The sequence below is a fragment of the Dipteris shenzhenensis genome, chromosome 33 (genome assembly GCF_047967505.1).
Source record: "Dipteris shenzhenensis isolate YYH24624 ecotype China chromosome 33, Dip_SZ_1.0, whole genome shotgun sequence".
Taxonomy (NCBI): Eukaryota; Viridiplantae; Streptophyta; class Polypodiopsida; order Gleicheniales; family Dipteridaceae; genus Dipteris; species Dipteris shenzhenensis.
In genome coordinates, this window is record NC_141628.1 from 3809051 (window position 1) to 4097408 (window position 288358).

Below are 288358 nucleotides of genomic sequence, written 5' to 3' on the forward strand. Positions count from 1 at the left end.
ATCTCTGACTTAGAGTCTCCTTCAAAAGCTTGGCAGAAGCTTGACATTATTTTTGGTGCTAGCTCCCACATCTCAAAATTATCACTTAAGATTGCTTTCTTTGAATTGAAGATGGTTAGTGGCACTCCTTTGGCTGCCCATGTCAATTACATGCGGACTCTCATGACTCAACTTGCTTCTATCAACTCTCCTATCACTACAGATGATGCTATGGGAGTGTTGCTCAAGAGTATGCCTGAAGATTATGATCATGTTGTTACCACTTTGAAAAATCTTCCTAATCCTAATCTTGAAGGTCTTATCTCTGCTCTTCAAGAAGAAGAAAGGCACATGGAACTCCGGAAAGGCAATGACACAGCCTATGCCATAAAAATCCAAAAGGGCAAGTTTTCACCTTGCAATCATTGTGGGAAGACTAATCACCTCTCAAAAGACTACTTCAAGATCAATCCATGCAAACACTCTGGCAAAAACAATCATTATGAAAAGTTTTGTAGAGCCAAAAAGGAAGCAACTTCAAAGTCAGAAAATGCCAATCTACTTTCAGTTGATGAGCCTCCACAAGATGAGGCATCCTATGAAGATTATGCTTTTTGAATCATCTCCATGTATGCTCCAGATCTCTCTTTTTGTTGAGTCAAGGTACTCAGCCTGGATAGTCCTCCAAAATGAATGAAATAAACTATTGTGTGTTTTGTAAACACCTCTGATCACCATATGATATAGGCCATGTGTATGTGTTTTTTCTCCATGGTACCTCCTGCAGACATTGTGTGCATGTACATGCCGGGGAGATAACCATTGGAAGGTCTTTTGTATCCCTTTTGTTTACCTTACACCCATGGGAACCCTTGCTAGCTTGAGATCCTAGCCATTGATAGATCCATGACCACCATGAGATGGCATGTGACACCTTGTGCTAGCTGTATCCTTGACATAGCCTAAGGCATTCCCTTGAGGGGGGTATGTTGGGATATCTCAAGGTGTATGCCCCAGGCACACCTTGGTTTCTATGTGTGTGTGCTAGAGGCACAGTTAGGTGCCCATGAGCACTGTGAGGTAGTGGTAGAAGCCACATAGGATGATTGAGAGAATCTAGGAGCAGATTGAGGAGATGATTGTGGAGCTCAGAGGTCATCAGTGATGTGAGTGATCACGTAAGAGGTGCCTACTTAAGGACCTCACCTTTCTTCATTCCAAAAGCAAGAAATCTGAGTTTGTGTTCACTCCATGCTTTCCTTTCAGTTTACCAACAGCACTTCCCTATTCCCGTGCACCCTGTGCCCTCAACATTTATGCTTGCTCATGCCTAGGGTGTTGCATCCCATACACCTACCGCATGGTATCTCCTCCCAAATCCCCTTTCCCATAATGTTTGCTTCTTGGTGCTGCCAACCAACATGGAGCACCTCGACACACAACCCCCAAATGCCATGTAGTCCATGCCTCCCTACCACCTTGGGCATTAGGCTTTGTGCCCATGTTTTTGTACCCCATCTCCCAGAGTGTCCTCTACCATCAATATCCCTCCAACATGCATCACCTCGACCCACCCCTCCATATTAGGGATGCACACCTCACTACAACTACCATGTGTGCACCCCTCCATAGGGATGTTCACTACAACTATATGCATCCCTGAGCATTGGCACACCACCTCTACACACAACACGGAAGGTGGGGCATTGAGCATATCTAACACCCCCCCTCAATATCCACCCGTAGGTGAATGACCTTCTTGGCCCAATGCCGAGTCTCTGAAAATGACCCTGAAGCTGATCCTTCCCAAGTGCCTTGGTGAAGATATCTGCTCCATTTTGCTCTGTTGGACAGTAGACCAATTCCACTATCCCATCCTTGATCAAATCATGCACATAGTGATACTGAATCTCTATATGTTTTGTGCGTGCATAAAACACTGGATTTTTAGTAATGGCCATGCAACTTTGATTCTTGTACTCAGCCTTGGTAGAAACAATATCCAGAAACTGATTTCACATAATCAAGAGTGCCCTTCACATACCTAAGCACCCACATCCCTGCATTCCAATGATTCTCCCACGGCTTATTGGAGAACCTACTCAAAACGCCAACAGCAAAACTGATGTCTAGTCTGGTGTTGCACAGATAGATGAGACAGCCGACCAACTTTCTGTACCTCCCAATGTTTGCTGGTGGTGAGACATCCTCCATAGATAGCCTCACATTTACCTCCATAGGCGTAGCTATCTCCTTGCACTCGGACATACCAAATGCCTTCAAGATCTCCCTTGCATATTTCTGCTTAGAGATGAAGATCTTGCCTGGCTCTTGCCAGACTTCAATCCCTAAATAGTAGTGCATCAAGCCTAAGTCTGTCATCTCAAACTTCATGCTCAATGCCTTTCTAGTCTGTTGGATCATGTCTTCATAGTCACTTGTAATAAGGAGATCATCCACATATAGAACAATAATAGCAGATTTTCCACCTTTCCTGTACACATACAAGTTAGCATTTGAGGCACATCTTTGATTTTAATTTATGAAATAATTTGTCTATCCATTGGTACCATGCTCTTGGGGCCTGTTTCAGCCCATACAGAGCCTTCTTTAGCTTACATACCTTGCTCTCAGAATGGGGGACCTCAAACCCTAGTGGCTGAGCCATGTACACCTCCTCCTTGAGGTCATCATTCAAGAATGCTGATTTAACATCCATTTGATAAAGTGGCCACTTTTTATGAGCAACCACCGATAGTAGTGTGCGAATAGTGGTCATTCTAGCAGTCGAAAAAATCAAACCCTTCAACCAAAGAAAATCCTTGTGCAACCAATCTGGCTTTGTACTTTTCCAAAGTCCCATTGGCCTTGTACTTTACCTTCCAAACCCACTTGGTGCCAATAACCTTTTTGTTAGGTGGTCGATCTACGAGCTCCCAAGTTTCATTCTTCATGATGCTGTCATATTCTACTTGCATAGCATTTTTCCAATCTCGGTTTGCAAGTGCTTCCTCCAAACTCGCAGGCTCCTTTACTTCTGCAATGATCCCAACCATCAAGGCCATATTGACTATGTGAGCAGAAGCCCTCCTTTGCTCCTCGATTCTCTGAGACTACCTTGGTCCATCTGCATGCTACTCAACAGACATAGGCATCTAGTTATCATGGTCATAGAGCTACCTTACCCATCGCAGCAATGGCTTTTCCGGTGGTGTAACAATAGGTTAGTGACTTATACCTTCATCACCTGATATTTCCTCCTCCTTTGTAGCTCCTAGGACAGGTCCATAGTGAATTTTGATGATAAAGTGGAAGAGCTCTTCTCTACCTCCACTGCATGTGGCTGCTCCCTGAACACCAGATTGTGGCTCGCTATGATCTTCTTTTCCTCTCGGTCATACAACTTATAGGCTTTCTTCTCATCACAATAGCCTAAGAAGATACATTTGGTGCTTTTTGGTTGTAGCTTGTTTCTCTCTTTGTCTGGTACATGTGCATAGCATTCACACCCAAACGTTCTGAAATGGGAGACAGATGGCTTCTTACGGCCGTTGTAAGCCTCATGGGGTGTTTTACCTTTGAGTGCCTTTGTATAGCTGCGATTAAGGATGTAAACCATAATATTGATAGCCTCAGCACAAAAGTGGTTTGATAGTCCAGCACCTTTCAACATACACCTCCCCATCTCCACAGTGGTCTGCATTCGGCATTCAACAATCGAATTTTGCTGAGGCGTATGTGGTGTCATCATTTGTTGCTTGATCCCTTTGCTCTTGCAAAAATCTCCAAACTCTGTAGAAACAAACACACCACCACCATCCGATCTGATTTTCTTCACTTTTCTCCCTGTTTCATTTTCAACAAGCTATAGCCATTCTTTCAATTTACCAAAAGCTTGAGCCTTTTCATCGCGAAGAAAGTACACTCACATCTTCCTACTATAATCGTCGACAATCAATAAAAAATAGGAAGATCCCCCCAAGGCCTGTGTAGGCATCTTACCGCACAAGTCAACATGCACCAACTCTAGAGGAGCGTTTGCTCTATTCTTGCTTTCTTGTGGGAATCTCTTTCTCTGTTGCTTGCCCATCATGCAAGCTTCACACGGTTCTTTGATTTCTACTACTGCAGGTAAGTGACCAACCATACCTTACTTCTGCATCTCCTTTAACATTGCAAATTCGATGTGGCCGAATCTTTCATGCCAAAGTCTACTTGTGCCCACTCCAGTGGTGGCTGTAAGAGCACTTAGGTCATACAAGTTGTTCCTCACTCCTGTGCCAACAAGATTGCCAGCACTATCCAGAATTTTTGATCCTGTCTTGTCAAGAACCTCACCTCATGGTCAAGGTCAGTTATGGAAGCGACTGATAGCAAATTTCTCTTGATTTGTGGAACATATAGCACATTAGATAATTTCTTAACATCTTTATTTACAGAAACAAATGAAACCGTACTTGTACCCTCAACAGGGCATTTTGCATTATTTCCAACCGTCATGGTGATGAGTTCCTGTAGAGGCTACATGGAACAATATAGACCCTTCTTGCAGGTCATGTGACGGGAGGCACCACTGTCCAACACCCATGAATCAGTGGTTGATGCTTCTTGAACTGAGGAACACTCTTCCTCAATGGCCAGAAATAGATCCAACTCTTCTTCCATTATGTTAGCTATCTCTTTCCCCTTATCTGTCTTCTTCAGTGTACCATTCTTTTCATCTGCTTTCTTGACCTGGCAATCTACAATCACATGGCCCTTCTTCTTTCAGTAGAAGCATTCTCCCTGAAACTTCTTCTTGCCACCCTTCTTCTTTTTGACACCACTAGTAGAGGACTCACCTTTGGTGGAGGAACTACCTTTGCCTTTCACAGTGGTAGAGAACGCAGCATCCCCATTGGTGCCTCCATCTCGAGCTTTAAGCCTCAATTCCTCCTCCATAAGTAAAGCACAAAACTCCTCAAATGACAATGGTTGGGGTCTCACCTGAGTGTTAAGCGCTGTTACCAGTCCATCAAACCTTGGTGGACATATTTCGAGACACCGCCAAGCTAGCTCTTCGCTAGTCTTTTGTATCCCAGCACCAGCCATCTAGTCACGCAGATTTTTGATTCGGGTTATGAACGCCTCCGTTGTCTCTCCTTCATTAAACTTCTCAGCTGCAAGCTGATTCTCCAAGTTTTGGATCCTTGTCTGATTCCGCGTCTCATACTGACTCTTCAATATGTTCCAAGCCACAGTTGCCTTAGATGTATGCTGAATCAAGGTCCAAAACACTATTAGTAGTACTTGTAACCAGGGCACACGCATCTGCATTCCTGCGTTTCCAAGCTCGTAGAAGGTCGGCATTAGGAGGCATCGTACTCCCCAAATTTGCTGGGTCGTGGGTTCCTTGTGGTTCTGGGTGTCCCCAGTATTGTCTCCAGAAGCACATATGAATCCAAAATAGCAGTAATTTTAAACTTCCATAGAGTGTAGTTCGTACCATCTAGCTTGCCTTTAGTGAAGGCTGGTGGGCGAATCCTCAACGCCTGGATTGTTAGTGTAGTCAGTGCAACTGTAGTTGCTGAACTCGAGCCGCTTCATGTTGCCATCACTCCGTATGCTGTTGAAGACCTCACCTCTCTTCTACTCTTTGATCCTTAGAGCTGCCTGGGCTTTGATACCATGATAAATTACATGGTGCAGCAAAACAGAAACTAGGTAAGAGGAGGGAGAGAGATAAAGGGAGAGAGAGAGAGAGAGAGGGGGGGGGGGGGGAGAGGAAGGGGGAAGGGGAGGGAAGGTGAAGGGGAGGGGAAGGGAAGGGTAGGGTAAGGGGAGGGGAGGTGAAGGGGAGGGGAAGGAAAGGGTAGGTGTTGAAGACTCTGTCTCCACCTACGTGGCCAATAACCTAGGGTCAGCATAGGTGAGGATGAGTCAGGCCCATGGCACAAGGCAGTTACTAAGTATGTAGTGGATACCACTTTATGTAACTGATAAGTAGTGGGCTAATGCAATAGGGTAGTGCCATCTTTTGGTTTTGGAGGGATATTTTCATAAAGCAGAATTTTTCAATAGAAATTTAGGTACAAAAATAAATCGGGACCATGCACCAGTCTATGTAAGATGTTACGTTTATTTTCATCATTTTAGTTTTATTTGCTATTGTTTCTTATCTTTTGGTTCATATGTGTCACGGTTTTCATAATTTTGATTTTGTTTCCTTCAAAACACTCTAAAAATGTGCTTGTTTATATGTTTTTATCCATGTTTTGAAGAGTGATTTTTTCCTTAAATTTTATCCAAAAACTAGTCCAAAATTATATATTAAAATGAATTTGTACATTAACAAGTCCAGAATTAATGAAATAAGTGTTCAGAGAGGGTTGCTCTGCCCCCGATCCCCTTGTGTTAATTGCTCCCAATGCTCAGTATCCGCCAAATTACATCCCACACCCAAGAGATGCATGAAACATTCTTCTCAAGTGGGTACTTGATGGGTTTGGGTGTCTTCATTGTGTCCTATAGTTTAGGGGTTGAGCATGCCAACAAGACTTGTGATGGGATACATGAGGACAAGAAGAGTGTTCTCCTTCTTAAATTGAACAATGATGTGTACTTTTGACAATCTTTTGATGGTTCTATTTATCCGAACCATGTTATGATGTTATGATACATAGCAAAGATGCAAAAGAGAGACGTGGACGAGGATATGAAAAGGGAGTGGAATGCACAGTGGCTCCTAAAGCACGAAGAATTTAAGGAAGAAATTAGGAACACATAGTGGGCGTTCTTGTCCAATTCCTTGTTTTACATTTGAGATGGGAACCATCGCCACACAGGGTGGATGATCGAGATAAGGACATATAAGTATTGTAGTCCATTGATTTGGGTGATTCAATATTAGTAGCCACATTTCATTTGTTTTCAACTCATGAATTCTTTTTTTTCTTTTGAGTGACAATCTTTCCTAATGGCAAGTGCTGGCATATACGCATCCAATGCCATTTAGTGGAGGCGTCCTCCTCGGAAGATAAAGGAGAGGAGTTGTTATGTGTGTTATCAAGGATAAACAAGTGAGTTCAACGATTCCTGATATCCAAGCCAGTGATAAACACATGGTTTGCAAGCCAATATATTTCATCAAGAAGAGTTTTGTTTTCTAGAATGGATTGTTGGTTTTTAAGGTTAGAAAAATGAAAGAAAATTCTTTTCCAAAAAAGGTGGGAGAGATTTGACTGGTAAGTGTTGTGATCCAAGTTGAGAGTAAGACAAACATCTTGGAAGGTGAGAGTAAGTGCTTGAAGTCCAACATGAGGATGTATGGGGGTAATGTGAATGTGACCGAGGCCGAAAGGGATGTGAGAAAGGAGAAAGGGGTGACAAAAGAAGATTGGGTTAGAGGTGCAAACGTGTAACTGATCATCAAAAAGTTTGAGAAAAAATGTAAATCTCTTAAGTGAGTCATAGTGACAAGTGGAGTTAAATGATTTAGCTAAGAATGTGAGTTTGGGTTTGTAGAGTAAGGATCTAAAGGTTGGAGTGTACTTCTAATTAAAGGCAAAAGAGTAGGACAAGTTCCCCCCCAAAATACACCCCTAAATTCTAGAAAGGTATCCCTTCTTCCCTGCTTACTAATCCCTCTCTCACTTCCCATGTTAAAGATTCCCAACCAGACTCCGCCACCTCAGCTCCCAAAAGAAAAACACCAAAAAATGATGATACCTCTCACTACTCCATTAATTGGGATAAACAAAGATCGTCTCCTGGCCTTCTTGGTTTTTGCATTACACTCCGTCCGATGCTCGCAAGGTACGAACCACCAAATTACTCAATAACGGGTTATTTCTTTTTCAGTCAATTCAAAAGGAGAAAATTTTAAAGTACTTTCATGTTCTTCATTGTAACACAATCTCTACTATTAATAGGCTTAGGTGGTTGTGAGAGAGACCGGGAGAGGGTTTTGAAGGAAGCGCAGAAGTGCATTGTGTCGTGGCCCCAAAATGGCCCTGAAAATAGTTCCGCGATTGGCTACACCTAAGCAAACGCTAACCCACGATGAAAGTGAAAATCAAATTATGCGTACAAACACATGAAACACGTGCAACACTATTTATTTAGAAACAAAATTGAAATCTATAGACACATGCTAACATGAATTCCTAATAGATAATTAATTATTTATTTATTTATTTATTTATATTTATATATGTATGTACGTATGTACATACATACATACATACATACATATATATATATATATATATATAATATATATATATATAGTTTGTCCATGGATTTAAATGATTTTTGTTATTTAAGTTATTAACAAGTTAAGGAAAAGTTAAACTTTTGAATGAGGATTCTTAAAAATAATAATTTAAGCTAGGATTTTTGCAATATAGAGTAATGTAAGAATTATATTTCTTAGTTTTTGCATTATTAGTACAAACTGATAGTGTTAGTAATAAACTCTTTATTTCAAAGGGTAGTGCCATCTTTTGGTTTTGGAGGGATATTTTCATAAAGCAGATTTTTTCAATAGAAATTTAAGTACAAAAATGAATCGGGACCATGCACTAGTCTATGTAAGATGTTACGTTAATTTTCATCATTTTAGTTTTATTTGCTATTGTTTCTTATCTTTTGGTTCATATGTGTCACGTTTTTCATAATTTTGATTTCGTTTCCTTCAAAATACTCTAAAAAATTGCTTGTTTATATGTTTTTATCCGTGTTTTGAAGAGTGAGTTTTTCCTTAAATTTTATCCAAAAACTAGTCCAAAAGTATATATTAAAATAAATTTGTACATTGACAAGTCCAGGATTAATGAAATAAGTGTTCAGAGAGGATTTCGAGTATGATGACGAGGAGGATGTGCTTGGAGAGATGGCATTGAGTGCCTCCTGCCACAAGAAAATTGTGTGGGAGTGCATCTAGGACCAGGTACAATCATTCACTATGAGTAGTTCGATCTTTTGAAGGTCTATAATCTCAAGGCATGGAGTGAGAACGAATGTTTCGGCTAACTAAAAAATTTGCCTTTGTAGGTGGAAAAAATATCACTCTGCCCCCGATCCCCTTGTGTTAATTGCTCCCAATGCTCAGTATCCGCCAGATTACATCCTGCATCCAAGACATGCATGAAACATTCTTCTCAAGTGGGTACTTGATGGGTTTGGGTGTCTTCATTGTGTCCTATAGTTTAGGGGTTGAGCGTGCCAACAAGACTTGTGATGGGATACATGAGGACAAGAAGAGTGTTCTCCTTCTTAAATTGAACAATGATATGTACTTTTGACAATCTTTTGATGGTTCCATTTATCCGAACCATGTTATGATGTTATGATACACAGCAAAGATGCAAAAGAGAGACGTGGACGAGGATATGAAAAGGGAGTGGAATGCACACTGGCTCCTAAAGCACGAAGAATTCAAGGAAGAAATTAGGAACACATAGTGGGCGTTCTTGTCCAATTCCTTGTTTTACATTTGGGATGGGAACCATCGCCACACAGGGTGGATGATCGAGATAAGGACATATAAGTATTGTAGTCCATTGATTTGGGTGATTCAGTATTAGTAGCCACATTTCATTTGTTTTCGACTCATGAATTCTTTTTTTTCTTTTGAGTGACAGCCTTTCCTAATGACGAGTGCTGGCATATACGCATCCAATGCCATTTAGTGGAGGCGTCCTCCTTGGAAGATAAAGGAGAGGAGTTGTTAGGTGCATTATCAAGGATAAACAGGTGAGTTCAACGATTCCTGATATCCAAGCCAGTGATAAACACATGGTTTGCAAGCCAATATATTTCATCAAGAAGAGTTTTGTTTTCTAGAATGGATTGTTGGTTTTTAAGGTTAGAAAAAGGAAAGAAAGTTCTTTTCCAAAAAAGGTGGGAGAGACTTGACTGGTAAGTGTTGTGATCCAAGTTGAGAGTAAGACAAACATCTTGGAAGGTGAGAGTAAGTGCTTGAAGTGCAACATGAGGATGTAAGGGGGTAATGTGAATGTGACCGAGGCCGAAAAGGATGTGAGAATGGAGAAAGGGGTGACAAAAGAAGATTGGGTTAGAGGTGCAAACGTGTAACTGATCATCAAAAAGTTTGAGAAAAAATGTAAATCTCTTAAGTGAGTCATAGTGACAAGTGGAGTTAAATGATTTAGCTAAGAAGGTGAGTTTGGGTTTGTAGAGTAAGGATCTAAGGGGTGGAGTGTACTTCTAATTAAAGGCAAAAGAGTAGGACAAGTTCCCCCCCAAAATACACCCCTAAATTCTAAAAAAGTATCCCTTCTTCCTCGCTTAGTAATCCCTCTCTCACTTCCCATGTTAAAGATTCCCAACCAGACTCCGCCACCTCGGCTCCCAAAAGAAAAACACCAGAAAATGATGATACCTCTCACTACTCCATTAATTGGGATAAACAGAGATCGTCTCCTCGCCTTCTTAGTTTTTGCATTACACTCCGTCCAATGCTCCCAAGGTATGAACCACCAAATTACTCAATAACGGGTTATTTCTTTTTCAGTCAATTCCAAAGGAGAAAATTTTAAAGTACTTTCATTTTCTTTATTGTAACAAAATCTCTACTATTAATAGGCTTAGGTCATTGTGAGAGAGACTGGGAGAGGGTTTTGAAGGAAGCCTTAACTTCAAGGGATACGAGATTAAGGTTAATAAAGTGAAAACTAGTATTGGAAGGGGCTAAACCAGTAGGGATGGAGAGGGGAAAGGCACTATTGAGAACAAGGATGTCATTGGCGAGGCCAGGGATGATAGTATGACATTCATTCAAGGTCCTAGTATCATTGATATTAATAGCAGCAAGGTTTGAGGAAACTATTTCAAGTCTAGCGAGGGCACGATCACTTTTGCTATGCGAGAATTTAAGAACTTTGATCTAGTAATTAAGGGAGAGAGTTTTAATGAGTAACGGTGTGTTTTTTGAAAGGGGTTCGAGATCTTGAGTTCTAATGAATGAAAAGAACTCAGGTTGCTGGAAACATGAGAGTACCACTTGGGAGGTAGGAGAAGGAGGTGGGAGTGGACTATTCATAGACTTGGACTGGAGTGTAGCATCCTAGGGATACTTATGCAAAGACAAGAAGAGGATTAGTAACAAAATTGATGTAACATTGTTGAGAGTTACCTCTCCACCCACGTAGGCTTTACCCCAGGGGGGTTAGTACACCCCTAGTAGAGGGAAGTTACATTAGGAGTAGTGGGATAATTTGTAACTATAGGGACAGTTATAATTGTCCCTAACAACTAGTAGGAGTGGCCTTATCCCCCACATTATGTTTTGGATTGTTTACTATTTCTTACTGTTGCCCGATTGTAGTCGGATGATGTTATAAGCTCATCTTCACCTCTGGAATGAGGGTTGTTGTAGTCTGTTAGAATACAAAATACTAAGCAATCACGCATGTCCACACCTAGAAATAGCAGTTTTAAGTTGTCTTTGCATCTTTCCAACATTAGTCCTCGACCCTGGCACTGCTATTGCTAGGTGTGGACATGTGTGGTTGTTTTCCTACATATAGGAGACACCAGTAACACTTGGCGATCCTCTATTGTGTTCGAACTCTGACTGCCAGTTGCTGCTACATAGCAATTCTGAAAAAAGAGAACCAACAGTAAGATCAACAACGCCACATAAAAAATAGACTAGTAGATGCAACAACCTCCACGAAAATCTAGCTTACAATGAAGCATTGTCGGAATTACAACTTCGCGCCAAGTAGAAATTCGTTCAACGACGTTCAACAAAAGAAAACTATCGGAAGTCAATTGAAGGCAGACTATGGTCGGAATCCCTTCAAGCTTTTGTTGTCAACTTCATTCAAAGACAATCAACTGGAGCATGCCACACACTCTGGACAAGTGCACACACTGTGTGATGAGAAGGGTGCCTATACAACTATAGCTCGAATTATGCAATCAGCGCCCAGGAGAGCATAGTCTGACTCCTGTCCAACAATACAAGGGAGGAACGAGCAGACCGACATCCTACTGTGCCTAAAGCACAATCAACTATTAAACATTGCAAGATCGAAAAAGTGCAAGCAAACCACACATGACAGAGCGCTAGACGCAACTCTATAGAAGCCAGTGATTAAGGTGCTAAATTTTTTCCTTACATGGCAAACAATTTGGTCCATGTCGGATAACTCTTAATAGCAAACATCACCCCGACAAATTGGATATGCCTACTTCACCAAAAATTGTGCTAGATTAGAAGCAAGCACACAGACGGACGATCAGGATGACATCTTCCACGATCCCGACTATACACCAAGTGGAACCAGTTCTTCTGACAATTTTGTGCATGGCACAGAACTTAGTGAAGTACAGCTCGAACTTACCCAATCGATGTTGCAATCACCTACAGAAGAATTAATCAATCGGTGTGACAAATTTTGCAGCACGCTTATTTGTACAAGCTCAAAGGAAACTCGACTTCAATCCACTTCCAAAAAGGAGACAAAAAGTTCCACCTCAAATACAACAACAACATCCAAGGATGTAGAATCCCTTGGTAAAATCAACTAAATTCACAGGCAAGAAAGGACAAGATCCCGACAGTCATGTCGAACAGTTTGAGACAAGATGGGCTGCAAGTGGATTCGGACAACTACCGGACCTCACAAAAAAGGAGCAGTTTGCAGCAACATTTAATGGTAAGGCAATGAATTGGCTTATGCAATATGGTGTAGCTCATTTTTAAACTTATGATGAACTGAAAACTGCCTTTTTAAGTCATTTTCGTAATGAAAAAACTCCAGAAGACATACTCAAGAAGCTTCAAAATATGAAGCAAAAACATTTGTTAGTTGAGGACTATGCACAGATGTTCAAAAATCTAAACAGGAGGTTGACAAAGAATCAATAACCCACTGATGAGCAGCTGGGAGATTATTTTTGTAAAGGACTCAACAAAGAATTGAGGACAGCAGTAGCTAGCAAAGACGGCTGGGAGGAGTAAATGATTTCAACAACATGGTTGATGCTGCACAAAGAGCAAAAAGAAGACTTGGCACTAAGTCAAGGTCCAAAAAACAAAAGAAGAAAAGACATTCTGACTCTGACACTGATTCTGAAACAAAAATAGATACTGATGCAGAGGAAGAGGAAAGTGATGCAACACCAGATAACATCAGATGAAGAAAGTGATGAGGAAGAGACCTCCAAAAAGAAAAAAAGATAGAGCAAGGAGAAAGACAAATCAAAAGGCAAGAAGAAAATCGACAGACTCTCCAAGCTAGAGCAAATGATCAAGGAGCAACTGGAAACTCTGAAAACACCCTCTCCTCCACCTAAAATTTCTTGTGCATTCTGTGGGAAGGACAATCATGAGAACGAAAGATGTTGGTATAATCCAAACTATAGGGGAAGAGTTTCTCCTCATGTACAAAACTCAACCATTCAAGGCCCACCTGGTGGCAGTCAGATTGCTGTAGGCAACCAAGGACAACAAGGATTCAACAACCCACAACAAAGAAGACCCAATCAGCAGAATTGGGGGAATCAACAAAACTAGAATCAATCATGCACCTAATGTGGCATGGAAGGACACAGACAGGGTCCTTAGTGTAAACTTTGGTGCAAACATCGAGGAGAAAGAGGAATCCCCATCATCAACTTTAATGCACCTGGTAATCAAAATCAGCAACAGTAGCCACCACCAGGTGTGCATATGGTATATTTAGATCCTATCATTGAGGATTACAAGCAACAAACTCAAAGAAGTCAGAGCTATATACATGCACTGGCAGTGACTAGGTCTAAAGGGATAAGGCCCATGCCTCAACTTGGAGATGCGCCAAGAACAACAACTAAGCCAATGAATTGGCAGAATCAAGCACAGGTTAGAAATCAGACTCTACAGCAAATTCTAGAGACTAATGCAGCATCAGAAGCATGAAGCTGGCATCTACAAAACAAAGGTAAGGCTAAGCTCAACCTCGAAAAAATCAAAACACAGTCCAACATCATTTCGACAGAAGACGTCCAACAGCAAGCTACAGCTAGTCCAATTCAACATGGTAACATACAGCAAGTTTACACAACCCCAGACATAGAAAGAAGAAAACAAGCCTCTAACAACCAAAAGTATATTCCAAAAGAAAAATAGGATATAGTGGTCGGCGACTCAACACAGCAGCAAAACATTGGAGGCAAAAACAAGAAAAAAGAAATCAAAGAGGAGTAGACTGTTCCAATTCCAAATACCACACTCAAAAACAAAAGTCAGATACAGCAAAAGAACAAGTAGGAACAAGACGCGATCCCACACTCTTCTTTCAAGAGCTTCTAGAGTCCAAAGTGCAAATAACATTGGACGAACTTCTCAATCTTGTCCCAGCCTTTAAGCATCCATTATGTAAGACTATGCATTTTACAGACCATCCTTTTCCCACAAATCAGCCACAAAGTGATGATGAAGAGGAAACCCCTGACATCTACACATCCACTGTTGAGGATGTGGACCATCAAGTCCCACTCATAGATGTGGATTATAAAAGGCAAAGGATCCCTGAAGTACTTGTTGATGGAGGGTCAGGAGTGAACATTCTCTCTAAGGATCTCTTTAAAAAAATTTGTTGCAACAATGAACTTGCACTAGCACCATTTTAGGTCAGAATGCTTGACCAAAGGAGGATACAACCTCTATGAATACTAAGAGAGGAAAGAGATTGTGCATATTCCATGTTATTGGGCAGGCCATGGTTAAGAGCTGCAAAAGTGAAACAAGACTGGGGTTCAGAAAGAACCACTCTCAGAAAAGGTAAAAAGAAGTTCAAAATCAATCTCTCTTCAAAGAGAAGCTTCAGAAGGCAAGCTCAGCCACTATAAGCAAAAGGCATTAATATGATAGCAGAATTTGAGGATGAGGAAGAAATTTTCCTGAGGAGAAATCCTACGGTTTTCCCCATCTTTGAAATTGATGTAATCAAGATTCTAGATTAGTACACATGCTCAATTCAACAAACAGAGCCATCCGACCTACATCCAACCATGGTGGACCAAAACACAGTCAGACAACAATCGAAAATAGATCCTATCAGCATCAGCATCCAAAGTAATAAGCAGGCCCAGCCAACAGATGACACACTACATGAGGATACTCAAAAATCAGTTGCACAAGCCATCCTAGAAGCTGAAGCTCACTTTGAAGAACATATGCAAAAGAGTGCAAGAGTCTGACAAGATGACTTGGAGAAAATGAACCTTGGAGACCCCCACGACCCCAAGACAGTTTTGGTAAGTACAGGCCCTCCTCCATCTTTCAAAATGGCTTTAAAAGACTTATTGATAGTATATAAGGATGTCTTTGCTTGGCATTACACTGATATGAAGGGAGTAGACCAAAATTCTATCAGCACAGAATCAACTTGAAGCAAGATGCTGTACCAGTGATACAGGGTAGGTACAGAATGAATCCCAACTATGCCAAACAACTTGAAGCAAGATGTTGTACCAGTGATACAGGGTAGGTACAGAATGAATCCCAACTATGCCAAACAAGTTAAAGAGGAAATTGATAAGTTATTGAGAGTAGGTTTTATTTACCCTCTCACACATGTTGCATGGCTCTCACCTATTGTGATTGTGTCCAAAAAGAATGGAAAACTCAGAATATGTGTGGACTATAGAAAGCTCAATGCTGCCACCATTAGTCATCCTTTCCCTCTAACATTTTGTGATTCTTTACTAGATGTTGTGGCAAGACATGAAATCTATAGTTTTCTTGATGGTTTCAGTGGATACAACCAGACAGATTAGAATGGCTCCTGAAGATAAAGACAAGACATCATTTGTCACTAAATGGGGAGTGTTTGCTTCCAATGTGGTGACATTTGGTCTTAAGAACAGTTCTCCGACATTTCAAAAATACATTCAAGAGGTATTTGCTAAATATCTTACCTCTTTCATGAAAGTTTTCCTTGATGATTTCTCAATATTTGGCAAAAAAGAGGAGCATCTACACCACTTGAGCTTATGCTTTGCCAAATGTAGAATGGCTAGTCTAAGCTTAAACCTAGCCAAATGTGCATTTGTTGTCAGTAGAGGAATTCTACTAGGACATATAATCTCCCAAGATGTAATGGAAATTGATCCAAACAAAGTTTCAACCATTCAGCATGCTAAACCACCCAAAAACATCAAGCAGCTTCAACGATTCATAGGGCAAATTAAATGGCACTGTAGATTTCTCAGATATCTTGCTGACATATGCTATCTTCTCACCAAACTAACACGGGAAACAGAGCCATACATTTGGGGTGATGCACAGCAATATGCTGAAAAAAATGTTGATGATAGCTCCTATTCTACAACCACTTGACTGGACTCTTCCTTTTGAGGTTTTTGTTCATGCTTCTAATTCAGCAGTTGGTGCAGTACTTATGCAACAAAGAAATGGTTTAGACCAGTTTATTATGCCAGTAGAATTTTAACCAAGCATGAGAGAAACTATGCAGTGACTAAAAGAGAAGCACTTGGAATGATCTATGCATTGCACAAATTCAGACATTATTTATTGGGCAACAAAGTACATTTTCATGTGGATCATGAAGCTCTTATTTATTTAGTGAACAAACTACAATTAATAGGCAAATTGGCCAGATGGATGCTTTTGTTGTAGGAATTTGACTATAGCATTGTACATAGACCTGGAAAACAATATGCCATTGCTGATTACTTGAGTAGACTATTGTCAGATGAAGCTCCAACTGGCATCCCAGATGAACTTCCTAATGTAGGTATTTTTATGATAAGGATTGAAGAACCACCCAATTGGTATGATAAAATGCTATTCTTTCTCACTGATGGTTTAATCCCAGAAATATTATCTAGGGATCAGAGAAAGAAACTTGTTTTACAAAGCTGACCTTTTCTAGTCATTGTTTGCTAGTGTTTTGTATAGAAGAGGAATTGAGTAAGTGATCAGAAGGTGTGTCCAAGATCATGAACAGAAAGCTGTCCTAGGTAGTTGAAGCCCACGGAAGACTAGCAGGAGAACACTTTTCTAGAGACATTACAGGTAAGAAGATTTTGCAAGCTGGTTTAGGGTGGCCTACAGTTCTTAAAGATGCTCATAATTGGGCTAAAGCATGTTTGCCATGCCAGAGAGACGATAGACCACTTGACAGTGATAGAATGCCCCATCAGCCAATCCTCCCATTGGGACCTTTTCAAAAATGGGGACTAGACTTCATTGGACCCATTAAGCCTCCAGCAAAATTTTCAGGTAATCAATATATTTTGGGTGCCACTGACTATTGTACAAAATGGGTTGAAGCTGTAGCACTGAAAACATGCAAAGCTAGAACTATAGCACATTTTCTTTACGACAATATTGTCACCAGATTTGGGGTCCCTATTGAAATATTGTCGAACAGAGGAACAAATTTCCTCAATAATACTATCAGAAAGATGACTCAGATGCACATGATGTTACACAAAAAGTCTACATCCTATTATCCACAAGCCAATGGGCAAGCTGAAAGTTCCAATAAACCGATGAAAAAAGTATGCAGAAGAACAGTTGCTGATACCCTGAGAATTGGGATCAACAATTGGATTCAATGCAATGGGCACTCGAAACAACACACAAGGTTGCAACAGGGTTAACACTTTCAGATTGGTATATGGTTGTGAAGCAGTAGTACCAATGGAATTCTGGCAGGTAGCCTTAGAGTGGCAATAGATAATAAATTATCTCCAGAAGATTCAATCAATGCAAGATTAGAGCAACTCCTGCAATTGGATGAGGATAGGCTCACAAGTTCCCATACTGCTGATATCATTCAGAAAAGGAGGCCAGCAAAGATCAACAGAAACATCAAGTTCAAATTGTTCAAAAAAGGTGATTTCGTGTTAATGTTTGACACAAAATTGGGCAAAATGCCAGGTAAATTCAAGCTCAGATATGATGGTCCATTTAAGGTGCTTGAAGTTTTAGAGCAAGGTACATTCAAATTGGCTGACCTACATGGAAACATATTTGACAAACCAGTCAATGGTTTAGGCTCAAACCTTATGTTGGACCAAAACCCACTCAAGCAAAAATCAACACAATCTCTCTCCAACTATGCCAAAACCGTAATCATGATCCTATATTGATTTCAGTGGTTCAGACTGACATATCTATCTATAACATGCTCCGACTGTAGTCCCGACACAAGTCCACCAGGCTCACATGAAACGTGTGGTATCACATACAATAACATTCAGGTAAGCTCTAACCCCAACCAGCACAAGTCCATATGTGATGCAGGTAAAGAAAACATCAAAAAGGCAAGTCCAGTGCTGAGCCTGACCCAGAGAATAATTCGACCTCGATCCGACTCCGACTCCAACATCCCTTCTCCCATCTGACCTCACTCCGACTCTGACACCCCTTCTCCCTTCCGACCTCACTCCGACTCCAACGACCCTTCTCATATCCAACCCCACTTTGAATCCAAGATCTCAACTATCACTCCACTCCACGCCAAAGGGTACACTCATGCTACGACCCAACAGTTTCTCCACCATCCGGGTCCGCTCCGACATATTGCAGACCTTCTGCCCAGCCTCCAACCCTACTCTGCCAACAAGGGGATATGTTTCCAGCAAACACCATTCTCCGTATAGACGAGACAGCCAACAAATGTACATGGGATCATTGGCAACAGGATCGACAAGGCTCTTCACTCGGGTGAGGCTCACACCTCCATATTAGCTGCTCCAACCGACCTCTCCCTGACGAACTCCATCATCACAAAGACATACCGTGGTGCTAAATGTAAGTTGATCAGTAGAGCCGCACAAATGTTGCAATTCACTGGCAGTTTGTTTCATGCCCCACTGACACTCCGTCCCTTGAAACACAAGATAGATAGGAGCTTTTCACACGAGTCCTCTCTACATATGGCACCAAAACGCGGCCATCGCCTCACATTCGTTAATACATCGAAAGAGCCCGAGCCCAACCTTCACCTCTTGAGCACAACAGCACTCTTGGATGCAAGCATGGCCCCTAAGTGATCCGTAACGCCCGCTCGAAAGAGTCCAAGACAACTCCCAACCCCGGAGAAGGTCGTCGATATCCCTGATCTGGAGGAAATTGAGTCCGATGATGAGCCTCCTCTCCCACCGCAGAAAAAAACCAATGCTTACGGCAAGCTTTGCCAACTTTAAGGTGTCCTTGGACTTGACAAAGGATCAGAAGTGGCTGAAACGGATTGGCCTATTGCAGTATGCAAGTCTCCCCTAGGCATCCTGGAAAGCTTCTCCACAGTCTCTCGCACAGTACGAAAACTTCCAGAGGAGTGGAGGTATGCTAGCGGGCAATGTTATGATTTCTCCAAAAATTATTACACAGGTCTTTCAGCTCCCAATTATCAATGAGGAAGTAATCTACAAAAAAGCCATGGACTCTGACATGCAAACGGAGTTCGGCCCCCCGGAAACGCAAAAAAACTACTTCTTCATCAACATCCAAGACTTGAGGAGACGCCAAGAATTCGTATGGTAACTTGAGCGGATGTAGCTGCTTGTCAAGACCAACACGATGAGCCGGGACTCCTATGCAACCCTCAGCGCAGTTGAAAAGGATACCAAAATTTCATGGCCACATCTCTTGCACTCTCGACCAATGAGTGAAATCACCAAGAAGGACTTAAGCGCTTCCAACGTGCATTTGAAGATTGGGCCTTTCATTAGCAGCCCTGTTCGAATTTGCAGGTCAATTGGATGCAAGGGCTCGGGCACAATTCAACATTTCAGTCTAGAGCGCATGAAAGGAAAACAGGCACAAACAGCCCAGGAGGATAAGGCAGGGAAAGACATGATGAAAGACTTAACAGATGCCCAATACTCTCATCACAAGAAGCATCTATGGCGGTCCCTGGCAGATCGACTCTGAGATACACCCCTGGCAGGGGAGGAGTTATTGGAGGACAGCCTTGCTAGCATTTTATTGACAACACCTCCCAGGAGCGGCGGTTTCGAGCAATTCTCCCCTGTTCACAGCATGGCCAACCTACCGACATCACCACCATAGAAGACGAGGGTTCCGACAACAGAATGAGTCCAGGACAGCAGTGACCCTGATCATCCGCACTAAAAGTTTTACAACACTATGCTGAGGAACAGAGGACCATTCAGCAGCAGCTGCAACAGCAGGTCCAAGAATTAACAGAAGATAAGCGAGCCGGTCATCAATACATGCTAAAGCAGGCCGACCTGCAAAAGCAACTACATGCTACAAGGTTAGAGAGTCGAGGAGGTCCAAAGAGAGTATGCATAATACAAAACCATGCAAGAGAAGACTGTCTCAAAGCTCATTGCACAGGTAAGAGTTCAGAAAGAATGCTTGCCCACTGTCATAAATTGGCTAGAGGAGATGAAGATAGAATTTTTCTTACAACTGGACCAGATGGGTGCTGCCCATTCGGATTTAAACATTGAAAATTTGCTACTCAAAGAAAGGATCAATGCTTTAGAGGGAGTTGACCAGAAACTAAGGGAGATGGCAGAGGAGATTGATGGCATTTTCTTAAGTTCCTCGGATCTAACAGAAATGAAGACAGGTCCAAGCATCTTAAGGACTGTGGACAAATCTCAAGAACCGCATGTTTGTCATTGCACAATGCCCATACGAGGCATTTGCCTCTACTGCCTATGCCTATGACATTCTGGCCCAAGAATTGGAAGCCCTTAGAGCTACAGAACAGAATACCAAATAGAATCCAATACAAGTGGATGCTAACACAGAGATTTTAGAAATGCCGACAGAGCCTGGGAAAATGGATGCAACAGAGCAAGGGCAGTCTACACAGTTGTCTACTGAACATGCTTCTTTGAAAGATGACAAATATCACAATATTGAGTTCAGTGTTGTCCCCAACCAGCCCTTAGCCCCTCCTGTAGAGTTTAAAAGAGACAGAGACCAAGATGAACAAGGAACCAGAGCTACATGACAGCTACAAGGAAGATACAGAGGAAGAAGATCCCATTGCTGCCAAGGAAGCAATCATTGATCTCAACTCCACACATACTATTAAAGTCCACCTCATGGACTATTTTCCATAAGGGTTCATGTCTCCCACTTTTTGGGAAAAGTTTTTCCACTGGGAGTGCTAGGTGTTGAGAGTTACCTCTCCACCCACGTAGGCTTTATCCCAAGAGGGTTAGTACACCCCTAGTAGAGGGAAATTACATTAGGATTAGTGGGATAATTTTGCAACCGTAGGGACAGTTATAACTGTCCCTAACAGCTGGTAGCAGTGGCCTTATCCCCTACATTATGTTTTGAACTGTTTACTGTTTCTGATTGTTGCCCGACTGTAGTTGGATGATGTTATAAGCTCATCTGTACCTCTGGAATGAGGGTGGTTGTTGTAGTCTGTTAGAATACAAAATACTAAGAATATTTCTATTGTACGAGCAGAGATCTCAGTTCTTTTGATGTTTTAAGTTGTCTTTGCATCTTTCCGACATTAGTCTGACCTGAGTCTCTGCCGACCCTGGCACTGCTATTGCTAGGTGTGGACATGTGTGGTTGTTTTCCTGCATATAGGAGACACCAACAACAAACATATAGGTGAAATAAGTTTAATGAAAGGAGTCAAGAAGCCAAAAAAAGACCTTAATGACTTAAGTATACTATGTGCAACCACCAAGACAAAAACCCCTTTTGCATAGGGAAATGACAAAAGATAGAGGACAAAAGAAAAGTGAGAGCACTTTATAGAGTTAAGGAAATTTTTGAGTAAGTAGGTAAAACACCTGATAAATTATGTAAAAATAATACGTAAGAGTTTTGGTAAGAAGGGACAAAATGTTTTTGCAAAAACAATTGCAATTTTTTTTTTGAGCTTGCAGAAGTCCTAGCAAGCGTCACTTTATTGATACACAAGTCTGAAGCCATCGCAAATTCCTCAAAAATCAAAAGAAAGTTCTTTATATCATCATCCTTGCCAACTAACTAACTTGTGTTCTTGTTTTCCAAAAAATGAAGCACACAAAAGGAAGACCCATCCGGCATAGACCTCTGATGTATCCCAGACTTTGAAAATAATCCACTAACATAGTATAGGTTCTATGACTATAGCAAACATCAAAGGAGCCAATGGGCATCCCTACCTAATGGACCTCTTCAATGCAATGACTGCCTCAGGTATTTATTCAAAGACAAGCAAAAGCATTAGAGAAAAGAACATTTGTCATAGTGCAGAACCCATATCTAAAACCCAATCTCTCCATTGCATCTAAATGAAACCCCAGCTTATTCTATCATAAGCCTTCTCTAGATCTAAGTTCAACACAACAAACTTCTCATTTTAAACTATGGCATGATCCATAGCTAGTAGAACGACATTAAGCACTGCATCCTGAATATTCTGTTTGTAAACAAAACCATATTGCATGGCATGAATAATTCTGCTTAAAATGAATTTAATTCTATTTGCCATAGTTTTATCCATTACATTGTAGATGCAAATAAGCATCATAAGAGGCCTCCAGTGTCTAGGCAAGGATCTATTTTGGTTCTAAGGGATCGATTTCACTACTCTCATATTAAGGCATCGAGGCATAAATCCTTTAGCAAAGCACCAGTTGATCAATATGATCATGTCAGAACCACAACACTCTTAAAAGTGTTGGTAGAACTCTATAGGAATCCCATCAAGTCCTGGCAAGTTACGCTTTGCCATTGAAAATATTGTGTACTTAACTTCTCCACAAGAGAATGGTCTCTGCAAGTGAACAGCCTCAAAGGGCAACACACATCTTTGCACTTTGCATAAAAAGGCATCCAATCTCATCCTATAGTTTCGTACTACTACCAACAATGCTAGAAAAATGTTTCGAGAACACCTCTACAATCTTAGCTTCCTTAAAAACTCTCTGACTTTCATCATTAATGACTAAGGAGATATTTTTCATTAAGCTTTTTTCACTTACAACTTTAAAGAAAAATGTGGTTGGTCGATCCCCATGAGCCTTTAACCACTCTAGGCTAGATTGGATCCTAGATGCAGCATACCTATTGTGCTCGATTGACCTTCTAAATATCTCTACAAAGATAAGCAAAGGAGGCAAAGTAGAATCCATAAGCATCTCCGCAATAGCAACAAGCAAACATGCTCTTATCCAAGTAGCTTCCTTTTCCGATCTTCTCAAACAACTTGCCCTCTTTCAACCAAAATCTTTAGCTATTTGCATAATAGCCCTTACACATGAATCCCACTGAGTTACAAGGTTAGAGTGCTGGGTGGCTTCCTGGCCTCCATCTACTCAGAACAGCGAAATCCAAACCTAACAAGGTTGTGTTTAACTTTAAAAGGAACTGGATCCCTATTAGTTAGCCCAACAGAAGCTAAATCAAAGATTACTATCAGAGGAAAATGATTGGAAGATACAACTTTTGTCAAGACCTCACTAGCCAGTTCCAGTTTCAGCCACTAGCCTCCTTCGATGAAATAGATTCTCTCCAAATGTGCTACTCTCCAACTTCGATCCACATGCCTATCATGCCAAATAAACATCCTGCAGCCGCTAATCATCTAAAAATCAACCAAATCTACGAATTTGCAAGCACTTCTCAAATTGTTCCAATCAGTATGTTCTAGGCCCAGCATAGAGATTCCTTCATGCGACCGATGTGACACCATCCCACATATTATTCCAATCTCCTAAGAAAAATGCTTGTTTACCCATCAATGATTTTCTAAACCTCTGCCACAACAATGCGCTCTGCATAGACTTGTTCAGAGCATAAACCGAAACAACAAGCATGCTATTTCCCTGTACAGCGGTCTCGATCACTCAGTTGTCGCCTTCCTCACCTTTATAGAGATAGAGAGAACCGTGTAATGAGAACTTAACAAAATTGATGTACCACCTTTTTCAACAAATAGACAATCACAAATCGCTTGATATCCCATAAATTTCAAGTCTTCAATTATATTACTACCTATTTTGAGTTCTTGCAAGGCTAAGAATGCAGGCTTCTTCCTTGTCGATAATCTCTTCACTGAAGCTTTCTTCCACGTCGAGCAAACACCACTGACATTTCTACGTCATCGTGACAATAGAGAATCTCCTACTCGTCACTGAGTTCATGTTATGCGTCAAAATCTTGGCCCATCTCTTCCGCCAATGGAGCAAAGAGATTGACAAAGCTTGCTCTCCTTGCTTTTCCCTTAGCCACATGTGACGATTCACATTTTTTTAACATTTCATTCGATGGAACCTCCAAGCCCTTATCCAACTTCCTTGTCTGCATTTCTTTCTTGGCACTCTCCTTCAAGGAAAACAATGCATCCTTCCCTTTTTTCCTACAAGTCTTATCACTCTTTGGACTTTGCTTAGCATCCTTTTGATCATGCATATTTTTCTGCATTCTAGTACTCTACAGCTCTTGCTCAATAGACTTTAATACATTATCTTTATCCTTGCCAGCAGTGTAACTCTTCGTTTCATCAAGTTTTTCTAGCTACATGTCACCAGCCTTTTGCCTTCCCTACATGCAAACATCTTCTCAGCCAGGCATATATTCAAAGACCTCTGCATGTTGAGTTGGGCATTCTCTAGCAAAGCGACCAGACAATCTACATAGATAGCATGCATCAGGAAATTTTTTAGACTTAATTTCAACAATCGCATTCCACCCATTAGAAAGCTTGAGTTCCAGACCTTCCAAGGAGAGAAGAAATTTTTCGCAGTTCAATCAAGAGCAATTCACTAATATTCGAAAATTGCACCCACTCTGGGCACTCATACTGTAAGACCACCTAGGCAGCACTTCAAGGGATAGCATAAACCAAATTCTCACGATACCCAACCAATTCAACACCAGCGAAGCTCATTCACCTGCATTTCGAACCATAGCTTGAGAAAATCCCTTCCCAAATGAACCGATAGTCGACCAAACTGCATTTATTTTGATAAGCATAGTTGAACCATCGTTCAAACTCATCCTCTTGAGACACTCTCCCTTTAAAAAACCTTAAAAAGCCACTAGCTTGAATCCATTTATATTCTTTACACAAATACTGAGGAATAATACCAACAGGCAACCGTAAAATCCTCTTGGAGATAGCATCACTCCCCTGCATTGACCGTCTCTTCCTAATGTTAATCTTCTAAAGGTCATTCTCGAGGCATATCAAATCGATTGGATCAATACTTAGACACGATGTTTTGGCCACCTCCGCAAACGAATTGGGGTTGCATGTCATCTCCATGTCTGAAATTCCTTCCGTGCATGTCCTCAGGACCTTTCGAGCCTCCTCAGTCTAAAATCGACTAAACTCTCCCTTCGACTGTGTGACGCTTGTTTGCTCTATAACATCAACTCACAATTCGAGGAGCTCCCATCAAGCTCACCCAAACTTGAGCTTCAAGTTTCCATCTTTTGAAGTCTTGGAACACTTCTTTTAAGTCCTTAAAGGGGATGGATGCAATCTTCACAAAGGAAAAAGAATCCTCAAAACCACATAGCTCTCCTATGTGAGCACTTTCATTGACAAATAGCCCTACTAAATAAGAAAGCATAAATGCTCGTGGCCCCATAGTTTCAAATTACCTTTTAATAGCCCAAAGTCCTTTTTGCTTTCTCTTTTACATCCAAAAGTGCTTGTTTTACGACTATATTAGGAGCATGCACTTGTGCACTCTTGTTAGAGATTGATGCTCAATCTTAGAAGAAAGCATGTGACTAGAGATTAGCAAGCTACCTTATTAGCACTGGCTCTCCTAGAGACACTATTTTAGGATTGAGTTGAGTGGGAGTTTTGTGATTATTCTTAGTTTTTAAGGAATTTTTATTAGGAATTTTTAAAATTCTTAACCTCTGCTTTTAGATGGTTGTTGGCTTTTCAACTTTTAGCTTGTGTGTGGCTGTTGGCTTTTCATTAGCTTGTGTGTGCTTTTTACCCCCCTCCAACATGGCTATAAATCAATTCAGGGGCTCCACTCTCCCTCCATGCTTGAGCTCTCCCTAAAACGATTGCCTTGCCTTCTTCCAGCTACAAGTCTTCAAGTCACTTCAAGCTTTCCGATCGTTCATCCAGGTCTCGCATGTTTGTTTGTGAGCAAGGTGCTAAAGGCGATTCGCCTGTTGGCTGCTGAAGCCATTGCCTGAAAAAAATATTTGCTATCCAAAAAGCCGTTTGCCAAAAAAACAGGTTCGCCTATTTTTTTGAAATCCATTTTGCTTTATAAAGGGCTTTATGCTAGCCAAGCGGGCTTTATGCCTATCTAACGGGCTTTATGCTTGCCGGTGAAGAGATTGTCGTCTACTGGATCTATTTATAAAAATAAAGCCAAAAAAAAACCCCAGAAAGTTGACATCAAAACTTTGCAGGTATCATTCGTAAAACCTTCAACCTTCCAGCTTTAATTTATAGTTTTTTTTTTTAAAGGCAGGGGCTTTGCAGTCAGTGTGAGAGCATGCATATAACTATAGAACTTTGGCTGGAGTTTGTGAGTCCTCAAAGCGTTTCTTTTTTATTATTTCTTACTAAACAATCGACAACCTCACAAGTTGGAGCCAAGTGCTTTCGTGCATACATGCACCCTTTTATATAATGACATAATTGTTGGTTGCTTTTTGCTTACCTCTACAACAAAGCTAGCTTTTGGGCACATGGCCACCATTGCAAAAGTGCCATGCTTTGATGTGCCCCAACAATTTGAAGCCACGTGGCATGTCTCTTACATGTGCAAACCCACAAAGGACGCTATTCGTGTTGTCCGTGGATACCACTCAAAGCTTAAAATAGGAAGAGTATGTAAGAGTGCCACGTGTAAAGATGCCAAGAGGGCAAGGTTGCTTATTGGGATTGCCACCTGCGCTTTTCTCGTCTTCCAATCATCGCCCTTCTTCACCAGCTTCTACAATTTTGCAGGTGAAGCTTTGAACCCGATATCTTATAGCGATTGCTGTAAAAATTGAAGTTTGCCAATCTTGAGCGCTGTAAAAACTGAGAGACAGAGAAGCAGACCGAGCGAGCGAGCGATCGAGCGAGAGAGAGAGAGTGGCTTCTCAATTTTGCAGGTGAATCTTTCAACCCAGATATCTTATTGCAATTGGGTTTTCATCCTCCTCAATCTTGCGCGCTGTAAAAATTGAAAGCCATCCGAGAGACAGAGAGCCAGACAGAAAGAAAGAAAGAGCGAGCGAGCGAGAGAGAGTAGCTTCTCAATTTTGCAGGTGAATCTTTCAACCCAGATATCTTATTGCAATTGGGTTTTCCTCCTCCTCAATCTTGCCTGCTGTAAAAATTGAAAGCCATCCGAGAGACAGAGAGCCAAACAGAAAGAAAGAGCGAGCGAGCGAGCGAGAGTAGCTTCTCAATTTGCAGGTGAAATTTTCAACCCAGATATCTTATTGCAATTGGGTTTTCATCCTCTTCAATCTTGCGCGCTGTAAAATTGAAAGCCATCCGAGAGACAGAGAGCCAGACATAGAGAGAGGAGAGAAGCAGGTGAATCTTTCAACCCAATATCCGATAGCAATTGGACTTTCCTCCTCCTGAAGTTTGCCAATCTTGCGCTTAAAAGCCATCCGAGAGAGAGAGAGAGAGAGAGAGGCAAAGAAGAGATCCTCGCTGTTATGTGAGTCAACTCTTGGTTTGTTTCTCTTTTTCTGGGATTTCCGGGACGCAACTACCTTGGTTGACTTCGCCTCTCGGAATCAAGGCACTAGAGCGAGTCAAGGAAAAGTCTAGCAGATTTATAGCAATAGAATGAGCCAGGAAAATTCTATTAGATTTCGAGCACTAAAAAAATCGCAGAAGCTTGTGCACCCACTATGGAAAACTTTGTCACATCCTGATAAAGCTGTTGTAGCTTTGTGATGTCTCACATTTTATTTCGTGCGCTTGCGCTTAAGCGAACGTGTTTTCCTTTGTGCTGCAGACAGAGCGAATTCTTCAGCGGAGAGTCCATGCGGGGCCTGGCCTTTTGGTGTTCAATTTTCTGCCTCTGCCTTGGATATCTATGTTGTGTACCTCGTAGGCGTCAGCGGAGGCCTGGACCTGGATTATACTGAGATGCAGGTCAATATTCACCTGCAATTATCATTTTCGTTTCGCTTGTGGAAAATTTCGCAGCAGATAATCTCAGGTCAGACGGAAACCCGAGTAACAATACAGCCTACTGAGGAGCCTTCAGAAAAAAAGAGGGATGGAACGTAGAGACGGGAGATTTTCATCACGAGTTTTGGAATCTCGTTGGGAAAAGAGACGGCCCTCCTTGAGCGTTGAAACTGCAACTTTTAATGTGCAGCAACTGGTCGAATCATGTAACCAAAATATTGGTTGAAGGAACTTGGTTTAGTGAATTGCAACTCAAAATTTTTAAATGGACTTTCATGGGAAAGTTACTGCTAATTGAACACATGAGATTCAAACCCAGGTAAGGAATCCTATGTAGAGGCTGAAAGAACCCTACAAGCTAGGGTTCATAACTGACATTAACCATTAGGCTAGATCGTCCTCGGGTAACATACATACATCTTAGGGCTGTGTACCAAACTTAATCAACAACTTATGAATCGTTCTAGATATGTGAATCTTATAGATTCCATTAGGCCTAGGCCTAGATCGTCCTCGGGTAACATACATACATCTTAAAGCGGTGTACTGAACTTAATCAACAACTCATGAATCGTTCTACATATGTGAATCTTATAGATTCTTTTGGTTTCCAGGTGAATGCTTCTCTTGTTTCTGAGCACTCTGCAGCTATCAATCCATTTTAAGCTACCTTTCATCATAATATTCACAAATATTTGTAGTCTAAATAACCACTGGGTGAGAGTGGTTCGTAGGGTGAAGGTACCAGCAAAACGGCATGCTTATGGAAGAGAGGTGTGCACAAACATCCTTATATTGTACGCAGCATTTAAACCCGTTGTATAAGGGCAATGTCTTTGTTGAACTAAGCCTCTGAACACCGCCATAGTAGCTTGAGCTGGTTTTGTAGAAGCCACAGAGCAGTGGCTTCTATATGAACAGGCTTGAGTTGTGAGATAAGTCATTGGCACATTGGCGGACAGGAGCAGATACTGTGGTAGAATATGTTGCAAGGAGGTATCGGTGAAGATCGAGTAACATGCCCTTCTAGTGTGTCCAGCATACTCTGCTTTTTGTCATATTTTAAATGCGATTGACACCATTGTTGTGCAATTTCTTGGTTAGCAAGATTGTACCAATCCTACGAGCGCACACAACTACATGAGATCATTGCTTGGATCGCATCAAGTGTCTCTGTGTCTCTGAAACATGTTTGTTGATCTGCCATTGGTGCATTCTCCTTGGCTCAATCAGCCACACTCGTATGCCAGAAGTTGCTTGGCATCGTGATGCTGCTTGGCGCACCCCAAGTAAACTCCAATAGAGACCAAATACGACCTATGGGACCAAAAGTCGAATTTAAACGGTAGCACCTGTGATAAGCGATGTGAGAAACACCTTAATGGGCAAAGCTCTCTCGCCCTCTATTATACTTGATATCAAACATGTATACTTTTTCAAGATATCGAATCAGGTTATGGACTTTTGTACACTCCTAATCAAAGAAGTCAGAGACACTCAATCTATTTTTTTCAAGGTACAAAATGGAGGGGAAGTGCACCTCATCAGATTTTAGTAAAGGATAGTCACCATGCTTGTACTCACATTGTGTTAGAATTAGACTGGAATTGAAAACTATTATTGTTATGTACAGGTACTTAATGGACGGAAAATCAGGGCAGTATGCAATGACAGAATGAGACGATTACAAGCTGCATGGTGCATGTGGCATGATGGACCTTTTATGGCTGCTTGCAGCGAAACTTCTACTATTGTTTTGTCCCTTGCATGCAGTGGCTTTTGTTGGGGAGGTTTCCGTCAACTTTGTGGCTTATGTGACACAGCCTTGGCGCAAAGTTTTTTGGTTATGCGTTAATTTGTACCTTGCACTATGTGGTGGAATATTTCTGCTTATTATGAAGCTCCTATTCATGCCTGTTTGGATTTTGACTGCAATACAAAGGGAGGAATCGGTATAGTGTCCATAATCCCCTTGATGATTTAAAAATATTTATGTATGGAAATTGCTACCTTCACAGAACTCTTTCTATAGGTTATTTCTGACAACAATAGGGGAACATATACCTCCTCATAAATTACAAATCCATCTTTTGAATTTCTGTCAGCTGGAAGCTCAATTACAGGAATTGAAGATTCATCACAGTGAAGCGGAGCAAAGAAACACAGAGTTGGAACACATATTGGAGCTCACAATTGAAAACCATATGAAAGCAAATGAGTTGCTAAAGGAAGCTGAAATCAAGCAAAAGAGACTAATTGATAAGTTCAAATTGCTGCAACTGCGTGTAAGATAATATATTTATTCAGACCTTCTGGGCTTCTTGTTTTGAAGGATATCAGTGCATAACACAAATCCAAGAACAAAGCTTGTTTACAGTATCTCATCTGTCCTGTCCTTTTTCAGGTACTGCAATTGGAAAATGAAAATGTTGCTCTGAAAATACAGGAAGAAAGAATTCCAAAGGCTTTCCAGGATGGCAAAAGAGATTCTTCACAGCAAAGAAACATATGTCAGGATCTTCCTGGAACATTACATTTTCCAACATTCTCAGTACGTAATATGGAGAGACCATTCCTTGTGAATAAGGAGGCTATGCATCAGGGCAGAGGGATTGCATTATCTTCTAGCATGTTTAGTGGTTTTCTCTCTTTGCTGGTAGGAATAATAACCTGGGAGGCACAAGATTCCTGTATACCGTTGGTATTGGCATTGCTAATGGTAGTCTGTGTGTCCTTGAAAACTGTAGTACAGTTTTTTCTGTCCATTGATGGTAGGCCAGGTTTTGAGGCTGTGGCTCTGCTCAGTTTTAACTGGTTCATATTGGGAACTCTAGTCTATCCAGCATTGTCTAACAGTGCCCAAACTATATCTTCTGCTGTTACAAAATTGGGACACTGGTTTTGGGGATTTCTAGGAATTCATCATATGGCAGAAGGGCTGAAGAGCATTCTCTTGTAAATTCTCTAAGGAGGGATATTCTAGGTCCACACAGCATTTTTTAGTTTCTGAATTATACAGCCAGGACCGTTTAAAGACATTGTATATACAATACATATAAATCGATGGTTTTTGCACTGACAGAAAGCTGATCATCGTATGGTCTGTGTTTACCTATATTGACTTTTTTTGGGGGGCGGTAAAAAAGGTGATTGTATTAACAAAAGAGAAGCGCTCTACAAAGGAAAGAAATAAAAAGTAACGGCCTCCACAGGGGGGTAGGATCTGGAACATAACAGACAGCTTTGGCAAACTGTGTCAAAGCCTGTTTTCCCTTGGCAAAATACTTGAATGTGCTGGCTATTTCTGCAGTTATCCCCTCAGGTCCAGTTTTGTTGAAGACTATTCTGTTCCGGAATTTCCAAATGCTGGAGATAATCAAAGCTCTAACAATCTGCCATGCTGCAAACATAAGTTCATTCATTTTCCCTTTGCCCCCCGGTAAGGCATTTTTCCAGGTTGGTTGAAAGTGTTTCTCAAGCCATTGAAGTCCTCGAGTGGCATAGCAATCCCAGAATAAGTGCATGGGGGAGATTCTCGGATTCCACTTTGCTACTCTATCTCTAATAGGCATCTTACAGACAGCCATTCTCCATAAGAGTAGGTTCAGCTTATGAGAAGGTGTTGATTTCCATGGTCTTGTAACTCTTATCTTCCATATTGAGATATCATCTAGAGGTGCATACGCCTTCCAATGGTTTTGGGTCCCAACAGGCTTGGCCGAGCATTTGTGGAGAGGTTTCCCAGAGCTCTGAGAAAAAAGCCAATCATTTCACCCATTACTACTCTTTCCCTGGCAGATAATGAGTAGAGCACAGTCGCTACATCAATTGGAAGCCATCCGCTAATTGTAGGATCCCATATGTCCTTGTAAGATTGAACACCTTTACGAAACAACTTTTTGGAAATTCATGGGTTACTTTGAAGAAAGGGCGGGCCTCTTTTGACTGCCCAATCTGTTAATAATAAAGATCTGCCCAGTGAGCCATCACCATGAATTGGCCTTTACTATCCAAATGCATCCTCTCATCTTTCTCTTCTAGATATATATTAGTTTCGATAGAATTTCATACTGTTTAACTGTGGTTGGACTATCCAACAAGATTAAGTCTTGCCAAGGTCCCTTTACGCCATGCGGACCGTTTTGGCATAAGGTTGTGAAGTTGCAGGAACCACTTCATGCAGAGATTTTCGAATCCAACATCCACCTGCTATCTTAGGAGTTGTGGCCAAATCCCAGGAGAGGGCATGCCATTGTTTCTTCCACATAAAATCTCTAATTATTTTGTCTATAGGAATGCTGTCATGGCATACACTGCATAAGAGGATAAGATGTGTTTTGCTACTGCCGCAGTTTACCTACCAAGGAGATCTTGTGTCCTTCCATTTTTCAAACTTGCTCTTGAGCCTTTGAAAGAACTACTCAAACCTGTCTCTGAGAGAAATGCCCAAGCCAACTGAGCATCCTAGATATCTTACCAGCTGACCTGGTTTTATCCATTGGAACTGAGAGTTTGGGAGTTGGTCCCACCCAAGCCATAAGGCTGAAGTTTTCAACAGATCATTTTTTGAGTCTGAAACTGCCGTGAACTCCTCGTAGACCTCCAAGAGTCTTTTTATAATTTTCTCAGTACCGACAGCATACTGGGCGAAGAATTGAGAGCAATAAGCCGAGGTATCTGGCCACGGAATGCCCCTAATCAGGCACAGATTCTGAAAGTAATCTATCTGAGAGAGCAAAGGCTCTGTAGCTATTGCAAACAGTAAGGGGGTCCAAAGGACACCCCTTCCGAATTGACCTTTGAACTTCGAACCTCTGATAATGATATCCATTGATAGGAACTCTTGCATGGGAATTTGAGAAAAGCATTCTGGTCAGACTGCAAAAACCCTCACTCAAACCGATCTTTTGCATGGTTTTGAGTATGAAGTCCTAGCTCAGTCTGCCATACCCCTTTCTAGGTCTAGGTTTAGCATCACAAATTTCTCATTTAGAGTAATTTCATCATCTATTGCAAGTAATACATTGAAAAACGGGTCGTGAATGTTTCTTCCATTCAAAAATTTGTATTGTCTAGGGTGTATTATCCTTCTCAATATCTGTTAGCCATTGCCTTGGCTAAGACTTTGTTGTGCAATTAAGCATGCAAAGTGGCCTCCAATTCTTGGGCTGAAGCTTATCTGGAGTTTTCAGAATTCATCTTACAGTGCAGAAGTCCTGAGGTGCAGCAAGCTTTTATCAAAGCGGTCATGTCTGCACCACAAGCCTGCCAGTAGTGTTGGAAAAATTCCACTGGAAAGCCATCAATCCCAGGTGGTTTTTCCTTGAGCATCTTCATCACAGTAAACTTGATCTTGTCTTCTGAAAAAAAGGCGTTGCAACTGGATAGTTTTGTAAGGCATCACTCTTCTTTGGAGATTAGCTAGAAAGGCCTCGATTCAATTGTTGTAGTTGGCAACTCCGTTCAGGATAGATCCCACTATACCGCTTAATGATCTGCAACGACCTTCACAATATTACTACTCCACAAACGTGATTTCCATTAGCATCGCAAATGTCTGGAAGACAGCTTGTCTCCTTCCTGCAACCATCTCAAATCAGAAAGCATATTTGCCATAGCTAGCTTGCCGTGTTTTGCAGATCTGATAAAGGCATCAATTGATTTAACGAGAGCTTCCAGCGTGGCATCAAAGAGGGAATCTTGGATTGCTTGAAGAAGGCATGTTCTTGCCCAGACAACGTTTCCTTCTTCAGTCCTAGCTCTCCCACATAGTTGCAAGAAACACCCGTTTCTTGCCAGGAAACGGAAACGGCGAAACGGAGACGGCGTTTCTTCAAGAAATGCCGTTTTGTATCACTGGGTTTTTTTCTCTTCCTCCTTTTTTTTGGGCGGTTGTTTTGTTGTTGCTGCTGCTGCTGCTGCTGTTGTTGGGGGTGGTTGGCCCTCTTTTGATTAAACCGTTTTTTCCCGATTCGTCACCTCTTGTTGTTGTTTCCGCTGCCTCTTGTGCTGCTACAATACATCCTGCTGCTCTCCAGCCTCCCCATCTTTGATTCCTAGGCCCTGGCACCCGCAGCCTGCTCTCCTCTCCATCCTCTCCATCCTGCAGGCTGGCAGTTGCTCTCCACCCCTCCACTACCTCTCCTCTCTTACCTCTCATCCTTGTCCTCCAACTCCTTCTACCTCTCCATCCTCTTTCACCTCCCCATCCTCCTCCTACCTCTCCATCCTTTCTCACCTCTCCATCCTCCCTGTCACCTCTCCATCCTCCCTCTCAAACTTCGGATTGTTGTAACTTCAAACTTATTAGAAGTTAGAAGTTAGAACTTAGTTCATGACACATGTTGATTGTTGAAGCATCATTCATGGATAATAGATGATACAAGATAGATCAATCATCATAGGAATTTAGAATCATAGAAGCATGCATGATGCTTCAAGTATAGATAAACGTATTATGTATAATTTGCACTCTAGTATTATGTATAAAAAATAATTCTTTATACATAAATTGTACCATATTGCCATTTCTTCCGTTTTCGTTTCGGTGGGGGCTGGAAACTTTGTTTCCCCGGTTTTTCCTGTTTTCGTTTCTTTCGTTTCCATTTCGGCTGGCAACTATGCAAGTCTCCTAGCTCTCTCTCTACCAAAGGCTTTGGCCAATCTGGTCATGGATTCATGTCCACAGAGAGCAAATAGCCCGATCAGAATCTTGAAGACCCAACGTCCAATTATTGAAGGGGATTGGACCTTTGTTTGTACTAATAAGGTCTACAAAATCTAGAAAAAATAGTAAAGGAAGGTGACCTGAAGATACTATATCCAGGAATACATTACCACCACGCATCAGCTGTGAAGTAGATCCTATCGTCTCCATGCCGATTGTTCCATGTGAAGAACTAGAAGTGTGAGAGAGAGGCGAAGGCAGTCCAGTCTACCAGTTTGCAAGAGCTCACAAGATCATCCCAGACTTCCTTTTCCTGCTCAACCATTTCTGATCCCACATGGGAGCAATCAGACTTATCTTCCATCCAAGGCAAACAGCATGCAGCCTTTGGATTTTGGATTTGTGTCTCTGCCAAAGTGCTATTCTTTGCATGGATTGATTAGGGGCATAGATTGAAGTGATAGTGAAGCTGACTGAAAGCTTAGTTCAATAAGGAGAAACTCTCCTAGTTTTTCCGCAAACAAGACACCATGAGAGTGTTGGTTGTAGTCTTGGCTGCTCCTAGATCTCCGCTGCCCCCAGCCGCTATCTGGGTAGGTTTCTGTTGTGTTTCAACCTTGGTCATTGGTATTTCTCTTTTCTCAATCTCTTTGCCATGCATCTGATTTTGTGTGGCATGCTGTTTGTACTTAGATTGCTCAATCTTTTCACCACTACTAGCCAATTTATCCTTTTCCATCTCCACCGACATCACATTAGAAGCATCACGGGCACCCTTCTCACTCACCTTAAGTTCGCCAGGGACCTCTTTTGGTTCTGCATTTTCTTCTAGTTGTCTGGATAGACAGTCCCTGGCAAAATGGCCACTGGTTTTGCATAAGTAACAAGCATCAGGGAAGATGTCAAAATGAACTTCCGTGAATAGGACCCAGTTGTTCAGGAGCACCATCTCCAACCCATCAGGAGTTCCCTCTTTATATCTTTTCTTCTCTCTTTAACTCATCTACCTTTCCCCATATTCATTCACCTTCACTGGCTTTTTGGCCCGCGACGACAGGGAGGCCTAAGTGAAGGTGAGCGCGATTCAGAAGCGAAAATGGCCATCTTTTATTTTTTAGAAATCATGATTTTTTCTTGCTATTTTTCTCCACATTATCAGGGCCTCTGTATGTGTGTGTGTGTGTGTGTGTGTGTGTGTGTGTGTGTGTGTGTCTCCCTCATCCCTTTCAATTCATCATCTCTGCCCTCTTTTGCTATTTGGATCTCTGGCAGGCCTTATGAATGATTTATTATCATTCACATTGTTTCTCTTTCCCTTTCCTTCCAATTTACACCTTTCGTTTCCCTTTTACAAGTCATTGGAAAATCTTATTGTAATATTTTCCAGCAGTTAGCATCACTCTTTATTCCTCGGCCTCATTCCTGGGACTCAGTATTGCGTCACCTTATTGAAAGCAGGGATGTAGTGGTGACTTCAGCATAGATATATCTAAAAGAAGACCACAATCAACAAATCTACAAACCATGATTGACTTCTTTCGCTTCAATGTAGAATTCAAGAACCAACAATAACTTAAGACTCTTATTTAGACCATACATGGAGCAACCTTGACAATCCCACATTCACATACACCTTTTTTGTAAACGTAGGACCATGATGAAATGCTATTAAGTCCTGCATCAATCAGTCGACTGCATTGTCGTCATTAATAATAAACTCATGCACTTTCTGTCCACAATTCTTGGTTGACTTTGACTAATGTGGATTAAGAAAATATATATATCTAGATGAATCTAGGAGCATCGTCCTCTAAAAACACCACACAGTGTGTAGATTTAACCTCATGATAGTCACGTAGTTAAAAAATATAAACTCCATTATGCATAGCAGGGACTGGCTACGAAGACATCCCCCCCCCCCAATGTCATCAGTGGGTGTAGACCACTGTATAAACATATGCTCCCCCACATACAAATCCACACATCGATGACATTGCCACCAATGTCGTCAATGCCCAATAGTGGGTGTAAACCACAATCTAAACATATGCTCCCACACATACACACCCACACATACTTGAGCATCCATTTATACGAAGGTGGAGTTTCTATCAGCACTCTAGAGGTGAAGGTAGACTCGGCCACAAAACGGCTAGCACTAAAGGAGAAGGATAGCACTAAAGGAAAAGGCTAATCAAAAGGCTAGCATTAAAGGAGAAGGCTAATCAAACAACTTGTGGCTCAACAATTTCATTTTAGTCTCTCCCAAAAGAAACAAGGTGGGAATCTCACTAAGGCCCTGCCTTTTGGAATGTTATTGTAGATGTAAGTGTAAGTGTGCATTATGTGTGAATGTATGCAATGGAATGTGTTCCCCTACATACATTGCCACCACCAATGAGTAGAGGAACCACAAATTTTGCCATGTGATGTTTTCAAACCATTACTTGAACACATCAGGCCTTTGACCAGACTCTACATGCTATGGTAGATGCATTGTCGATTTAGAGTGGGAAAATAATAGTGAAAAGGTATTAACATAAATGGAAAGTGGTACACAACATGACACTGCCTCATGTCTTAGAGGATGCCATTCGGAAGGATGAACTCACTAGGCACACACTGGCCCTCCAAACAACCTTGCAACCCTCTCTCTCTCTCTCTCTCTCTCTCTCTCCTTCCCAGATTTTAGGTTATGAATCCAAGGGGATGTCAAGCATAATCTATAAAATAAGAAACAATGCAATCCAAATCGTTAGCTTGTCTAGAAATCCAAAGGCTAGGTCCTACACATAGTTGAACAGAAGACCAAGGTACTCTTCATTATGTAAATGCCACATTAAAAACCTCGTTGTCACAAAGGCTAGATTTCCAAGAGCTCAAAATGGCAAAAGCGGATCTTTTCTTCCTTGTTTATAATCAAAAATCAAAATCCCATTTTTGCATTTTGAAGTTGAGGTTTTCATTGAAACAACAACGTCCTTTATGGTCTCCTTCAAGTCATGAGTTTAAACAATGCTTAACATATTCTTACAATAATATGGGAAACAGATAGGTAGAAGTAAATTTTTCTTTACTCTTATTTGCTGCTTGAGGGTGCCTAAAACAGTAGTATACTCTCTCTCTCTCTCTCTCTCTCTCTCTCTCTCTCTCTCTAACTCCACCACCATGACTTACTTCCCCATTTTATAGTTTAGCAATTGTAAATAAGTACAAAGCATGGGGTGAAGTGCACATTGAGTACATAATTCTGGTTTGATAAAATTATAATATGCAAAGAACCAATAATAGAAACATGCTTTATGGTAATAATCTCACTTTCATTCCATTTAAGTATGCTTCCATTCCTTTGATTTTACGTGGATTTTCCAATGTTGGAAAAATTAGTTTCAAATAACTTCTTTTATGAACATGCATATACCTCAAGCAGTTATGGTAACTACTATCTAATAGGAAGTTAGGCTAAGAGACATGCTCACCATGTAGTAGATCAATTGTCAAATCACATTTGTTCACATCCAAAATACAGAGAAGAATTTAATCTTTGTGACATCAAATCTATGTCAACACCATCATGGATGCCTTTTGATGTGAGCCATGGGATGTGCATTTACTTATGCACTTTTACTTATGTACATGGATGCCTTTTGACATGAGCCATAGGATCCACATTTACTTATGATGGAGTTGCTTGCAAACAAGAAGGGGGATAGAAAAAATGAACATTTCAACTTAATCCACCTTGAGAGTTTATCTAATGATGTAGTAGTGCCATGGATTAAGACTTGGTGTGATACCCTATCTTACCATATCTACCATGTGCCAGATGTTTGGACATGTTGCCATGGTAGGACAATGTTATTCATTTATTCACCACATTTTCGTTGTGATTCTCCTACATAGGAGTTCATCGAGAACATGCAAGGTTTGCTAGGGCATGCAGGACATTGAGGAACCCTTGAAGAAGCAATGATAGGTGACTAAAGGTACATAGGTCTAGAGCTCTAGTGCTTTTATAGTGTTGTTGTGCTTGCATTACAATATCCAAAATGTCCTTTAGCAACTTACCCTTTATGCTAGCCTCTATTCTACACTATTATGCATAGCTAGAGCTAGTGCCCTATATGTAGAGACTACTAGCTGGCTCTTGAATGAGATATAGCTCATGACCTTGGAAATTGGATCCCACAAGCATGTGCATGAAGATCTATAGAAGAACCTCTAGTTTTTAGGTTTCCATTGAGGGAGAAACTCATCATGCTTGTAGTTTTGGAGATATCTTGTGGGTGCATCTAAGTCTTTTGGGAGCTTGGGAAGTCGTGCTCTTACTAGTTTTTGCATGAGCAAGACTAAATGCAGCCTATAAGCTCTTATGATGATGGAAAATACTAAAGGGCTCATGAATTGTGTACCGTGAAGATTCAAGGATGATTGTATGAGGTAATTAAGATAAATGGAGATTGGATTGATGGCAAACCTTGTCTATAATTGGACTAGAGTAGCCTTAGTCTCAACATCAGCGACAACATTTGACATGAAGCGAGAGGCTATGGGAATCAAGAAATATTGGCATTCCATAAGCACTAGGAAATTAGTGAATCTTAAGCAAAGACAGTGAGTTGATAAAGAGACGTGTGTGTGTGTACACAAAGTCAGTTGAGACATTTTCCAGTTCAAAACTCAGAAAGACACATGGGAACTTATGCAATCAAAGACATAATCAAATGGATTTATGTAGAAAAGAAGACATGCAAAGTAAACAAAATGAAATACCCTTCGATTTAGACAATTCATAACACTGTAGGTTTGAGGTTTCAAAAGGTGATTTTGCAAAGTTTTTGTGGATGATGCTCTAGATTACCATGTCTACAATGTGGGTGATACTCCCATATGTGATTAACTAAATATTTGAGATTGTTAACGGGATGATTGCTGCATTAATGGAATGGGTCGAACAACAATGCGAAAGCGCACAGCTCCTGGATTGGAACATGGTAACAAGGTCAAATCACGACGTAACAGTGAGTCAAAAATGGCGAGTCAGAATAGCATAAGCATATGAGTAATCATAGAATGTAGAGTGGAACGACAAAGATTGGAAGAAATCTAAAAGAAATGAATAGAAACGATAGCTGAAACTCAGAAGAATTGCTAGAGTTTGTGGAAGGGATACTACGCCCAATGTCCCCACGGAGTCTACAACTCAATGCCCAGATCAAGTGAGCAAGAACTTCTCGTACAAACTAAATTGGTAACCTTTACAATGAGGCATGAAGGCCTTTAAATAATTTCCTACCAATGGTCATACAGGACATGGGATGCCACTGGACTTTAAAGTGAGAAGGTGTGAGGATGCTCGAAACATCTGACACAGCTGCTTGAGTTGTAACTGTCTATAACTTCCTAGCCAAATTGATGGCGGAGTCATAATGACGAGATAATAACCCTGTCAGAGGAGGATTCTAACTCAAAGCTGGACTATTTTGGCTACTAGTTGGAGATATCGGTGTTACCTGGTCAGGTGACTGGAGCGCGGGGGTCAGATGGGTAACACTTAAGAACACTCAAGGGAATGGATAACCATCCGAGAACCTCATGGGCCTAAGAGAAGCCAAATGAAATGGGAGTGGAAAACTGCTTAGACCAAAATAATATTTACATTTGTTTAGGCAGTAACTAGGCAGAGAACCCTAAAGTACTCAAATGATGTATGAATACTATCATAAATGACTTGAATGATGCTGATGTCCATTGTTTTTGCATAGGACCCAGCATTGGATGCCAAGGGCACCAAGTAGCCTTTGAAGATTATGGAGAATTCATCCTAATAGCTCCTTCTCCTACTTTCCTTTTGCTGAAGGCATTCTCTTGGTGCCCTGCTGTGATAATTCAAACCTTGGAGGGAAGGAGGATCTTAGGCAAGAGAATGAGCGCATTACTCACAAATCAACTTCCTTAAGCCCCCATTTAGCCGTTTGAGGCAGATTACAACACAAGGGAATCTCCTGCTGCTAGAAGCACGGTACATTGGCTATGGTGACACAGACTATCTTCTCAGAAACGATCTTGCTTGGCTCACAAGGATTGGGTTGGACATTGGAGGTCCGCCCTCCAACATCCCCACAAATCTTCATCCATCCATGACTTCTTTCCGATCCTCATTCTGATTTAGCGCGGCAACAACTCGGCCTGCTACTATTGAAGGATTGACGATTACTAGTGGGGGTGGAGGCATAAGCTGAGGTAGGGTAGCCAAGTTGCAAGAGATTGCGGGGACCAACTGAAAAGGTGTGGGTACCAAGGGGGCTGTGGGATGCCTGCTTATGCAACCAATTGTGCCAAATGTTGGATGCTAAGGTAGGCATCATCAAGCAACTGCTGCAGTGACAGATCCCCTCCCACTGGAGGTCCGTGACTCATTGTTGCAAACATCGAAGGCACGTCGTAGCTCGTACCACCCATTTGCAACGGTCCTCCACCTTAGGACGCAACTTACACTTATCCTTAGTGAGATGCATGCACTTCTAAATGGTTGCAATGTTCTTTTCTTTTTTTGGGATTTCGAGGTGGCCACTGGCATAATCAAAGCTACTCCCATCGGGGGTGGGGTGGTCAGAGGCTTCTGTGGGGAAGGAGGGTGCTCCGATTACATAGTCACTACTCCTCCCCGATCCCTGTTCTTGCCCTTTGTTGGGCTTTGCTGCTTTCTGAGAACACCCCACAATTCCTCCTTGACCCATTTCCATCTCTTCCTTGTAGTGGAGGTCAGCCAGCTTTATTTTGTATCGAGCAATGTCATAGTTTGTCTGCAACACAAGAATTTTCTCCTTGTATACCTCGGCATCAAGGCATTGCATTGTGGATCTTTGAGTCAAGTTTTCCACAAAGGCCGAGGCATCCAATTTTGCCTACTATGTAGCAAGCTCTTTGCCAGTTCGGTGAGGCACATCTAGCATTGCTACTAGGGCCTGTGCGGCCTGTGCTGGTGCAATCCCTTTGCTTGGGCCAGGGTGGGTTTTTGTGAATGTTGAGTTGGTGCCTACTGTCAGGATAAGATCCTGGGATGACATGATGGATTGGCTACCTGCATTCCCTTGGTTGTCATCATCATGGGATTGACATTGTCTTATAGCTGCGCACCAAGATGCGAGCGAGCTAGTCAATGTGTCCCTGCCACGATTTTGTTCATTAGCTCCCTATCTATGGCATCGGCGAGAGCACTTTGATGCTGCTGGGGTTCATGGAGATAGCCTCTTCATAGGGTGGTGAGGCTCCAGACTGGTGCTTCCAAGAGTGCCTCTTTGCTGTGGACTGCCACATTCCGCCTTCCTAGGATGTCCAAGCGTTGGATAAATTTTGCACCGACAGTCTGTTGAGTTGCCTAGAGGGTAGCCACTTCCCCGTACAATTGCAATATTTTCTTCTCAATCTTGGCCTGCTTTTCGATGGAGCAATGGGCTGTGTTGTGGACATGGGCAAGGAGGACCTTGTTGTCCTGCCAGAGAACCTTCATTTCAGTGTGTTGGAGGTAGCACGCCAAGTACTGGATGCACTATGTTGCTACCTATAAATTCAGATGTGCTGGTAATTGACTGGGGAGGCTCAGGGTTTGGATCTCAATTGGCTACAGTAATGACCAGCTTCAATTCCACCTCTGACTCTGAATGTGGGCACTTAGAGGCAGTAGACTCTATTGGCATCATCAACCGTTGCCACTTGAACATGTCTGCAAGGGAGGAGTCCAGGGATCCTTCATCGGATGGAGGGAGTAACAGCTGGGGCACGTGGTACTGGCAAAGGTGAGATAGAGAGCGAGGCATGTGGTTGGGGTGCCATTAGGGGAGGGGATATTCCTAGCTCGTGTACTAGTGTGGACCATTGATGAATAGGGCACGGGCAGCAAGGGTGCTGGAGTCGGATGGGAAATTGCATCCAAGAGATTGAGAACATTGACCGGAGCCACTAAAGAGCCTCTCGTGATGGGAGAATTTGAGTCTACCATATAGCGGAGGATACCAAGTGAGTGAGCAAGAAATTGAGCTCTGGTCTGGTGGCGTTGTCTGAAAAATCAAGTGGCCGGACGTGCAGTGATCCAACTCCTCCGATTTGGTATCTTCCAGGAAAGTGGCCTAATGTGTAGTGATTTGACTCCTCCAATTTGGTGTCTTCCAAGCTCTACACCTCCACTATTTGTCATTTTGTCATTGTCTCTTTTGGAGCTTCTTGTTCCGTTGCAAATTTCATCGGCCCATGGGGTTGGAGGCTATCGATGCCCTTCTGATGAGGGTGCACTACCAACCACATGCTCTAGGCCTACTGTTGCACCTTCTACTGATAAGGAAAGAGAAACAAATAGATCTGGCTAAGGAGGGAGTGTACATTAACGTCGTCTGCTTCTTGCAGGTGGTCAACCTCCTTGTGAATCTTGTCAAAGAATAGGTGCGACCATGCCATGGGCTTACCTGCTTTGGCCTACTAGATGTATCCTGTTCTTGCTGAGATATTAATGATTTTATTTTGGATCAAGATTAGATCTAGGAAGAAGCGAAAATAGCGAATGTCCTCGGAGTTTTTGAGCTAACTGAGGAGGTACTCCATATTCTTCTTGGAGCCCTTGGGCTTCTTGGTGGAGCCAAACTTCATCTCCATCTCCGCGAGGAGAGATGGTGGCACCCTCTTATGCCCATCCATAGGCAAATGTAGCTACTGCACCACGGGCTGCTTGGAAAGGCACCTCTCGCCACCCTGACCACATCATTGTGAGCTAACTGTGCGTGAATGTTATGGACCTCAGGGTGAGAGCATAGAGCTCCATGGCAATTGTGTTACTTCTATGAGGCATGCAGATCTCACCTACATGGGTAGGAGTGAGGTTGAAATTAGATAAGAGATTGTACTTCATGGCAAAAAATGTGGGAGAACTGCGGGAAGCTCCATAGGAAGGAGAGAGCTACTATGTGAGAGATCATGAGGACGGCAAAAAGGCAAATGAGTATTGGAGCAAGTGACAAAGTATAGAAAAGTAGTAAGAGGATGAGTATCATCAGCAATTGAGAGGGAAGATACGATTTTGAAATAGGGGTGGGCGGTGCTAAAAGTGGTGGTTGCATGCATGAAGAATCATGATGGCTATTCTTGGAAGCCCACCCCACATGATGTACAATAGAGGTCGCTTGATGACAAGAGTAGGTGTCTGGGTAGGATGACTCAACATCTAGCCAAAGGATGTCCACATGTGCCAAAAGGATGACTCTGCATCTAGCCAAAGGATGTCCACATGTGCCAAAATGACATTCCTCAAGAAATGGGTAAGGAGGCATCTGTCCAAAATAGCATATGAGTCTATAGCCATTAACTGGCTTCTTGAAACGCTCATCCTACAACATGCCTAATGAAAATGTGCCTTCATAATAGCACTTAATGGGCCAATATGGTCCGAACCACTGAAGTCTGAATTCCCCCAGGTGAAGGCCTTGCTTGGACTAAAAGAGGACTACATCTTTTTCCTTAAACACATGGAGCTTCGTGACCCACTTTCCAACAGTGTTGCACAACATTGGAGATGTATGATGCAACGAAGCAATCTTCATGTAGCTAGCTGATCCATCTGATTAGTAAGTGATTCTTTGGGTCTGAATGTCTTTCAGTAGCCATGATACATAGAATGGGCATTCCATGGGAACCATTGCTTTTACCCCATAGACCATTTTGAAAGGTATGAGGCCAATCGTGACCTTTTAGGCCATACGATATGGCCATAATGCTGAATACAACATCTATTCCCAGTGGATGTAATTATCATTAACAATATCTTTCAAGACCATGGTCATATGGCCTTATTGTTGGATTTAGCCTGCCCATTTGCTTGGGCATAGTAGACTGTGGACATTGTGAACAATCATATGTTGCTTAGTCATTTAGGACCGCTTAGTCATTTTGGATGACAACTTGGTCACTAACGATCGCAAGTGTCATAATTTGCTCATAAACAAATTTGGCCATTGAGGTCACTGAATTATCATGCATGGTCCTTGCTTCAACCCACTTTGTACAGTAGTCAGTCTCGGTAGCCAACACCACATGCCTATTATTAGATGGGTGGGTAACTAGTTTGAATGGGCCAATGAAGTCTAGGCCCCACTTCTGGAAGGGTTCAAGGGGTAGTACCAAAGTGTGTTGCTTGATGTTGGGCTGCCACAATCATTAACACATGTCACACTATCGAGCAAATATCATTGCATATTTGAGGACTGTGGGTCACCATAATCCAATCTAAAGGATCTTTTGGTTGATTGTATCACTGATAGTGTCCTTCGACTATTTCTAAAGGGCTTTGTACAAGATTGCGGATTGCTCATGCTGGGCCACACATTGGTAGAGTACTTACACGCTGCCTACAATAATCCAAAAGGAGTGACTCTGATGAGTTCACAGGAGCGGTCTGGAACACGGGAACCTACTGATCCTCTAGGGGCAGGTAGTGGCTCAGGGTGCCACTTCCTTCCTCATAGGGGTAGTAATCGTGAGGTCCATGATCTGGATCCATCTCCTCCCAGTCATTGGGCACTTCCTCTACCAACACTTGATTGACTGGGGTTATATGAGGTAGTGGCGATTGTGGGCCCAATATGGGTGGTGGTAACGGAGCTGCTGTATTGGCTTGAACTAGCCACAGGACCACCCTGTGTGTTCAGGGGTTAGGCAGAGCCGTTAGGGCTAATGGGAGTCTCATTCGATACATGGGTTGGGGAAGGGACCTCGAAAATTGACATTGGGAGGTATCATGGTTTCCCTACCTATGGCAGTGTGCGCAATAGAGTGTCGGCCTTGCCCTTAGGTGCAGACACTCATTGGAGGGGTGGTTGCCATTACATACCCCACACGAGACATTGTCTCTCCGTGGAAACAAGTAGGGGTTGTTAGGCGCCTCCTTGGAGGTTCCTGTCCTCCATTGCTTGCCTAGCTGATCTAGCAGATAGGGTGCCATCTCACTCATATCCAACCCCTTGGGCTCATTGGTCTCCTTCTTGATTGTTTCTACACTTGAAGACCTAACTAATGGAGCTATTTTTGAGGGATTTGGGGTCTTATCCAAATTCGCCTTGTCCATCATGTTGTCACTTATGCAGATGGCCACCTTGCTGCATAGATCAAAGGAAGTAGGGTTCATCACCATTAGGTGGTCATGCAGCTTTGGGTCTGCCAACCCGATGAGGAAGTGGGGCAATAGTTGTTTGTCGCTCATCCGCTCATACAATTCATAGCGAGCATTGAGGTGCTTGATCTTGGCAATGAATCCCTTAGGGATTCCTTGTTGTTTTGCTTTACTTCATACAATTGATCAATTGGGCTCCATTTATGGCCGATGGGGGCGAACCCCACAATGAAGGCCATGTCTCCCAATTGATATTCTCTTCTAGGGTGAGAGCCCTATACCATTGGCCTGCTTTGCCATCCAAGCTGAGACCAAACGCATTGGCCATTTCTAGGTCCCCGGGAGCACCAAAAGCTTTGCAAATTTGCTCAAATCGCTCCACGTGGGAGACAGGGTCTTCTTCTCCAAGGAACTTGGTCATTAACTTGGAGATGGCTATGGGTCGGCTCCTCGAGGGATTCGCAATCCCTACAGGAAACAATGGGGTGGGTGGAGGTGGTGCGGTCCCCCTTCCTAGCGCATTCACCAAGATGCACATTGCCTCATCAGTTAACACTATTTGAACGGCTAGTGGGGGTGGTATTGCTGTGGGCCTGACGGGATGCAAGGCTAGCCTTAAGCCTAGCTCTCTTGGTGGTATCCATGTGGATGCTCATACCGGCATTGGGACAAATGTGCCCAAGCCTGTGTTCATCGATGCAACAGGTATGGATGGGAAGGGACGTACTCCCGGAGGAGGTGGGTCCTGGGGCATGGGAACATTCATTCCATGCAATGGGTGATAAGGTGGGAACTATGGTGCCCCATAGTTGACGAAAGTTGGTGGCACCTGGGCTGTTGGGGGTTCATAAGGTGCCCCTCCTTGGACGTTCCCTACATCCCCTCAGCTAGGATCTTGCCCCCGGAATTCCCTCATCCCATGGATCTTCATCATCCATCTATTCCCATTGGGGAGGTCTTGCATAGCCGAAGGGTCTTGGGTCTACAAAGGTGGTTTCCATCCCGGTCTATGGTTCGAGAGCTAGATGTTGTTGACCTTCCCTTCCTGGAGACATGCTGGAGAAGGGGTTCTCCATGTCTGCGGACTCTATTTGGCCTAAACATCCGAACATGTTGGAGAATGTACCTCTCAACCTGGATGCAATCGAAGGTGTGAAAGAGTTGGGAGAGGCCACACTAGTGAATGGGGCTTCGGAAGCCCTTGGACCTGAGGGGTCTTGCATTACTTCATCCAAGCTCTCCGTCTCATTGGAGCTAGATAGATCTTCCTATCAGAGGCCTATTAATGAGTGGGGGCTATCGAGCTTCCGGATCCCTAGCTAGGGCGAAGGGTGGGCTCTGAGTGTAGCTCGAAGCACTATCTTCTAGCATGGAATCCTTGGACAAAATTCTCCAGGACCTCAAGTGCATGTAGGAGACCTCTAACTAGGCACACTTAGGCTGAACTGAGGTTCTGGAATTTTTTTATTTCCTGGACTACCCCAGAGGTATCCCAACAGTCGTAGGGATATCTCTATGGCAACGGCCGTAGGGATAAGGTATCACAATGGGTGGTGGGATACCGGTACAGCAGCGGTCGATGGAATAATTATAGCGACGGGCGGCGGAGTAGGCGTAACGCACCGATCAGTGGAATAAATCTTGCCACATGTTTGGCGGGATAAGACACAAGAGGTATCCCTACGGGCATAGGGATAAGGTTAAGACAATGGGGAGTGGTCATTTATAATTGTGTGGAATTGGAAACCTATTAGAGTGCTATATAGCTTAGTAGTAGAGCTTAAGTGTGTGGAATTGAAGATTAAGGGTCTTCTCCCTTCCCCTTGTCAATATGTCCCCCCCAGGTAATGTGAATTTCAAAATGAAATATGTCCCCTCCCTATTAGCGAGTATTCTTTCCATTTTCTTAGGATGATGTATTGGTTGGCAGTATATTTATGGTGACGGGCATGGGGATAGAAAATAGTGACGGTCGGCGGGATGACAAGGAGTCTGGGCTGGTGGAATAATTATAGCAATGGCGGCATAATAGGCATAACACAATGGGTAGTGGCATACAAATATGACCATGGACATGGGGGTGGCCTTACCGCACAGGTCGGTGGAATAACAAGATAGCAACGGTCGGTGGGATAGCTCTAAGACCACGAGTCAACAGCTGTCAGGTCGGCGGGATAATTAACTCTGACACCCATTTAATCAAGGCGACGGGCTAGCCCGTGGTTAGAGGTTAGGTTGGTGGGATACGGCTAACACACCGGGTCAACGTGGTTTGATCGGTGGGATACGACTAACGCACTGATCTCAGTGAAAAAGCTCTAATGCGCCGACTCGTGGGATAGTGGAACACTACATCGCCGACTCATTTTGTGGAATTTTGGGGGATTTTGAGTTTCTGTTCTGGTTTTTTAATGCTAAGGGGGGTGCTACACTACCTCGTCTACCTACACAAGGAAAAAAACTTGAAGGAAAAACAATTTGCAAGTCAAAATGCAAGATTTCTTGAGGGAGCGGTTCTAGCACACAAAACAACTTCAAAATTCAGTAAGAATCATCATTTTTCGTTGTTTTTTTGTGTGTTTGGACATCACACACTCCTTAGCAATCTCACAAACTAAGTTTCTATCAACTCAAAACACTAAAAAGCATTAAAAACGAGCTTCAAATGATCCAAAATGACTTTCCAACAGAAAATGACAACTTTCCTAACCTTTCCATCCAAAACTCTCACTTCTTCACTCTTTCCTCCCCTATAACTCCACTAACAAAGCTCCAAGTTAAGCTTGAAGCCTTGTGCAATGGGTAGATAACGAAGGAAGACAAGTGCAATGCAAAAGCATACCTTGATTCCTCGGCAGCGGTGCCAAAAATGTGTAGGTCTCGATGGTGACTTACGTGTCGTGGGGATGTTGAAGAGATGCCGATGGAGCCTCCACACCAAGCTACTCCTTGTGATAGCAATACAAGGCACGAGCCGTCCGCATGTGTCACTCAAGCGGCCTCCGGATTGTTGCAATGTGTTTTCACAATGTGTTTTCACGACAGAAAGAGGGAAGGGGGAGAGGGGAGAAGAGAGGGGAGAAGGGAGGGCAAGAAGGAGAAGGGAAGAGGAGAGTGAAGGGGGGTGGAGTGGCAAACACAAGGGCACTACAATGGAAACAAGATAACACCCAAAACACTTTTGGAAGAGAAGGGGGATCTTGTATTCAAACTTGTACAAACAACAATGAAGACCAAAGTCAACACTTTGGCCTTTTATACATGTCACCTTTTGAAGGGAGGGCCAACCCTTTTCCTTTTAGCACTCTCCTTCTCTTTATAATAAAAGGCTGTTGGGCCCGTAGGGTGCCAAGGCATATTGCTATTCTTTCCATCTCTCCCTACTAGTGGAAATAGCACTTGTGTTAACCATATTAGAGCGCTTGGGACAAACCTCGAATTAGGAGGTGTTCCTAACTGATTCCCAAATAGTGCTTGTGTTAGCCTCATGCCTCCAAGGCTTTGGCTATTTGGGGATCAAACTCCCTGAGCGCCCTCAAGCCTTGGGCCATTTGTGGTTAAAACCCTATGTACGAGGCTCAAAACCTAGAGTGGCGAGGCTTAACTTTCATGAGACAATTAACCGCAGCTTGCAACTGGACCATACAACATGAGTATGTTGCTTGCACTCTTTTTCCTTGGGGTGTTAGCTAGAACCTACAATCTATGCACATTGCCTGGAATCTTTGGCCTTGGGGTATTTGGGGCTCAAACTCCCAGAGCTTGTGTTGTACTCTTTCCATGGCTGTATCTATTGAAGTCAATCATGAATGTGCACGTTGCCTATAAGCTTTGGTCTTGGGGTATTTGGGGGCTCAAACTCCCTGATCTTGTGCTGTACTCCTTCCATGGTTGTTTTTGTTGAAGTAAAACATGAAGCCTAATCACCTCTAATCACTGATTACCCTACATTCGGCGACTGTACTCTGTGGATGTTAACAGAAGTTTTGAAAGTTTAAGCCACATGTGCGGATGAAGCTTGATAATGAGACTTCAGGAAAAGAAAGTCCTCAAGAGCCTCAAAAATTGGACCCAATACCCATACCACATGTCAGGCTAGTTCAACACCATCAGAGGCTAATCTTCGAGAATTGCTAGAGTACTTCAAGAACTATACAAGTGGTAGTGTCCCCATAGCAATGCAAGGCCATTAAGAGAATCTCATGTGCAAGAAGTTGATAACATTGGAGAGACTCCAATCTATAAGGGACCAGCCAAAACTCGCACAATAAACCTCACCCTTGAAGGGGAGGAAGAAAAATTGGTATTCATTGGGAAACAACTTACATGGGAAGATGAAACAAAGCTCAAAGCACTCCTAATGGAATACCAATATTGCCTACCATGGTCATACAAGGAAGTGAAAGGCATTTCACTAGAAGTGGTAGTACACATGATACCTATTAGGGAGGGTGCCCACCCTTAGGTATGTGACAAATAAATCCAAAATATGGTACCATGGTTTATGACGAATTGGAAAAATTCTTAGATGCCAGATTCATCTATGTGATAGAGCACACTGATTGGGTTTCACCCATCATCATTGTGCCTAAATGCAACAAGAAGCTAAGAATATGTGTTAAAGAATGTGAGTGCCACCACAATCAAGGATCACTATCCCTTACAATTAATAGAAATAGTGTTGGAAAAGGTGGTTGGATCGTAGATATACAGCTTCTTGGATGGCTTCAGTGGCTATAACCAAGTGCAAATTCTCTCATTGACCAATCAAAAACATCATTTGCAATAGAATTGGGTATATTTGCCTATAGAGTCATGCCATTTGGCCTTTGTAATGCCTCGGCCATATTCCAGAGAGTCATGTTCACAACTTTCAAGTCATTTTCGAATAAGTTTCTCCAGGTGTTTTTGGATGATTTGTGCAGCCACTCAAACAAAAAAGACCACTTCAAATGTCTTGAAGTAGCTCTAATCAAATGCAAGGAGTATGGCATCTCCCTAAATCCAACAAAATGCCAATTCATGGTCACCCACAGAGCTGTTTTGAGACACATCATTTCTCAACATGAAATTGCAATTCAGACATGGAAAAAATCAAAATCATTATGGAATTGACTGCTCCTAAAAATTCCAAAGGCATACAGGTCTTTATGGGACATGCCGACTATTATAGAAGATTTATCTTGCAGTATGCCATGATAGTGAGACCACTTTACAAATTATTAGTGGAATTCTTATGGACAGAAGAGTGCAACCAAGCCTTTGAGCTTTTAAAGTGGTGCCTAATCACAACACCCATCCTTGTATCTCCCAATTGGGATATTGATTTTCATCTTCATATTGATGGCTCCAAGTATGCAATTGGGAGTGTTCTTTGCCAACCTGGTGAACATAAGAAAGACTACCCATTCTACTTTGCCAATCAATAACTCAATGATGTAGAGATCAACTATACCACCACAGAAAGAGAAGCCCTAGCAATGGTGTATAGTGTTAAGAAATTTCAACACTATTTATTGGCAAATGATTTTGTCTTTTGTACTGACCATCAACCATTGCTTTATGTTGTGAAACGTCCATATACAATAGGAAGAATAACCAAATGGCTCCTCTTGCTTCAAGAATTCAACTTCAAAATAGTGGTCTGCAAAGGTGCCCAACACTATGTTGCCAATCACATGTCTCGCATCAAGTTAGGAGAAAAAGCCAATGAAAACACTTATTTCATTAATTTTGGACTCATATGTCTACATTTGGACTAATGCTTAAAATTCTTCCCAAATGAAAAGTTTACTTTATGAAACTCAAGAATCAAAAGTTTACTTTCTAGCACTATCATTTCCACATAATACATTTCAGAACATCTCTCTACAATGTTGCACTAATAATGCAAAAACTACTATTAAATCCTAATTTTATATATCTTGTTTTAAGAATTGTATTCTTAAATTAAAAAATTCCTTGAGTTATTAGTTTAAATCCATGAAAAACCACGCTCTTGAAGATTCACAAAATTTTAAAAAGGTATACACAATTGACCTGCAAGAATCTTTTTAATTTCGATGTAGGAAACTATAACACTCTTGAATATTCAAGAAATTAAAAGGTTTATATAGACGAGACATGATGGAAGCCTCTTTTGTACTCTAAAAAATAGCAATAGCTATGCTTGCAATTTTACATTATCATAAGTTTACAAGAAATATTGCTTTGGATGAGTCTCTGCACATAGGATTTTCCATGGCCTTTTCAATAATTTAATTCTACCTTTACAGTGAGTTAAGTACAAATGGGTGATCCAAAAACATGAAAGGATCTTCTGTAGCCTTTTCAATAATTTAATTCTACCTTTACAGCAAGTTAAGTAGAAATGGGTGATCCAAATATTTGCTTGTTCGAATGTCCTTTCTATTGTCACATGTCGCTTGGGTTCCATCTTCATTCACTCTCATCTAACCACCATCACGTTTGGTCTTTCTCAATGTTTGAATGGTATTATCATGGGCATTCTTCATTTGCACTATCTCCTTCTACTTCCTCCTTGGCAAGCATCTTTATTAACTCTATAATGTGCGAAATAATTGGTTGTGGTAATTTTATTTTTTCTTCTACATCATACCCCATGTGCTTCTTTGCAAGATAGTATGACTGTCTCTATGGAAAGCTTTGAGATTGCATCATGGTTTGGGACCCATTCCTTTTTCAGACAACTACTATACAATGTATTGTTATCTTGGTTCTCCTTCCTACCCTTTGTCCCTTGGTCCTCCATGTTGGGTTTTTGTTAGTTGGGCACACATGAGGATATCAATCAGGTATTTAGCACAATATCAAGAGAACTAAAACACAAGGACATGGAAACGATGGATGACTTGATAAGAAAATGTGGGAGGCAAGTTGGCTGCTGCAAGGAAGGTACAATCTGCTGAATGGTTGAAAGGATGTATGATTGGAAGAGCTTTATTCTACCTTTCATACATAAAGGTGGCGATGCCTTGATAGGTCATGGCGCTCCACACTATTTTTGCTTTTTATTAAAGGATGAAAAACCAGTGATGCAGTGGCAACACTATTCTCTTGATACAAAATGGGAATGTGAAGAACCTTACTGTCTCTTAACTTCAATTCCGAGCAAAGAAATGCATCCAACATGGGCTCCTATAAAAGAATTCAACGAGAGATCCAAAGGTGAAATAGAAGGCTTAAAAGCTTTCATTACATACAGAGAGGAAATGCTCCGGAGATTGCCCTCTTGGAAAGGAACACACTACTATTGTAATTAGCAAGACCTACCAATTGAATAAGGACCCTACAAAAATGTGAGAAGATGATATTAAGGTAGAATGGCCTTTATTTTAGCCAAAAAATGACTTGCGCCCAGCATGTGGTCTCTTTGAAAATGAGTTTGAATTGCTGCTTCCACATCCATATTGTGGACCCAAGAAGATAGAGTTTATGCCACAAATAGACATAGACATCCATTCTTTTATTGTAGTTCGACCATCGAATGATGAACATGAGAATGTGAAGTTTTGGGTTACAAAAGTAGTGGACGTGGGAAAAAGGTTTCTAGACTCTGTATCTTGAGACCGCATTCTCTCTTGTCCCTTTTTCTTGAGTATATCCCATTGTAAATCTTGAGCTCATTGCCATATTGTAGCAGACATTTGTTCCTTGTCATCTTTATCAGCAAATATGACTATATTACATTGTCCCACTCTACCAATGGTGGTATGTAATATTCTGTCAAGGAGTGGATGGATGTCATCCGGTGATATTTCATAGACAAAGAAAAGTTGAGGTCTCTCCCAAGCAGTGTCGTCGGACAAAAAATCACTCAATGAAACTCCCTTGCACTCAACACTCTTTCCAGACTCTGAAATGATTTCATGTATGAAATAAAAGCCCTTGTTCAAAGTTTTTTCTTTTTTGAGAGTGTGGTTATTGATGACTTTTTGTGCATATGCATACACATTTTCCGGAATGTCACTTCTCATAGAGGGAGTAATTTCAGATCCATCATCTTCTACCTTCACCCATTTATGCGCCCAAGCCTTCTGTTTAGCTGACGGTAAAGCTGATGCCATCTGCCTCACAATGTTATGATCAATTTTACATTGGCTAATTGGAATATTTTTTTCTCCCAATAAATATTCAATTGCACTCTTTACTGCATCACGCTTGACCTGTTGGATGATGCAATCTTCCATGCAATTCTCATTGAAGATTCGATGAGTGGTTAGCATTGAGAAAAATGCAAAGAAGAGTACATTCTTATTCTCTTGTCTACAATTGTCTGTGTGTACTCTCAAAGTTGCTGGTAGGCGACCTTTTTCTACATGTACATTGTGAATTGCCTTCATAACGGATGTTACAACTTTATTGCTATCATGTAGATGCAAGGAATCAATCCATGCAAAAAGTATTTTCTTGTAGCTTAGGTGGAGTGTTAACAAATCGAGGTAATGTTGTTGTATTTTGATCCATACCATCTACAATAATGCACATGTACTCATTTGGATCGAAGCATATAAAAAGCTCGAGCTACAAGATTTTATGGCTAAGATTGCTGTTCACGACCTAGTTGCTACCATTGGGAGACAACATGATGTCACTGAAGAACCCGAGGGAGAGTCCACTCAATCACCCAAAGAAAAACAAGAGACAAATCAGTCTCCTTGTGCATCACAACCTCAAGCAGAGTTGCAACTTACAAAGGAAGAAGAGAATGATTCTATAGCAAAAGCATTACAATCTCCACCTAAATTAGAGACTCAATGCATTCTTCCTACATAAGAAGTAGAGACTCAATGTGCATCTATAGCATCACGTCTATCCCAAAATTTTTAAAGCTTGCACCAGAAGTACAAACTCAGTGTACACAAGAAGAAGAGATTGAGTCTACCTCAAAATTATTACAGGTTGCACCAGAATTAGAAATTCAATGTACACCATCTACATAAGAAGTAGAGACTCAATGTACTCTTCGATCATCACATTGTTTGTGTTGACTAATGACGGTATTCTTATAACTTATGTTAAATGTTACAATACATGAGGATAGTTACTTTTGATATTTATTCCATTTGTATTATTATTTGAGTATATAAATGTCTCATTCTATGGTTTTGTAAATATTAAAAGAGGTATTAAAGTTGGTTTTTTCAAATCTTTAACACACATTATGGTTCTTTATGCAGAATCCTTAGTCTCACAGTATGATTCTTTATCTTTTACTTCACAACACTGTCAAGGAGAGAGTTCTCCCATCCTTGTCATAGTGAAATCACTTCCTTGCTCAAGTTACAGTTCTACACTTGTCACTTCATAGTTTGTAGTAGAGTGCTATCCTGTCGTCATCATAGCAAAATCAAAACCTTTCTCGTATGCATTATCACACATTATGATTCTTCACATGTCACTTCACACTATCTAGTAGAGCATTCTCTAAATCTTTATTTCAAATCTTCAACTCACTTTACTCGTAATCTTTCACCTCGCTCACTCATTATCAAACATTATGATTCTTCACACGTCACTTCACACTATTGAGTAGAGCATTTTATAAATCTTTATTTCAAATCTTCAACTCACTTTATTCGTAATCTTTCACCTCACTCACTCGTTATCAAACATTTTGATTCTTCACATATCAATTCAGAATATCTTTGACTCACTTTATTTGTAATCTTTTACCTCACTCACTTTTTTGATAATCTTTAACTTCAATCACTATATTTGTAATTATCTTTCATCTCACATTATGATGTCCACTCTAGAATCCTTAAATTCCTCTCTCGGACATGCCTTACTCTCACACTCTCAGCTCATCTTTCTTCAATCCTCAACCTTACTCTTGCTCTTTTACTTCCTTTCCCTTACTCTCAAACTCTCAGCTCCTTCTTTCACCTTTCTCCTATCCTCAGCCTTATTCTCGCTCTTTTGCTTCCTTCACCCTCAGACTCTCAGCTCCTTCTTTCGCCTTTCTCCTATCCTCAACCGTACTCTTGCTCTTTTGCTTCCTTCACCTTACTCTCACACTCTCAGTTTGATCTTCCACCATTCTCCTTTGCCTTACTCTCATCTCTCACTTTGATCTTCCACCATTATCCTTCACCTTACTCTCATCTCTCTCTTTTGCTTCCTTCACCTTACTCTCATACTCTCTCTTTCCCCTTTTTCACTGATCTTTTTGAAGTCATCGATTCCGTGGTGGAGGAAGACATCTGCACCAATCATGATTGGATCGTCGAGAACGAGGCAAACCGAGAGAAAAGAAAAAGACAAAGAGCTCCATTAACCTAGGAGGAGGAGTTTGCTCTTCAGAAGCGCTTAGAGAAGGAGGAGAGAGAATAAATAATTAGGTCTAGTAGCAAAATAAATAGATTACTTTCATAAACGAGAGAGCTAATAGACTTTCTAAGTGAGGTTACTTCGTGGAGCACTCATTATGGTAGATTTCCACACAATGAAGCACAAGCCATATGGAATCAAGAAAGTGCTATCCAGGAAAAAATCTATAATTCCTTACTTCTCTTCTGTAGCTTTAACTACATTGATCATGATAAGATGGTCTTAGCATAGGATGGGGTTGAATCTCGGATAGAAATGGCAAATATTAATGCCTTCTAGTGAGAGGCTTTTTACAGTAACTACTTTGAAGGTGTTTGTTAACACCATTGTATATATTATGAGGGTTTGCTTATTGTAACTAATAATTTCCTCCCAGTGAGAGACTTATTGTAACTACTTTGAAGGTGTTTGTTAACACCATTATAGATATTATGAGAGTTCACAACTCCTTATCTTTTGGTGTAGTTTATATGTGTCACGTTAAATTTTATAATTTTGATTTCATTTCCTTCAAAACCCTCTAAAAAATTGCTTGTTTTATGTTTTCATCTGCGCTTTGCAGAGTGGGTTTTTTCTTAAATTTTATCCAAAAACTAGTCCAAAAGTATCTGTAAAAATGAATTTGTACATTGACAAGTCCAAAATTAATGAAATGAGTGTTTGGAGTAGAGGATGACTTGCCACATTCCACACTATTTCAGATAGATGCTGTTCCAGATTGGTATGCAGATATCATTGGGTACTTAATGGCGAAAGACCACCCCTTGAAATGAAAGCAGTGGATGCCATAAAACTAATTTTAAAAGTTGCACCTATCAACTCATTGTAGGACAACTATACAAGATGGGCAAGGACCGGGTTTTAAGAAGATGTGTAATGCCTCATGAGATCATGCCAATCCTTAGTGAAGTCCATGAAGGGATTACAGGAGGACACTTCCAAGGGGAAGCAACAGCAAGAAAAGTCCTCCTTGCAGGCTACTGATGGCCAACACTTTGGGCAATGCCTATGAATATGTTAAAAGCTGTGATGTATGCCGATAGACTACTAAACCACAACATAAGGACTTCAACACCCTAACAAGAGTCATTGCACAAAAACCATTTGAAAAATGGGGGATTGGTTATGTGGGTCCCATCCATCCAATAGTGAAGGGAACACAGGCACACTATGTCATTGTGGCCACTGATTACTTTACCAAATGGGTTGAAGCTAAAGCAGTCATAAAGGTAGATGCCATAAGCACATCAAGATTCTTATACGAGAATGTGATCACTTGATTCGGATGCCCCATTGAAATTGTATCGGATAGAGGCACACATTTTATCAATGAGGTTATCCAAGAACTCTTGTCTGGAATGGACAGGCTGAATCCACCAACAAAATATTATGCATTATCCTCACCAAGGTAGTAGAACCACATCGTTCTGATTGGGCGGAGAAACTAAATGCAGCCTTATGGGCATACCGAACCACACTCAAGGTCAGTATAAGGAAAACACCTTTTCAAATGGTGTACAGCCTTGAAGCTGTGGTCCCACTAGAATTTGTAATACCAAGCCTACGCATAGTAGTACAGGAAGAATGCATGGGAGATCATGCAGCACTAAAACCACGTCGTTCTGATTGGGCGGAGAAACTAAATGCAGCCTTATGGGCATACCGAACCACACTCAAGGTCAGTATAAGGAAAACACCTTTTCAAATGGTGTACAGCCTTGAAGCTGTGGTCCCACTAGAATTTGTAATACCAAGCCTACGCATAGTAGTACAGGAAGAATGCATGGGAGATCATGCATCACTAAAAGAAAGACTCTATCAATTGGAGAAGCATATAGAGACTAGATTAGTCACCTACGATGCCATGACAATAGAAAAATGCAGAAGAAAGACTTGGTTTGACAGAAATCTTAAGCCATCAAGGAAGGTGACTTGGTCTTGCTATACAATGCCAATGTCCACAAGGGAAAACTCAAGTATCTAGGTCAAGGACCCTATACAATGCCAAAGTCCACAAGGAAAAACTCAAGTATCTAGGTCAAGGACCCTATACAATGCCAAAGTCCACAAGGGAAAACTCAAGTATGTAGGTCAAGGACCCTATCGAGTAAGGAAAACGAATCCCATTGAAGCTGTGCTGCTAAAAACATTGGATGGAGTCCAATTCAACACAACCATAACCAGGAGCCAACTGAAGTGCTACTACATCAACATGCAAGCCATCTCGACAAAAATGAAGATTTGGGAACCCCAAGTCTTCCTTAGTTAGTATTAGCTTAGATTGTATCACAAGCACTCACTTGCATATGTATGTGTTTGCATACATAGGTAGCATCAACTGATTTCAACCTACGGCTCAGAACTCTGATGCTTGAATCCTAGCCGCCCTATGAAATCCTAGCAAAAACAAAAAAAAATCATATAGTTAGCCCCTACCTAGTTACTAGGTCACATGCACTCACATGCTTTTGGTTAGACACATAGTCAATTGAATGAATAATTGTGCTACACACTTTCATTCCACACTCTCAAAGCATGTGTAGAAATAAGATCTCTCACAATACACACACGAGTGTCATACCTGTATGCTAACTAATCTAATGATTAATGGTACACCATATGAACATGGATGCAGGTTCAAAAACAATGCCACCACTAAAGAGGATGAGAAGAAAGAGCCCACCATCTTAGCCACATGAGACCCCCTCCAAAGTTTGTAGCCATCTACCTCCTCTCAACTATGGTGAACACATGTATTTGTGTTTGGAGAAATAGCTCTGATGAGGATTCTGTGCATGACATGGAAACACAAGAAGTAAAATGCCACCCCAGTCACCATCGGCTTACACAACCATTAACGAGGCCTAGTCCTTGGAGCTTATGTGGCCACCTACATCCACGTATGATCTTTCCAACGCAACACAAGATTTCTTTGAGAAAAGGGGTCTGGAAGTTTGTATGAGAGCCTAAAATCCTTGGAGGATAGTCCTACAATGACCACGTACATCAAGGACTTTCTCCATTCTTACTACTCTAGTGATGCACAGGTTGGCAAGTACATCAAAGCCAACTCAACATTATCCTTGATAGTATAATAATTCAAAGAGCCTTCTCATTCCCAACTCTAACCCATCCCAAGTTCTATGCAGTTCCACGACGTCATAGATGGGAGGCCAACATTCACACTTTGGGTGGTGAGGCTCATACTAGTAATTGGCCATGATCAAGCCATACTCTGGTGTAGAATGGAACATCCAAGGCACATTGATCCAAGCACTTCAACAACATGAGAAAATAATGTGGGGCAACATTGACCGCATCCATCGCCAAAGTGCTATCTTTTGCAAATCAATGGAATACATTCTGGAGGTCCCCACAACTGCCATTTGCCTCCACTCAATTTTAATCCCAACGAATGGATCGATGCTCAGACTCTATGCCTATGTTTCTATATGCTTCTACATGCTTATGCCTATGTTTATGTTTCTACGCCATTATGCTCTCTCTCTCTATATATATGCTTCTATATTTCTATATGCTTATATAAGTTTATACCTATGTTTATGCTTCTACGCCATTATGTTGCTACATTTCTATATCTCTATGCCTATGTTTCTATATGTTCTTGTATGCTTATGCTTATATATTTCTATATTTCTATATGCTTCTATACATCGATGCCTATGTTTATGCTTTTATGCCATTATGCTCCTACATTTCTACATCTCTATGCCTATGTTTCTATATGCATATGCCTATGTTTATGTTTCTATGCCATTATTCTCTCTCTCTCTCTCTCTCTCTCTCTCTCTCTCTCTATGTTTATGATTCTAGGTATTAAACAATAAGGCACTATGATCCAAAATTGTGATGTGATAGCTTAAGGACTCAGCGTTAATTGTTTATTGAGAGGCTAAGATGCACTTTTTTTCCGAATGTATGTAGCATGAAATTTCAAAGTTGGACCCTTTCTCTCTCTATATTTCTCTCTCTCTCTCTCTCTCTCTCTCTCTCCTTGCCTCCCTCTCTCTCTCTCTCTCTCTCCAAGAAATCTTAACATACATCAAATCCTCTTCAATGGACCAATAATGCATATAATCTAGTCATAAAATGCATAGTCTCCAAGCAGTCTAGCCTTAGGAGCACTCCGGTCTGCAAGTCCCCTAGCATAATGTGTATGGGAGTTAGTCATACAATGCATAGTCTCCAAGTAGTCTAGCCTCAAAGCACTCTAGCATCTTGGCACGGTCTGCAATTCCCTTGGCAGAATGTGTGCGAGAGTTAGTCATATAATGCATAGTCTCCAAGTAGTCTAGCCTTAGGAGCACTCCGGCATCTTGGCATGGTCTACAATTTTGCTAGCAGAATGTGTATGAGAGTTAGACATATAATGCATAGTCTTTGAGCAGTCTAGCCTGAGGAGCACTCCGGCATCTTGGCACAGTTTGCAATTCCCTTGGCAGAATGTTTATGAGAGTTAGTCATATAATGCATAGTATCTAGGAAATCTAGCCTCAGGAGCACTTCGGCATCTTGGCACGGTCTGCAATTCCCTTGGAAGAATGTTTATGAGATTTAGTCAAATAATGCATAGTCTCCAAGCAATATAGGCACAGGAGCACTCCTATGTCTTAGCATGGTCTGCAATTCCCCAAGCAAAATGTGTACAAGAGTTAGTCATACAATGCATAGTATCCAAGCAATCTAGCGTCAAGAACACTATGGCATCTTGGCATGCTCTGCAATTCCCCCAGCAGAATGTTTACGAGAGTTAGTCATATAAGGCAATCTCCAAGCAATGTAGCCTCAGGAGCACTCTAGCATCTTGGCACCAGTCTGCAATTCCCTTGGTAGAATGTTTATGAGAGTTAGTCATACAATGTAAAGTCTCCAATAAATTTGGCATGGTCAGGAGCACTTTGGCATCTTGGCACGGTGTAGAATTCTCTCACTTAAACTTACTCTCATCCTAGCCTCTTCTTGTATTATAGCCAACCCTTGTGATGGTTTGAATAAATATATGTTTTGAGGACTAGGACATTATCTCAGAATATGTTCTAGAGAGGGAGAGGGGGGAAGAGAGAGAGAGAGAGTGAGAGAGAGAGAGAGAGAGAGAGAGAGAGAGAGAGAGAGAGAGAGAGAGAGTGAGAGAGAGAGAGAGATAGGGATAATTTACAAAAAGTAACTAATTTTGTGTCGTGTATAGCAGCTACCATGGATGAGATGAAGAGGTGTAAAAAATGTACAATGTCTGAATACAAATTCAAGGGTGAATTGAGAAAAATATTCTCAAAATGTCTATGTATGAGCCTTCTATCTAAAACTCATGAGGACTTGGATTGGTTTTTATCCAAGTGGAAGACACTTATGTCTTCAAAGAGGAAAGCAACCCATGCTTCTTGTTCAAAAGAATGTGTCAATCCTACATGAACAAAGATGCCATGCTTGTTCCTTCTAGAGAAGGAGAAGATTCATCTGCAAGAGAAAGATTGTGTTAGGTGAAGGGTCGTATGGAAAGGTTGTGAAAGGTAACATCATCGGTCTACAATGTTTTAATCCAAATGAAACCTTTGTTATCAAGCTTCTCAAGGTGTATATAAAGGCAAGTGAAAGAGAAGAGAAAAGGTCCATGAGCAAGTTAATGGCTAGCATTGAATCAATGCAAGCCCAATTACCTCGTAGAGAACTTGTTCACACAATTGCTCATGTGATAAATCCTCCCAGATTGGTATACCAATATTGGAATGGTGAGACATTAGATAAATGGTCAAGGTTGGATGCTATGGACCTAAACTATGTGGGAGAAGAATTAAACCATTTATCTCATGTACGTGCTCAAGCCTTAAATTTAGCTCGTACTTTGATGGGCACCTTGAACTAAATGCATGGACAAGGTCTTTTGCACAATGATTTGCATTCTTCTAACATTATGCTTCACTTTGATAGTGATTTTGACAAGGTTTTCATAGGAATTATTGATTGGGTATTTAGCAAGAGTGATAAATATGTTTATGATGATAATAAGGATAGATGTGACCTTCAACTCATAGAGAGATGCATGAGAAGAAAGTGGTTGGCTCCGAAACTGTACACTTTTCCATTTGCAAATTTCTCAAAGGAAACTGATATTTATGCTTCAACTCTTCAACTGGAGAAGTTGTATCAGATGGCATACAAGTACTTCATTCAAATCAAAGATGCAACTAAGCTATATTACTTAAAGAGGTTGTCAAAAAGAATTGAAGAAATGAGGAATCCTATTCCCAATCTAGACCTACTGCAGCAGATGTTACTCACACATTCCAAGTGATATTCAAGGAGACATGTGAAAGCACATTACGACTTAATGCACTAAAGTCTTTTGTATTAAACGTTGTATCCAACCAAGAGGATCAAGATACAATTTTAATGAAGAGTGTGCTTGATGCTTATACGCTTCTCAAAGCAAACTTTAATACTTTGAGAAGAGATATAGGAAATAATGTTAGGAAAAATATGGAGTATGATTTGAAACTTATGAGAGAAGATCTAGTATATTGGATATTGGAGAAATAGAAAGAAGTTGTGAAGAAGATTGGACAACAAGGATTGTCTCTAAATGACATTCATCAAGGAGTTGATAGCATTACTCATTTTTATTAAGATTCACTTAATTTGGAATGCAATACAAACATTTCTTTTCTTACTCTTGCTTCTAGTTATTGTTAGTATATCGTGAAATTGTATTAATAATTAGAGAAATTATATTAATTATGTGAAATTGCATTTAAAAGCAATGAATGCCTTTTACCACATAGTGAATCTTATTAATATAGTCAAAAAATTTGGCTAAATATCTATATAAAATATTTTCATTATACTATTTCATTATATAGAGAATTTGTTTTCTATATAGTGAATTTCTATGGGGGCCAATTCTCTACATAGAGAAATTTTGACCTTATATAGTGAAATTGTATTTATATAGTAAAATTCCCAAAAGGACTCCCTATATAGTGATTGTTTTTCCCATATAGTGAAATTTTCTCAGAAATTTTGCCTCTATCTAGTGAAACTATATCTATATAGTAAAAATCTCATAAGGACTCTCTATATAGTGATTGTTTTCCCCATATAGTGAAATTTTATTCATATAGCAACATTCTCTTAAGGTAGCCCTATGTAGATAAATTTTTTGCTAGTATAGTGAAATATACTCTAGGTAAAATATATAGAGATCCACTTTCAATTCCTCTAGTCTAGACTTTTATAGAGATTGGTCAAAAGTTCCTTGTTATACATATATATGTCACAAGGAACTTTGAGACTTTCTCTGTATAGAAAAAAATATGATTCTCTATATCATTTACTAGTTTAAAATGAACATAAACAAGAACTGTGCATGCAACACTAGGAAAAATGGAACATAGTGAAATTCATTAGTAATTACCTACATAGTCTAATTAGGAACTGTCCCATTTTGCACAATTCCTAATTACAGACTAGTAAATGATATAGAGAATCATCTTTTTCTTTGTAAGACAAACTAGGAAATGCACAATATTTCCTAGTTTGCAAACTTCCTAATTATGAACTAGTAAATAATATAGAGAGTCCTCTTTTCTTCTATATAGAGAGAAAGCGGAATATGCAATTAAAAAATCAATATGATTTTCTCTAAGTTCTATCATTATAAAAATGAAGCACTCATACTTCACATTTTTATATGTAACAATGTGAACTTTTAAAAAAGTACCTAGAGGCAATAAGTAATTGTTACTATAATTACCTTAACTCACATTATCTACACTAAGATTCAACAAAAGCATTAAAAAGATTATGTATTTCTCTTTAATATTTATACAATTAAGAAGATGTAAAAAAGCCCTTCATTTATTATTACAACTTCAAAAGAAAATGCTAAAAACTTATACTACAAGAAATTAATCACAACTGAAGAGAGCTAAAAAAGCTCTACATAACATCTTTGAAGAGTTATTTGAACTAAGCTAAATGCCATATCAAAATCTCTACATCCTCTAAAGTAAGCACATCAAATTTTGCCATGAATCTGATTTTTTTTCTTTCAATAAGCCAATGCACCATGTCCCTTATCATAATGTTGCTCACTAGTTTCTTGATATCTATAGAGCAGTGTTTGAAGCTACTCTATCTTTTTAAGCTTCACATATGTACTTTTTAGAGAAAAGTACATATCATGAATTGTGTGGACTCCCATATATTTCAAAAGAATCATCTCCATATTTTATTTTGAAACATCATCCACCTAAAGCCATAATAACAAAAGAGTCACAATATATTAAAAAATTCGAAGTAAATGATTTATATCATCAAGCCTAATGAAGCATTGCTTTAGTAAAAGACTGTTACATACTCTTTTACTCTCACTTGAAATCGTAGTCACCTCCATGTTTGTACCTTGAATATCTTTTAAGTCCTAATTGAAATATTGAGATTAAAATCAAGGTATAACCACTTTAAAATTTCTAAATATAAGAATACCTTGCATCTCTTTCATTGGGCTTTCTCACTTCTTTGCACGCTCTTTTGTGCTAAGTGATCTCTCATTTTTCACTCACCTATGAATGATAAAGAACAAGCAATGTTAATGTCATAGGAAAGAATTATGTAAAGAATACAAGCATACAAAGTACTAGATTTACTTTTAAAGGGTATTGCATAAATGGAAACTTTTACCTTTCTCTTTTTTTCACTTTTTCTAGACATTTCATTTGTAGAATCGATCACATTTGATGTTGGATCCTAAATATATAACAAATTAAAATTAAAAATATGTCTAAAAAGAAGATACTAATAGGTTTGACATTAGTTTAAAAACACACAATTGAATCAAATAAAAAATCGTCAATCATAAGCATACCTAAAAGATAAATACAATTCATAACTTATCTTCATTTGTAGTGTTGTCACCATGAAGCATCTCAAAAAATGTCATTTCATTCACATCCATATTCACTTCTCGCCATAAAAATCCTTGATATAAAATGTTCAAGATAGTTGAATGGTGAATAACTAAATGGTTACTAATACTTCTTCAAAATAGAAGACCTAACTCACGATTGAAACTTATATACCTGATCTCCAATAGATTGCCAAAGAAATAAATGATCTAAGTAAAACGTCACACAAATTATGCAAACAAAGACAATTTTTTACTAAAAGGAGAGAACCATTAAAGGTATTAATATAAACATACCTTCACTAAAATTGGATTATGTGGAGACTGGTCAATACAAGGAGTAGTTGCTTGAGGCTCTTAATCTCTCTACAAACTTCCAAATAGACCTAGAAAATTTTATTTAACTCTTTTACATCATTTTGAAATCCCAAGGAATGAGAACTTGGTTCAATTGGTATAAGATTTTATTTTATTTTTTAAAGATATCTTATATTTCAAATGCTTCAACAACCTCAAATGTTGGATATCCTTGTCCATAAAACTCCCCTTTAATAGAAGTTGAAGATTGCCAAAGTGTTAAATAATCTAAGTAATAAGTCACTAAAATTATGCAAATAAATACAATTTTTTTTTCATGATAGAGAATCATTAAAGGTATTGATATAAACATACCTTCTCTGAAATTTGGATTACATGGGACTTGTCTCAAAAAGAGGAGTAGTTACTTGAGGCTCCAAATTTTTTTGATCTTTGCTCATTTGGTCCTTTGAAACACAATAGCATACATTGATTAGCTCATAGTGATATTGTAAATATACAGTTTTATAAAATATTAAATAATTAAAAGGCCAACTCATAATGTTCACAAGGGTCTTCTTCTTCAAGCATTTCCTAGTTTGCAACTATATTCAACTCCACTAAACTTTAAAGGCACTATCTCATGATGACGCTCATGGATGATGTCTTTAATATGTTGTTCTTCTTCCTTTTCATGTTGTAGATCTGTAATAGTCTATACCACCTTTGCACATGATGGTAGTTTTCTAACAATAGAGAATTATGGTCTCTAAAGCACTTTTCTAGGAGCTCTCTCCTATAGAGCTTGTTCTTATCCATACTATTCATTTTGGGTGGTTTAAACACCTCATCATACATTGGTGTAAAATGTTCCCCTGAGATTGGAGCAACATAAACTTGAGATTTATCTTGCAAAGAGAGACGTTGGTTGTTTTCTTTGAAGGACACATCATTTGATGCATCTCCCATATCTGCTTTCCCTATATAAAAAATGTATGTTTCTTTTAATGGGGTAATTTCATATGATAAAGAGGTAAACATAACATTCAAATGCCCCCCTTCATCCACATGCATAACATAAATAGTATAAACAGTCCCTTCTTTCTCCCATGCTCTAAACTCATAAAAAAGTAACCATATAAAGATAACATGCCATAGAAAGATAAAAATATACAAGGTAAACATAGAGAAGTATGAATATACAAGTTAAATTAGCCCCTTCTTTCTCCACATGCATAGCATACATGCCACTAATTCAACCGCCACCTCTCTTCTCCCATAAATCAGCCCCCCCTTTCCTCCCCTCCCCCTCATTCATCCAAAATACATAACATACATGCCATAAATTCAGCCCTTCAACCCTTTAACCCTTTCCCCCATGTGATGTATTTGAGAGCCATTGGTTGTATGTGGTTTGCTCATAGGAAGTCATGGGTTGGACAGCAAGGAAGATAAACATGATAGGGTAGATTTTATTGAGAAATTTGCATGACCATATTACGGAACAATATTTCTGTAATTTGCATGACCATATTTCCATGGGGTAGATTTTATTGAGAAATTTGTATGACCATATTACGGAACAATAATTATGTGTACCATAATCATCTATATACTATTCCACTAAAAGTACTCAGGGCATTGAGCTAAGGTCATTTGTGTACTATTCCGCTAATAATTTGATGGCGACACCTTTTTTTCTTCTAGTATTTCATCTAGAAACTTTGCTTGAACAAATTGGACTTGTAGGAAATACCTTTGGACCTCCCTTTGTTTGATTCATCTTGCTAATTTTTCTTAGATTTTTATGCATGGGATGGTGTCATTGATAGCATAGGTAGTGGCACAAATATGTTTAAATGGACATGGCCCTCTTATTGTAAGGCTCTCTCTCTTCTTGCTTGGAACTAGACTAGACTAATTCATGAAAGTGGATGCCTCAATTTCTCTTTAGTCTCATTTGGTCTTTCTCTTTTCTGTTCTCCCTTCCCATTTTTTCTATCAATGCCTATTCACAACCCACATTTAGCAGCTATTGACCTTTAATATTTGATGATTCTTCATGGATGGTAGGATTATGAGAGAGAGAGAGAGAGAGAGAGAGAGAGAGAGAGAGAGAGAGAGAGAGAGAGAGAGAGAGAGAGAGAGATTTTCGGCTAGAGCTATAAGGTTGGTTGAGCTATGAGTGGTTGCTCATAGGTAGGGCACTTGCTTTGTTTTGGTGCAAATTCTCTCTCCACTTTTCAAAACTTTGAACTCCCCCGTCAAATGCCTCTTTAAGAGTGGCACATAGAAGAATATCATTGTGAGACCCCTAAGCAAGAAGATGAAGTCAACAAACAAACAAACAAAGTAGCAACAACAAAAGGCTACTTATGGTAGAAAAAAGTAGATAGGTGAATAAAATATAGTGCAAATTTGAAGAGCAAAGTAAGACAAAGATAAGTAGCTAAATACAGAAGTACCATCAAACCAAAGGAATGAAAGACAAAGGAAAGGCTACAAAGAAGCAAAAACAAGACCGCAGTACAACATGCCACTATAGCTCCTTTAGGGTTTTGTTTCCATGAAAAGGTTAGGCTTGTGGATTCCTTGTGCCTCCAATCTTGCAATATATCAGTAACTAAAGTTCGTTGGCTAACCTAATCAAATTAAAGCAAGCAAGAGCTCTCCCATTTGATTAGGTTAGCCAACGTCTTGAGGAAGAAGAAGTCTAAGGAACATGTTGTAAAACATGGCATCAAACAAGGACACACACAAAGAATTCACAGCTTTCTTTTTTTTTGCAAAACAGGAAATGGCTTGAGGAAGAAGAAGGCTGATGGATAATCTCCAACGTGATCCAAGGTATCCTCCATTATACGAAAATAGGTCATACACCCTCCCCAATTTCCCTCTCATTCCTCTAAAGTATTTAAAACTGGGTGATCATGGACATATGTCTAAGCCATGATCACCTAAATCAAAAGCACAAATCAAGAGGGGAGAAAAAGGATGTTGATAGGGGCCTTGGTTGATATGGGGACTCGGAAAGGCATTGGCCATGTTAACATGCCTTTCTTAAATATATGGCATGCCTATGTAAAGGTTTCTCAAGTAGAGAGGAGCATAATTCTAGGACAAGATCATTAGCACTCTTTGTGGCTTGAACCTTAGAAGTGCATGTGCTTGGTGAATGAATTGGACTAGGTCCTTAGTTTTAGTCTTAGATTTGCTAGCCATAACTTTGGAACATATAAGCCTTTATACAGGACAATGTGGATCTTGTATTTCCTTATAACGATAGTCAATTCAATGTGGTCATCATAAGGACCTTGTAGATTTTTAAAGAACCATATAGTTCCATGACAAAGTAGGATAGTTTGCCATGTAGGTGTATGCAAGGATCATCCAATTGATTATAGTAGCATTTATCCTGGTAGTGAAGTTTGTAGTTGAAGGATGCAAAAGCCCTAGAGAGATATGTCCTCTCTTTATTTTGTAATAAATAATTAGCCTAAAATTTTTAATGATATGTGCATATAAATGGACCTACATGGTCCATATAAGGAAGTAGATGGTCCTTGCAAGGACCTATATGGATGTATATGACCTTATAAAGGCTTATGTAGCCTATGAACTACCTAGAGCTACATCGTTCTTATAAAGGACTACAAAACTTCTTATAGCCAATGCCATGATGCTGAAGTAATCAAATCTAATTTAACTAATTACCTTCTAATTAACCAAATTGATTTAATAAAGTAAAGCAATCAAATTAATCAATTAATCTAATTAAACTAATAAATCAAGCTAATAAAAAGATATGCTAATCCAATCAATCTAATCAATTACATATATGTTTTCGAACTCAATTAATTAATCTAATCAATCACCCCATTTATTAATATAAATAAGCGAAGGACTTTGATTCTATTCATATCCAAGATGGTGATGGGAGGAGTATGAGAGCTGTGTATACCTTCCTATCCAACGTCTTCTCCTGGGCCCTATCGTGTTGCAAAGAGAGAGCGAGAGTGCTAGAAAAGAATTTGGCCATGTAGCACTACATTGGACATTGCAACACAGAGCATTGGATGAATAACCTCATATCCTTCAATGAGTATTTGTTGGTTTTTCAAGGTTCTTGCCACTATTTCCTAGCTTGTTTGTATCTAGACTGGGGGGGGTGAGAAATCATGTTGCTCCTAGTAAAGGAGCTTGAGAGGTGATTTGTTGCAAAAACTAGTTATGATAATCCTCAAGGCGGGTGCTCGACAATACACTCCTATCAATGTTTGTTTCTGGCTGAGACTCAGAAGATAAACTCTTTTTCTCTCCCTAAGAACAACTATCCCGAGTACTCTTGACTTGTTCGCTCTCATTTTCATTTACTTGTGTGCTAGACATATGCCAATGCCATATGTGAAAGGATAATTCCCATTGTGAAACTTATGAACTGTTTTTTCAAGATGATTCCAAGAAGGACTCATGAGTTCGTAAAATCGTTGCATATACCATGACACCCAAATGCCATCCACGATTGTAAGCCTCTGCATCCATCCCAACAATCTTCCCACAATCTGAGCCTTGCTTCCCGTCACTAGGAGAAAGGAGGTTAGCGAACGTTGGCTGTGGGGTCCATATGTGTCAAGTTAGCATATATCTGGCGTCCATCTATCCTGAGCCCAATGAGGACCTTGCCACAATACTTAAAGAGACACGAAGCAAGCAAAACGATTGTAGACATGCAATTCGGAATGGTGATAGCACACGGTGGCAAACAGACACAAGTTTGCAGGTCCAGCCAGAGATAGCAACCACCTCACCTCAGCAAGTGATGTGGAGATGGCAACAAAAGCGATGGCTAGCAAACCCAAGGCAAGAGACCTTAGGAGCAGAGGAAGGGAATGGCAAACCCGATCAAGCACCTTGTGCCCAAAAGCACGTCAAAGATAACTTCCCATGCAACCTGCCATGCAACCAATCACAAGGCAACAAGCCATCCACTAAAAGCAAAATTGACCAAAAGCCCACACAACTCCAGTGAAGTACCAAAAGAACTCGAGTTTCCAATTTTCAAAAAATCAAACAAATACGTGGCTTTTTACTCAACTTTGCCCCAAAACACCCCCGAACCCATTCCTAAAGCACTTGACTCTAACAAGCCTATGCTAATAAAGTTTTTTTTGTGTGTGTGCGCGTAGAATAATGACCTTTATTACGATAAAAAAGAGGAAAAAAAGATACATAGTGTGTAATACATCATTTTGTTTATGGATAAAATTTCTCTTTCGAGAACACTAGAGTCTAGCTAAGGCTTTACAAGCTTCATTCCTATGACCAAAAGTCACCTTTAATTCTCTGAAATTCTTCCATATGGCTCGAAATCAAGATTCTTCCAAGTGGCAGTTGTTGAAAGACCCTTTCGTTTCTGTACTTCCATATACGTGGCCAAACGACAGCTCTCAGAGGTTGCACCATCTAATAGATGAGATCATTTTGCTTATCTTTATCCACAAGAAGAGCAGTTCTTCACTTAAACTTGACATCTGAATGCAAGCTACTCACTTTTCGCTCCACCGCCTTCCAAAGTTCCTTGGAAATAGGGCACTCCCATAGCAAATGCATATGTATTTCTTTGAAGTTACCACAAAGTAGGCAATCTGGAGGGATGCGTGGGCTCCATTTTGATAGCCGAGATCTTATTGAAAGTTTGCCCATCTCCACCCCCCATAGTAGTAAATTCAACCTGAAAGAAGGTGTAGTTGCCCATACTCTCCTTAGTCTTGCAATCCACATACCGATTCTATCTTGCGGAGTATGGAATTTCCACTTCCTTAGTGCTATTGCTGTACCTATCCCTTCCTTAAGCTCTTTGAAATCATGACTATTCAACCTGTTAAAGGGCTTACCAGCTGGGCTGGTAAAGCCTCTAAAGCCCTGAGCCTCCTTTATAGGTGACTGGTTGGCCATTTACTCTTAATTCTTTGAATTATCTCACTAACTAGTTGCCTTTCTCTGTTATGTCCCCCCATACATTAGTAAATGTGTGTGTGTGTGTGTGTGTGAGTATCAATATATATATATTTATACATTAATAGTAGAAGTGAATAGTAAGAGGAGAGACAAGACCTAGAATAGGTCCCCCTCGGCGTGAAAAAATGGGAAATTCAATTAATTAGTTGCCGTGCATGTTAAACGAAGGTATTAAGGTAAGGCTGGACTCCTGAATTAATGCGTCTAGGGAGAGTATTGTGAACTAGTGCTCTCGCAACTTCTCGATCCTTCTGCTAGCTTTCGCCTTTGGATCGTTCTGTTGCTGACAGCATCCGCCCCCCCAAGAGCAGGAGGGCAAGAGAGGGAGAGGGGAGGAGGAGAGGTGGAGCGAGGAGGAAAAGGGGGAATTGGAGGAGTGAGAGGCAGGGACAAGAGAGGAGCGATGATAAGCATAGGGAGGCAGAGCCAAGAGGTGGCGAGGGGTTGAGAGGTGCAAACCCAGGGAGGAGTGGATTGGAGAGACGCAATGAGGGTCAGAGGAGGCTGGCAAGGGGCTGAGAGGCATAGGGATATAGAGCCAAGAGGTGAGGGATGGCTAGCGAGGGGTGGGGAGGTGCAAATGTAGAGCCGCGAAGGGAAGCTGAGCTCAAGTTTAATTCACTTGATTAAATTAATTAACTTAGCATAGCTTATGTTAATTAAGTTTGGGGAGTAGGTGAGAGACAAATCAATGAATTTATTTAGGGAGAGCGATTAGAGCCACTAGACACCCGAAGGGCATGTTCAAATATGATTACATTGTATTACAATTGAATTTTACAACATTACCTTTCCTTTGTGTTACTGATACAACATTTTGTTCATTCTCTTATTAACTATTTGGAGATGGAGCGAATTTTGTGGAGGGAATAATCATAAGGATTAGGAGGAAATAAAAAGGTGAAAAGTGCAATAAGGTCATAGGAGAGGCAATGTCTAGAATGGGGATTCATGGAGGCCAAGGATATAATATCTAATCTAATCTAGGCAAATTAAAGTAAGACTTTGAATGGGCAACATGGATATTTGTCTGGGGAGAAGATTGCCACGTTATAAGGCCTCATTCATATCATCTCATTCTTTCTTCTTCTGGGCTATGGCGCTTCACTTCCTCCCCCTCCCTTCCCCCATTTTAGCCTCGCAATGCACATTTAGCTTCCTCCCATAGCAATCATCAACGCCTCTCTCGAGAGGGAGAGGAGGAGCAGGAGGAGGACGAGCAGCAGCAGCAGCAGCACGAGGAGACAGAGGGAGAGGAGGAGCAGGAGGAGGACGAGCAGCAGCAGGAGGAATTGCTTGACTCGCTTTCAATCCAAACAGAAAGGAGAGGAGGGGCAGGAGGAGGAAGAGCAGCAGCACGTGGAGGGAGAGGAGGAGGACGAGCAGCAGCACGAGGAGGGAATGCTTGACTCACTTCCAATCCAAACAGACACCCGGAGGTAGAACGGAGGAGGACGACGAGCGAGGAAGCTCTGTTGTTTGAATCATCTGAGCTGCAGGAGGAGGAATTGCTCGACTCACTTCCAATCCAAACAGAAACCTTTCAGGAGAGAGGGCGAAAGGAGGATGACGGCGAGGAAGGTCTGTTGTTTGAATCGTCTGCAATAAACTAGGAACCTTTCACACACAGGAGGAGGAGGAGGAGGAGGCCGAGAAGGAGAAGGGCTCGTGCTCTGAGTCGCTCGCAAACGAGACAGTAATGTTTTACATCACAACATGGAAAGCGCTTGTACTCGTGAATTGCTCAACTCTTTGCCTCCTTCGCGATCATCTGCTTTCCAATCAATTCTAACTCCACCTGGGCAGTGCAGAACTTTCCCATTCGCCATCTTCATTATCGCATTCTCGCAAGAGCTGGAGAACGCAGTTTTGGTGGAAGAATTAGAGGAAGCCTACCTGTCAAGTCGGACAAGTCTATCATGACGCATCAGCATGAGAGAATTGGTTTTACAGTGTGGCCTTTCTTCCCCACTAGCTCAAGCTTGTGCTCTTGAGATAGCGTCTCAGGGCGGTGAAAGAGTTTGTGGGGAGCGTCGCTTATCGTTCCAACTTAGCAAACCCAGCTCCCAGAGGGCAAATCGGGCCAACCAATTGGGGATGCAATACGAAATTAATCGCGTAAATTTGGAAGGTGATCAGGACAAAGTAGCGTTGAGCGTGTCACAAGGAGCAATCGAATCTAATCGACTAGCACTTCTTTCATCGATTGATTACTCCCTTTGTCTTTCTTATGGAAAACGACCATCATCATGGGAGCTAAACCAATTCCTAAGGCATAAGATAGTGGACAGCGGTACATGCAACACCGCTGTCAAAGTATCCAGGATTCGACGGCCCCCAGTTGCAGGTTCCCACGAGGAAAAATTAGTATTTTTGGTAGAACAGGGTGTGACATCGTTATGTAATGGGAAGGCAAATGCAGCTCAGGAAAAGGTGGCTTCTGCGAGGAAGGATACCCTTTCTTCAAGCCAGCAGTTAAGCTACATATCACAAGGCCACACCCATTGCCATCTTCATGTCCGATGCAGGTTTTTGTTCAGTGGAAACCTGAGCTTTAAGTTGCTCCAGAGGGGTTCGTCTCAGAGTAGCTTTCCAAAGGAAGACCATCTAATCACTTTTGTTCTTTCAGAGTTGAGCTCTAATGGAGCTCTCCAAACGAAGGCAACAAGAGGACCTTTGATGTTAAGCAAGTTTAGGGTGAATGCTCAAGGTGGGAATTCAAGGATGAGCTGGTGGAAACGCTTTTTGTTTGATCAAATTGACACTGAATGGGATCCTGCGACAGCGGAGGATGATGAAGGTGGAGATCAAATCGACAACGGCCCTGACAGTGAAGATACGGTTGATGATGCCAGTGAAGATTGGTGCAAAGATGCTATTGACAAAATGCTCAACGATGATGCCAGTTTTGCAGCGTGGAAAAGACGAACTGATGCACGCAGAGAGCTGCGAGAGTATCAGAAGCTTGGTCTTGATCCTGATAACACAGATTGGGAGGATTGGCTTGATGATAGCTGGGGTGATTACAGTAGCTATGTTGGTGGCAAAGACAGTGGGTGGTATTTTTCTGAGTCAGATTGGGAGAAAGGAGGGTTGCCTCGATCTCCCCCAAAAATGCCTGAGCGTGGCATGAATAGAACGATGAAAGAATTTCTTTTCAGAATTTTTGAAAGGGAAGAGGAGGTGCGGGCTGATCTGTCATTTGAGGAGAGGGTCTTCCGTTATACATCTCAGACTACTGTAAGTGTTATCTCTTGGCCTATCACTATTTATTCGACGTAAAGAATGTTTGGATGGCTCAAAAGAGCATCTAAGTGTGGATTTGCATGTGCAGTTTTGAGTTAGTTCGTTTGCTAGTTTTTGTCGACTGTGTATGTCTTTAAATGACCCCTCCTGCTTGCTGCCAGCTCCTGCAGACCTAGCTCACCTGCTGGCTGACCAATGGCAGCCCTCTTGGCCTATATAAGGCCCCTTCATAAGTGTCTTTTTTGGGTCTTCCCTCAGTCTATCTGCTCACAGAATGGGCTCATTGCTGGGCATAAACCCAGCCCTTTGGCCCCTCCAAAGAAGGGCAGCACCATGGCAGTCCCCACGTGGTCTGTTCAGCCTGCAAGATGTTCCTCATATGGGACTTACAAGTGCGGAGTTGATGTAAGATGCAATGGTAATCTGATCGTGTAATCACAGCAAGACCTTCTTGAAACCATTAGCGAGGAACTAGCGTTATGCACCATAGAGAGAGAAAGGAGATGAGGGTAGAGAGAATGGAGTCGACAACCAATTGGATCCCTGTACTCACCACTGAGGCCCCCCCCCCCCCAATCAGGGGAGAATTTGCTTTATACTTCGAGAACTGAGAAAATACAAATAACACTTTTCGGGAGAGCATGGAAACGCGCTTTTGAAGAGTACACTGTGCACACGTATAGCAGACCCAAACACTTGAGAGGCAACGCTGACCAATACCGAGACCTTGATGCTGTTTACACTGATGATGTAGGACACTTATGGCAAGGGAGAGGTTTGTGCTGTCCACTGGAATGCAGGGTTATTGCGTGAGTGAAGAGAGTGAAAGCTAGGAGTGATAGATCCTAAAAGAGCTGAGAGATGACTGAAGTATAGAGCTGAGAGTGAGCTGTGCAAAACTGTAAAGATAACTGAAAAGAGCTGCTGAAACAAACCCCAAACCTTACTCCGTTCGCTGGTCCAGATTCCCAACTGTTGTGCTGCGTAGACCCCTCCTGAAAATGGCTGAACTGATGGCCAAGAGCTGAGGCTAGATCAGGGCCAGATCTTGGAGAGTTCAGGGCTGCACAGGGGCTGGCACTGGCATGTGGGAGCCGCTGAAGGCACTGAGGGCTGTGTGAGGAAAGAGGGCTGGCGAGGGCCCTATTTATAGGGCTCAAACCCCAGCCAATCAGCAGCAAATAGCCGACCCAGCTGGTCAGTTATAGACGACTGGTCTGCTGGATTCGGCCTTGTTTTGGACCCACTCTTTGGGGGCTGCCTGACACAGGTGCCTCCCCTATTCCTCCCCATCCTACATGCTGCCTTTGGGGGCCTCTTTTGGGGCTCCTATCATGGCTAACACTTGCCCTAACTAAACTTGAGATGGACTTACACTAACCTACTGTTCTCCAGTGGGTACCAGTGAACAAGAATGACTTTCTGACTTGACTTAAGGCTTAGACACTGACCTACGTAGCTTGTGCCTGACTGTCCCCCTGGACAAGGGCTCACAAAGGGGTCACAACATACGACAAAATCTCCTATATTGGAACTATTATGCACTTGTCAGTGTGTCACATTGCACCCAAGTGCAGGGGTGCATGTGACAATTGACCTCTACGTTCCAACAAGACATGTGGGATACCTTTTGGCAATGTTGTTGTCCAAGTTATTGAATATTATTCCTCTTTTGCCATACAAGTGCATTTGTTGTTTTGGTGTGTCCCTATTTCCTTTTGTGAATGCTATAAAAAATGAACCAATCATAAGCCATTATGGCTGTAATATCTTGTTTATCAATGAGTGATAATTGCCTGGAACATTGGTCGATTCAAAGGGAACCATCTTGAACAATGTTGAACTGATACTATGGAGTAAAGGCAAAAAATGAGCCAAGTTAATGGGTATTAGGCTGTTTGGGCATGAGAAACGGTGCATTTTGCCCAACAAGCATCCCTCACAAACATGTTTAACTAGTGCATGCATGGGTGGGAGAGCAACCACCATGTTTTGTGAATGCATTTTAACTAAGCTGTTGTAGTTGAGGTGACCCAACCTCGCATGCTATAAGTGGGAATCTGAAATTACAGATTCAGCCACCAAATTTGCCTCTATAGTAGGCTGTTTGTCATAAACATCAAGATGATATAGCCCAAAAGAAAGTGACCCAGTAAGTACTATGATGTCATCATACCGGTTGTCATACACGGCACATCAATAACCATCAAAGAGAACCCGAAAGCCATTCAAGGATATGGCTGCAATGGAGATGAGGTTCTTCTTGATACCTGGGACAAACAAAACGTCCATGAGCGTGATCGTATCACGTGAAACTGAAGTGACCTTGACCTAGCCAATCCCTTTCATGGGATATGATGCATTGTTGGCACATGTCATTGTGCCACCATGTGGAGCAGCCCCCAATGTATGAAAGAGTGATGTGCAAGACGTGATGTGCTTGGAAGCACCACTGTCGAAGCACCAATCTGACTTAGAATCTAAGACAGACAAGGCTGTAGCATGCTTCTTTGGATGGTACTAGCATGTCACCGTGAAAGCCCACTCATGGTGAGCAATGTTTGCTGCCTCATGGCCATGATCTGGGGCAGTAGTAGTAGTAGTGACAGCAAGTCCCTTTTGCTGCTTTTTCTTTTTAGAAGCGATGTGCTTGCGACATTCAGAAATGTCATGTCTTGGCTTCCGGCAATAATTACAACGTTAACTGTTTTTCTTCTTTGCATTAGACGGGACAGAATTAGATGAGTGTCCAGCAGTAGATGAGCCTCCAGAAGGCTTGGGTTTGCTGTAATTTTGCCCGTTCTTTCCCTTATTTTTGTGATTAGCGACAAAAGCCTGATTTGCAATTTGAGAGGCAGCACGATTTGTGCTACTTTGCTCATTCTGCAGGAGAAGGGAAACACGCTGGTCGAAAGTGTAAGTGTTGGGATTGCCCATGGCAACCAACCTCAATGTAGTAGCAAACCCCTGGTAGGACTCAGGAAGGCCATTGAGTGTCGTGGACACTTCCTGAGCATCTGAAATAATTTCATCTGTCATGACAAGAGAAATGATTATTTAGTTAATTAATAGTCATTAGAACCTTATTATTGTTAGGTGCCAATTTGATGGTGCAGTTATATGTTTGTATTTATGATCGATCAAGCGGTGTAAATAGTACTGCCAAAACTATGCAACATTGGTCAATGATTAGTAATAAAGATGTGCACACACGTGTCTAGGTCCTAGGGGCAATAGGAAAGGGAAAGGGTGCATTAGAGTGCATTGAATGGTAGGTGCATGGGTCATAGGATAAGGGTAGGTATAAATGGGAAGATGGAACTTGAGTGATCTCAAGGGACATTAATGAAAGGGGATCACCCTTTCATTGTGAATCTCACGTAGCATTCTCTCTACCACATTGCGTTCATTCGCCATCTCTCTCCCACCTTGCATGTAGGTCGAAATAGAAACAAGTACTCTCACGAGGGCGCTCTTCCCCATTGGAGGGCCAATTGGCATTCAAATTCTGCATGCATTGCACACATTTGCATTCTCGAAAAGCCTGATTTTTCACATTTGGTATCAGAGCGGCAACGGTCCACGAGCGAGACGAGAAGAGGGCGAGAGCAACGCGTAGAATCGTGGCGGAAGCACTAGTGGGAGGAAGGCATGGTCAGTGACAGCCGCGGACGATGAAAGAGAAGGACGACGGGAGTAGGCACGAAAGTTGAGGAAGAAGGTGTGGCCAGGGAACGTGAGACAACGAAATTTAACAATGGAACCTCGACGGCACGAATGTTCTGTGGACAGTGCAGCTAGCACAGTGCAGTGCAGACCACTTTCGGGGGGCGCAAACGTCTCCCTTCCGACCAACCCTGAATTCTTGAGGTTCTGAAACAAGGGATTTTTCTGAAAATTTTTGGTCTTGAACAGTGAACGGGGTGTCCTAATGGGATGACCACACACCCAACCCCCCCTTCCCCCCCCGGTGTGAATGTACCCTTAAAATCCTTAAACCGTGAGGAAAAGGGACTCCCCCCGGCTCCCCAATGGAAAGTCGGATCGGAACAAGATTTTAAGGGGGTGATCCACCCATCAAGTACCCCCTACAACAGTAGCTAGAGCTCCAATCCGCTCAAAACAAGTAGCCCAAATGGAGCCTATCAGTTTACAGCAGAAATACAAGAAGAAAAGCTTAACAGAGAAGGAAGAAGAGCTCATTTTAAGTGTCTTCTCAACACAAATGAAGCGGGAGTCGGATAAGTACCACCAACTCTACAACACTTGACTTTTGCTGTAAAATAAACCCCTTTTTTGAAATTACAGCAAGTCATTTTCTCTCTTGTATTACTAAAAGGAAAGAATGGAAGGGGAAGGGAGATATAACAATGAACTTATTCCTTTTCCTCCATTATCCTAAGGAGAGAGAGAAAGAACACCTTCACCCCCTCTTGAAGAGGATGGATTAGGTGAGAGTTACACACATCTTGAGTATGATAACCCACAAATAGTTTTACAACAGTCTCTCCTTTAAGAACCTCTTGATAAGGAGTTCTCCTTTCGTAATGACAGAAGAAATGAGACCAGCCAAGAACAAGGTGATGAGTTTACACCTACTCAAAACCCAGCACACATGGATCATAATCCAAGTGCAAGAGGAAGAGAGGAGACTCTTGTTGATAAACTGATTTCCCAGCTTAGCAATATGATTGAGCAGTCCATTTTGACAAGATTAGGGACTAAGAGGACTTTAAACTTTGGGGATGAAGAGTTGAGTACCCCTTCTAAGAGGTCCAAATTCCAACTGCGAGAGAGAATTGAGTTCCCCAAATATGATGGGGCAAGGGAGGCCGATAAAATCCTCAATGGATTCGCCATTTTGAGCTATACATTGCCCATCAAGACAAGATCGAGCAAGAGAAGCTTGCTTTTGCCATATTGCATCTGCAGAAGGATGCTCTAATGTGGTGGTCTTTGTCACAAACAGGAAAAGAGCCTATTCATGAATGGGCTAAGTTCGTGGAGCAAGTGAAAGCCACTTTCATGCCCCCGAGGCATGAAGAGAACCTAACCTTTCGTTTGGAGAGGTTTAGGCAGCTCGATAATGAGAGTAATGCAGATTTTACAGCCAGATTTTGGAAACTCTCTCTAGAGTTACTCGAAAAGAGTAAGGAAGATAGGAGAAAGAAGTATTTAGTAGCCTTAAGCCCAAAAGTAAGATACGAGGTTGAAGTGTTTAACCCGACCACGCTTAAGGACCTCACTAAGCTGGCTGAAATAGCCGAGAGGAAATTGAATCCTCGTAAACCCTTCAATAAGAAGGGTGGGTCATCATCTAAGACCAACAATATACCCACTTTTAGAAAACCAAACCGGTTTAAGAATAATAAAGGGAAGGGTAAAGTTCTTGTAAGGAATGCGAACAGCCAATCACGTCGTGGATGGGTGCCATTTCCTACTATGACGGACGAAGAGAAGATAAAGTTGATTAAGGAAGGAAAATGTTTTGGGTGTAAGAAACATAAGCTAGGGCACGTATGGCATAAGTGTCCCGTTCTCTTGGCTAAGATTGCCAAGACGAATTCAGTAAAAGGGAAAGCCAAGGCATCCAAGTAAGAGGATGAGGCTTCTACCTTGTCACCCTCGAAATCTACCGTGACTATTGAGCCAATAGTGAATGCTGTCCATTCAGCCAATACCTCTGGGCCTCATGATCTTTTTAAGGTGTATGGATTCATGAATGGACAGAGTAGTGGTTCTCCTAGACGATGGATGTAATTATGACTTAGTGAGTGATAGATTGGTAAAATTACTCCATCTTAAACCAGAACCTATAAAAAACATGTCGCTCTCAGGAGCTTTTAGGGGACACAATGAAGAAGACACATCCATAGTACGGAATATTCCTTTTCGTATACAAAGATATAGAGATCGAAGGGATTTTCTAGTAGCTCCTTTACAAGACGTTGACATGATTCTAGGTAAACCATGGCGGTATGATTAACCCTGCTATTCATCCTCATACTCAACATTGTTGCTTTGTATATAAGGATGAAAACATAAGGATCGTAGGGGATCGAGACGTGTATACAATTCCATTGATTACTCCTACCCAAGCGATAAGATTGGTAAAAAGAGGGGTAGATTGTAATCTTGTGTATATACGGGATTCACGAGATCTTCATATCTCAAAAGAAGATTGGAAGAGAAATGAGTTCCTTAGAGCTTATGAGGATCGATTTTCAAGAGATGACTCATTCGAATTGCCTATGTAGAGAGAAGATGATCATGCCATAGACTTAGAGCCGGGAGCTTCTCCTCCATGTAGAGTCCCATACAAGATGAACATGATAGAAATGGAGGAGGTAGAAAAACAAATTGAAGATCTATTGCAAAAAGGCTTGATTCGACCAAGTAGTTCTCCATTTGGAGCACTTGTATTATTGGTCAAGAAGAAGGATGGATCATATCGTATGACTGTGCTTTGAATAAACTTACGATTAAGAACCGGTATCCGATTCCAAGAGTGGATGATTTATTGGATATGCTTAAAGGTGCTAAAGTTTTTAGCAAATTGGATTTGAAATTTGGTTATCATCAACTTCGGATGAAAGCCGGGGATGAACATAAGACTGCTTTTTGCACTCTCACTGGACATTATGAGTTTTTGGTCATGCCTTTTGGCCTAACTAATGCTCCAACCACTTTTAGTAGGCTGATGAGAAGGGTTTTGCGACCCTACTTGGGAAAATTTGTCATAGTCTTCTTTGACGACATTTTAGTTTTCAGCCAGAATGAGGAAGAGCGTAAGGATCACCTTGCTAAGGTGATGGAGCTCCTAAGGAAGGATCGATTGTTCCTAAATACCAAGAAGAGTGAGTTCTTCAAGACAGAAATATAGTATTTGGGACACATTGTGTCTGTTGAGGGAATTCGGATTGACCCTAAAAAGGTCAAGGCCATAATTGAATGGCCAATACCCAAAAATATACATGAGCTGAGATCCTTTCTAGGGATGTGTAGTTATTATCGCAGATTCATTAAGAATTTTGCACGTCTTGCTTCTCCACTAATAGATTTGTTGAAGAAGCATTCCTTGTATGAGTGGGGAGAGGTTCACCTAGTAGCTTTTGAGGAGCTTAAGAGAACATTGGTCACTGCACCAGTGTTAACACTTCCGGACATGGACAAAGAGTTCTTTGTTGTATGTACGGATGCGAGTGGTATCTCATTTGGGGTAGTGTTGATGCAAGGAGGGCATCCCATTGCTTATGAGAGTAGAAAACTTCAAGGGGCCGAATCGAAATATATTACGTATGAGAAGGAGTTACTGGCAATCATTCATGCTTTAAAGTTATGGAAGCATTATTTATATTGTTTTGCTTTCCAGATTAAGACTGACCATCAAAGTATCAAGCACTTGTTTTCTCAACCCATTGTTTCTTCAAGGCAAATCAAATGGGCTGAATATATTCAATCCTTTGGGCAACCAAATATTGAATATCAGCCAGAAAGGAGAATTTAGTAGCTGGTGCTTTGAGTAGACGGCCCTAAGTTAATCACATTTCTATGATTAAGGAGAAATCATTAGGAGCAATGGTTGAAGCTTATCCTTTAGATGAGGACTTCGTTGACATTTATGGGAAGATTCAGCGTAATGAGGTCGGGGGTTTAGAGGCTTACTCCATTGTGGATGGATACTTATTTTTGGGACGTGCCATATGTGTACCCAAAACATTTCGGTATCTAGTCATGAGTGAGTTACATGCGAGTCCATATTCTGGACATAGAGGCATTAGAGGGACCATTGACAATATTGAGAGGTACTTCCATTGGCCTAAACTTCGCAAAGAAGTTTCGACCTTTGTTCAACAATGTGACGTATGTCAGTGCATTAAATCTGACACAAGTAAGACTGCTAGTCTTTTGCAGCCTTTGCCTATTCCCTCTGAAAGGTGGGAACACATTACAATGGATTTTGTGTCAGGTTTCCCCAAGGTTGGTTAGTTTGAGCATATTTTCACTGTTATAGATAGGCTGAGTAAACAGGCTTATTTAAAAAGGAGTTGTCTGCTCCTGAAACAGCACTATGTTGTGTTTTTAGAGGATGAGTTTGGGAATGTTCCTGGATTCATCTAGGTATATGCTTCTGCCGTATTAGCGGACATGCAAATTTCACCTTGTGAAGTTTTCGTCCAAGTTGTGGTCTGCTAGTATTGCGATAATTCTTTCTATCTTAAATGGTGCGTTGCCCTATCAGCTAGATTTAGATTTAGCTGCTAGTTTGGGAGAGACTAAAATGAAATCTTTTAGACTTCACAAGCAGCTGTAGCTTGAATGAAAAGATTTTGATTAGCCTTCTCCTTTAGTGCTAGCCTTCGTCATGGTTGAGTTTGCCCTTCACCTCCGGAGTGCCGACAGAAACTTAGTACGAAGACTTTGTATAAATGGATGCTCAAGTATGTGTGGGTGTGTGGATTTGTATGTGTGAGAGCATACTTTTATACTATGGTCTACACCCACTGTTGGGCGCTGATGACGTCAGTGGGGATGTCATAGTAGCTAGTCCCTGCTATGCGTGATGGAGTTTATGGTTTTCAATCTTATGAGTGACTATCGTGAGATTGAAACTGCACTATGTTGTGTTTTTAGAGGATGAGTTTGGGAATGTTCCTGGATTCATCTAGGTATATGCTCTTGAAACAGCAAGGTTATTCATTAGGGAAGTATTTACGTTACATGGGTTACCAAATCCAATAATGATGGCCGTTTCATTAGCAACTTTTGGATAGCCCTATTAGAGAATCTCGGAATCAAACTGAAATTTACTACAGCCTTCCATCCTCAAGGAGATGGACAAAGTGAGAATGCCAATCAAACCATAATTACTTTACTTCGAGCTTATGTCCATGACCAACCTAGAAGGTGGCCAGAGTTCTTACCCATGTTAGAGTTTGCTTATAATAACATTGTACATAGTTCCACCAAGAAAGCCCCATTTGAAATCATCTATGGTCAATGTTTACCCACTCCAATAACACACTTGGGGGAGCGAATTTTTGCTGCTGACCAGTTTGCTGAGGACATGTCACAGGTTATTGACCAGGTAAAAGAACATATTAAGAAGGCCCAGGTTCAACAATCCAAGGCAGCTAATAAAAAAAGAAAAGAAGTTTATTACGAGGATGATTGGGTTTTACGGAAGATTGATAAAAGAAGAATCAAGTCAGTGAGAGGAAGTACAAAACATGTTAAGTTAGCACGGAAGTTTTATGGTCCATTTCAGATTTCAGCAGCTTTATATCCGGAAGAAGGATCGAGAGCGTATGAGCTGAAATTACCAGCTCATTGGCGTATGAAGAATATCTTTCATGTGAGCAATTTGAAGAGATACCATGGTGATACTTCTGCGTTTTTTGATACTCAGCATCAAGAAGAACCTGAACTTGAAGATGGGACTGAAGTTCTTACTCCGGAACAGATTGTGTACTATAAAGAGAAGAGTACTTGTGGAAAAAAGAGATATATGTATTTACTGAAGTTTAAAAACCAGCCAGCTAGTGATGCACAACGGATGGAAGAAGTATTCTTTACAGACTCTCCACAGATACTCCTAGATTATAAAGAGGCGATGCAATTGCAGAAGTAACAAGAGAAAGTGCACGTAAGAGGAAGAGACAAGCAATAATCCAGAAGAGGACTTCTGCTCATTCAAGCAGGAGGGAGTGTCATGACAAGAGAAATGATTATTTAGTTAATTAATAGTCATTAGAACCTTATTATTGTTAGGTGCCAATTTGATGGTGTGGTTATATGTTTGTATTTATGATCGATCAAGCGGTGTAAATAGTACCGTCAAAACTATGTAACATTGGCCAATGATTAGGAATAAAGATGTGCACACACGTGTCTAGGTCCTAGGGGCAATAGGAAAGGGAAAGGGTGCATTAGAGTGCATTGAATGGTAGGTGCATGGGTCATAGGATAAGGGTAGGTGTAAATGGGAAGATGGAACTTGAGTGACCTCAAGGGACATTAATGAAAGGGTATCACCCTTTCATTGTGAATCTCACGTAGCATTCTCTCTACCACATTGCATTCATCCGCCATCTCTCTCCCACCTTGCATGTAGGTTGAAATAGAAACAAGTACTCTCATGAGCCAATTGGCATTCAAATTCTGCATGCATTGCACACATTTGCATTCTCGAAAAGCCTGGTTTTCACATCATCCACATTAACGAGCTGCAAAATGAGCTGGCTGTCCAAAAATGACAGCAAATGTTTGACAGTGACCAACCAAAAATTGATTGCTCAAACAACGAGCTACATGCATGGGCTGTCCCCAAAAAAATGACTTGCAAAACAATATTTGTCCGGTCAAAGGACTTCCTTGTCAAAGATAGCTGTCCTGCAAAAATATCAGCCCAAAAGAAGGGGCAAATGTCTGCAAATGTATCCAATGATCATTTGAGCTGTAAATGTCCTAGATGGAGGCTGCGTGCCTCAAATCTGAGAAGGCAACGAGCCCAAATAACGGGGTAAATTCATAATATACCCAAATTGAGGTGAATAAAGCAAATGTCATTGCAATGGACAGCAAATCTGGCAAAAGTCCCAAAATCTGAGAGGGCAAATACACCAAAAAGAGGGTAAATTGGAAAAGCTCCAAATTGTGCTAACTAAAGAGTAGTCCACAAATGACTAACTGTACACTAGATTTAGTTGAAAGTGTAGAATATATACAAATCCTTTAGGGTTAGGGCATCTAACCCTATCCTTCATAGCACTTTATTGGATTGGTGCTATGCAGATATCTAAACACACGATGTTGAGAGGGTTTCTCAACACCCTTTTAAGATCAACATTATGAAGTAGGCCTTTCCTCAAGATGATGATTTTGGGGAATTAAAGAAGAAGCGAACATTACATTCCATCACACTCCTTTAATGGGAATGTCCTTTGCATCAAACCAAGAGCTTGCCAATGCTTCTTGAAAAGCTCTTTGCCAAGTGGTTTGGTAAATATGTCTACAACATTCTCTTTGCTATCACAATGTTGCAGTGTGATGTCACCAAGTAACACTCTTTCTCTGATGAAGTGCTCTCTGACATCAATGTGCTTTGTCTTAGAGTGATATATTGGATTCTTGGCCAATGCTTGAGCCGATTGATTATCACAATATATTGTTGTTGGCTTTGATTCATCAAAGTAATCTGTTTCTGACAATAGTTTTCTGAGCGATATAGATTCATGCACCTGTTATGAGTGCCCTATATTTTGCTTCACTTGAAGACAAAGAAACAGTTGGTTGTTTATTTGTCAACCATGATATAGCACCTTAACCAAGGAAAAATGCATATCCCTGTGTGGATCTCGTGGTCTCATGATCTTTGGCATAATCATTGTCACTAAAACCATATCCTGCGCAAAAGCATTTTTCTCCTGCACTTTTTCTACCTCTCTCTCTCTCTCTCTCTCTCTCTCTCTCTCTCTACAAGCAACTAGGGCCCAGGAAAACTTGTCCGGCTGGACCCCCCGAAGGTGTTTTATTCATTGAAAAATTCTGAGTATAGAGAGAGTTCAGGGTGAAGCTGCTTCCACAAGTTCCAAAACGTGCATTCTTTTTACAAAGAGCTCATGGCATAATAATTTAGCAACATGCCAAATGTCAAAATATCTAACTAAAATTTAGTACATGTTACAAGAGGGCAATCTCTAGGGTCTTCGATGTTCCTTGGTCACACAAACATCTTCTGGTCGCTTGCTAAGCTCCTTAGCACTTGGGAAATCAACCCTTCTCAATACGTGCAATAATTAATTAAAGCGCACCACCATGGCACCCATTTATTGTTAGCGCTTTGCATGCAAATAATAGACTGTGAACTAATCCTAGTCATAGGTGGGCATCCCCAACACTGAACAAACATATGAACAAAACATAGAACACAATCCTTGGTCGACCGAAGTCAACCCTCTTGGTCGTAATTAAGGGGCTTTGACCATTGGTCGTGGCGCCTTAATTATGGCAAAGTCTCTCCAACCGAAGCTGGCACATCTCTCCAACCGAAGCTGGCACAACTTGGTTAACTGTAGTTAACCCTCTTGGCGTATGCCAAGTCTCGTTGACCGAAGTCAACACTCTTTGACCATAGTCAGCTTTGTGATTCTCCGGTTAACCGCATTTAACCCTCTTGGTAATAAACCAAGTCTTCTCGACCGAAGTCGGGCTTACTTGACTAGAGTTAAGTATCTTTGATTGTAGTCAATTCTTTTACCATTAAAAGAACTCTTTAACAAAATTAACACATACGAAAACTCTTTAATTATGATCAAATAAATGGTCAATTGTACTTTGACTAAGGATATTTACAATGTGGTGATAGTCACAGTACTCATGCAACCTTGGATGACTTCCTCTGAATTCTATTTCAAAACGTCTTATATCTCTGATGTATCTCAAGACTCTTTTGGCTGCACTCCAGTGAGACTGTTTTGGATTTGCTAGTGAAAATAAAGATTGTAAGCTCACCGTGTTGGCACCAAGGGGGGGTGTCGAGAAGTGTTGTCATCCTGCTTCAACAACGTGTATCCACTTGCTTGGTAATATTTCTTTTTGTTTTTCAATGGTATGCTTATTAAGAAATGAAATATTTCCCTACTGTTCAGTTACGGTCAATGGGGACTAGGTCTAGCATTTGAGGGTGGACCCCCTTGCTTGGGGTTATGGGCATTAGTGACCCACAAGAGTGATGGCCTCTCTTTGAGAGGGACATCTGGAAACCACACCCCACCTGAGTACCCAAACATGGGACCAATCAAATGCACAGATTGCATACTGACCTAGGAACCATTCAAGAGAATGTTCCCTGGGCTTTGGGTGTGGGCTTGGCAGCATGCCAAGAATAATGGAGATACAAGATAAGACGACAAACAAATGAGCTTAGTATGGCTCAATTATGACCTTAGAGTACGTCAGTAGATAGCCCAAGCTGTTAGGAACCCGTGGGTGCGATTAGAATTGAATTCTGACAACTTTGAAATTTTAGGTTTTTTGGGAGTGACACGTGGTAGTTGACACGTGGCAGACTGCCACATGGAATTTGAGCTGGTAGGTAAGTCCACCTGTCCCACACATGTGGCAGCATGCATGGCAGGTGGCAGGGCATGCAGGCCAAGTGTCTGGCCCCAAATCTGGTAGAATTTTGGGGCAGGTTGTGGGCTGTCGTCTTTGGGACTGCAGCACACCCAAAAATGTGGGACAAGTGTCCACCTTCCACTCTAGGCCTAGGGGGGGGGTTGAGCCTATAAAAGAAGGCCTCTCCCCTTCATTCCCTACATGAAAATTCATCACTTTTCTTCTCCCTCCTTTTAGTTGATGCAGTAGAACCTCTCTAGCTCCTTGGGTGCAGCGAGCTTCTCCCCAGACCATTCTCTCACCTCAGCAGCACTTTCTCTCTCTACAGCAGCACACTCTCTCTCTACAGTTCCAGCCCCTCCTCTCTAGAAATCTGCCCCCTCTCAGCTCGTTTGCAACAGCAGCAGCATCCTCTCTCCTTCTCCTAGCCTGGAGCAGCCACAGCCCCTTTCTCTCTCCTGCTGCAATCTTTCTCTCTGTATTGCAAAATTTCTCTCTCTACTGTTCCAGCCCCTTCCCCTTGCAGAAATCTGCCTTTCTCTGCACCTCTGGAACAAAAGCAGCTCCTCTCTTACATCCCCTCCCTTGGGTCAGCATTGGCACTCTCTCTCTACAGCTATCACTCCATACAGGCTTTCTCTCTCTAGCCTACAGGCTGTTTTTCTAAGATGTTCTCATTTCAACCCCATTTCTACACTCTCCTCACCCAAGGGAGCTTCAGAGGCATCAAGGACTTCATCTACGAAAGGATCAAGTCACGAAGGGAGTCTGTATTGTCAAGTTTATCTCATTTACAGCACTATTTAATGTTGTTTCTACTATCTTTCTAGAAACTAGTGCTTGCCTCTAATGTTGGATGTAAGTGGTGATTGTTGTAGGCTTCTTCCTTGTGGATTGGGCAAACCAAGAGTTGAAACCTGAGCTTGGAGTCCTCCTTGTTGTCTACCTTGTACATATGCTCTTGAGTCTTGTATCTAGGTCCTAGGCTTTCACTGAGCTCATCAGTTTGGAAGGTGCATTGCACCTTGGTCTTGTATCTCCATTTTCAAGAATAAAGTGAGCCTGGATAAGGGGGGGGGGGGGGGGGCGTCTTGGCCCCTCAATCATATTGCAATTTCCAATGATGTCACTTTGTGTTTAAGCTGTATAAGTCTTAATTCCAGCTTAATTGCAATCTCTTAAGTTCAAGTATATGTGTTTGGCAACTCGCAATCATTTCATTCAAACACCTCTGCAAAATCCGTTGTCTAAATTGATAGAAAGCACTGAGTAGTTTACAAGTGTGGTGCCAAAGTGCACATGGATGCATTCCTAGAGGATAGAAAGAGTGGTATTGAAGAGGAAAATAATAATTGGATGTGGGTGATTGTGACAAGCAATGATTGGTTAGAATCATCTACAAGGATGTGGTGGACAATGGACTTTGCCTATATATTGAGGCACTATGCAATGGAAAACGTTATCACTTACCTTGCTCATTTCTCTCTTATTATGTTGATTGTATTTGATCCTCCTTAGGTTTGTAACACCTATTAGTGGAGGGTTTAGTTGAGAGCCTAGAAAGGGTGCAGCTCTCACTCGAGGTGTCTAGCATCAGGAGCCGAGATCAGCTGAAACAAATCAATGGTTTTCTAGCTAGAACTAAGGAAATCCAGGATTGGGGGAAAACTTAGGTTTCCATTGGATTCCCCAAGGACGGATGACGAGATACTTGAGATGTTACGTGGGTTTAGACATCTCAACACAGCAACAAATTGTGCCATTGCTAGAGAGTTCTTGGCATGCTTCTCTTTACACAACCAGACTTTCCTGGCAGGGAGAGCTCTGCTTGTGAACCAAGTCCTGGTATATAGTCTCTTGCTAGTGCTTTCATCAGGGATGCATGGCATACCTCAGATGCTTGGTGCACAACTTTTGTGGCAGATTCGGATGGCAAGTGCGTCTTTGGCTATATACTGTCCTCCCAAATAAAGAAATTGAAAATCATCTTCATTGCAATAGGTGTATTTCAGACAAACAATTTAAACAAATGTATTTCAGTTTAAACAGTTTGAACTGAAATTGAACATCATCTTCATTGCAGCAGATGTATTTTGCTTTAAACAATTAGCAAGACATCTTTGCTTCCTCAAGCATGTAGGACTGGTGGTTTTATTCAAACAATGACCCTGTTCATGCCGATGTAGACCGTTGTTGTAGGTATAATCCACGATAAGTAGACATGAAAGTGGACACCATGAGATATTTAAAGTCAACGCACAAAAGGTTTGCATGAACACCTCTCCTTCCCCACCAAGTGTGGGCAAAGTCGGCCAAATTCAATGCCAGCATATATGCCCTTATTAGTTGTTGGATAGTATCTGAAATAGCTTGCCAATCTCTTTGAACGTGGGAATTGTCAATTGGTCTTTCAAATGTCTAGCAAATACACGTCCCACCATTACCGAAACTCTGCGCAATTGGCCTATGAATAATTGTTAGCACTTAGCCTTGGTATGAGCCTTGTAGGTAAGATCAACTCTATGAGTTGACTTCTCTGGTCAACCATATGGTTGACTTGGGAGCCATATAGGCCACCCTTTGTATTTTCCTCTTATCCATCTGAGCAGTACTACGTTTTGCTCCAGCTTGTTGTTTGCTTCCCGCACTCCACTCCCATCCCATTGCTTCCTGCACCCAATAGTGACATCAGAGTAGGTTCTCTTGCTCCTACTTGCCTTCCCTCATGCTCTCCCATTGCTCCTACCTGCTATTTTACTCTAGGTCCACTGGTGCCTCATTTCATTGCCAAAAACCTATTTTTTGAGCAGAAAAACAGTCCAATGACTGTTTTTTGGCTTTTTGAGGTTTGATTTCAACGTTTTTTGAAATTTCTGAGTTGCTCGCATACAAACGACCTTGTTCTGCACAATTTTGGCCAAGGAAAATTTTGCCCTTATAGTTGTACGGACGTCCGCACGCACATCCGTACGGACCTGTACGGATAGGTGCGCGATGCTATTGAGAATCCGTATGACTTGTCAGAGTTGATTTCGAGCATGTTTGAACTGTTTTTTAAGGTTTTTTGCTTAGATCTGGACTCTTTTTAGTCATTCGGGTCTTCCTCCATGTGCTCCAACCTGCTTTAGTACCATTTGGCTGGGATTCTCTCCCTCTTGACTCAGATCTGCCTGGTATAGTTGGATTTGAAGCTTTTCACCCTCTTTTATGTCACGTTTGCACACATTGCAGTGACATTGAGGTGATTTTGCTCTAGAGATTGGGACTTTTGTGTCACATTTGCAGATTTTGCAGTGACATTTGCTCCTTTTGGTCACATTTTGGGGCTTTTGTAGTATTTGCCCTATTTTGACTTCATTTCCACTCCGACACTGGGGATTTTGGATCTATTGCTGACAGATTAAGGGATATTTTTAGATTTGCAGGTTATTTTGTCACATTTGCTTTGTTTCGGTAAAATTTGGGGCTTTTGGTCATTTGCCCCAAATTTGATAGTTTTGCCCTTCTAAAAATTGGGGGTTTTGTCAATTTTGTTAAAGTTTGTAGTGACATTGGCTTGGTATAACCAATTTTGGGCATTTGGTAGACATTGACATGCAGGAACATTGACATTGGCTTGGAATTGCAGCACATCGAATCACATTTGCAACTTATAAGTTCAGGCAACTTTGGCCTTGTAGCTACTTTGGCTCTTCACCTTAAGTGCATCATATGGCCTCAGAGGGTGGATTACAACACTCTTTGTAGAGAAAGAGGGGTGAAAACATATCATGGCTCTTATAGAAGTCCTTCTTTATCCTCAACTACTACTTCTTTGGCTTTGGAGTAGTTGGCGTGATTCTTTTTGTGATAGCATTGCTCTTCTACGTGCCCAATCTTTCCACAAAATGTGCATTCCAACTTTGGTTTGTGCTTGTTGCGACATTCATTTTTTGTGTGCCCAAGCTTCCTACAATGGTAACATCTTGGTGGAGTTGAGTTACTTTTTCTCCCTTTGACATAGAGTGCTTGATCACGTGATGGATTAGGGAGTACTTTGTCGTTTACTTTTGCTTCATGCTCAAGCAGTGCTACTTCAATCTCATTGAGACTTTTATCAACATTTTTGAGTGTGGGTACTAGAGTTCCATACGGCTTTTGGTCAACACTATTGAGAAGTACAGCTGAAGCTTCATCTTCTTCAATCTTTTTCTTCATGCCTACCAGTTGTTGCTTTTATGCCTTGAATTTGTTGATATGAACTGTCATTGTGTCTTCTTCCTTTTTATCCAACTGAAAAAAATGCATCAAGAGATTCATCTTTGAGCTTTTAGTCTTACTTCCAAAGTTTTTATTGAGTTCCTTCCATGCTAGTTTTGCATCTTTGATACCGGCAATGTGATGTATAACTTCATGACCTAACCCTTGGGCTATAATGCCAAGTGCCTTGTGATTGTTTGTGGTGCTTGGTGCACTCTCACTTTCTTCACTCGGCTCGATCAACTTCCATAAGCCCTTTCTCATCAATGTGTACATGGTCTTCATTTGCCATGTATAGAATCCATATCCATTGAATTTTGCTACGGTCACCCGTGTGCTCCATGAGGGGTCTTTCCAAGTACTACTTGGTAGTGTCTACCTCATTTACAAATATGAAGAATGGAAACAGCTCAAAAAACGGAAGACTTTTGTTTTTTGAACCGCAATCAAATTCTCCTAGCACATAAGCGTAATTAATCCCTAGGCCCAAAGGCATTCCAAGGAATTAAAAGAGTGGTTGTTGGGAAATGCTGACGTGGCATTTTTAAAAGGACAGCATATGCATGGATGCAGGAGAAGAATTTGGGCTTTATGGACAGCAAGAAAGAAGTCAACAAACGGGCTGCCAAACACTAGGATAAGGACATCAAATCTGAAAATAAAAATTATGGCAAACGACTGTTTCAAAAGGGAGGAAAAGCCCAATTCAAAGCTGGTCAAAGGCGTGGACAGCCTAATAAATAGCCCCGTACCAAGTTATCTGATGAAGAGAAAAAGTCACTCATTGAGCAAAAGAAATGTTTTATATGCAAAGGAGAGGGACACCGCTCTTATGATTGCCCATCCAAGAAAAGAGACAGGTCAGATGATGATAAGAATGGTGATAAACAAGCTGATCGGAAGGGCAAAAGGCCTAAACCTTCCGCAGGACTTCTTTCAGATGTGATTGGGAGTTTGCCACATGCACATGATGAAGAGGAAACGAAAAAGACTGAGATGTGCAGAGCATGGGGAAAAATAAAAAATCAGAATTGTTTGTTTTTCTTTGATTTTGGGGCAAAGGCGAATTTCATAACTCCTGATATGCATCAAGTCTGAGGAAATGGGGCCATCCGGCATGTGTGATATGGCCAATCCTGAACTCAGCACACATGTCACTCCTATCATTGGCAAGTTGAGGATGCATATCTAGGGATATTAGGATGCAGAGGACTTCTACATTATACCTCTGCTAGAGTGTGATGCTTTGCTTGGGATGCCTTGGATGTACAGGGTGGGGGCTGATGTGCAGATGAGAAACAAGAAGATTTCCTTAATCCATAGAGGCAAAAATCATGTACTTGATGTAAAGTTGAAAGGGGAGTCCATCCCTTAGTTTCAGCTTGTATTTCCAATGTAATAAAGCATCATATTTCAGCGTACTTGATTTTTGTCAAAGAGGACAGCCAACCAGTTCAGGAAGGCTCTACTCTTTCTGCTTTAGATAGAGAAAGGGCTGCTTTTATTTCAGATTTTCAGGATTGTTTCTCAGATGCACTTCCTCAAGAATTACCTCCCAAGAGGCCCAAGGATCATCAAATTGATATAATTCCAGGAAGCTCACCGCCTAATATAACTCCCTATCGTGTCAATAAGGCACAACAGGAAGAGATAATGTCACAAGTGAAGGAACTCTTGGAAAAGGAATTAATACAGCCAAGTAATTCTCCTTATTGTTTCCCTGTGTTGCTTGTGCAAAAGAAGGATGGCAGTTGGAGAATGTGTATTGATTATAGGGCTTTGAATAAAGTCACAATTAAGAACTGTTTTCCAATTCCACGCATTGATGATATATTGGATCGGTTAGAAGGTTCCTTAATGTTCAATCGTGTTGACCTTGAAAGTGGATACCATCAGACAAGGATACGGCGTGAAGATGTCTACAAGATTGCCTTCCGCACTTCATTTGGATTATATGAGTTCCTTGTGATGCCTTTTGGTTTGACTAATGCACCTTCCACTTTCAATAGAATGATGGACATAATTTTTAGAGCACACAGAAAGTTTGTGGGCACTTTCTTCGATGACATCATTGTGTTTTCTAAAAATGAGCAGGAGCACAGGAAACACCTCACTATTGTGTTTCAAGAGTTGAAAAGACACAAGCTGTTAATAAATTCTTTATGCATGAGATTCATTTTCTCGGTCATATAGTGTCAAAGGATGGAGTCAAGATGGATCTTGCAAAAGTTGAGGCCATAAGGAGTTGGCCAATTATGAAAAATCTGCATGAAGTAAGAAGCTTCCTTGGGTTGTGTTCATACTATCAGAGATTTTTAAAGTACTTTGCAGAATTTGCTTCTCCCTTGCATGCTTTATAGAAGAAAGCTGTACCGTTTCGGTGGGGACTAAAGGAAAATGCAGCTTTTGAAGAGCTGAAGCAAAAGTTGTGTTCTGAACCCGTTATTATCTTGCAAGATCTTGCAAAATCCTTTGCTGTAACTTGTGATGCATGTGGGAACAGCTAGAAGGCACTTTGGTGCAGGATGGTAGAGTGGTTGCATATGAGAGTAGAGTTCTCAAAGATGCTGAATTGTACTTGCAGACATACGAGAAGGAAATGTTGGCAGTGATACATGCTTTGACCACATGGAAACATTACCTTCTTGGAGCTGATTTTTGTGTATAGACAGATCATCAGTCACTTATATATTTTCTCACGCAAAGAAAATTATCTGAAAAGCACATGAGATGGGCTAACTTCCTCTCAATGTTTCATTTTCAAATTGTACTCGTGCCGTATATTTTCTCACGCAAAGAAAATTATCTGAAAAGCACATGAGATGGGCTAACTTCCTCTCAATGTTTCATTTTCAAATTGTACTCGTGCCGGGTAACAAAAATGTCGTGGCTGATGCACTTTCCAGGAAACCACAGCCTGAAGTAGTCTCCAAGAAACCCAGTGTTTCAGCAGTGAGCATTGCTTACAACAATGTGTTAGATGTGATGAAAGATCAGTATGTTAATGATGCTGATTTTTCAACTATTTATGATCAGCTTTCTGATGGTCAAAGGCATGATCACTATATGTTGAAAGAGGGTTTCATTTTGATGCATGGACGACTCTGTGTCACTGATCAGATGTGACAGAAAGTCATAATGGAAAGTCATGCTCCTCCATATGCAGGGCATAGGGGAATTACAGCAGTGGAGCAATACTTTTATTGGCCATCTTTGAGGAAAGATGTGGAAGAATATGTGAGAACATGCATGGTTTGTCAGAAAGTAAAGTTTGACAGGCAGAAGGCACCTGGGTTGTTACACCCTTTGCCAATTTTGGATAGACCATGGCAAAGCATAGCTATGGACTTTGTGTTTGATCTTCCACGTACTCCTACTGGACATGATGGATTGTGGACAATAATTTGCAGGTTTAGCAAACAAGCCCAATTTGTGCCAGTGAGAGAAAATTACAGCAGATCAAATGGCCAAATTGTTTCTGCAGCATGTAGTATCATGGGATGCCTGAATCCATAATTAGTGATAGAGATCCGAGGATGACCAGCCTCTTTTGGAGAGGGCTGTCTGAAAATATGGGCACTACGCTGAATTTTTCGTCATCTTTTCACCCTCAATCTGATGGACAATCAGAGCTGGAAAACTCTACCATCTTGGATATGTTTAAATGCTATGTCTCAGACCACAAAAGCAAATGGGAGCATTATTTGCCTTTGCGGGAATATGCTTACAATAATACGGTGCACACATCCACAGGTAAAGCACCTTTTGAAATAGTGGAAGGTGCCAGGAAGATACCTCCCATTTTGCATACAAAAGAGAAAATCTCCGAAGCTGATTGTTTTGTGGAAAGCCTTGAAGAGGCTTACAAGAAGATCAAATATGCCTTGCAAAGAAGTCAGTACAAGTAGAAAAGAGTAGCAGATAAGCACCGCAGGGAATTGGTATTCATAGAAGGTGATTGGGTTTTGCTGCGTTTTTAGAAGGCAAGGCTGAAAAATAAGAAAGGCAAGGAAAGGTTGTACACAAAGCTGAACATGCGTTACTATGGTCCTTTCCAGGTTTATGAAAAGATAAACGAGGTAGCTTACGGGCTGAAGTTGCCTCCGCATTGGAAGATACATAATGCCTTTCATGTGAGCTTGTTAAAGCAATATCATGGAGATGTTCCCGAGGATTTACCTGATGAGGTACAGCGTGAAGTGGAAGAACAGGATGAACTTCTGATCCCAGAGCAGATTCTGACACACAGAGATAGAAAGCTCAAGGGTAAAGTTATCTGTCGCTTTAAAATTACCCATCACTTGATGCGAAATGGATGGAGGAAGGTGAACTGGTAGATTCACCTGGGATATTGCAGCTTTACCTTGATGCTTTTCAGTTAGAGCCGATTGCGGTCCGGGCTCCTATGGGTTTTAAAAGTCCAAGCGTGGGCTTAATAATGTGTAATTAAACGCGGCATGGTGCCTAGCACATAAGCGTAATTAATCCCTAGGCCCAAAGGCATTCCAAGGAATTTAAAGAGTGGTTGTTCCAAGGAATTAAAAGAGTGGTTGTTAGGAAATGATGACATGGCATTTTTAATGGGCCCCCTAGAGGGCCATGTACCTTCAGTGGCCCCCCTAGAGTTCCAGGTGGCTCTAGTGCCTTCTACATGCTCCTTTGTCATTCCTAGACCTTCCTGGGCCTTCTAAACTTCACATGTGTGGTTTTCTCTCTCATCTTCTCCCTTTGTTGAGATTTTGGACTGGTTTTTCAGCCTCCTTCAGCTGAATTCCATTTTTCTTCATAACTCCTCACCCATTTGGATTCCTTGACTTCCGTTTGGCCCGATGGCTTCCCCTCTGCCTCCCTTTCGCAGTGATATGCTTTTCCCTCCGTGCGTTTGGTAGAACGGGCAGAGTTGAGCACTTCTTTTGCTGGTAGAATTTGCAAAAGTGGCTTTTTCTGGATCTTTTTGCTTCTACAGCCTCCTGGGCCTCTTCTCTTGCAAAGCTACAGCTTTCTGTTGAATTTTGAGTAGTCCCACGCGTTGGTTGACTGGTTTTTCTTAGTTTTGGAGGACTTTTCGGCGATGAAACTTCTCCAAAACCTTCTCAATGCATTCCTCTCTGAAGCACGCTTCTTTTGAGTCCAAGAACTCCCACTTCTTCGCGACAGAAGTGCTTCTTTTCACATTTTTTAGTGGAATTCTCGCTGGTCAGCTCTTGTAAATGCTCTTTCTTCATGCCTTTGCAGTCCTCTTTGGCTGAGAATGCAATTGGGCATTCGCTACTATGTCCTCTTGGCGATTGAGAACTTGGTTCGAGTTTTCAAGGCTTGGTGAGTTGTGATTTTGCTGCTGCAATTTATTTTTGCCATAAGCTATTGGTTGGCCTCGTGTGCCGCCTCTTTCTTGGTTCACAGGTACCCAGGCAGTGCTACATGAGTCATTCTTTGGTTGGGTACTTTGCTGATTTTATTTTGGAGCTTTGAAAAGCTTTGTGAATGCCATCTAAAAACCACTCAAAGAGAGTGCAGCTGGGGTGCAGTGTGATTGCATCTGGACAGCCAATGGAATTGCAGTCGGAAAAGAGAATGCCTTTGGATTGAGCCTATGGGTTAAGTGCACTTATGTGATGGTGTACTATGCTTGAAAGCCTTGCGAAGGCTCAGTGAATTGGGGCTGCGTGCTTAGTTGCAGGGAAGGTCTCCTTGATGCAATTTGTAATCATTTCACTGTGAAATATAAAGAAATACCGAAAGGGGTGCCACCCACGGTGTTTGGGGCCAATCGGGTGCACTTGTCTATGTTTGTTGAGTAGAGGCATTCTAGCCTCCATCCCTTTTTCAGTGGTTTTGTTTATGAACAAATGGGTAAATGCCAAATGGTGATCATGCAATGGTTAATGGTTGTGATATATGCTTTGTGAGCTGTAAATAAGTGCTGAAGTGATTAAAGGTTTAGTTCCACTGCCCTCTAAGTGATTAGAGGCCGGTTTTCAGCATCTCAAAGTTTTGGTGATTTAACATTGTGTTCATGTGCAGCATGCAAAGTGTGCTTCATAGAAGATTGTAGTGTACCACGTGGCAATTTTTCAGAACCTTAGCAAAACGTTAGAAGCGTGTCAAACATAGAAATCCGTCACGGCAACTGTCGCGAACGGAAGTTTTAATTTCTCAGCGGGTAGAAAAAAGCTTGTTTGTAGCTCACTTCAAGCTATCAAACTTCGATGGTCGGCATTTCAAGGCTCTCCCATCGTCTGGCGCAATCTCTGACGTGTGCTACTTGTGATCGTCCGCCCGGTAGTCGTGGTTGTGTTGCTTTTTTTCTCTTGTTCTTTGCTTCTGCTCCGAGCTCCACCTCAGCAGCTTATGCCTCCTTTAGATGCTTTGTCTCCAAGTTTTGTCATCTCGGCTGCAGCGGCAGCCATGGCTATCGAGCTTGCTCCTTTCTGCAACCGTTGGCTTTTGCTTGACAGTCGTAAGCAGGAGTGATACGATGAAGAGACTATACTTAGTAGCAATCAACCCTTATTGCCGGCTCAGTCTCTCAAACAGCCATTTCATTGAATGAAATCGACGTAGTAAGCATGCACTACTACGGAACTACAGAGATCGTGTTCTCAAGAGCAATGGAGTGACGGCCAAATCCAAGGCATCGGCTATCGGAAAAGCAAGGAAATTGATGCAGGAATACTTGGAAATAGTAGCAGCAAAGAGTCTTTAATTGATGCGAAAGAATTGATCCAGCAAGAAAACACTATTGTGCACTAAAGTATATAATTGGTAGAGAAAAGATGACATGAACTTTAGTAAGAAAAAGAGAGCGACTAACTGAAGCTACAAGAGAACTATGAGAAATCATTAGCTAGAGAGGAGAAAAAACCCAATCTTGGCTCTGATACCATGTTACAAATCTAAGGAGGATCAAATACAATCAACATGATAAGAGAGAAAGTGAGCAAGGTAAGTGATACATTTTCCATTGCATAGTGCCTAAATATATAGGCAAACTACATTGTCCAGCACATGCTTCTAGATGATTCTAACCAATCATTACTTGTCACAATCACACACATTCAATCATTCCTTTCCTACTCAATACCACTCTTTCTATCCTCCAGGAATGCATCCATGTGCACTTTGGCACCACACTTCTTAACAATAGGATCATATCCATTTGCAAACTCTGAATGCAACAACTCCTCTTGCAGGATTGGAAGGCGCATCCCTATGAAACCAGCAGCCTGCAAGTTAAAAAAACACCCCAGTGCCTTTGCCACCATAGACAGGCGAGTGAGCAGCCATGGCGCACTGAGTGGGAGCCTCCCCCATATATCCCCTAACAAGAATCTGGCTGGAATTGCTTGCCTACAACTAATGCACCATGAATCTGCATTATAATGTGTGCATTGCATTATGATTTTGAATAATGTTTATGGATCTGGTTTGTCTTAACAGGCTGGTCGGCCAAAATGATGTTGACTGGTTGGTTTTTTGGAGCAGGCCTTGGTGTGAGTGTTTGGGGAGAGAGAGAGCAAGAGAGAGTGAGCTGAGAGCTGAAAGCTTGAAAGCTTAGTTGCAATAGAAGAGTGTGAGAGTACAACTGAAAGAGTGAGAGATAGGGGACAAAACCTTAGTAGTCACTAACCATAGTTAGTGATCTAACTACGGTTAGGGGGAAAAATCTCTTAAAGAGGGAAAAGTGCCCCTAACTAGCTTATTAAATTACATTGGTCACTGCTGAATTATATCTATAATTCTAACACCCCCCTTGCAGTGCCAATGTCATGTACAAGGCTGATCAATCACCAAACAGATATAAGTTCAGGGCACTGCGAAATGCCTCAAACTTTTCACGTGGTAGTGCTTTGGTGAAAATATCTGCAACGTTGTCATGTGTGGACACAAAGATCATACTGATCTCTCCTGCATGCAACTTCTCTCTGACGTAGTGATAGTGAACCTCAATGTGCTTCGTGCGAGCACGAAACACTGGATTCTTTGCCACTGCAATGGCACTTTGACTATCAGTGAGAATTGGAGAAGGACCCTCCAAAGACAGATGAAGATCAGCAAATAGACGTCGCAGCCAGACACATTCAACTGTTGCTGTGAAAGCTGCCCTGTACTCAGCTTCACATGATGAGGTAGCCACTGTAGATTGTTTCTTGCTCAGCCAGGAAATGCAAGATTTACCCAAAAAGAAACAATTGCCACTAGTGGACTGCCTAGTGTCGTAATCACCAGCCCAATCTGAATCACTGTAGGCATGCATCTGCAAGTCACCCCCCTTGGGAAATAACAAGCCAAAAGACTTCGTGCCCTGCAAATAACGGAAGATGCGCTTAACTGCCTGCCAATGCATAGTTTTTGGGCTGTGCATATACATGCTCACCTGAGATACTGTAAACTGAATATCAGGTCTAGTGTTGCAGAGATATATGAGGCATCCAACAGCCTGACTGTAAGATGTGGCATCAACTGATTCTCCTGCATCATGCATTGTGAGTTTCAGCCTCGGCTCCATGGGAGTGGCTATGGGCTTACAATCATGCATGTTAAATCGGTCCAAGAGTTTCTGCACATACTTGGACTGAGACATAATAGTGCCACGTCTCTCTTGAGAGAACTGGATCCCCAAACATGTATGTCTGCAATTTCTTGCTGAACCACCTGTTCCACTGCCTGTGGAGGTGGCAAGACATCTTGTGGCTGAACTGGAGCATCGGGAGGTGGCTGTAAATTCTAATTTGCATCAGAAATATCAGAAGGGGAACCCAAAGCAATGGGTAGTAACCCCTCAAAAACATCCTCTGAAGAAGAAGGCATATGAAATTCAGCCTGAGTGTGAGCTGAATTTTCTGCAAATATCACATCTCTACTGACAATGATCTTGCGTGTAGTAGGATTGTAGAGACTGTACCCCTTGTTTTCTGCACTGTACCCAACAAATATGCACTTAATTGCCTTATCTGACAACTTGTGCCTAAATTCAGCTGGCATATGAGCATATGCAAGGCATCCAAAGACTCGGAAATGATCCACTGAAGGCTTTCTCCCATTCCAGACCTCATAGGGAGTTTTTGTTTTCAAAGCCTTAGTGGGAGCCCGATTTAAAATGTAGTTGGCACACATCAGACCTTCAAGCCAGAATTTGTGAGGCATGTGTTTGCTTTTCAGCATACATCTGTCCATCTCCATAAGAGTTCTATTTTTCCTCTTAGCTTTGCCATTTTGCTGAGGGGTCAGCCTCACTGTGAGCTGTTGCACAATACCCTTGCCTTTCAGAAAAGCATCAAAATCTGCAGACAAGTATTCCCCACCTCTATCTGTGCGCAATGTCTGTATCTTGAGTCCGGTTTCATTTTCAACCATGGCTGAAAAGTGTTTAAACACCATGAACACTTCTGATTTCCGCTTCAGCCCAAAGACCCAAGTGAAATTGGAGTAATCATCAATAAAAGTAACAAAGTAGAGATGACCACTGAATGATGGAGTCCTCATGGGACCACAGACATCACTGTGTATAAGCTGTAATTTGCGTACATCTTTGACTGAACCATCCTTTTTGAAGGGGAATCTATGCATCTTGCCTAAAATGCACCCTTCACAGACATGTGGATGAGGTATCTCAAGAGGTGGCAATGCATCAACCATAGAGTGCTTCTGAAGTGTCATCAAGCTGTTGTAATGCATGTGGCCATATCGGGCATGCCATAATTCTGCATTCTGCATGGCAGCAGTAGGGGTAGAAACTGCAAGAGCATGGGCTGCTCTTTTCTCAAAAAGATCAAGCTGAAAAAGCCCACGCAGCAGAGGACCAGATAATCTCAAGGCATAAACATTTTCCTTGTCTCGGACAGCACATTTGTCATCCTCAAAGATGACCTGAAATCCAGCCCTGTTAAGAGTGGACACTGAAAGAAGATTCTTGGTGATACCAGGCACATATAAGACATCTGAAAGTTTGAAAATTGAGCCATCAATGGCAGTAAGCTCAACTTCTCCTCTGCCACGTACTGAATATGACGAGTTATTGGCACAAGTGACTTTCTTAACAACAAGAGGTGGATGCAAGGAAGTAAAGAGACACTTCCTAGAAGTGATATGCTTGGATGCACCGCTGTCAAAATACCAAGTATTCAGTGTTTCATTGACACTGAAAGCAGATGCATCCGTAGAAGAGTCATAACTGCAAGTCAAAAAAGCATATGTATCATCATTACAAGTGGCTGTACTATCCCGAGCATATGGAGCAGCCAGCCTAGAATCTGAAATGCAAGATAAAAAGGCATAATCTTGTCCAACAAAGTTAGGTGCAGCATCCCCACTGTCCGATGCATGAGGAGCTGAATCTGAAACAGCCATACCGGAGCTGTTTTTCTTCTCTTTTGCAAGCCTTTTCCTGCATTCTGCAATGTGATGACCTGGCTTTTTGCAGTAATGACAAAAACCCTTCTTCTTGGGCTTACTTGCATCATTTTTAGCCTTTTGTGAAGGCTGTCCTGACCCACTGGAAGGCTGATTTACTGATGTCTTTGCCTGTCCCTTTGTTTTTGACTTGAACTTTGAGAGCATAGCTTGTTCACCTGCACGTGAAGCCAAGTTTTTCCTGGTCTGCTCTTCCTGAAGCAGAAGTCCTATCAACTCATGAGAAGTGAGAGGATTTGCACCCCCCCCTCAATGATAAGTTCAGCGAGGTATGAAAGCTGAGATAAGACTCAGGAAGAGAATTCAGAGTGGTAGTAATCATCTCTGAATCAGGAATAATCTCATCTATGTTCAATAATTGCTCTCTGAGATCCTGTAGCTTTGTGAGGTGGACTGACATGGAGTCAACATGGAGTCACCCTCTTCCATATGTGTATTACTTAACTCTCTTTTCAAGAAAGAGACCCTTGCATCATTCCGGGCTGCATACATGCTTTCTAAGATATCCCACGCTGCCTTCGAGGTCTTACACGACCGAATATGCGGAATGATAAATCTTTTCACTGAAAGAGAGATGCATGACAAAGCTAAGGCATCCTGTGAATCCCATCTCTTCTGCTCTGGAGTAGTGGCTATAGCTGCACCAACAACTTGTTCTGCAGCTGCACCCTGTGCATGACCTCTTCCACCTCCTTGCTGAGGAGGGGTATTAGGTGCCATACCTGCTGGTCGGATCTCACCCCCGTTCACATAATCCCATAAATTGCGAGAAATCAGAATATTGCGTACCATAAAACTCTAGAGGGAGTAGTTGGTACCATCCAACTTGTCTTCTTGTGAAAGACCACCGAACTGGAAATCATTCTGATTTTGCTGGGCCATATGTGAGAAAGAGATTTTAGCAGATACAAGACTGAATTCCCTTACTGGGAATGAAATGCACAACTCCCCAAAAACACAGCCAAGCACTGGCTGTAAATGCAACTCAGATTTCTGCACTTGAACTTTCAGAAATCTGTCCAAGCATCAAAAACTTTCCAGAATCTGCCAAAAGTGCTGCAAAACACTTCAAGAGAGGCAGTATGAACTGAAATCTCCAAAATTGCTCTCCCAATACAAAGGCCCCAAAATAGGCCCGAAATTGCAACCGGAAAGGGGCAAATTGATCAAAAGCCCCAAATGTTGCAAGAATTGCGCTCTGTCTGCAAAAGCCCCAAATTTCACTGGGAAATTGCGGTGTAATTACAAAATCCCCAAATTTCTTCAAGAAATTGTACTGCAGAATTGAAAGCCCCAAATTTCGAGCTTGAAATTGCAACCAGAAAGGGGCAAAAGCACAGAAAGCCCCAAATTTTGCAATTTCGGCAGAAAGCCCCAAATTTCAGACCAACTCTGCAGATCTGTCTGCAATGTTTGCTTCACAAGCAAGTGTGAACCTGAAAATACCCCAATAATTGCAAAGGACTGCAAATGTCTGCTGGTACAATGAATACAGACGACCAAGTAGAGATTGTACGGATAAGCAGGTCGTACGGTTGCAGGTACGGACGGGATTACAAGATGTACGGCGACGGTAGGCTGTACGGAATCAGGACTTGTATGGAAACATGTACATACAATGTACGGAAGCAGGTACGACGATGTACGGAAGCGGGTACGGACAATGTACGGAAGTAGGTACGGTTGCAGCAGGTACAACAGGTACGCATTGGTACGGCGATGATTACCTGCGACGGCGTGATTGCAGGTACGAGCTGTACGGTGCTACAGATCACAGAATGTGCAGGTACTACACGTACGGCAGATACGGAGTGATGCAGGGTACTGCAGGTACGAACATCGATGACGCAATAGGTACGGTACGTGCAGGTACGGCATGGTACGGCAGTTACGGCAAAGTACGGCAGGTACGGCAAAGTACGGGCAGGTACGGCAAAGTACGGGCAGGTACGGACGACGCTTGTACAGATGGCGTGCTCCAACGGGAATGTAGCTATCTGGGCAGGAGGAGTTTGGGTAGGGAGCAGGAGCTCAACGAGGCTCTGATACCAAATGTGAGTGTTTGGGGAGAGAGAGCAAGAGAGAGTGAGCTGAGATCTGAAAGCTTGAAAGCTTAGTTGCAATAGAAGAGTGTGAGAGTACAACTGAAAGAGTGAGAGATAAGGTGACAAAACCTTATTAGTCACTAACCATAGTTAGTGAACTAACTGCGGTTAGGGGAAAAAACCTCTTAAAGAGGGAAAAGTGCCCCTAACTAGCTTATTAAATTACATTGGTCACTGCTGAATTATATCTATAATTCTAACACCTGGGCCCACACTTCTAGGGATTTAGCCCTCCTTTCAAGGCAGGGTCCCAGCCCCCTTGGTCTGCCCTATATAAGGCCTGGTTGGCTGTCAATTTGGGTATTTTGGTAACTAAGACTTTGGATACTTTTCTGAATGAAACTCTGAAATCTTTTGTAACAAATTTTCTTGATACTTTTGCGTGTGAACTTTAGGCTCGTAAAGTAGAGCAAAGTTTTTTATTAAAAAGAATTGCTTCGTAAGACATTAGAGTAGTCCTATTTCATTGCTTCATCAAACTTACTGTCCTTCATACCCATGGCACTTATGTCATACATTTCCAGAGACGTATAAGTTTTAACATGAAGGGAGCAGATTGACACAAAATCAGGTGTTACAAACTGAGTAGAGAAGCATAGATCATGGATGATGGTAGTCTGAGAATTCCACAAGTCATTTAATCTAGGCTCTATTATTATGTGAGAAGATGTCAAGACGATGCACAATGTTATTGTAGTTGGAGCGGTAATGCATCAGAGTGTTTAGATGCACTTCATGGTGTCTCATAAGCTACCATATGTAAACATTTATGGTTTGACAAGCAGCCCAACCAGCCTCTCTCTTGGCCGACTCCCTCTGCCGGTCTGTCCCGCCTCTGCTGCGCCCCTTTCTGGCAACCTGTTCTGCTCACACGTGTGCGCCTTTGCTGTGCCACATGCAGCCTCTGTCCCGCCTCTTGTGCGCCTCTGTTAGGGGCCTATTCTAGCCTGTATACACAAGCCTTGAAGCGCCTTTGCCATGCTGCTGTGCCACCCACATGGCAGCTCATGTGCTGCCCATGTGGCAGCCCCTTTTGGCTGTCCTTTCCCTATGAGGTGCTGCCCATGTGGCAGCCCTCTTCCTCACCTTTTCTTTTGGGCACATACCCTAGGTCTCCCTCCCTCATGCTCTCCTCATATGGGGGTTTACAGATGGGGAGGTGACCTTTCGAACATGTTGATCTATCAGCTAGATTTAGATGCTCGTTTGGGAGAGACTAAAATGAAATCGTTTAGACTTCACAAGAAGTTGTAACTTGAATGAAGAGTTTTTGGACTACTTTTTGATTAGCCTTCTCCTTTAGTGCTAGCCCTCAAGTATGTATGGGTGTGTGGATTTGTATGTGTGAGAGCTTATTTTTATACTATGGTCTACACCCACTATTGGGCGCATTGATGATGTCAGTGGGGATGCCATAGTAGCTAGTCCCTACTATGCATGATGGAGTTTATGGTTTTCAACCTTATGAGTGACTATCATGAGATTGAAACTGCACTATGTTGTGTTTTTAGAGGATGAGTTTGGGAATGTTATTGGATTCATCTAGGTATATGCTTCTGCCGTATTAGCGGACATGCAAATTTCACCTTGTGAAGTTTTCGTCCATGTTGCGGCCTGTTGGTATTGTGATAATTCTTTCTTTCTTAAATTGTGCGTTGCCCTATCAGCTAGATTTAGATGTTCGTTTGGGAGAGACTAAAGTGAAATCGTTTAGACTTCACAAGCAGTTGTAGATTGAATGAAGAGTTTTTGGACTACTTTTTGATTAGCCTTCTCCTTTAGTGCTAGCATTCCTCGTGGCTGAGTTTGCCCTTCACCTCCGGATTGCCGACAGAAACTCCGTACAAAGACTTTGTATAAATGGATGCCCAAGTATGTGTGGGTGTGTGGATTTGTATGTGTGAGAGCATATTTTTATACTATGGTCTACACCCACTGTTGGGCACTGATGACGTCAGTGGGGATGTCATAGTAGCTAGTCCCTGCTATGCACGATGGAGTTTATGGTTTTCAGCCTTATGAGTGACGATCATGAGATTGAAATTGCACTATGTTGTGTTTTTAGAGGATGAGTTTGGGAATGTTCCTAGATTCATCTAGGTATATTTTATAAATCAGGAAAAGATTTGAAGGCGTTTGAAAATGTCAATGCTCTTCCCCATGAATTCCCTATAATCGTTTTAGCTGTTTGCCATAGCAATCTTTATTGGATAAAAGTATAAATTGCTCCATTCATTCTCTGTGAAGAACATAATTTTACGTATGTTTTTGTGTTTTGTTTTGCAGGCCAAATTTATTGCAGTCTTGATTTTTGTACCTTGGTTGGTGGGTTCGCTTTCACATGATTTTGTGATAGTACCATTCCTGAACAGGTGTTAATTGCTTTGTTTTTCTGTGTATTCGTTCAGTATGTTTGTTGAGTCCCCTTCGTTGGTGGGTTTGTTTTTTGTGTATCCCTTTTGTACCTCACATGGTCATGTGATAGTACTTTGTCCTAAACAGGCGTTATGCTTTGTTTTGTGGGTATTCCTTTTGTATGTTTGTCGAGTCCCCTTGCATGCCACTTTGTCATGAGTCACATGTTCCTAAATGCTAAAAAAAAGTGCTCTTTTGTATTGGATTTCTGTATGATATGTAAGCAGGGGTTAGCATGTGTATGTACACGTATGCATGTACATATGTATTTGTACATACACACGTGTTTGAACATGTGCATATGTGTTAACCTAAAATGTATATGTATGCACATATGTTTATGTATGTCTATACACATACATATATTATATTACATTTACATATACGTTATATGTATATACACATAGGTATAACTATATGTATTGATGCAAGCATTTACTTGCATGCACACACATACTCTTGTAGTCTTATATATATACGTATACCTAGACAAACGTATTTACATGTATTTCTTTTTTTGGGGCTGAAAAAGTTATTTATATATATCTCTGCATTAAAGCAGTTGCCATCATCTGTTAAACAACCTATATGCTCTACCTGTCAAAAACGTTCATACAGTATTTATGCTCTATACATTTCTAGCAACTTCATCAAGGAAGTTCAGCTTCATTCTGATCCCGCTCAAGGTCCTGCAATTGGACCTGCTCTTGGTTCTGTATGTTGTTCTGCACAAATTCCTGCTTATGTTCTTGTACCGCTTTCAGACGTTGAGCATGACATTAATGAAACTTAAGTACCGTCTGGTAAGCCTCTGTTTCTCCTGTTGAGCCACATCATGAAGTTTTCTATGTTATTTTCAAGATCCTTCTAGGATGAGGGCAAGAAATAAATGGAACGCCTGAACTCTCTCCTTATCTCAAGCCAAGTTTTCCATCTAAGCCACATTTATATGTATTTTCATTTGTGGATGTGCGCAAATGTGTTATGCTACTAGTTCTATTGTGTTGCCTTGCTACACCAATTTATATTTGTGTTTGTTGAGGTTTTTGGCAGTTGTGGTTCAATTCATGATATAAATATACCTAGACAAACTGTTTCTATTTTGGAGAAAATAATTTGTGTTTTGAATGTCCAATCTGGGCATAACACTTAAAATTCTTAAAGAATTTTGTGTTTGTTATATTTTTTGCAGTCCTAGTTCAATGCATTTTTTTGTTTACGTCATTGACACATTTTTGTTTTCCCTTCCTTGCCCTCAATCCTCCCTTTCATTGCTATTTGTTTTTGGGTATATTTGAAATCAAGGTCTTTTTGATGGGCTTATAAGCAAGAGCTGAGTAGAGGCTCTTAAAAGGATAAGCGGTATTTGATTGTATGCTATGATGACACTTTAAGCTGTGAAAAGCTGCATTTCTAGTCTTGGAGGTTTGGCGACATGTTTTGGCTCATGATTTGGAAACCTGAAGATGATTCAAGGAAACTTTGATTGTACAGTATGAAGTCATGTGGTTGAAACTATATTAATTGGATTTTAACTTCCATTAGTTACAATTATGGGACTAAGTACAATAGCATCAAAAGTAAGGCACTCAACATTTGGTTCCATCAGTTTTGTGTCCTATAGCCATTGCTTATTTTGTTACCTCTTTTGCTAGCTAAGTATGTCTTCCTTTTGTTTTTGAAAAAAATTTGTTGCCTCTTTTTTCTTGTCTTTTGTAGATTTTTGGACTTTAGAACCAAAAAATTCTAACTTTGTACGATTGGATATATTCTAGTCTTACAAAGGTATATATTGCGTATTTTGTTTCTTGAAAAATAATCTTATATTGGATGCCATGGAAAATGATACAAAAATCAGCTATCCATGAGACTGTGACAAGAAATTGAGAAACTAGGTGTCCTACAGTTTTTTTCTTTGGGTTCCTTCTCAATCAATGCCTATGGTAACCTAGGAGTAGGTGGCAGCAACCAATGTGGTAGGCTATACAACCAATGGATTGCTTGATCCGTACAAATGTACAAAATACCCGCAGAAGCATTGCTGACAGTTGGTGATCTTCCTATTAGAACTCTATGTACCTTGCTTCCAAATCGAGTGCAAGGTATACAATGTCAAGCCAAATATTGATGATATTGGCAATAGTTAGATTTGATGTCCCCATCTCTAGGCTAGAGCTTGCTACCCACATATTCGAGCTTGTGATGCTAGCAAGTATCCCCAAGACACTGCCCTCTAGAAAACTCTGGGGTGCCTAGAGAATCACACAATCTCTTGGCCTTCCCTTGTAAAGACAAGCTATCATTCGTATGTAAACACACGCAAGATGTGCCTCAGCTATGAAATGATCTTGAATGAACGTTACCAAATCCATCTCTTGAACTCATGGAGTGCAGCAGTGACAAAGTGCCTTCTCTCCTTATCTACTCCAACTAGGGGGCCATGTAGAGTCTATCTAGCTAGAAGAAGGATGGGATCTACTGTGGCCAGTGATTGTTTCAGAGATGAGACCAAAATTTGCGGAGAACCTTGTACGGTACCTGCTGCTTGAGCCTATGCCTCTTATGTGATAGGGTCTAATGGGAGGCCACCAGTTGGAGTCATTTGCCAATATGCGTGATGTAGAAAAAGAAGCGTACATGCATGGTCCTCGTGGATTGCCTTGTGTGGGTCGGCTAGAACTTCTCCCTTGGGTCACATTGTATTACTTGAGGGTTGACCTTCTCACAACCAAAGCCACCACTATGCATCACCCTAGCCATAGGTCGATGGCCCAGTGCTTTCCTAGCCTCCCTACAACTTTGATCCTCTGCCACTAGTGCAAATAACATGTGTGATCTTTCAATGGGTCCCTCTGAGAGCTAGGAGGCTTCTACTCTCAAGAGAGGCCCCCACTACTTTCACGTGCCATCCTCACAAGATTTTGAGAACACACCAATTAAATGCTCCAATGTGGTGTTAGCTGTGATTAGTGTCTCTCTCTGATGTGCACTCCGACTAAATCACTTAGTAAAAGATGCTCTCAGACCCCGTTTACGTGAGCCATTGGGCACAGAAGCTCCCAGGTTTACTACTTGGGGATGAGGTAGACCTCACCCATGCATTAGACACCCTTGTCACAGTGGTCACGAACGTAGCTATCAGATCTTTCCACAAATGCAGCTATCAGATCTTTCCCTATGACTCGGCCTGGGCGCGTTTGAAAGATGCCTCAGAACCCCTTGTATGATGATGAGTGCAGAGAGATGAGAGCTCACCTCACACGTGAGCAAACCCTTGGCCACTTGACACCACGTGAGGCACAGAGGATCTCACGACGGCTGACATGTTGCAAACGGCGGGCTTTCCTCACCCATAGGATGGAGGAGGTGATTAGTTCATTTAGAGGAGGGGATCCTACTATTGGATGGGGGCTCCTATCGGAGAGGAAGTCGCCTATTCGCATCACAAACCCGGGTGTTTGACACACATACGCATGCTCTCTCTATGATGTTTTGATGCAGGCACCACCTGATATGTCCGCTATGCCTAGACCCGCCACTTGTCACTTGTTCACTGCACATAATGTATGGGCGGCACTCCGTCGGCTACATAACCGGAGAACACAGGATCATGAGGGGCTACGAACGGAGCATTTCGCGCACGTGCACGAGGTTTTGGCCCTGATCCTAGTGCAGATGTTCAACCACGACATAAGCCACGGCTTTCCACCCTCCTGGAGTACTACCACCATCGTTCCAATACACAAGGCAGGTGACCCCATGGACATTGGGAATTACCGTACTCTCATGATTGGCTACACTCTGGCCAAGATCTATGGATCTATATTAGAGAGAGAGCACAGTAGTCACACAGAGGCACGCAGCGTGCCCTAGGACAGGCATGATTTCGGAGACAACATTCCACCCTAGACCACATCTTTACACTGAGGGCTATCATTGAGGAGGCGAGGTCGAGGCGTTAGAAAGTCTATGCCTGCTTCATAGACTTTCGGAAGGCTTTCGATACTGTCCCACGATCCTACATGATCAGGAGACTCCAGGAGATGCAGATCCCAAAGGTTTTGATTTGGGGGGTGACGAGCCTATATGAGTCCATCAGAGGACGAGTTCGCGCCCCAGGAGGCCTACCAGGCTGGGTGGAGAGCACGATTGGGGTGAAACAAGGATGCCCCCTCTCACCGACTCTCTTCGGCCTCTACATTGATGAGATCACATCCTTCATAGACCGCCTAGGAGGCGAGGGGTCACTGCTGGCTGATTTGTTGGTACCGATACTACTATATGTGGATGACATAGTCCTCTTGTCGTCCTCAGCAGAGGGTTTACAGAGACATTTGGAGGCCCTCGAGGAGTTCTGCACAGAGAGAGAGATGACAGTTAACCTTGGAAAGACCAAGGTTATGATCTTCAACACCTCATACCCTGTGCTCCATCGACATAGCTTCACTTACCAAGGTCAGCTAGTAGAGATTGTGCAGTCCTACACATACTTGGGTGCAGTTTTCATTGGGCCAGCTTTCACGATGATCCATGCAGCCCGAGCACGCCTCACACGAGGATATGGTGCTCTGGCCCGGCTAGAGCGACAATGTTTCTAGGCACACTTCAAGGACCCACTGACAAAGGGCTGGCTTTTCGACACCCTAGTGAGACCAACTACCATGTATGCAGCACCTTTCGGGGGGTGTGATATTTCAGCAGCAGAGTGGAAGAGATTTGAGCGGCTACAGATAATCATGGGATCCAAGATGATTCGTAGTAAGCCCTCAGTCCCCCATCAAATAGTATAGGCAGAGTTTGCTATGACCCCTCTTCAGATCGATGCTACCTTTCAGACAGTGACCTTTCTCCATAGAGTCTGGGATCTAGCTCGTGAGAGGCTATTGAGACTGGCATTGAAATCCTCTATCCAATTGGCAGAGAGTGGGTTTGTTATAGCATGGTATGCACACATCTCTGCTTGGTTCGCCAGTCATGGCATTGAGATGGACAGGCTCCCTCCTTTTCAGTATAGCATGGATGCACCCCCCGAGCTGATTCCGCGAGATGAGATTAACCGCATCATACGGTTAGAGCTCCTCCAGCTTCACACACTTCGGACTTGGGGGGGGGGGGCAGGATTTCCCTACCAATAGCTCTACTATGACCATTTCTTGAGAGTATCCGAGGATGGCCTCATCATCAGACCCCAGTATCTTGAGGATAGAGGAGTCTCACATGCATTGAGGATTGCCATTGGACAGATGCGAGTCTTGAGGTGGATCGAGCACAGAGGCAGGTCCCCGACTTCTATGCATTTGAGAGGGCACTCAGGAGTAGAGGAGGAGCTAGCTGACATGAGAGATAGATGGATCAGTAGAGGGAGTCGACACGACACCACTACTGGACGAGGGTCACGGGGGTCTCACATGCGACAGGAGACCAGAGCACACATGATTGAGGTTCGACCTATCTCAGCTCTTCTCAGAGGCGATTGACAGAGACATGGCATTACACTTGACGTAGCCCATTGGATCCAGAGGTCGAGGAGACCACGCCCCCCACCAGAGGGCCAGATAGCTTGACAGATGCAGATACGTGAGCTCTTTGTGTCACACCAGAGAGCTACCACGGAGCTTGGATACATGGAGCGAGATCATGTTCTTGGAGCATTAGCCATGAGCACCTGACATGCCCCACTCATGTTACACACTATTTGGCTTTTCGGGTGTGACTTGATATGATGTACTACATTAGTATTTCAGTTTATGTGCTTTATAGTACTCAGCGAGGGCCTTAGAGAGCCCTTCGCTCCAGCCCACTGTGGCTTGTATGAGTTTACTTTGTTTCTGCACTTTTATCCCATAGGCCCACGAGGCCTCCTGCGGAGGTTAATACATCTTTCTTTCTTTCTTTTCTTTCTCTCTCTCTCTCTCTCACACACACACACACACACACAAATTTGTTCTCTCTCTCTCTGCCCCCCCCGCCCCCCACCCCATCCTTAATCCTTAGCTGCACAGCCCCCAACACACCCCCACCCCTCGGCCCCTTTCTCTTCACTGATAGTGAAAGTAAGATGCAAAAAATGATGGATATCTTCAGCATATTTTGTGCAGAGAGTGGGATGGCTATTAATGTCAACAAAACTAAACTCATGATAGTCAAGACTATACAGCCAAGCAGCCCCCTCCAAATCTTATATAAAGGACAACCCATTGAGACAGTGCACTCATTCAAATACTTGGGTATTGAAATCCCCGCCAATAATAGATGGAACAGCTGTGTGCAACGGAGACTTGATGCAGGATGGGCAAAATACTTCCAATTTGAAAATGAGTGCAACAATAGCAATACGAGAAGGTGGCAAGTACGAAATATGATCTTTGGGGCATATGTGATACAGACAGTACTCTACGGAGTAGAGGTATGGGGTGGGAGTATATCTCCATCAACGTGGAATGAGATAGAGAAAATGCAAAAGTCTTTCATTAGGAGGCACCTGGGCATCAAGGCTACTACACCATACTCTTTGTTACTCCTAGAGACAGGATGTATACCCATAGAGCTACATGCTCTGAAGAGAGTACTCAGATACATCACAAAGGTCAAGTGCATGGATAATGAAAGGCTACCAAAGAGAGCATGGAATGAAAGTCAGAAGCTTCAAAAGACAAACAAGGGCAAGATTTTGACATCCGGATGGGCACAGGACCTAAAAAAATGGTTCAAGAAGTGGGAAGTAGAAGAGTATTTAAACTACTCTTCAGAGGAGATTGATGAAGAGGCTTTTCATTATGACCTGCTGAATGCACTACACAGGAAATGGCAAACAGCAGAAAACAAAGATAAATTTGAGTACTATCGCACATATATCAACCCCGAATATTGGTCAATTTATACAGGAAGGGAGACAACAACGCAGAAGTACATATGTACACCTATAGCAGTGCATAAACGGAGGGCTTTAGCCTCACTTCGCACCCGATCACACCAGCTGCAAATAGAAACAGGGGGATGGAAAAAGATGCCAAGGGAGAGTAGAATATGCCAACTATGTGATCAAGGTATGGTTGAAACAGAAGAACACATGGTAATGATATGCCCTCACTATGCACACATTAGGGAAGAGTTCAATCACCTCCTTGAGGGACATAACAAACTGGCTGATTTGCTGCATAAAGGGTCACCTTCAGCTTTAGGAACATTTGTGTATAAGCTCTTCAAGCATAGGAATCCACCTGAATCCTAGAAGGTGGTTTCTCTTTCCACCCTCCCATCTTCGGGAGGAGCTTTCATGTACTTGTGATATTGTATTGCCCAGGTCCCATAGGCCGGTTTTGGTCTTCAGAGGACGATAATATATTCTTCTTCTTCTTCTTCTTCTTCCCCCCCCCTCTTCTCTCTCTCTCTCTCTCTTTCTCTCTCTCTCTTTCTCTCTTTCTCTCTCTCATTTGGGCTGTCATGGCACTTCACGAGAGAGTTTCAGGCAGAGTTCGGGCAGGATCAGGTTGGATAGACGAGATCATGAGCACCATCGGGGTCAAATAAGGGTGTCCTTTGTCGCCTACCTTGTTTGGCCTCTACATTGACGAGCTTGAGACAGTGATGCAGACACAGGGGGGTGTAGGTTGCTCTCTTGCGGGCACGCTGATCCAAATTTTGCTTGACGAGCTTGAGACAGTGATGCAGACACAGGGGGGTGTAGATTGCTCTCTTGCGGGCACGCTGATCCAAATTTTGCTCTACGCAGATAATGTGGCTCTCTTGTCTTCCTCAACAGAGGGGCTTTAGAGACACCTAGAGGCCCTACAGTCCTTTTGTGAGTCTCATGATTTAAAGGTCAACCTGGGTAAAACCAAGGTCATGATCTTGAATACATCTCGAGCCATCATGCGTCAAGAGAGTGGTAGAGCAAAGTGACTACATGGAGAGCAAAGTGACTACCATCATGGAGAGTGGTAGAGCAAAGTGACTACCTAGGGAGAAGTGCATATGCACACTGTGTGACATGCAGGAGGTTGAGATAGAGGAGCATTTCATCTTCAGGTGTCCTGTGTACTATGAGATCCGAGGGCATTTCCACTGCCTGTTCAGGGATAGTTATGGGATTTTGGCCTGTTTCCTCTCCTACCCAGACCAGCGGTGTTTGGAAGGTTTCATTCATGAGGCACTTAGACACCGTGAGAGGTTACTCCGAGCACGGATACAGGAGCATACTTTATCCTCGACTTATCCCTCTCAGAGTTCTATCACGGACTTCGCATTGAGAGTGGTAGAGCAAAGCGACTACCTAGGGAGAAGTGCATATGCACACTGTGTGACATGCAAGAGGTTGAGACAGAGGAGCATTTCATCTTCAGGTGTCCTGTGTACTATGAGATCCGAGGGCATTTCCACTGCCTGTTCATGGATAGTTATGGGATTTTGGCCTGTTTCCTCTCCTACCCAGACCAGCGGTGTTTGGAAGGTTTCATTCATGAGGCACTTAGACACCGTGAGAGGTTACTCCGAGCACGGATACAGGAGCAAACTTCTTCCTCGGCTAATCCCTCTCAGAGCTCTATCACGGAGTTCTTTCAGCTAGATCACATGGACTCCCACGAGACGAGGCCTTGACATGACCGTGACCCAGAGCCTGTGACCTGACAGCTCAGACAGAGGGTCGACACAGAGATCACACTTGGGGACATCCCCTCCTTGTTTAGAGTCCGAGCCCGACGGACGGGGGTCACAGGAGCCGTGGTTAGATGCAGAGCTACGATCAAGAGACGTGCCAGGATCGCACCTCTGAGTGGCCAACAACACTCTATTGCCGAGTTCATGCCTCCACTGCCTCATCCATCCTGATATCTTGCTCCTGCCGATGATGATGATGATATTGATGACGATGTTGAGATTGATACATAGTCGACCATCGACATGACTATGTTGTACTTAGGACTTAGTACTGCCATTCTGCATTTTTGCATTTTGCATTGGTATGGATGCTCATTTAGTAGCTCGACTACCACAACTTGTTGTATCAGGATTTTCACAGTCTCATAGACCCATCGGTCTTCCGAAAACTTTAATAAACTTTCTTTCTTTCTTTCTTTCTCTCTCTCTCAGACACATCAGAGTCCAGAGCGCCCACTACCAGTAGTCAACGGGTACAGATGGGAGTCTGCCTACAGAGACGAGACGAGGGATACAGGGGGAGTGCGAGGGTGAGGTGGAGTAGCAGTCCTTTACAGATCCACACTATTGGGGACCATTTCAGTAGAGCAGAGTGTTAGGAATTACCCAACAGAGGATACGCACAGCAGAAGACTGATAGAATTGCCCAAGAGCTCACACAGTGTGGTGTGGGGTATGGAATCACAAACTTCTTAAACTTATGTGCATAGATGTGCAATGTCATGACAAGAGAAATCACTAATCTGTGATTTGTAGACATTAAAACATTATTATATATTATATGTCAATGGTGTAACATATATTTGTATCTATGATGGACACCGACCGATTTGTTATGGTGGTGGATCATCTTAGTAGATCGGACTAGTCGAGTTGGAGCCATTGCTTCAGACGGCATCAAATTTGGACATGTGATACTTATTCTATTAATAAAAATGTGCACACACGTGTCTAGGTCCTAGGGGCAATAGGAAGGGAAGGGTGCATTAAGGTGCATTGAATGGTGATGCATGGGTCATAGGCTAAGGGTAGGTGTAAATGGGAAGATGGAACTTGAGTGATCTCAAGGGACATTAATGAAAGGGTATCACCCTTTCATTGTGAATCTCACGTAGCATTCTTCATTCATCTTGAATTCATCCGCCATCTCTCACACCCTTTGCATGTAGGTCGAAAATAGAAACAAGTACTCTCACGAGGGCGCTCTTCCCTGTTGGAGGGCCAATTGGCATTCAAATTCTGCATGCATTGCACACATTTGCGTTCTCGAAAAGTCTGGTTCTTCACATGCAAGCCAGTAAATAGACAATGCTCAGAGACAAATATAGAAGCCACACTTTATATTTCCGTCCCTCCACAAAGTAGGACAGGATACAATACCAAAAGGTTCTCCTACTAGATGTCAAGCAATTCTAGATCTCTGAGCCCGCGTGCTCCACCTCAAGCAAATTTAGACTCTCTGTCCAGAGTGTTTCTCTCTACCTTACTGCCTGTAGATCAGCCTAGGTAGGCAGCACTCACTAGCTCAGTGTGCAGCTCTCTGTAGGTCTCCTTCACCTCCTGGGAGGAGGGCCAAGAAAGCCCTAACTGCTGCTCCTGTCTGCTGTAGGTTTGCTGCCCCAGAGGATGTTTGAATGGGGGCTCAAGTGCCCCCTTTTATAGGCCCAAAGGGCCCTGCAAATCAGCTGACCAAACAGGCCGACTTTCTGGTCTGTAGCAGCTGACCTGGTTGGCTGGCTCCAACCAGCCCAACCAGGCCTTTTAAAAGGGCAAGGGGCCTGCGTCCTTCAGCCTTTTACCTGCCTCTTTAACCTCCCTTGATTCTGCCCTAGGTCTGCTTCCTGCCAGGCCCTATCCAGCCCCGTACAGCCTTGTACCCTGCTCCGTACACTTGCTGATGTGAGCACCACCTGTCCCAGGTCTGCACAGCGTTGTACCCTGCTCCGTACACTTGCTGATGTCAGTGCCACCTGTCCCAGGTCTGCATCTCTATGAAGTTCTTGCTGCAGCCAATCCCTGCTGGCCACATGGCATACCCGCAGTCCTTCTGCCCTCCAGAGGGTGCCTTCTCTGTCAGGTAAGTCCATGAATATGCTGCCCACATGGCAGTTTGTTTGCTGCCCATGTGGCTGCCCCTCTATCTGTCTTTTCCTTTCTGTGTGGTGTTGCCCATGTGGCAATCCCCTCTCCAAGCTTTTCCCTCTAGGCATGTCTTGCCCTAGGTCCCCTCCCCCATGCTCTCCTCATATGGGGGCTTACAGATGGGGAGGTGACCTTTCCAACACAGAGAGATGCACATTCTAGGTTTCTTTGGATCCGGATCCGACACTTGGACAGCCGGGATCTGTTTGTTGCAATATGCTACTTCCCCCTTGAGACCTCCCACTTTGCTAGAGATATTGAGATGAGGATGAGACATCCCCATTTGCAGCTCTTTATCAGTCCATTGTTGACTTTTCTACGCGTGGAGAAGTCCTCCTAGTTGGGGACTTCAACGCGAGGACAGGTGCCCTTCAGGTACCACTTCTCGACTTCAAGGATGATTTCATTCTACTGCCAGACATTGACCTTGAGGATGTAGGTATGCTACGGGTTTTGGCTGACAGACGAGGTCTGGTCACATCTTATGGGCAGGCCCATTTAGACCTTGGCAAGATGCATAATCTCATTAGATAGATGGCCTGCTTCAGGTGGTTTCACTTGTTTTCCACATGGGGGAGATTCTAGCGTTGTTGATTACATCATGGGATCCCCTGCCTTCACATCTCGCATCATTGATTTTACCGTAGCACCTCTCCGTCCTGGGGCTAATCATACCTACCTTTTCTTTAGTATTTCCACTCCTTGTTGCACAGCACCCTCCACCCCACTGAGTTCTTACTCCACCTATCACGATATACGCTTCGACCGCGACCACTCACCTACTTACTCTCGCCGTCTGTACATACTTCTCGCTTATATTGACTTCATATCCCTATTAGAGGACCGTGCTGCCCTGGTCACCCGCTCACTACATGAGGCTGCCCTTCACGCTTTCCCTCACACCACCCGCTTCACCCGCTCACCACCCCCTGGGACCGTACCCTGTAATAGCTGGTACGATGATGAATGTAAGGCTTTACGCCGTCAGCTCAAATTCAAAATAAAAAGCATTCTTCCGAGTGAAACAGAGACGCTACGCAAGTATCATCGACTCGTACGCAGAAAGAAACTAGATTTCGTTCGCCCCAGAACGAGGAGGAACTAATGAACATTTTATTTAGTAACAACTCTAAGGACTTTTGGCGGAGATTTCTAGAGGGACGGTCGCCCTTACCACTTAGTGATACTTAGGTGTGGTTTAATTATGCATGCACACTTTATGACATCCTAAATCAGGCAGTCCCTAACCTCTCACATATGCCACGCCCCACATCCTGCACCCTCTTCACTAGGGGGGGGTAAAGGATGCCACAATGAAACTTCATAATGGCCGAGCGAGGGACTATGCAGTGAGCTCATTGCATATGGGATTAACCTCCTAGCCCTGATCTTAGCAAAGCTCTTTAATGAAGCTGTTTGTTTGGGGTTTCCACGCACCTGGACAATTAACATTATTTCACCCATCCATAAGGCATGGGATCCCATGAGATTGAAGAATTACAAGACCATTATGATTGGACATGTCTTGTCCAAGATTTATGCATCAGTGCTTGATTCCGAGGTCAACAGAGTTGCAGAGTGTCGAGGACTTAGAGCAGCAGGATAGGTTGGATTCCGGTGTGATCATGGAACCATGGATCACATTCTCACGCTCAGGTGTATCATCAAGGAGGCGAGGGCACGGAAGCAGAGGGTTTACTGTTGCTTTGTGAATTTCCGCAAGGCATTTGACATGGTTCTGAGAGCCCGCCTCATACGACGCCTACAGGATTTGGGTTATGATGAGGAGATCATCTGGGTTGTCATGGCACTTTATGAGAGAGTTTCATGCAGAGTCCGGGCAGGATTTGGGTGGACAGATGAGATCATGAGCACTATTGGGGTCAAACAAGACTGTCCATTATCACCTACCTTGTTTGGCATCTACATTGACGAGCTTGAGACAGTGATGTAGACAGAGGGTGATCTCTTGTGGGCATGCTGATCCGGATATTGCTTATGCAAACGACGTTGCTCTTTTGTCTTTCTCAGTAGAGGGGCTCCAGAGACACCTTGACGCACTACAGTCTTTTGTGAGTCTCATGATTTGAAGGTCAACCTGGGTAAAACCAAGGTTATGATCTTCAATACATCTCGAGCCGTCATGTGCCAAGCGCAATTCACATTTGATGAATCACCTGTTGAGATAGTTTCAACATACACGTATCTTGGGGTTGTCTTCTTCAGACCCATCTTCACTATGAGACCTGCGATGCAAGCATGCTTGGGCAGAGGATATGCTTCATTGGCTAGACTAGAGAGGCAGTGCTTCGGCTCGCACTTTCAGGATCCACGGACCAAGGGATTGCTTTTTGACTCCTTGGTCCGCCTAGCGGGGATGTATGGCAGCCCTTGTTGGGAGCCACATTTGTCGAATACAAAGTGGGCTCGTGTGGAGCGGCTATAGCTTCTCATGTTATCAGGGATGATTTGCAGTAAGCCATCCGTTCCTCACCAGATCATTCAGGCTGAGTTTGGGTCAGCCTCATTAGAGCTAGATGCTGCATTTTAGGTCATCACGTATCTGTACCGAGTCAAGGAGTATGGGGATTACACTTCTAGGCGTAGCAGGCTACCATGGCTAGCACTGTCCTCTTCTATGGCACTTTCAGTAGGAGGGGACCAGAGATGCTGGTATGCATGCACAGAGAGATGGCTTGAGCGACTGGGGCTCCACATAGATAGACTCCCTTCCTTCTAGTACAACACGGATACTCTGTTTTCTCCCCTTCTATCACACGAGGTCAACCAGGTTATCCGTGAGGATCTCTTACAGCTACACACATTCCGGACCTGGTTGGGACCGAGTGAAATCCCAGTGAAGCTTAGCTTTTATAGAGATCACTGCTTACATATCACAGAGGAGGGTTTCATTAACCAACCAGGATACGTACATATGTACTTACCCTACTCACTGAGGATCTCTATTGGGCAGTTTCGGGTCTCTTCACATAGACTTTGTATCGAGGGTGGTAGAGCAAAGCGCCTACCCAGGGAGAGGCCCATATGCACATTATGTGACATGCAGGAGGTTGAGACAGAGGTGCACTTCATCTTCAGGTATCCTGTTTGCTATGAAATCCGAAGGTGTTTCTACTGCCTCTTCAGAGATAGCTATGGGGTTTTGGCCCAATTCCTCTCCTAACCAGACTAGAGGTGTTTGGCAGGCTTCATTCATGAGGTACTCAGACACCATGAGAGGATACTCCGAGCACTGAGATAGGAGCAGACTTCTTCCTTGGTTGATCCCTATCAGAGCTCTATCATGGAATTTTTCAGCCAGATCACATGGACCCCCACGAGACGAGGCCTCGTCATGACCGTGACCCAGAACCAGTGACCGGACAACTTAGATAGAAGGTTGACATGCAGATTACACTTGGGGATATTCCCTCCCTATTTAGAGTTGGAGCCTGATCAATAGGGGTTACTGTAGCCCTTGTTAGACGCAGAGCTATGACCAGGAGACGTGCTAGGGTTGCACCCGTGAGTGGCCGACAATACTCTATCGTCGATTTCATGCCTCCATTGCCTCATCCATCCTGATGTACTGATGATATTATGATGATGATGATGATGAGGAGGATGAGGATGATGAGATTGATATATATTCGACCACCGACATGACTATGTTGTACTTGGTACTTGATACTACCATTTTGCATTTTCTTGATTTTGCATTGGTGTGGATGCTTGTTTAGTAGCTTCACCACCACAGCTCGTTTGCACCAGGATTTTCATAGTCTCATAGACCCATCGGTCTTTCGAAAGCTGTGGGTCCATCAATTTGCTGCAACCGACTAAGGGAGGGGTGGGGCTATATATAGGCCTCCTTCTGGGGCCTTCCTTGTAGGAATAAAGTGGAGACAGGTTGTGAACACAAGTGAGCAAGAGTGCACACACAAGAAAGCTCCAATAGAAATGTTCAAATGAAACAATACAAGTACTTGGTATATATAGTACCCAAGTACTACTGGTCAACCATAGGGTTGACTTCATGCCTACGACACCATATCTTTGTAATCTCTTACAAAGCCCCCCTCAAAGATATGGCTGAAAGTACCCTAGAAATGTCTCAAGTGTACTCTGCAGTACCTAAAGTACCATGGTTGCACAAATTCATCTAGATGGATATGCAACCTATGGGAGTACATGAAAACAATGTCATTGTGAATCACTTCACAACCCCCCTTGACATTGTGAGAATGTCTCTGACCCCCAAGCCATGTCGATGTCGTAAGAAAAGATCTGTTGACAGGGCTTTGGTGAAGATATCCGCCACATTTTCCTCAGATGGACAATAGATGAGATCAGTGAAGCCATCAGAAATACAATCCTGTACATAATGATCATGATTTAAGATAGAGTTTGCTTCGCCATCCTGCGCATGATGCAAGTCATGCAAAAGCTTCCTTAACCACATTAACTCCGTAGTGGCTGAATTTGCAGCTTTGTACTCTGCTTCACTGGACGAAAGAGAGACTTGCTCTTGCTTCTTACTGAGCCATGAGATACAGGCTGAACCCATTGAGAAGCAATAGCCAGTAGTGGACTGTCTGTCGTCAATGTCCCTTGACCAATCTGAGTCGGTGAAACCATTCAGCTCTAGATCACAATCTGAAGCTTAATGCAAGCCAAGAGAGGGAGTGCCATGGACATATCTGAGAACCCTCTTTGCTGCATTCCAATGTGTGATCGTGGGACAATGCATGAACTGGCTCAAAAGCCCTATGGCGTAGGCAATATCAGGCCCTGTGGAGCATAGATATATCAAACTGCCAACCAACTGCCTGTACAAAGTGTCATCAAACTTTTCAGCAGCATCATGCTTACTCAGCTTGAGTCCCTTTTCCAATGGAGTAGCCACAGGCTTACAGTTCTGCATCTTAAATTTCTGCAACAACCCCTTCAAATACTTTGTCTGTGACATAGAAATCCCATCATGGGTCTGCCAAAACTCAATGCCAAGACAATAATGCAATAGGCCCAAATCCGTCATGTCAAAGTTCTGGCATAAAGCGGACTGCACTGCTGTAATTTGCTGCAAATCACTGCCAATGAGTATGATGTCATCCACATATAGTACCAACATGACCAATTCTGATTTTGGCTGCAGAACATACAGATTTGGCTCTGTATGAGTGTTTACGAAGCCCTATGACATCAAAAACTGATGTATCTTCTGATACCACGCACGAGGTGCTTGCTTCAGCCCATATAGAGCCTTCCTGAGCTTGCATACCTTGTGCTCTTGTCCCTTCACCTCAAAACCTTCGGGCTGATGTACATAGACCTCCTCTTTAAGATCTCCATTGAGGAAAGCGGTCTTGACATCCACATGGTACAGTGACCAATCATAAAACATAGCAAGAGAGATGACATAACGAATGGTGGTCATCTTGGCCACTGGAGCAAAAGTCTCCTCATAATCTATCCCCTCCTCTTGTGCATACCCCTTGGCAACCAAACGGGCTTTGTATTTCTCAACTGTGCCATCTAAATGGTATTTGACCTTATAAATCCATTTCGTGCCAACCACATTTTTCCCAATGGGCGCATCAACCAAGTCCCATGTGGCATTCTTCTCAATGGATTTAATCTCAGCTTCCATAGCTTTCTGCCATGCCGGATTATGCTGAGCATCCTTGAAGCTCTGAGGCTCATTTTCAGCTTCCATCACTGAGGTCATCAAAGCAAAATTGACATTTTTTTGTTTTTTCTGAGTGTTGGCTCTGGTTTTTCCCAAAGTAGGCTGATCCATAGCATCTTGAATGGTCAACCTTGCCCAACGTGGAATAGATTTCTCTGCTGTACCGCTCGGGGCTGCGTCAACATCTTTAGTGGCCTCACGGGGCTGCGTCAACATGTTTCCAAACATGAGGCTGTCTATTCTCAATAATTGGCTGCAAATCTGAAACATTTGAGGGAGAGCCATCCTCAACATGTGGCAAGCCATTTGAACTATGAGAAGTAGAAGGGGATCCAAAATGGTGTCATCGTATGGTGGCAAGTCTGCACTAGCGGGCTGCATGCACTCATTCTCAGCAAAGAGAACATCTCTGCTGATTATTACCTTCTTGATAGGGGGATTATAAAGCCTAAATTCCTTGCTTTCAGTGCTATACCCCACGAAAATGCATTTGACACTCTTGTCATCAAGCTTTGTCCGATGTGCATCTGGAACCAAAGCATATGCCACTGAGCCAAAAACTCTGAAATGACTAACCTTTGGCTTAAAGCCATACAAAGCCTCAAATGGAGTCACATTAACCAAAGCTTTGGTAGGGCATCTGTTCTGAATGTAAGTGGCTATCACAAGTGCTTCTCCCCAAAAAGCCTTTGAGACTCTCTTGAATTTCAGCATGCATCTCGTCATCTCCATGAGAGTACGATTCTTCCTCTTAGAGAGTGGATTATGTTATGGTGTGTAAGGGCGTGTCAAGTGATGTTTAATCCCATGCTGCGTCAAAAATCCCTGGAATGCATGTGACATGTACTCTCCCCCTCTGTCTGAGTTAAGTGTTCCAATTCTAGAATTGGTTTGGTTCTCAGCCATAGCTTTGAACTCCTGAAACCAATAGAACACCTCAGGTTTTTCCTTCATGAGAAAAAGCCATGTGAACCTGGAGAAGTCAATCTGGAACATACCAAACATCTCGGATTATACTTAACTTTCCCCTTATCAAGCTGAATGGGAATGTGCCCAATTGCGATGATGTCTTGAGAAGCATAATTGGCACATGTAACCTGTCTGCCATGAATAGGTGTGATGCTCTCAAACCACTCCTAGCGAGGAGTCATGTGCTTAGTAGCACCACTGTCGATGTACCATGTATCACTTGCGACAAGGGAAGCATCTCTTGATTGATTTTCAGCATTCAAATCCCCCCTGGCATCCATCTTCTCATTAAATGCAGCAAACACAAAATCCCTATCACCTTGGGCAAGATGAGCTTCACCATGTGCATCTGAAGCACGAGTTTCAGTGGGGGCATCAAAATTACTGCTAGAGCTGTCTCTTTGCCTTTTCTTTTCATTGGCAATCCTTTTCTGACACTGTGCGATGTAATGTTCTGCCTTCAAGCGATGTTTTTGATTACCACAAATGTGAAGAGGCACATTATGACGACTATCAAGTCGTGCAAGGATGCATATGCAGGATGGGGAAGGTTGGCAAACATGTATCATGCTAAGAATGAGGCAAGGGCCATTGCCTTGACAAATCAACTCAAGGATCTCAACATGCAGGAAGGCCAGGCCATCACTGATCATATTGCCAGGATCACTGATCTACGTGATCAGCTCGCAAGTATTGATGAGGAAATAGAAGACAAGAAGCTCGTCTCTATTACTCTCAATAGCTTAGCGCCCTCATATGGCACATTCGTCACTTCATTGACCATTGTTCTTAGGGCAGCCCCACCTTCGTTCGATGAGTTAGTTGGGCTTTTGTTGCAGGAAGAGGAGAGATGCTCAAATTTTGCCCAAGCCTCTCGTCAAGGTGAGCAAGCGCTTGCCATGGGTGGAAAGGGCAAATTTCAGAAAAAGTTTGAGCCAAAACACAGTCATACAACTCAGCCCAAGGAGGGGAATGCAAGTAGTTCAAGCAAAAATTGGCGGTCAAACTTCTTCCGCTCCTCCGTCGATGCTATGGGAATAGCAAGAGGGGCTGTAGTAGATGACTATTTGCTTGTAGTCTGATCCGAAGAAGCTATGTTGGATGTAGATCAGCCTGCTGGCCTCACCTCATCCCCACTAACAATATCCCACAAGCCTTTACCAACCAAGATGTTATTAAGCATGAATGACCACAAGGCATAGTTTGGTCCATCCAGCTTGTCACCCTCGGACAAATTGCCAAAACTGTTCGAAAGAGTCGACATGATGCAAAATGGGATACCCACAAGCTGCAAATGTACATACAAAAAGAACTGCAAGTCTCAAAAGTACAACTGGCTGCAAATGTGCCTGCAAATCCCAAACTAATGCTTGCTGCAAATGCAAAGTACGGCTACCTGCTCTGAAATGCCACTGACTGCACAATGCAATCATTGGAGAAATGGCATAAACCAATCACTGCACTGTGCTGCAATCTGAAGTGCAATCCCAAACGGAAAATGCACAACCCAAATTTAAAATAGCACACCCACGAGTGCTCAAATGCATCCAACGGAGCTCAAAGGCATCCACAACTGTAAAGTAACTGCAAATGCACCCAACAATGCATAGTATCTGCAAATGCACCTGAGAGTACAAGAGTATGGCTGCAAAAACAGTCCCGAAGCGAAATACACAGCTCAAAACACTTACTGAAAGCGCACCTTGGCCGGAACCTTCTGCAAAAGAGTTCCCGGACTGTGTGGGCAAGCTGGAGATGACAAAGGAGCTAAAGTGAGATGCTTGGAGCTGAATGAAGCTGTCGGGAGTACTTCTGAACACATACACGTGTAGGGAAAATGCCTGGAGCTGAAAAGAGTCGCTTGCGGGTGTCTGGAAGTAAGCGCGGCAATGGGCTCTAGAGACAGAAGCGCTCTGATACCAAATGTAGGAATAAAGTGGAGACAGGTTGTGAACACAAGTGAGCTAGAGTGCACACACAAGAAAGTTCCAATAGAAATGTTCAAATGAAACAATAAAAGTACTTGGTATATAGTACCCAAGTACTATTGGTCAACCATAGGGTTGACTTTATGCCTACAATACCATATATTTATAATCTCTTACATTCCTTGCCTTTCATTTCATTTCAGTGTGGAGTTTGTTGAGCATGGTTGAGCAGTCCTTGAGCAGTTCTTTATAGCAGAGGTTTTCCCCACAGCTTGGGGGTTTTTCCTGAGATCAGTTGCAGTTTCTCTCATCTCTCTCTATCCTTTCTGGTTTGGTGTGTGTGAGGTTGGCTCTCTCTCTCTCTCTCTTCCTGTTTATTTTCGTTGCACTTCTCACAATAGCTCCTTCCATCCGTTTGCTGTTCGTTCGTCTATAGGAGCCCTTAGCCTTTGGCCTAGGGCCGCCAACAGCGAGGGTAGCGCCACCAAGGCGACACCTATCTCAACCAGTAGAGCTGCCACCAGCGAGGGTACTTTCACCCTCAGTCAAGGAGCAGCTAGGGCAGTGCCTGTCCTAGCCAGCAGAGCCGCCTCCAACGAGGGTCGTTCCGCTCTTAGCCAAGCAGTGCCGACCAAGTAGCACCGCCACCACAGCGAGGTCAACGGGATTCAAGGGTTGTGAGGTTTGCAAGTATCGCAGGGCTCAACTCGGGGTAGGTCGTATAGTCCAAGTACACCCCAGGCTAGGTTGACCAACCCTGGAGGATTAGATACAAGGGCTATCAGAGTTACGCAAGTCAGTTTCACTATGAAGTTCCGGAAGACTAAGCCGTTCCCCTCGACTCCAGCTAACAAGAAACCATCCTATGTTGCCATGGCTTCAACATCCTCCCCCTATGCCTTGACTTATCTCAAATTTCGAAGCAAGTTTGACCCACATGAGCATATTTATTTCTTACAGCAGTAACTCAAAGATGCAAAGCTCCGCATTGCTTGTTTGGAGAAGGCAATCTCAAAAATGAAGAGCGAAGGCAAACAAGAAGTAATCCAAGAAGTTTTACAGCAATGTAATACACCAGAGCTTGTGACCAAAGTACAAGAAATTGTCACCACTCAGCTCAAATCTATGGGACAGGATATTACAGCAACAATGCATAACAAGATCAACAAATGTGATGTCTATGAAGAGGTAAAAGAGCAGGAAGATATAGCATGTAACAAGAGGATTTAATGTATTGGGGGATTGCAAGACGGTTGTCTTAGTTGCTTTAAAGAGGAAGAGGAATACACTGAAGAAGAGAAGATTATACAACTCAACAGGTCGATACCACGAGTCCAATGGGATGCAAAAGACATAAGCCTTATCACAAGGAAGGGAAACCAAGCTTAGGTTTATTTCAAAGAAAGGAGTTTAAGAGCCAAGATTCTTAGACAAACCAATAAGGTGAAGGATACTATGAGAGGGAAGGAGGAGGGAGAAGCACAAGGGGGAGAGAGTCAGAGAGAGAGTAGACACCAAAGATGCGGGTGTGAAGTGATGAGCCACACCACAAACTCATTAGTTTTATTAGGATTAGGTTTTACCCTATGACTGTCTTAAGACAGTCATAGGTGTCCTATCTTTAATAAAGGGGTGGCAATGTGCCTTTACCCCAACAACCTCCCACCTAAAGGCCAATGTGCCTAAAGGGGAGAAAAGAATAAAAATTACAGCAATATACAGTTACTGTATACAAGACCATAAAATAAGAATGGTCTCATCCTAATCCCATGATGTGGCGACAATGTGCAAACCGCTCTGTAGGCAAGCTCTTAGTGAGCAAATCTGTAGGATTATCATCAGTATGCACCTTCACAAGCTCAAGCCGCTTGTCTTCCAGTACCTCCCTGATGAAATGATATTTCACATCAATGTGCTTGGTCTTTTGATGAAAGACCGGATTCTTTGCCAACATGATAGCACTCTGACTATCACAATGCAAAACTGGCATATCTCCTGTAATGCCCAAATCTCCCACCAGCCGAGTAAGCCATATTGCTTCCTTGCAAGCCTCAGTGGCTGCAACATATTCAGCTTCAGTGGTTGACAGTGCAATGCATTTCCGCAACCGAGACACCCATGATATAGCACCTCCTGCAAATGTGAAAATATAACCGGTAGTAGACTTCGGGTTATCTGCATTCCCTGCATAGTCTGAATCTGTAAAACCATGCACCAATGCATCCTGCCTACCATAGCATATGCACAAGTCTTTGGTACCCTTGAGATACCTCAAGACACCTTTCACTGCTTCCCAGTGCCTCTTGCCTGGATTTGCCATATACCTGCTGATGACTCCCACCGCAAAAGCAATATCCGGACGAGTGGCAACCATGGCATACATCAAAGAACCAACTGCAGGTGCATACGGAACCTTGGCCATTTCAGCCTTATCATCATCTGATCTGGGGCTGTCCTTACTGCTGAGTTTTAAATGTGGAGGCAACGGGGTACTAATAGACTTCCCCCCCTCCATTTTAAACCGCTGCAGTACTTTGTCAATGTACTCCTTCTGTGACAGAAACAAAAGTCCCTTGGACCTATCACGAGTAATCCGCATGCATCACCCAAGTCTTTCATGTCAAAAGACTTATGCAGTTGTTTCTTCAAAGCACTAATCTCATGCTGAGATTTACTGGCAATAAGCATGTCATCCACATATAGAATGAGTAGCATCAAACTGCCATCCTTTGCCCGTTTGGTGTACAAGCAATGATCGGTCTCACACCTATGATACCCTTGGGACTGCATGAAGGCATCAAACTTCTTGTACCATTCTCTTGGCGCCTGTTTGAGTCCATACAAGCTCCTCTTGAGCTTACACACAAGCTGCTCTTTCCCTTTAACAGCATATCCCTCTGGCTGACTCATATAGATCTCATCATGGAGATCTCCGTGAAGAAAAGCTGTCTTCACATCCATCTGACATAAATCCATGTCGTCATGAGCAACAAGAGCTAACACTGCTCTGAAAGTAGTCATCTTGACTACAGGGGAAAAGATCTCATCAAAATCAATGCCCTTCTCCTGCTTAAATCCCTTGGCAACCAATCTGGCCTTATACCTCGGTAAAGCATTTGAATCCACTTTGACTTTGTAAACCCACTTGCATGGCAAAACCTTTCTGCCTGCAGGTAGCTGCACCAAGTCCCATGTATCATTTTGAAGTAGGGAGTCCATTTCTGACTGCATGGCTTTCTCCCACTTCTTATTCTCTGTTCTTCCCATAGCTTCCTTGAAGCTGGAAGGCTCACCACAATCTGTCAGCATGATAAAATCAGCCACATTATTGGCTCCTGGAACAAACCTGGCAGGAGGCCGTTGTACACGGGTGCTCCTCCTAACAAAATGTTCCGGATTAGGCTGCTGTCCAGCCTGTTCGTCATGCATGACGGGTGGCTGTACCACCATATCTGGCTGTTCTACAGCCCCATCTGCTGGCATATCCAGTGGTGCATCATTGGCAAAATTATCTGGCTGATTTTCAGCCTGTATACCCTCTTGAACAGGGTTATCTGCAGCAGCCTGCTGCTGCATATAAATGGGCATTCTTTGCTGTCCAACATCATCATAAATAACCCTCCTGTATTCCACAGGTTGCACGGGTTCCTTGTGTACACTATCCTCTTTAAAGATGACATCATTGCTGCGTATAATCTTCCGTTTAGCGGGATCCCATAACCTATACCCCATTTCACCTTCGTCACCATAACCCATAAAGATGCATCTGATAGACTTTGGATCCAGTTTGGTGCGCAGTTCTTTGCGTACATGAGCAAAGCACTCGCAGCCAAATACACGTAAGTGCTTATATGAAGGTGGCTTGCCAGGCCACACCTCCTCTGGCACTTTCAACTCCAAAGCCTTGTTTGGCGACCTGTTAATAATGTGAACTGCTGTTTGCACGGCTTCTGCCCAAAAGCCATGGGGTAATGCAGCATAAGACAACATACATCGAACCTTCTCCTGAATAGTTCGATTCATCCGCTCACTTGCACCATTTTGAGATGCATTATGAGGGGCTGTGAGTTCCTGTTTGATGCCCTTAGCTTGGCAAAACTGCACAAAAGCATGTGACACATACTCACCCCCATTATCGGATCTGAGGCATTTCAGCCTACGACCTGTCCGATTCTCAACCTGAGCGACAAACTTCTTGAAAGCATCTAAGGCATCGCCCTTATGCTTCAAGAAATAGACCCACACTTTGCGTGTGGCATCATCAATGAAAGTAATAAAATATTTTGCACCCCCTAGTGATAACTGTGGCATCTCACACAAATCAGTGTGCACTAGATCAAGCGGTGCTCTATTCTCCTCTTATGAGGAGTCACAGAATGCTTGCCAAATATGCAATGATCACAAGTAGGCAAATCTGAAAAAGAAAGAGACGGCAGATAACCCAAACGTGACAGTTCTTGCATTCCTTTAACAGACATGTGTCCCAACCGGCTATGCCACAATGAAACCTTTGGCAGCTCGGTTATGGCAACAACATGATTACCCACACTGGAAACATAAAGAGGGTACAAGGTATCACTCTTATAACCCTCAGCCACTACAACCTGGCCATCAGTAATCACCCATTTGGAATCCCCAAATGTGGTGTGGTAACCACTGTCATCCAACAAGCCAGTGCTAATCAGATTTTTCTTGATTTGCGGCACATGGCGGACACCATCAAGCATAAATATGCGTCCATCAGGGAATACTATCTGTATACTGCCAATCCCTGCAATCTGACATGCATAGTTGTTCCCAAGATGAACAACTCCATAAGTACCTGTGTAGGAAGTAAACCACTCCCTATGAGGAGTAACATGAAAAGAAGCACTTGAGTCCAAGAGCCAGGTGTGCATGTCATGGCCATCAATAACCAAAGTATGTGCTATTACAGCAGAAGAGCATAAAACATCATGTATGTCACTGTCACTGTCCTCTGCTGCAACATTCACTGCATCCAAGTCATCTGCCTTGGCCTTGCCTTTGCCTTTGCTTCCATTGCCTGCATCCTTTGTTTCAGCCTTCTTGGCTTTCTGATCCCGTATGAACTTGAAGCACTTAGACTTCACATGTCCCTTCTTGCCACAGTAAAAGCATTCAATATCCTTTTTACCACGGGACTGACTGCGGGATTTGGACTTACCAGCAGATCTGCCCTTCTGCTGAGTCGTGCCTCTATCCTGTACCTGCAAGGCATTTGAAGACTTGCTGCTCGCATTATTCTTCCTGCTCATCTCCTCCATAAGGAGAGAGCTCTCTACATCAGCATACATAAGAGTGACATTCGAATTTGACAGGGTGGTCTTGAAAGTGTCCCAACTCTCAGGGAGGGTACACAACAAGAAAGTAGCCTTGAACTCCTCATCAAGGTTCAATCCCTGTGCAATAAGCTGTGTAAAGATGGCATTGAACTCACTCAAGTGTGAGGTCATAGCTGTACCTTCCTTCATGCGAAGATCAACCAGCTTCTTCAACCAATAAACCTTACTGGCTGAGCTCTTTTGGGCATACAACTCTTCTAGCCTCTGCCATAGGCCATAAGAGGTCTTTTCAGCCTGAACATTGAACACAAGAGTATCAGAAATAGTGAGCATGATAGCTGCCCTTGCGGACAAATCAAGCTCTTCCCAGTCATCATTTGTCATGTCAAATGGCTTGACACCCTTCACCCTTATGGGCTTAGAAATCTTCTTTAACAGAAGTACATTCAAACACTGTTCTGCCCATAATGCATAATTGTGTGCCCCTTCCAATTTCTTTATGTTCAGAATTGATGATTCACTTCCCCCTGATGCCATATCAGATAAGGAAAGTACCTGACTCCCTGTAAGTCAAGAAAGACTGAATAAAATTCTGATTTCTCAGAAAAAACCTGCTCTATCAAGAGCCAGGAGCACTCACAATTCCCTCCAGTTACTGTACCTTCTGACACACTGTACCGTGCTCAAATAGGCATAAAAAGAGTAATTTCAGAATGCTGCAGCTGCTCCACAAGTGCTTTAACAGTGCATCATCAGCTGACAAAGCACAAAACACTGCTGTCCTGATCACTTCTCCCACCTCAGATGAGGTATTGCACTGATTTAATATGCATAAACCACTTGGCATACACTGTTTTGTTCACTGAAAAAGAGGCTCCAGACACTTCAGCCTGTCACAAACCTGCAACAGAAAATGGGATAAATCCCAAGCAATCACCCTTCTGCCAAGGGGATAAAAGGCATCTGAAGATCTCTGACAGTAACCCAAGTGCTCTCAAGCAAAATCTGGGCAAAAGCCCCTTGATTTAACACCTGTACCAAGTGAAAAAACACCTCAACACTGAGGTAGCAAAGAAAATACAGCGCTCTCCTGGCACTTTGACCTGACAATGCAATGCATAAACAGCCCTGTGTATGCAATAACAACACAGATCCCAACGTACAGACACTGAAGAGAAAATCTTTTGAGCACTGTCAACGATGGACAGTTAGGGACCGAGTAAACTCGATGCGCCCTGGCCAAGCGTGGCTCAACTGAGATTTTCCAAGGTGTCGTACACAAAATGTGACCTGCAAGAAATGTCACTAAATACACTGCGGAAACAAGACTAATGTGGGCTCCCTGGCTCCACACTGCCTCAAGGCATACACTGCATAAGCTTCTAGGCAAAAGCCCTTTGATAATGTCACCCAAAAGCTGAGATTTCACTCAGCAAAAGCATAAAAGTCCTCTGCAAAATCAAGGCATTACCTTCCCAAAACAAGATAACTGTGCAATCAACCACACACTGTGGTACTAGTCACCTCAAGCACGAGGGACACGAAGGTACTTGCTGTACTTTCAAAACACAGTTTTGAGAACTGAAAATGATCCTGAATGAAGAGCAGAGTGCTCTCTTTCCTTTCTTTTCACCCCCAAAGAAAAACTGATGTACCTGTTGTACTTTTGTACCTTTGTACCTGTGTAGGGTACAAATGTACCTGCTGTACCTGTGCAGGGTACAGAAAAAAAAAATTTCGAGAAAAAGATTTTCCTTGATGCAGATCCCTGACGTACGTCGGTTTCTGACGCTGCTCCCAATCGAAAAAGGCACCTCCCTGTCGTCGTCTGTACGGCGGTCCGTACGGTACGGTCGACAGTACGGTGTCCGTACGGCCGTACACGCCGCCCTGTACGAAAGCCCGAAGGCTGTAATAGCTAGCAGCAGCTAGCTGCTGCTGTGCAGCTAGTGGCGCTGCTCGGCGCCGCCGCCCTGCTGGCCCGCGCTGCCTTCTGCTGGTGCCCGGCGCTGCCGCCTGCTGGTGCCCTGCACTGCAGCCCTAGCTGCTTGCGCAATGCCAAGGGCACAAGTCCCGAGGGGGGTAGAGGGGATGGTAGGCAGGAGTAGAAGGGAAGAGAGGCTGGGAGGCTGGCTCTGATACCAGTTGAGAGGGAAGGAGGAGGGAGAAGCACAAGGGGGAGAGAGTCAGAGAGAGAGTAGACACCAAAGATGCGGGTGTGAAGTGATGAGCCACACCACAAACTCATTAGTTTTATTAGGATTAGGTTTTACCCTATGACTGTCTTAAGACAGTCATAGGTGTCCTATCTTTAATAAAGGGGTGGCAATGTGCCTTTACCCCAACATACTAGAGTCTAGATATCTGAAGAGCTCACTTCAACCCAACTCAAACAAAGGAGAAATGAACTTACCGAAGTGAAGGAAGCACATAAAGTAAAACCGACTCAATGGTGAAAGACAGCAATTACTCATAAATCAACAGAAATTATGCTTTCATAAGCTCTCCCTCACTCTCTCTCTCTGAAGGTGCACTAGGGCCCAGGACAAATCGTCGGGCTGGACCCCCCCGAAGGTCTTTATTCATCAGAGAAAATCTGTTACAGAAATTCAGCGTAGAGCTATCTGGTAAATCTCCACATTTCTAAACGTGAATAATCCACTTTTTTTACAAGAGCTTCAAGCTCCATTCAAATTGGCAACATGCCACTTGTCTAAAATCTAGACTAAATCCTATTACATGCCACTAAGGGCCATTCTGGAGTCTTCAAAGCTCTCGGTCACACGAACCGCCTCCTAGATGCTTGTCCGGCTCCCATTATGCTTAGGAAAAATAATCCTTCCTAGTACCTGCAGCAATTAATTAAAGCGCACCACCATGGTACCCATTAATTGTTAGCGCTTTGCATGCAAATAACACACTGTGGACTAATCCTAGTCACAGTGGGCGTCCCCACTGAACACATGTGCACATCTAAACAAATATATATACAAATAAATAAATATATATATTCTCTGGTTGACCGGAGTCAACACTCTTGATTATAATTAAAGAGCTTTGACCAAAGGTCAAGGCGCCTTAATTATAGCCAAGTCTCTCCAACCGAAGTTGGCACATCTTGGTTAACCGGGGTTAACCCTCTTGGCGCATGCCAAGTCTTGTTGACCGAAGTCAACACTCTCTGACCGCAGTCAGGTTTACTTGACTAGAGTCAAGTATCTTTGACCGTAGTCAATCCTTTGACCATTAAAATAACTCTTTGACCATAATTAACACATATAAAACTCTTTAATTATGATCAAATTAATGGTCAACTGTACTTTGACTTAGGATATTTACATTGTGGTGACATCCCCTCGGCTTCTATTCAGTTGACCTCAACTGAAAAGCTTCCTTGTAAACATCCAAAAGTTGTGGATGATCGGATAGCATGTCTTCGTCCATCCACTTGGCATCTAATGCTGTATAATTCTTGAATTTTACAAGATACCTGTAAAACTCCTTACCCTGAGGGCCTTTACGTACAATATGGTACACAATTTGCTCTGGCTGAAGGACTTCCTCCAGCTCATCCACTTCTGGTGGATCTTCTGATACTGGTTCTGTAGGCTCTGGTCCCTGAAATTTCTTTAGAAGACTCACATGGAATGCATTGTGAATCCTCCAACGCTCTGGCAATGCTAATCTGTATGCAACCTCATTTATTCTTTCTGTAACCCTGAAAGGGCCATAGTATCTGGGAGATAACTTTGCATACACTTTCTGTTTGCCTTTAAACTTGCGGAGCCTAGCTTTTTCAAACCTCAAAAGTACCCAATCCGCGGAAAGACACTCTGAAAGCCTCCTCCAAAAGGCCGATCAGTGCTGTTTGCACGCTGGGGCATACACATTCAGGATCCCAATCCTGGACCTTGCCATCCTAACTCCCATCCAAAGTGCCCGTCCTGGGATAAGCTCGCCTTGGTCATAGACCTCTGGAGCCACTGTCTGTGAGGCTGAGATGCAGAGTCCTCCGCTCCGTCCTACTGCAGGAGACCACACCTCCGGACCTCTCCCTGGGAGAAGGTGATGTCGCCGTCGAATGTCTGATGCTGAGAACATATGCTCCTAAATCAAAAGGATGTCCACTATCCGCCCTACCACTACCCTTTGCAACTCCTGTCGAAGGATCAGGTACTGCGGTTGACTACGAGCACGGTCGTGGAGCCCGTGCAGGTTCCAACTCACTATGGTCCAACTCATGAGGATGGGGATGCAGAAAACAGCCTTATGTGACTTTGGCGGGGGTTTGGAGGGCGAGTAGTCCGTGTCTGTACATCGACGTACTAGGGTGGACACCAGCTTAATGCCAATCTTCCATGCCCACTTCATCATGAGGGAGACTACCACCCTGGCCAAACCATACATCGGCTTCTCTCGCGTGAAGCCCAACTGAAAGTTCACCTCCGCACCATGGGCGTGCCAAAGGTCTAGTCCCTGTGGCCCCATCCATTCGTCCATCATGCGTGAAATCTGATCTCCCATATTAGCATCAACCACCAATGGATACCACTTCTCCAACCTTGTGGATGCGAACTGGAATCTCCAAACTGGGTGTGTCTGGGAGCCCACGCTGATCGAACCTCCTTTCCGGGGCTACAAGACCAGAAGCGTTACCTCCAGAGGTAGAGGGCAAGACTCCAGAATCTCCAGATAAATCCAGGGTCCCAATCTCCAGAAGTCCCACGGTAAGGGATGCCCAAGCTGGAGATTGGGAACTGTTGATCGGGAGGACGAGCCCGTTCCCTCTGGCTCCCTCCCTAATTGGACCGGATGTTGCAGTGAGGAAGCGGAAGGGAACATCATCTTACCCTTGCCTATTGGCAGGGGTGTCAAGGTAGGGGAGGGGTGGGAGGCCGAAGAACCTGCTACTGAGGAGGTGGAGAGGGGGGATGAGGGAGAGATGGAGGCGGAGGGGGGGGGGGGCAGGTGGTGAGGGTGACCATAGCAGGAGGGGCGAGGGAGCGGAGGAAATCCAAGAGGGAGGGGGGGAGTTGAGAGGGAGCGGGATCTAGAGGGGGAGGGGGGCGGGGGGGGGAGTAGGGGGGACCATAGGCCCCTCTGCCGATCAGGCTCGTCGGGGCTCTGAACTTGCTCCTCCTCAGCTACTGCCAGGCTAACATCCGTAGCTTCTATCATCGCAGTGTTTGGAGCTCTTGGAGATCGTTGCTGATGCAGGGGTGAGTGTGGACGCTGAACCTCCATCACAGGAGGATCCTCTGGCTGGGCAATGGCCCCTTCTGTTGGGGGAGGTGGATCTTCACGTAAGGGCTCCTACTGCTGCTCCTCCTCAGGTGCCTCTCGAGAAGCCGTGTCTCTCTCCACTCGTCCCCCACCACCTGGGACCTACGTTAGTATCGTCGATTGGTACGTAGGAAGAAGCTGGATTTTGTCCGTAGCTGGATTTCGTCTGTTGAAACAAGGAAGAATTACTGAATATTCTGTTTAGTAACAACTTTAAGGACTTTTGGTGGAGATTTCTAGAGGGGCGGTCACCTTCACCACTCACTGACACTCAAGTCTGGGATAATTATGCGTGTACACTCTATGATATCCCAAATCAGCCAGCTCCGGATCTCTCACTCATACCTCGCCCCACATCCTGCACACTTTTCACTAGGGGGGCTGTGAAGGATGCTGTGATAAAACTCTATAATTTCTGAGTGAAAGATCATGAGGGCCTATGCACTGAATTCATTGCATATGGGATTAATCTCCTAGCCCCGATCTTAGCAAAGCTCTTTAATGAAGCGGTTGGTTTGGGGTTTCCACGCACCTGGACTGTCAACACTATCTCACCTATCCACAATGCAGGGGATCCCATGACCTTGGAGAACTATAGGACCATCATGATCGGACATGTCATGTCCAAGATTTATGCATCAGTACTTGATTTGATCCTAAGGTCAGTCGATTCGCAGAGTGCAGGGGACTTAGAGCAGTCGGACAGGCTGCATTCCGACGTGATCATGGGACTATGGATCACATTCTCACAATCAGGTGTATCATCGAGGAGGTGAGGGCACGGAAACAGAGGGTATATTATTGCTTTGTGGATTTTCGCAAAGCCTTTGACACGGTTTCGAGAGCCCGCCTCCTCCGACGCATATAGGATTTGGGTTATGACCAGGAGATCATCTGGGCCGTCATGGCACTTTATGAGAGAGTCTCAGGTAGAGTCCGAGCAGGGTTGGGGTGGACAGAGGAGATCATGAGCACTATTGGGGTCAAACAAGGGTGTCCTTTATCACTCACCTTGTTTGGCCTCTACATTGACGAGCTTGAGATAGTTATGCAGACACTGGGGGGGAATGTATACTCTCTAGTTGGCACGCTAATCCGGATATTGCTATATGCAAATGATGTGGCACTTTTGTCTTCATCAGCAGAGGGCCTCCAGAGACACCTTGATGCACTACAGTCCTTTTGTGAGTCCCATGATTTGAAAGTCAACCTTGGTAAAACCAATGTCACGATCTTCAATACATCTCGAGCCGTTATGTGCCAGGAGCAGTTCACGTTTGATGGGTCACGTGTTGAGATTGTTTCGTCATATACATACCTTGGTGTTATCTTCTCTGGACCTATCTTCACCATGAGACCCGCAATGCAGGACCGCCTAAGTGGGGAATACGCTTCATTGGCTGGATTAGAGAGGCAATGCTTCCGCTCACACTTTCATGATCTGCAGACCAAGGGATTGCTGTTTGAATCCTTGGTCCATTGAGCGGGGATGTACGACAGCCCTTCTTTTGGGTCGGATCTATCAAATATAGAGTGGGCTCGTGTGTAGCAGCTACAGGTTCTCATGCTATTGTGGATAATCCATGGTAAGCCGTCCGTCCCTCACCAGATTATTCAGGTTGAGTTTGGGTCATCCCCACTATTCTTGGATGCAGCATTTCAAATTTTTACCTACCTATACCGGGTCAGGGGATACGGGGATTGCACTTCTGGGCGCAACAGATTACTATGGCTAGCATTGACCTCTTCTATGGCCCTATTAGCAGCATGTGACTAGAGATGCTGGTATGCACGCACAGAGATGGTTTAAGCGATTGGGGCTCCACATGGACAGACTCCCTCCCTTCTAGTACAGCATTGATGCGCCATTCTCTCTTGTCACATGAGGTCAACCAGATCATCCGCAAGGATCTTTTATAGCCTCACACATTCCGGACCTGGTTGGGATTGAGCGAGCTTCCAACGAAGCTCAGCTTCTACAGGGATCATTGATCCACCGGGATATACGCAGATCCACCTATCCCACTCACTGAGGATTTCTATTGCGCAGTTTCGGGCCTCTTCACATAGACTGCGCATTGAGAGTGGCAAGCCAGAGGGTCTACCTCGGGAGAGGTGCACATGCACATTATGTGACACACAGAAGGTCGAGTCGGAGGAGCATTTCATTTTCAGGTGCCCAGTTTACTATGGGATCCAAGGATGCTTCTACTGCCTCCTCAGAGATAGTTCTGGGGTGTTGTCTTGGTTTCTCTCTTATCCAGACCAAAAATGCTTGGTAGCTTTCATCCATGAGGCAGTCAGGCATCGCGAGCGTCTACTTCGATCAGGGAGACAGGAGCAGACCTCCTCCTTGGTAGACCCTTCTCAGAGCTTGATCGTGGAGTTCTTCCAGCCAGAGTAGGTGGACCCCCACTCTATGAGGTCCCGACATGGCTGGGATCCAAAGCCAGTGACACGACATTTCAAAGAGCGGATTGACACACATATTATACTTGGGAATATCTCTTTGTTCAGAGTCTGTGCTTGACCGATAGGGGTCATTGTAGCCCTTGTTAGACGCAGAGCTATGATCAGGAGACGACACATGACCATGCCCTTGAGCAGCCGCCAACACTCTATCGTCGACTTCATGCTCCTGCCGTCTCATCCACCCGGATTAACTGATGATGATGATGATGATACTGATGTGTAGTCGATCACTCTGACATGACTGTAGTACTTAGCACTAGCTTTTTGCATTCTGTATTTGTGGATGCTCGTTTAGTAGCTCCACGCTCATAGTTTGTTTGTATCAGGTTTCTCATAGTCTTATAGATCCATCAGTTTTCCGAAGACTTTAATAAACTCTTTTTCTTTCTTTCTTTCTCTCTGCGTCTAGCCCTCTACCTGTGACGGCTGCGGGCCTGTTTGCTTGGTTTCTTTTTCTTTTTCACCTGGGTCCAGTCTCCTTCTAGGGGGTCACCCAGGCGGTCTGAGACTCCTGCTGCTCCTGTCTAGGGGGGTCGTGGGTTTTGGCCTGCTGACTCTGCCTGCTTTGCGGGGGTGGGGGGCGAGGGGCTCGGCCTTGGCCGTGGGGGCAATCTCTGGCTAGGTGACCCAGACACTGGCCTGGTAACCCAAAAATCTCCTCTCGTTGGCGAAGTGTGCCCAGGAGGATCAACTCTGGAAGGGACTCTAGGCTCTCAACCACCAGTATGATCCTGGGGACACCGTCATATGCTACCACTGAAGTGGCCAAGTTTGGCGGAGACTCGAGCACGGTGCCAAATGCCCAACCAATAGAGGAGAGGATGGCTCTATACTCCTTTGGGACCCCTGGGAAGCGGAGCGTAACCGAAAAACGGGGAACATGGTGTGTCATGTCCATGTCCTCCATTGTAAAGCCATGGTACCAAGGAAAGAGGTACACCAAATGTGGGCCAAGGAGAATGGGGTTCTGCTCCACAAGTGTCAAGGCAGTATCGGAGGAGCTCAGTTGGATAAGGAAGACGCCTCTTTCATAGATAGTGACCTCCTGAATGTGGTCACCCTCTAGTGCCAAGCTCGCCTTGATCCACTCTCGCACCTGTCACCTTGTGGGTGTGAGGTCCACAATTCTGCCTACAATTGCCTTGCCTTGGAGGGACTGAACTGCATGCTGCACTTGTTGCTTATCTGTCGGAGAAAGGATAACCTTGACAGCTTTGGGATTTGAAAGTGCCATCTTAGCCCTTCTGGCCAGACAAGTGTCACCACCAAGCTTACTTTCTCCGAGGCATAGGTCAAGTCAGGACTTTGACATGGTGGAGAAAGGAGACCATGAGCATGATTGGAGTTAACCAAGGTTGTCCATTATCATCGACCTTGTTTGATTTGTACATCGACGAGCTGGAGTCCTTCATCACGACTCTAGGAGGCACATGCTCTTCATTAGCTGGCTCCTTGATTCCAATTCTACTATATGCATATGGCATGGTCCTACTCTTCACCTCAGTTGAGGGTCTCCAACGACTTTTGGATGCGCTCTAGTGTTTTTGTGATACACATGATTTGAAGGTCAACTTGGGAAAAACGAAGGTTATGATCTTCAACATGTCTCAAGCAGCCGCACTCAGAGAGCAGTTCACCTTCGATGGGGCTCCGATAGAGATTGTTGCATCCTACATATACCTAAGTGTCCTCTTTTGGGTCCAATTTTCATGATGAGACCAGCTATGCAAGCCTATTTGAGCAGGGGACGTGCTGCTTAGCCAGACTCGAGCGCGAGTGCTTCCACTCACATTTTTAGGATCTTGGAACCAAGTCTCTTCTTTTTTGACACATTAGTCCGCCCAACAGATATGTATGGTAGTTCCTTTTGGGAGCGGACTTATCTGAGATAGATTGGTCCTAAATAGAGAGATTTCAGGTTCTGCTTCTCGCTTGAATGATCCGTAGTAAGCCATCAGGCCCGCATTAGATCATACTTGTAGAGTTTGGAGCCACCCCTCTACAGCTTGATGCATACTTCTAGGTGGTCACTTACGTCCATAGGGTTAGGGACTTTGATACCATGACAGTTGGATGACGCAGATTGCTATGGCTAGCCCTGACTTCATCTATGGCATTGGGGGCAAGGGGATCAGAGGAGCTGGTAGGCTCGGATACGTAGATGGATCGCAGACCTAGGGCTACAGATGGATAGATTGCCACCGTTTTAGTACAGCCTTGAGGCTCCATCTTCCACTTGCTTGTCAGGAGGTGAACTAGGTCATCAGCTCTACCCATTGAGGACCTAGTTAGCACCTATTGAGCTTTCAGTGAAACTCGGATTCTATAGAGATCATTGCTTACGGACCTTAGAGGAGGGGTTCATCGAACCGACGGGCTACACCCAGATTCATATCCCACATGCATTGAGGATCTTGATGGGTTAGTTTCGAGTATCTTCACACAAGCTATGGGTTGAGATAGGATGAACAGAAGGCATCCCACGCCAGAGACGGATTTGCACTTTATGTGATATGTAGGAGACCGGGATAGAGGATCACTATGCTTTAAGATGCCCTGTATACTATGAGATCCGTGGACGGCACCATTGTCTTTTTAGTACCAATTTTGGCCCACTCAGAGAGTTCTTTGCTCATCCAGATTAGTGGCGAGCGGTTTGAGGAAGATCAACTCCTACAGGCATAGAGGAGACACATGAGGGATTGGCCAAACCCGATCATGGATTTTCTTCTGTGACCTGAGCCAAGGACAAGAGCAGGGGAGCAGACACAGGAGAGACCAGATGACACGAATCGCCAGCTCCAACTCCGAGTGGACGCTCACATGAGGGCTGCAAACATATCCTCTCTCTTCGACGTAGGCACTTGTCAGACAGTGGGCCTCATCATGGATATTATAGGGGAGAGGGGATGGATCCAGACAGGTTGAGCGACAACAGCATTCTATCATTGATTTTCTCTCTTGACACTAGCCCTCGCGAAATCGTGAGCCACAAGTATACGAGCTCCTCTTGTTACTCCTCAGTTGTCCAGTCGTGTTGGTTCCACAGACGACATACATAGGTCCAACCACTCAGGGCCAGCTGGCTGATTGATAGACTACTAGGGGATTCTCCTTGGTGTTTTCTTCCCCCATTGTGGGTTTCTCTCATAGCGATAGCGTGATGTACTACATTTTTTTTATTGTCGCAGGCATTAGCATTGGGTAGGGTTGCCCATTTTAGTGGTCCCCACCCCTTAGGTTTCATTCTATGTAGTTTCTTTTTAGTCTCATAGTCCCTTTGGTCTTTCATAGACGTTAAAAAACCTCTCTTTCTTTCTTCAAGGCAAATGTCTTTTTTTAACCTAATTTCAACTGTAACCATGTATAGTGGGACGTCAGTATTGATTATGAGTTCGCATGTGCACACTCATATAAAGTGAGACCATTTTTTAGAAGGTTAAAAATGCAGCCATTCAAACGCCTTCTGCTTACTTTTTTTAAATTTTTACTTGTTTCCATGGATAAGGGTCCAAATGAGAGGGTCACACAACCTTGGGACTTTCAATTTTCTCCACAAGAAGCGATTTATTCCTTTGGACAAACATTGCCAACAACTTCGTAATATCCTTTTTGGACATTAACATATGATAACATATTTTATGCCCCCCCAAAAAAAACATTGCCAACAACTTCAATGCATTTGGTGCAGACTGCCCGATTGCTCTAGGGTAATAAAGTAAGAATGCTTGACCTAGCAAGTTGTGTGATTATGAAGGTTCACGGCCAGGATAACATCAGAATAGCCTTTGCCTGAATGGTTGTTGAATGAATTGTCTACTAGAAGTAGAGGCAGCTACTTGAATATATGAAGGTGCATGCTTCATGGCCAAGGTGGCATCACAATAATCTCTTCTTGAATGGCCTTGAGCAGTTTATCTATTAGAGGTTTAGGTCAGGGTCTTTCCCAAATGCAAGTGTTTAAAACTTTTGTTGTTCTCTTAGGGAAGGTTTTTTTGTGGTAGTTCTCTTTGTTCATGGTTTGACACTTATTATCGATACTTTACATCATAAAGGATTGCTAAGAAATGAACTATCAAATTTTTTAATTACTAGAAATTATTGATGTTTCTTAGGTATGTGGAGACTGTACCATTGGCAGCAGAGGTATTGGACCTGAGGGAGTCACAAAAGTTACAGATGATAGAGACATTGAAGTTGGAACGGCAACGTGTGCGATTTGAGGCAGCAATTGGAAAAGCTCCTCCTCTTTCACATGATGAGTTTCTTGAGCATATTCGAGATAGAGCGTATGTTCTTTCTTGATTGCCTTGAGTCTCATTTAATGTGTGTAATGGAATGATGTATGGCCTTAGTATAGATGCTCTAAGAGAAGTGCTTTCAGAATAAAACTTTGTGAAGTTTTATGTGGCAGCATATATTGACGTTTTAGCTGTTCTAGTTTCTTATATTCGTTTCTTTCTTGGGTTCCCTCTTGAGTCTATATAATCCTTTCCATTGTGGGAACTTGAAATATGAAGGGGAAGAAGAAATGCAAGCATTGTGTATTTGCAAAAGAGCCGAATGGCTTGTCAGACCAGATTAAGATAGTATGATAAAGGGTATTCCTAGTAAATGTACAATAAGGAGCTGAAAACTTGATTCAATGCAATATGATCATGTTGCCTTATATATATCAAGCAGTTGTAACCGAGCTAGTATGGGTGCAAGGCCTACCTTCAGAAACACTTGAGCATAGTACGAATGCTGGATCCATGGCATGGGTACCAAATTCAGCCAGTTTGATAAAGATACAAGTGAATATCCACTTATTATGTGGATATAGTTCTAGGAAGCAACAAAACAAATCAAAATGTTCATTGACACCTTCCAGCTCCATTGTAAAATGATAAATAAAGTGTTTCCCAAGAAGGTAATAGAAAGAGAAGATGCTTGATTGCTATGGAAATGGAGAACTTATCTTTTGATTTTGTTTGAAGTTCTCTATGCTCAAAATGTCCCTAAGAACTATCAAGGAAATACAAATAAAGTTCTCTAACTCAAAATGTCCCTAAGAACTATTAAGGACATGGAGAACTTACGTTTGGATTTTGTTTGAAGTTCTCTATGCTCAAAATGTCCCTAAAAACTATCAAGAAAAATGATCTATATATGGAAACATAAGATGATTGATTGCTATGGAAATGGAGAACTTATCTTTTGATTTTGTTTGAAGTTCTCTATGTTCAAAATGTCCCTAAGAACTATCAAGGAAAGTTTTAAAACCTTGTAAAGACAATGCCTTTAATTTTGCATTGAGACAAAAGCCAAGAGGAAATAAATGAAGTAATGCTTCTTGCAATTCTAGAGAAATGGAGAACTTATCGTTTGATTTTGTTTGATGTTCTCTATACTCAAAATGTCCGTAAAAAGTAAATAAAAATCAAAGTTTGAAAAACCTTGTAAGGACCATGCCATTGAGGGATATGCCAAAAGGAAGGAGCTGAAGCAATCCTTGTTGTAATCCTACATAATAGTATAATGCACTCTGCCAAGGGTAAGGACAATGTATGAAAGCATACCTAATGGTTCCACTGGGTTGATCGGCCATTCAAACTCAGAATGGATAAAGCTTGAAAATCTTGAGCTTTAGTCATTTGACAATAGTTTTCGAGATTATATTAACTCCAGAACTGCCATCTACGATCACACAAAAAACGTTATGCTTCTTAATTTTCACAGCGATCACCAGGATTTCTTCATCCACCATTGAGGTGTCGATGATTGGGATGGTCATAAGAGAATCCACTTCCTTGACTGGTTTCTCCTTGGCTTGGAGCGGTGTAGGAAGAACTCTCAACAATACGAAGCCATCTTCAGTAATTTAGCCACCATGAGGCTGATCTTCATATTGCGGAATAATTTCCATGCCTTGGCCATCTTTGGGCTTGGATAGTCTACTCATAATCCCAATGGAAGAGAATGCCTATCTGATATTACTGAGTAGGCCTTGGCTAAATAGTGCCAAGGTACCGCATGATTGGGGTTTTGAATATCAAGACCCGAGAAGTAGAAGTCAGATTTAAACTAATCCGAGCAAGGTCCCAAGTAGTTGTGGATCAAAAGACTTGGATGTTCAAGATAAGTTTCCACAAGATGTTGAAACTCGAATGATGGAACTCCAAATACCGCCTGTTGGAGAACTCGACCTGTTTCAAATAGCTTCTGCGCTCAAGCAAAAGCTAAAAGCTGAAAAATTGGGAGAACAACAAAATCTTTATCCTAGTAATCTCATTGCAGATGTGATTGGTGAAAGGTAATTGGCCGAGCCATAGGTAGCAGTTACTTGGTTGGGTTCTGAGCAATTGATGTAGGCCATTCTATGGGCTATCCATAGGTGCCACTTGTTCCTTGGTATGTGCCTTGTAGGACTAGTAACAATCAGTTAGGACTGTTGGTATGGTTAGTTGATGTACCACCTAGTTCAGTTAGGACACTTAGTCGAGTTAGGGAATTTGTCCCTAGGGTTTTGTGATATTGGCTCTCTCTTGAGCCTCCATTCATAGTAGCAGCATTTTCAATACAGCAGCTCATTTTTGGCTTCCTCCCACTCATTTCTGTGCTTCCATTGATTGCCATAGCCAATAGTGGTATCAGAGCAGGTTAGGGTTCCACCCTCTAGCCATTGGCAGCCTCCCCAACCTCTTGTCCTCACCTTTGGAGCTGTTATGGCAGCCTGTTTAGCCTGTACGGAATTGAATGGCCACACGTGTGAGCAGTACGGATCTGTTGTGCTGTACGGACAGTTTCGGTGCATTTATTACAGTTGTACGGTGCTGTACGGATCTGTCTCGGGACTGGTTATTGCATTTTTGAAGCTCTACTTCAAGCACCTTGCTGTTTTGGAGCTTCTCCTTGCATTTTGGACTTCTACCTACACCGACTTGATCTTTGGAGCTTGCTGCTGCCAAACCAGAGACCTTTCTTGCTCTGATTTGCTGTCCTTTCACCTGGGGCTGAGACTTTCTGACCTCTGGGTGCTACTCCTATCTCGTGGAAGACTCCAATTAAGCTCTTGGAATTTGCCCTCTTTTCTTGTGCCATTGTCACTTCATATTGCAGGGGCCTCGAAGGCGGTTCCAGCTATTACAGCCATTTTACAGCCATCTACAATGGATAAAAGTCTGCTGTACATTTGTGGAATGAGGCTAGGGTTGCCTATCTGCGTAAGCAGTTGAAGGACTTAAAGCTTGAAGAGGGTGGTAACATGGATGCCTATCTTACTAATGTGAAGGATTTGAAAGAGCAATTGGCCAATATTGATGAGATTGTACCTGATTCTCGGCTTGTTTCTAATACCCTTGATGGGTTGCCTGATTCTTATCTGGGCTTTGCTACTACATTGAGGTTGGTTGTAGGTGGCAATGCCAACCATTTCTCTTTTGACCACATGGTTGCTCTTCTCCTTCAGGAGGAGCAAAGTCATGCAAATCGCAATGCTTCTATGGCTAGTGATCAAGCCTTTGCTACCTAGCATAAACACAAAGGCAAAGGAAAGGTTTCAGCTGGTAAACCCCTCATTCACATGCTGATCATTCTCATGGTGCCCCTTCTTCAGGGGATAATAAAAAGAAGAGATGTAACTATTGAAGGAAACCTAGGCATGATATCTTCGAATGCAGGAAGAGAATTGCATTTGAAAAGAAGAAAGAATCTGGGCTTGTAGTATCTGGTTCTCCTAGTGCAGAAGATCGACATGAGTCAGCTAATTTTCACACAAGACCAGCATTGGGTTTTCTTGGTTACTGTCAGTATAATCTTGATGTTCATGATGCTTGCATGACAGTTTCTAATGTTCATGATGCCTAGTACTTTGATAGTGGTGCTAGCAAGCACATCACTTCCTGCAAGAAGTTATTCAGCTCACTAGAGCATACATCTAAGGGGGGGAGTGTCACATGTGCCAATAATGCATCATATACCATGAAAGGTATTGGGAAAGTTGCTCTTTCTTATGTTTCTGGTGGTCTTGTCACTCTAGAGAATGTGCTTTATGTTGTAGGCATTCGCAAGAACCTCATTTCTATTTTAGCCATAGCTACATGTGGCTATGAGGTTCTTTTTTATGGTGTTCGGTGTGTAGTGTATGATGCTACACATGCATTTGACTGGCACATTGACTAGAGGTCTTTATAGAGTTGATGCTTATGACAGATGTTTGGATGATGCTGCACTTGAGATGCACATGCCTTTGCTCTTGATTATTCTACCATGGCAGATATCCATTTGTGGCATGAGAGGTTTGGACACCTCAACTTTGGGGCTTTGGTGAAGTTATATAAGGATGGTATGGTTGTTGATCTTTCCAAAATGCATATGCCTTCAAAGCATGTTTGTGAACCTTGCTTGCTTGGTAAGATGCACCGTTCTGCGTTTCCCAAGGATGGGAGAGTTGGTGCCTCATGCAAGCTTTATCTGGTTCATAGTGATGTTTGTGGACCCATGCGGGTTGCAGCTCTTGGGGTTTTCTATTATTTTGTCACATTTATTGATGACTTTACCAAGTACACTTTGATTTTCGCCTTGAAATCCAAATCTGAAGTTTTGTCATGCTTCGAGCATTTTATTGCCTTGGCTGAGAATGAGAGTGGGCTGCACATTGCTCACCTTAATACAGACAGGGGGGGCGAATATATGTCAAAGGAGTTTGCTGTTTTTTTGGTTTCATGTGGCATACATCATCCCTCAACAAAATCCCGTGGCTGAACGAAAGAATAGATCAATGATGGAGATGGCCAGGTGCATGTTGAAGGGCAAACATTTGCCTAACAAGTTGTGGTTGGATGCCGTCATGTGTGCTAATTACATTTTGAACTGATGTCCCATAAAGGCATTGCAGACTATCACACCTTATGAGGCTTGGACAGGTTGTAAGCCCGGCATTTCTCACATGAGGAAATGTGGATGCTTGGCCTATGTCCATGTGCCTTCACAGACATGCACCAAGTTGGATTATAAAGCTGCCAAGTGTATTTTTATTGGGTATAGCCCAGAGAGCAAGGGCTATAAGCTCTACCAGCCCCGCACGGGCAAGTGTTTTGTCAGTGGGGATGTTGTGTTTGATGAATCTTCTACTATGTCTTTGCTGGACTGTCAGAAAACAGCCTGTTGATGCCACAGATGTCTTTGACAACTTGATGCCTTTGTTTCCCTCAGATGCTCATGATGATGTTCCATTTGAGGTTATACCTCCTCCATCTGTTGGTCATTTGCAGCCACATGTGCAGCCAGATATTCAGCCTGATATGCCTCCGATTGATCATGACAATTTGCACAGGGCTCTTGGCCCAGGAGCCCAAAAAGGTCCCCCTTTGGCTCCTTGACACATTAAAAGACAAGAAACAAGATACTCCTTTGCTAGCCCGTACTAGAGCAGCTGTCCGGAAAGACCATGCTAGTTCTGTTGCTTATGCATTGGTTGCTACAGCATGCAATGAATAGCCATTATGCCATAAAGATGCCTTTTAGAATGATTGTTGGTTGTAGGCTATGCAAGCTGAATTGGATTCTATCCATCAGAATGACACTTGGGAGTTGTGTGATTTACCTCCTGGCAAGGATGCCATTGGAGCTAAGTGGGTTTATAAAATTAAATGGAAGTTGATGGCTCAATGGACTGCTACAAATCCTGTCTTGTTGCTAAGGGCTATGCTTAGCAGCAAGGCATTGACTTTGAGGAGACTTTTGTTCCCACTTCCAGGATCACTACTATTCACATTGTTATTGCTTTTGCTGCCCACTTTCATTGGGAGGTACATCAGCTTGATATCAAGACAGCTTTCCTTCATGAGCATTTGCAGGAAAAGGTCTATGTTTCCCAACCTCTTGGCTTCGAGGTTGAAGGTTCTGAAAGCAAAATCTGCAGTTTAAAGAAGGCCCTACATGGATTGAAGCAGGCACCTCGAGCTTGGTATTCTCGGAGACATACTCATTTGCTCACCCTTGGCTTTCAGAACAGCCCCACAGAGGCTACACTTTACATCCACAAGAGTGGGACAGATTTGCTGATTTTAGTCCTCTATGTGGATGACATGCTTGTGACTAGAACACATGCTCAGATTTTAAGCTTGATTTGCAGAAGACATTTCCTATGCCAGATCTTGGTCTTTTGCACTACTATCTGGGCATCCAACTTGCTAGCAGTGAGGGGGGCATTTTGATGTCACAATCCAAGTATAATGAACAGCTTTTGCAGCGTTTTCAGTTTGAGGATTACAAGCGAGTATCCACACCATTAGAACTTGGTTTTCATTTCTCTTCTGAGGATGGCAGCGGTGCATTTGATGTCATGCAAGCCAATTGATGACTCCACCTGAGTGCAATTATGGCACAATCAAGCATGAAACTCTCACTTGGCATGGTTTACAATGTACAAAAGCCACCATTATTTACTTAGAGCCACATGACGGACCGAGGTGCTTCATGAGGCACACAAAGGTCTTGTAGGAGGTGCCCCCAATTGCTTTAATTTCCCTTGGGCCCCCTCTAGTGGGACCTTTTTAAAACCCCCACCAATGACCAACTTGAATTGCTAAGGTTCTTTGGGCCCCTCTTGGCCTTAGACCCCTCAATTACCTAAGGCACAATTCTCTAGGGGAAGAACTTGCACATTCTCACCCTCACTTTGGTGGCGAGCTTACTGCTCGAAAAGTTTTACAAGCCGAATTATGGTGGAGTACTCTCATTAAGGATACACAAGCTCGAAGTGTTGAGTTTAAATACTTCGTCCAGAGCCCATGTCAATGAATACTTCCTCCAGAGCCCATGTTGTTAGAACCATTTCAACCATGGGAAGCATTCCAACGTTGGGATCTGGATTACATGGTTCCATGCAAGAATATAGCTCAACATATGCATAATAACTGTATCTTAGTAGCTACAAATTATGCTATAAAGTGGGCTGAGAAGGGCTCAAACAACTACGATGTTCATTTTTGAGAATATCATTTGCAGATATAGCTGCCTAAAAGAATTCGATAGTGATAAGGGAACTCATCTTATGAATGAAGTGTTTTTGAGCTGTTGACCAATAAATTTATGGTGGTACACCAAGTAGCAAGTACCTACTCTGCTCGGTGTTATGGGAAAGCCAAGTCCACCAACCAAACACTGAAGTTGATACTTATAAGTATGCATCATCGAGACTAGGATACAAAGCTTTTTGTGGGCTTACCGGACAACCTATAAGGTCACTAAGACTTTGATCTGTTTTCACATGGCCTTTGGTTTAGAGGCTATTGTTCCTTTGGAATTTTCGGTCTGGAGTCTATGAGTTGCCGCTGAACATAACTGGGCAAACCAGAGGCAATCAGGAGACGATTGCATTAGCTAACATTGGATGAGTTGCACATTCAAACTGTGTGGTAATAGCACGTGATGTAGAGGAGGAGAAAATCCTGGAATGATCGGCACATTGTTAGCAAGGATCTTAAGAAGGGAATGTTGGTACTTCTATACAATGCCAAGGTAGAGCCGCTAAAGACTAATCTCAAACTCGGATCGAAAAGGCCTTATAGGCTCATTGATGTCCATAGCAATGGTATAGTCTAGTTGGATGATTTGCAAGGTCAAGTGAGTTAATCAGTTGTTCGGGATGGAAGTCTCCTTCATGATGAAGTGGGCACGGAAGATTGGTATTGAGCCGGTGTCCACCCTAGTACGGCGACGTACAGACAGACTACTCGTCCTCCAAACTCCCGGCAAGTCACATAAGGCATTCTTTCTGGAATAGGCACCCACTCTCAGGAGAGCCTTGTTTTCTGCATTCCCATCCTCATGAGCTGGACCATAGCGAGTTCGAACGTGCTTGGGCTCCATGACCGTGCTCGTAGTCAACCGCAGTACCTGATCCTTCAGCAGGAGCTGTAGAGGGCAGTGGTAGGGCGGGCAGTGGACATCCTTTTGATTCAGGAGCATATGTTCTCAGCACCAGACATTAGACGGTGACACCACCTCCTCTCGAGGAGAGGCACAGAGGTGTGGTCCCCTGCAGTAGGACGCATCGGAGGGGTTTACATCTCGGTCTCACAGACATTGGCTCCAAAGGTTTATGATCAGGGCGAGCTTATCCCAGGACGGGCAGTTTGGATGGGAGAGTCTAGGATTGGGATCCTGAACATATATGCCCTAGCGTGCATACACCACTGTCCAGCCTTTTGGAGGAGGTTGACAGAGTGTCTTCCGGATGTAGATTCCTGGATTGTTGGAGGAGACTTCATCAACGTGGAGTTTGGGGAGGATAAGCAGGGCAGTGCCTCTTTCTCTGAGATGACAACAACAGATTGGAGCACCTGGGAGCAGTTCATCTTCATGATGAGTGGCAGAGACCCGTGGCGAGAGCCAGAGTTCAGCAGGATACCTCGCAGCCTCCTTTTCTCTTTCGGACAGAGGAGACATGATGGACTGCTTGAGAGGCTAGACCGCTTCTACGTTGGGGACTGGGCACTGCACAAAGGTGGCTCTACTGGGATTCTTGTAGGCACCATGATGTCAGACCACTCTCCAGTAGTACTCCACTTAGAGCAGCCCTGTCGAGGTATTCCCCAGAAGGGGGTCCGCATTCCAGAGGACCTCCTGCAAGATGGGGAGATTCAACATGTCATGGCAGAGATTTGGCAGCAGTCAGAGATGGCACCTTGTGAGGATTGGGCTTCGTGGGTGGCCGACACGATCTAGAGGAGCAATGAGGAGTTACAGGCTCATGCCCGTAGACGGAGGAGGGCTCTTCAAGAGCGCGAGCGGGCACTGCGGAGAGACCTCGCCTCCATAGAGAGGCTTAGGGAGCAGGACCCAGGATCCCAGTGGCTTAGTGACAGGTTTGAGAGCGCGCACCTTGAGCTTCAAGACACGGAGATTCGGCGGGCTGAGTTCTCCCATCACTTCCCCTGGGCTTGGTGGGTATAGCAGGGGGACAGAAAGACGAAGCATGTCTTTTAGACCAGGGGCCATGGTCGGTAGGCATGTAGTTGCAGTGTCTATGGGATCCGCATGGCATCATGCACTGGTCCGCAGCAAATTTTTGACATGACGACAGGTTTTTACAGCTAGCTCTTTCAAACAGAGAGGATGACTCCAGCTTGTCTTGTGGCCCGTGAGTTAGTTTGGGACCACGTTCCGAGGGTACTCTCATAGGATTTGTGCAGTAGTCTAGAGGATACTTTCAGATGAGGAGCTTTGGGAAGCCCTCAAGGCTTTCCCGACCCAGAAGTGTTCTAGCAAGGATGGCTTGACGCTGGCCTTCTTCCGAAACTTTGGGAGATCATCTCCACCCCTTTTCGCCTAGCCTGTTAGGAGATCTTTGACACGGGCTCCCTTCCTCACTCCCTGAGCACAGGGTAGATTTGTTTGATCCCGAAAGGGGGAGATAGGTCAGACATCCGGCAGTGGAGACCGATCACTTTGCTTGATACTGTATACAAGATCCTCGCCAAGGTCTTGAGTTTGCGGTTACTTCTTATCTTTTTGACATCATCCACGACACTCAGACCGGGTTCGTTTATGAGCGCAATATTTGATTTGGAGTCACAGCCTTTGGTCATCCTTCTCTTGGATTTTGAGAAGGCTTACGACAGGGTGGGGTGGTCTTTGCTGGAGGGTACTATGCGGAGATTGGGTTTCTCAGACAGAGTCAGATGCTTATCGGTGGACACACGAGCGAGGCCTTTCCTCTCTCTCGCTCGCTCCGTCAGGGCTGCCCCCTCGCTCCCTTCCTCTTCTTGTTTGTGGCGGAGGCTCTGGGCTACTACTTGAGTTGAGTCTCCCAATCAGATAGGAGCCGCTAGACTCTGAGTTTGCAAATGACACGGCCTTGTACGTAGAGGGCACCATAGTGAGCCTGGAGACAGTCAGGAGAGCCCTGGCTATCTACTGTGAGGCCTCAGGTGCGCGTCTCAACGAGACAAAATCCATAGGTTTCTTCATAAGATTTGAGGAGACACAAGAGACTCGAGAGTGGGGAAGCGACTTTGGCTTCCATTGGATACTGTGGGGCTAGACACCGAGATACCTCGGATGCTAGGTGGTATTGATATTACAGCAGAGCAGCATATTGTCCTGGTCCTCGAGAGTATTCGGTGCAAGCTTCTCTACTGGAGCTCGGCCAAACTCTCCCTAGCGGGTTGTGCCTTAGTGGCGAACAAGATCCTTCTTGCCACGGCCTGGTATATTGTGGGGGTTAAAGGTCACTGTGCCTTTACCCCGGTTATGTACAATACTCAAACACATATATAAATGAAGGAAAAAGAAGATTAGGGTGGTTCTGCACCCACCAAAACTTGTGGCTCTCTGTCTCTCTGTCTCTCTCTCTCTCTGTCTCTCTCTCTCCTTCTTCCGTTCTTGCTTCCGTTGAGAGCACTCTCAACCGGTATCAGTAGCTGAGCGTGCGTGAATGCTTGAAGCTTAGCAGCTCTATGGGAGGAAGGAGAAGCTCTGTGGGAAGCTTTGTGGGTGACTTTACTTGCATCCGAGTGTGTAGAGACCTTGGAGGAATCTTTGGAAAAGTCACTTTGGTTTTGCGAAGTGGTTTTGAGAGCCTGTTAAGTGTTTTCAAAGAAAGTCGTTTTTTGAGCTTTTCCCTGTTCCGTTCGATGACAGAGACTCCATATTGACTTGTAGAGGCAACTATTGCTTGCTTTTGGTGTCCACTTCACTTCAGGAGCTTGGAAACACCTTCATTCTTGAATCTGGGATCATTTCATTGGATTTCTGACTCACTGTGTCTGTTTCTACGTTTTTTGCCCGGGTGTTGGAACTCAAGTTTGGAGCAACCATTTGCAGATCTGTCAGTTCCGGTGGACTCAGGAGGTCCTAAAACTTATATGTTGCTCATCATTCGCACTCCGGTGGAGTTTACAAACAGCTCTGTTTCCAAAAACGTTTTTCAGTCCGTGTGTTGGACCTAGTGATTGAGACCACGGTTTCCAAAACCGTCTGTCCCATTGCGTTCCGAACGCCCAAAAACCCCTACCTGTTAGTTCTTGCGCGATTCGGTGGAGGATTTTCAGAGTTATAGATCTCTGTGTATTCGAGTTCGTCTCTCTGTTATGCATTTTTCATTCTAAGGTTTTGAAACCTTAGATTTATGCCACATGGCAGTGGATAAGTGTTGACTCCCATTTCTCACTCATCGGTTGGGATTTTGGAGTTCTGGCAGAAGAGAGATATTTGCAGATTTTCTTGCTGATTCCGATTATGCAATGGCGCCCATGTTTTGAGGCATCTCAGGTTCTATTTTCAGTAGCGGTCATTACCGTGGGACTAAGATTTCTTGAGCATACCTTATGTAGATCACTCTGGTTGCAGTTTGAGCAGTGTGCGCTCGTTCGTGGTATGCATTGGGTTGCAGTGGATGATTTATAGGCCATTTGGATGCATTGCGGTCCTTATTGGATGCACTGATAGGCCCAAATTGCCTTGTGGGATGCTATTTTTATGGACGCTTTGCACATGGATGCTATTTTATGCTGAGGGACAGCTTTGACACATTGCAGGTGATGCACTGATAGTGCTATGCTCTCTTGGATGAGATATTATTAATGCATATGCCAGTGGATGGTGTTTATGCTTGAGTCATTTGGCACTTATTGGCATTTTGGATTGCCATTGCATTTGGCATTTTCTTTTGGGCCAGATTTGCTCATATGGATGCATAGTATATGCACATGAGTCAGATGCATCTTTTGATGCTTTGAGCTTTGAGTTTTTGTGATATTTCACTCTATTGTGGCATACACATTTGGGTGCACCTGGTATTTGGTGTGATTCTCTCTTGCAGGCACTAGCATTTGGGATTTTGTTTCATTTGCATCATGGCATCCTCTTTCATGTCTGAAAAGGAGTTTTTCAGCATTAAAAAGTTTGATGGGACAAACTTTTCTTTGTGGAAAGAACAAATAAGGGATGTGCTTATTCAAAAGAAGCAGATTAAACCCTTGGCAGGGATTGAAGCTAAGCCTCCAAATATGTCTGAGGATGATTGGAATGAGTTGAATGCATTAGCAAAGTCTACTATTAGACTTCATCTTGCAGAGTCAGTTTATTTCACAGTAGTAAATGAGCAGACTACGGAAGATTTGTGAAAGAAACTGTGCGCCACTTATGAGAAGGAAACTGCCTCTAATAAAGTTTACCTCATGAAGAGATTGTTTGAGCTGCAGATGAAGGAAGGGGTCTCCATTGCTTCTCACTTGAATGAATTCAATATTATTTTCAGCCAGCTTCAGGCTCAGAAGATGAATTTTGATGTGGAGACTAAGGCAATATTTCTCTTATGTTCATTGCCATCCTCATGGGATACCCTTCCGTAAAGCTGTCAGTAACTCTGCACCTGGTGGAGTACTAAAATTTGATGATGTTGTGGGTAGCTTGTTGGCCGAGGAGATTAGACGGAAGTCTATGGATGGCAACAAGCAGGATGCAGCCTTAAATGTGCAAAGGGGCAGATCACAGTTCAGGGGGAAGTTCCAAGAAAGAGGGAAGTCACGTAGCAAATCCAGGGCACGGAACATTGAGTGTTACCACTGTGGCAAGAAGGGCCATATGAAAAAGGATTGCTACAAGCTAAAAAGAGAGCAAAAGGATAAGAAAAAGAATGCAAATTGGGGTGCAAATCAAAAGGAAGAGAGTCAAAGGGAGGACAAAGGAAAAGTGAAGATCGAGGAGATCAATGCAGTCACACATGATAGTGACAATGACGTTCTTTTCATGTCTAGTTTATCTGCAGAGTTGCTTACCACTTCAGATGATGCATATTCCCAGGATTGGATTTTGGATTCTGGTGCTTCATTCCATGTTACTCCCCATAGGGAATGGTTCTCCACTTATGACAGTGGAAAGACAGGTTATGTGCATCTTGGAAATGACTATGCATGTGACATAGTGGGAGCAGGTGAGTGGGAGCAGGTGACATAAAGTTTTCTTTTGCAAATGGGTCTGCATTTGTTTTGAAACATGTGAGACATGTGCCTAAGCTGACCAAGAGTCTTATTTCAGTGGGTCAGCTAGATGATGCTGGTTTTCACACCACTTTTGGCTTTCAGAGTTGGAAAATTCAGAAGGGCTCTATGCTTTTGGCCAGGGGTGCCAAGTGTGGGATTTTGTATCCCTTACATGTATCAGGGATATTTGATCATGTTGTTGCAATAACCGAGCAGCCAAGCACTTCTTTGTGGCATTGCAGGTTGGGGTACATGAGCCTGAATGGAATGAAACTCTTATGCCGTTTGGGTTATGTACCGCATTTGAGTTTCTCTGATTTTGAATTTTGTGAGCATTGTCTCTATGGGAAGCATACTAAATCAGCCCATAAAAGAAGGGGAAAGAAAGAGTTTGAAATGCTTGATTTGGTGCATTCAGACGTATGTGGTCCCATGCCTACACGGTCATTAGGCGGGGCTGAATACTATGTGACATTCATTGATGATGTAACTAGGAAAGTGTGGGCTTATGCTATAGCTCGGAAGAGTGATGTGTTCCAGGTATTTCAGAAATGGTTGGCCTTGGTTGAGAATCAGTCAGGTAGAACGCTTAAATGACTACGGACTGACAATGGTGGAGAGTATCTCTCTCATGACTTTCAGCATTTCTGTGATACACGTGGGATTAAGAGGGAGCTCACATCCCCTCGTACTCCAGAGCAAAATCCAGTTGCAGAAAAGATGAACCGTACCATTCAAGAAAGGTTGCAATGCATGCTTTCCAATGCAAGTCTTTCTGGTGGTTTTTGGGCTGAGGCAATGAAGACTGCAGTGCATGTGATCAATAGATCACCTAGTAAGAGTTTGGATGGTGGTATTCCTGAAGAGGCATGGAGTGGCAAGAAGCCCTCTTACTCTCATTTGCGTATGTTTGGGTGTGAGGCATATGCACATGTGCCAAAAGAGCTTCGAAAGAAGCTAGATCCTAAGTCTAGGAAATGCATCTTTCTGGGTTATGGTGAAAGTGGAGAGATGGGCTATGAAGCAAAGAAGATCATACGCAGCCATGATGTGTTCTTCAATGAGAAGAAGATGCATAAGGCACCCATGAGGGATATGGAAATGAGGAGAATCACTTTCTGGGACGTGAATCCACCTGCATATGTTGATAGACAACAAGCTGTCCATGCACCAAATGTGCAAGAAATTGTACCACCAAGTACTCCCACAGGTATACAATCAAGGATAGATGATGGATCATCTATTGGTGGAAATGATGAGCCAAATGTGGCTGATATGCAGGTTGGACAGCAAGCTGAAATGCCCTTGAGAAGATCTTCTAGAGTGTCTAGACCGCCTGATAAGTTTATTCCAGGGGTAGACTATGTGATGCTTACTGATTGCGGGGAGCCTTCTTGCTACAAAGAGGCTATGATGCACGAGGATCAACGCAAGTGGGAGTATGCTATGTAATCAGAGATGAGTTCACTTATGAAGAATAAGACTTGGGACTTGGTTTCTTTGCCACATGGAAAGAAAGCATTGCCATGTAAATGGGTCTACAAAATGAAGGTCACAGGTGATGATGTGCCTAGGTACAAGGCCCGTTTGGTTGCTAAAGGATTCAAGCAAGAGAAGGGTGTGGACTTTGATGAGATATTCTCTCCGGTTGTGAAGATGACCACACTTAGATGCATGCTTGGACTAGTGGCAGCAGAGGATATGGAGCTTATGCAGATGGCTGTCAAGACAGCTTTCATGCATGGGGATTTGCATGAGGAAATTTACATGGTGCAGCCGGAAGGCTTTGAAGAAAAGGGCAGGATGTGGGTAACTACCCTGATAAAGATAGTGCCCTGGGATATGCATGTATGGGCATGAGTGTCTATGCTTTTGAGCCTTACCAATGAGTTCTCTGGGTGGTCACTGCAGGAACAGAAGGAACAGTTCTCTTGACATGATTTCGTTGTGCACTTTAGCAGAAGCACTCGCAAGGTTAGCATGTGAGACTGGTCTCTTGAAGGGGGTGGGCATGGAGGGGATCTTTTTGTGGTTCTAGGGGGGTAGCAAGCTTTTGGTCATGTGTGGGTGGCACAATAGTGCATCACATTGCTCTCATCAGGAGAAGGGGAAGTAGTACCAAGTACAGTTGTAGCATTGGAATAGAAAGGGAAAGGGGCGGCATCTTGGGTGGGGGTGATATTTTGCGCTCCCTGGGATTCCACATTGCTCTGCTCTTGGCGTTGACTCTACTCTCTTTCTTTTGCCTTTCTCTCTACAATGTTATGTAGTTGCTCTAAGAGTTCTTCTTTTGCTAAGCTCTCCTATTTTTGGACGAACACTTATAGATGCATCTTGGTTTGAAGAATTCTCTACAGATTTTTATTTCATTCGTGGTTGCATGCATAGATTTAGAAAAAAACTAGTAGCGTCAACAATGTTATCGTTCAAAGCTTTTCCCATCGAGTAAACCAAATTGACCAAAGTGCAAGAGTATTTAGTTTGCAAGCTGAAGAAGAGTCTCTATGGTCTTAAGCAAGCGCCTAGAGAATGATATCAGAAGTTTGATGCTTTCATTCGGTCCCAGGGTTTTAGAAGGAGTGAAATTGATCACTGCCTCTACACTAAAAGGGCTAAGAATAATAGCCTGATAATCTTGGCACTATATGTGGATGATATGCTATTGGCTAGCAAGAATACTTATGAGCTAGATGCATTAAAGGCCAAGTTGCATGAGGCCTTTGATATGAAGGATTTGGGACTTGCAGGTCATATTCTTGGTATGCGCATCACGCGTGATCAGAGTAGGAAACTCCTTTGGCTTTCACAAAAAGAGTATGTTACAAAAGTATTACAGCGTTTCAATATGGAGGGGGGGAAGGCAGTGAATACTCCATTGCCTCCATATGTGAAACTGAGTCATACAGATAGTCCCAAATCAGATGAGGAAAGGGCTATGATGGCCAAGGTTCCTTATGCATCAGCGGTTGGGAGTCTTATGTATGCTATGATAGCTACTAGACCAGACATTGCATTTGCAATGGGAGTTGTTAGCCGGTATATGGCTAATCCAGGAAAGAGGCATTGGGAGGCAGTTAAGTGCATCATGAGGTACATGAAGGGTACCAAGGAGATGTGCATCTGCTTTGGTAAAGGAGACATGCGTGTACTTGGGTACACAGATTCAGACTATGCAGGGCATGTGGATAGGAGATCCACTTCTGGTTATGTGTTCACCTTTGCAGGTGGTGCAGTGTCGTGGATGTCTCGTGCACAGAAGTGCGTTGCTTTGTCTACCACAAAGGCTAAGTATGTTTTGCAGTCACAGAGGGTTGCAAGGAGGCTATATGGCTTGATCGGCTAGTGGGAGATTTGGGGATCCATACAGGTGTACCGACATTGCATAGTGATTCCATGAGTGCTATTCAGCTAGCACGGAATCCGGTCTTTCATGCAAAGACCAAACACATTGAGGTCAGGTACCATTTCATCAGGGAGGTACTTGAGGACAAGCGTATAGAGCTTGTCAAGGTTCATACAGATGATAACCCTGCAGATATGCTGACGAAGAGTCTACCTAGTCAGCGGTTTGAGTATTGTCGTGTATTGATGGGCATTGGATAGTATGCCCACTGGTTGCTCTCCCTTAAAGGCACATTGTCCTTTAAGTGGGAGGTTGTGGGGGTTAAAGGTCACTGTGCCTTTACCCCGGTTATGTACAATACTCAAACACATATATAAATGAATGAAAAAGAAGATTAGGGTGGTTCTGCACCCACCAAAACTTGTGGCTCTCTGTCTCTGTCTGTCTCTCTCTCTCTCCTTCTTCCGTTCTTGCTTCCGTTGAGAGCACTCTCATATATCACTTCTTGCTGGTGTTTTCATAAAGGGTGCATTGAGTAGCTTCGACGGTTGGTTTGGAACTTCCTTTGGGCAGGATCGGACATCACCAGGAATACTAGAGCTCTGGTCGCTCGTTAAACGGTGATCATGCCACAGGCATTGGGAGGCTTGGGTATCATAATCTTGAGATGCAGAGTAGAGCCCTCTCGGGCAAGTTGGTTGTGCGCGGCCTCACCCCAGGTGCAGAGCCTTGGAAGCTTCTCTTACAGCAAGGGCTCCCCAGGAATACCCCACGCACTGGAGAGCAATGGCAGCATTCACACAGATGGATCTTCTCAGAGGCGCCCCCCTTACGGGAAAGGGTTCCCCCTTGATGAGGAGCCTCCATAGGGTCTGCCAGAGATTTTAGCCCCTTGTTTAGCACCAAGAGATCAAGGATCAGGATGGGCGTATGTTTGGGCCGTGGACTCACATTGGTGCCATGGACTCACATTGGTTGGGCACAGTGGGATAGTGGACAGGCTGGCTCCTTTGGCAGACGGAGCAGATTACCCATGGAGACAGAGACGAGGCTTGGCGCCTTAGCGCATTTGCGAGGGGCAGGGCAGCCGCCAGCGGATGAGAGAGATTGACCTAGCCATCCCTGAGTCCTGGTGGGATGGACTTCCTGTGTGAATGGACGCAGATGGTTGGGTCAGTTTTCTTGGAGTGGTGTCCCCTTGAGGATGATGATGCAGCGAGGTAGCAAGCAGCCAAGTTTTTTTCATGTAGGACCTAGAGGCCTACTCCAGGCACTCATTGAGAGAGACCCAGAGTTTGATGGGAGTCTTGATTGGATGATAGATGATCAGAGTGGTGGGACGTTTGGGGAAGGAGTGGCACATTGATCCTCCCAGTATCCCAGAGCAGGATGCCCCTAGATGGTGCCTCTGGCTTTGTAGCGTGGAGGTCCAGTGGGATCCGAGAGAGTGGTTTTGGCCCTCCAGGGGTGGCCTTTCTGAGCAGGTGGACGAGGTGGTCTTCTTTTCCTACACGACACGGATTAGTAGGAGGCTTTAGATGGTGGACTCTTCGATTTGGATCCCTTCATGCCCTAGAAGGTCCGTTCTAGGTTTTGGAGGCGGTTATGGTCCAGTTTGCGGCCGAGGAAGATCTCCTACTTCTTCTGGCTGGCCGCCCACGGAGGCTTGCTCATCAGCCTGTGGTTAGAGCAGATGTGGGTGGAGTGTCATTGTTGCTATGTTGGTTTCCTGGAGATGATCCCTTACTACCTCTGGAGCTGTCGTAGCGCAGCGAGGATTTGGATGGGAGCCCTCAGGATTATGACTTGTATGTAGAGCCTTGAGAGGGACTTCACTTGGGGGATGGTGGCGTGGTTGACTAAGAGAGGACATGCATTCCAAATTGATGAGGTCTCCCTTGCTTACCGGATACAGGGTCAGAGCATTCAGAGGATTGAGCTCCATGAGGCAGTCCCTTCTGATAGCCTCGCTTCTCATTCTCCTCCGGAGGACAGCGTATGGGAGGTAGTAGCCAGCATCATGGCGTGGAACATTTGGGTTGCTCGTTGCAGTCTGGTGATGAGTGAGCATCTGGTTCCACCCTCGGCTACCTTGGTCGCCATTTGGTAGGATACAATCTACACCCTCGGCTCCACCTGGGAGCATGGGACCCAAGGCTCGAGGACGGCGTGCTCGATTTTGCAAGGCTTGGCCTGCAGGAGGTTTTTACATATTCACTCCGCGAGGGATTCGCTGGTTGTATAGGCCCCCCACCTTGTTGTTAGCCCCAGTACGAGATATCCCCTAGGTAGTGAGTTGGGTTTCTCTAGAACAGGCCGGTGTTTTCTTCTTGCATCTTTTTTTTGTTTTTTCTATACTCAGCACCTTCAGGGCTGCTGTTTTGTATGAAGTCTTTCAAGCATTAGTAGAAAGTTCCTTTCTTTGAAAAAAAAAAGTGGATTGATCAATGGAAGCCGAATTAAGCCATACCGAGCTGCTATAGCAAGACTAGTGTCAGTGTGCAATCCACAGGTGCTTAGGCGTGTTAGCACTTAGCCTTGGTATGGCCTTGTAGGCTAGTCTTAGGACTCAGGCAACCCTTGGGTTGACTTCATTAGTCTACCATATGGTTGACTTCATGGCCATATAGGCCACCCCTTTGTGCTTCCTCATTATCCATTTGCAAATACTCACGTTTGCTTTAACTTGTTTGCATTCCAGTCCCTTGCTATTGCTTCCCGCACCCAATAGTGGTATCAGAGCACGCTCTTGCTTTAGGCTCCATCCTGCTCACCCTGTGCACACCTTGCTGCTCTAGTCCAGGAACTCCATGTGCACATTTCTACACAGCACCGTACAATCATACGATCGATCAAGAATAGGTGCATGGAACCTGCCATGCAACGCCCTTCCATACGTGCGTTAGTTGTCCGTACAATTGCCTGCGCAAGTGCCGTACGGTGTTTCTACATTGTTCGTACAATAGTATGGTTGGCCGTACAACTGCATCATCAGCTCACCCTACAACCTGTGCAAGTCACCGTATAACAACATCAACTTGTTGTCTGACGATTTCAATGTAAGCGTGATGTACAAGTGTTGTACTTGTTTGCAAATTGTCATACTTTGAAATCAACGAGCAACAATCGTTAGATTTGGGGCTTTTGCAGTATTTCCATTTTGTTGGCTTAATTTCATTCCCAAAATTGGGCTGATTTGACGTCAGATTGCCAATTTGCAGCAATTTTTGGGGCTTTTCCTCAATTTTCCCTCTTTTGTTGCAAATTGCCCTTTAGAAATTGGGGCTTTTCACATTGGGCCTCAACAAGGCTTTTGGCACATTTGTGTAGGCTAGGGCAAGCAATGGAAGCTCAAAATGAAGGAGAGAAGAAAGAAAACGAGATGCTGTAATGAATTGCTGCAAAACTGAGTGGAGGCTCAAGAGAGAGCCAATATAAAAAAACTCAAGGGTAAGTGTCCTAACTAGACTAAGTGTCCTAACTGTCCGAAGTGGTACATGTACTAACTATACCAACTGACCTTACTGACTGTAACTGGGCCTACAAGGCACATACCAAGGAATGAGTGGCACCTATGGATAACCCATAGAATGGCCTACCTCCCCCCCCCTTCCCCATGATATGGGCTGAAGTATCTTGGACACGTCTCAGAATACCTGTATATATGTTCATCCTGTAGTGATATAGCAATCTATGACTGTACAGAGTACAACAGATCAAGTCACAAAAGGTACTAAGATTAAATCTTGTCGGAAAGCTTCAAACTTAGATCGAGGAAGAGCCTTTGTAAAAAGATATGCCAAGTTGTCTTCAGTGGGAACGTAAGACAACTGAATATTACCTGTTGATAATCTCTCTGTGACTTAGTGATAGTGAACCTCAATATGCTTTGTGCGGGCATGGAAAACTAGATTATGTGCAACGGCCAAAGCACTTTGACTATCAGGGAAGATGACGGTGGGAGCAATCTAACATGCATGAAGATCTGCAAGTAACTCCAGAGCCAAACACACTCCACTGTAGCTGTAAAAGCTGCTCTGTACTCAGCCTCACAGCTAGAAGTAGCAATTGTAGTCTACTTCTTGCTGAACCAAGAGATGCATGAAGTACCAAGCATGAAACAATTGCTACTATGTGACATACGGGTAATGAGACAGGCAGCCCAATCACTATCAGTGAATGCATGCATAAGAAGTGAAAAAGCAGCCTCGTAAAGGAGGCCTAAACGCTGAGTGCCTTTGAGGTACCTAAAGAGACGCTTCACGGCTTGCCAATGGTGCTCAACTGTGAGATAGCATACTGAAGATCAGGTCTAGTATGGCGTAGACAAATCCAACAACATCACATGCACGGCTGCCATCCTCATAAGAGAAGTGAAAACAGGCTCTAATGGTGTCGATATGGGCTTGCAATCCTCAAACTGAAAATGCTGCAAAAGCTGTCTAATATACTTGGATTGTGACATCAAAATGTCCCCCTCATTGCTAGCAAATTGAATGCCTAGAGAGTAATGCAAAAGACCAAGTTCAGACATAGCAAATGTCTTTTGCAAGTCAAGCCTAAAATATGCAATTTGCTCAGTATGTGTCCCAGTCACAAGCCTGTCATCCACATAGAGCACTAAAATCAGCAAATCTGTCCCACTCTTGCGGATGTAAAGAGTAGCCTTTGTAGGGCTATTCTGAAAGCCAAGGGTAAGCAAATGAGCATGTGTCTTGGAATACCAAGTGCGAGGTGCCTGCTTCAGTCCATATAGGGATTTCTTTAAGCGGCATACCTTACTTTCAGAACCTTGAACACTCAAAGCAATGCCCATGAAGGAAAGCTGTCTTGATATCAAGCTGATGTACCTCCCAATGAACTCGGGCAGCAAAGGCAATAACAATGCGAATAGTAGTGATCCTGGAAGTGGGGGCAAAAGTCTCCTCAAAGTCAATGACTTGCTGCTGAGCATAGCCTTAGCAACAAGACAGGCTTTGTAGCGGTCCACTGAACTATCAGCTTTCTGTTTGATCTTATAAACCTACTTAGTTCCAATGGCCCTCTTGCCAGGAGGCAAGTCACATAACTCGCAAGTGTTATTCTCATAGATAGATTCCAATTCAGCTTGCATAGCCTTCAACCAACAATCATTCTGAAAGGCATCCTTATGGCATAATGGCTCTTCATTGCATCGTGTAGCAACCAATACAAAAGCCACCAAATTAGCATGCTCTTTGCGGACAGGTGCTTTATTATGGCAGGCTGGCAAAGGAGTATCCTATTTGCCGTCTTTTAATGTATCAAGGAGCCAACGGGGGGACCTTTTTGGGCTCCTGTATTTCAGCTCTCTCTTGGTCAAGAGCCCTGTACAATGTTCTGATCAAGTTGAGGCATATCAGGCTGTAAATGGGGCTGAATATCATGCTGCACATGTGGCTGCAAATGACCAACAGATGTAGGAGGAGCAACCTCAGATGTGACATCAGCATGAGCATCTTACGGAAACAAAGGCATCAAGCTGTCAAAGAGATTTGGGGCATCAACAACGGGCTGTTTTTGACAGTCCAGCAAAGGCCTAGTGGAGGATTCATCAAATACAACATCCCTACTAACAAAACACTTGCCCATGCAGGGCTGGTAGAGCTTATAGCCCTTGCTCTTTGAGCTATACCCAATAAAAATGCATTTGACAGCTTTATCATCCAACTTTGTGCATGTCTAAGAAGGCATATGTGCATATGCCAAGTATCCAAAAGTCCTAGGATTGTGACCTATCCAAGCCTCATACGTTGTGGTCTTCAATGCCTTGGTGGGACATCTATTCAAAATGTAATTTGCACACATAACGATATCCAACCATATCTTGTTAGGAAATTGCTTGCCTTTCAACATACACTTGGCCATCTTTATGACTAGTCTATTCTTGCGCTCAGCCACGGGATTCTGTTGAGGAGTGTAAGGCACAGTGCATTGATGATGTATGCCACTTGAGGCCAAAAAATTAGCAAATTTCTTTGAGATATATTCACCCCCCTGTCTGTATTAATGTGAGCAATTTTCAGCCTACTCTCATTCTCAACCAAGGCAATACATGCCTGAAGCATGCAAAAACGTCAAATTTGGATTTCAAAGCGAAAATCCAAGTATACCTGGTGAAGTCATTAATGAATGTCACAAAGTAATAAAATCCCCCAAGAGCTGCAACCCCATGGGTCCACAAACATCACTATGAACCAATAACAGCTTGCGTGAGGCACTAACTCTCCCATCCTTGGGAAATGCAGAATGGTGCATCTTACCAAGCAACCAAGGTTCACAAACATGCTTTGAAGGCATATGCATTTTGGGAAGATCAGCAGCCATACCATCCTTATGTAGCTTCACCAAAGCCCCAAAGTTGAGGTGTCTAAACCTCCCATGCCACAAATGGGTATTTGCCATGGTAGAAGAATCAACAGCAAAGGCATCTGCATCTGCAAGTCCAACATCATCTAAGCATCTGTAATAGGCATCAAGTCTATACAACCCTCTAGTCAATGTCCCATTCAACACCATGATAAAGGCATGTGTACCATCATAGACTGCTCACCGAACACCATCAAAGAGAACTTGATAACCACAAGTAGCTATGGCTGAAATAGAAATGAGGTTCTTGCGAATGCCTAGAACATAAAGCACATTGTCTAGAGTGACTAAACCACCTGAAATAGAAGTAATGGCAACTTGCCCAATGCCTTTCACTGTATATGATGCATTATTGGCAGATGTGACTGTCCCTCCTTAGATGCATGCTCAAGTGGGCTAAATAACTTCTTGCAGGAAGTAATGTACTTGCTAGCACCGCTATCAAAGAACCAGGCAACTGTCATGCAGGCATCATGAACATCATGATTATACTGTCATGCAGACATCATAAACATTAGGATTATACTGACATGTAACAAGAAAAGCCCAATGTGGTCTTGTGCAAAGTTAGCTGACTCATGTCTACTATGAGAACCCGATACTGCAAGACCAGACTCTTTCTTCTTCTTCTCAGATGCAATCCTCTTCCGGCATTCAAAAATGTCATGCCCGGGTTTCCTATAATAGTTGCATCTCTTCTTCTTCTTCTTATCCCTCGAAGACAAAGCATCGTGGGAGTGGCCAGCATGTGAATGAGGGGTTTACCAGTTGAAACCTTGCCTTTTCCTTTGTTTTTATGGTGGGGAGCAAAGCATAGTTACTAGGGAACGAGAACATTCTGGAATTTGGGTGTCGCAACGGGAATGTTCTGGGAAGGGGGAACGGGAACCGAAACTTCACATCATACATGACACGTCATCATATGACATAAAACTATGTTAGAAAATGAAAGAAACTTACATTTTATAGCTTTAAACTTTCTATATAAGCTCTAAAATACTCATTTGAAACTTTCAAAGAGCAATTTAAAAAGAACCACCACCTGCCGAGGCCGTTCTGGTTCTGGGCTGCTTCTTGGAACGGCGTTCCAGACATTCCGGATGTCGGAACGCCATTCCTTGATAGCTATGCAGCAAAGGCTTGATCACTAGCCATAGAAGCATTGCGGTTTGCACGACTTTGCTCCTTCTGAAGTAAGAGGGCAACCGGCTGGTCAAAGGACTAATGGTTGTCATTGCCACCTGCAACCAACCTCAAAGTAGTAGCAAAGCCCTGGTAGGAGTCATGCAACCCATCAAGGGTATTAGAAACAAGCCGAGAGTCAGGCACCACGTCATCAATATTAGCCAACCTGCTCCTTCAAATCCTTCAAACTGGTAAGATAGGCATCTATGTTACCATCCTCTTCAAGCTTCAAGTCCTTCAACTGGTTGCGGAGATAGGAAACCCACTTCTCATTCCGCACGTGATATAAGGATGCAAGCTGATCCCATGCTTGCTTTGCTGTCTTGCAAGACTGGATATAAGGGATAATGACCCGTTTAACTGAAAGAGCAATCAAGGCACGTGCTTTGGCATCACGACCATCCCACTGAATCTGCTCCTGTGTAGGAGGCAAAGTACCTGTAGTAGAAGATGCAGCTGCTGCAGAAGTAGCATTAGACCTAGCACCGGATGAGCTTGAAGCAGTATGTGTAGTACCAGAGGCAGTGGCTGTAGCACCAGAAGCAACATTATGTGTAGGCCTGATCTCAATGCTTGAAACAATGTTTCACAAATTCTTGGCAACCAAAGCATGCCCCATCATGTATGCCCACATGGGGTAATTTGTGCCATAAAGCTTGTCCTCAGCCCCAAGCATCCCAAACAAATCATCCTTGTTTTTAGTCATGGTGCTAATTCAAGGCAAGTGCACCAACTAGCAAGGCAAATGAGAGAAGAGAAACCTCTCAAAATCAAAAGACCAAATGCCGCTCAAGCTTCAAGCTTTTCACTGCAAAAGACTCTATTGTCTCAAGGTGCACCTGTTGCAAAAATTTCCCAAAAGGGCAACATGAGGCCTTTCCAAATGCAAATGAAGCAAAGAAAGGGCTGTTTTGCAGAAATTGGAAAGAACCAATGCAACAAAGGCCTACCCAATGATGTAGCCCGGAAATATGGCAGGGAAAAGGCTTTAAATGGGAGCAGAGGGATTCACCCTGGAAGGAGAGGTGAAAATGACAGCAAATGGCAATGAGAGAAGACAAGGGAGGGCTGGAATGAGAGTTACGGCAAGAAAGAAAGAAAGAAAGAAAGTTTATTAAAGTCTTCAGAAGACCGATGGGTCTATGAGACTGTGAAAATCCTGATACAACGAGCTGTGGTAGTGGAGCTACTAAACGAGCGTCCATACCAATGCAAAATGCAAAATGCAAAAAATGCAAAAAATGCAAAAAATGCAAAATGGCAGTACTAAGTCCTAAGTACAACATAGTCATGTCGATGGTTGACTATATATCAATCTCAGCATCATCATCATCCCCAGCAACAGCAAGATATCAGGATGGATGAGGCAGTGGAGGCATGAAGTCGGCAATAGAGTGCTGTCGGCCACTCAGAGGTGCGGTCCTGGCACGTCTCCTGGTCGTAGCTCTGCGTCTAACTAGGGCTATTGTGACCCCCATCGGTTGGGCTCCAACTCTAAACAAGGAGGGGATGTCTCCAAGTGTGATCTGTGTGTCGACCCTCTGTCTGAGATGTCGGGTCACGGGCTCCGGGTCACGGTCATGTCGAGGCCTCGTCTCGTTGGGGTCTATGTGATCTAGCTGAAAGAACTCCGTGATAGAGCTCTGAGAGGGATCAATCGAGGAAAAGTCTGCTCCTGTCTCCATGCTCGGAGTATCCTCTCGCGGTGTCTAAGTGCCTCATGAATGAAACCTGCCAAACACCGTTGGTCTTGGTAGAAGAGAAAATGGGCTAAAATCCCATAACTATCTCTGAAGAGGCAGTGGAAACGTCCTCGGATCTCATAGCAACAAGACACCTGAAGATGAAATTCTCCTATGTCTCAACCTCCTGTATGTCACATAGTGTGCATATGCACCGCTCCCTGGGTAGTCGCTCTGCTCTGCCGCTCTCGATGCGAAGTCTGTGTGAAGAGACCCAGAACTGCCCAAGAGAGATCCTCATCGAGTGGGGTAGGTGAATCTGTGTGTATCCTGGTGGGTCAATGAAACCCTCCGCTGTGATATGTAAGAAGTGATCTCTGTAGAAGCTAAGCTTTAGTGGGAGTTCACTCGGTTCCAACTAGGTCCGAAAAGTGTGTAGCTGTAGTAGATCCTCACGGATAACCTGGTTGACTTCGTGTGATAAGAGGGGAGAGAACGGAGCATCCATGCTATACTGGAAGGGAGGTAGTCTATCCATGTGGAGCCCCAGTCGCTCAAACCATCTCTCTGTACGTGCATATTAGCACCTCTGATCTCCTCCTGCCGCAAGTGCCATAGAAGAGGATAGAGCTATCCATGGTAGCCTGCTACGCCCCGAGGTATAATCCCCATATTTCCTAACTCGGTACAGATATGTGATGACCTGAAATGCAGCATCTAGCTATAAAGGGGGTGACCCAAACTCATCCTGAATGATCTGGTGAGGAACGGATGACTTACCACGAATCATCCGTGATAGCATGAGAACCTGTAGCCGCTCCACACGGACCCACTCTGTATCTGACAAGTTTGACCCCCAACAAGGACTGTCGGACATCCCCACAGGGCGAGCCAAGGAGTCAAAAAGCAACCCCTTGGTGCGTGGATCTTGAAAGTGTGAGCGGAAGCACTGCCTCTCTAGCCTGGCCAATGAGGCATACCCTCTACTCAAGCGTGCCTGCATCGCGGGTCTCATAGTGAAGCTCAGTCCAGAGAAGATAACCCCAAGATAAGTGTATGATGAAACTATCTCAACAGACGACCCCGCAAATGTGAATTGCTGCTCCTGACGCATGATGGCTCGAGATGTATCGAAGATCATGACCTTGGTTTTACCGAGGTTGACCTTCAAATCAAGAGACTCACAAAAGAACTGTAGTGCGTCTAGGTGTCTCTGAAGCCCGTTTGCTGAGGAAGACATCTGCATAGAGCAAAATCTGGATCAGCGTGCCCACAAGAGAGCAACCTACACCCCCCTGTGTGTGCATCACTGTCTCAAGCTTGTCAATGTAGAGGCCAAACAAGGTAGGCGACAGAGGACACCCTTGTTTGACCCCGATGGTACTCATGATCTCGTCTGTGCACCCGGATCCTACCCAAACTCTGCCAGAAACTCTCTCGTAAAGTGCCATGACAGCCCAAATGATCTCTTGGTCATAACCCAAGTCCTATAGGCGCCGTATGAGGCGGGCTCTCAGGACCGTGTTAAATGTCTTGCGAAAATCCACAAAGCAACAATAAACCCTCTGCTTCCGTGACCTCGCCTCCTCGATGATACATCTGAGCGTCAGAATGTGGTCCGTGGTTCCATGATCACGCCGGAATCCGGCCTGTCCTGCTGCTCTGAGTCCTCGACACTCTGCAAGTCTGCTAACCTCGGAGTCAAGTACTGATGCATAAATCTTGGACATGACATGTCCAATCATAATGGTCCTGTAGTTCTCCGAGCTCACGGGATCCCTTGCCTTGTGGATGGGTGAGATAGTGTTAATGGTCCAAGTGTGTGGAAATCCCAAACAAACCGCTTCATTAAAAGCTTTGCTAAGATCGGGGCTAGGAGGTTAATCCCATATGCAATGAACTCAGTGCATAGTCTCTCATGATCCTTCGCTCGGCCATTATGAAGTTTCATTACAACATCCTTTACCCCTCCTCTAGTGAAGAGGGTGCAGGATGTGGGACGAGGCATGTGTGAGAGGCTAGGGACTGGCTGATTTGGGATGTCATAAAGTGTGTGTGCATAATCAAACCAGATCTGGGTGTCAGTGAGTGGCAGAGGGGACCGTCCTTCTAGAAATCTCCGCTAGAAGTCCTTAGAGTTGTTACTAAACAAAATGTTCAGTAGCTCCTCATTTCGACGAACGAAGTCTAGTTTCTTCCTCCATACCAGTCTACGATATTCACGTAGCGTATCTGGTGCGCTCGGAAGACTGTTTTTGGTTTCGAATCTGAATTGATGGCGTAAGGCCTTACACTCATCATCGTACCAACTATTACAGGGTACGGTTTTAGGGAGTGGTGAGCGGGTGGAGCAGGTGGTGTGGGGAAAAGCGTGAATGGCAGCCTCGTGTAGTGAGCGGGTGTCAAGGGCAGCACGATCCTCTAAAAGGGGTATGAAGTCAATATAAGCGAGAAGTATGTACAGACGGCCAGAGTAAGAAGGTGAGTGATCCCGATCAAAGCGTATATCGTAGTAGGTGGAGTAAGCACTGAGTGGGGTGGAAGGTGCTGTGCGAAGGGAGGTGGAGATGTGAAAGAAAAGGTATATATATGAGCCCCTGGGGGGAGAGGTGCTACAGTGAAGTTAGTAATGCGAGATGTGAAGACAGGGGATCTCATGATGTAATCAACAACACTGGAGCCCCCCCCATGTGGAAAGCATGTGAAACCACCTGAAGCGGGCCATCTGTCAAGACCATTATAGAAAGTGCTCCCACGAGGAGGAGAGCACTTGGAGATGAGGGGAGAGTGATCCAATGGAGGGAAACTCACAGCCCGAGGCAAGGGGAAGACAAATGAAGACGAATGGGCTTAAGGAGCGACCTTTAGATCAATTCAGCAAGTTCCAAATGTCTTTTAGCACTAACACGCAGCACGAGAAAGTCGGAAATACCTTCGAAATGTTGGCACGAACCTCGAGGCAGGTCAAAACAGCTGCAAATGCATCAAACGAAGACAATACAACCTCAAATGCCAATGCAACAAATCCGTATAGCTCCTGGGTGGGTCCATACAGTCATAAATGCGCTGTATGAAATCTGTACATATAATAAATGCATACGAATCTATCCGTACAGCCTCAAAATCACATTAAATGCTGGCAAGAATGTCCACACAGCCTCCGTACATCACTAAATGCCGGTGTAGATTTCTGCACAGGCCGTACAATGCATTAAATGAAGGCAAAAACTTCCATACAGTTGTACGGAATCTGTACAAAAGCACAAATGTGAACCCGCTCAGCAAAAGAAGATTCAAAATACGTCTCCCTTCACAACGGGTCCTCCAAAATGCAGTCTTCAGGCGAAAAAGACAAACTTCCCATGACGGAAGCGCTTGGAGAGGCCGCAAATGCTCACGGGTGAGTAGAAAGCTAGCAAACCATTAGAAATGAGAGGTCCAGGGGCTGCCAAACAGCTTGAACAAGCTGCCAATGGCTGTGGGAATGAATACTCGACTTGCTCTGATACCACTGTAGGCTAGGGCAAGCAATGGAAGCTCAAAATGAAGGAGGGAAGAAACGAGGTGCTGTAATGAATTGGTGCAAAACTGAGTGGAGGGAGCCAATATAACAAAACCCTAGGGTGACGTGCCCTAACTGGACTAAGTATCCTAACTGTCCTAAGTGGTACATGTGCTAAGTGTACCAACTGACCTGTATGACTGTAATTAGGCCTACAAAGCACATACTAAGGAATGAGTGGCACCTACGGATTAGCCCATAGAATGGCCATGCACTTTTCCAGTCAGTTTGGGTGAGATTGAAGGATATTTTCAGATTTGCAGGCTATGTTGCCACATTTGCCTAGATAGTAGTGAAATTTGGGTCATTGGGGATTTCTTGGCAAAAAATTACAGTGGATTTGGTCAATTTGCAATTTTGCAGCTTAATTTGGGCCTTTTTTTCACATTTGCTCTCTTAGAATTTGGGGCTTTTGGCATATTTGCGATCAATTGTAGTGACATTTGCTTGGTACAGCTCAATTTGGGATATTCTTGTTGGAATATGGAAGCAAGAACTAGAACTAGAAACTGGAAATGAAATAACTAGACTGAAAGACAAGAAATACCTTGAGAAGAGTGTAGACAAGACACAAGCTAGACTGATAGATTACAATGATGTGACCCATTGAATATATGGGCCAAAGTACAAGACATAAAGCAAGAGTGCTTATGGGATAATTGTAGAAGTGCCACATGGCACACACTCAAGACATAAAGACTAGACTTAGACTTAGATTTAGACTTAGACAAATGTAGACTAGGAAATAGTACACTTAGTGTGCACTTATCTCCAACACCCTCCTTAAGTGGACACTAGGAGTAAGACAGAAAGACAAGACTAGAAGACAGACATAAAGACTGATAGACTGAGAGACAAGATAGAAAACATGACAGACAAAAGATCCTAAGACACCCCTCCTCAAGTGATATCCTCATATGGGTCCACAAGGGTAGGGACAAGATGGATCTAAAACACAGTCAGATTGATAGACAAATAGACAGACAGACAAGACTAGATAGACAGAAGACTGACTGTAGACAAATCGAAAGACCAAGACACTAGAACCCCTTGACCTACATCATCGGTGGTCAAGGTGGTAGACAAGACATAGAAGTAATCAGAAAGCCCACTTCTCATCATGTGAGGAAGGAACAGCAGGATCAGCTGATGGAGATGTTGCAGCAACATGGGCTGAGGTAGATGCAGGAGCTGATGTAGAGGTTTTGGAGTAGCAGTCCCTCTCCCGGTGATTATCACGGCCACAAATGGTGCATGGATGAGCCTTGAAACAGTCCTTCTCCATATGATTAGTTTTGCCACAATAGGTGCAAGGCTTTCTTACCTTAGAACTTCCTTTCTTTGCTAAAAATGCAGTGTCAGTTACCTTTCGTTGTTGAGTTCTTTCTTCCTCTTGGAGAGCATTGATGATACCCTCAAGAGAAGGATTATTATGATACTTAAAGGTAGTGACAAGAGTAGCATAGGTGTCAGGTAAGCTTTTGAGAAGCACAACAATAGCAATATCTTCGGAGATGGGAGACTTGACTGACGCAAGCTGAACCATAAGACTGCGAAGATAATTGACATGAGAGGCTATAGTAGCTCCTTCCTGCATATGTAGATCAAAGAATGAGATCATAAGTGCAATCTTAGAGTTTTTAGATCGGGCTCCAAAAAGGGTATCCAAAGTGATCCATGCTTGAGGAGCAGACTGTATGTCGGAGATGTGATGAATGTAATCATCTCTAAGGCCGAGCAATATAATAGCATAGGCTTTGTCATTCTTGGCAGTGACAACTTGCTCAGAAGGACCTTCGAGAGCAGCACGTTGAACAATGTCCCAAAGACCTTCTTTCATAAGATGGCACTTGATTTTGATCTGCCAAGTATGAAAGTTGGTCCCATTGAATTTGTCGATAGATATGAGAGAATGAGAGGAAGATGCCATGTGGGAAGGTCTTACCTCTTGCTAGGATGCAAGGGCAGTGTCTATTCCCTTACAATATTGCAGAAATAAATGAGAGGAGAGATCCAAGAAGCTGGTTCTCTCACCACTTTGTCAAGGTCGTAGCATATGACAGCCCATCGAAGCAGGAGGAACCAGCAAAAAAAGGAGAGACTGCTCAGCAAACTGAAAGAGGCAAAGCACAGTACCTTAATCCCAGGCAGAGGTAGAGGTGCAAAAAAGGGCGCAGATCTTCGTGTAGATGGAGCAGATTTCGAACAGCATCTGGAAAAATTGACCTGTGCAGGTACGGATTCCGTACAGTCGTACGGACTGTACGGACAGCTGAGTACTGACGATGTACGGATGGCGAGCAGAGTACGGAGTACGGCCGACGTACGGATGTCGTGCAGAGTACGGACGACTGCGCAGAACTGTACGGATAGCAGGAACGGGTGCTAGACTGCGCAGATCTGTCGTGACAGCAGGTGTTGCGCAGATCTGGCGTGACAGCAGAGTGTTGCGTAGATCTGGCGCTCAGATCTGTGGCTGAGCTGCGCAGATCTCGAGCGCAGATCTGGCGACTCTGCCCTTCACCTCCAGAGTGCCGGCAGAAACTTAATACGAAGACTTTGTATAAATGGATGCTCAAGTATGTGTGGGTGTGTTGATTTGTATGTGTGAGAGCATATTTTTATACAATGGTCTACCCCCAGTGTTGGGCACTGATGATGTCAGTGGGGATGTCATAGTAGCTAGTCCCTACTATGCGTGATGGAGTTTATGGTTTTCAACCTTATGAATGACTAGCATCAGATTGAAACTACACTATGTTGTGTTTTTAGAGGATGAATTTGGGAATGCTACTGAATTCATCTAGGTATATATTGCACTTATTGGAACATTTGAGAGAGGGCTATATCATGTTGATATATATGCACCACAGGTTAAGCTAAATGCCGTGGCTGAAGCTGTAATTTCTGATACACATGTATGGCATGAGAGATTGGGAAATCTCAACTTCAACAGTTTGGTGAAGATGCATTCACATGACATAGTTGTAGATCTTCCACCCATGCGTGCACTTAAAAAACTTGTAAGCGAGGGCTGCTTGTTCGGCAAAATGCATAGGTTTCCATTTCCGAAGACCGGGACCCTTGGTGCATCCAAGAAGTTGCATCTCGTACATAGTGATGTGTGTGGACCAATGCAGACAGCATCACTTGCGGGGTACTATTACTTAGTTACTTTCATAGATGACTTCACCGGTTCACTTGGATATATCCCATGAAGTTGAAGTTAGGTGTCTTCTCTTGCTTCAAGCATTAGATTGCCTTGGCAGAGAATGAGAGTGGGGAGAAGCGCTTGACCTTCCACACTGATAGGGGGGGTGAGTACATGTCCCAGGAAATTTTTTATTTATTAGCAGCCCGGGGTATCATTCATCAATGCACAATGCCATACACTCTGCAGAGAATGGGCTTTCAGAGCGTAAAAATAGAACAGAAACAGAAATGAGCTGGTGCATGAAAGTTTTTGCCCAATAAATTCTGGTTGGATGCAATTATGTGTGCCAACTATGTGCTCAACCGAGTACCCACCCGGACATTGAAGACCATGGCTCCCTATGAAGCGTGGACAGGTCGTAAGCCTATCATTTCTCACATGCAGGTGTTTGGGTCTCTTTCGTATGTGCATGTACCCTCTCAGTTGAGGCATAAGCTTGATGATAAGGCCGTCAAATGCATACTTCATTGGAAACAGCTCACAAAGCAAAGGTTACAAGTTGTTTCAGCCTAGCACATGCAAGGTGATTGTCAGTAGGGACATGGTTTTTGCTGAGCATGCCCCATTACCTTGGCTGGACTGTAAAACGCAACCTTTAGTGGAAGCCTGTGATGTGTTTGATTCTATTCCGCCTTTCACATATACAAATGACACAGTCTAGAGCGCCATGCCACATGCTTCTAGCAGCTTCAATTTTCCTCTTGTTGCTCTTGCTCAGCCTGATTTTCCACTGCCAGATGGTCGTGCTATCGAGCAAGCAGTTCAAGAGGAGAGGGCTGTCATGAGACAGCAAAAATCAATCCCTCGTTGGCTTTTGGATACCCTCAGGGAAAGTAAGTAGAATGAGCCTTTGCCTACCCGCACTAGAGGTGCACACAAACAGATGCAAGGAATTTTTTTGGTTGTAGCTTTGATTGCCATTGCTTGTAATGAAGAGCCACTATGTCATAAGGATGCTTTTGACAGCAGAGAATGGATGAATGCCATGAATGCTGGACTTGAGTCCATTCATCTTGGGAGTTATGTGACTTGCCTCTGCAGGCAAGCGTGCTATAGGCACAAAATTGGTTTACAAGGTCAGACAGAAAGCTGATGGCAGCATTGACTGCTTCAAAGCTCATCTTGTTGCAAAGGATTATGCACAGCAACATGGCATTGATTTTGAAGAGCCCTTTGCTCTCACCTCACGCATCATGACGACACGTTGCATCATTGCTCTTGCATCCCACGGACATTGGGAGGTAGGATCAGTTGGACATTAAGACCGCCTTCCTTCATGGTGATCTACAAGAAGAGGTCTATGTCACTAAGCCTTTTGGATTTGAGAAAAAATATTCTGAAATTCAGGTTTGCCGTCTCCAAAAGGCCCTTTATGGATTGAAGCAGGTACCCCAGGCATGGTATGCCAAGACACATGCATATCTGACAGCCCGTGGCTTTCAGAACAACCACACAAAAGCAAATCTTTCTATCGAAAGAGTGCTGCAGAATTTTTAATTCTCATTCTTCATGTGGATGACATGCTTGTCACTGGGCTAGATATGGACAAAATTGCAGATTTCAAAGCTGATTTGCAGAAATAATGACAGACATGGGCCGGTTGCACTATTACTTTGGCATCGAGTTTGCATATGTTGAGGGGGGTATAATGATGAGTCAGTCCAAGTACATTGGACAGCTCTTAGACCCCGCTTCCAGTTTGAAGATTGCAAGCCAATTTCTACACCATTGGAGCCCTGGCTTTCGTTCTCCTCCGAGGATGGGAGTACACCATTTGATGCCACCCTTTATCAACAGTATGTGGGTTGCCTTATTTATTTATGTCATACCCGGCCTGATCTTCAACATGCCATCTCCCAGTTGAGAAGATACATGCACATGCCTAGTACACAACATTGGCAAGCAGTGTAGCAGGTCTTCCATTACTTGAAGGCCACACAAAATTTGGGATTTTTCTGTAATGATGAGTCTCCACTGGTCTTGCATGCTTTCACGGACAGTGTGATTGGGCATGTTGTTATGACACGAGAGTGTCTCAAATGGCAATTGTTCATGTTTGAATCTTCATGCATTTCATGGTTCAACAAGAAGTAACCTACAGTTGCAACTTCTAGCTGTGAAGCTGAATACAAGGCAGCCTTCACAGCTACAGTAGAGTGTGTCTGGCTCCATAAGCTACTCGCAGATCTTGACATCAGCCAGCTAGCTTCCACTACCATCTACACTGACACACTAGGCACCATTTGTTATGTGATGTTGGTCTCCCTGTACTGTAATAGGTTGCTATATCCATCTTGGATGAATATGTGAAACCATGATATAGTTTCCAGGTATACTTGAGATGTATCCAAGATACTTCATCCATGCCATGGAGGGGGGTTTGTTAGCAATTAGCCCTGGTATGGCCTTGTAGGCTAGACTTAGAACTCAGTCAACTCTTAGGTTGACTTTACTAGTTAACCATATGGTTGACTTTGGGGCCATATAGGCCACCCCTTTGTACTTTCTCATTATCTATTTGCAAGTACTCACGTTTGCTTCAACTTGTTGTTTGCTTTCTTGCACTCCACTCCCATTCCATTGCTTCTCGCACCAAACATAACTTGCAAGCTCTTTTGAGAGTCACTCCTCCGAGATCTCTGTACAAACACTCCTTGGAGAATACTAGTTTTCCCGACGTGCAGGAGCTTTTTGGTTCCAAGAAACATTTTCAAATGAGTATGATAATCCCACTAAGCAGGTATCTGAGTATGAGTGGGCAACTAGTGCTTTTGACTTAGTGGTGAAGGAGAAAGCCACCAGGCAATGGGAAGATTTTGCGGCCGAGTGCGACAATTCAATTAATTGTGCCACAGCTAAGCCACCCGAGCGCTCAGAAGCTGCAATCAAGAAACTCCATCGTTTGGATGAAGCAGGTGCTAGGGACACAATGTAGAGGGCCACCAAAACAAACCACGAGAAGCTCTTTGGTTGTCACCTCCTAGTCATGTGCTACCAAGTGAGAGCATTGATCGCTTATTTGCGCCCCAGGATCTGATAATGGCCAATTTGCGAGAGCTTTGAGATAAAGGGTTATAAGCTACTTGCACATAGCATCACATAGTTACGCATTGGGTTCCTTCAGAAGAAAATGACATTCACGAAGGCACGAGCATGACAAATTTATCAAGGGGTCAATGCATTCTATGACAATGAGGTCAAATACCTAGAGGAAGAGCACAAGAAGACACATGCTCAGCTTGACAGCTTGTGGGAAGCCCATACCAAACTGCAAGCTGAGCACTAGGCTTTGACAAAGCAATATCAAAAAATTCTATTGAGCTGCTGAGTTGTTATAGCATTGTGAGGGGGAAGAGAAGTGGAAGGGAGCAAGAGAGTGAGAGTGAGAGAGAGTGACACTCTAGTGCGGGTGTGAAGTGATAGTGAGCCACACCACAAACTCACTTATGTTTTATTAGGATTAGGTTTACCCTATGACTGTCTTAAGACAGTCATAGGTGTCCTATCTTTAATTCTTTAATTAAGGGTTGGCAATGTGCCTTTACCCCCAACAACCTCCCACCTAAAGGCCAATGTGCCTAAAGGGGAGAAAAGAATAAAAATTACAGCAATATACAGTTACTGTATACAAGACCATAAAGTAAGAATGGTCTCATCCTAATCCCATGATGTGGCGGCAATGTGCAAACCGCTCTGTAGGCAAGCTCTTAGTGAGCAAATCTGCAGGATTATCATCAGTATGTACTTTCACAAGCTCAAGTCGCTTGTCTTCCAGTACCTCCCTGATGAAATGATATTTCACTTCTATGTGCTTGGTCTTCTGATGAAAGACCGGATTCTTTGCCAACATGATAGCACTCTGACTATCACAATGCAAAACTGGCATGTCACCTGTAATGCCCAAATCTCCCACCAGCCGAGTAAGCCATATTGCTTCCTTGCAAGCCTCAGTGGCTGCAACATATTCAGCTTCTGTGGTTGACAGTGCAACGCATTTCTGCAACCGAGACACCCATGATATAGCACCTCCTGCAAATGTGAAAATATAACCGGTAGTAGACTTCCGGTTATCTGCATTCCCTGCATAGTCTGAATCTGTAAAACCATGCACCAATGCATCCTGCCTACCATAGCATATGCACAAGTCTTTGGTACCTTTGAGATACCTCAAGACACCTTTCACTGCTTCCCAATGCCGCTTGCCTGGATTTGCCATATACCTGCTGATGACTCCCACCGCAAAAGCAATATCCGGACGAGTGGCAACCATGGCATACATCAAAGATCCAACTGCAGATGCATACGGAACCTTGGCCATTTCAGCCTTATCATCATCTGATCTGGGGCTGTCCTTACTGCTGAGTTTTAAATGTGGAGGCAACGGGGTACTAATGGACTTCCCCCCCTCCATTTTAAACCTCTGCAGTACTTTGTCAATGTACTCTTTCTGTGACAGAAACAAAAGTCCCTTGGACCTGTCACGAGTAATACGCATGCCAAGAATATGATTTGCATCACCCAAGTCTTTCATGTCAAAAGACTTATGCAGTTGTTTCTTCAAAACACTAATCTCATGCTGAGATTTACTGGCAATAAGCATGTCATCCACATATAGAATGAGTAGCATCAAACTGCCATCCTTTGCCCGTTTGGTGTACAAGCAATGATCGGTCTCACACCGATGATACCCTTGGGACTGCATGAAGGCATCAAACTTCTTGTACCATTCCCTTGGCGCCTGCTTGAGTCCATACAAGCTCCTCTTGAGCTTACACACAAGCTGCTCTTTCCCTTTAACAGCATATCCCTCTGGCTGACTCATATAGATCTCATCATGGAGATCTCCGTGAAGAAAGGCTGTCTTCACATCCATCTGACATAAATCCATGTCATCATGAGCAACAAGAGCCAACACTGCTCTCAAAGTAGTCATCTTGACTACAGGGGAAAAGATCTCATCAAAGTCAATGCCTTTCTCCTGCTTAAATCCCTTGGCAACCAATCTGGCCTTATACCTCGGTAAAGCATTTGAATCCACTTTGACTTTGTAAACCCACTTGCATGGCAAAACTTTTCTGCCTGCAGGTAGCTGCACCAAGTCCCATGTATCATTCTGAAGTAGGGAGTCCATTTCTGACTGCATGGCTTTCTCCCACTTCTTATTCTCTGTTCTTCCCATAGCTTCCTTGAAGCTGGAAGGCTCACCACAATCAGTCAGCATGATAAAATCAGCCACATTATTGGCTCCTGGAACAAACCTGGCAGGAGGCCGTTGTGCACGGGTGCTCCTCCTCACAAAATGTTCCGGATTAGGCTGTTGTTCAGCCTGTTCTTCATGCATGACGGGTGGCTGTACCACCATATCTGGCTGTTCTACAGCCCCATCTGTTGGCACATCCAGTGGTGCATCATTGGCAAAATTATCTGGCTGATTTTCAGCCTGTATACCCTCTTGAACAGGGTGATCTGCAGCAGGCTGCTGCTGCATATAAATGGGCATTCTTTGCTGTCCAACATCATCATAAATAACCCTCCTGTATTCCACAGGTTGCACGGGTTCCTTGTGTACACTATCTTCTTTAAAGATGACATCATTGCTGCGTATAATCTTCCGTTTAACGGGATCCCATAACCTGTACCCCATTTCACCTTCGTCACCATAACCCATAAAGATGCATCTGATAGACTTTGGATCCAGTTTGGTGCGTAGATCTTTGCGTACATGAGCAAAGCACTCGCAGCCAAATACACGTAAGTGCTTATATGAGGGAGGCTTGCCAGACCACACCTCCTCTGGCACTTTCAACTCCAAAGCCTTATTTGGTGACCTGTTAATAATGTGAACTGCTGTTTGCACGGCTTCTGCCCAAAAGCCATGGGGTAATGCAGCATAAGACAACATACATCGAACCTTCTCCTGAATAGTTCGATTCATCCGCTCACTTGCACCATTTTGAGATGCATTATGAGGGGCTGTGAGTTCCTATTTGATGCCCTTAGCTTGGCAAAACTGCACAAAAGCATGTGACACATACTCACCCCCATTATCGGATCTGAGGCATTTCAGCCTACGACCTGTCCGATTCTCAACCTGAGCGACAAACCTCTTGAAAGCATCTAAGGCATCTCCCTTATGCTTCAAGAAATAGACCCACACCTTACGTGTGGCATCATCAATGAAAGTAATAAAATATTTTGCACCCCCTAGTGATGACTGTGGCATCTCACACAAATCAGTGTGCACTAGATCAAGTGGTGCTCTGTTCTGGGGAGTTCTCCTCTTATGAGGAGTGACATAGTGCTTGCCAAAAATACAATGATCACAAGTAGGCAAATCTGAAAAAGAGAGAGGCGGCAGATAACCCAAACGTGACAGTTCTTGCATTCCTTTAACAGACATGTGTCCCAACCGGCTATGCCACAATGAAACCTTTGGCAGCTCGGTTATGGCAACAACATGATTACCCACACTGGAAACATAAAGAGGATACAAGGTATCACTCTTAAAACCCTCAGCCACTACAGTCTGACCATCAGTAATCACCCATTTGGAATCCCCAAATGTGGTGTGGTAACCACTGTCATCTAATAAGCCAGTGCTAATCAGATTTTTCTTGATTTGCGGCACATGGCGAACGCCATCAAGCATAAATGACTGTCCATCAGGAAGTACTATCTGTATACTGCCAATCCCTGCAATCTGACATGCATAGTTGTTCCCAAGATGAACAACTCCATGAGTACCTGTGTAGGAAGTGAACCACTCCCTATGAGGAGTAACATGAAAAGAGGCACCTGAATCCAAGAGCCAGGTGTGCATGTCATGGCCATCAATAACCAAAGCATGTGCTATTACAGCAGAAGAGCATAAAACATCATGTATGTCACTGTCACTGTCCTCTGCTGCAACATTCACTGCATCCAAGTCATCTGCCTTGGCCTTGCCTTTGCCTTTGCTTGCATTTCCTGCATCCTTTGTTTCAGCCTTCTTGGCTTTCTGATCCCGTATGAACTTGAAGCACTTCGACTTCACATGTCCCTTCTTGCCACAATAAAAGCATTCAATGTCCTTTTTGCCACGGGACTGACTGCGGGATTTGGACTTACTAGCAGATCTCCCCTTCTGCTGAGTCCTGCCTCTGTCCTGTACCTGCAAAGCATTTGAAGACTTGCTGCCCGCATTATTCTTCCTGCTCATCTCCTCCATAAGGAGAGAGCTCTCTACATCAGCATAAATAAGAGTGGCATTCGAGTTTGACAGGGTGGTCTTGAAAGTGTCCCAACTCTCAGGGAGGGTACACAGCAAGAAAGTAGCCTTGAACTCCTCATCAAGGTTCAACCCCTGTGCAATCAGCTGTGTAAAGATAGCATTGAACTCACTCAAGTGTGAGGTCATAGCTGTACCTTCCTTCATGCGAAGATCAACCAGCTTCTTCAGCCAATAAACCTTACTGGCTGAGCTCTTTTGGGCATATAATTCTTCTAGTCTTTGCCATAGACCATAAGAGGTCTTTTCAGCCTGTACATTGAACACAAGAGTGTCTGAAATAGTGAGCATGATAGCTGCCCTCGCGGACAAATCAAGCTCTTCCCAGTCATCAGCTGCCATATCAGATGGCTTGACACCCTTCACCCTTATGGGCTTAGCAATCTTCTTTAACAGAAGTACATTCAAGCACTGTTCTGCCCATAATGCATAGTTGTGTGCTCCTTCCAGTTTCTTAATGTTCAGAATTGAAGAATCACCTCCTCCTGATGCCATATCAGATGAGGTTGGAAGTAAAAAAGGCTGAATAAAGGTTCTGATTTCTCAGAAAAGGCCTGCTCTATTCTAGAGCCAGAAGCACTCTCAATGGTGCTGTTTTTACTGTCAGTAAAATCTGCAGCAAAACAGTAAATGTCCCTGCAACTACTGTACCTTCTGACAAACTGTTCTGAGCTCAGAGAGGCATAAAAAACAGTAATTTCAGACTGCTGCTGCTGCTCAACAAGTGCTTAACAGTGCACAATCATCTGACAAAACCATCAACACTGCTGTAAACACTGCTGTACTGACTGTACTGATCACTTCTCCCACCTCAGATGAGGTATTGCACTGAGTTAAATTGCAGAAACCACTTGACTAACACCCCAAAAAAAAACAGTAAATGACCCTTCAGCCTGTCACAAAACCTGCAACAGTAAATGGGATAAATCCCAAGCAATCACCCTTATACCAAGGGGAGAAAATGCATCTGAAGATCTCTGTCGGTAACCCAAGTGCTATCAAACAAAGTCTGGGCAAAAGCCCCTTGATCTGACACCTGAATCAAGTGGAGAACACCTCAACACTGAGGTAGCATGCAATATGAAATCTCTCTGACACTTGTACCTGACAATGTGCAATGCATAGACTGCCCCTGTGTACTCAGCAACAACACAAATCACAAAGTACAGACACCAAGAAGAAAATCTTTTGAGCACTGTCAACGATGGGCAGTTAGGGACCGAGTAAACTCGATGCGCCCTGACCAAGCGTGGCTCAACTGAGATTTTCAAAGTGCGTACAAAGAATGTGACCTGCAATAAATGTCACCAAATGCACTGCGGAAACAAAGCAAATGTGTGCTCCCTGGCTACACACTGCCTCAAGGCATATACTGCAAACACATCCAGGCAAAAGCCCTTTGAAATGGTCACCCAAAACTGAGAATTGCACTCAGTAAATGCATAGAAGCTTCTGCAAAACAAGCATCTGACCTTCCTGAATGACAAGTAACCGCACAAACACCACCACTGTGTCACAAGTCACCTCAAGCGTGAGTGACACGAGAGTACCTGATGTACCTCAACAAATGCACAGTATACTGCTAGAATGTTTCAGGAATATTCCTCTTCCAATCAGAAAATGTGCTGTACTTTTCAGTACCTGCTGTACTTTTGTCCCTGCAGAGTACCTGTGTACTATCGGTGCATGCTTCCCCCAAAAAAAAAGTCGAGATTTTTGCAGCACAAAAAAAAAATTTGCTGTACTTCTGTACCCTGCTGTCGACGCCAACCGTACTGTACTTGTAGGTGGATGAAGGACTGTCGTACAAAATGCCAAGACTCCCGTACAAAGTTGTACGGCAGTCCGTACGACTGTACGGACTGTCCGTACAGCTGATGTATGAACGGCTACAAAAAACACAGCAGCTATGCTGCTGTACTGCAACAGCTTGACGACGCCCACGCCCGCAACAAAAGCCTGCAGGCCTACGAAAAATGCGCCGCCTTAGATCTGCCGTACGAAATGCGATGCCCTTGGAGGTGACCCGCGAAATGCGCCGCGCAGAAGTCCTGCAGCCCGCGACCGCGCCTTCACTCTGATGCCCTCGAAAACGCGCCGCCTGCGATGCACGCACCCGCGACCACGCTGTCGCTGCGATGTCGAGCCCGTCCGTACGGCCGTACGGACGACGTACGGCCGTACGGACGACGTACGGCCGTACGGATCTGTCCGTACGGCCGTACGGTACGGATGAGGTAGGCAGTTGAGAGGGGGAGAGAAGGCTTGATAGGCTCTGATACCAGTTGTGAGGGGGAAGAGAAGTGGAAGGGAGCAAGAGAGTGAGAGTGAGAGAGAGTGACACTCTAGTGCGGGTGTGAAGTGATAGTGAGCCACACCACAAACTCACTTATGTTTTATTAGGATTAGGTTTACCCTATGACTGTCTTAAGACAGTCATAGGTGTCCTATCTTTAATTCTTTAATTAAGGGTTGGCAATGTGCCTTTACCCCCAACAAGCATAGCATTTGTTCCTCAGCTCTTTGGAGCAGTGCCAGCTCAGTATCCTTCCGAGGTTGTCATTTCCCATTTCTTTGGGAGGGTAGTCAAGTTTTGACTAGCAGTTTGAGCATAGTTACCAGGGAACGACGTTGCGTCTTCTTGGAACGTGGGAACGCTGTTCCTAGGTGGAGGGCCTATTGGGAACACCCGCCGGGAACGTTCCCAGTACTGGGAACGCTAGGGAACACTTGGGGAGCGTTCTGGGAATGCGGCTGGAATGCGTTCCAGCCCTAGGAACATGGGTTCCCATTTTTGGACTACGAGGGGAACGGGGCTTGTTAGTGGGTTTTTCCACTCTCCACCCCCTTCGACTCAGCCCCCTCCCCTCCCACTCCCTTCTACTCAAGTTTGATGGCCCTCTCCTTTCACTCCCTCTCCTTCCACTCCCTTCTACTCAGCCCCCTCTCCTTGTACTCCATTCTCCTCTCAGCCCCCTCCCCTTCCATGTGATTTGATGACATGTCATATACGTGGTGTTCTCATTCCGGTTCCCCCGTTCCCGTTCCACCCCCCCCTCCCCGGTTCCCGAAGCATTCCTGTTTTTTGGTAACTATGGTTTGACGTCATAATGGTTCTACCACCATACAAAATTTAAGTAGGAGGGAACGTCACATGCACCTCTGCACAAGGGTGCATTGTGGCACACTAAACTAATCATCAAGTGCAGCATTAGTTCCCAAATCAAGATATTTTGTCATATGCCGTTGCCCTATTGTGAGCCCTAGTCTAGGGACGCCAGTCAGTCATGAGCTACGTGGGTCCACTCCCAGCCCTCAAGGTCTGTCCAAGCTAGGCCTAAGGATAGGTTAGTAAGCAAGCCAAATGGCCAGCTTTTGGCTGACCAAAACCAAGCTGGACCAGGTTGACCCCTAGTCGGCTTGTCCAGGCCCTATATAAGGGGCCTCAGCCCCCCAATTTCGGGCATCTAGCCATCAGTTGCAGCTCGCATATTTCAGCCATCAATATCAGCCCCCATCGCCTATAGTTCATGGCTCCATTCAGCCAGCATATTGCCACATCAGCATGGAGATTACAGTGTCTCCTTCATAGTAGTTATCCAGTATTAGCAACAGCCCGCATGATACATATTGGTATTCATTTTGCAATCATGTACAATCAGTTCTTTAGGCGTTTTTGCCAGCATTTGTAAATCATAAATCAAGCATGTGTACATTAGAAATCTCACTTGTCTTTGGTGCTTGGTTTCCTATTTGCATACATCTATGTACACGGTCCAAGGTCTCTAGAAGATCTCCTTGGGCAGGGACTTTGGGTACTCTGTTATCACCCTGAACCATGGAACCCCATGCTGCAGGCGGGTACTCTAGCACTTCACCGAAACAAGCTTCGATGGAAGACACATGGGGATGGTACTTCTTCAGAAGCCCCAAAATTTGAAGCGTTCCTAGGAACTGCAGCAAATGGTGTGTCGTATCCATATGATATATTTGGAGGAGAAAGACCCCTATCCTGAAGATGGTGATGTCCTGGATGTGGTCCCTTTCTAGTGCTAAACTGCCTTTCAGGCACTGATTTTGAAGCTTCACATACCTGTCACTAACTCATAGCTCGAATGGTTTCCCATGCTTCTCACCAGCCTGGATTTTATGGCATTCCCATATGGCCTAATACCTTTCTATAATTCCCATGCTTCTCACCAGCCTGGATTTTATGGCATTCCCATAGGGCCTAATACCTTTCTATAATTACCCAACGAGATCAATGTTTTTCTTGGAAACTTGGGCCTGATCGTTATCAGTGAAAATGGTCTTATTTCTCTGGCCTTTGATATATTCTCCTTCAGATGTTTAGGAATCTATTTCCTTTTTCAGAAAATGTTGCATATCTTGCAATGGATTTCAGCTGCACTGAACATTAATGCTTGCCCTTTTTCCTGCTTTAAAAATGTCATTCATTCTGAAATTATGACTGGAAATGATCTTAAGCCTGTGCTATGTTATCTGCAAATTGATTAACTTCCTTTTCATAGAAAATGGTTTGCATCCTGCAACGGTTTTTTCATTCCCACTCAGTCTTTATAGTTCCTGTGATCTTCTTTTTCTGAGCAGGTTGGAATTGCGAGATGAGTTGAGATTGGAGAACAGGAAGGCATTTGCAAACATATGGTCTGATATCTTGGCTGGTTTGACAATTTTCCTGCTACTGGTTTTCAATCCCAGAACTGTAAGAAACCAGTTGAGAGAGAAATTTTCTTCTGTTTGCACTTGGGTGTAATTTTAACTTAATGATCTATTTTCATATGAAATGAGCAATGCATGATTTTGAAATTGGTGTTCCGATTTGAACAAGCTTGGAAGTGGCCACTTGTTCTATGGGCAAGGGAATGTTCAGTACTTTCAAACCATTGTCAAAACTGGACAAAAGTCTTTTTAGTATATCTTCAAAATTGTAGTGGAGTTTTTTGGTTTTTAAGTCACAAAGGGATAAATTTACTTCGCTTCGCTACATTGTACATGAACCATTATAAGGGACAAGTTAAAGTCACAAGCAGTTCCTGTGTGATTCCTAAGGCTAATAAATAGCAGTTGTAATGATGTCTCTGGTTTGACGCCCAAAAAACTAATGCTTGGCTTTCAACAGTGTCAATGCCAAATAGATTTGTCATGTTATTATCTGTTTTGGCACATTTTCCTTCGTGCCTTAGGGTTTATTGCAGGTTATTTCAACGACAAAGATTGTGTAGGTTATGGCCTTTGTGTGAGAATCAGGCATTTACACTTGCCTTAGTGTCATCATTTGATTCAGTCAGATATCTTGGGTTCTTTGTATTTGTGCCTTGTCAGCAATGGCAAACAATGACCTTGTTGGCATGCTTGCTGCTAAAGACAAGTTTGATGGCACCAACTACCTCTCAAGAATTTCATTGCAGGTTTTGAGGTGAGACCTCTGTCACATGCACTTGTTGCCACTATACCCGCAACTAGGGAATGTGGTTGACTATCCATCTTCTGTCACTGCTACTCCAGTACCTCTGACTCAGGAATAGATCAGATGGGATGGTAGAGATACTTGTCAGTTAAGAGGATGATAATCCCTCACATCAGGTTTTGCAGGATTGCTAAGGATGCGTGTCATGGTATCTCTAAATGCCAAAAGCACAGAGAAGAACAAATAGTCTAGCCTTGTAGTTACTGATGCTCCATATTCTTATGAGAAGGATGAATCAGCCAATGTTGCTCTGGCTTTTGTGGTTACATGCCAATACAATCTTTCTATTCATGATTCATACATGGTAGTTTGTACTGCATTCAACAATTGGTATTTTGATAGTCACGCTTCTATGCACATTACTTCTTGCATGAAATTGTTTCTTTCTCTGCGTGATGCACCGAAGGACGGCACTACAACTTTTGCCAATAATGCATCTTACGCTGTGAAGCACATTGGCCAAATTAAACTTACTACAGCATCAGGTGTTCCTGTCTCTCTACAGGATGTTTTGTATGTTCCAGCATAAAAAAGATTCTCATATTGATTGTTGCCATTACTACATCAAGATATAGAGTTGTCTTTGATGACGGTTATTGGGGTCTATATAGTCTTAATGCGTATGACAGAGGGACAGACACTGCGGCAATTTGCAGTAGAGGATTATGTGGTCACAAATACTCATTTGTGGCATAAGCACTTTGGGCATTTGAATTATGGCAGTATATGGTCAGATTGCATTCACAAGATATGTTGTTGATCTCCTAAAGATGTATGTGTTGTCCATCTTGGAAATGAAATTGAGAGATTGAGAGAGAATGGAGCTGAAGGAGGCTAACTTTAATTGCAGCAACAACAATGAACTACAAAGCTAGGGTAGTGATGGAGACAAAACCTTAGGATGTACTCTAAGTAGGGTCAAAACTTGTGTGGTGACTAAGTCACCAACAAACTCAACCCAATGGGTTCTGGGATAGGGACTAGTCCTCCATCCGGGCTAGTCCTTGCATATATTCCTCTTAGATAATTTGCTCCATCTTTTTCACCTTTAGTAGGGAATTCCGCAAGGGGGGATTTGACTCCTTGCGGTGTTGCTCGGTGCAGGAAAAAAGCTAGAAAGGGGACTTGATCTCTTTCTTTTCGATTGCCTCTTGAGACAAAAGTTTGGTGCTTGTGGGGAAGGTTTGGAAGTCAATGCGTGGTTCCTCATGGCGATTCTTTTCTTCCTTGAATGTAGTTTCCCATGGGCTTGGTTCCTCATGGCCATTCTCTTCTTCCTTGAATATAGTTTCCTCTTGGGCTTCTTTGGCCAACTTCTCTACCACTTCTTCTGACACCGTGAGGGCTAAGGTTATCAAAGTATCTTTGCAAAAGGAGAGGCGAGAAAATTCCTCCTCTGAAACTCTGAAGGACTCTTGCGTGCAAGGGTCTTGATTCATGCATGTTCTACATGGAGTTTGAAGGCCTTTTCTTGAAACTCTTAGGCAACAACAAGCCATAGAGCTCTTTACTAAGTTTTGGCTTAAGTGAGTTGTTAATTGCTTGTCCGAATGAGTCAAGTAGAGGATTGCCAATAGAGATGTGCATATGCATTCCCATCTATCCTTACAAAACCAAGTCTAGTATGATAGTCCAAAGTTAGGATGCCATCTAGCAAGACAAATTTTTTAAATTGCATCAGCAAGTTGACTTACCTAGCTCAATGAATGTCAGTATTCAAAGTGACCAATCCTTGGTCTTCAAATTGCATTTGAAGCTCAAAAACCTAAGCATTATCATCTAATACAATGGACATGCCCCATCATAGGGCAGGAGATCATTCGGGCCATCGGCAAATTCATGAATATTCTCTTGAGAATTAGACAAGCCACACTTCCCCCATTTAGCAGCACAATGCTACGCTCCGTGATCTTGATATATATACAGGGATGCATCTAGATGTACACCGTTGGATACATCTATCTCCATTGTACAACTAATGATACACACCTCAGCCAACTTGATTTAAATTGTACTCCAACTCAGTATGGTTATACCTTGTGTTTTTCTTCGTTATTCAGTGAAGCATCTCGGATGTCCTTTTTGTCATTTCTTGCATTTTAGGGTACTTGGTCTTCTAAAGGTGTTAATCATTACATTTCTTTGTGTTACTCACTTGCATGGTGTATATATAGGATGTTGCTTTGAATGTGTCCCTACCCCCCCCCCCCCCCCCCCCCCCACACACACACACACACACATGGGCTTATGGTGTGTGCGCTTTTACTTATTGATTCCAACATCAAATTGTTATCCAGTTATGTATAGGAATGTTATGTTTTCGCATGGTTATAATATCCAGAAATCTTCCAAAAGTAATAGGATTTATATGGTGTTGGTAGGGATCAGCTGAAATATTCAGGTGCTGGAAGATTAAGTTACTATGAACGCTGAGATTAGGCTGTTACTGAAGTGGAGTAAGATCAAAGCTGACTAGAGTCCTGTAGTTTCTGTGAGAGAAATGCATTACATCTTACTACCCTCCTTGCCATTTTGCTAGCTATAGGTTGGATCAGTCATAGAATGGTTTCTTGTTACTGCTAAATATTCCAAAGGAATTGCAAGAGGAATCTTGTGTTACTCCTTTTGACCATGTTCATTTTCATGTTTGTACCTGTTGGGAATTACTGTGTGTGGTGCATCGAGGATTGGGAGCTGCACCAATGTTTGTAAGTGTGAAATAGTGATGACTCTTTTTAAGTGTTCAATCCGTGATGTGATGGATCCTTGTTCATTATATTCTCTTTGATAATGGTCTTCTTTTTTTGGTTTCTTTTATATAAGTCTCTTCTTTATTTCAGAAGGGTTGTTTGGCCGATGGCTCGAGTGGTGTATCTTTTGACCATTCCAAATGAAAGCTCTTTGTGAAGATTGTACTCTTTTATATTGTGTGCTTGGAAAATTAGATGTTGATAAACCTGAATAAATGGGCGAGAGGAGTTCAGTTAGTATATGCAGGAAAAGTCATCTCGCCATGTCTTTATTTTTGTAAAGTTCACTCAGAAGAATAAAATTTGCACTATTAATTAAAATATCTGTATTCTCATCTCTTTGCTCTACTTCTTTGAAAGTTATTGTGTTTCAACTGAGTTTTCATCTAAACTGTGATCCTGCAGGTAGGCATCATGCGGCTAACAGGAAATCGGCTGTTTACAAACATATCCGATACTGGAAAAGCATTCATCATAATTCTGTTGTCAGATATTTTTTTAGGGTATGCCAATATTCGTAGTCCTAGGAATGAGAGAAAAAAAATCTAAGAAATGGTTTAAGTCTCTTTAAGGTTAATGTTAGCATGAGTGCAGGAATTCTTACCAGTGAAGAGCAATCTTCATGAGACATATAAGAGGCAGTCAATGTATACTAGCAATGATATTGTTTCCTTTCTTGGTTTTATGGGGTACATGCCTGGCTTATCAACATATATATCTGAATGGTAAAAAGGAATAGGTAGGAACTGCCTAAGCCTGTGTTAGGATGGAGGACCTTTGATGTTGCTGCTAAAAAACCCTGCCATTTAGTTGTAAGATAGTACTGATGCAAAATAAAGTTGACGTCATTTGATCAAGCCTGAGAGAACCTTCATGCATTTCTGTGCTAGCATTGAAATTCCAAAAGGTATCATATCAATATCTTCGTGCTGGAAAAAGTCTCTCTTCTAGTTGCCAAGTAAAAGATTGCCTACATACCATATCTAGGGCATGATGGCACACTCTTTAGCGCACTTCTATGCCAAGAGACAGAGAGAGAGGGAGATATTTATTGGCAAATGACCAAGGCTATTACCAACAAGTGTGAAATTGCTCATGGGATAAGCTCTGATCAGTCCAAAAGGCTTGACTACTCGGTCTATGCTGACTACTGTTGATTTGTGCTGGCGTCCATACTACAGGTCCCAAATAGGCCAAAATCAATGTTATTCCTCAAAGCCACACAGTTTCCAATGGAAGATTTCTGTATACCTCCTTCACCCAATGGTTGCAAATCAAAGGGTTCACAGCTATTATATATCCTGTAGTTGTATCCTAGCTGCTTAGAAATAGTCACAGCTATTAGGTAGTTCAGCCATCTTGAGTAATTGTATGGGTAGATTTGACGGGGTGGTAGGCTTTGTTTGTGGGTTTGATTTCTCAACGTGAGTAGGAATAGTCACAGCTATTAGGTTGTCTAACTGGATTGAGTATTTGTATGATTTGATGGGATGGTAGGCTTTGTTTGTGGGTTTGATTTCTCAATATATGTTTGATAGAGCTTCACTCCCCGGTTCCCCCTCCCCCAGTCAATGATTTGTCAAGGTTCAGTCCAGAGAGACAAAATTGAGTTTGTGGCCTGTGTTCGTCATTGACAGTATAATTGAAAGCTGAAACAATCTCTGATTCTGTTTAGTTCATTGCTTTTTTGTGGTCTTACACTTTTGTTTGTTTTTTAATTTTTCTTTTCAGATATCACTCCGAGTCAGGTTGGGAGACAGTGGTTGAGATGTTTTTAGAACATTATGGGTTTGAGGTGGATCAAGCTTCGATTTACATTTTTGTAGCCATAGTCCCTGTTACAATAGACGCCTGCTTCAAACTTTGGGTATGCTGTACTATCTTATACAAGAATCTTAGGGGAAATGCTAATATTGTCTGCTTGTCAGGTTGTCAACTGATGCAAGGAAACATTTTTGAGCTGCTCTTAACAAACTTGTGGTCTACTGACATGATGGGTTGTTTGTGCAATGCTATTATAACCTCTCTTGCGTATGATGCTTTGGGATTAGAGGACTGGTGTATGCTTCAAGCATTGAGTTGCAATGTGATATTGCTCTTTAGAATTGTTTTGCTTTTTGCTGGGAAGGAAGTTATTGTTTTGCAGGATTTGTTAACATTAGGATGCTAGGAAATTTAACAAGAGATTCCACTGGTTTTGATGATGAAAACATGACTAGACTAGCTCCTGTGCTTCGGGACTGCATTGCCCTTGTTTATGGATTTCCCTTGCTACTTGTCGAAGCAGACTAAAAATAGTGTAGAGCAGAGCTTCTAAGCCCACTAAACCAACACTATTGGAATTTGGTATCATATAGAGCTTTCAAGGACACTGAATGGTACCAAACCACAAGGAGGATGCATTTAGTGAAACAGACTAAAGATGATGTTGCTTAGAGCAGAGCTTCTCAGAACTCAGTCAAACCAGCACTCTTGGTATCGTGTAGAGTTTCCAAGCACACTGCATGGTAACAAACCAGCACTCTTGGAATTGGAGCTCTTGCGCCTATTGAGATGATGTGCAGAACAAACAGCTGGAAATGATTGACGAGATCAAGTGAGGTGTACTATGTAACAGTGGACTCATGGCTAATACCTGGCAGCTGCATCATCTCCTGGTAGCCCCCTCCATCTGTAATGAGGGAGGGACACGGTGTTGATGGTGAAAAGGGGCACGAGAGAAAGTACTCATATATACTTATAATATGAGCACAGGAATATTGAATCCCCTCAAGTTGCCCTATAAATGACAAGGCTGTATTTTAATCTTTTAGGCTTCCTCGCTCAAGAGTCAGCATACTATTTAAGCAAGAGGTGTCATAACTAGATCTAAGCAGCCCTAGTGGAATATTTTGTATATGCCAGACAATAAAATAACGTACCAAATGGTGACTCTAGATCCATGCAAAGGGCTAACCCCGTAAAAAGTGGAAGCATACGGTCATGCAAGCAGCAACAGTAGACAAACGAGAGATCAATTGCAGTTTGCCTCTGGATGCATGTCTTTGTGTATGTCAAGGATCAGAAAATGCAAGGTATTTGAATGATACAAGACAATATCATAACTGGCAGTCATTTACATTATTTGCAGGCACCACCAGGTTTGGTGCCTAAATAGCAATCCCATCTATCGCTAACAATTTGACAATGAGTCAAAGAGATGGCTTTGTGTGTGGATCCTAGAATTGTGCTGGAAAAGTTTGGTGCTGTAGCTCACTTGGTGAGTCTATTTGAGACAATTTTCTTTATGGAGAAGTTGGGCCTTAAAAATGAGATCTGCAGGTATACAATATGATTGACGTATTTCAGTTGGCTCTCTGTCACTCCCCTTGCATGGCTAGCTTTAATGCGTTGAAGATAATGGCTTTGCATGTGCCAAGTTCAACCTTCGAATCTCTTCGTCATAAAGTCTTGCATGCAATTGCTGTCTTAAGCCATCTGATGGTGGCATAAGAACAATATCGATGTATAAATTGAGCTTTGCACTATTGTCTAGGGTCAGGGTGACACCCCACTTTTTGTAGTATCAACAAGTATAGACAATGTTGGGTGCGGGAAGCAATGGAAACGGAGTGGAATGCAAGGGAGCAAACAACAAGCTGAAGCAAACGTGAGTACTTGCAAATGGATTATGAGAAAGTACAAAGGGTTGGCCTATATGCCCCGAGGTCAACCATATCGTTGACCAATGAAGTCAACCTAAGGGTTGACTGAGTCTTAAGACTAGCCAACAAGGCCATGGCCCATACCAGGGCTAAGTGCTAACAAACCCCCCTCCATGGTATGGCTGAAGTATCCTGGATACATCTCAAGTATACTTGGAAACTATATCATGGTTGCACATATTCGTCCAAAATGAATATAGCAACCTATGATAGTACAGGGAGATCAACTTCACGTAATAAATGCTGCCAAGTGTAAGGCATGCCAAAAAGCCTCAAACTTGGGCCGTGGTAGAGCCTTCGTGAAGAGATCTGCTAAGTTGTCCTCCATGGGAACATAGGACAACGGTACTTCTCCAGCTGACAATCGCTCTCAAACATAACGATAATGAACCTCAATGTGCTTCGTGCATGCATGAAACACTTGGTTTCTCGCAATAGCCAAAGCACCGTGACTGTCAGTGTAGATGGTAGTAGAAGCTGGCTGGCTAATGTCAAGATCCGCAAGTAGCTTACGGAGCCAAACACACTCTATTGTAGCTTTGAAGGTTGCCTTGTATTCAGCTTCACAGCTGGAAGTAGCAACTGTAGGCTGCTTCTTGCTGAACCATGAAATGCACGAGGATCCAAGCATGAAACAGTCGCCACTTTGGGACACTCTCGTGTCATAACAACCTGCCCACTCACTGTGCGTGAAAGCATGCAAGACTAGTGGAGACTCATCACCATAGAACAATCCCAAATTTTGTGTGGCCTTCGAGAAATGGAAGACCCGCTTCACTGCTTTCCAATGCTGTACTAGGCATGTGCATGTATCTGCTCAACTGGGAGACGGCATATTGAAGATCAGGCCGGGTATGACATAAATAAATAAGGCAGCCCACAGCCTGCTGATATAGGGTGGCAGCAAATGGTGCACTTCCATCCTCAGAGGAGAAACGAAAGCTAGGCTCCAATGGTGTAGAACCTGGCTTGCAATCTTCAAACAGGAAGCGGTCGATGTCCAATGTACTTGGACTGACTCATCATCATAGCCCCTTCAACATATGCAAACTGGATGCCCAAGTAATAGTGCAACCGGCCCGTATCTGTCATGCCAAAAGATTTTTGCAAAGCTGCCTTGAAATCTGCAATTTTTTGCAAGTCTGGCCCAGTAATAAGCATGTCATCCACATATAGAATCAAAACCACAAATTCTGATTCACTCTTCCAGACATAAAGAGTAGCCTCCAAGGCTGTTCTGAAACCCAAGGCACAGCAAAAAAGAATGTATCTTGGCATACCATGCCCTTGGTGCCTGCTTCAATCCATAAAGAGCCTTTTTAAGCCGGCATACCTTAGTTTCTGGAAGCTCAAATCCTGGAGGCTGAGTGACATAGACCTCTTCCACATAATCCCCGTGAAGGAAAGCGGTGTTGATGTCCAACTGATAGACCTCCCAATGCTTGTGAGATGCAAGAGCAATGCTCGAAAGCAATACGCTTCTGGCACTCAGAGATGCCATGGCCTGGTTTCCTGCAATAGTTGCTGCGTTCCTTGTTCTTCCCATCGGTAGGAGGGGAAGAGGATGAGGTACCAAATTTTGGGCTTGCTGTAAAATTTCCCCCCTTTTCCTTTGCCCCTGTGATCAGTAGCAGTGGCTTGATCTGCATGAGTGGAAGCAGCCCTGTTGACACGACCCCAGTGCTCCTGTGTGACGTGACATGCAAACAAACACCAAAAACCAATCATAGAACAAGGAGTCTGCAGGCTTGCTCACCACCCAACCATGGCATCCTCGACTGGGATGCCTCCTCCGAGCCACAGGCTGAGCTGCTGGCAACTGGCACATCTCCCAACCATGATCCCAACCAGCCTGGTGTCCCATACCACCAGGTGGCGCCCTCAAGGAGCCTTGGATCGATCTGCTGGGCCTTGGGCTAATCTAGAGAGCAGGTGTGCGTCCACACACAATCCAGGATCGAGACCAACGAGGGAGAACTGACTTGCTCTGCCCTGCTCTACTCAAAACTGAGCTGCCTGGGCCCCTTTATAAAGATTTGGGTCCCGGACGGCTATAAATAGTCGAAACCCTAACTTATGCCATTTGCCCTTGCAACCCAACCTGAGAATCACCTGCCTAGCCCTAGGCACACAAGACTAGCTCAAGTAGCCTGGGGAGAATTGACCTGCTCTGCCCTGCTCTACTCAAAACTGAGCCCCTTGGGCCCCTTTATATACACTTGGGCCTCGGACGGCTATAAATAGCCAAAACCCTAACTCGTGCCATTTGCCCTTGCAACCCAACCTTAGAATCACCTGCCTAGCCCCTAACCTCCCCAGGCTACTTGAGCTAGTCCTGTGTGCCTAGGGCACACGTCAGACACAATCCGTGCACATGACACCTGTGTTGGCGACTTTGCTCCTCCTGCAAGAGTAGGGAAACAAGTTGATAAAATGAATAGTAGTTGGGGCCAATAGTCGAAGTGTTGTAGCAAATCCCTGATATGAGGCAGGAAGCCCATCAAGTGTGGTAGAAACAACCTGTGAGTTTGGTACAATCTCATCAACATTGGCTGCTCTCTGAAGTCTTTGACCCGTGTCAAATAGGCATCCATGCTGCCCCCTTTATTCATCTTAACATTGTCAAGCTGCCTGCACAAATAAGGAACTCTTGCCTCATTGTGTGTCTGATAAAGATTGGCCAAAGTGTCCCATGCAGCTTTGGCTGTTTTGCAAGACCGAATGTGAGGTATAACAACTCTCTTGCAATTCATGGCAATCATTGCATGTGCCTGTGCATCTTGCTTATTCCAACGAATCTGTTCTTGTGTTGGAGGGTCAACGGCAGGTCCAGAGGGAGTAGTGGTAGATGAATCTGAAGTGGTAGAAGTGGCTGCGGTGGCAGCAGGTGCCTATGATGAAGAGACAGATCTAGTCTCCGATCCAAATACAATTCCCCAAAAGTTTCTGGACACAACAGGTGGCGCACCAAAGTACTCTCCCTTGGTTTCTTGTAACTTGCCTAGTCCCTTAATTAGGTGAAAAGAGGCACAATGTAAAATGCCTTCTTGGAATCAACAATTTACTCTCTAAGGTCTGCCTTGCTCTCGTCAATGACCACTCTAAGAGTAGATTTATGGTATGACAGCTCAAGATTTACAATGTGTCCACGGTTTGTCTATCTAGCTATACCTCCAAGATCATTCATACATAGCCCCGGTTCAGCTTGTCCATGACATGGCCATGCTAAAAGGAAAAAGCCCATCAAAATGGTCCGTACTAGTTCTTGTCTGTCACACGATGAAGTGAAACATGTTTCGAATGCTATGCGGCATAAATGAGTTATCTTGCAGTCAGTTCCACGCATGCGTAACTTCTTGCAAAGCCAGCCAGGTTGATCTGAATGGACAGAGCAATGTTCTGGATTAGTGTGAAATGGATCAAACACTTTTTTGAAGTGGTTGTGTAAGAGTATTAAGCCTTTACTCTAGGGAAGTGGTAACTCAGTTTCTAGAATACTAAAAACTTTTATATGAAGAAACTAACAAATTCTATTGTCAGGTGTTCCGGTTTTTTACGAGGCTTTCTCCATCTGCGGCAGCCACATTCAGAGAGATGCAACGCCATTAGCTATGTTCATTTATTCATTTTTTGAAAAATTGTAATAGGCGTTCTGAACATGCTCCAGTTTAAATTGCAGACTGTGTAAGTGTAATCATTGATTCCTATTCTTTTTCGGACATCAGCTGCGAGGCATTTTATCTCAGTTTATTCACAGGAGTTCGTTAATACTTTGAAATGTCTCTATCACACGCTAAATGGAATGCCCGTCACAGAGAGCCTGCTGTGAATACTACAACACCTGTACCATAGCATTTGCTAATCAAATTCTGTGCATAAATTAAGCCTTATCCCTTGTTTACTGTTTTATTTGCATTGTTCCATGAAATCTGGTGAAGTGCTATCAAATCAATGGTTGAAACTTGCTGCATTGTTTAGTGTTCTATTTGCATTGCTCCATCAAATCTGGTATAAGCGTTAGCCCTTGTTTAGCGTTCTATTTGCATTGCTCCTTGAAATCTGGTATAAGCGTTAGCCCTTGTTTAGTGTTCTATTTGCATTGTTCCAGGAAATCTGGTATAAGCACTTTCAAATCAATGGTAGAAACTTGCTGCATTGATGGTCATAATTAAATAACACAAGTGCTATTTGCAAGCGAGGAAAAGCAACAACAAAAGCAGAGCCACAAGAAGCCAACACAAAGTAGGGGAGTAGCAACATGCCTTGGAGCCAAATGGGCCCAAGTAATTTGTAAAAAGAGAGAATAGAGGGAGTGGTACGATGAATAGGGTTAGCCATCCCTTCAAAAAGTGCTATGTATAAAAGGCCAAAAGTTTGACTTTGGTCTTTAATTGTAAACTTGGAAGTTTAAGGAATACAAGCTCTCTCTTTTCCAATAGTATTTTTTATATTCTTCTTGCTCTTTCCTTTGTGGATGCCTCTCACCCTCCGTTCCCTCTCTTGCTTCTTGCTTCCCCTTCCCTTTCCCTCTTCTTCTCCCACTCCCTCTCCCCCTCTTCTCTCCCCCCCTTCTCTTGAGGATTCACATTGCTGCAACTCTGGAAGCCATTGGCGTGATACTATTGGACCATATGTGCTTGTATTGCTCCCACAAGGAGTAGCTTGGAGTAGGATACTCCTTTGGCATTCCTTCAAGATTCCCACGACATGTGAGTCACAGTCGCATGACACATTTTTGGCATCATTGCCAAGGAGTTCAAGTTGCTTGCACATGTTTCTTCCATTATCTCCATTGCCAAGTGCTTGGTTTTGGTGTTTTGAGTGAGGAATGAGCTGAGAAAAAGAGGAAAGTGAGAGAGAGAGAAGTAGAACAGAAACTTGAGTTAATGTATGATTCTTTTTTAGGTTTCAAGGTGTACAAATCTAGGATAGAGTAGAAGGAATCATTGCTAAACTTGGGATGCAGTCCCATCCCTTAGAAAGCTGATATGTGATGACTAGATGGTGATATATAGGCTTATGTGATTGATGGGGAAAATTTTATAGGCAGAAATTGTAAACGGGTGAAGGAGGGTGACAACGTATCTATAAAAGGAGCCCTCCTTTCCCTTGTTCAACAAGTCTCCCACCATTAGGCCACATGCTGTTGTAGCTCGTCTCCTAAATCCTATTCCATGAGCCTTCTCTCTCCCTCTTGTAAGCATTCTCTTGTATAGAGTTTGGAATCCACTTCTCTCTAGTTGCTGCTTCTTCCATGAGTCTCTCTCTCTCTCTCTCTCTCTCTCTCTCTCTCTCTCTCTTTCTCTCTCACACATGTATGAAACCTCTATTGAGTTATAGCTTCATCTCCCATAGAAATTGAGATCCAAACATGTCATTTCTCTTTGATTTTTCCACTTATATCTCTTGAGCTTCCTTGTTTGCTTTAAATGCTCTTTGTGACCACCTGGGTTCATATTTTTTAAAGCCATAGAGAATGTCTATCCTTTTCTTCTAATCGAATTGTATGGGACTTGTATCCTCGGTGAAGGTGGGTCATTGATAGAGCATTGTTCCTCGCCAAAATGTATGTAAAACGAGAAGTTTTGGGGACAATGTGACCCCTTTGATGGTAAATTGGTCATAACTTGGTTCTCACTTGTTTGATTTTTAGCAAAAATTGCATCATTGTGAAGCCCTCTTCAAAACACATCATTGTATGCATTTAGTTTTTGTATCAAAGGTCAATCAAGGAAGTTATGAGACTGTGTGTGTGGACTATCTATTCCCATGACAGTTTTGATCGATGTGTTGGTAGGGTAGATCTAGAAGCTACAACTTTCCCATGCAGAGAAGGCAATGAAGAGGCAGAACTTGGTGCCAGGTGGTGAATTTCTCATAGCTAGTGCTCACTTCTCTAATTTTGAAGAAACTTACAACAACGCGAAGCTCTCTTCGAGCGCATCATTATATGTATTCAATCTTTTGTAGCAAAGGTTTCAAGAGAGTGTTTTTAGATTCTATGTGTGGCTGTATGTTTTCATGACAGTTCTAACCCCTTCTAGTAAATTGTCCACAACTCTTCGAATCGCTTCTCTGTTTCCCATGAAACTTATCTTAGCGCAAATTCTATCTCAAGAATGGTCAAAGGAGTGCAGCTTGGCTAGCATGAAGCTGTCCTTCTATGGAATTCATTTCCTAGAGTGAATGACTCAACGCTTCAAGAAACAACAATAAGAGAAAGACTTATGTTCTTAGTCCAAAAAACATCAAACTCATGAAAGATAATACATTACATTTGCAAGCCTACTGCAACAAGAGTAACAAACTGGACTATAGCGGTCATAAATTGCAAAACCTTGAAAAGAAGCATGTTAAAACATGCAGTAGAAGTAGTGTGAAGATCGTGCTACTACTTGAGAGGTTCCAAGATAGCTTCTTGATATTTTCAGCTAATAAAAATTTTGAAGCACATCAAAGATGTGCATACTAGATAACAGAAGAAGAGCACTTGCTAGATATGCTCATTAGCATGGAAAGAGTTTTGTCTGCTCAAGAAATTGCCTTTCACTTTAGAGCACTTTGCTATGTGACAAAAAAGGCTGAGAAGCAAATTGGATAGGAGATCTATTAAATACAGAAGAAGTAGAGCCAACTAGAACCCCCTTTGCCAATATCTAACCCAAACACAATGAAACTTAGATGAAACACATTGGGCAAGGGGAAGTATTTGCAAGCTATCAGAGATGCACCTTGCAATCCATGCTATTCTTGCAAAATGTTGGTCTTTAAAAAATAATTACAACTCTAAACCAAAATGGCCTCATTACTACTATTATCATATGCAATTTGTGAATCGCAATCTAGAGGAGGTCAAAATATGCAAGAATGCATGCAATCACTAAACCTTGGCAAAATGCAAAAGCTATTTACAAATTCTTTATTTTTAGCAAATGAATGGCCTTGCCGAGTCTCTTCTAAAGTTGAATCCAATTGAAGCATGCTTTATCTCCATAATAATACCAAATTTGAGAACCAAATTATGAAGGACAATATGAACTGTGAGGAAGTATAATAAACGTCATAGGGAAGGTTGAGAAAGTGTTGGAAGCACTACCTGGCTTCTTGGATGATGAGGCATCCATGCTAGTTGGAATTAGCATTGTTGTGTAGTGATTTTGTTTTTCCATTTTGCTGACAACAAAAGCATTGAAAGAATGCTTAGTGGGCTAATGCAAGGGGCTTGGAGGGTCCCAAAGAGGCCTAACCAACCCAACCTATGTGGGACACTACATGGATCGACCATATTGGTGCACTGTAGTAAAGTAAGCAAGAGATTGCTTCACCCAGCAATGTTACAAATGAAGACTCAAAATATGAAAACTTAGAAAGTGACACATTAATCCATGGGTTGTATGCATCCCAACAAGTTTTCAACCACAATGACTCCATCACGTGCATCACTCCTTTAGAAGACTATGCACCACTCAGGCTATTCAAAGATACATTCTATAAAGAAATGTCATTTCCAACACTATTATTTAGAGAACAAAGAAAGTACCATGACTTGTGCCATACAAACTACTAAATGATTGCAAAGTGGGAGCCAATAAACTTCATAACAATGAAGATAATGGTATCAAAGGTCTTAGCATCCAATTGGGTATGACTATGGAAGGGACAACCACAAGGAAAGGCAAATCAACATAAAAGATGTTTGAGATGACATAAACATTGAACAAATGCTATGTTTGAAGCTAGGCTACAAAGACTTGAAGCCCTGCAAACATCAAAAGATTACAAAGGAAAGCTAAAGAAAAATGTGTTGTCAATGATTCGATAGCTATGAACCCCTATATTCTTTGTCATATTCTCATGCACTTAGAAGTGATGGCTATCGCTATTGTACCATTTAGAAAAATTAAATCTAGACATCAAGCGTTCAAACAATGAATTGAAAATGACACACTTTGCCATTTGTTATGCTCGGACCCCATCATTGATCTTGTTAAAGAGAGATCCAAAGGACATTTACACCAATAACTTCAGCTCTAGACTATTTTCCTTATAGGACGCGAAGATAGACATTCTGTCCATCTTAAACGCACACACTATAGCACCATATTGCACATCTTACATCACGAAGACGGACACAATAACTACAAGAGCAATGAAAGAAGCATTTGACTGTTGCATAAAAAAGAGAGTCAACACATTTGAGCGGTTGTGAAAACATGGCAATACAATGATAAATACCTAAGGGCTAGGTTCGTAGCAAGCTACCTACATCGCACTATCACTACCATATGAAACTCCTCTAGGAAATTCTAATTTATCAACACCACCTTCCAAGAAAATAGAATGATATTGCTAAAATGAAAAGCAATGATGTGTGCATTAGATGATCATGACACAAAACGTCCTCTTTGATGACATCATGCAAAAGTATTATGATTGCAACAATGCTCTAGATGGCATTTGCTTAGCAAAGTATGCATCTAAATATAGAATGGCTAATGGGCAACACACAAGCACTTCAACAAACAACAATTTTCTACCACAAAAACCATTTTCTATACATGCCATTTAGAAGCTAAGACGAAAGACTCCTAGGAGCAAAGAAGACATGGCACGACATATACAAAGAAAAGATAGACACCATCAACACAAATATAACTACACTCGCCAAGGTAATGCTTGCACCTAATAATAGCAAGAATTTGACAATTGCTCAGTGAACCATCAAGTAATCAATGTAGTGATGATATTGGAATTGATATATCAAAGAAAAAGATGAGCCAAGAAGTAACCTTCCAATATACAAGACGTATCGATTCATGCTCAACAGTCAAGAGTGCCATAATGCAATTAGAAAACTAAACAACTAGCAATGACTACTCCATGATGACATAATGCTTCACAAAAGATTAGATCCCAAAACACCCATCCACCTCTTCCTGACCCGTGGCATTGGAACAGGAAAAACATTCGCATGTGCATTGTGGTTAGAGGACTCATTTGACACTATGCACAAACAATCAACAACGACAATGATATCCCTATAGCTTTGCTCATGGCCTAGACAAGCAAGGCTATGCTCAACATAGGTAGTATTGAGAGATCAGCTCAACATCATGTGATTACATGTGCATAGCACTAACACATATAGAGTGCTATAAAGAAAAGGGTTAGATGCCCTAACCCTAACCCTAAGCCTAACCGTAAATGGGTTTGTATATATTCTACATTTTCAACTAAATCTAATGTGCAGTTAGTCATTTGTAATGTACTCTCTAGTTGTGCCCTCTATCCTCATTTCCACTTTCTCCTCTCCCCTCTTCATATTTTGTCATGGTATCAGAGCATGGTTTTTCCTCCACAGAGGCGCCATCCTTCATGAGTGAGAGATTGTGAGATTGAGAGATCAAGAGATTGAGCTTCCATCCTTTCATTCCGTTGATGAAAGACAAATTTCGTTCAGTTCCGTTAATGTGACGAATTTTCGTCCATTCATTTTGCTTGAGAGTTCTTAAGGAGATTAAGTTCATTCCGTTCTTTGTTTTTGAGATCTTTTTATCATTCTTTCCTTAGAATTTTAGAGAGAGATTTGTTTTTCTCTTAAGGAGAGTTTATACCATGAGACATTTTATGAGAAAAGGTATGGTCGGTTTGAGGGAACTTTGAGAGAGACCGTATGCTTAGTTCACTGAGCGGTGGAGGACCTAAAGGCTCCTACTCTACAACTACAACTCTAAGGCAGCTTAGCTGCCTCGACAACAAGATGCCTATGATTGCAAGCTCTAAACGCCTCTCCAATAGCTGCCTATAGCACATGTAAGGTGCCACACGACTCTTTCTCCCCACAAGCCAGCTGTCATCAAGCAATCCACAGTCGTCATATTTCTCCAAAGGCTAACTATAGCAAAGGAAACCTTCAACGTCAAGTCGACCAAACAATAGCAGAGTCTTTCGTCGCGGCTCTTCAGAAGGCTCCCACTAAGTCCAACAACACTCCTAGCCTCAGACGTGCATGCTTGAGCTCCCAAGCGGATGCTCTACGCCCCGTGTGGCAAACACGCCTTTGATCGCCCCGTGTGGATGCAACGACCTCCATCGACAACGCCAAGCCATGCACCTCTATTCAATAGACGAACTGCGTGCAATGACTCCACTGCTCTGATGACCTAACAGCCACGAGCATCCTCACCGACCAACAACCTCTAGTCGACTGAACCTCCACTAACACGGGCTTCTACGACTGCCACGGCCAAGCCCACACTAGACGACTGAGGCTCCACAGCCAACTGACTGTCTCAACGCTCAACCCAACTCATCTGAAACGTCGCTCACAGGCCTGCCCAACGTGACTCACAGGGCTCTCCACAGCCATAGCTGGTAGCGCAAGCCATAGCCTCCAAGTCCATTCCATTTTTGAGCACCCGGTTCCCACTCATGCAGCCTCTAGCAACTTAACGAGCTCTACCCTCTTCACGTCAGCAGCGCCAACATTGGGGGTCTACAGTGCCATGTCATCCTACCTGTCATCCCTTGAGCAAGTCAAAGTGCCACATCATCAGGGTTGACAAGCCAAAGTGCCACCTCACCTACTCAGTCCAGCACTGCCACATCATCATTGCCATGTGGCACAGACCCCTGCAAGCACACTGTGCACACGCTCCATGTGACCACCCCTTCCACCTTAGCACAGGGCTCCACAGGCACACTCCTTGCTATTCCATGTGACCCCATGAGTGCCACATCATCATTGAGCACATTTGCACCCTTTTTGCCCCTCCACTTAGACCAAGCTGTATCTCTTGAACCAGGAAGAATTTGAGGCCACTCCAAAAAAGAAAAAATGCTTGATTTTTTGTGCTCTACGCGCTTGTCACATCATGTGCACATTTTGGCACAAGCATCACTCACTTTTGAGCCTCGGTGACAAATCCACTTTCTTCATGCACATCAGCCTCAACATCAACGCATTTGACCTAATACCTAAAACGAAAAAAGAAAAGAAATTATTTGCTGCTCTTTCATCGCTCACAACAGTTGGTCTAGTTCTAGTTCAGAGTAGATTAGATCATCCATACAGCAGAGAGAACTCTAAAGCAACCAATCGAAGCCATGCCAAAAAAATCCTAAATAGTTCTTACTCGGAGTCTGCACGCACATGCGGTTTCACATCATCACATTCCTGAAACTTGACATTCATTAGTTCATTGAGCAGAGTTCAAAGAGTTTAGAGACATAGACCGATTGTTCAATGGACAGATAGCACCTTATTTGATTTCACACACATGCCATCATTGTAAAGCATATTTGGCTATTTTTTGGCATTGTGCACATCATTTCAAGCCTTCTAAAGCCTCTTGGCTATTCTCGGCATCATTTCAAGCCTTGTAACAGATCAGATTATATATTACAGTTCTATCTTCACCGACAGTTCAGATTTCACTTGACACAATCAGTGTTTTGCAGTTGATTCAAGTTGATTCAAACAGTGATTTTCATGACAATTTGAGTACAGTTTTTTGCACCATATCTACGACTAGCAACCTTAATTTGGAGGCATTTGCTAAGTTAGACAACTCCAATTACGGCACATGGACCCAAACCAATAAACAATATGAAGGAAATCATCAGTAAGGTCGCCCACTCCTCAAATTTGCCAGTTGTGTTGAGTGGTCACATCCATGCAGCCCTCCCAGCCAAATCTCTTGATGTGACGCTCGCCAAATGTCAAATGTCAAGTCTTTTCTCTGGTCATTACACCGTTGGATAGCTTCAACCGCATCATGGACCTCCCATTTGCCACAAGAAATTTCATTCTTAAGGATTTGCTGCGACTCCAAAAACCGAACTGAGATAACTCTGTAGTTTTTACCAAAGAGAGAAACCTGTAGCTTACACTATGTTTTTGGTAGCTTAGCAAATGCTGAACTGAGACAACTTTGTAGTTTTTACCAAAGAGAGAACCTCATCGCTTTCAGTGATGTTTTCGATGGTGAAAGGGAGCGCAGCCAGCCATTGGAGTTGAGAATAAGTGTCATCCTTCCCTTCTTTTGAGCTGTCTATCTCTTCCATGGATTTCATTGCAAGATTTTTTATCTCACCTTCGATATATAGTTTCATGGGATCCTTATCCTTGAACATTAACTGGGAGCACGAAGTCACAACACACAAGGATCAAGGCATAGCCTCATAAAGGAGGGTGAAGCTGTTGGACAAAATGAAGATGATGTGCAAAGCAGGTTGGTTCAAACCTGTTGGCCAGATTGCAAGGAACTGTTGAACAGGTGAAAGCAGAGTGCAAGGAACTGTTGAACAGGTTGGTTCAAATCACCTGTTGACCAGGATGCAAGGAACTGAAAAGCAGCGTGGTGAAAGATTTTCCCTGCTTCCGCAGAGAACCCATCATCTCATCCAACTTCGGCCAGGTCTAATCGTGCGAAAACCCCGAAGTATCACTTTTTCTTGTTCGAGTGCATGGATCACATTCTGTGCTCCACCTGCAACAACAGTGAGCTTTTTTTCCCTTCACATCCTTATTTGTCTCGTGTTCTGAAGGATTCATTCTTTTCTGCTTCTCCTTCTCTTCCATTTGTAGGGGCGTAAAACATGAGAAAGGTAGATGTGCTCTGGATCGACCATATCCAGATTCCAGAAACTGTTTCCTTGACCACCCAAAAGACCCTGAAGGCTATCTGTCGTGTGGCGAGCCTTTTGGTACAAACAGCTTCGCTACACTGCTCATTGTGAATAGAGCAACCACAAGCAGCAAAACGGCTATTCATGTTTTCAATTTGGGGGGTGCCACAACGTCCGAAGAGAATTTGAGAGATTTAATCGATGTTTTCAGTCTGGGAGCCGTTCTGTCGTTCTTGCATGCCCCAGTGGATCCGTTCAAGCTCGGCAAAGGTTGAGTCCTGCTGGAGACGGCGGACTCACTCTCGAGTTCCTGCGTTTCCTGGCATCGACAAGGTAGAGTTGGAGTTCTATGATCTGCTTGTCTGAATTTTTCTTTACAAAGACCGGATGCGAAGGGATGATGGAAGCGACATGAGATGGTTATTCTTCCACGTCTGCTTTCTGCTCTCCGCTCTATGATTGTGAGCTGCATCCTTCTATCGAAAGAAAAAATTTCACATCCTTGGCTTCAATTGCAGGGACGAACTAGCGAAGCATTTAGAAATTCTCCCGATTATTATCCAATCCTGGAGACAAACTACGAGAGAAACACGTTGATTCAATAGAAATAGGAGTCGGGAAGATGGGATGAGCTTCCACAGCGGAAAAGGGACGAATACGTCGGAAAAAACATTCTACAAAGGGTCAAAGATTGCAGAACAAAGGGTAAAGGGTCGCCATGGAGGATGGCCCGGGTGGCGATGGAGGTGAGGTGACGCCTTTCCATCCTCATCCCGCACTTTCCAATAAATCAAACATCTTCTCAGAACAGAGGTGCAGAGTTATGATAGCAAAGAGAATGCTGCAAACATCTTTACCAAACCACTTAGTAAAGATCTTTTCAAGAAACACCGGACAAGCTATTGGTTTGACTCAAAGGAAGGACATTCCTATTAAAGGGGTGTGATGGAATGTAATGCTCATTCCTTCTTCGATTCCTTAGAATCATAATCTTGAGGGAAGGCCTACTTCATGTTGATCTTGAGGGAAGGTGTTGAGAGATCAACTCAACATCATGTGATTACATGTGCATAGCACCAACACATATAGAGTGCTATAAAGGAAAGGGTTAAATGACCTAACCCCAACCCTAAATGGGTTTGTATATATTCTACATTTTCAACTAAATCTAGTGTACAATTAGTCAGTGCCCTCTCTCCTCATCTCCACAATGCCCTCTCTCCTCATCTCCACTTTTCCTCTCCCCTCTTCATATTTTGTCAAGCAACACAACCATTCACTCAATCCTGCATCTCCTACTACTCACTCACACACCAAAAAACCTAACAAGAGAGAAAATAGACAACCCTGAGCACATTATACATGAACGTAAGATTAGTTGTCTTCGATGAAGCATCATTGATTGGGTAGAAAATGCTAAACGTAATGAACACTCATTTATATTAATCAAGCATAATCACACAAAAGCATTCGGTGGTCTAGATGCCATATTACCTTTTCCAAGCAAGCCTCGTAAGAGACAATTGGATATTTAAGCTAGCAATACATTTGAACACGTTGATCACAAAAAATTGTACTGGCAAATGAGATTCAATGCTATGAATAGCAAGCACCTATGCGACAAAAAGTTAAGACACCCATAGAGGTGCTAAAATGAATTAGAATCAACCAATAAACCAATCAAGACATTAATTACATAAACAATACATTCCTCAAGAGGCAGTCGATAGAGTGAGTGGGAAAAAGCGAGCAAGCCCAAAAAAGCGAGCGATAATTTGTTGAAGCGCTAGGAAAGTCAAGCAAGGAAATAAAGAATCTAAGTGTTCATAAAATAATTGCTTGAAGTAGAAAGTATTCAAAAGGGGGGGTCATGTGTCACATTTCTTGAAATTGAGTAGTCCAAAGTTAAGGACTATTTTAATGTGACCCATTTCCTGAGGGGGTCACTTATAAACATGTAACATAGCACTTTAGTGCATTGAGGGGTATTTTTTAATTAGGGCGACTTGCATGCCATTTATGTCCATGAGGGGATTTATAAAATAGCAACCTATCGTAATTTATATATGTCAATTTATGAAGGGGTTTCACAATTTGAAGATTGAAAATATAAAAACAAACAGGGTTCTAACCAGATACATGAGAAAATGTAAAAATGAAAGAATAGGGATAATTTTAAGAACATGCTTTATGGGTTTATGAACCCCTCGAGCATAATTAAAAGGTAGAGGATGTTAAATTTTGGCTTTTTTTTTGCCTAAATAGACAGTGTCTTCTTGCTCCCTATTATGGGAAACCTTGATTTAAAAAAATGTGCAACAAATTGGACAAATTTTCATAAATTTCATATTTTGATACATGCAATTTTTTTAGAGATGCAAAAAGGCATGATATTCATCTAAATCAAGCCTTGTCGTTTATAACATTATTCCATTTGTATTTGACAATCAAAAGCTGCAGAGATGTCAAAAACTCATTTTTTGAGCCAAACAACCAAATTCGGACAACTTGCAAAGATACAGGGGTGTGAAAATGTCATCTTTTGGGCCAAAACAATTACGCGCTCCCTGTTTTGGCCCAAAAGATGACATTTTCACATCCCTATAACTTTTGATTTACAAGTTCGAATGGGGTCATTTTACATATCAAATCAAATGACAAGGCATGATTTAGATGATTATCATGTATTTTTAAACCATCTAGTAACCTTTCATGCACCAAAATATGAATTTGTGGTGGTCAATTTATTGCACTGGTTGAAATAGTGCGATGTAAGAGTGAATCATTGAGGAGGGATGTTTTGCAGTAGTAACAAAGAGACATGGGTTTGGTTCCAAGAGTGAATAGAGTAAAAAAATCTAAGCATTTATGTATGCATTGAATGTAGACAAATCCATTCAAGGAGCCCTTGTTGGAAATGCCCCACTCGTGTGGAAGGTTGCTCTCAATTACTATGGTGGAAGGAGAGAACTTGATTGCACTAGGGTTTGCCTTTGGTACTAATGATGAATTGGCAACAAAACATACCAACTCTCTTATGGGTGATGTGAAATTAATATTAGTGACTTTAAACTTATATGTAGATTTAACCTTCTAGGATTGAGGAAACATATGGACATTTGAATAAAGTATATTTTTTTGCTATTGAAATAGGGGATCTATAAATATTCTAATGTTTTGTATCACTCACTTTTTTTGGCTCGCTCACTTTTTGTCGCTCGCTTTTTGGTAATCCTCCTCAAGAACTTAAACCCAGACACTGGAGATTCAAAAGGAAATTTATATTTGATAGGTACGATACTTTGTTGAGAGATATGGTGCCATGAGCACATAGATTAAAGGGCAAAGGTATGTGATAAGGAATGTATTAAAGTAGCCACCCTAAGATGTGGACTACATGATGTGGAGATGTGGATTGAGGATATCCACAAGGAGAGATGTGGATGAGAGGATCACACATGTGTTGACTATTCAAAGGGCACTCTCTATATAAGAGGCCTATCATGTATTGTTGAACACACATTGCTAGAGATATAGATTTGGTATCTCCCTCTCATGTCTTATCTAGTGTGCTTTGAGCCTCCTTAGTTCTTCTGCTAATCTTGTGTGCACTAGGTTTAGCACGATCTTACATTCTTTCTCATGGTATCAGAGCATAGGTTTAGCTCTCCTAGTTTAGCTCATTAGTAGTTCACTAGGATTGCTCCCATTCCTAGATTAGTTTCAAAATGTAAGATTAGTTTTAGATTGCGAGAGTTCTTCATTTAGAGAGATTCATTCTGAGTGACAAATATATTTAGAGGTTCTTAGAGAATTCCAAAAGAAAGAGAGAAATCATCTCAGCTCTTACAAGAGCTTATGGAGATCTAAGCAAGCTTCAAGACCGACAAGCAACAGGTCATCCAGCCATTCAGACTCCTTTGCAAACAGTCGCTCACAAACTCATAAGATCCTCACGACTCTATCTTTGAGCTCAGCTGCCTTAACTTTACAGCAAAGAGCTACAGCATCAATGTATCCATAAGCAGCCTTATGAATTTGATAGCCGCTCTCCCACATCCAAACAGACACCTCCCAGCCTCAAGTGGCTCTTGCTCCTTTGTACGACTCTGCTCAATAGGCATCCACTGCAATTGGGCGACTCCAACTTGACCTCTCCACGAGCATTTACAAAGTAGCTTAAGCTTATGCCTACTTGTCTGCAACCTTGCAGCCCTACCGATAGCCTGACGACCTCAACAAAGGCAACGCAGCCCTACACAGTTGCCGTCAATGAGCCGCCTCACCAACAAAGCTCCTGAACAAACGACAAGCAGCCCATCTACCGGCTAGTGTTCATGTCAAGCTGGACCTGCGCCATCTATGGTTGCTAGCTGCCAATGCCAACTACATAGTGCAGGGTAGTATCGATGAGCCTCTATGCCTTAGCCATCTCTACGCTCTGCAGGTGCTCCGCTTTCAAATGACTACATCAGCTCGGCCCACAACGAACCTCCTACAGCAATGTCCCATGACTTCTCCTCCAACATCTTCAACGACGACGCCTCTACGGCCTGCGGTCTCCAAAGACCAGCACTAGCCACAGCCGCCTCGACCAATCAACTCTGCAGAATCCTTGTGGATATAATGGTAATGCGTTGTGTTATTCGATGTTAGTCACACAAATCTGCCTAAATCTGTGGCGATTCATATTGAAAGGATTCAGGAAAGACTTTCAGAATTGCGGGTACACACAGACATTGTGGATTCAACTAGGCAACCTCAGTACCTTCTTATGGAGGATGAAATACTCCAGCATCCTCAACAAAGACGACTCGACTTCTTCAACGGCTGATTCGCCATCGCTATAGATTCCCACGCCGTCGACGTCGCTGCAGAGAAGCAGAGTTTTCTCTTCTTTTCCTCTCCTAAGGTTACACCTTAGGACATGTGGCAAAGATAAAACTTATCCATGGTTAGGGGTGGTTAAGTTAGTGGGGTTAGGTTCAGTTGTTTGGACCATAGTTAAATTTCTTAGTCTTGGGTTAAAAGACTGCCACATGGCACAAGGCTACCTCAGCACAATAACCCCTTGACAAGCACAGCATGTAAGCAGCATGTGACTCCATATGCCACATCATCATCAAAGGCCTCTTCTTTCACAAAAACTTAGACCATGCATGACTTGCAATCCAGGAGGAATTCGCACACACTCTAAAAATGAAAAGTGATAATCTTTTCAAGCTCTACGCACTTGTCAGATCAGAATCATTTTTAGCAATTAGACACTGCCAATATTGAAAGAAATCAATTGGTAAGACCTTTGCAACAAATGGAAAAGCAACACATGAATGCAATAAGCATGTCGAAAGCACAAGTGCATGAGATGACCATAGCACGAAGCATGGCATCCACACATAAAGCATCAAGGCACATGGAAGAACAAAGCATCATGCGTGAAGCTACACAAGGAAGAAGATTGCAGATTGAAGAACGAGTAGGTCAACTACACAGCATCATCATCAAGCCATGAGCCAAAAGGTGCATTCCTCTCTGAAGCACGCTTCTTTTGAGCCCAAGAACTCCCACTTCTTCACGACAGAAGTGCTTCTTTTCGCATTTTTCAGTGGAATTCTTGCTGGTCGGGTCTTGTAAATGCTCTTTCTTCGTGCCTTTGCACTCCTCTTTGGCTGAGAATGCAATTGGGCATTGGCTACTATGTCCTCTTGGCGATTGAGGACTTGGTTCGAGTCTTCAGGGCTTGGTGAGTTGTGATTTTGCTATTGCAATTTCTTTTTGCCATAAGCTATTGGTTGGCCTCGTGTGCCACCTCTTTCTTGGCTCACAGGTGCCCAGGCAGTGTTATATGAGTCATTCTTTGGTTGGGTACTTTGCTGATTTTATTTTGGAGCTTTGAAAAGCTTTGTGAATGCCATCTGGAAACCACTCAAAGAGAGTGCAGCTGGGGTGCAGTGTGATTGCATCTGGATAGCCAATGGAATTGCACTCGGAAAAGAGAATGCCTTTGGGTTGAGCCTACGCGTTAAGTGCACTTATGTGATGGTGTTATATGCTTGAAAGCCTTGCGAAGGCTTAGTGAATTGGCGTTGCGTGCTCAGTTGCAGGGAAGGTCTCCCAGATGCAACTTGTAATCATTTCACTGTGAAATATAAAGAAATATCGGCGCCACGGTGTTTGGGGCCAATCAGGTGCACTTGTCTATGTCTGTTGAGCAGGGGCATTCTAGCCTCCATCCCTTTTTCAGTGGTTTTGTTTGTGAACAAATGGGTAAATGCCAAATGGTGATCATGCAATGGTTAATGGTTGTGATATTTGCTTTGTGAGCTGTAAATAAGTGCTGAAGTGGTTAAAGGTTTAGTTCCACGGCCCTCTGAGTGATTAGAGGCCGGTTTCACAGGGCATGGCAAATGATGTACCTCAAACTCACACAGTTTCCAAACATGTGTGTGAGGGTTGTCTTTTGGGTAATATACATCGGTTTCCTTTTCAAAAGGATTGCCCAAAATTCTCACAAAGGAAATTGCAGCTAGTGCACAGTGATGTCTATGGCCCAATGAGGACCCTCCTCCGTAACGTCGACCGATTGCTGGACAAGGTTCTGCAGCAGCTTCAGAACGAAAAAAAAGGCCCATCGCGCACAAAGATCGTATCATCCGTTCCCTGAAGATGGAGTTGCTTCGATCCCCGCAAGCATTTGACCTTTACTTCATCGCCATAGTGAGAAAATAGCTCACGATTCCCTCCGGTTCCTTCTGTCCTCCTGCTTCTTGAATCTTCTCGAATCCGGCCAAATGGACGTGCAAGGGGTGGTTGTCCGGCGTCAGATTGACGAATTCCCACACTTCCGTCATCCCTACCGTCGGTTTCTCCGTCACCGGATCACTAAACTTCTTGAAATTTAGCAACAAATGCTTCCGAGAATTTTAGTGATCCAGTGCAACTAAACTTCACCATGAGAAGCATCGTGCTTTAGTGAGAAGGTGCCTTGGAACTTCCTCGGTGCACCCCTTTGGGAAGAAATCTTGAAGAGTGACTGTAACTTCCAACTCTGCATTGAGACGGCCACCTAGCTTAAAGACTTTATATCCCAACTAGCAGTAATATGTTTTTTTTACTTGGCCAGCGCTAGAGCATTTTATGAAACTCTAAAATCCTATGAAGCCATGTGGCACATTTGAAGCTATTAAATCAATTGACCTATTTAGTAGCTACTTACAATAGTCCATATAGTTAGGAGCTACTGGCCAAGCATTCTAGTTCTCATGTATGCATTTTTTTGCAGGATCTCCGATATGGTTGAAGCAGGTACCTCCAATGGACAACTTATGATTTTGATATAGGAGCTTATATGTAAGCGGACTATGATGGAATGTTAGCACCACTTTTGTCTTTCTTCCGCAGGATAATATCTAGGCAGCACCCTATTGCTAGATGGGATGGCACACTTTGCACACCTTTTGTATATGGCCATGGTCCATCTTTGGGATAATACATATTACTCTCTCTCTTGAGCATTGTTAAATTATTGTATGCAACTCTCTCTATGCAATTGTACGCATTAAGGAAAGAAGTGATTGGCAATGTGTGTTTTTTGGGCATAAGCTTTCTTTATCTTCCGCCTACGGGGAGCATTGGCTGTAGCAAGCAACCTCCACCTTTGTTTTCTAACATGCTCAACTATGTGTGCACAACAAAGTCTCTTAAAGATGCATACCTTCTTGCACTAGTCCTTTCATAATGATGGACCATCTCCAAAACATCCAGTGTTTTATGCCCAAGAAGACCACACAATTCATCCATCGCCTCGCTAATTTGGAAGCATTCTTGTATGAGGAAGACACTATGGACATTTTTTAATGCTCACATTTGCCTTTGGCAATTTGTCTAGTGGGCGAAGGCTTGTTCACACCACCTACCTTCCTGCATCGTTTCTTCCCTGAAGCCCTCTTTCCTCCCCTTCCCTTCCCTTTCCTTTTAGTTTTTTCTTCCTCTTTCCTCCTTCCACTCTCTTTCACTTGCATAGCTGCTTTACCCTATCTTTATTCCACTCCCTTTCTTTTATCTCTTTTCCCTTTGGGGCATTAGACTGCAAGAATAATTCATAATTTCAACCAAATGTTTGGAAGAAGCAAATGTGTTAAATGATACCTTGGTAAACGTTTAGTATAATAGAGTCCAAAAATAATAATCTTAGAACCATATTTGGCCTACCCTTTCAGTCACATACTCCTGTATTGTTCTACCCCGCCTTGACATATTATTACATCGCCTCAGCCTAGCCCTTCAGTGGGGACCAAAATGTGTGCATAAAGGGACCTACAGTTGTACAAGGTGGGCACGGCTACACAACCCCTTCAAGAAGCATTGCTGGACCAGCCTCCCCTCCTTTTACCCCTTGTCTCAGTTGCATTCCCACCTTTTCCCACACCTCCTCCATGCCCTTCGCTAGATCAACCCCGCGAGCGTAGCCTTGCGCTCCCTCACAACCTCCTCTCATCAGACCCCCTTTACAAGCTCTTCCTACCATATCCCCACCACAATCTCTCCTTAGCAAAATATTCCTACAAAAGATGTGAAAATGAAACCATGAAATTTCAGTTCTAAACTACAACAATGCAAAGTGGTAAATAGCTCATTTTTGAAGATTTATCTTCATCTCATTCAGGAATTGAATACCACCAATTAGTGGCATTGAGGGCAACAACTCTTTAGCAACACAAGGAATGTAAAATATCAGTGTTATTTATATTGGATTTCCAAGTAATACATTTTACTTTGTTATCACTATGTAATGATACATATGTATACGGATCCCGTTGTGTGATAAGACTTGCACGTGGTGATCACCAGCTATGATTCTGAGGATCTTCATCCAAATGTTATATGGTTGCATACATTATCATCCAACTAGGTAATTTTATCACCTCTCTACAAGGATGACACATCATCATCGAATGATGTTAGATAAGCCAAGCTATTGTTAGAGATCATCCTACATGAGATAGTGGGGCAATAGATCTTTAGGTTAGGTAGGTTTCCCTAAATAGAGGTGACTGCCAGCAAATTAGGGCGGAGTTGCAACCAATGCAAGTAGTAGATCTGGATAGATTTGCTACAGATGCCAGTGCTCGGAAGGCATGCAGGATTGACCTTTTTTATCCCAAAAAGGCATGCAGGACTGACCTGTTCAGTCAACAAAATTGACAGTTAGGGTTGGCCCACCTGCTGGCTCAAATCATTGACCATTGACTTCCTCACAAACCAAGTTAACCTATTTTGGTCTGCTTGATCATTTACATCTAGACCCTAAAATACTTGTTGTATCCTAGTGTACACTTGATATTACAATCCATGGTGGGCATAGCCCAATAGTGGAAGCATAGGCCTTCCATGAAGTCAGGTTCCGGATAGGGTATTGTGACCTCTTTTCCAGGAGTCATATCTAGAACTCTTTGGAGCCTCTTGGTAAGCCTTGAATTCCAAGAAACCACCCTTCCCATGAGTTCCATGTGGTAAGTTGGAACGTGCACAAATTTCTCTAGGGAGCAGCCTCAAATGTTCATTCTTCAACCAAATTTGCAACCCTCATTGGTAGCCTTGTGGGCCTCTTGGTGCTTCAGAAGCCTATGTTCGCAATGGCAAACATACACAAATGAGAACGCCTCTCCTTGGATGAAGTCTTGTAATCACATCTCTAGCAATGGGCACACAAGGGGAGGTCCACATCTCTCTTACACAAACCTTGGCTCTATATGTTCTTAGTCACGGAGAGTTGATTGTTTGCCGTGCAATATCAAGTCGGCACCTTAGACTCATCAGTGGACTTGTCTGTGTCCTAACATGTCAAAAATACAAGCTCCCTTTCTATGCTAGCTAGCAAGCTTCTTGGTTGAGGTAGACTCTTGGATTGTTGGAGAACACTTCAAGAACAAGAAATCTATCGAGGACAAGCTAGGGGTGCTTAGTTTTCCTAGATCCATCCTATAGAGAAAAGATCCTCAGAATCGTTTTATCCCCTTTGTTTTTTGGGAATTAGTTGGTGCATGTATATCCTTAGATGCTACAAAAGATTATCAGAGTCTTACATAAATGTTTTGTCAGGGTAGAGGTGTTGGACCTAGCACTGTATTATAGGCATACTTTGCCATTTTTTGAAGAGCATTGGGAAAAGTGGTTTGCCTACCATGCTTGCCTAGGAATGTCAATCATTTTTGTGTGTTGTGGAATACTAATAAGCCCACTCCACCACATGTGGCTTTGCAATTGGATATGCCCTGCGGTATGCCTTCTCAGTAGGTCTTTTTCTAATTAAAATGGGGAAATTTTGCAGGCTATTGTTTTGAATGTGGAAAGTTTTGGCATATGCACTCTGAGTTCCCTCAGCTTTTGTTGAAAGCTCTCCCTATACCTACACACCCCAATGATACTGCTTTGTCATAGCATGTTGTTATGCAAATAACTCGTGCTTTGGGAGCTGCACCCCCATCCAAGGTTGTTGAATGGGACAAGGCTAAAATTTTTACTACACCTTCCAAGTCAGGGGATAAAGTGATGGTGGGGGAGAAAGCCCCTTCTTCCCCTTTAGTGCTAGCCTTCATCATGGCTGAGTTTGCCCTTCACCTCCGGAGTGTCAACTCAGTACGAAGACTTTGTATAAATGGATGCTCAAGTATGTGTGGGTGTGTGGATTTGTATGTGTGAGAGCATATTTTTGTACTATGTTCTACACCCACTGTTGGGCGCTAATGATGTCAGTGGGGATGTCATAGTAGCTAGTCCCTGTTATGCGTGATGGAGTTTATGGTTTTCAATCTTATGAGTGACTATCGTGAGATTGATACTACACTATGTTGTGTTTTTAGAGGATGAGTTTGGGAATGTTCCTAGATTCATCTAGGTATAAGCCAAGAACAATGGCTACTAGAAATTCACCAGAGATTGCTTCCACTTCTAAGGAGGCTCTCGTGGCTGATCATTTTGGGATTGGTAGGCTCTGGTCCCCGTGCTAGACTGTACGGATCCATTGTATCCATCGCATATGGTAGCCACATCATCAGATAACCCTGCTTCTTCCCCTGCTCCTATTTCAAATGATAAGCAAGTAAATGCTTTTGACATGTATGCTGAGTCACCACAACTTGGTGCAGCCATGCAGGCAGAGCTTTGATGTTGCAGCCCACATATGCGTGTTTGTACATATGTATACATCGATCAAATGCTTTATGCATAATGTTCAGAGTCTCTATAATATAAATAAACATCGCATGTCAAAAGCCACATGGTGTTTGCTTGTAAGAACATAATCAACATTCTTTGGGCTTTGAAGGTTACTTTGCAAGGTTTTGCATATTCTATGTTGGCTTTTCTTCTTTTTCAAATATTGATTCATCATGATTTGTAGCCACATATGGCATATAATGACCCACATGCTTGCTACCACATTTATGGATTTGCTTCTGTTTATGCCTCACATACTTTTCCAGTATGGGTTGAAATGTGGCATCACTTGGATGAATATCCTTGGAGGGGTAATGCTTTTTTATGTGGGGATTTCAACAATTCCCTACCATCAAGGATATGGATAGTGCTTTTTCATGTGGATATTATATAAATTCCCCTACCATCGAGGATAGCAGTACTCGTAAATCTCACATGTTACAGTGAGAACAAGACGCTTGGACTCACATGTCTGACACTTTGCATGCTTATGTGACTAGTATTGGATACGCTTTCCATCACAATGCATTTACCCAATATTGGGCTCCGTTAGATCCATGGTACATGCTTCATGCGGGGAAATTTGAAGGTTTCACTTGTGAGATTGCTTTGGATTATTCTATGCATCCATCAAATCCTTTTTTGATATCTATGACTTTTTCCGGTGCATGATGAGCAGCTGCCTTGCAAAAGACTCTTATTGGTCAACAATTCTTATCTTAAGAATTATGCCTTAAGTGTTATGGTCATAGGACTATTCCATTATTATACTCATAGGACTCATTCATAGGCTTGGAACCTCTTTACCTATAGAGGTTCATGCTTGGGAGGGGTTTCTTCGAAATGCTTAATCGACTCTTTCTCTGGATGAGGGCATGCATTGGATTTGCCATTTACTAATAACGAGCTAAAAGCAGCCTTGTCTTGGTTGGGCTGTTCAAAATCTTGGGGGTGGGACGGCCTCACTATTGAGCTTTTTTACTAAAGTTTGAAATCCGTTGAGCCCTATTCTGTTGCAAATCATCAATGATGCTTGGCTTTTTGGCACTATGCCTTTTGAAAACTAGGATTATGGGTCAGATTCCCAAAAAACCATTTATGTGAGCATTTGTCAAACTAGAGGGTGATTACACTATGTTTGTGGTGTATAAGCTGATTTCTAAAATGTTGGTTTTACACATCTACAATTCCTTGTACTCTGGGTTACATCCTGCCCAATATTATTTTGTGCCCCTTAGACAAATCATTGATAACATTGCTACTGCTTTGATTGAAATTGCCATTCTAAAAATTGAAATTAACCTTTTCCAATTCGTATCTACAAATACCCAAGATAGTACATAACAAGCTCCCAATTATCAACATTGTTATCAAACATTTGAAACACACTTCAAGTTCTGTAATTTCAATGCATTAGAGAAATACAGAATTCTTAAAATTGAATTACAGGTTGGAAAATAGATTTCCAAGTCTATAACTTAAATTCTACAATAATATAAAACTTGAACTGTTTGTCTATTTCTGTAAAAATTAAAGAAACCAGGGAATGTGGAACCAAATTTTCAAATCTGCATCTTTAATACACAAGAAGAAACACTGAGTCTACATTCTACGTTCCCAACTATTTATTTCAACTAATGAACAAGGCAACTAAAAGAGAAGGTCACCACATTTGCAATTGTTTATCCCAGAATTTAACAGAGGCACAAGAAGAAAAAGTGACTCTGCATTCCTAACTTCTTATTTCAGGGTTAATGAATAACGTAACTAAAAGAGAATGTGACCACATTTGTGACTTTTTATTCCAGAACTTCACAGAGGCAAAAATGCAAGGGAGTTTCACCGTCGATTAGATTTTTCTCCTTCTTCACAGCAATAGGGGATGAGGGAACTTCTTGCTCTACCCAAAAAAGGAAAGAATTGAGAAAATGTACTTTTAAATAACATTTTTGGGTATGCTATCATAGATCAACACAGGGCAGCACTACTTATATATGCTATCTGTAAAATGCAGTACCAAAGAAGAAGGGGGACATAATTTATACCCTTCTTTACACATAGACTATAACAGTTAACCCTATGGCAATAAGGACCAAAAGTAGTGCAGTTTAGAGCAACAATGATGAGATTATTGTGTGTGTAGAATAGCGGCAAAGCTCCGCTTGTAATATCTTGAGCCTAAAAGATGGTATGATGAATCTTAAAGGATAACGATAGCCAAAACCCTCTCTAGGAAAGATCCAATCATACTTGTGCAAAATCATGATCTAGAGAGAGAAAACCTGAATCTAGAGAAATACTAAAAGCCTACACTTTTAGAGGTCCCCCCAGCTTGTGTAGAGACCCAAAGGTCCCCCCACTTTTTGTACAGACCCAAAAGGTCCCTCCAAAAGGTGGAGGGACTCCGAAAGGCCTCCTAGAAAAGAGGTCCCATCCTGGAGGTACCTATGGATTGTGTAAAGACCCACCTGTATAATGTTCATTGACATGCTATGGGTGAGAGAAATGCAGTACATGCTTCAGTAATAGGTACAACTACTCAAATGGCTACAACCAGGGCCTCTGGTCGTTCAAGAGGATGAAATGCGTTGTTCACAAAAGGGGTGTGGTTTTAGGTGCATGGGGGAGCCTCTTTATCTTGTATTGATTTTTGTTAAGGGATGATGTAAAGAACCCATCTCTATATCCACTGCTCTTCAATGCTCTTGTTCTTCATGTACTTGGATCCATGAATCATACATGCAGTCTTTGCCATGCTCAACTATGGAAACAAGAGACGTGAATGCATATGCATCAGGTTTGTGGGAAAGCATTGTTGTAAAGTTGGTCGTGTGTCATTGTTTCCATTAGAAGAACCACCAGAGATTTTGATAGTTCTACTACATGGAAATGATGCTTGTGCAAACTATTTAAGAAAAAACTTAGGGCTTATAATAGTGTTATGGCATTTGTCTCACTGGGAGCTCATGTTGATCAAATCTTCTCTAAGAATAGGGGTATACAAAACTTTTGAGTCCACGATAGTGTGTATCACTAGGTTGGGAATTTGTTGCCTGATGAGGCTAGGCAAGAGATGCTGCATTTTGCATAGTTGTATGTAGATGATATAGATCATGAACTACAACACCATTTGGATGGGATGCACTGCGATATTTTGAGCCGCAATGGGATTGTAAAATATGAATATCTGATTAGCATTGATCATACATTCTGTGCATGTATGTTCTTTTGTTTCCTCGGGGGGAGGTTGGCATCTATATATCCCCTATAGGGATGTTCCTAATTACATACACTGCATGAGATATGGGGATAAAATTGTGTCACCCAAAGACAGTACTTCTTAATACTATGGCAACAAGGGCTAGAAGTCTAGTCTAGAGCAACAACTATGAGATCATTGCGTGTGTAGAGTAACAGCAAAGCTCTCCTTGTAATATCTTGAGCCTGAAAGATAGTATGATGAATCTTAAAGGCTAAGGATAACCAAAGTCCTCTCTAGGAAAGATCCAATCATACTTGCAAAATCAGGATCTAGAGAGCGAAAGACTAAATCTAGAGAGATAATGACAATGCCTACACTTTTTCAGGTCCCCCCACTTTGTGTAGAGACCCAAAAGGTCCCTCCACTTTATGTAGAGGCCCAAAAGGTCTCCCCACTTTGTATAGAGACTCAAAATGTCTCCCCACTTTGTGTAGAGACCCAAAACATCCCCCCAAAAAGTGGAGGGACTCTTGTCCAAAAGGTCTCCTACAAAAGAGGTCCCGCCATGGGATTGTGTAGAGACCAACATGTGTAAATATCTATCAATGGAATGAAGCTCCCACTCTTTGGCGTTTAGTGTTCGAGCTCCCTATTGTGTTCATGTGATTGATCTCCATTGCATCCATGCTCTTTTAGACTATTGTGTTCTAGCATGCTCTTACCCTTGCACTCCCTACCCTTGTACTCCGTCCTCCTCCTCTCTCCTTCTCCTCCTCCCTCCTCCTCTTCCCTCCTCCTCCCCCTCTCTTTTCTTGGGGTTTAGTGTTCGAGCTCCCTATTGTGTTCATGTGATTGATCTCCATTGCATCCATGCTCTTTTATACTATTGTGTTCTAGCATGCTCTTACCCTTGCACTCCCTACCCTTGTACTCCCTCCTCCTCCTCTCTCCTTCTCCTCCTCCCTCCTCCTCCTCCTCCTCTTCCCTCCTTCTCCCCCTCCCTTGTCCTCCTCCTCCCTCCTCCTTCCTCCTCCCTCTTCCTCCCTTCTCCCTCCTCTTCCTCCTCCCTCTTCCTCCTCTTCCTCCCTCTCCCTCCTCCCTCTTCCTCCCTCCTCCCTCTTCCTCCCTCTTCCTCCCTCTCCCTCCTCCCTCTTCCTCCCTCCTCCCTCTTCCTCCCTCTTCCTCCCTCCTCCCTCCCCCCTCCTCCTCCTCCCCTCCTCCCTCCTCCTCCTCCTCTTCCTCCTCCCTCCTCCTCCTCCCTTGTCCATCCTCCTCAACCCTTACCCCTCGAAGTTGTGAACAAGGCTAGCTCTCCACTCCTCAACCTTAGACTCCTCCTAAACCTTGCAACCCCCTCTGAACCATAGAACTCCTCGATAGCTCTCTCAACCCTGTCCCCTTTTCCCTGCAACCCCCTTCTAAACCCTTGAACTCCTGTGGAGGCGAGAGCCTCCATCTGTCAATTTGATCAAGCCCTCTTTCTCACCCATGTGCGCAGGAGATCTACTTTCCATGCTTTAGCCTATACCTCTCATCGGAATATGACCCAAGGACCTATGCTACACTTGTGAACACCTATGCTACAATGAGCAACGACACGACTATAGGTGACCAACACCCTCGGAACCTACACTTGGGAGAACTAGTGATAACATTTTGGCATCGTTGCCGGGGAGGTTAGCACCTAAAGTGAAAGTGGATTGTGTGTTTACCCACATGAGGAAGAACACCATATTGAAAATAAATGCAACATCTCTCAAGGAAAAGGAGTGCAAAAATACTTCCAACTATGGCTAAAAATAAGGCTAACCAGTATTTTTACTTAAGCCACATTGAATAATTAAGATTAAAACCCCTAAAAACTCTCCACATCCTATAAAAGGGACACCCATCTAGATCATTCCTTTCTCTCCCAAGTCTCAAGCCTCTACACCTCCACCTTTCCGTCATTCCCCCCATATTTCCATCCACTCCCTCTGCCACCACCACTTTTTCTGTCATCATTTCTCCCTCCACCTCCCAAAACACTCCATTCTACCATCTCTCTACCTCTCTCTACACCCCCATCTCCTTACACTTTTAGACTAGAGTAGAAGACTAATTATGCCACCAACAAAGTACAAATACAAAAAAGAATTGACAATAATATATCACAAGAAAATAGGAGATTATGGCTTTTTAAATGGCTTTTTGAGTAGCACAATGCACTGACAGACAGTTGCAAAATAAATTTGTTATCACATTCATCATTCATTCATTCATTGTTGCCTGTATTTCATAGTCCTTAGCATTCATGCATTCATTTCTTGGTCCCTAATAACAACTTGAAATTGCATATGAATCCTACTATTTAGTGAATTTTCTTTAAAGGAAAAAAAAGAAAGAGTAAAAATATGGACATGAGACATGACAAAGGGTCCATTAGCACCTAATCTCCTTGCAAATGTCAAGGGTGGAGTTTTATTATTGACTTGGCAATGTGCAAAGATTTATACCTTTTGGGAATTGAGGCTCAACAAATATACCATTAAGGTTATGCTCCCAAGAGCTCATAATACATTATGTAATTTCAAATCTTGCATCCAACTTAGCTATGTTTCCTACTGCAGCTGTTGATTTTAAATCTTCCCTCCTATCCAGAACATGCATCAAAAGAGAGGAATGTTGTAAGAATTTAGATTGAAGCAAGTAGATTTAGGGCAAAGAAACTAGTTAAAAATATTTCTATAATAATAAATAAAATAATCATTATAACCACACATAGTGTGGGCAGGGAGGTGGTGCGTTTCCTTCCCTAAAGAATTATAATCCAAGGGAAGGGACCCTTACCCATGCATCGAGAATATTAGCATCGAGTAGCATCGCAAAGAAGTCTTGTGAATGGATAATATAGTGACAAAATTACTTGAATGTTAATATTTGTATTCATATTGCAAGTCGAGAATGTAATCTCTTTCAATTTTTATACAAACATGAAAAAATACATTCAAAATGGTAGGCATTCTAAAAGACACTATCTATTATTCTTGAACAACTTTAAAATCCGAATTTGATAAAGGATTTGCATAACATATCTTTTATTGATACTTCAAGGTGGATTGTTAGGATTTAAAGGCAAAACTTTGAGGATAAGTTTGCCATTCAACTAAAAAAAACATTTTGTGAGAAGGAACCCTTTTACGACTCATTGAAAGAGAATAGTGCCCATTCTCTTTTGTAGAACTTCAAGGTGTCTTTGTTGACTATTTTGGATCTTGCATTGGATTAAATCCATGCAATCCCTTGCTTTTTATTTGAGTCATGGTATGTTCTATCTGAAGCCCACAAATGCACATGCTTAGCATACTATTCAATACTCATTGGAAAGAAGGCACTTTGCTTTCAAGGTCACCCAACTCTTGTTCTTCACAAACCTCTCAACCTAGTTGTTGTAGAAATCCACTAAAAGATGTTAGATTATTCCAATCATGGAAGAATTCATTGTTCTCCAAGTTTGCACACAATTGACACAAGGCATAAAACATACAATAAGCACACCCTCAGCCATTCTTGTAACTCGATTATGTTTTCTACATTCGAAGTCACTTTAATTTTCTTGATTTGTCTTTCGCTGAATTGTTTATGAAGAATGAGCTCATTGTAGTTGTGTGTGTCATTTTGATGAGTACAGAGTATAGTTGTATTATTGTTGTCAATGAATTCATCTACCTTAGTTTCATCGATGATTAAGTTTCCTAAGTAGTATTGAATCTCTTCTCTGCTAAGCTCGTGTATTCTAATAATATTTAGGAAATTGACATATACAAGATCTTCAAGATCATGCATAGAAGTTTATAGAAATGAGTAATTAGCAATTGTCCAAAAGCTCAAGTTACAGATGTGGCATTTTCGACAGTACTGGTTGTCTTGAATTTTGCACTTGCACACAGGCAGTAATTGTGCTATGTCACCGAATAAGAGCTTTTTTTTTTGTTGAATGGTTGTAGGAGAGTTTGATTACAAGCTTCGCATAACTGTTTGACAACCATGTTTAGCATTTGGCAAGTCATCATCAATATTTCATCAATAATGATGACGTTTACGATTTTAGGTCTTGATAGCATTCGTCTATTACCAGAAGTGATGCACGAAACATGTCATACTTCTTTGGAAGAGCAAATTGATGATGTACTGTAGTTGCTAAGCGGCTCATTCTTAGTGCTGTTGCACTTGTTGTAGCTGAAGAACAATCGATTTTCCTTGTTCTATGTACTTGTGAGTGATGTATTTGATCATGAAGGTCTTTCTTGATATCGGTGTACCATGAATCACATGAAGGCCTACTGGTAATTTAACAATTTTATCATAAACATCTTGTTGCTTAGATGATAGTCACTTTCTCAAATTCCTTGAACTCGTCTACCATTCAAAGTATTGAGATTCGAGATCTATTGTTGATGTTGTTTCCTTCGTCAAGATCTGTTGATGTTATACAATTTCCATTCAATGCACGTAATGGACTCTTTTGCAGAATCATATTTGTTAGTTGGTGGTGATTCTCATCAATAATCATGTGCACCCTACAATAATGTTCAACGATTGATTCAATGTCATCTTCTGTTTGTATGAGTTGTCGTATATGGCATTCCAAGAAGTATGAGTTTGAGCGATTTGCCTAGGAAATGAGCTCATTTTCATTTCTAAAATGTATGTGCTTCAATAGTATATTATAGCAAAGTCCATCAAAGTGATGAACAGGATGGTAATTAGTGAAGCATACAATGCGTGTGGAGGGATATAGATAGTTACCAAAAGAATCCTTAATGATTTGATTCAAATTATTCTTGCGCTTGCCTTTTTGAATCTCATATTTCTTCCAAAATTCATAGAATGTGAGGTTTTCCATGATGTTTGGTTGACCACAATACGTATCTACTAGATGCATGGATGTCACATAGTACTCTCGAAGATATCGTTGGCGCAATGATGGTGGAGATGAGTCTATGAAGTATACAGCCTTGCTTCTTTGTATAGTAGGAATTTGCAAGCATGATAGTGCTGCCTCTATTGGTAATGTTGGCTTTGATAAAATACATGCAGCTATCATTACACACACATGTCATCATTGTAAAGCTTATTTGGGCTATTTCATGGCATTGTGCACATTGTTTCAGCCTTGTAAATCCTCTTGGCTATTCCCGACATCATTTGCCACAAGCCTTGTAATTCAAATGAGATTCTATATATTGCAGTTCTACCTTCATCGATAGTTCAGATTTCACTTGCCACAAGTAGTGTTTTGCAGTTGATTCAAACATTGATTTTCATGACACTCTGATTACATTTCTTGCACCATGTCTGCGACTAGCAACCTCAATCTGGAGGGATCTGCTAAGCTAGACAACTCCAACTATGACACATGGAAATACCGAATGGAGACCATTCTTGTACTTCAGGACAAATGGGAGTATGACGATGGATCTAAACCTAGATCATTGGATGATCTAGCGAGCAGTAGCTCCCCTCCACCTATTGTCACAACACTAACAGTGGGATCTCCAGTGGGATCTCCAGTGGAAATATCGAATGGAGACCATTCTTGTACTTCGGGACAAATGGGAGTATGTCGATGGATCTAAACCTAGATCATTGGACGATCTAGCCAACAGTAGCTCTACTCCACCTGTTGTCACAACACCAACAGTGGAATCTACAATGGGATCTCCAACTGCACAATCAATTTTTGCACCTGTAGCAGATCCTACCATTGCCCGAGCTCAGGCAGAATGGGATAAGAAAGATAAGTGTGCATATCATCTTATCAAGTAGAATGTGCAAGATGTCATGCTAGGACAACTCAACATAGTTAAGACATCAAAAGAAGCATGGGATATGTTCGTAGCTCACTACGAGTCTAAGAACAGTCTAAGAACACTTCCAAGATTCTCACACTGAGAAACCACATCAAATAGAGTTTTCGCAACAACAGTGAAACTGGTCATGCTTATGTACTCTAGATCAAAGACTACAACAATCAACTCGTAGCAGTAGGAGAGACTATGAACCTTGCAGAAATGGTTGAAGTCATCCTAAATGGACTAGGAGAGGGATACGAGAATCTAGTCCAGAGTATTGCCATTCAACGGTAAATTTTGGCACTGGAAGAACTTTAGTCAATCTTACTTGGTGAAGAACTCGGGATGCAAGCCATTCATGTACACAAAGGTCATTCTAATGATCAGGCATTTATAGCTTCAGACGGCAGAGGCAGAGGCAGAGGCAGAGGTAGATCATTCCAGAGAACTGGTCATCATCAGCAACAAAATCATCAGCAAAGTCAGCATCATCCTCAACAACATTAGAATTAGCAAAGAGGAAATTATTCCAATCGAGGAAGATTCCAAGGATGAGGGAATGCATCCACCAATGTGTCAAACATTTGATGCAACTACTGTCATAAGTTTGGACACTATGAAAGAGATTGCCATAAGAAGCAGTACAACCAAGGCGTCCAGCAGTAATCAAGGGAATTTTTGCGACAGAGGAAATCATTGTAGTGGACATTCTAGTCACAGTCATTTTGCAAATGAACATGGGAATATGTTTCTTGCAAATGAGGAAATGCAGAATACTGATATAATATACCTAGACACTAATTGCAATCCAAAAGAGGATTCAAGTTATTAAGTCAACCAAGCAGATCAAGATCCTTGTTACATCGACAGCAGTGCATCATCTCACATGACAAATCATTAGGAATGGTTCATTGAGTTGAAACCATTAGAAGGTCAAAAGAATTTCATCTACACAGTAGACAGATAATACACCAAATCCAGTTCAAGGGACAGGCATTATCCCTATGAACAATTTCACTGGTACAAAAGGATTGGTGAAAGATGTACTCTACGTTTCGAAGCTCAGCAAGAACCTCTTGTCAGTAGGTCAAATGACGAAACACAACTATCAAGTCATCTTCAACGGAGATGAATGCATCATCAGACACAAATCCAAAAGATTTCAGCTAGTAGTAAAAGGTGTCAAGGAAGGACGCTTGTACAGAATGCTAGCTAATGTACCAGATATACATGCCATGTCAGCTCAACTACAACGGATGCCACTATCCGCAAAAGGGCATAAGAGATATGGTCATGTCGATTTCAAGAGCTTGCTAGATATCATGAATCTGAATATGGCAATAGGGATTCCAAAGCTATAATTTCTTGGAAAATTTTGCGAAGCATGCTGCTTTTGCAAACAAAAGCAAGCCAACTTCGGCAAAAGTACCTCTCGAGCACAAGGTATTCCTTATTTGATTCCCACAAATGTATGTGGTTATGCTCAGACCTGCAGCATCAATGATTCACTTTACTAATTGACTTTCATCGATGATTACAGCAGATATTGTTGGGTCTACTTTCTAAAAAGAGAAATCTAAAGTCTTTTCTAGATTTCAAGAATTCAAAGCCATGGTAGAAAACTAGACATGCAGAAAGATCAAAGTCATGAGATTAGACAGAGGAGGTGAATATATGTCTTCAGCATTCATGGACTTCTGCAGAAGTAACGACATTCGAAGACAATTGACATGTGCAGATACTCCTCAGTAGAATGCAAGAGCTGAAAGGAAGAATGGTACTTTAGTAGACAGTGCTAGAGCAATGCTTAGTGAGAATATCTTCTAGATCAGTATTGGGTAGAACCAATAGCCACTGCAAACTACTTGCTTAATTGGCTTCCTACGAAATCGATACAGCGTATGACACCTTATGAAGCATTCACTAGACACAAGCCACACATTGGGCATCTTTGCATATTTGGTTGCATAGCATATGCCCACATACATGATGATCATCGCAAAAAATTGGATGCGAAGTCACGCAAATGCATCATGGTTGGCTACAGTGAAGAAAGCAAAGCATACAAGTTGTATGATCCCATCAACCGCAAGGTCATTATCTCTAGAGATGAAATCTTTGATGAGGAATCAGAATGGAAAACCTCAAATACACATGAGATAGAAGCACCGATTTCATAGTCATCTATAGAAAAGATTGATGAAGAAGAGCAAGAACTGCCAGAAACACCCCAAGTAGAGCCACAACAGCTTAGATGGTCTACTAGGGAAAGTAGGCCACCTGCTAGATTGACATATGCTCAGAAAGGAAAAGCAATTCAGGTTAAAACCACCAACTATGCTCTTATGAGTACCATCATGGCTACAGAAGAGCCAGTGTACTTCGAAGATGTAGTAGACAAGCCAGAATGGCAAACTGCTATGAATGAAGAAATGGATCCTTTGTTAAGAATAATACTTGGGAATTATTAAACCTTCCACTGGGAAAGAAGGCCATAGCAAACAAATGGGTATGCAAAGTGAAGTACAATCCAGATGGTAGTGTCCAAAGATGCAAAGCCACACTAGTTGCAAAAGGGTTTGCATAGCAATATGGTTAGGATTATGATGAAACTTATGCTCTTGTAGTAGCAAAGATGGATTCCATATGGTTCTTGATATCACTAGCGATACTTAATAGATGGAATGTGTACCATCTTGATGTCAAGAATGCATTTCTCAATGGTTACCTAGACAAGGAAGTCTACATGCAACAACCACTAGGATATGTTGAACCAGGAAAGGAGAATAAGAATTGCCATCTCAAGAAAAGTCTCTATGGCTTAAAGCAAAAACCCAAAAGTTGGTACAACAGAATTGACAAGTATTTTGCTAATCTGGGATACATGAAATCCAATGCAGATCATACTCTCTATTACAAAGTTCAAGGGGAAGACATTACTATTGCACTTTTGTATGTAGATGAACTAATTGTGATCGAAAGCAAGGATAGCTTCATAACAAAGCTAAAACAAGATTTATTTGCAGAGTTTGACATGAAAGATCTTGGACTTATGTACTATTGTTTTGGAATTGAGTTCTGGAGAGATTCACACATCACCTTTATGAGTCAGCTCAAATATGTTGACAATCTCCTGAAGAAATTTCATATGGCAGATTGCAAGATTTCAGCCACTCCCATGGAACATAGTTTGAAACTTACTAAAGACTCAAAAAAGCATATAGTCAATGAAAGGTACTTTAGGCAGTTCATCGGATCTCTTATATATCTGACTATCACATGGCTAGATATTTGTTATGCAGTAAGTTCACTTGCACAGTTTATGGAAAATCCAAAACAGTCTCACTGGAATGCAGCCAAAAGAGTCTTGAGATACATTAGAGGTACAAGAAAGTTTGGGATAGAATACATAGGAATTCATCCACGGTTGCATGGATAGTGTGACAATGACTATGTCGAAGATCATGAAACCAGGAGATCCACACAAGGATATGCATTTTTCCTTGGTCAAGGTGCTCTATCATGGTTTTCAAACAAACAACCAACTGTTTCTTTGTCTTATAGGGCACTCACTACAAGTGCATGTGAGGCTATATGGCTCAGAAGACTATTGTCAGAAACAGATTACTTTGATGAATCAAAGCCAACAGCAATATACTGTGATAATCAATCGGCTCAAACATTGGCCAAGAATCCAGTATATCACTCCAGGACAAAGCACATTGATGTCAGAGAGCACTTCATCAGAGAAAGAGTGTTACTTGGTGACATCACACTGTAGCATTGTGATAGCAAAGAGAATGTTGCAAACATCTTTACCAAACCACTCTCGGTAAAGAGCTTTTCGAGAAACACCGACAAGCTCTTGGTTTGACGCAGAGGAAGGACATTCCCATTAAACAGTTATGATGGAATGTAATGTTCAATCCTTCTTTGATTCCCCAGAATCATCATCTTGAGGGAAGGCCTACTTCATGATGTTGATCTTGAGGGAAGGTGTTGAGAGATCACACTCAACATCATGTGATCATATGTGCATAGCACTAACCCAATAGAGTGATGTAAAGGAAAGGGTTAGATGCCCTAACCCTAACACTAAATGGGTTTGTATATATTCTACATTTTCAACTAAATCTAGTGTACAGTTAGTCATTTGTGGTGTGCTCTCTAGCTGTGCCCTCTCTCCTCATCTGCACTTTTCTCCTCTGCCCTCTTCATATTTCATCAAGCCCCTGTTCTAATGGCACCAAATTGGGACATAGAATTTCATGTACTTATTACTAATGGTTCCAACTATGCAATAGGCAGTGTGTTATGTCAACCTGGCAAACACAACAAAGACTACCCAATATACTTTGCAAGCAAGTAGCTAAATGATGCGGAGATGAATTACACCACAATAGAAAGAGAAGATTTGGCAATGGTCTACAGCGTGAAGAAATTTTAACACTATCTAGATCATCAAGCCTTATTATATCTTGTGAATCGGCCATGTACCACAAGCTAGGGATCACTTGATGGCTTCTACTACTACAAGAATTCAATTTCAAAATCGTGGTGAGAAAAGGAGCTCAAAATTTCATTGTCAATCACATATAACAATTGAGGATAGGAGAAGAGCTAGAAGGAATAGAAGATAACCTACTAGATGCCTCATTCTTTCAAATAGACAATGTGCTTGACTGGTCTGTAGACATCATTGGGTACTTAATGGTAGGAAGACCACCTTTTGAAATGAAAGAAGTGGATGCTAGAAAACTAATTCTAAATGCTGTACCCTATCAACTCATTGCAAGGCAACTATACAAGATGGGCAAGGACCAAGTTTTAAGGAGATGTGTAATGCCACATGAGATCATGCCAATCCTCAATGAATCCCATGAAGGCATTGCAGGTGGACATTTCCAAGGGGAAGAAACAATAAGAAAAGTCCTACTTGCAGGATACTAGTAGCCAACACTTTGGGTAGATGCCTATGAATATGTCAAAAGCTGTGATGTATGCCAACAAACTACTAAACCACAACACAAGGACTTCAATCCCCTCACAATAGTTGTTGCACCAAAACCATTTGAAAAATGGGAGATTGATTTTGTGGGTCCCATACATCCAGCACAAAAGGGAACACAGGCACGATACATCATTGTGGCCCACTGATTACTTTACCAAATGGGCTGAAGCTAAAGCTGTCATAAGAAAGGCAAATGCCAGAAGCACAGCTTATACGAGAATGTGATCACCCGATTCGGATGTCCCATTGAAATTGTGTCAAATAGAGGCACACATTTTGTCGATGAGGTTATCCAAGAACTCTTGTCTAGCTTTATGTGGTGATCCATAGAAAGAGCACACCCTACTACCCCCAAGGGAATGGACAAGCCAAATCCACCCACAAAATAGTATGCATTGTCCTCACCAAGGTGGTAGAACTAAAACATTCTAATTGGGCAGAGAAGCTAAATGTAGCCTTATGGGCATATTAAACCACACTCAAGGCCAGTACAAGGAGTACACCTTTTCAATTGGTGTACAACCTTGAATCTATGGTTCCACTGGAATTTGTAATACCAACGCATGCATAACAATACAAGAATGTATGGGAGATCATGCATCCCTCAAAAAAAGACTCTACTGATTAGAGAAGCATACAAAGACTAAATTAGTTACCTACCATGCCATGACAACAGAAACATGAAGAAGGAATGCATGGTTTGACAGAAACCTTAAAGATAAAGACATCAAGGAAGGTGACCTAGTTTTGTTATATAATGCCATAGTCCACTAGGGCAAACTCAAATATCTGGGTCAAGGATCTTATAGAGTCAAAAAAATGAATCCCATCGGAGATGTGCTGCTAGAAAAATTGGATGGAGCCAACTGAAGTGCTACTACATCAACATGCAAGCCATCCCTAACAATAATGAAGATTTGGGGGCCCCAAGACTATAGTTAGGACTAGATTGTATCACGAGCACTGACTAGCATATGTACGTCTTCACACATATAGATAATTTCAATCGATTTCAACCTAGGGCTCAGAGGCGATGAATGAGTCCTAGATACCCTATGATTTCCTTAGCAAATTAAGCATATAAAAGGAATGCCCACCTCACTAGTCATGCATAGCCCACCCACCATTTCGAGCACCATGAATAAAAGCCCTAAGAGATACTTGCTTTGGTCCACACACATAGCACCCTCATCACGAAAGAGTAAAATGCATCAACCACTCACAAAAGCAGCATGCACTCTTAGTACACGGCACTGTATTGGCAATGTCAAATTAGGACCTGATTGTGTGAAATGCCAGGGTAAAGGTAGTCCAATAAGATGGGAAAAAGGCCTACAATACCATCTACAAAGTGACACCATGCCAAACAGCCCAAACCTCAACCTCAACAGCCGTCCCCAAATCACCAACCTGAAGAAGGGCAAGATCCAGAGGTCAGCATCAAAATGACCACGACTAGTGGTTCTACATAGTGACAGTGATGAGCAAATAAATGCAATATGACAAGGAGATATGCCACAGAACCTGAGGGCCCTAGAGTCAAGACAGATCGACGCAGAGCAATTGACTATGTAGGATGCGGGTGCAGAACAACTGGATGCCCAAACCAACAAAGAGCTAGCAACAACAAATGAAACAGTATAGCTTGTATGGCCACGAGTCTCAACTCGCCATGTCAGCCAATGCATACAACTTCTTGTAGTCAAAGGGTCTACGAGATCATTTTGAAAAGATACAATCCTTCTTACCAACACTTGTTATGACAAAATACATTTTGAATTCATAACATCATGTAAAAGCAGAGAGTTAGAGAATGATAAGTATGTCATAGTAACGTATAATGAAAAGCCCTTACAGATCTACCTCAGTAGATCTACTATGCAGCAAGCTTTTTCATTCCGAGATGGCACATGAAGAATATCCAAAGAAACATTGGATGCAAGATTCTCTGAGATTTAGGATTTATTCCCACCTAACACAAAGTCACAAAGCGGGGGGATACGCCATGATATGATTTTAGATCCCATATACAAAGAGGCGGCCAAGTTTCTAGCTATTAATCATTGGTAATTCTTTGTCCTAAATCACCATTTTGGTTTCTAGGATTGCTAATGCCATCAGGTTGGCCAATGGTCACTAGTCCATCATTAGAATTTGAAAGAAGCTCATGCAATGGGTTGCAAGCTCCATTAGTTGGCTGATGGTGATCATCACATTTAGCTCCTTGTTCTTGATTTTTGTTCTCATTTCTTGAGGGTTCACTACCTTGGGCCTCTCATTCATTCATTGGTCACTCCTTTGGTCGACCCAATGTCCCCACTTCATGCTACAATCTTTTTTTCTTCCTTCGACTTGAAGATGCTTTAGTTTTTGTAGTGCTACCTTTGAAAAGGCTATGAATAGTCAAAATTCTCCCCTTGATAGAAAATCCATGTTCTCACATGCGTATAGTATCCCAGCCAATAAACAGTGATGGCTTGCAATCCATCGGCCCCATGAAGCCGCCGAGCAATGACACTATAATATCCCAAGTGGACTCATCCCACCAAAGGACAGTCGACATGGAGATTGATCACAAAACTTGAATCAGGAACAAACCTAAAAGAAAAACAATAGCATGTTTACCCACTCATATATAATCAAAATAACTATTCATTTTAACAAAAATAAAACCACAAACAATATACAAGTTTTCTACCCAAAGCAGCTCACCAACTCTAGTAGATCTAGTAGTAGCTATGCACTCTCTAGAGACTTCCAGCCTGTAGGATCTGTATATTTTCAAAACTTGACTCCTCTACTATTAAATAGATTGACATAGAACTTGGCTATCAAGAAATTATGTACCTACCACATACGCTCCTATTTTGGTGACAAAGATAAATTGTTTGAACATCCTATCGCATTGCATAAAGATATGCATGTATCTATCTATAGATACAGAAGAAAACAATAGACTTTCTAAACCACAATTTCTAGAGAAAATGGTTTGTAGTATATTGCAAACCCATAAATGGAAATTAATTTTCACAGAGTAGGAAACACACAAAGCTCATAAAAAGCCAGACATTATCAAGGACAAAGCCATGAAATATTACATCTTACTTAATATTTATATATATAGCTGGCATTCCCCAAGACATAAGATAGTTCTTGGATGGAATATTGAATGAACTCAAAAAAAGCTATACAAATAGTCATTGCCACTTTCCAATCCATGCTCCATAGGCTTCTAATTGATAGGCTTTTGATTCACCTAAAATAATACAATGATACAAAATAGACTCTTAAAGTGTACAATACCAAGAAAATTGCCTTCTTTCATATTGAATGGAACTTCTAGGTTGCTCGAAATGACGAAAGTTATCCTTGGACTGAATGTTCTATCCCCAGTATTGGTTTTAATAATAATGATTTCAACTTGTAACACTTTTGTGTGAAACTCTTTGTACATCAACCGGGTCCCATTGTGAAGTCCCTGGAGAGGATTCAGATTGTTCAAGAAAATTATAGGACCATTACTTTTCAAAATCAATCGATGAGGGGGTTATCCACCACCAAGATCCATATTGTTCAGATACTCTACTGTGTACAAAAATGAATCTCTGCGTGAGTTATCCACTAAGTATGCACTTAGGTACTCCTTTTCCTCCTCCGGCATTGGCTTCAATGCGGTAGTATAATTTTCATAAACCTCAAGGTTTCGAGGCGCAAGAATAGCACATTCTTAGAAATAGGGTACACAATCTAGAAGTGCTACAAGCCCTCTATACACTCATCCAATGAGGCCTTCCATGGACTTTGTCTCTTAAAGCATTTGCGATGGGATTACAATAGCATCTTCTTTTCTAAACTTGTTTATCCTATTTCCAATGTCCAAGACCCATTATGTGAACTCTTGCTCATCTGAATTATCACCATTTTGAAGAATGCACATATTCTGGTGGCCAAGGCCACTATGGTGGCAATGGGACTAGCTAGAGTGACCATGGTGGATGGCAAAGAAGCTAAAAAGCAAACACTAGCACTAAATGCTATTACTATGGTAGGCAAAAGTTGGCATGTGGCCAAGAACTATATAAAAAGCAAAATGATATAAAGTGAGAAGTTGCATGGCAAGGCAATTCTATTTCATCAAGTAGGTAGAATGATGATATGAAAGCTTAGTGTTGATGTTCATCTATAGAGCTCTTTCCTTATTTAAGCTTCTCTTGAAGGAATTAAAGAAGCAAGTTGAAAGGTAGCTCAACTCAAAGAAAATCAAGATTAGAGGACAACTATCTGACAAATAGAATATAGGAGAAGATATTGGGAATGAAGCCTTCAAAAAACTTAGATTGGTGAGATGCAAAATTTTGACATTGGTCAAGAAGGAGCTCACAGAATTCTCAGTTTCAGTATAAGAGAGGAAAGAGCACAGATTCTTTGATAGTCCAAAAACTTGAAAGTACTTCTAGTGCATATTGTAGAGGAACTCACAAAAACGCAGCTAAATAGCAAAACCTCAGAGCTTACAAAGGCAAAGGCAAACAAAAAGGAAAACAAATGGGCTATCTATACTGAGATGGCAAGGAACTCTGATCTGAGACTTCACAGACCCCAATAAACTCTTAGTCCATAACTAAAGTATCATCTTCATTTTCTTTCTCTTGTTTGCATTTTGGTTTTTGGGTTGTACTTGTTGTGAGCCAATTGTAACTTCAAGCTATCAACTCATGTCACTTATATACATTTTTTCATTAAATCAGTGTTGCTTGGTTTCAAAAGGCAAATAAAATGGTAGACTACTACCTTAGATTCCTCTTGGATGTTGATATGGGCCTAAACTTGCATGCTGCTATGTTTGTGCATGGAAGAGTTGTCATTCCAAATATTGAAATATGGCATGAGAGTATTGGGCACATGAATAGTCAAGGGCTAATACCTATGCAAACACAAAATATTATTGCAAGTTTCTTAAATTCAAAGTTGATGGAATGCATAAGGTATGCAACTAGGCAAGCTAGCCAGACATGCATTTCCACAAAACACTAATGTGAGCAAGAGAGCTTTAGAATTGATCCCTCATATGTGTGGAATAACAAAGTTCCTTCTATTTGTGGATGCCACTTCTATGTGAGCTTTATTGATGATCACACGAAGGAATGTATGGGTCTATTTTATGAAACATACAAGTGAGATGGTTAGACACTTCAAGAGAAAAAAAAAAAAGCAATGCATATAGGAAGGAAATTAGAGAAAATACTCATACAAGAGTCACCACTTCCCTTGAATAGAATGGGGTTTCAGAAGGGAAGAATAGGCATATCGCAAAAATAGCACAAGTGATGCTAAATGAGAAGAAAATGCCTGATTATTTTTGTCTAAAGTAGTAGCAAGTATCGCTTACATAATGAGCAAAATATAAGGAGAGTGGAGAAAGCTTCTTGTGCGATCCGCTTGGCTTGCCAATGTCCTCACTATTGTATAGATGATTAGCATACATTTGTATTCACATCATTTCACACAAAATGATTTGAATGCATCCAACTATATGGTAGATATCACTACTAGTGGTAAATCTGTGCGAAAAATAATCATTAACTAGGGGAAGTCCTTACATTCGATGGAGGGTCATTCGAATCTAGATCCTCTTCATGTTTCTTCTAAAAACTTCCTTGATTGCAAAAGAGATTTACATGTCAATTGGACAACTTGTTATAACAATCCTATGGCTAGCGGCTTTAGGTTGCTATGTTGTACGCTAGTTATTTGAGCAAATATCTAGATTTTTGATCTATTGCAATGTGGCTATGTGAGCTTTATCCTCTATCAAAAAATCTTGATGAAATGCTATCCAAATGAATGTGTTAGTTTGGAACAAGTTTTGCTAGGGTGCATGCACAGCATATTTATTTTTAAAAAACTCAATTAATGTAGGTATCATTTCAAAATGATATCAATCTAGAACTTATATTTCATAATTCAGAGAGAGAGAGATATATATTCTTAATAAGCACGTGAAATATATTTTCTATTATGTGTATATATCATATTGAAACTTTAAAATATTTTGATTACCATAATTTATAATTCTAAGATAATCAAATTTATATTTCTTATTTCTCAATAATCAACCAAAATCTAAGTCCTTCACGTCATAAAAAATTAAGTAAATCTATTTACTTTGGCAAAATCACTAATGCAATGACTCAATTACAAGCAAAAGATGATGCCAATTCTTCAAACACTATCGATATGGAAAAAACAACTTTTGGGGGGGGGGGAGGGGGGGGTCACTCAATAAATATCATGTGAATTCAATAGAGGGATATATTTAATTTCAATTTTTATCACATTTTCACTTAGAGAAGGGTGTCGTAAAAAGGGTTTTTTTTGGGGGGGGGGACAAATTGAATAGAAAAAGGGTGCATTTTACTAATGAAAAATTCACAAATAGGGGGTTTTACAAATAGGTCTTCAACACACATGTGTATAGAGTTACACATAGTGACTCCCCGATAAAAAATAAACCACAAAACTACAAATCATAAAAGTTAAGGATAATATTCCAAAAGTATATAATAGGCAATTTTATGAGAACTAAGAATTTCTTCCTAAATCCAAGAAAGTCCATATATGACAAAGGTGAATAAGGCAGGTCTCATGCAATATGTAAATTATTGTTCTTCCACTTAGAACCATTTATGTATGTTTCTTTGAGAATACTACAATATCAAAAATCTTTAAATCCATTTACAATCATCTTATTGGAATTATCACTATTACTATTTTAGAAGATGGTGGCAGGTTCCAAGGCTAAAAATTTACATGTCATACTTAAAGTTGCAGATGGACTATCAACTGAAATTACTTCAAATGTAAGAAGTTGAATATTTAAATTTCCAATTTTCCCATGACTGTGCAGAGCTCTAATCTTGTTGTTGGTTTGGTCTCTGTATGGAAGATGCTTATAGAGGCAATTGCTCCTGGAAAGGCTCAGGTGGTTTTAGGGGTGACGTGAGTTTAGGGGAGTCGATCATGATTAATGGTTGTTTGGTGGCCTATTTAAAAAGCAATGTGCTTGAAGTATGCTTAGAAAGGGTCTCATGCATTGGGAACAGATCTGTCATGCTAGTAAGGGTTGTTGGATCCATTTGGGAGAAATTAGTTGTTAGTTTTAATTAATGTTAAGGAAACATTTATTTTGCATCAAGTCATGAGGCTTATCCGTAAGGAGTGGCCTTTGAATTGTATCTTGGCTAAAGGTTTAAGAATTCAGCTCTAGTTTTTGGGTAATATACAGCTGAGGAAAGTTTTTATATACAAATGCTTAATGGGGGATCAGCCTATGGCAGTTGAATTAAACAAGAAATGGGGTTTGCGTAGAACTCAAGGTTGGTGGATGAGGAGACTTAAAGACATTTGGAAAGGTTGTAGAATTGGGAGGTTTAGCTTCATTTTATGGAAGATGATCCAGCAATGGCCCACTTAGAGCCAAGTTGGCTAAAAGATTTCAGTGAATCCGTACTATCCTCTTTATGGGAAAGCGTTGGAATTTATTCAGTATTTGATGTGGCATTGCCCAACCTCCATATGGGTTTGGTCAAAGGATTGAGGTGGCCATCAGAGATTCAGGTATGACATCTCAATTTTCTATCTGGAATAAATTAAAATTAGTACTACTTGGAGATGCCTCAGGCTACTCATCGACGAATGACTGATAAGGCTTGTTGGCTATATGTCCATGGTGCTATTTGCAATGCTATGTGGGTGGTGAGAAATCAGAAAATATTCGAGTAATCCTCGAATGTGGGATATAAGCAAGTCGTAGATTATCGGTGCGATGAAATCTCATATTGCAGATGCTTCCAAGGTGGTAGCCAAACGAGATGGTGTTATCGGCTAGTTGCCTAATGTGGTTGCTATTATGAAGGTGTAACCTTGTTGGTATCTATTCCTGCTTTTTGAGCACTGGCCTTGAGCTTGGCCCCTCTATTGGCCACCTTTTTGTATGGGTTTTTTCTTGGGACGAACCCCCCTTTCTATTAATAGAAGCTAGCCTTTTACTTTTTAACAAAAAAGACACAAATAAATGTATAGACTAAATAATAAACTTGAATGCTTTTTTTTTAATATACATTTTATTCCATAGATCTTCTATGGTGAACTTATATGAAGAGATAAAAGATGATATACTTAACACTTTTTGTCAAGACAATCTAGGTGTTTACAAAATTTAAAATATGACAATCTCAATAAGATCAAAAAGCACACAACTATTATTTGCAAACTTTTCAGAAGACACAAGAACATTATTTATAAAAAACATTAGCATAAGACACAAGAACATACTGAATAATTCTTCCCAATTATGTAAAAAAAGGCACAATGTTTAAACCAATGACAAAAGCAACTTTACGACAAATAGTAGGGAATTACAAAGAGCTAATTGACATAGGATTAAAGCTTCAGGTCAACCCATTATTAGAGAAAATTTTTAAAGATCCAATGAGATGATATAAAAAATATTGAACAAATTCAAAAGCAAAGATGTCAATATAATTCAAGGTTTACATACTGAATTAAAACTTAAAAAAGGTATGCTAGTTTAATTATGTAGATATAACTACATTAGTGTAGTTGGATTAGTAAATCAAGCTGATGGATTATTCAAACGAACAATAAATATATTTTAGCCACAAGGATACAGATCTACTTTAAATGAAAAAATATTGGGAAAAATACCCACTATCAAGCAAAACATCTATATGCTCCAAATGTACACATAAAATGGACACCAATTTTTCCTTTTTGTAAAGTTGTTCGAATACGACAAAACACAAATCACGGAGTTACATACATAGCACTATCAAGAGTACGACCTAAAGAACAACTATTCCTTCTCAAACCACTTAAATTAAAACATTTTGAACCTTATAGATGTGTAGAAGTACGACATCCGCACGGAAAATTCTATGTACCATCTCTTGAAAAATATGAACACACATATCATTATGCAAATCCCGCTTATTACATAAATATTTAGAAGGATTATGCTTATATGAAATATGATCAAAAACTCCACAATACAACTTAGATCGTTCAAAACATCATGTGATAGGATAAAAGATGGATGTTGCTATACTGAAAAAATATCAATCTATTTAAACAATATTTGATCACAAAGACTAGACTTCAGATAATCACAACTAATTTTCAACCAATTATAGACATTCTATATTTATTATAGCTCTGTATTTGATGACGCTTAGAAAGAAATATTCAAAACAAAGGCTCTAAACGATTCAACTTTTGTTATTGATTTGCTACAAAACTCTCAAATAGCACGACCCATCAAGCTAATGCAAGAACACTGCATGCACTCAATGAACTCAAGTCCTTCAACAAATCACGAATCACAATTAGATCATATTTGGACAAACGTTGCAATAAGAAATTGCTTTTGGAGACAACTATCGCTTATTGGACTTCCCATTTATATTGCATACCACTTGCCTTTCTAAATGGCGAAGTTAAATACATGTTACATATATGATTAAGCAAGCATACTACATAATAAACACTTTCGTAAATATCGAATGTAAAGAAACATAAATATGAATCTCTACATCATAACATTTAAAATGCACAATAAGAAATAAATATATAAATGATACCCTCCAAACTAAATAAAAAATTCATTCAAGACCTTCTTTATAGTGAGCTGACAAATTATCTTATTGTTAAAACAAGCATATTGCTTATGCCAAAAATCAAGAGAGACTAAAATGTATTATTCAAAATACTACCGATAGATCATTAAGCTATTCCATTTCCCAATTTAAAACGAAAGATAGAGTCAATTTCTTTCTAAGAACTAATCAATGTTAACAAGAGAACTTAAATGAAGGAATTAACAACATATGCTTACATTTATCGTTGATTGCGATTACTCTAATAGAATACCATAGATCATAGTTGGCTTTGGATTTTGAATGAATTCTAAGTCTTAGGTTTTAAAATGATTTCACGCTTCAGATAATGATTTCTGAGTTTTCAAATTACAAGCTCAAAATTCCAAGTTGCAAGCAAAGGACTCTATTTTTAGGTTCCAGAGATTTAAATAATTTTGATATTGAAATTTGGAGATTCTACGATCTCCATTTTAGATTTCAAGCTTTGAATTCCTAGTTTTGGGTTTCAAGCTCAAAACCACTACGAATGCACTCTTGGTCCCAAATTGATGTATTTTACTCTACAATTAACAATAATACTCTCTCTCTCTCTCTCTCTCTCTCTCTCTCTCTCTCTCTCTCTCTACTTTCCTTCTCTTCCCAAAGGATATGTCACTCTTCTAAAGTCGGGCCGCCACTTAACATCATATTCTATCTATTGGCTCTTCAAATTAAAGAAATTGCCCAAAGTGTACATATACAACAATCCACATATGACAATGTGCATATATTGTCAAAATACATAGGTATTGTGTTAATTATTAAGAAACAAGAGTGTACAAGTACATATGAGTACCACCTCCTACTACATTGATACATGGGCACTTTCACATGCAAAGCCAAAAGCAAACAATTTCCTAAGTGTACTAAGCTATTAAAACAAACTTTACATCGAAACCGAAAGCTTCAACTTCTTCCCAAAAGGTACTTTTTCAAATATTTAAAATAGATTATCACCGCCCTTTTTTTTTTTTAAAGAAAGGGAGAATTAAACTCCACACTCTGGTAAGTAATGTTAATAATTTCAATACACTAAAATTTCCCCCAAAAAATCGCGATGACGCAACTCCCTAAGGCATTGCTCTCGAGAACATCATGTACTCTCTTGTTAATTTTGTCTTTGTGCCAATTATCGAGCAGATCAAAAGGGCAAACACCTAAACATATGGGAGAAGCACCTCATACTAGAAAATTCTTTTGACAAGGCATTCACGAAAAGTATCTATTCCACAATTCATATCTAAGTAAAAGCCACTCGGACCCACTACAATAGCAGAGTATAATACTCCTAGCTAAACTTAGCTATAGTTGCTAAGTATAATAGGCAATCATTACATCATTGCACATATATCTATCAACAAAGCATAGGTCTATTCCTTGACCTCATGATGCAGTCATGTCAGTATTTGAATCATATGCTTAAACATCACATATGTCGTTAGGGACCATAAGTAGGGTATGACTCAAATTTATGGACATGAAGGTTTTACTTGCTTAGTCTTTGAAGCTTTTATCAATGGGGAAGGAAAAGAAAGAGTCCGCCGAGTCCTAGTATCATTTACATAAAAGTACTATAGAAAAAAAGCAAACTCCTCATTATTAACCAATCCCTTTTGACTACTCCAAGAAAAATACTTAGAAGATGTAGTTGTGTTTTAAAAATGCACGTCTAGAAATCGAAGGAGAATGTAGCTTCTCCTTTTTTCAAATGCGCAGCAGTTGGATTTGAAGCAGCATTGTGTATACAATATGTACATGTATGTTACATTCCAACATCATGGAAAGCAACTCTACTAGCTAAGCAAATGGGCCTCATTAAAGCACAAAGTAAAAACCCAGATTGTAGCTGATCTCCTTTTGTCAAATGCACAGCAGTGAGATTGGACGCAGCACTGTCTTTACAAATATACATATGTAGAATACATTATTCCCACATCATGGAAAGCAACTATACTAGCTAAACAAACAAAAGCACGAAGAAAGGCTTCTGAAGCAGTTTCGAGCCATTATACTCCTCATACGAGGAAAAGAGCTGGGAAATTACACCAAAAGACAAAAATTTCACATTAGCTTTTGAATGGACTAAAACGTGGCTTCTTATTTCAGGTTTGAAGGTGTATTTTGCACAGATGACTTTGCCATTCCAATCCACACACAAACTCCAACAGCAAGGACAATCCAACCAAGAACATCATACTTAAAATCGCTGTTCTTTTTCTTTTTTGGTCCCTGCAATGAAATGCACAAAGAAATGAAAAGGGCAAAAGACATGACTAACTTCAGCAATCCTTTTTTTAAACACAAGAAAAGACATGACTAACTTCAGCAATGCTATGTAGTACCTTGGCCGAACCCCCCATTGTGCGTCCTGATGTGGCACCAAGCATGCCTTGCTGAGAGCTCAACTGTTTTTGAAGCTCTTGATGCAAATCTGGGGCCTGCATATAAAAAGCACAGTAAGAAGAAGACCCAACACAGGCTTTAGCAAGCATTTGGAGCTTTACAGTTGGTACTGGTGAGTCTGAACAAGTAATGCCACCTAATATGAACAGAGCAAATCTATTCTTAGTACCTTTCCTGACATCTCCAACGCCCTCTTATAAATCTCATTGGATGGTTCCTGGATGCAGAAATTTTAGTTAGCATGGAATGTTGCACAAGAAAAAATGATATGCTGAAAAGGGGCGAAGGAGGAGGCGAGGGGTGGGGGATTAAGGGAAAAGAGAGGAAAGAAAAGATTTATTAATGTCTGCGGAAGGCCAAAAAATCCTATTGAGACCAGAGAAAGTGAAAATCAACATAAGAGTACACCCCTCATGGGGGAGCTGAGGTGTCTATCACACCTCCAAGAAACTACTACTGATAACCTGAAACTAAGAACAGAATGAACTGAAAGAAACACCATGCTGGGAGTAGTTCCTCTCATGTCAGAGGAAAAAGGGAAACAAAGAGGGGGGGGTGGGGGGGGGGGGGGGAAGAGAGAGAGAGAGAGAGAGAGAGAGATGTTATGATGATATGATAGGATTGTATTAAAGTCCGCTTGAGACCCAACAAGTCTATGGAACTAGAAACCACTATCAAAATGGTATTAGCTCTTTACATCCATCTGCTACAATTTTCTAAAATTCTTATATTGTTAGTATGTGCTTGGCCAGCTGGTCGGCCATGTCCAGAATTTTACTGCAGTGTCCAAAAATTTCCTTCAAGTATGCACCCAGTTGCTTGGCTGGTTAACTCATAAGGACTCTTAGGCCTAGGGCATTGCTGCTGTACTTTTCCCTGTATCTTTCACTGACTGTTTTCCTCCACAGTGAAGGAGTGTGTATGTAAGTTCTCCTGTTGGGCAGATTTTTAGATTCTCACTTCCCTTCAAAAGTTTGGTCCAGTCCATCTGACTTTTTCCACCTCTACATCGTTTTCTGCAGATTATATGCCTTTCAAACATTGAGATATCTTCCCTCAAGTATTCTTGTGTTTCATTATACTCGTTGCTTGTTAAATTCCATTTTTGTTCTGGAACCTGCCATAAAAAGCATTTCTACATGACTAGCTCTCTGATTTCCCCTTCATCCTCTGGGACGTAGCCCCCATTGCTCCATCCACTTGAGCCCCTCTCTGTGCCATCCTATATTTTTTGTTGTGTCCATGGCCTTGTGCAGGAGTCTTCTCTACCTTCTGAAGGTATGCTATGTACTGACACAGAGCTTCTCCTTTGCAATCCTGTCTTCGCTAGTATGATGGGATAGGGGGTTTGCTCATTGCCTCCTGTGACAAACCTTTTGTGAATTGCTTCTATTCCTTTCTAAATGCCCAAGCTGGGCATCAATAAGAGGACCACCGTTTGAACAAGTATTGTGTTTAGGAACTTCCTCAATTCCCAGCTCCATCAGTGTGCTTTCTTGCATTTGTTTTGGAAATTCTATAAGGCTTTCAAATTCCCATAACCAATTCTTTCCACGCATGCATTCCACCTGTAGTTGTATTGCTCTCAAACTCAAGTGCCAGATATTTGTAGGTCGACTTCTCCTAGGGTTTCCCCTGTCACGGGCATATGCAGCCTGTGGACATGCTGAGCTGCCATGTAGGCGGCCAGCGCAGCAGCCACATCAGCTGCCACGCAGGCAGCCAGAGCAGCAGCACATCAGCAGCCACGCAAGCAGGGACACGCAGACTGACAGCAGGAGTCACGCCACATCAGCAACTGGTGCGATGACATCAGCAGCCATGTGGCGGCTGCCACATGGCAGGTTGTGGATTTGCAGGTCGGGCAGTAGCCTGTCCCAGTCGGTGGCAGCAGCCTGCTCCAGTCGGCTATTTCAGGGTCCAAAGGGCCCTATAAAAGGGCAGCCTTTGGCCCTCATTCCTCATTTTCCTCAATGAGCTCTAGCCATCAGCCACCAGCAGCATCCAAGATCAGGGCAGCAGAAAACTGCAGCAGACCAGCAGCCCCTCCAGCCCTTCAGTTAGTCTTCAGTAGTCTCTAGTTCACCCCTTTGTAGTGAGGGAGAGAATAGCTTGCCTAGCCTCTTGCCTCCCCAAGCTATCAAAGCTAATCCTGTATGCCTAAGCACACATCAGATACGATCCACGCACATGACATACTCCCCTTCACATTAATTCTGCTCACCGAGCCTTCCTTCCCCTCGAATCATCTCCTTTACACATATCTAATCGAGACTGATGATCAGTCAATACAACCATACAGATAATGTCTCCAAATCTTGAGAGCATATACCACTGCATAAAGGTCCTTTTCCATTGTAGGCCAACGGTATTGACTATCATCTAGCTTTTTACTCTCAAAAGCTACAGGTTGACCCTCTTGGAATAATGCTGCCCCGATGGCATAATCACTCGCATCGGCCTCTAGCACATAAGGCCAGGTAGGATCAGGCAACGCTAGAACAAGCGCACTCTTGATACAATTTTCCAAAGTATCAAAAACCTTGTTCAGATCTTCATTCCAAGTAATAGGTTGAGTGGACCTACGGCCATCACCCTTCAATACACTCATCAAGGGGACCAAGATTTTAGAATAATCACGAACTGATTTTCGTAAAAAGACAGTAAATCCTAGGAAAGAGCCGAGTTGTTTCACTTTCTAAGGTATAGGCCAAGTCAAAACCTTTTGAATACGATCTTCATCAACGCTGACACCTTCACGAGAAACCTTGTGTCCGAAGTAAATGATCTGTTTCATAAAGAAATCAATTTTACTAAGCTTATCATACAAGTTATTATGTCTTAATAAAATTAAGATGATGCTGAGATGACCAATATGGTCCTCTACTGTCACGAGGACGTGAAATTATGGGACATTTGATTCGCGACTCCCGTAATTTGCGCGTGACTGCCTTGAGCCTCTGGGGCGTGAGGATCCGGTCATGTGTGCGAGACTTTAGGAATTAAAATTCCCTAGTGGGCCCTTGGAAATTGTGAATGTGCACCCAATTACTAAGCAATTAATTCCTAAGGCCAAAGTGTGCAATAGGGGGCCAAAAGAGTGGTGCAATTAAAAGTTGCTATTTTTAGCACAGGGGCCGATCTAGAAGGCCAGAAACAGCCCCAGAAGGAGCTAGATCAGATTTCAAGGTTTGCCACAGCCTGCTAGAGCTGCAAGAGAAATTTTCCACCTACCAGAGCCTTCCAGAAGTTGTCAGGGAGCGTCGCCACCTGCTAGGAGCTACCCAGGAGCTTGCCTGGTGATATCGTAATTGACCAGGAGCCTGTCTGGGATTTTGCAACTGAGTCCAGGGGCTGCTACCAAGTGCTGCGAATTGTTTCTAGCTGAACAGGAGGTGTCTAGAAGGATTTCGACCTATTTTTTGCTTGCTTTTTGGGCTGTTGTTGCTGGTTTTGCTGTTCTCCAAGCTTGGAAGATTTCTCCTAAGCTGTTTCTAGGCCAGGCCAGTGCTGGATCTACTGTTTCTCGCTGGATTTAGGGTTTTCCAGCCCCGGTGACCTGTTTTCAGAGGATTCTTGGCGAAGGAAGGCTTCTCTTTGCCTGCTTTTGCCGTTCCTGGCCTTGTTGCTGGCTTGCGCTTGGAATTGATTCCTCGCAGGGAAGGTGGATTTATGCAGTGGTTTGTGGCCAGGAAGGCTCCAAGTTGAATTTGACCTGTTTTGGGATAGCGATTTGGTTTAATTGCACCAAAAACTAGCTGTGTGGGAGCTGTCTTGCAGTTGTGCATCCGTGTCTGGCTGGTTGGGCACTTGGTTGTGCAATTGCAGGTGTGGCACAGACAGTGGATGCTTTTGGGGTCTCTGTTGCATGCTTTGGTTGGCTGAGGACACAGGGTTGTCTAGTAATTGGATGTCATTTCACCATTTGGAGTTGAGCAAGGAATTACAGGGTGGGCTGGACAGAGAGTCTACGAGCGTTGGTTGCCTGTGGTGAAGCTTCCCATAGACCTTTGTAATCAGCCGCTTGGCTTCAAATGAATGTTAAATAAATACCACAAGGGGCGCCAACGTTTGGGGCCAATCAGTGTCCTTGTATCTAAGTAGGAGCACTCTAGCTCCCTTGTGATTTTATCTGTGGTGCACAATTATTTGTCAATTTACTCTGTATGCTGTAATTAAGTGGATCCTACCACCCTTTACGTTGTTAATGCTGGTTTCATCTACAGTCTTGCTGTAAACTACGACATAATCCAAGAACACGACAACAAACTTGCCCAAGTACTCTCGGAACAAGTCATTCATCATCTGCTAGAAGGTTGCGGGAGCATTGGTCAATCCAAAAGGTAATACGAGAAACTCATAATGAGCATACCTAGTCCAAAAGGCTGTCCTTTCAATATGTTTCACATAAATACGAATCTAGTGGTAGCCAATACGTAAGTCAATCTTAATGAAATACTTCGCTCCAGCCAATCTGTCAATTGGGTCATCAACACGAGGGAGAGGATACTTGTTCTTAATTGTGACTTTATTCAATCTTTTATAATCCACACACATTCTCCAAGAACCATCCTTCTTTTCCTCAGAAGAACGGGAGCATCCCAAGGTGGTTTGCTCGGGCATATATACGCCAACTTCAAATATTCTTTGAGTTGTTGAGCTAACTCGTCCTCCTTTAACTGGCTCATCATGTAAGGTGGTATACTTATACGTTGAGCGCCTACGACAAAATCTATGCGATGATTCACTGCCCGTTTTAGAGATAACCCGTCCAATGGTTGCTCGGGATATACATCATTAAAATCGTTTAACAACTTCTTTAATTCAATATGTTCAACCACACTTAAATCATTCGTATCACACATAGATACAACAAATGAAGAGAATGGAATCAAAACACATTGAAACGCATCATAAGAAGTTTTTTTAATATATTCCGAGCTTGAATCGCATCCCTTGAAGGGATGCATATCATCACACTGTACCGTGAGATGGGTGTCTCTGTGCAAAAGAGAGAGTATGCGATTTCCAACCAAATTAGACATCATGGGTTCTAAGCCATTCGATGCCCAATAAAGAAGTCTACATCCAAGTGCATAACATAGCACTCCAAAATATCCTCATAGGCTTGAATCCTGATTGGAAGTCGATGCACCTTGTGATCCCAAAACTGCTTCACAACTGAAGCTGCACCTCGTAGGGAATTATTAATAGAACAATCACAAGAATGAGGACGTGTGAGGATCTTAACAAAAATACATGTTAAAGTAGTCTGAGCAACTGTCTTTGACTTTGGAGGTTGTCCTGATTTGAGCTTTGGTAGTGTCCTCATGAGGGTCCTGGCTTCTTTGACTAGTCAGCCTGAGTGTGCCCACGCTCCTCACAAATAAAACATCGTCCTTTCTTCCGAAGCTGAAGCGATCGAAGGAAGCGCTCCTTGCTACATTTAGTCGGTTTCTACTTTTTTTGAGAAGGGACATCTGAATATTTCACTTCTCCCAGCTAGAAGCTGAATTAAAGAAGTTTCTTTTGTTCTTTCATGCGTCTCAGGTGCAGCTAATTTCATGGTGAAGGCCATGGTATCATCATATATGCGCGCAAAGTGAATGACCTCCTTCAAGGTAGAGCTTTTATTATTCTTTACCTACAACATATATGAATCAGGTAGTCCGGCTACAAAGAAACCCAAAAGGGTAGCAGTATCCATCTTTGTAGCACGAGTCTGGAGATCCCTGAGTTTCTGTAGGTATGTCTCAAAAGTCATCTTTTGCTTTGTCATATCCAAAGCCTTTAACTTGGCCACGATATCATAATCATCTTCCTTCTTAAGAAATTCAGATTTAGGAGCTTCCTCAAACTCTACCCAAGAGGATGGCTGAGGCCTCAATTCCTTCCACCAGAGAAGAGCCTTTCTTGCTAGGTATCCAACTGCTAACTGAATTCTTTTGGCATGAGAATAGGGGTGAAAGTTGAAGTGTACTTGCCATTTATAAAGCCAAGTATCAGCTACTTCCTTCTTGCGATCCTTATGTTCCCTAGAGAACTGAGCTAGAGTTATGTTCACTCCAAGAACCGAAGGCATCGCATCCAAGTGAGTCAAAGCCTGAAGGTGAGTCTGCATGGCAGTGATTTGCTGAAACAATTGCTCATGATTCGAGTTCAATACCTCAAATTTTGCATCCAAACCTGTTATGAATTGGTTGAAGGCATCTTTGGTAACCAGATCTACATAAACATCATAGTTATCCATATCGACTTCCCTATCAGACATCTAAGAAGGCTGGCTCGAATTTGCTACATGTTGGTCTGAAAAAGTGAGATTGTTTGCATCAGCCATGATATAACACAGCAAGACGAATACCCCAGAGAAGAGAGGCCGTAACTGCAAAAACCTGTCAGATTTGACGATTGGAGAGGGAAGGGGATAGCGCACAAGCTGGTTGAGATCTGGAACAGCAAGGCAGCTAGCAGAAGCAGCTGGCAACTGCCCTATCTGCAAATTGGCTGAGCAAACGGCTGGTGGGGTGAACGTGAAGCCAAACAGCTGGGTGAATAATCTGGCAGTCCAAACAGCCAACGAGCTGTCCCAAACAGAGAGGTGAATGCACCAGCAAAGTGAAGAATAGGCCGAACAGCCAAGCGACTGTGAACCAGAGGAAAAAGATGGCGACTAAGTGGCATCTGAGTGGTAGGAGGCAGGGAGAGCAAGAAGAGCAGGAAACTGAATGTTCGACCCACTTGGCACTAGCAAATCCTGGGCTGTATGCCTCGAAACTTGTCATCCTGCTTCAACATGTATCCACTTGCTTGGTACTATTTCTTTTTGTTTTTCAATAGTATGCTTATTAAGAAATGAAATGTTTTCCTACTGTTTAGTTACGGACAATGCGGACTAGGTCTAGCATTTGAGGGTGGACCCCCTTGCTTGGGGTTATGGGCATTAGTGACCCACAAGAGTGATGGCCTCTCTTTGAGAGGAACATCTAGGAACCACACCCCACCTGAGTACCCAAACATGGGACCAATCAAATGCACAGATTGCATACCGACCTAGGAACCATTCAAGAGAATGTTCCCTGAGCTTTGGGTGTGGGCCTGGCAGCATGCCAAGAGTAATGGAGATACAAGATAAGACGACAAACAAATGAGCTCAGTATGGCTCAATTATGACCTTAGAGTACGTCAATAGATAGTCTAAGCTGTTAGGAACCCGTGGGTGCGATCAGAATTAAATTCTGACAACTTTGAAATTTTAGGGTTTTTGGGAGTGACGTGGCAGCTGACACGTGGCAGACTGCCACATGGAATCTGAGCTGGCAGGTCAGTCCACCTGTCCCACACATGTGGCAGCATGCATGGCAAGTGGCAGGGCATGCAGGCCAAGTGTTTGGCCCCAAATCTGGTAGATTTGGGGCAGGTTGTGGGCTGTCCTCTTTGGGACTGCAGCCCACCAAAAATCTGGGACAAGTGTCCACCTTCCACTCTAGGCCTAGGGGGGGGGCTGAGCCTAGAAAAGAAGGCCTCTCCCCTTCATTCCACACATGAAAATTTCGTCACTTTTCTTCTCTTGGATGATGCAGCAGAACCTCTCCAGCTCCTTGGGTGCAGCCAGCTTCTCCCCAGGCCATTCTCTCACCTCAGCAGCACTTTCTCTCTCTACAACAGCACATTCTCTCTCTACAGTTCCAGCCCCTCCTCTCCAGAAATCTGCCCCCTCTCAGCTCTTCTGGAACAGCAGCAGCATCCTCTCTCCTTCGCCTAGCCTGGAGCAGCCACAGCCCCTTTCTCTCTCCTGCTGCAGTCTTTCTCTCTCTACTGCAGAATTTCTCTCTCTACTGTTCCAGCCCATTTCCCTTGCAGAAATCTGCCTTTCTGTGCACCTCTGGAACAGCAGCAGCTCCTCTCTTACATCTCCTCCCTTGGGATCAGCATTGGCACTCTCTCTCTACAGCTATCACTCCATAAAAGCTCTCTCTCTCTAGCCTACAGGCTGTTTTTCTAAGCTGTTCTCATTCCAGCCCCATTTCCACACTCTCCTCACCCAAGGTAGCTTCAGAGGCATCAAGGACTTCATCTACAAAAGGGTCAAGTCACGAAGGGAGCTTGTATTGTCAAGTTTATCTCATTTACAGCACTATTTTCATGTTGTTTCTACTATCTTTCTAGAAACTAGTGCTTGTCTCTAATGTTGGATGTAAGTGGTGATTGTTGCAGGCTTCTTCCTTGTGGATTGGGCAAGCCAAGAGTTGAATTGTACATATGCTCTTGAGTCTTGTATCTAGGTCCTAGGTTTTCACTGAGTTCATCAGTTTGGAAGGTGCATTGCACCTTGGTCTTGTATCTCCATTTTCAAGAATAAAGTGAGCCTGGATAAGGGGGGGGGGCCGTCTTGGCCCCTCAATCATATTGCATTCTCCAATGATGTCACTTTGTGTTTAAGCTGTATAAGTCTTAATTCCAGCTTAATTGCAAACTCTTAAGTTCAAGTATATGTGTTTAGCAACTCGCAATCAACTCGTTCAAATGCCTCTGCAAAATCCGTTGTCTGAATTGATAGAAAGCACCGAGTAGTTTACAAAACTAGAGAGTGCCTGTTTAGAGGGTAAACATAAGCTTTTGGAAAAGCGAAGCCAGCCAATTTTGGATGCTTGCCTTGGGGGTTACTCTGACAGAAAAGCAAGGTTGCTTTTTGCCATCTCTCTATCTGATGGAGATCTCCCCTTCTCTCATGGTAGGCGCCTACATCCAATAGCACCTCAGAAATCTCCACCCTGAGCCTCTTCTCCCAACAAAATCGCACCTCCGACCCTAAAATTCATCTTCCGGACACCTTCTGAAATAACATGCCAAACTTCCATCAATCTCGCCCCTTCCTCTCCAATGAGACTGACTACCTCCCTTCCTATCAGGCACCAATCTCGAATCCTAGCCGGTACTCATCCTCCCACACACAGATAACACATCATCCCCACCTAATTGACGAAACTTAGCAATTCCTAGCCAAGAGCAGTGCAAAAACAGAATTTGCATGCAAATGGAAGAGACTAATAAAATCGCCATCACCTACAACAAATTCCCCTCCAAGCGTTGGCTCTGATACCAACTGACACGACCACGATCACTCCTCGGAATCCGGACCTGTACACAAGCACAACAATAGATCATAGAACCACAAAGAGAGGTGTAGGCATGCTCACCACCCAACCATGATGCTCACGGGTCCAGGACCCATAGAATCCGAGCATCCCCCCGAGCCAGGGGTCGGGCTGTTGGCACGAACATCTACATCCAACCAGTCCAAAACCATCCTGGCGTCCCATACCACCAAGAGGAACCCATAGGGCCTCAAGACTACATTGGAAATCTGGGCGACGCTAGAAAGCAAGTGCACGTCTGCAACACAATCCAGGATTTAAACTAGCATGGAAGAGCTAGACCTTCTCTAACGTGTGTGACTGAAAACTGAACCCCTAGGCTCCTTATATAGGCTAGAGCCTAGTGCTACTAAAAATAGCAAGAACCCTAACTTGTCCATTGCCCTTGCAACCCTGCCTAGCCCCTAGCCTCCCCACGCTATCAAATCTAGTCCTGTGTGCCTAAGCACACGTCAGATACGATCCACGCACATAACAAGTAAGCAAGAGAGAGAGTGAGTGAGGCTATCTCCCTGTAACATCCCCTTCGAATGTAAAGGTCATTTGGCTGTTTCTTGTTCCGATTACCATGACCTTTGTGTTTGCAATATTCAATTCCATCTTAAGTGTTGGCAGAATGTACATAATGCATCTATGTGTGTTTGTATGTCCTTTTTTATTTTGCAAAGAGAACTACATCATCTGTATAGAGAGTAGGAGTAAGTCATACATGTCAATTTGTACTCCCTCTCCAATACGCTCATCCAATCTTCTTGAATAAAATGAATAATTGACAAGAGGGGACAACCTTATTTGTTTGACCCCTATCTCACAGCTTACGATCATCTTCTCCTACAGTTTGACCCATCTACTAGTAGCGTTGCCAATTTGTGCTCCGTCTCCACTACTCTCATCCAATCTTCTAATTCATCCTTGAATAAACTGAAGAGTTGGCAAGAGTAGACAACCTTATTTGACCCCTATGCGATAGCTTATGATCATCTTCTCCTACAGTTTGACCCATCTACTAGTGGCATTGCCAATTCTGCGAGGACCTTTTCATACAATCCAAGAGTGGCTTCCCTGTCACAATTTGTGACGTATTCCTTTCTCTATTTCTAGACTTATGGATGGTTTAATGAATGGACACTTGTGGAAGGGTATGCCCTTTCGACGGGACACTTCCTATGAGGCACAACCCTTCACAAGAGACATTCCTATTGTAATGTACCCTCTCATCAAGGGGCACACCCTTCACAAGGGGTACACACCTCTTCATGATCATACACTTTGGAGTACACACCTTTTCATGTGTGACTCTTCACTCTCTATATAAGAGAGGCCCAATTGTATGGATGACACACTACAGCTACACTACAGACACTCAAGCAATACAATTATTCCTTGTTCTCTGCTATTTCAGTCTCCATTCTGTTCCTTAGCACATTTCTAATAAATAGGATTTCTTACAGTGGTATCAGAGCAAAATTCGCTCCTGCCTGTAGGAAATGCCCCCCACCTTCTAGCGCCAGTCTGATACATCTTTTCCGCTAGAAGGATATCCGTGCACATTGTGCATGGAAGAGATGGAGAGGATGAGCGTAAAAAATTTTCGCGCCCACCCTGCCTAAAGTCATCTATGGCCTCTCCATCTCCCACACATCACGAGTTGATGTGAATGGACACGACAAAAATCATGTCTTTTCAGGTGCTTGGGCTGTCCCAAAACCAAGGGACGCACCTTTTCCACCATCGGACACACCTTTTGATGAAGAGTCTCGACTCCTCACCCAAGGGACACACCCCATCGTGGACAAAAGGACACACCTATTCATGTAGGGACACCCCTTTTAAAAACAGGGACACACCCCTTCATGAAAAGGTGCACCTATTCCAAGGGTCACACCCCTTCGAATAGGCACACCTTTTAGGCACCAAGCACTTATAAAAAGGGTACCTAGAGGGGTTAAAAAGGAAAACCTAGCCCCAAACCTTAGGTCTACCCTAGATACCCAAGGGTTAAATAAACCCACCCTTTAATTTTTGGGCAACCACCCAACCTAGGCAGCCACAAACGAAAAAGGGACGCACCCTTTGACGCCCGTACGGATTTGTCATGCAGGCTCGCCTCCCTTGATCGTACGGAATCTGGTCACGCAGGATCTACCCTCTTTCCTCGCCATAAGCAGCCCATCCGCCCTTGCCGGTTTGCTGCCCTGCCCCCTCGCCATATGCAGCCCCTGCCTCTCGCCAGTTTGCTGCCCTGCCCCCTCGCCATATGCAGCCCCTGCCCCTCGCCGGTTTGCTGCCCTATCCTCGCCAGTCTTTCGGCCCTGGTTACCTGCTTGCAGCGCCAGATCAGCGATAGCCTCGCCAGCCTGCAGCACTAGATTCAGCGTCAGCTTGCCATTTCGGTCACAAATCAGCCTTGGACGCCTGCAGCCTGGTTTCGCCATTGGCAGCCTGGTTTCGCCAGTGACAGCCTGCAGCCTGGTTTCGCCATCAACCTGTTTCGCCATTGACAGCCTGCCCCCCCCCTTGTTTCACGACCATTACCTGCCAGTTCAGCAGCGGTTCAGCCCTCCTATCGCGATGAAGACAGCCTGTTAAATGCGCCTTGTTCCTGTTTTCCAATCCGGACCAGCCAGGCCCAGATCTGCTCCTAGCAACCCATTGCAACATGGACCTCCGGACAGAAATCTGCAGGCCTCTTCTACGCAACAATTTGGCAAATTAAATCATTGCCAGGTGGAGTCTTTCCATTCTGCTTTTAAGGATTCTCTTGTCATTATCAAATCACAGCAAATGAAAGACGCTCCCTTAAAGCATGGAAACCCTTGGTAATTCACCCAGCATTTCAAGGACACCTCACGCATCATCTACCACACAATATCGTGTTCAGATTGCACAACCAGCCCATTTCGGAACTTTGGCATCGTGGGTCTTCTGTGTCACGTGCCCTCCTAGTGATTTGGACCACATCCTATACCTTCTGCATGAGGCACCTCAGTTACATTACTTCCTTAGCACAGTCCAGGTTGTGTTCCATGAGACACGAAGATACCCAGAACCCGATATTCCTCAAGAGTTTGCTGTCCATCTTTGGAGAGAATTTTACCCCTCACCTTCGACATCTCCAGGGTACTCTCCACCTCCTTCAGCTCCCAGATATCCTCCTATACAGGTTGTACCTTCTCCAAGACAGTATTTACACTCTGAAGGCACTCCTTCTCCTGGATATCCTCCACTTCCGACAGCAGCTCCTTATCCCTTCTCACATTCGTGGACTCTGCAACCTACTCCTGTCCTCTCACGAGCAGTAACACCACTTTCAGCATCACCAATGTTACCTCAGACAGGACCTCCTTTACCAGATCTCCACAGGTGGTTCCATCCTGCCTCGCCTGCCCCCTCCAACATGAGCAATCTCAGGGAGTAGCCTAAATCTTCTTACAGGAATGGTACAAACTAGAGCGCAAGTTCGCGCTTTTCTCACAGGGATCTCCGATATGTCGCAACGCTCGCGTGAAGCCTCTCTAGAGATCAAAGACTCAAGTCCAAAAAAGACCCCTGAAGTCAACGTACAAGGCGAAACACTACTGCAACTTCAAATTTCCCCGCTTCAAGACAGCATCTCCGACTTGGTCCAGAAAGTCCAACAACTTCAAGATTCTCGCAGTACCACACATACACAGGATGACGTGACGCAACCAGACGACTATGTGGACTCATTTCCACCAGAGGTAGAAAACACTGAACTATGTGCCCTCTACCGTTTACTTCAAGCTTCCAAATCTAAAAGACTTGACATCAAACTTCTGGAAGCCTACACTAGTCAACACAATCGCCGAACAGTTGACCAATGGCTCGCAAAAATGCACATGTATTTTGATACTGTTGACCTCACTGAAGGTAAAAAGGTCGCCTTGGCAGCCTCCCTCCTCAAGGATACAGCTTTTCTATGGTGACAAAGACGCTTAAAGGACAGCAGAAGTGTGTTAACATGGGAACGTTTTGAACACGTGCTCTGTAAGCAGTTCATACCTGCCAATGCGGACTTCCAAGCACGCATAGCGCATTACAGATTTCCAACACACAGGGAAGCAGAGTGCTAATCGCACACAGAACTACTATGGCCAAAGGTGCTCGCCCTCAAGATAACACTAGGTTTCGAAAAAACTCCAATAATCAAGGTCAACAACAGTCTCAAGATCCCCCGAAGACTCAAAAATCATATGCTGGATTCCAACAGAAGCACTCCTTCAAGGATCGCGCCTCTTCTTCTTCACAAAGTCATCACCGCCATCCCCAACATAAAGGTGCGGCCACTGACAAGAAGAATAACTCCAGCACAAAAGGACTTTGTACCATCTGTACAGGCGACCATAGATGGTTCAATTGTCCCAAGCGACCAAAGCAAAATTCCAATATGGAACCTAGCACTTCCCAAACAGAAGATGCTACCCCAGCACAAGACAAGAAAGGCAAAGCTGTTTGAATGGCAAATACCATCCACCTGAGCCTTGCCAGCAACCCCGAACCTTCCCTGGCCACTCAAGTACTTTGTGTTCAAGGATCGATTCGTGGAACAACGGTCACTATCCTCATCGACAGTGGCTGCTCTCATAACTTCCTAGCTAGTTCTATGGTCGACAAACTTCGGTTGACCACCAGTCCTAGTCTCATGGACTATTAGATTGAACTCGCAAATGGAACTACCTTCTCGTGCAACACCAGAATCAAAAACTTGTCTTTTCGCATCCAACATTATACGAACAAGTTGAACTTCGACATCATGCCTCTTTCTCGACACAATGTCATACTTGGACAACAGTGGCTCTACGACTATGATCCATCAATCAGTTCTCGCAGCCATACTATCCAGTTTGTCCACCAGGGAAAACTCATTGAGCCAACTGGTTCTAGGGACTCTCCTTTAACCCCAGTTGCCTCTGCCCTACAAGTAAAGAAGTGGGTTTATAAACGCCAAGTAAAGACTTCACTTCTGTTGGTTACGGCAATAGAGGAGACACCAACTAAAGATCCTCCTGAATACCTCAACCAACCTTTTTTCCAGCCCTACCTGGATATTTTTCCACAGGAATTGCCAAAGCAGTTACCACTTCAACGACCAATGGATCATCCAATCGAACTTATTCCCGGCAGTAATCCACCATCGAAACCTCCTTATCGGGTTTCTTACACTCAAAATGAAGAAATCCAAAGACAGGTGATCGAACTACTCGACAAAGGTCACATTCGGCCTAGTCGCAGCCCTTTCGGATCTCCTGTACTACTTGTGGAAAAAAAGAATAAGTCAATGCGCCTCTGCATCGACTACCGAGCCCTCAACAAGCTCACTATCAAAAACAAGTATCCATTGCCTCGCATCGATGACCTCTTCGATCAACTTCTACACATAACACAATTTTCAAAGATTGATCTTCGTTCAGGTTATCATCAAATTTGCATACGAGAAGGCGATGAGTACAAGACAACTTTTCGAACAAAGTATGGACACTATGAATGTTTGGCCATGCCTTTTGGGTTAAACAATGCCCCGGCCACATTCATGACACTAATGAACGACATCTTCACGCCTTTCCTCGATAAGTTCGTCATCGTTTACCTCGATGACATCCTCGTTTTCAGCAGATCCCTACATGAGCACAAACAACATCTTCACCAAGTTTTTGAAGTTCTCCGCGCAAATTCTCTCTATGTCAACATTGAGAAGAGTGAGTTCTTCAAGACCCAACTCGAATATTTGGGACATGTTATTTCCGCTCAAGGCATCTCTGTGGATCCCAAGAAGGTCGAGGTACTCCGAAACTGGCCTACTCCTAAGACTGTTCATGATGTCCGCTCTTTTCTCGGATTGGCAAACTTCTACCATACAAAGGTCTATCAGTTTTCCGAAATCGCAGCTCCTATGTCCGAATTATTGAAAAGCACAGCAGTTTTTCAGTGGCTTCCCGAAACAGAGTATAGTTTCCAACAACTCAAGCAAGCGCTCACTACCACACCAGTTATGGCTATTGCTGACCCAAACCTTCCATTTGAGGTCATGACCGACGCTTCCGACATCGCTACAGGAGCAATCTTGATGCAAGAAGGCAGAGTTATTGCTTTTGACAGCCATAAACATTCTGATATCCAAACCCGATACCCGGTTTATGATAAGGAGTTTCTTGCCGTTGTACATGCTTATCGCTCTTGGAAACATTATCTCATGGGAACCGACTCTGTGGTCAAGACAGACCATCACTCTTTAAAGTATATCTTTACTCAGCCAGTCATGAACGCTCAAGATCTGGACGACTCCGACGCTACTTGGCAATCTGATGAAGACTTACAGCAGTACCCTGACATTTTACAGCAGTATTTTCAAAATTTACCGTGATATTTTCTACATCAATTCATTCTCTCCACCAGGGTCTTATTTTGAGTGGGAGGGGATGTCACGATCTGTGACGTATTCCTTTCTCTATTTCTAGACTTATGGATGGTTTGATGAATGGACACTTGTGGAAGGGTATGCCCTTTCGACGGGACACTTCCTATGAGGCACAACCCTTCACAAGAGACATTCTATTGAAGAGACATTCCTATTGTAATGTACCCTCTCATCAAGGGTCACACCCTTCACAAGGGGTACACACCTCTTCATGCACATACACTTTGGAGTACACACCTTTTCATGTGTGACTCTTCACTCTCTATATAAGAGAGGCCCAATTGTATGGATGACACACTACAGCTACACTACAGACACTCAAGCAATACAATTATTCCTTGTTCTCTGCTATTTCAGTCTCCATTCTGTTCCTTAGCACATTTCTAAATATAGTAAATCTAGGATTTCTTACATTCCCTAAGTTCTTGAAGTATTTGAAGTTGTTCAATCCTTTCCCATTATTGTGTCAAAAACTTTTTGAAGTCCACAAAACAACAGTAAATTGATTTCCCCTTGTTCTTCACTCCCTCTGTTGCAGCTTGTATTGTGACTAGGTGGTCTTTCGTTGAATGATTGGCCCTGCAAACACTTGAGATGATACTCTTTTTCCTTGCTCTTCTGCCCATTTGCTGACTTTCTGCTGAAATATACAATTTTGCCATTAAACTACTTATCATGATCTTTCTGTAATTGCTTGCTTCCCTATTGTCTCCTCCTTTGTGGATCAGTACAATTCTATTGAGTTACCACTCCGTGGGAAATCCCTCTTTCAAAGCTTTATTTCTTAGCATGGTTAGCATCTCTTTTGTTTTGTCTCCTCCCCAATTCAGCCTCTCAGCTATTAGGTCTTGAGAGTCCGGAGCATTCCCACTTGCATGGGAATACACCACAGGGCGACGTAAGCTCCCTTGGCTGGCTTTATGCTCCTCCATGACATTGGCAACAGAGGGGGACCAGAGGTGCTGGTATAGGTTCTATCCCGCTCACATATCATGAGGTGAACTAGGTCATCCGAGAGGATCTCATATAGCTACACACATTCAGGCACCACGTAGCTTCCTATGAAGCTCAGCCTCTATAGAGACTAGTGCCTACGAATTTCGGAGGAGGGCTTCATCGACTCACCAAGCCACACGCGGATCCACCTCCCCCACTCGATTGGGCAGTTCCACGTCTCATCACACCATCTCCGTATAGAGAGTGGTCGAGCGGAGGGCATACCCAGACAGAGCCGCATCTGTACACTATGCGATTCCTGAGAGATCGAGTCAGAGAAGCATTTCACTTTTATGTGCCCGGTGTACTATGAGATCAAAGGTTGGTACCACTGCCTCTTCAGAGCAGTTTCGGCTCCCTACGCAGCCTTCTATCCCACCCAGAACAGTGGTGTTTGGCAGCTTTCATACATTAGGCCATACGGCACGGCGAAGATCATGCTAGGGGACCTTACCTCCATGTTTGCTCGACCAAATGCACAACCCACGGGAGTGACTGTGGTGCTTGTTCGCCGTAGGCCTACAGCCAAGAGACTGCAGTGGGCTATACATGCCGACAACCGCCAGCGCCCTATCACAAGATTTCTGAACCTGCAGCATCCTCACACATCGATGCTCCCCTCCTAGGGTTGACACTCTCGCCGGATTCCACTCAGAGAGTCTTTTGCCTTTATGTATTGACGCTTCTATGGGCAAGATTATGAATTTTTTTGATTTTGTATGCATTTTGGGTGTTGATGCCCGTTTAGTGGCTCCACCCATCAGTTCATTGTATCAGCTTATTTTAGTCTCATAGACCCTTTTTGGTCTTCCGAAGACTTTAATAGACTTTCTTTCTTTCTTCAGCCCCCCCCCTCCACATCTCTTTCTCAAATACCATCTTGGCCATCAATGTTGGTTGGCCTTTTCTTCCCTTCTCTCTTCATAGAGGTTTATGAAAAGCTTTATCAAGTCTTTCCATGCCGCTTTCCCCACCTATGATTTGTTTCCTATAGCTTTTGGAAGGACTTTCTCAATATAATTTTGGAACTCCTCAACAATGAAACTCTTAGATTTTTCACTTAAACCAGCACATAGCTCCTTGTGCTAAGTAAAATTTATATTGAAGAGACCTTATGGCTTGTCTTGCATAATCAATGTATACACACACACGCGCGCGCACACACACATAGATATACATACATGCATACATACATATACATATACATACATGTGCGCACATACGCACACTCCTCTCAACTGCAGAGTGATAAATGGTTGTCTCTTGATCAAACCATAGGCGATGATGCAATCAATGACAAGGATCTGGAATAACACAAGATTTTATTGAACATCAACTCGCAGCTATGAAATTCCATTCAGCAGAGTTGTCACTGTTCAACTATAGGTCCCATCATGACTAGCCAAAAGGCCGTAGGGATTTACCCATCGATTGAGCATCAGCATATTTGAAATCTTGAGTTGGCCATACCTAGAATGCAATCACCCTTAGGTAATCCTAACCACATGAATATGTACTAATCGGTGTTAAATCTCAAACCCTAATCTAAGATTGAAGAACTTGTGTGAGCGTCCATCGGGCCTGAGACTTCTAGCCCTGGTCCTTCTTTATTGCTGCTGCCTACCACCTTCCCTCTCTAGGCTGCTTCTCATGTCGCTAACAACTGCTAGATCATTCCTACCCTGCCTCTCTTGGCTGCTCCACATTTGCCAACTACTGCTTGGTCATGTTGGCCTCGGTTAAATATCAACCTGCTAATGTTGCCACCTCAGCCATGGTTTGCTTGCTCCTCCTCTATTGCTGGCAGTTCACTGTTGTCTTACCAACACTTGTGCTACTACTATGACAGCCTATTATTCACAGCCAAGTTGCCTACAGGAGCCAACAAATCAGGCCCCCCTGCTTCAACCTCTTATGAGTGGCTCCCCCAAAAGCTACATATCTTACATGTGCTATTAGCAGCCTACACAATAGTTTGGTATAAGCTTGGTGCCCCCAGCCTGAAGATCTGATTTTGCACTCTTCAATCGATTCATCAGTGGCCAAGGTACAATCATTAGATGAACATAATCCCTACACCGAATGGGAAAATGTGTTCCCTACAAATTTGAACGATTAAAGGTCAAAATGATGCGAGAAATGATTCATTCACATGGAAAAAGACTGCGCAGCAGCTAGTATAGACAATGGTATGCTTTAACTGCGTTATAGGTCTGGATGAATCCAAAAACATGCCCAAAGTCATCCTATCAAAACCAAAACAAGACTGCAATTTTAAGCTCACAATACGCACTCACAAGGTTGTACTGTCAAGATGATATACATAATACGAGGAAACCTTTCTTTAAATATTGAATGGAATAGACACGTGAGACATTCAGGGCCGTTACCTCATCCAATGCGTGTTCAAAACATTTTGCAGCCTTCTTAAAATACTCGTTGGCCTTATCACTCTCTGTCAAGAGAAACCCATGGGATGTATTGGCGTTTCCCAAAAACCAAAGCGTGTTGGACCTTTTAGGATTTATTTTCAGAGCCTCTTCTAGCTTTGCCTCCGCATCTTCACAGAGAAAATGGACACATTGGCAACCACAAAAACTTTAAGGCTACCTAGAAAGTAATCCCAGAATGGTTTATCAACACAACACGAACCTTCTACCATATCAATCGATCCATGACCCTGTTGAAATTGAGCGAGCTCCAAAAGGGCTCCTCCCCATCTTGTAAGGTTCTGCAAGGAAGAGTGTTCATGAGCCATCACGAGGCAAAGTCACAAACCCCCTCAACCCTTAGCTTAGGAAGGTTATCAGAGCTTTACATTACTCTACAAATTTCAAAACCAGGCAAAGATAGGAGGGTTCCACACGTCTGCATCCTGAGGATTAAGCTTGTAGTCTGAAGCAGCCTTCTGTCGAGCGGACTCGAAAAACAGGAGGCGCTCAATTTCGCCGTCCATAGTTGCAGCAGGGGTTGGATTTCTTCGTTGGAACGTTGCCTTAAGATGGCACCACCGACAGGTTAGTTAAGAAGACTAGTAGCAAAAGGCAGGATGCGCTGCCAGCAAGTTGTTTTTTTCCCCCAGCGGTAAAGTTTAATATATTAAAAGAAAATAAATAATTACATCAGTGAGGAGGTTATAAACTTTAAACCCACATCCTTGACAAGGCATTACACATTTTTTACTCCAAAAAGGGAAGTGAGCGCCTCCATTTCCTCGAAGCATTTTTCCATTGGGGTCCTAGATTTTGGTGCTCTATGGAAAACTATATCGTTCCTATGCTTCCAAATGGTATCTAATACTAGGGCTCTAATCACTTGGATCATCTGATGAGTTAGAGCGTTGTGCTTTTTCTTATCACCTAGTAAGGCAGTTTTCCATTTGATTTTGACCTGCACATTCATTCTTGCTAATCTTGTCTCTGTCTCCTTCCACAGTTCCTGCGCGATCAGGCATTCCCACAGTAGGTGCATGTGAGTCTCCCTGAAGTTATTGCAAATGGACACAATGGTGGTGAAATTCTCGGGCTCCACTTGGCAAGTCTAGCTCTAGTTGGGAGCTTGCCCATTAGAACCCTCCAGATCAAGAAGTTTAGTTTGGAGGAAGGAGTCGACTTCCAGCTTCTCCTTAGCCTCATTATCCATCTGTCTTCTCTTTCCATCGATGCATGAAATTTCCAGTGAGCTTTTGTTGTCAGTGCAGCACCACTGCCTCGTCTATCCTTGAAGTCCTATAGAGGTTATTTAGGATATTCTTTCCCTGTCCGCCATAAAAATCCCTTGGTCTTGTGCCTCCATGAAAGCATGGCTCGTTGGCCAATCCGATTTCAAGTTGTTGATTACTCCTTGCATGAACCTTGGTATCTTCTGGTTAGCTGCTCCACATCCATCCATTTTGCTCCTCCTGGGTCCCATATTTGCGTGAAGGTAATCAATCCTTTACCATACATCCTAGTTGCCATTCTCGGATTACCTACTCCATACGCTGGTGCATCTTTTAGGGCCCAGTCTGTCAGCCATAGGGATCTTCCCAGTGAGGCATCACCCTACAGTTTTCTGCTTCCGCTCCAATAGCTTCCCTCTGCTTTAGTCTTCCACAGAAGGAGTAATTTTGATAGTATTTTCGATGAGGGGACTCTGAACTTTCTGTCCGCCAGTATCAGGGCTTTCTGATCCCTCGTGGGGCGTTCCTGCCAATGAGGTCTAGTGCCATTTTTGCCCATGGTTGATCACTTCCCAACTACATTATTGTCTTCATGCATAGGGCATTATTCTTGTCTTTCATTTGCCTTAGCCCCACTCCTCCTTCTTCTTTTGCTGTAAAGAGCAGGTCTGCACTAAAGGCATGTCATCTTTTCTCCCAAATGAAATTGTTTATGCATCTGTAGACCTTTCTGAGACAGTTATTGGAGAAGGGCATTAGAGACAAAACATAGACTAAAACTGATTCCAGTACATGCTTAGCTACTATTAGCCTTCTTATGAGTGAAACCATTCTACCCGACCACTTGTCGAACTTTACTCTAATTCTTTGGAATGCCCACTCAAATTGGTCTTTCAGGGTCACTCCTACCCCAATTGGGCAGCCAAGGTACTGATTGTCCTGCCTCTTGGGACCCAGTTGAAATTGAGCCTATCCGCCCACTGTGGTTGTTCAGTCCACGAGAGCCATAGGGCTTTTGCTTTGCTATTGTTAATTTTCGACCCTGATAGATCTGCAAATTCATTAAAGATCTCCATGAACTTTAAAATATTTTCTTCCGTCCCCTCTAGGAGGCTTGTGTTGTCATCTGCAAAAAACTGTGCACAGTAGGTTGTACCGTCTGGGAGCAGTAATCCTTTCAGTGACCCTCTATTTTGGTGCCAATCTTTTGACTCAGTAGTGGTTCAATGACTATGGCAAATAGTAGGGGTGCCAGTGGGCATCCTTGCCTTACTGATCTCTGTAGTTCAAAGCTCTTGTAGTGATACCTGTTTACCACTATCTAAGCCCAGGCATTGGTGAAAAGCATGCTAACCATAGCATAGAATTTCTCCCCAAATCCCACCGCTCTCGTTGTAAATAGAATGAAATCCCAAGAGACTCTGTTGTATGCTTTTTCCAAGTCCATGTTAAGCATCACGTATTGCTTGTTTTGTGCCATTATGTAATCTAGCGCTATCAAAGTGTTGAGGATTGCATCTTTGATGTTCCTTCTTGTGATGAAACTGTATTGTCTCTTCTGCATGATTCTTGCTAAGATAAACTTGATTCTGTTGGCCAATAGCTTGGCTATGTTCTTGTAGGTCATATTGAGCATTGCCAGGGGTCTCCATTGGTTTGGAGTTAGCTTATTGTGGCTTTTGGGGATCTGTTTAATTATCCTCGTGTTTGAGCACCGAGGCATTGTTTCCTTCTTACATAACCATTGGATCAGTTTGACTAACTCATTTTTGCACAGTGACCAATAATGTTGGTAGAATTCGACTGGAATTCCATATGGGCCCCGTGCTTTTTCCTTAGGCATTTGCATTACTGTAAATTTGATTTCTTCCTGTGAAAAGGGCCTCTGTTGCATGGTGTCCTCTCAGATGTTAACTCTCCTTGGCATCTTTGCTAGGAGTTGGTAGATCCTTGCTTCATAGTTCTCTGGCTTTTCTGGCTTGGAGCCCGCGATTCTACTAAGGTGTGTAGCAAAGACTTCAACTATCTCTTTGTCCTCTGATACTTTATTCCTTGATTCATTCTAAATCATTGTGATTCATTCCCTTTTCCTTTTGTCTTTGACCGCTTTGAAGAACATTGCGCTGGGTCAGTCACCCTCTACCAGCCATTTGTGTCTTAGTTGGATGCACGCTGCTTTTAGCTTCTCATGTTCCTGCATTCGAAGAAAGTGCTCAATAGTGAGGTTAAGTGATTGTCTTTAGATGGTTCTTGCAATGCTTGGAGCAGTGATTCCCTCGTTGCTTCTACTAGTCTTACTTATTGTCTCCCTCTTCTTGCGTTATCCCTTCCGAAGTCTTTGGCCACTTTGGTGACTGCTTGCATGCATTCTAGCCACTTTTTGACTGGGTTGCTCTGACTGCTAGCCACTTTCCCCCACTCTATGGCTATACTTTCATTGAACTTCTTTCACCCTATCATCGATACATTGAGCTTGAAGGGTGGAGGTCCCTTCACCAGTGTCGAGTCTGTCTCAGTAGATCGAAGTGAAATTGTAATGGGAAGTGGTTAGAGTCGATGTACTCCTTCATGACCCATCCTTAGACTCTCGGTTTTATCCAATCTCCTTTCTTCAACAAATAAATCATGTCTAGTCTAGCTGCACACCAGGTCTCGTCTGAGTATTGTGCTAGGTGAATACTCTTTCTGCCTTTAAGGCCTCGTAGCTCACCCAGTCGATTAGCTCGTTGCTTGCTTCCAACTGTCTCCATTTTGTTCTTTCTTGTATCAACATATCGCTGCTTTCATGCGATCTGTCATGTTTGCTGCATACATTGTTCCAGTCTCCCATGAGCACTACTTCCTTTCCTGCTATTGCTTCTCACAATCTATCTCACAGTTCACCTCTGTGAGACGAGGTATTGGGGGCATAAATCGAGCCAACTGCAAATTGAATCCCATGAACAACTATGTCCGCTAGGAGAAATTCCCCATTTGGGTTCGAGTTAATTGTCTTCACTTCTACCTGTTCTTCCAGTAGTAGAGCCGTTCCTCCCTTTCCAGCTTCACGGCAGTTGTTGAGACAGCAGTAGCCTTCGACTTGCACTCCTTCAATGTTCTTCAGTCCTATCTTCAGTTCCTGCAAAGCAACAATACTCTGTTTGTGTTTCCTAACTACCTTCTTAACTGCATGTTGTTTCCATGCTGAACAAGCTCCTCTCACGTTCCACGAGAGGTAGGATACCTGCGGTCTTCTACTGACTATGTTGGACATCTTTGTCGCTCAGCGGGTCTTGTTCCATGTCCTCAGCCAGGGGAGCGTAGACGTTGACAAAGGAAGCTCCTTTGCGTGCTTTACCTTTGATCACTCTGAGAGATTGTTGTCTCTGTGCCAACATGGACTTAGGTAGAACAGAATGTGTGTATAGAGTAGCAGCAAAGCTCCGCTTGTACTTGCATAAGGCTAGAAATAATCCCTCTTAGAAATCCAACTTGCATATTCTACATGAAAGTTCTACATGCAACTCCTACATGCGAGTTCTACATGCAACTCCTACATGCAACTCCTACATGCAAGTTCTACATGCAACTCCTATATGTGAGTTCTACATGCGAGTTCTAGATGCAACTCCTACATGCGAGTTCTACATGCAACTCCTACATGCAAGTTCTACATACGACTCCTACATGCGAGTTCTACATGCAACTCCTACATGCGAGTTCTACATGTGAGTTCTACATGCAACTCCTACATGCAACTTCTATATGCAAGTTCTACATGTAGAGAGAGAATGTCTTACAATTCCTACATGCAGAGAGAGAAGCTCTCCAACTTGTATAAATACCCCATAATGGAATGAAGCCCAGACTCTTTGGGGCATTGTGTTGAGTTCTACTTTGGTATTCCAAGCAATTGTCTCAAGTGTCCATGCTTTCTTGCACTCCACGTCCAAAAGCATGTCCTAACCTTGCAACTCCTCCTTCCCTCTCCTCCAACCTTGCAACCCATCCTCTCCCTCTGCTCCTCCCTCCTCCTCCTCCCTTCTCCTCCTCCCTCTTCCTCCTCCTCCTCCCTCCTCCTCCTCTCTCCTCCTCCCTTCTCCTCCTCCCTCCTCCTCCTCCTCCTCCCTCCTCGCTCTTCTTTCCCCCATGCTCTTACACCTTCTTCCTCTCCCACTCCTATGCTTCCCCTAAACCCTTAGTTCCTCAACCCTTAATCTCCATGATCTACAAGGGAGACGAGTTCTCCACCATGTGCTCTACTCTAAACCTTGGAACCTCTTCTAAACTCTGGAACCTCCTTCTAAACCTTGGAACCTCCTTCTAAGCCTTGGAACTCCTTCTAACCTTGGAACCTCTTCTAAACCCTGGAACCTCTTTCTAAACCTTAGAACCTCCTTCTAAACCTTGAACCTCCCTCTAAACCTTGAACTCCTCCTAAACCCTACAACCCCCAATGAAGACGAAAGCCTTCATTACCTCAACCATGATGATATACGTTCCTTTTACACATACATGCACTATGTTTTCTTACCATACTTAAGCCTACATCTCTCATCGGAACACGACTCGAGGTCCTAAGCTACACGTATACTACAAACGACAACCCCGATATATCTGTAGGTGACAAAAAGCCTCGGAACCTTGCATACTAAGAATACCTTACTCTTCCCGCAGAAGCTGTGGGAAAGAGCCAACATTTGGCGCCGCTGCCGAGGAGACTAGCGTCTCAAGTAACAAGTAAACATACGCAGGTATTGTTATCGAGCTCCACTCGTGATATGCCAGGGTGACCGTTGTGCATTTATGTCACCGACTTGTTAGCTGCAGATGCGGTTGGTACACCGCCCATGAATAATAGCTGGATGACAGCTATCCTTATGTACTCTAGTTCATGGCTCAGTTAGTATGCCACCTGAGCTAGCTGAGTTTGGTTTGAGACCCACATATAGGGTTCTTCTATTTCTTTGTACTAGAGTTCTTTTGGCTTTCACAACTAAGAAGAGGAAAACTGTTTTCAGCCTCCACCTTTTTGTGTATTCCCCCATTATGTATGTGAGAAAGCTGCAAGTGAGACTCCTTCTTTCTCTCCCACTATCTTCACATGGTATCAGAGCCTGGTTCGTGGTAAGGAGCTCAAGAAAGCAAACCAAGTTTGCAGTGTCCTGGTAAGAGGACCAGTGTTGCTTTCCTTTTTTCGAGTTTGGGAGCAAATCTCTGCAGGTAGGACAGCCGAAAAGTGCAAGAGTGCATTGTCTCAGATTGAGATGCCCTTCGCGGTGTGGCAAGAGGGCAATATATGCTACGGGAAAGGCCAAAGCCCTTGGTGACTTTATTTTTCTAATTCGAGGCCATTTCGGGGCCCGTTTTGGAGGCAGAAGTTCTCCGCAAGCACTGAGAAAATGTTGTGTGACCATTGCTCTGCAGGTCAGTGAAAAGTTACCACAGAAATTGCATCGTATGCCTGTGCGCAGAGATATTGGGAGTTACAGAATCATCCTTATTGCCTGTTGATGCAAAATCATCACTACGAAGTGACTGTGTGGTCAAATACCACTTTCGTCAGTTTTGCAGATTTGCCCTTGTGAGGCAGAAGCTATGTTTTTTGCAATGACAGAATATTTTGCAGTGTTCTGTAATGGCGTCTGATTCTCTTTCACAGATTGTCACTGAAAAGCTTGACAAGAACAACTTCCAAGCATGGAAGTTTAGAATGACGAATTTCCTTATGGGAAAAGGCTATTTGGAGTTCATTACAGGAAATGAAGAAGAACGAGTTCTTCCTAATGTTCCCAATCAACAAGAAATGCAGGCATTTAAAGGATGGCATGAGAGAGCCAGAAAAGTTATGTACTGGCTGTCTATTGGTATTTCAGATTCTATGATTGTGCATATTCAGGATGCAAGTACGCCAAAGAAGGCATGGGATACTTTGGCAAAAATGTACAGCACAAATACGCAAGCCAGGAAAATGCAGCTCAAGCAGGAGTTGATTAATGTGCAAAGAGAAAATATGAGCATCAATGACTACCACATGAAGGTGAAGAAAATTGCAGATGCACTTGCTTCCATTGGGCCGCCAGTGGAAGATGATGATTTAGTTTCTGTGACCTTGAATGGTCTAGGAAAGAACTATGCACAGTTCTGGACATCCATTGCCGTCCGTGAAAAATTTCTTGATTTTGAGGAGTTGTTTGCTCTTCTAATTTCTAAAGAGCAGAGAAATGGTGGTGCATCTTCTTCAGGAGGAACTTCAAAAGAAACTGTCTTCTACTCAAATGCTGGAAGAGGTAGAGGCAGAGGCAGAGGCAGAGGTAGAGCAGGCCGATCTAGACGCCGTGGTAGAAATCAAAATCTATAGCAAACTCAAGAAAACCAGTCCTATGGAGGAGGACGTGGTAACTCTAGAGGCAGGGGGAGCCAAAGAGGTCATGATGGATGGCAGAGAGGCCAAAATGCAAACAACAATGTTGAATGCTACTACTATGGTAAAATGGGTCATATGGCTAAAGACTGCTATAAAAAGCAGAATGACATCATGAATGGAAAATTGCAGCAAGAAAATTATGCATCTTCTAGTAGACAGGGTGATGACAGAATTGAGCATCTGTTTATAATGCAGCACATGACCAATTCTGTGACAAGTGTAGAAGAAAGCAATGATGTGTGGTATGTTGACTCAGGTGCATCAAACCACATGACAGGTCATGCAGAATGGATGCAGGATGCAAGGAAAATGGAAAGACCTGGATTTGTGGAGACTGGTGATGATACTGCACATCCTATTGTGCAGATTGGTAAAATTCCTTTGTCTATGCAGGATGGTAAAAAGAAATACCTGTCTGATGTATTTCATGTCCCGAATATCACCAAGGATCTGGTTTCTGTTGGTCAAATGGTTGAGCAGGGCTTGCAGGTCAGATTTAATCCTCATGGATGCTTTGTTGAGGATATGAAAAATAACAGTCGCTTGATAGCAAAAGGAAAGAAGAAGGGCATGATGTTTACGTTGGATGCGGACATGCCTGAATTGAGTGCAGCATTGTTTGCACATGGGACCGGTGTAGTTGCAGATATTGATATCTGGCATAAACGCATTGGTCATGTTAATGTACAGTGACTTAAATCAATGCAGGCCCAAAATGTTGTTGCAGGATTGCCTAAATTCAAGGTTGCGGAAATGCATAAGGTATGTGAAGCCTGTCAATTTGGAAAACAGGCAAGGAAACCATTTCCTACACATGTTCAAGAGAGTAAGAAGCCATTGGAACTAATCCACTCTGATGTGTGGACTACTAAAGCTGCATCTATTGGAGGCTGTCATTATTTTGTCACTTTTATTGATGAATTGATGACTACAGTAGAAAAGTTTGGGTGTATTTTATGAAAAAGAAAAGTTAAGTGTTTGGGCATTTCAAAGCTTTTAAAGCTATGGTTGAAAAAGAAACAGGCCTGCAAATAAAATGCCTAAGGTCAAATGGAGGGGGAGAGTACCTCTCAAATGAGTTTGCAAGGTTCCTACAAGAGCATGGCGGTGATTTGCAAGAAGAGGTCTTTATGGAGCAGCCACCAGGTTATGTTCATGCTGTTCATCCTGAGTTTGTTTGCAAGTTGAAGAAAGCCTTGTATGGCTTGAAGCAAGCACCTAGAGCATGGTCTGACAAGATAGGACAGTATCTTGTCACTATTGGCTTTCAGATTTCCAAGGCAGATTTCTCACTTTATGTGGGAAAAACAGAGAAAGGTATTATGCTGCTTGTCATTTATGTTAATGATTTGATCATCATAGGTGATACTGATGAAGATATCCTTCATGTGAAAATGCTATTGAAGCAAAAGTTTGAGATGAAGGATTTGGGAGAGCTGCGTTATTTCTTGGGCATTGAGGTGATTAGATCACCAAGTGGGATACGGCTCTTGCAGAGGCAGTATGGATTGGACATGCTGTCCAAATATGGGATGACAGGCTGTAAGCCTATTTCAGTTCCTTTGGAGCAGAATGTGAAGCTAAGCGCAGATGCAAGTGAGCTTCTGGAAGACCCTACTATGTACAGACACATAGTAGGAAGTCTGATTTATATGACTATTACCAGGCTAGATTTGAGCTATGCTGTTGGATTGGTAAGTCAGTTTATGCAGGCTCCAAGGAAACCACATTTGGATGCGGCTAGATGCATACTCAGTTATGTGAAGTCCACATTGCAGTATGGACTATTTTATGATACTGGGGTTCAGATACAGTTGCATGGATACACTGATGCTGATTGGGTTGGTAGTATTTCTGATAAATGATCTACCAATGGATATGTGTTCTCTTTTGGGAGTGCTGCAGTCACTTGGAGAAGTAAGAAATAGCCTACAGTTGCCTTGTCGAGCACAAAGGCTGAGTACAGGGGTGTAGCAATGGCTATATGTGAGGTAGCTTGGTTGCATAAGCTACTTTATGATATGCATCAGTCTACAGATGGGTCAGTTGTCATTTATTGTGACAACATGAGCAGTATACACTTGGCAAATAACCAAGTCTATCATGCTAGAACAAAGCACATTGAGGTGCATTATCACTATGTGCCGGAGAAGGTTTTACTAGGTCTTATTGATCTAGTTTATGTCAGCACAGAGGATCAGGTAGCTGACATATTCACGAAGGCATTGGGTGCAGAGAAGCTGCGCAAAATCAAAGACTGCTTGGTGTGCAAGAATTGGGATTGAGCTCGAGGGGGAGTGTTGACATATCGATCTCCACTCATGATATGTCAAGGTGACCGTCGTGCATTTATGTCACCGACTTGTTAGCTGTAGATGCGGTTGGTACACCGCCCATGAATAATAGTTGGATGACAGCTATCCTTATGTACTCTAGTTCATGGCTCAGTTAGTATGCCACCTTAGTTAGCTGAGTTTGGTTTGAGACCCACATATAGGGTTCTTCTATTTCTTTGTACTAGAGTTCTTTTGGCTTTCACAACTAAGAAAAGGAAAACTATTTTCAGCCTCCACCTTTGTGTGTATTCCCCCATTGTGTATGTGAGAAAGCCGCAAGTGAGACTCCTTTCTTCTCTCCCACTATCTTCACAGGTATGTGTAAAAACCAAACTACTTCAAACTTTCACAAACATAACACTCAAGGGCAAGGAGAGTAAAATTTTTTCCATTTCTAGCCAAACATATCGACCCCAAGCATCAACCTTGGGTTAATATCTTAAGAAATTTTCTTTATTTCTTAAAAAGAAGCCACTTGATAAACAATCAGGCTGGGTAGTGGACACGAATGCATAGAGCTTGCAATTTCGATCATTTCACCTTTTTGCAGCAAAGCAAACTAAGCTAACCATAAAAAGCTACGGCTCGGGAAGAGTTTAGGGTTTAACCCTAAACCTAAACCCATTTCCTATAAAAACCCACTCCACCCCCTCATTCATCATCTTTCACATCTTGCCTCCATCCTCTTCCCCATTCCGAGCCCTATGCAAGACATTCCGGTAAGTGACTTCGAGCCGATCTCGCAGCTAGCGAGACAATAAGCTAGCCATCCACCCACCATCCATTGGTCCTCAACAATCCCATTACATCGAGAAAGACTTGGAGAGCGTTCAGGTGACCATCTCTTCCTCCCTTTGGATTTCCATCAAAGTTTTCCGTTTTCCGTCCGTCAAGTTTTTTCTTTTTTCTTTTTTCCCCTCCCTCTCCTCCACCCCCCCCCCCTCCACCCTCCCCTCCATCTTCACCACCCTTTTTCCCCCCTCCCTCCCTCCATTCCCCCCCAACCCCCCTTCCATCTCCTCCACCCCCCTCCACCACCACCCCCTTTCTTCATCTTCCCCTCCACCTCCCTCCATTCCCCCCCACCCCCCCTTCCATCTCCTCCACCACCACCCCTTTCTTCATCTCCCCTCCACCCCCCTCCATCTCCTCCACCAACCCCCCTCCTCCATCTCCCCCTCCACCACCACCCCCTCCCCCCCCCCCCCTCTCCCTCCACCACCACCCTTTCTTCCCACCCCCCACCCCCTCCCTCCCTCCATTTCCCCCCCCCCCCCCCACCCCCCCTCCATCTCCACCACCCCTTTTCCCCCCCTCCCTCCCTCTATTTCCCCCACCCCCCCTCCATCTCCACCACCCTTTCCCCCCCCTTCTCTCTCTCTCTCTCTCTCTCTCTCTCTCTCTCTCTCTCTCTCTCTCTCTCTCTCTCTCTCTCTCTCTCTCTCTCCGGCTACTCCACATACCTTAAACTAACTACAAATCTATATTAAGCTAAAGGCCAGTGCCTGCAGCGGCGCCCGTCGACCAGGCGATGCCCATGCGTAGTGCCAACCCAAGGTGGCGCATCGACGGTGCTGACCTCGCGCCCCTCCGCAATGCCCTCCTCCTCGCCACAGTGTCCCCCTCTGCCCTGCTCACCCCGCGCCACCCCTCTCCCGCCCCTCACCCACCCCTCTTCCTCATCGCCATAGTGTCCCCCTCTGCCCCACCCCTCCACCCTCCCCTCCCCTCCCCCCTCCACCTCCCTCCCCTCCCCTCCCCTCTGTGCGAAACCCCCACCCCCCGCTGTCGCCGCCGCACAAAATTTCCCCCCCCTGAATTTTGTTTAAAAATTATTTTATTAAAAAAAACCCCTAACTTAACCCTTAATCTAACCCTAGGTTAGTTTAACCTAGGTTAGGTTAGTCTAACTTAGTTAGGTTTAACCTAGGTTAGTTACTAACAATTAGGTTAGTTTAACTAACCTTCAATTAGTAACTAACTATAGTTAGTAAAACTAGTTAGGTTAATCTCCCAGTTATAATAACTGGGAGGATATAGGCTAGTTAATCTAACTAGATTTAGCTTGGTTCAAACCGCTCAGTTGGACTTAAAGTCCATTCACACCACCCTTAAGACCCCCTCCCCAAAAAGCAAAATTTACCCCTACTTTAACCCCTCGTAACTCGTCCGTTTGGGACCCAAACTGGACCCCGATCTCACATATGGAAACATCACGCTATGGGGTATTTTTTCAGCCCATTGCACACCATTTCGGCATCCCTAGCACTCGCTCATTAATTCCCCCATGTGGGCCTCGTTTCGAACAAATTCGCTCGTATCTTCACATCGTGACCTCCAATTAACGATCCGTTTGCTCCGGCACAGTTTCCTACACACGTAAAACAATCTTAGGCACATTATTAACATGACAGTCCCTACACAAACTAACACCACTCTAACCCTCCCAACAAAACTACATCCACACCCGCACTTGTGGTAGCAGAGACACCCTTTGCAAATCTCGCCCAATCTGCATGCAGCTACATTTCAGCTAATGCCTCTTACTCCAACGCTCGCCAAATCCACATACAACTCTGTTGCAACCATCGCCCTCGACAATCCTCTACCCCGAATCCCCCCCTGAGATTCAATCACTCCCTTTAACTCCTCCACGCCACAACATGGCTGGACACCGTCGCACGGTAATGATGGGGATATCGACCTCAATGCAAAGGCTGACAATTTCTTTAATCAAAGAAATAATAACACTCAAGGCAAGCGCCCCTTGGGAAAACTGAAACTTCCCAAATATAATGGTAGGGGAGATCTAGCCCGATTCCTCTAGCATTTTGATGCCGCATGCCGAGCAAGTGGAGATCAATCCCATGAAACCAAGGTCGCTTGGTTTCCCATGGCCTTAACTGATGAAGCATCTGAATGGTACCTAGACCTTCTAGTGGAAGAGCACTCCACATGGGACCTGCTTCAAACAGAGTCCAAAAGATGCTTTCAAATAGATAGGCTACAAGATGATCCCGCTCTCCAACTAAGCAAGATTGAACAAGGCCGTCGAGAAGATGTACGCACGTACCTGGGTAAGATGAAAAGATTAATTGCCAAATGTGACCCACGCCCAGATGCAAAGTACCTCACGACCTGGTTCATTTGCAGGACTAAGAAAGAAAATCCAAAAGGATATGAAAAAGATAAGCAGCTATGAAACGTTCAGTGCTGCTCATGCAGCAGCCATTGACATCGAGGATGGTATGACCAACTCAAACACTAGCAGTGATGACGGCAGATCTAGTACACGAGATAAGTGCTCAAAAAAAGGCAAATCCAAGTCCACTGCTGAAACATCAAATGAAATCTGCCTAGAGGCCATCACCATGAAGCTGAAAGAAGACATAATGTAGGCCATGGAACAAAAACTTCACTTGTCTCAGCCACCAACTCAGACATATCCACGGTGAGAAAATGTCTGGTGTCCACATTGCATGGCCAATCATACAACAAATGAGTGCCCAATCGTAAGAGCCAAGATCACTGCACAAGCAAATCCACCGCCAAGGTTGTGGTGCCATATCTGCGTCATCAATGGCCATGATGAAAACAGTTGCATCCTCAACATGCGCAACAACCCGCCTCGACCTCAACAATGACAAGTGGCACCCATGCCAGTGTATAGGCAACCGGCACTTGCACAAGTGCCCCCAGCTCCGAGGCTAAATCATGTTCCCATTTGGACACAAGTCCCACAACTACTCAGGAATCCAAATCCACGACCATATCCAAGAGCACCAAATCTAGCTCCTCAAGCAATTCCAATACATCAATTACAAGCCGAGGAAGTAGACTTGTCATTTGAGTATGAAACAAAGTACCCAGTGTACTATGTAGAAGGTGCAGAGGATCTAATACCAGTTTATGCAAATCAAGTACGTCCCAACACATATCGAGCACCAATCAAGTGCTACAATTGTGGGCAAAATCACCGGATCACAGAGTGCCCTCATCGTGGTAGCCCAGCTACTTTCCAACCACTTTGTAGAGATTGTGGCATAGGAAATGCCTGTATGGATTGTCCCATGAAAAATAAAGTCCCAAACAAATAGAGGTTAAGCTTGACATCCCAATCGGCATCATTGGGGTGGACCATCAAAGTCTGGGTCTGGCAAGTGTAATATCACAACCTGTAAATGTAATTACATGCCAACAGAAAGAGGCCACCAAGGACCCTAACATTCCAATCCAACCAAAGCAACTTCTTAAAAAGAAAGCACAAGTGCCTCCACCTCCGCCAAGCAATGAGCAGCCGAGCTCATCCACATCAATTCCCAAGCCTCAAATAAAAGAAGCTCCATACCCAAATGTAGAGGTGGAGAAGGCTCGTTTTCAGGCACTTCAACAATGGGTACTAAAGGAACAAGCTCAATTTGAGGCTGAGAAACAAGCTCAAGACCCAATCCATGAGTTGGCCCCACAAAGTATTGATACTATACTTGAGCCTCTGTTCCAACATCAGACTCCACAACATAATGTACCACCATGTCAACTTGGAGGAGCCACACTCTCTAGCATCCTGAGTTGCCCTGTGCCAATTCCCATCGGAATCCCTCCTATGGAATTCTCCCAATCTCTTGGAGAGTTTCAAAGGATGGATTGAACTCACAAATCCCCCTCCACCTATGAACGACATCAAAGATATCCCTGTGCAAATGGGTGAGAGAGATGACATACGTAACATTACTGTGCCTTTGATCCACAAGGCATATAATGAAGTCCAAGCCATAGTGGATGGTGGAGCAGGTGTAAATGTCCTATCAAAGGAGCTCTACGAAGAATGGGGTCTCCCACCAATGCAAAAGGCTAATTTCAACATATGCCTTGCCGATGATTCACGGGCTAAACCCTTGGGAATAGTAAATGGCGTGTCCACAAAGGTCACAGGAGTCCGCTTTTCCCTTCAATTCACAATCTTGGATCTTCCCAAAAAATTCTATCAAATCTTACTGGGACATCCTTGGTTATGGAAAGCATCAGTCCTCCATGACTGGGGAATTGATAGACTGACAATCCAGAATCGCGACACTGTAGTCAGGGTGAATGTGGGGACAGGAGCTATAAAACCAATTGTGCCTAGAGCATTGGATGACACATCTTCAACGATAATCTCAAGCAAATCAGCTCCCTTGCAAAACAGTATCCCATAGCGGGCGATTCACAAAGCAATGTAAATAACTGGATACAAACATTGGTAACCATCGACAACTGCCATTCATTAGACCCCATCTTCTCACAGATAGATGCTAAGGTGCTACAGGTAGATCCTTCACTCACACATGAAGAACCAATCTAGAGATGCCATTCTTTATGGCTGGGATAATGAACCTGAAGAAGGTACCCATTTCAATGATGACTCAGATTTTCCTTGGGACCTTGAAACAGAGGCTGAGAATGCTAAAATTGAAGATCAAATCTTTGATAATGACTTAGCCATTCCGCATGCCCTAATGGCAGTTGAACTCCAGAAAGTTGATTCTCCAAAGTTGAATAACAGCAGAAGATCCCACAAGAAAGCTAAAGGAGGAAAACGCAGAAAAGCCAAGGCCGAACACTTCAATGAATTCGAACGAGTCCAAACAAGGATCATCACATTGTACCTTGCAAAGCCAGCTCCCTCAAAATCAGAACCACCGCCTCTTGAATGGTCCCCTGAGGGACTAGAAGGAGTATGCGCAGCAAATGAACCCTTACTAGGAAACACCTTACCAGTGGAAAATACCCCACAATTCCCAACATAAGAAGTTTCGAAAATATAAGCCACATGTGCAGATGAAGCTCGATCAAGAGACTTCAGAAAAAGAAAGTCAAAAAGAGCCTAACAAATTGGTAAATGCAACTATGCCACCCGGTACACATGGCACATTCAAGCTAGTTCAACACCATCAGAGGCCGATCTTCGAGAAGTGCTAGAATACTTCAAGAATTACACAAGTGGCGATGCGCCAATAGCAATGCCAAGACCACTAAGGGAATCTGAAGTTCAAGAAACGATAGCATTGGAGAAACTCCAATATATGAGGGACCAACAAAAACACACACAATAAACCTCGCCCTTGAAGGGAAGGAAGAAAAACTGGTTTTCATTGGGAAACAACTTCGACAAGAAGATGAAACCAAACTCAAAGCACTACCGTGGGTGACTGCCTAGCATGGTCATACAAAGAGATAAAAGGATTTCACCAGACGTGGCAGTACACACAATACCTATAGGGGAAGATGCTCACCCTAAGGTATGTGGACCTTATCACACAAATCCTAAGTATGGCACCATGGTTTATGACGAGCTGGAAAAACTCCTAGATGCTAGATTCATCTACGAGATAGAGCTTACTTATTGGGTTTCACCCATCGTCATTATGCCTAAACGCAACAAGAAGCTCAGAATATGTGTAAACTTAAAAAATGTGAATGCTGCCACAATTAGGGATCACTATCCCCTACCCTTAACAGAAATAGTGTTGGAAAAGGTGGCAGGCTCTAAAATATATAGCTTCTTAGATGGCTTCAGTGGCTATAACCAAGTGCAAATTGCTCCTAAAGACTTATCAAAAACAGCATTTGTTACAGAATGGGGTATTTTTGCATATAGAGTCATGCCATTCGGCCTTTCTAATGCCCCGGCCACATTCTAGCGAGTCATGTTCATAGCTTTCAAGTCATTTCTGAATAAGTTTTTACAGGTGTTCTTGGATGACTTGTGCATCCATTCAAACAAAAAAGACCACTTCAAATGTCTTGAAGCAGTACTTAAATGCAAGGAATTTGGCATCTCCCTAAATCCAACAAAATGCCAATTCATGGTCACCCACGGAGTTGTTTTGGGACACATCGTCTCTCAACATGGGATTGCCAACTGACATGGACAAAATCAAAATCATCATGGAATTGCCTCCTCCTATAAATTCCAAAGGTGTACAGGTCTTTATGGGAGATGCCAGCTATTATAGAACATTTATATTGCGGTATGCCATGATAGCTAGACCACTTTACAAATTATTAGCGAAATTCTTATGGACCGAAGAGTGCAACCAAGTCTTTGAGCTTTTAAAGTGGCGCCTAATCACAGCACCCATCCTTATATCTCCCAATTGGGATATTGATTTTCATGTTCATACTGATGGATCCAAGTATGCAATTGGGAGTGTGCTTTGTCAACCTGGTGAACATAAGAAAGACTACCCATTCTACTTCACCAGTTGACAACTCAATGATGCAGAGATCAACTATACCACCACAGAAAGAGAAGCCCTAGCAATGGTGTATAGTGTAAAGAAATTTCAGCACTATCTACTGGCAAATGATTTTGTCTTCTACATCGATCATCAAGCATTGCTTTATCTTGTGAACCGTCCGTATACAACAGGAAGAATAACCAGATGGCTCCTCTTGCTTCAAGAATTCAACTTCAAAATATTGGTCCACAAAGGTGCCCAACATTACATTGCCGATCACATGTCTCGTGTCAAGTCAGGAGAAGAAGCCATTGGAGTAGAAGATGACTTACCAAATGCCACACTATTTCAAATAGATGCTGTTCTAGAGTGGTGTGGAGATAACATTGGTTACTTAATGGTAGGAAGACCACCCCCTGAAATGAAAGTAGTAGATGCCAGAAAATTGATTCTAAAGGTTGCACCCTATCAACTCATTACAGGACAACTGTATAAGATGGGCAAGGACTAGATATTAAGAAGATATGTAATGCCTCATGAGATCATGCCAATCCTGAGTGAAGTCCATGAAGGCATTGCAGGAGGACACTTCCAAGGGGAAGCCACAGCAAGGAAAGTTCTCCTCGCAGACTACTGGTGGCCCACACTATGGGAAGATGCCTATGAATATATAAAGGGCTGTGATGTATGCCAAACGGACTACTAAACCACAACACAAAGACTTCAATCCCCTAACAACAGTCGTTGCACAAAAACCATTTGAAAAATGGGGTATTGACTATGTGGGTCCCATACATCTAGCAACAAAAGGAACACAAGCACGCTACATCATTGTGGCCACTGATTACTTTACAAAATGGGCTGTAAAGCAGTCAAAAAGGCAAATTCCAAAAGCATAGCAACATTCTTATATGAAAATGTGATCACCTGATTCGGATGCCCCATTGAAATTGTGTCGGATAGAGGCACACATTTTGTCAATGAGGTAATCCAAGAACTCTTGTCTGGCTTCATGGTAATCCATAGAAAAAGCACACCCTACTACCCCAAGGGAATGGACAGGCCGAATCCACCAACAAAATAATATGCATTATCCTCACCAAGGTAGTACAACCATAGCATTCTGATTGGGCAGAGAAACTGAATGCAGCCTTATGGGCATACAGAAGCACACTCAAGGTCAGTACAGGGAACACACCTTTTCAATTGGTGTATGGCCTTGAAGCTATGATCCCACTAGAATTTGTAATACCAAGCCTACGCATAGTAGTACAGGAAAACATGGGAGACCATGAATCCTTGAAAGTAAGACTCTATCAGTTGGAGAAGCATACAAAGACAAGACTAGTGGCCTACCATGCCATGACAATAGAAAAATGCAAAAGAAAGGCATGGTTTGACAGAAATCTTAAAGCTAAAGGCATCAAGGAAGGTGACTTGGTCCTATTATACAATGCCAAAGTACACAAAGGGAAACTGAAGTATCTAGGTCAAGGACCCTACCGAATACGAAAGATGAATCCATCAGAGCTATACTGCTAGAAACATTGGATGGATTCCAATTCAACACAACAATAAATGGGAGCCGACTAAAGCACTACTACATCAACACGCAAGCCATCCCCGACAAAAATGAAGATTTGGAAAACCAAGTCTTCCTTAGTTAGGATTAGATTGTATCACAAGCACTCACTTGCATATGTACGTCTTCGCACATATAGGTAGCTTTAATCGATTTTAACCTAGGACTCAAAATGAGTTCTAGCTACCCTATGAAAATCCCAGCAACAAAAAAAGCATATAATTAGTCCCTACCTAGCTACTACTAGGTCATGTGCACTCACGTGCTTTCACTTAGATACATAGATGATTGCATGAATAATGGTACCACACACTTTCATTTCACACTCTCAAAGCATATATAAAAATAAGATCTCCCACAAACACACAGAAAGGTCATACCTGCATGCCAACCAATCTAATGATCAATGGTACACCACATGCACATGGATGCAAGTTCAGACAAGATGCTGCCACTAAAGAGGATGCGCAGAAAGAGCCCACCACCTCAACCATGAGACCCCCTTCAGAGTTCACAGCCATCTACATCCTCTCAACCACGACGACCACAAGCATTTATGGTCTAGAGCGATAGCTCCAAAGAGGACTCAGTGCATGACCAAGAAGAACAAATACCACCCTAGTCACCACCGGCCTACACAACCATTGATGGCCCAGTCGGTCACCCACATCAACTTATGCTCTTTCCCAGGAAGCAACATCTTACTTAGAGCAAAGGGGTTTAGGCAGTTTGCATGAGTGCCTAAAATCTTTGGAGGACAGTCCTGCAATGGCCACATACATCAAAGACTTTCTCCATTCTTACCACTCCAGCAATGCAAAGGTTGGAAAGTACGGTACAATTACTATACATCAGAGCCCACTAAACATTATCCTCGATAATATAGTCATTCAAAGGGCTTTCTCACTACCAACACAAGGTGCCAAATAACCTACATGGCCTACTGATGCAAAGTTTCTTGAAGTACAGTCTGTCCTCATCAAGAGCACACTATTCCATAGGGACGGCATATTGTTTTGCACAATCCTTAACCATCGCCTCAAGGAAGCAGCACAATTCCTATCCACAATCCTGGGGGTTAAGTGCAGAAAGAATCGATCCCTTCCACTCCACACATTTGTTTTATTGAGTAGGAAGCTAAAATAAGACTAGGTCCAACACTTAGTCATCTTCTTTACAAAGAAACTAGATGGTTCATCAGGCCAAAAATGTAAAATTCCACGCTTATTGGCTATAATCATCAACAAAGAACTACAAGAAAGAGAAATGACTCTGCCCTAGTCACCAAAACCAATTGAGGAGTTGGACATACCCTTCTCACCAATATGGGAGCCGTCACCAACTTCTCCTACTATCACATTGATAAGTGCAGATGCCTTAGAAGAAATACTTATTCTGGAGATCGGGATTGAGGAATTGCCCCATGAGATGCTACAACTCGATGCACAACTGCAACCAGTATATCTCCAACAACAATAGCAACTAGATCCTAAGGCAAGATCGGCACCAGAACCTGAGGAAAGATCGGCACCAGAGCCTGAGGCTACATCATCACCAGCATTGCCCATCGACGCCATGCTAGTTGATGAGCCACAAGGGGAGCTAGTGCCAGATCAATAGTATGACTATTGTACACAAGGGACTGAAATTCCATTGGAACAACCTCCCCCAAGTACTAACAGAATCATCGGGATGGCTACATGGGCACCACTTGTATCAGCAATATCACCAGACCTCATCACCGTCTATCATTCTCCAACATCAAGCTAGCCAAATGATCCAAATGTCACAACTATTCACTAGCTTGGCCAAGGAAGAATATGTAAGAGAATAAGACAGACAAACTGCAACAAAAATCAAAGACTAATTCCAGGCAATCGCCATAGAGGTCAAGGCACTTCGAGCGCAGATAGATGAGGAGGTAGAAGAAGTGCGCATGAACCAAGCTCTCCAGCTCAAGAGAAGGCAGTGAGGGATGTGACCTTCAACCTCCACCAAAGTCAAACACAGCTGCTGACAACAGCAGTACAAGCAACGACAATCCTATAGACCTACTATAACTCCTTGACATCCACACATGCTCAGCCAGACGGAGATAATGGCACAAGCTCGACTCACTCTAATTCACAAGGAAGAAGAGCTCCAGGATTGCAAAGACAAGCTTGAAGAAATGAAACAATCTTTGGCAGTACGTGCCTTCAGCATTGACGAGCTTATAAGAGAATGCAGAATCTTAAAGGACCAACTTGCTACCGCTCAAGAGGCCAGCACTTCACAAGCACAAATGTTGGACCAATGGTCCAATACCACTAAAGACATTCCTCAATAGGCAAAGGTCACCTTGCAAATGAGAAAGCTTAAGGAGGCATATACAACCATCTACCATCAATACAAAGAAAAAATGAATGAGATACACTCTCAAAAGATAATCATCTCCAAGCTTGAACTCCAATTGCTAGTGCACAACAATGAGGCATTGGAAGACAACACCAATGAAGCCCCACTACAATGCACAATGGTGGTGTACCAAGAGCTTGTGGCTGCTCTACAAGTGGAAGATCACCGCAACGCACGTGTGCTTATCCAATGGAAGCAACTCCAAATATGGATCATATCTGCTCATCCAATAATCAAATGGGGACATTCCATAGGGACCAAAACCCTACGCATAATTTGCCAAGACTTGTCCGAAGATGAGAAAAATATCTTTTGCCTATCTACACATGCCAGGTTTATAGCACTCAGGATGGATGCTTTCATTGCATATGTATCCCTCATGGGTAGTCCTTCCCTCAGGGTTATTGCAGGTTTGTTGCCATTGCTACTACAAAGGCCATCACTATTATTTGCAAGGCACGACATAACCCATGCAGCTGATGACATAACACATGCCAAGACTTGTCCGAAGATGAGAAAAATATCTTGGTTTATAGCACTCAGGATGGATGCTTTCATTGCATATGTATCCCTCATGGGTAGTCCTTCCCTCAGGGTTATTGCAGGTTTGTTGCCATTGCTACTACAAAGGCCATCACTATTATTTGCAAGGCACGACATAACCCATGCAGCTGATGATCCTATCGCACCAGCAAAAAGAAGTGTCGAAAGATGACAGGGCCTATCTCACATCCAACTTGCCATATCTATCCACTCTTTCTGCCAACCTCATAACCTCACTTACCCTTGCTACTACCACCCTCTTAACCTTCCCCGAGCTCCATCATAACATCTATTCCCTCCATTGTCTCTTTGCTCATGCCTCTCACCATTTTAACCTAACCCAACAGTCACAAACTTATGAGCCCCTCACACCTAGCTTCTTCCCCTCCCTTGCTAATCCTACCCTTGAGGATTACTAAGCTGCTCAAACCATTTGCCTAGTTCTTCCCCCCCTCCCCTCTACTCCCCCTTTCGCAACTAACACTCTTCCATATTTCTCCCCCATGTCCCCAGATTCTCTCCCTGCCCCGTCATCACCTCCAACACTACTTGTGCTTCCATCAGCAGAAAATGACACCGTATTTGATTTTGAATATCAGGATCCGGATAATCCAATTCGTACTCCCATGCCAAGTTCCAATGATGGGTATGATTTTGATGAGATACCACTTCCCAGTAACCCCATCAAGAAATTTTGAAGCAAATATCTTGATATGAAAACTCGAGGTGGCTAGACCCTGGACAACTTTCCTACCAACGTTCGTTAGCATCAAATTAGTGAAGGTTGGATTAGCAAGTTGGATCCACAACCTGATCGGTGCTACCCCAAGCTCTTTGATGTAATCTTCTTGAAGGAGTACCTACGTGCACCTCCATGTCTCGGAACCCATCCCAAGTTCTATGTAGTTCCACGGTGTAAAATATAGAAAGCCAACATACACACTTTGGATGAAGATTGAACCATTGATTGGCCAATGATCGAACCATACTCTAGTGTAGAATGGAATATCCAAGGCACAATGGTCCGAGCACTTCAGTAGCATGAGCAAATAATGTGCGGCAACATTGATCGCTTCCTTCACCTAAGTGCTATATTCTCTCGTTTCCTAATGTTGATTCTCTGCAGGTCGAACTCCAAATAGGCCAGGTTGATGGCATGGAATCCATCTTGTCCCGACTTAACTGTTTTTGCAAAGGAGAAGGACTGCCGTCTCTTCCATTCTCTGCACTTTTCTCGGAGAGCTTTGCTCAGCTATTGAGGGCACTTGGCATCTAGTTGTCCTCTCTTGGCGGCAGCTGACATTGCGAACCCAGGTGTGAGCTAAGAGGCTCACATCCCGAGGCACCAGTTGAGCTCACATCCCAAGGAGTTAGAGCTCAGCACAACTCCCAAGAGAGCTAACTCCCGAGAAAACTCCAGTTGGTTGGTGCTCATGGGAGCTTGTCAAACCATATGAATAAAGGTGTCATCATCATTCGATCTTGCATCCATCTTTGATTTCTTTGCTCCCTCACATCAAGAACATGCATTAAAAGAGAGGAATGTTATAAGAATTCAAATTGAAAACAAGCAATTTTGAATGAACGAGCAATTAAATATACTTATATGATAATATATAATATAATTATTATAACCACCCATAGGCCTTTCTCCACGAACAAGAGACCTATGAATAACTGCTAGGAGGAGAAGTTCCAACCATTGAACTTCACTACTGAAGTGTCGAGAAGTCCTCTGGTAGCCTTAACAGATGTGTCCATTGTTTACCTGTAATAATAGTTGCCTACACAAGCTTGCAAGTACATGGAGTGCAAAAGTTCTCCTTCTACATGTGCTTCGAGGTGGCCTAAGAGCACTAGGAACTTTGATGATTTTGAAATGTGGTGATCTCCTTTGTATCTTTCGCTACAAACTATATCCTCGAGCTCTCAAGCATATGAGCACTTCACCTTTCGACCAAAGCTCACAGACTCTTAGGAAGCTTTGATCTAATACCAATTGTTGGATATATCAGATTTGATTGCATGGAATACAAGCGCACACAAAACTGAAGAGATGATCTATTATGAAGAAGATCAAAATCTCTGGGACAATAGAGTACAAGATATTGATGTAACTACTCAACCCGACCAAGCTTGTTGCAATTGTGTGGGTGGGGAGGCGGCGCGCTTTCTTCCCCAAAGAGTTATAATCCAAGGGAACAGGCCCTTCCCTAGGTGCCGAGAATATGAGCGGCGAGGCTAAGTCTTGTGAATGGATAAGATAGTGGCATATTACCTAAATGTCAATAGTTGTAAGCGTAGTCGAATGCCGATAAAATCACTATGAGCAACGCGCCAGGCAAAATTCAAATTCTCATCGTCTTCTGGCAATTTCTTTGATATTAGAGGCAATATCCCAAAAACTTGCCATTGTGAGCTTGAGAGGATCTACGTGTGTCCTTGAGCGGGATGATTCCAACATTCTCAGATCATTCAATAGACTATAGATAGCACAAGAAAGACAACTCTCATTAGAGGAAGTCCGAAGTAGAGCTATGGAAAAGCATAAAAAACGTAAAAGTCTTGTAATTTTATAAACCTTGACTAGTGAGTGG

General features: G+C 42.9%; 3 protein-coding genes and 1 pseudogene across 10 annotated transcripts; 3 read left to right on the forward strand and 1 right to left on the reverse strand.

Annotated features, from left to right (window-relative positions):
- The first annotated feature begins 26840 nt into the window (after positions 1–26840).
- LOC147879553 (uncharacterized) lies at positions 26841–31133 on the forward strand. 7 transcript variants are annotated; one of them, XM_087371916.1, is made up of 5 exons: positions 26841–26876; positions 27889–28028; positions 29701–30019; positions 30173–30352; positions 30472–31133. In XM_087371916.1, the coding sequence occupies exons 3-5, from the start codon at positions 29777–29779 to the stop codon at positions 31024–31026; spliced, it is 978 nt and encodes a 325-aa protein (XP_087228042.1). In that variant the 5' UTR covers positions 26841–26876; positions 27889–28028; positions 29701–29776; the 3' UTR covers positions 31027–31133. The 7 variants fall into 7 exon arrangements, with proteins under 7 accessions (XP_087228042.1, XP_087228039.1, XP_087228038.1 ...); XM_087371913.1 differs by lacking the exon at positions 26841–26876 and adding an exon at positions 26910–27025; XM_087371912.1 differs by lacking the exon at positions 26841–26876 and adding an exon at positions 26916–27181.
- A 41459-nt stretch (positions 31134–72592) lies between these two features.
- LOC147879554 (CemA-like proton extrusion protein-like protein) lies at positions 72593–198896 on the forward strand. 2 transcript variants are annotated; one of them, XM_087371873.1, is made up of 7 exons: positions 72593–74717; positions 106886–106971; positions 143574–143747; positions 187683–187797; positions 191718–191815; positions 193044–193179; positions 198557–198896. In XM_087371873.1, exons 1-7 carry the CDS (start codon positions 73410–73412, stop codon positions 198623–198625), a joined length of 1986 nt encoding a protein of 661 aa, XP_087227999.1. In that variant the 5' UTR covers positions 72593–73409; the 3' UTR covers positions 198626–198896. The 2 variants fall into 2 exon arrangements, 1 of the variants encoding a protein (XP_087227999.1); XR_015540666.1 differs by lacking the exon at positions 198557–198896 and having other exon boundaries at positions 187683–187739; positions 193044–193067.
- On the forward strand, positions 111037–112595 carry LOC147879555 (uncharacterized; annotated as a pseudogene).
- A 45332-nt stretch (positions 198897–244228) lies between the features above and the next one.
- On the reverse strand, positions 244229–264702 carry LOC147879556 (putative mitochondrial import receptor subunit TOM20). Its single transcript, XM_087371895.1, has 6 exons — positions 264483–264702; positions 264269–264347; positions 264007–264176; positions 245199–245246; positions 244969–245064; positions 244229–244855 (listed from the first exon to the last, which is right to left on the reverse strand). The coding sequence occupies exons 1-6, from the start codon at positions 264570–264572 to the stop codon at positions 244724–244726; spliced, it is 615 nt and encodes a 204-aa protein (XP_087228021.1). The 5' UTR covers positions 264573–264702; the 3' UTR covers positions 244229–244723.
- Positions 264703–288358: the final 23656 nt, after the last annotated feature.

What these genes read in the sequence shown, in the direction of transcription:
- LOC147879553 (XM_087371916.1), top strand. Translation starts at nt 29,777, where the DNA reads ATGATGGACCTTTTATGGCTGCTTGCAGCGAAACTTCTACTATTGTTT. An exon ending in CAATACAAAGGGAGGAATCG is followed by an intron (nt 30,020 to 30,172) that starts GTATAGTGTCCA and finishes AATTTCTGTCAG; the next exon opens with CTGGAAGCTCAATTACAGGA. An exon ending in TCAAATTGCTGCAACTGCGT is followed by an intron (nt 30,353 to 30,471) that starts GTAAGATAATAT and finishes GTCCTTTTTCAG; the next exon opens with GTACTGCAATTGGAAAATGA.
- LOC147879556 (XM_087371895.1), bottom strand. Translation starts at nt 264,572, where the DNA reads ATGGACGGCGAAATTGAGCGCCTCCTGTTTTTCGAGTCCGCTCGACAG. An exon ending in TTAATCCTCAGGATGCAGAC is followed by an intron (nt 264,348 to 264,482) that starts GTGTGGAACCCT and finishes TCTTCCTTGCAG; the next exon opens with AACCTTACAAGATGGGGAGG. An exon ending in CAATGGGGGGTTCGGCCAAG is followed by an intron (nt 244,856 to 244,968) that starts GTACTACATAGC and finishes ATTTCATTGCAG; the next exon opens with GGACCAAAAAAGAAAAAGAA.
- LOC147879554 (XM_087371873.1), top strand. Translation starts at nt 73,410, where the DNA reads ATGAGAGAATTGGTTTTACAGTGTGGCCTTTCTTCCCCACTAGCTCAA. An exon ending in GAGCATATTCGAGATAGAGC is followed by an intron (nt 143,748 to 187,682) that starts GTATGTTCTTTC and finishes TTTTCTGAGCAG; the next exon opens with GTTGGAATTGCGAGATGAGT. An exon ending in ACGCCTGCTTCAAACTTTGG is followed by an intron (nt 193,180 to 198,556) that starts GTATGCTGTACT and finishes TTCTATTGTCAG; the next exon opens with GTGTTCCGGTTTTTTACGAG.